Raw genomic sequence first — 280,945 nt, 5'->3', positions numbered from 1 at the left:
TATTAAAAGACATTGAGTGAGTTTTGTGTGGGACCAACATTATTTTTCAGAATTAAAGCATTATTTTGGAAAATGCACCCACTGAAGTTGTGAAAAACTTTGTGAAAAGATATTTTTCATTACATGGCACTATTTGGAACTGCTGCCACAGGCTTGAACTAAAGTTATGGTAACACTTTACGGTAAGGGTACATGAATTATGAATTCATACATGAATTAATTCATGATTTGTGCATTACTTCATTCCTTTATATCTTATGAATCATCAGGAGTTAATAGCCTCTCATTCATGAACAACACATCAACTAAAGCATTAGGTAAGGTGGGTACATCAGTATGCACAAGTTGTGTTCAAATCAGAATTTGCACAGTGATGACCACATTTTTTTTTTTGCAGATAAATAAATAATCATGATCATGCTTAATAATTCATAATGATGTGCCCACATACCTAATGCTTTAGTTGTGTTGTTCATGTAAGAGGTCACGAATGACAGACGTCAATTCCTGATGATTCATGGGATATTAAGGAATGCAGTAAGTTACACATAAATCATTAATTACATAATGCATAATACATAGGCCGACATCAATTAATTCATGCATGAATTCATGATAATTCATGTACCTTTGCCGTAAAGTGTTACCAGTGTTTTTCTAACCAACAACAACACACACACACACACACACACACACACACACACACACACACACACACACACACACAAATGTAATCTCATTTGATAGAGCAGATCGCTTCCCTATTGGAAACATTCATTCCGTATACTGTATTTGTTAGAGGAGTGAATTTGCTCAAGAATCAAATCAATTTGTTGGCTGAAAACCTATACTGTGGAATTGCGCACAGGTGTCAGCAAAATTGGCCCGTGTGACGAGTAGGCCTGGCGTCTTTGGTGGGAATGGTCATACGGTTCCTCTCGTCAGTCCATGTGTTGTTCATGAGCGAAAAGATCCACTCAACGGGAGCATTTGTGCCCGGACTGACAAAGGAGACCTACATTTTTGAACGGAACCTCCCTGCTTTTGAAATGCGCGAACATTTCCAGATAAGAAGAGGCATTGCGACAGTGTTTACAAAGGCTACACTGTAACGCTGGCTGCACAGATTATGCAGACGCAGACGGCTACGATTGACTGACACACACACACACACACACACACACACACACACACACACACACACACACATTGTTAAAATCATATGCTGGACGCTTGATTGGTCTTTCTACATGAGTTTAGTAATGATCGGGCTATAATAAGACCACGTCGGCTATGTAATCGCTGACAACCGGGACAATTTCATAGTGGTTGGTGTAAACCGGGACATTTTAGCGTCCCGACAGGCTTTTGTCGGGACTCGATCGGGACACGCAACTCAGAATCGGGACTGTCCCGGTCAAACCGGGACGTCGATCTGGTCACCCTAGATCACGAGGAACTTCGGGCAGTCCAAAAGGAGCTAAAGGGCAATCTGAGATAGGCCAAAAACAACTACAGGGCCAAAATGGGACAGATGACCTACCATTTATTAATAAGATGAACCTATGTTTCGATAATCCCCACCCATGCTGCTCACACACGTGTCTGAGTCCCCCATCCCCTCATATTTACCCCCAAACATGGCTACCTCCCCAACCGAACATCTCCATGACACTGAATGGCGCTGCATCACTACCTCCACTCGCCTCCTCGACATGTCAACCACTGCCAAATCACAATACAATGCACCCCACAGCCTCCCCCAGCCAGGTGGAAAGGAAGCCCTCCAGGCTTCGAATAAGCAAAGCTAGTGGGGCCAGGCAGGGTTTACTGCAGCTGCCCTGCAGCTGTCTTCCAGCACCTCTTCAATCTTTCCCTGAGCTTGAGGAAGGTGCATAAACTATGGAAAACATCCTGGCTTGTTAAGTCCTGGCCGGCAGATTTAACAAACTGGCGAGGAAGGCCAGCTCTGTGGTCAGGCTGGAACTGGACAGTCTGGAGAGTGGTGGAGAGGAGGATGAATCACAGCCATGCTGGAAAACCCCTCTCACCCCTTCTGTGATCTCTCCTACCAGATCATCCCACCCAGATGCAAAGTGGGCTGCATTTCTACCTGGTATCAGAATCTGATCACAAGGAGACCTCTGAGTGTGGTTGTTTACACCTAGCAATAAGCGCAACTCATTCATTAGAATTGTGCTATGTCTGTCAAAAAGGAGAGAAATAGGTTTTATATATATATATATATGTTTCATGTTATGAGTCGTGTTCAGTTACTACTGATAAAGAAAAAAGTTTTAATAACAAAATAACGGGGGACTTTTATTGTGAAGAATTTGAAATGAAATGGTTTGACGGTTTTACAGCCCCTGCTTTGACTATTCACTCACTGGCTGTTGATGTAAAAGCAGAATGTCTGTAGTAATACCCTATATATTACTCAATTCGGGGATGTTTAATGAAATGCACTGTAGTACAGCAAAGGAAATTGTAATATCAATTTTAGATTATTTTTTTTTTTCTTTAAATTAAGGTAGCCTTTTTAAAAGGCCAAATATGATGCTTTTAAATGGTGGAACATGTTCTTTCACTTAACCCTTGTAGTATAAAGCCATGCAAATAAATTCAAGAAAGGTGTTAAGTGTCACTTGCTGGAAAAATGAGACCAGACACTAGTATTTGCATAGAGCATTATTTAATTTAAAAAGAATAGAGATACATATACAGTTGACAAGGTCAGTTTCATGGTACAGTACACATTTACAATGATGTAAATTCCCTTTTCAAATATGATTCACTGTATTTCAGCATAACTCCATCCTTCAATTTCAGCAGTGCAAACCTGTATATTTCTCCTCAAACTACATATCTAACATTGCAATTGATTCAAGTCATACATGTAATGAGAAACAAATTATGAAAATACACAAGCAAAAGAGTAAAAATTAGAAGGTTAAATTCTTTAAAGACCAATAAGCCACATATCCGTGTCTTTCTAGAGTGTCCGCCTCTAAGTTTATAACTGCGAATGCTTTTTGCTTTTCCTGCAAGACCGTAAATACATTCATCTCACTTCTGTGAAGTCAGAGTGATTTTTCGAGAGTAGGAATGTCATTTGTGCATTTGTACAGTTAATGTGATTGTTGATTCATTCCAGATTATATTATTGATCTTTAACATGGATGAAAAGCAAGAAACTTCTCATCAATGTGGGGGATATATTGTTTTGAAACTTCAAAAGTTATTCAAAATATTCTTACACAATACATACATATTTTTACAAGTTCTTTAAAGTACAAACAAGGCTTTAAGATAGTGATACATTGGGAACGCTCAGACATTAGGTTCATAGTAGCACATCCAACTGAAAGAGGAACAAACATTGCGCTGATCATGCTTCCTCAGAACAAGGTATCTATTTGTACGCAGAGGATTTTTGTTACGTTTTTACCCTCTATACTATTGTTGGGCCTTTTTTTTTTTTTAATGCATTTCCTGACCTTCAATGAAGGAGCAGCTCTATACAGCAGTAAAGGTTGTCCCCACAATATTTAAGGACTATCATCATAGCACAGTTTAACTATAGTCTGGATGAAATCAGGAATCATGAGTTGCCACACACACACATTCATTTAATTTATATCCACCAAATTGTACATTTCAAAGATGTAAAAGTATTGCTACAAAAAAGTTTTTAAATCAAATTTTAAGCACACACACACACACACACACACACACACACACACACACACACACACTCACACGCACGCAGTTTTTAGGCCCAAATCAACCCCATGCCGTCTGATACAACGTGATTTAAAGTCAAGACATCCCACAACATTTGAAAGTAATCCACTGCGTGACACAATGATTTATTTCTAAATAGCTTCCATGTAAACTGTAATTGGCTGGATGTCCACATGGTAACACACTCTTGGTGGAACTTGTTTGGCAGGAAAACCAAAACATTGTTTCCCAAGACATGGACAATGGAGGCGTGTTAAAATGTACTCCGGACTAAATGTACTTTGAGAATTAATATTCAATGAGGACGGTCTTCTAGTAATCGCTAGCAGCTCTCTGCTTCTCTAGTATCATGCACTCTGTTAATCATATTGTATACATGCATTCATTAATTTGCCTTTAAAAGAGTAAATGTTCTGCTCTGGCCTGAATGAGTTAAGTGGTTTTTAGTACCATGAACACATCACATTATTTACATCTGGCAACAACATTAAGAGGCTCTCAAGGATAACCAGGCATTTTGTACAGGGTAATATAAAGAAACAAGAACCCTCTTTAGTTAGATAAGGCGCAAAGGTGTGCAAACAATTTCATTCACGTATCAAATGGAGTGGTTTATTCTCTTGTGATGATCACAGAAAAAAAAAGCACAAACTCTTGGTAACATAAGCAATCAAATAAAATCATAAATAACAAAAAAGACGAGCTGTACATACACAAAAAAACTCTGTCACACATAATTCAGAGTAGTGGTAGTATCTAGTAAGTGGTTTCATTGTCTTTGACCTCACTAAAAAAAGTGCAGAGTTCATTACTTGGTATATTCATCATCCCCCACACGTCATAATTACAATTCTACTTCTTTGTCACACAATAACAACGGTATGAATGACCCAACAAAACACACACTGACTTGATACAGTAGTAGAAAGGCTGAAGTTGATGTGACTGGCCCAGTGTGTGTGTGTGTGTGTGTGTGTGTGTGTGTGTGTGTGTGTGTGTGTGTGTGTGTGTGTGTGTGTGTGTGTGTGTGTGTGTGTGTGTGTGTGTGTGTTGGTGGTCAAGGTAAAAATGGAGCTGGAGATAAAACCTGCTCCAGCCTGTGTACACATTCGATGTGTGACCGAACAAGGCCGTGATGGACGGATTCCTCGCTCCACTTACTTTCTCCTACTCTCTGTGCAGTGTTGGAACTGGGCAAAGCTGAGAAACACCTGCTCCAGTGATATCTGGCTCACGCAGTAGTCTTCAATCTGGTATTTCTCTTTGGCTGCCTCCAAAGTGCCAAACACCTAGGTGGGAGTAGAGAATAGGGAGGGAGAAAACATGGAGAGGTGTGATATAAATGCATCTCTGGTGTTATCAAAGACTTTGTGCCAAGATCAAAATTTAAAGCTACAGTCTGCATCTTTTAACATTTTTAAATACAAATAAAGATACTTTATTTCCACACACACACGCATCTTTTTTACATCCATTTTTATCAGTTGTTTTTACCATTACTGTGTACATTTTCATTTTTTTTTGCCATCCACATGTTAAACTTCTGTGGTTGAACATTTTGTTGAAGCTATAAAATTGCAGCTTGAGTATTTAAGAGTTACCCTGTACAATTCTGTCCACTAGAGGGAGCGCAAACACAGCACAAGAGCAGAGAGACTATTGTATTTCTGTATAAATCAGTCACCTGTGCCCAGGTAAGTGTTTTGTCAGTCAAATGATAGTGCACCATTCCCTGGTGCTCATCCTTTAGTTGACTTCCTGTGGCGGGAGAAAATTCACATGGTTAGATTTGCTTTGTTTCAAATTACGTTAACAGCCACACACCCACAACTGTTTAACGAAGAGGACAAATAGAAGAGATCTATTTTGAAAAGGTTATCTGCCCATTCAAATGTAGAATGATAACTATAAATGCAGCTATAATAATACATTTTGATCTAATGTTAAAACATAGTTAGTTACTTGGTTTTTTTATATATATATATATATATATATATATATATATATATATATATATATATATATATATATATATATATATATATATAGTTACTGTGGTAGTAAACACAATTTTAGTTTATTTTGAGTGAATTTAATATAAAGTAATCTTAATAGTTATTACTGTAAAATTTAACTGTATGCCTCTGACCTGGGAAGGTACTTTCAATGAAGTCTTTAAAAAGCTGCAGGTCACTGTCCTCCAACTCAGCCTCTATGTGTATTTTTGCCAGCAGGGTGTAGCCACTGCCAAACTTGCTCTTCAGGTGCTGGGGACTCCCGAGGCACTTGAACTGACCGTTGACCATCACTGCCAGCCTGGTACACAGGGCCTCACACTCCTCCATACTGGGGAAGGAAAATATCAGGGAGACAGGTCAAAGGTGTAAGCATTTGCATGTCTTCTGCTTTTCATGGATCAAGATGTAGCAGTAAAACTTCTTTGAAGATGTATTCAGATCTTTTCCATTGATAGTACCACATTGTAAAAATACCATGTTACAAGTAAAAGTCTAAAATTCAAAATATTACAGAAGAATTGGTAGCAAAACTACTAAAAAGAAGTTTCATCTATAATAATGCATCATATTGTGTTACACTCCTATGTTTTGTATGTAAAATATTATTTTGTACAGCATTGATGTACTTGCATTTTACTATAATGGAATAGTTTTATATTGAGGTATGGGTAAGGATCAAGGTACTTTTCCATCATTGAATATTTTCTTCTAAATAACTTTCTATAAAGCTCACCTATGAGAAGTGATGATTATGGCCTTTCCAGACTCCCGTGTGCGTGTAACAGCGTCCCACAGCAGCCTCCTGGCTACGGGGTCCATCCCGGTCGAAGGCTCATCCAGAAAGATGACCGGAGGCCCACCAATCAGAGCCATGCCTGCACTCAGCTTCCGCTTGTTACCGCCACTGCATATGTTGATGGTGACATATTAGTCACACGCACACACAATTGCTCAACAAAATACAGCATTATTCAGGTTAGTATGTGAACTGTGTGGCACAAAACAGAAAAAGGAATGGCTCAGAACAGTCTACCCACCTGTAGCTGCGGATCAGTTTATCGGCATGAGGCTCCAGCAGCAGCGACCTCAAGACATTCTCCACACAGCCAGACACATACCTCTCTGGTATTCCTCTGAGCCTGGCATACATACTCAGAGTTTCTCTTCCTGTCATGTGGTCCAACACGGCATCAAACTGAGGGCAGTAACCAATGCGCTGCTGCACCTGCAATCCAGAGATAAATGCCTCCTTTCAAATCTTGGCCTTTTGAAAGCTATGTGGCATCGATTTATCTTGCTACTGATTTAACAGAAATGTCCTTTCCTTCCATATCCCTCTGCTCTTACCTTTTTAATGTCCCTCAAGATGCTGTATCCATCAATGTAGGCGTCCCCGGAGGAAACGCTCTCATCACCAGTCAGCATCTTAAAGGTTGTTGTCTTGCCTGCTCCATTGAAGCCCAGGAGGCCAAAACACTCCCCTTTCCCTACAGCTAGAGACAGCCTGTCCACAGCCAGAAGACTTTCCCCGCTGCTGTACACCTGAATAGGAGAGATAACAGCGGGTCTGTACCACCTTGTCATATCTCACAGAGACACACATTTGAACCATAAGGCAGTCCGTCTCATTCAGACAAGGAAGACTCCTGTGCTACATACCTTGCTGAGCTCCTGTAGTATGAGGGGACTGCCAACCATAGACTCTAACACTGGCTGGCACTCCAGGACCCTTTTCCTCTCTTCGGCCACATCCCTGTCCTCTGGAAGCAGTGCTGCATCCTCTATAAGAGGTACCTAACACACACATACATATGATAAAAAATAACAACCACAAGAAGTAAGACATTGTGTCCCAATGTCACAAGGTGATGTCATGTCTTCTGGCAGCAGTAGTACATGTCCAGAGTTTTTTTTTTAAATACTTTACAAGTAGTTTACTATGTAATAGTATGTCATAGGGGTAGACTGAAATAATATACATTTAATTACACTTCATTGACAAGATTAGGCAAGTTTAGCTAACTTACATAACAGATGGAAACTATAATCTTCAACCTATAGCTCTTGTCATAAAAGCATTTAGGGCTGCAACTAACGACAACAACTATCTGCCAATCATTTTCTCAATTCATCGTCATAACAAAAAATGGCTGTTGTCATTTGCTGAAGCCAAAGACGACGTCTTCAAATGGCTTGTTTTGTCCGACCAACTGTCCGAAACCCAAAGAGATTCAAGAAAATTAGGAAATTCTCAGAACTGAGAAGCTCAAACAAGGCAATGTTTGGCACTTTTTCTTAAAAAGTCAAAAGATTAAAAGATTATTAATTATCAAAACACTTGCAGATTAATTTCTTGTTGATTAACTAATCGATTAATCAAGTGTTAGAGAAGTTTCAGACTTTCCGATGAGATATGCAATTCTTAAATGTGAAAGAATCCCTACAGTAAAACCATTCATGTGCTGATGAATGCAGAGGTGGTTATAGATCTCAGAAGTGTGTAGTAGCACCTCGTTGACTTTTCTGCCTGATAAAGTGCGGCTGAGACTGGTTTTATTACGTGAGGAGTCATATATGAAATGTATCAATTTTGGATAAAACAATGAACATATTTATCAAAATTCTATTGATTTAATTTGAGACCCTACCACTATTACCCTTGATGTGATAAAATTCTATTCAATTAAATTTTTATTTATAGTATCAAATCATAAGAGTTATCTCAGGACACTTTACAGATAGAGTAGGTCTAGAATACACTCTAATTTACAAAGACCCAACAATTCCAGTAATTTAAGCATTTAGTGCGACAAACCAAAACCATTTACAGGGGCATCTGCACTTAGAGGGCAGATAACTTTGCTTCTTTGAAGTTCTGTATTAGTCTCATGCTGCTTTGAAATCTCACAAATCAAAATGCTAATTGACTGCAAAGTGCCTCTTTTATAAGAGACAAATGTTGCCAACTGCCATTAAACCTAATATGAACCACACTAGTGTTTCTAAGTGTGATGATCCTTTTCATAAAGTGTTTACAACATGTCTGCTCCCAGTGTTTGAATCAAATTTGCCATTTACTTTGTGGATCTACAACCACTACTCTAGTTGTCTTTAGAGACTTCTCTTTTTTCACGCTTCAGTTGGAATATATTTAACCACACTTTGAAAATAGTTTCTCAGAGAGACCTTCTGTGCAGTGCAAGCTGTGGTTGCTAGGAGATTTCTGATTCAACTGGAAAGTTTGCATTCTCCCAAAGAAAACACAAAAAAAAAAAAAAAAAAAAAACAGAAAAAGACAATCCCTGGCTTGTTCACAGCTCCCACAACTCATCTACCTGTTTACGTCTTCTGCCCAGGGAGGTGAGGAATCGCCGGAGAGTGTGGACACACTGCAGCTCGATGACAAACAGCAGAATAATAAAGACTACACCCTGCAGTGAGAAGGCCACGAGGAAGCGTCCCACACCAGGCTCCGACATCGAGAAGTAGTTTTTCTGGTACGTGATGTCTAGAACAAGAAAAACACTGGGTTAGGGTCAAGTAAATTAAGGGTAGAAATATGCAGGGTTTACAGAAGACATCTGATCATTCCATTATTAGTGTTTATTTTGGTGATTGAAAACTGGATTATGAAAATACAATTTAAATTGAGTCAGATGTATAATGCACCAATTTTTCTCTTTGCTTCCCCTACAGAAGTATGAATCAACCCCATCATCCCAATATGTGTGTGTGTAATACTGCCACCCACATTATGACTCATCGTTATAATCATATCTTCTAGATCACATATCACATATTCAGGTACTAAACTGCATCTACATTGTTTTAAAACTAAAATCTTACACAGGACCACCCTGGGTCCTTCTCTGGAAGACCCGCTCCTGTACTTCCATCCAGTCTTCAGGCTCCTTCACCACCACCAGTGTCTAGACTCCATTGAGGGATATGCCTACTCATGGCTTTTCTACCCCTTATAACATAATTTACATAGCGATGGAGTCTAATCGCCAATTCTGTACATTATAATATTGTGCGGTGTGATGAATACATTTATTTTGCATCTTTCAACAAAGTCTCTCCTGATTGAACTTACTTAAGAAATTGCACACTGTCTCGCTGATTGGACTGGAAGTGCAAAACGAGATGAATTCGTAGTTCTGGTAGAACTGGCTGAAGGACATGCCCAGGCAATAGTTTGGAAAGATCAGGAACACCTTATCCAGTAAGTGCGACATCTCCTGCAGGTTCAACTCTGGAGAAGGAAGTCATAAGGAGGCCATCAACAGGAATGATAAGGAAACATTATTTTCTCTTTTTTTTTTTTTTTTTTAAAGCACCCATATTATGCTCATTTTCAGGTTCATAACTGTATTTTAAGGTTTTACCAGAATAGGTTTACATGGTTTAATTTTCAAAAAACACCATATTGTTGTTGTACTGCACAGCTCTCTCTCACTGCTGCAGATCCTCTTTTCACCTGGTTTCTGTTTAAGCTACAGAGTGAGACCTCTTTTCATCTTCTTCTTCTGTACTATCTTTGATTGCACTCGCACATGCGCAGTAGCTCAGATGAAGGGCATGTCAGCTAGCTAACTCTAGAGACAGTAAAAGAAAGCCTGTTTCTCCAACTTTGGTCAGTTACAAGGCATGATTAGCTAGGAGACTTCTAAATGAGGGCGCACATGTAAGTAGTTCTTTTGTAGATTATGGTGAACTTGTGTGTGTTGTAGCAGTGCTTTGCTATTGAGAACGACGTAGCATGCTAGCGTTAGCCGGCTAATGCTAGCATTAGACGGCTAACGCTAACGCTACGAGCTAACGGTTGTGGTTAGCCAGCTCATTTCGGACTGTGACGTCACAGTCCGAGGCCGATTTTGAACAGCTCACTAGGAGACTGAAAGCAGGACACATTCAGAAACCGTATCTCACTCAAAACAGCATGGATGGATTTTTTTCAAAGTTTGTATGTGTGTGGAAGCACCAGAGACACAAAAGAACACCCCAAATCCCATTTTTCATAATATGGGCACTTTAAATAGATTTTTCCCCCATTTTTCTCCTGATTTTACTTGTGTCTTCACTATCATCTGAAAACCCTGCTCCTCTTCATAAGTGCAACCCAATCAACCAGTAGGAGTTGCTCGAACATGATCCCTCATTGGCTTCCCACAACAAATACTGCAATGTGGGACACAGCAAAGCCAGAAGCACTGCACTGGGAACTGAACCCAAAGCTGTGAAGGGGTTGGCTTTTTTCCCTTAATGCCATTGACACACTGCACTCAAGATTAATTCAGCCAAACCCAAACAAATTTTAAATCCTTAAAACTAGAACATAACATACTGGCCCGAGCATTACACAATCTTTTTTTTTTTACTTTAAATGTCTTCCATTGCTAGAATCCCAGTTCTCCTCCTCTCACCTGGGATGGTCATGATGGTAACAGTCAGAAAGGTGGCCGTGCCAGAGATCATGTTGAAGATGGTGAGGCGTGTGTAGGCAGTAGCGGCAGTGGAAAAGAAGAAGCTGAGCAGGTACATGAGAGGCACAACAGCCCAGCCATACAGCAGCAGTAACAACAACACATCTACCAGGTGGTTGTTGTCTACAAAAGCCTTGATTCCAAATGCCTGAAACACCACCTAAGAGCATAAAACAATGAGACATGAGACTGTACAATGCATACAGTACATGAATGTTATGCACACTGTACTCTCTCTGCCTGGACAACTCTGTTTAGACTAACTTGTCAGTGTCAGTGCCCTTATCCCAACAAGTTATCAAAAGTCATACTGACCAGCATGAGGAGACAGGGCAGCAGGAAATTGACGAGGTCCCACAGCAAGGCAGAAAACCAGAAGTTTGACAGGTAGACACCGCTGACCTGCTGGACATGCTTGGACTTGATAGAGGACTCTGTTACGAGCAGGAGGGCAAATGTGCTAGACAGGGAGGCCATACCGTACATCAGGTTGATGGCGATGATGAAGCCTGTCTTTCCCCTACAGATTGGGGAAAAGAATGAAGAAAAAAAAGGAGGTGAAAAGGGGTTGATGACAGGAGGAAATTGAAGAGAAATGGTGCAAAGGAAAGGCAAAGAAATGGCCAGAAAGACAGACGGACATAAAATACACGACTGCTTTCTTGATCTCCATCTGTTAGCTCTATACTATAGCAAGTATGTAAAAATCAAGTTGCTTGTTACTGTGCGTGCCAAAACAAATACATGTTAGGACACTTCTCTCTTTCCGTCCACTCCACTCACTCGTTGAGCTGGCTGTGGGCGATCTCAGACAGGTTGCGTGGCATGGGGTAATTGCCCGTCTGGATGGAAGCATTCGGACCTGCTAGAAGTTTGAACAGAGCGTTGTCCACCAACATTAGGGACGTGGCGGGTGTATGGTAGCCCTCATTATTGAAGTAGGCTGTTGCTTCTGCAAATCGGCTGCTGCTGCCACGGAAAGCAGCACCCACCACACAGCGCTCATTAAAGCTGCCGCCTTCTTCCTCTGCCTGGGTCAGGATGAAATCAGTGAAGTCTGATGATGGGGAGCGGGAGGAAAGGGGCATATGGTCAGTAAATACTCAGCTAAGCAGTCAAACCAAGTCCCTGTCTCTCTCTCAAGATGCTTACCTGTGATATTGATGAGCTGGCCAAGCTGGGCAGAGAGCTGTGAACTGTATGTATTTGCCAGGGCAGAGGCCAGGGGACCTACGTTAGGCTGCAGAGCCACAGGGACCCTGGTGGAACCATAGCGGCTGAGTGCCAGCCTCAGCTGAGGAGCGTCCTGGTGATTGGGAATGGTGCGTGCCACAACTAAAGCCACAACGGTGAAGACCAAAGGGACCAGGAACTGAGCCACCATCACCTTCCAGTTTCTCCAGCTGTACAGGGCCCTCTTCAGGAACATGGCATAAAACTGTTGCAGGTGTAGTCTGGCCTAATGGGAGAGGAAAGGGAAACAGAAATGTTAAAAATGAATGAATGATATTAATGACTCAAAATTTATGACATGCAGAAAATAAGCATCAGCTTGCTTCCTCTTATCTCACCCCAGTGTTTAGCTTGATGTTGGAGCAGTCCTCTGAGATGAGCGTGCCGCTGTCTGTGAAGTCGGTAACATCGGTCATGCCGCTGCTGCTGCTGGCATCATCTGTGGCCCAGTCATGGGAGCGTCTCTCATGTTGATACTGCAGGGCTGGCAGCTGGATTGCCTGGATGTCCAAACTAGAATCCACCAACTTTCCCACCCTGAACACACAAATCAGTCTGTAGTTATCAACTAACTTACTGAAAACAGGAAAAATAAAGATCATTATACAGTATTTCATTTTAGATTAATAATTAAAAGAAGAATTATTTTTTTAGTTTTTATTAATGGTAGCAGTGTTACTATCTAACTGACAAGGCATTTTACTTGGCTGCAAAAAACTAAACGCCAGAAGGGAGCTAAATGACCAAATGTTCAAACAGCAGCTTTTCTTGGTATCATGTTTGAGGTTTATGGCCAGAACACACTGATGGACTCTCGGTATGACTTGTAAATAATGACAATTGCAGAGCTACTATAACAGGCACTTTTATATTTAAATTAAATATTTAAAGAGGTCTACATGGGTAAGAGCCAGGACCCGTACAAGTTCGGATCCACGGTTTATACATCTATATCGGGTCCAGATCAGGTCCTGTTATATTACCGCGGGTCCCGGGTCTGTTTAACATTATGTATAATATACCCGAGTGGATCCGAGAAGACCCGCCCGTGATCATACAACGCTGATCATGATTGGCAGCTGTGGCAATTGGCAATCGTTATTATAGCCCGACAGATATATCGGCCGATATTAGGCATTTTCTATCGGTATCGGACCGATAAATGAATATTTAAAAGATAAAATAAAAAACGGACGAAACACCCTTTAACCATGTTCTGAGTGTTGGCATTGCAGTTTGTCCCCCAGAAGGACTCTAAAACGTCCCTGTTGGCAACACTCATGTTTAACCCTTCAAGTTTAATAATCTTAAGTTTGTATTTTTATACATTATATTTATCAGAACTTTAATATATTTTGATGTTCCGCTGTTCTGTTGGGACAATAAAACAAACAAGTTTATTTTTAAACTGCATTATCATTATTTTAGTGAGGACTCATAAATAACTACAAACTATGAAATCGGTTTGTGTTTTGTTACGCGTTTCTGGATTTTTCCGGCCAATATATCGGATTTTTAAATCACCAAATATTTGTATCGATATCGGCCTTAAAAATCCTTTATAAGTCGGGCTCTAATTGTTATTATACTTAAAAAATAGCTTTATAAGCTTTATATAGTTTGAATCGGCAAGAGAGGACCTGGATGTATTTGACCAAATTTCTTGGCAACGACGATGGATTATGTGTGTCATGGACAGGCACAGGGGAGATGGCTACTAATGTTACATTAGTAAGACACAAAGTTCAGTTTTGACAACTTTTAAGTTAACGTTAATGTTAAAGGGTCCGGACAAGTTTGGGTCTGACATTTCTCAGTTCTGCATGGGTCCGGGTCCCAGCTTTCAATTAATAAACCGGTCTGGTTTGGTTCTGGGTAGTATTTCCGGGTCTTTTTGAGTTTGGGTACAACATTTTGGACCCGTGAAGACCTCTACTACATAAAACCCACTTCCTTTTGCTTTAGATTCTGCTGATATGGAATATTACAAAGACACATTCGCCAATGTCATATTTCTCCCACCTGAGGAAAACCTCTTCCATAGTGGTTACTGAAGCTCCATAGCTGGCGATGCCCAGCTCCTCTCTGTTCATCTCCAGCTCAGCAAACAGCAGCTCAAACCTGAGAGCAAACACAAAGTGTGTCAGGGAAAAACACATTACACGCTACCTCACAGTGGGACAAATGCGATCACTCAATATCACAATATGAGCTCTCAATCAGTGTCATAGAACAGTAGTAAGTGTCACTGTGGAGTCAAAGTCCAATTTGTGGGGAGAAAAATATTGATTTTCAGGATATAAGAAGAACATAAAACAAGGTAACAGGACAGGTGGTTATAAAGAAAGAAATAACCTAAAGGGAGATAGAAATTAAAAGATTGTGGGAAAGTAAGAGATTAAAACATATAAACGTATATTTACCACACTTATTTCAGTTTTTGTGTAAAGAGTTTGATGTACACAGGCAAAGAGAGAAAAAGCCATTTGGTTACTAGCTGTATTTATTATAATCATTTTATTATAATCATATACCCAATGTTAGTGAAGACTGGCCCTTTTTGACAGAAGTTGTCATTTAGTTACAATGTTCAGCAGGTGTGATTTCTGGTCGATGGTCATCGTTCTACGCTTAAGGCCCCTTCACATTTTCCACTGTGTTATTGTGAGTATTCTATGTAGTAACAAAGACCTGGCTGACTCACCTGCTGGTGCTTTCTTTGGGCAAGATGTAAGACAGCTCTGCCCCCGCGCTGCTCTCCAGTGTGGCATTAGGAACATACATGTGGACAAGGCGGGTGATCTCGGACACGTTACAAAGAGCATCCTTTACTATCACCATGTGGTAACCAGCACCTGGGGAGCAGAGGGAAGGAAGCCTGTATGATTAATTGTAACAAGGATGTATGTGCCCACTATCAACAATGATATAGCTGAATTACTGGATTTTCTCCTGAATGCCCAGGTGTGCTATATAAAGAGAATGACATCTTGCTGCAGCCATTTTCACTCCACTCTTCACTTACCATATTTGTTCTTAAGGAAGAGTGGTGACCCGCTGCACTGCAGCTCTCCTCCTGCCATGATGGCGATGCGGTCACCGAGCAGGTCGGCCTCGTCCATAAAGTGCGTGGTGAGCAGGATGGTGCGACCGCGCTTCTCCCCTTGCAGAAGGTCCCAGGTGGCACGTCGAGCTGATGGGTCCATACCTGATGTGGGCTCATCTAACATCACCACCTGGAGATAGATTAAGTTAAAAGGTAAAGAGATGAGACTTGGTTAATGTGAAGGAAGAATGGGACAAAAGGAATGAGAGTGAATCATTCTTCACCTTGGAGTCTCCAATGAGGGCAATGCCAATGGAGAGTTTCCTCTTCATGCCACCAGAGAGGGTCTTGGAGCGAGCCTGTCGCTTGTCCTCAAGATTCAGGATACGGATAGTCCTGTCTACCTCATCTGGAATCTTCTCTTTGGAGAAGCCTTTCAGCTGGATATCAAGCAGATAAACACACAAATAATAAACCTATAGTTCAATAAAAAACCTCTAGGAAAGTTTTAACAAAAATGGGCCACATAACATTTGTAAAGTTAGAATTTATGGCAGAGCCGCATTTACATTAGATTGCAGAGGTGAACCTAATAAAATAGCCAGTGAGTGCATTTATAATATGGAAACAAAGTCAACACCGCACAATACCCTTACAACTAAATTTAAATAATAATAAAAAAGAACAAAACACAACAATCAACAATAAACTAATGAGATCATGACAAGAACAAAGATTCAGCTGAAGAACAGCATTTTTGTGTATAAGTGCATGACGCGAGTACCTGAGCATAGAAGAGCAGGTGTTCTCTGACAGTAAGGTTATCAAACAGTACGTCGTGCTGGGGACAGAGTCCCAGACTGCGGCGGATCATAGCCATGTCCTGACAGATGTCGTAACCGTTGATATAGGCCCTGCCACTGGTGGGAGGAAACAGCCCTGCGAGTAACACACAAAGGCAACCAGTTGAGTTCAGAATATTTAGGTGTCATGTATGTTTTATTGTGTGTATGTTTTATTGTGTGTGTGTGTGTGTGTGTGTGTGTGTGTGTGTGTGTGTGTCAGCTGGTCACCTGTCAACATGGACAGTGTTGTTGTCTTCCCAGCACCGTTGTGTCCTAGCAGCACCGTGACCTGTCCCTCAAACATGTTCATTGTAAGATCCCGCACAGCCTGCCGTGTCTTGTTGCCTACTTTGAATTCCTGTACAGCAGATAAATCCAAAATATTTACATGCATTACCTGAACAAAAAAACACATAGGGCCAGAGAAACCTTGTGGCATATTTACAATTTCACTACTGCAGTAGAATATTTAATGATTGTCTACACGTTGTTTTGGACACTTGCACCATCTGCACCCTTTTACAGTGAGATGACATGTTGAACCTCTGGGTGTCTGCTTTGCTGCTCACCTTAGCGAGATGTTTAATCTTTACCCCGGAGACTAGTCCAGCTGGCTCCTCTTCTATGAACTCCCCTTTCAAAGCCTTTTCTGCATCCTCCTCTTCCTCTTTCTCATTCACCAAAGCCATGCGGGGGCTGCTGCACCAGTATGAAGGCTGATGAAGAGGAGGCACATGTGGGGATTAAGAGAAAGTGAGGGATAGATAGAGGTAGGAAGTGGGTTGGGGTCAAACAGGCCTTAGTCAAAAAGCTGTATGAAATGGTACTTTACAATTCTAGTATTCATATTCCACATATTTCCACAAGATATTTATAGAATGAAAGTCAAAAGTTACATCATATATTGCACACATGATGTACATGTATGTAATGTATGCATTTCTCAGGTGTTTTTTCAGTAAAGCAAAGTAACCACAGGACACAATGATAATTCATAAAAAAAAAGAAAAAAAAGAAAGAGAGAGTGGGTCACATTGTTCTTGTGGACATTAGAGGGGATTGTTTCCTGACCAAACCTCCCTCTGGTGCACTTCCTAAGGACCAGAGTCAAAGTTCCACTTTCTACACATCACACCCATGAACACAATGGACATCGAGTGCGTCAACATCTACTCCACACCCTGCTGGCAGTCTCTTGGATTCCTGACTACTGGGAAATGGGTGAGCATGAGCATGTGTGGGTGTTTTGTGTCTGTGTCTTTTGTGTGTTGTGTGTGTGTCTTTTGTGTGTGTGTGTGTGTGTGTGTTTTTTGTGTGTTGTGTGTGTTTTGTGTGTGTGTTTTGTGTGTGTTTTTTGTGTGTTGTGTGTGGTGTGTGGTGTGTGGTGTGTGTGTGTGTGTGTGTGTGTGTGTGTGTGTGTGTGTGTGTGTGAAGGCACGCCATTTCGTGATAATCCAGTTGTTATAAACATAAACCTTATTTGTGTTGGCTTGACGTTTCCTGTTATTCTAGCCAGCTGAATCCAAAGACTTCCTCTGGCCGATATGTAGTGACCTCAAGTTTTCAATCCCCTCCACTGTCACTTATCAGAGCTACTTACACTGAGTGCAGCAATTTCTTTATTCTATGGTCATTTATCTCTTACAGGAGACCTCGGCCTTGCAACTACCTTAGGGTGCTGTAAGTGCTCAACACCACCGACTGATAATGTGTCTTTAACTGTAAACCACAATGAAAAAGCCACGTCAGACTGGGGTTCAATTCCTGGTAGCGACGGTTCTGGCTTGTTCAGGCCTTTCAACAAACACATGTCACTGGTCATATCCTTTTACTGCACTAGTAATATCAAGTATCATATCCCTTAGTTAGGTGAATGAGCAAGTATGTATTTATACTTAACTTCCTGTATCTTCATTTAGTGGCTAAACATTCTGTCTTAACGTGTTTGCTATTGCCACATATCTTATATGAACTCCACCAGACTGTAAATGGTTTCACAAAAATTAATACAAAATGCTCAGTAAATGATTTTATCAAAAAAAAAAAAGAAGTTCACCATTTGAAGACATAAATTGCAGGAAGAACAAAGGCAAATAGCCATTTTTTAAAATCATTTTTCTGATGAAAATGTGAATATATAAAAACAATATCAAGTAATTAATAAATATGGTTTAAAATGTTACAAGCGTGCTGAACTTAGACAGTATACACTACTGCAAATTATACCAGGACTATGAAAACACATTACACTGTTTGTTAGAAAGATGTTTACTTGAACCAACCTGATGATTAGGCGATATTTTATTTCGTACACAACTTCCCCATTTTTTCAGTTTACTTCTTTTAAGTTTGAATTAGTAACTGACACTGCAGTAGAGACTGAAAGGCACTGTGAGCAGGGACAACATTATCAGATAACTGCAATTATCTGAAACATTTGTATCGCTTCTGAATGCTATATCTGGTCATACTTTCATCCCACTAATGTAGCTGTAATTGGATACCTTCCCTGAGAATGTGAGTGTGTGCAAATGTGAGCCGCTCAGCTTTGAAACATACCAGTACGAAGAAGTAAGATGGTAGAGGCACTCCGTACTCTCCAGGAAAAACTGCCTCCATGTACCAGGCCACCAACCCATAGAGGACAGAGTCAAACAGCAGCAAGCCTAATACCTGGGCCAGGGAGAAGTCATCGTCCACCGTCACAGAGTCAAACAAGTTTGACCACTGGATTCCCGTTCCTACAGAGGAGAGAGGGATTAGATAAACATTTTTAAAATGCTGTTTTAACAGACAGAAATGGAGGAATTGCCCCCGACTTCCTAATATAGACAGATAGTTCAACTTTGATCACAACATCAAGTCTCACCTTTGCCTTCAAACATTCCAATGAGCTGAGCTCCCATGGCCATGGCCACGTTAGAGATGAGGCAGGCCGACACCTTCTGGGCATGGCTCAGCAGGTCGTAGCGTGGCCACAGGAACAAATAAGGCAGGTAGCTCAGGAAATAGATGAAGCCGCCTGCTGCTGCTGCCACATTTGCTGAAGATAGACAGAAAAAAAGAGGTTAAGGGGATGGTGAACAATAGTATGACAGTTACAGAAGAACAAGAACAAGAACAAGAACAAGAACAAGAACACACACACACACACACACACACACACACACACACACACACACACACACACACACACACACACACACACACACACACACACACACACACACACACACACACACACACACACACACACACACACACACACACACACACAGGCGAATGAAAGACTTTCATGGCTGTTTTACTTTCAAAAGGGCACTTGTTGAAGACATTTTGACATTTCGAGCCTGTGTGGAACACGCATTGACTAAAAAGTACAGTGGGTGGAGAAAGTATCCAGATAGCTGTTCGCACAAAGACAGCTAAGAAAGAAAAAAAAAAATCAGTCTTTGTTCAAAAATGGCCAAGGAGGGCACTGTAACTTCTGTTGGTTTGGCCTATTTTCTGTAAAAGCCCCTCATCGCTGTCTGTTTCCTCTTCGCTCTACAAATCAGAAACTATATGGAAAACCCTTGAACCTAGTTGGGATTCATTCTGCAATGATCTTTGGGTTTGTTTTTATTTATGTACAGTGTCAAGACGGAAAACGACATGATGATGCGATTTCTTCAGCTCATGTTCAGTATCTGTAAGTTAAGCAGTAATTGACACCATTTTAATGACTTAAGTCAAGCTTTCAAATACCACAGTTTGGGCAATTATTCATCGATCACAGACAGGCCAGGCCGAGAGAAAGCAGGAAATAGAAAGGAAGAGCAGGACAAGATTTTAAAAATTACACCTAAGGTAACTTGGCTCATACTGTCAAAGCCAAATAGGAAAACTGCCTGGGCAGGTGACAGAGGACAGAATTACCAAAATGTTTCCTTAACTCAGCTCCTGTGGACAAAAGGCTTCCCAATCAATTATAATCAAGGGAATGTTTATTATGAGTGTTAAAAAAATAAGAAGCTAAAGAACAACATAAACCACAGCACGGCTAAGCAAGTTCATAGGGGCAACTGCTTTGGAAACGGCAGCATAAAACTGAGGCTGTGACGAGCACTTGTAACCTGAGCTGCTTTGTTGCAGAAAGTTGGATGGAGACGCTTTCATTCAGACGCTGGTCTGAATGAGTGAGAGCACAAAGAGGGAAAGACAAGGAGGACACGAGAAAGGAGAGATAGGATTTCAATAGTTTTCTTTAAACTGTATGTTATTCAGGCCGGACAGGGTTCTTTAATTTCATGTGGCTGAAGACAGACACAGCTGAGAACTACTTATAACAAGAAACATACCACTTTTTAAGTGAACAAAACATTTCTCTTAACCAAGAAAATGCACCATACAACATCGGCAGCAAAAAAATGGATGCGCTGATTTTCACAAAGCAAGAGACTGGCAGTCAAAGAGAGGCATATTTATCATTCAGAAAAGAGTGGACAGACAGACACAGAAACACACACCTCGTGAGAAGAAGGCACTGATCATGAAGCTGAAGTTGATGGTGGCCACAGTGAAGGCGAGCAGGAAGACAAAGACAAGTGTGGGGTCGCTGTAGGTCAGCACTGCTCCGTTAGGGCTCACCTAAAACAACAGTTAGAAAACAGATAGTCCCAGTGCTCAGTTTTACAGCCTCTAAATGAAGAATGAACTCATTCCTGCACTTCATGTTGAAATCGTGATGCTAAGCTATTGTTCAGTAACTACACTGCTCAACACAAAACAAATGTCTAATTATTATGAAATGGTTATTATGATAAACTATTTGATAATTTGCTTTACAGCTAATTTCTCTTTTTCACTCTCTTTTCCTCTTGGCTTTAAAACCACTATAAAGCACTGCCTCTCATGTCTTAGTTAATTAAGTCCCAATGTATGATGTTTAGCTTTGAGAACAGCTTAGCTGCATATTTAAACACTAAATAAATACCTACTGCAGGTATTTCCACTAAATACTACTGTAGATAATGATATTGGATTTACTTATCTAAGAAACTGCTTGAATTTGGGGTGAAGGTATTACGTGCTGGAATGTGGCTTATGTAACTATATTTTGTAACACAAACTCACCTGGATACAAAGGAGCAGAGTGACAAAAAAGATTGAAATGGAGAGGAAGAGGAAGAACATGAGGAACCAGGCACTCCAGTGGAGCCAGTTGCTGAGACCCATCATCCTCATGTACTCCTAAAATGCACCAAAAAAAGTGGATCAGTTGTATTGCCAATTTCAGTAAAAATAAAAACATCCCTTTCGGAGACACACAAACGCACCTTGAGCTTCCTTTCCTTCTCCTGCACCACAGATCGTACAATGTTGAGGGAGGTGTAGGTAAAACTGAGCACCAGTAGTAGGGGCAGTTGGTTCTGAATGGCTAGGATGAAAACGTCATATATAAAGGCAGGGTAAGGAAACCGCGACAGGACCACTCGGATATGTCCCAGCAAAGAGGCAGCAGACGTTCTGTTGTAAGAGCGCATGATGGCTAGGTCCACTGCATGCTGTACAGCAAGGAATCCCTCTCGGAAATAACCTTAAAAGAGAAAAGAAATATTAACGCTGAAGAAATGAGGTTGATGTTTATGGAAGTAATGACTCATTGCACAACAAAACTTACAAAGTGACCTTGAGGCAAATTGCTTTTAACTTCCCTCTAAAAGTTAACATGAAAATGGGTAAGAGGCCTTGAGGAACAAAAGTGGAGCTGCAGTTGTGAGTTATTATGCATGTGGAGGTTGGAAATCCATATTCATGTGACTCTAAAAGCTTGTCAGTTCTAGTATGCTGGGAGGATGACTTCATCTTTTGGAGCATGCCTATTATGATAAAAAAAAAGGTCTGAGCCACAGCACAACAGTCTCTTATCTTATCCCCAATTCATCATCCTCACCTCATTTAAAAACTTAAATTAAACAACCTGAGGGACAAATGGGAAGATAAAGTTTCGGTGCCCGACACCTTACAAATGCCCCACTAATGATGCAAGGGCACAATGCATCTTGATAGTGCCAACACTAGATGTTCAAGGCCGTGGTTGCCATAGAAACAGAGCCTTGCTCCAGAGACTGTGGAAAATAAGTGCTTTTCATCAATCCTAAACCTCTGTCTCAGCAGAAAAATAAATCCTGTTTGACATTTGACATGGATTTTAAAAAAAGGACAAATGATTATCTGAATAACCTCTGTAAAAATGTGTAGTTTTTAAGAATATTTAATATTTATTTTTGGATGACAGGCCCTCTTGTGAAGGTTTGGTAGCATCAAAGCAGACGGGATGTTTTTGGCTTAAAAGGTAAAAAAAAGAAGTGGGAGAGACAGATAAAGAGAGACAAAGACAAGGAGGGTCAGAAAGAAGAGACTGGGGAAGGGTTCTCACCAGGCGTGCCCCCTTCCTTGTCATACTGCTCCCTCGGCCCTGGCAGCTGAAAGAGGGGATAGAGGCTGAGCGTGTGCCAGTCCAGGTCACTGTTGGGGTTCAGCTCCGACCTCTCCTTGGGTGGGGCATTGCGTGGGGTGAAACTGAAACGCAGGTGGTAACTCACCTATACACGAGGGTGCAAAAAGAGAGCGGAATTAGTAACCTGTACAAAGCCTAGAGGGGTGGAGCCTACACTATGCAGTGAGTGGCATAACAACGCCTTTGTTTATCGTTTACTATTGTTCAAAAAAGAAAAACATTTTTAAAAGGTTGATACACTGTCTTATGCTTCGTTTGATCACCTTTGTGTATTTATGTTTTGAATGCATCTGGAAGAACTTTCTACAGATTCTGTGTGTGTGTGTGTATGTATGTCATATATATATATAGACAACAAAGCAATGCAGCACTCCTCAGGCGCAAGAATCAAGCATCTACCTGCTACAGTGTGCGACAGTGTGTGTATGCTGCCTTTAACCTTTAGGGGCAGAGGTTCATCATCATGGGTGAAGGGGTGCTCAAACACCACAGCAGCCAGCAGCTTTCCTGACAGAGGGTCATTTCTCACATAGTCCTCGAACTGCTCCTCCGTCTCAAAGCCACGCACTGGAACACACACACACACACACACCTGTTTTTAATGGCCGTCTCATTGCCCAACCTTGGTGCTCGCTACTGTCACTGACAGCCTACTGAATTCTATGGCCAATATTATCATTACAATAGGTCAAATGCGAGACATGCTTCTTTGAAATAGACGCTACATCACATAAAAAGGGAAGAGACACGCACAAAACTAAAACATGAAGGATGTCAAAGCAGTCCAAATGAAACCGAATGAAAACAGAGAGCAGGGAAAAAATATAGATAAAACTAATTTGTTTTTCTTTTCACTTTTGATTACATTTCTTTCTTTTCCAGAGCTGCAAATCTCCATGGCATTATTTAATTTCCGAGTCTGGCAAAGGACGTCGGTATTACACATTGGTCCCAGAGGTAAACATTGGTCAGTTTCATAAAGTAAACATTTTCTGACACACAGGGCACAGAAAGAAACAGGTCACGGCCAACCAGCTGCCAAACTTCACTTCAGCTGTCTGTGTTGGGTAACGCTGAAACGGTTAGCAGTTTAATGCAGTAGTTACTAACCAGGGGTGGTTCCAGGGCTTACTCCTGCAGTTGTTGTACATGGAAAGATTGTGGAGTAGATAAACTAATTTGGAAAAAAATAAAATCCAGACTTACTCAAAGTTATATATATTCACATATTTATGTTTCAGGAGAAAAAAAAAAAAAATTCTAGCAAGTTAGCTACGCTGAATGCATAGTACACACCACCCACCAACCTGAGTCAGTTGTAACACCTTAAAGCCATGTGTGGCAATTCAGAGTACATGAATGCTAGTACATGAATGCTAGTTAGCAAGTGAGCAGAAAGTCAAAATAGTTAGCTGAAAGTAATGAATGGTTCAACTTGTTAGCTCAGTCCGTAGGGAGTTGGGTTGGGAACCGGAGGGTTGCTGGTTGAAGTCCCCGTACTGACCGAGTACACACTCAGCGATGAAGTACACACTCAGTACACTTCATCACTGAGGGCCTGATTTACTAACACTAGCGCAGTTTGCGCTGCGTCTGTTTATGCGAGTTCGGTAATAGCGCACGCTATGCTTCCACATTTTGCGTAGTATTTATCAACCCTGACACCCATCAGGCAATCAGCGTCTTTCTCCGCCCACTAGACCGAAAATTGCGCTGTAGCAAAGCGGTACATGTGCTATGATATGGCTGAGTGCAGACTGTGATATTCCCACTGCTGATGCTATGACTGTTTGAAATGATCCTGATGCCAATATTTGTAATGTAGCGAGGAGTTTAACAACTGCTGGAATGGGATGTGAACGCTGAGTGGGAGATGCAATTTCATCTTTGATTTCTTCCAGTAACTCTAATATTGCATGGCTGCTTGATCTGTAACGCTAAATGATGTTGTGTTCACTGACAAAGTGTGATTCTTGTGTTAAAAATATTTTCAGCCTCGCCCTATGTCTTCGTCCTTGCTCAAATTACTGTTGCCATTTCACCAGCGGCATAAAGGTTTACGAGGAAACTTCGATTGCGGCTGGTTTAGACCCGTTTTTAAGAGGCGGAGAATTTCCCCGCAGAATAGGAGCGCGCCTTACTGACAGTCTTTATAAATACCACGGAATATATAATTAGGTGCACTTTCGCTTATCCTCCCACCTTTTGGGTGGAACTCCAACTTCTCACAACCCTCCCACGAACGCATATTGAAAGCGCAACTTGTCTCTTCTCGCTCATGTGGCAGACAATCTGCGATTTTACCCAAGTGCGCCCTGTTTGTAAATAGCCCGCATCGGTTACGTCCGTCTTTGCGACCAATTAGCGCCTGGAAACAGGCGCAAACGGCTTGATAAATCTAGCCCTGAGTGTGTACTCGGTCTGTTAGCTAAGACATAAGCGTGATGCTTATGTCTTTCACAACTGCACTAAGTGCAACTTGCACAATAGGTTTATCTTCATCTTTATCAATACTAGTTAAGTAGTTGTACATTTTTATTCCCAACTTGTATATTTAAATTATTTGTTCTTGTATTCTATCCTATTATTTAATGTATATTGTATCCTATTATTTCATGTATATTCTGTATGTGTGCCTGATATTTTGCTAACACTGTAATTTCCCATTTTTGGGATCAATAAAAAAAAATAAAAAATATCTAGATATCTATCTATCTATCTATCTATCTATCTATCTATCGGACCTGAGCATGTGTGTGTAGTCTGTAATAACAGAGTGTAAATTGTAATTTCCCCATTGGGGATTAATAAAGATATAATTATTATTAGCTAAAGAATAATGGCTTAATAGTTGAAATAATTAGCTAAAGTAATGAAAAAAGTCAAAGTAAAATAATGGTGAAAACATTAAATAATTAGCTAACAGCAATGGTCCATTAGTTCAATAGTACAAGAAAACGCTACCACTGGTGATCTGTACAAGAGATGTCAAATCAACTTTTTAACAAAAACAAAAATTTGAGATTACACAATATAGGAAATCTCATTTCACAATATCACAATACAGCATGCAAAACATATGACAAGGCATTTCAACACAAAATATCTTTACAACAGAACACCATAAATGTGCTGCCTTTTTTAGTGGTCCCAGTTCAACAATCCTTGTTGTTTAAATATGTAAAACTGACGTTTAAAATATCACTTTTTGACTGTTCAAGACCCCCTCAGCCCCTTCATTAAGTCAGAACATTGAGGTCACATTTTGTGGTCTTTTGTGTGCATGACATACTCAACCTTTAACCCTGATCATTCCCCTCCACCTACCCTTCTGAACGCCGAGGCCACCTAAATTATTCATTAATGGCTGAGCTGGGATCTCACACGTCTGTGTACACAACAATCTGCAGTTACACAGATCGGTCTACCTGCTACTACATCTATGCCTTCAGTCTCACATGACTGCTATTTGTCCATCTTGCTGATTGTCTGTCAGCATAAAATCAAATATGTAAACAGCTTATTTGCATACCTGTCAGTCAGACTGTCTGCATGTTTATCTGAATAGCTGGTCAGGCAAACGTGTGTGTGTGTGTGTGTGTGTGTGTGTGTGTGTGTGTGTGTGTGTGTGTGTGTGTGTGTGTGTGTGTGTGTGTGTGTGTGTGTGTGTGTGTGTGTGTATTAAAAAGAGATTGAGTGTAGGTGTCCTGAGACGCTACAGTGTGTGAGCTTCCTTTTCTCTATCTAAATCCCCAGCTGATAGATACAGTCTGACACAACATTAGGGTGTAGCCTGTTGACTCTCCTAGGGGCTATTTCTAGAGGAACCAGTAATCCCACCTCTGTCCCAGATTACAGTTGGTGCCAAGGCTGTAGTATTTGTTTTACTGGTTATAATTGAGGTAATGAAAAAAAAGGTAACGCCTGCATACTACATTTCAATCTGACATGTATCTTTATTAGGTCAAAATGTTTTATGAAGTCATTCAGAGAATGGCCATATGAAAGGAATAGTTTGACTTTTTGGGAAACATAAATATAAGGCTACAGTCAGCAGCCTGTAAATTTAGCTTAGCATAAAGATTAGAATCATGGGGAAATATAACCCCCTATAAAACCACAAAACTTTTGTTTAACATTTTGGATTTTGAACTGTTTAAAGAAACAAGAAATAACGTGTTCGTTAGATTTTTCACCTTTATTTTTTAAAGGGAGGAGCACACTGAGAGCAATGCTTTCTTTTTAAGGAATGCCCTGATCACATTCACACAGTTACACATTCACACCTGGAAACTGATCTGCTGGTCACTGAGCAGCTCTACTGAAACAGTTCGGGTTAAGTGACTTGCTTATCACTTTCCCCTACCCAAATTTGTCCTGCAAGTCCGGAGGATTTAATGACAAGCTCGCTTCACTAACCTTTAGGCCGTCACTGCCCATTTGGAGATGCTTTTTAAAAACAAGCCAACATCGTTGTACTGAACCCGCCACCCACTTCCTGCCCAACTGTTACCCACCTGAAGAGAGAGCCAGGCTCCCTCGCACATCCTCGGCCACCTGACGTACCACACTGGAGTTACCGGGCACGTAAGCCAGCTGCAAGCGGTGCGACAATCTACTGTGTAGCGTGTCAACGGCGTAGCTCTCATAGATGGTGGCATTTGGGTAGTCCTTAAAAGGCACCTTCTGACGTAGCACGATGAGGATGCCGGAGAAGAGCAGGGGCAGGAGTATCTCCACCAGAGTTACCAGGATTTGACGTTTCTGGAGAGCAGGAATAGAGATAATTTGTCATCTGCTTGATAGGTAGAAGATTAAAAAAAAAAAAAGACAAGTTGAAAAGAGAGGAGTTTATATAAATGAATATGACGCACAAACTAAAAAAGGTATTGGGATTAACTAGGCTATGTTACGGTGGCGGAGTGCAATGCAACATTACAAAGAATGAAACACTTTTACTTTTGGAAAACAAATTTACATTTCATTTTGGAAACAAATTAAATTTTGGAAAACAAATTAACATTTTGGAAAACAAAAAACATTTTAGAAAACAAATTTAATTTTGGAAAAAATTAATTTTAGAAACAAATATTTTAGAACAAAAAAATTTAGAAAAAAATTTACATTTTGGAAACAAAATAACATTTTAGAAAACAAATTTACATTTTGAAAAACAAAATAACATTTTGAAACAAAAAATTAGAAAACAAATTGACATTTTCGAAACAAATTTACATTTTAGAAACAAATTAACAAGGCAAAACACTTTTACCAGTCGAAACAAATTACAAATGACAGATTCTTCACGGAAGGAATGTACCACATACCGGAAGTGATGAGGTGTTGTTGATGGCGCAGTCAATTTGTGTTGTTGTGGGTGAGTATATGCGTGAATGAAGTTTATGGTGACTTACGTGTGGTCGGTGTTTGGGTTTTTATATACGCGGACCTGACGGAAACACAGGGAACGTGTCGACGGCCGGCGGATCGGGCTACAGCAGGGGGCAGCTGAGTCCGTCTGCAGCTGCAGGACCTGGAGCTCACTGCCCATTCCTGGGAGCCAAACGACCCCACAGCTGGAGACCCAGGCCGTTGCTGAGCCCGCTGGAGGGAAGGGAAGCCCGGAGAATCAGATCCAGGACTCTTAGTTCAGAAGGGTGAAGTTTCCGTTTGTACTCATATCTGTGAACTGATTATAATAAATATTCTTTGTATTAACACATTAATTAGTCTCTTTGTCTTTTGTTTTAAAAAACTAGAACATCGCATGAGATTTTGGCGATTTATAGTGATTTTATTTCCGTTAGACCTTTGCCTACATTGACGCTGATGCATTAGGACGGCCCTAGACAGTATATAAGGCAGTGCTCCCTGTTCAAGATAGGCTCTATTGGCGCATTCGATCCATAACTGCCGTAGTCAAAGGCGACATGTATACAAAACCTCATCACTTCGGTGTGTGGTACATTCCCTTTCCGTGAAGAATCTGTCATTTGTAAATTTGTTTGGGACTGGTAAAAGTGTTTTGCATCTTGTTAATTTGTTTTCGAAAATGTAAATTTGTTTTCTAAAATGTTATTTTGTTTTCCAAAATGTAAATTTGTTTTCTAAAATGTAAATTTGTTTTTGAAAATGTTTTTTTGTTTTGAAAATGTAAATTTGTTTTCTAAAATGTTATTTTTTTTCCAAAATGTAAATTTGTTTTCTAAAATGTTATTTTGTTTTCCAAAATGAAATTTGTTTGCCAAAATGTAAATTTGTTTTCTAAAATGTAAATTTGTTTTCTAAAATGTTTTTTGTTTCCAAAATTAAATTGTTTTCAAAATGTTATTTTGTTTTCAAAATATTTTCCAAAATTTTTTGTTTTCCAAAATGTAAAAGTGTTTAATTCTTTGTAATGTTGCATTGCACTCCGCCACGCAACCATTATTTTTTTGACAGACTATGCATGATTTTAAGTAACTCAATGCCTTCATGAAAATTAACAAATGGCTCCATATTTCAGCCACAGGAGAGCAATGTACAATGAGCACTGCAACGTTGAACAGCAAACACAACCCATTTCCAAACTTTCAATATGCTTTGAAAATGCCAACTACTGTACACGTCATTTACCGTCAAGATGGGATCTGGGTATTATTCAGAATTGAAATTAGAAAATTTCACAGACAATTGACACAAAGCATAATATAAAACGGTCTCCTACTGTTGAGTGATTGGAACACAAAGGGACTTGGACAGTTTCAGGACATTACAGTCAATCTCAGAGGGGCGCCAATATCAGACTCTCCCCTTTCAGCAGTCAATCAAATGGTCACTTGGAGGAATAAATATAAGCCAAGACTAAACATTTTCCCTGTTTGTCCACGTTTATAAAGTGTGTTTTAATGCATGAATACATTTGGTCATAACATTATTCACAGCATTCACCTTGGAGCTGAATGCATGGCTAGTTAGGAGTAGTTTATTTTGATCAGAGATTACCTGATTTAAATAACAGTGTTGTTCTGATTTATGCTCTATTTTATGTATTGTTGAAAACATGTCTACACTCAGCAAAGTAAGGAATCAAAGTTAGTATTATTCTGGTATCAGTATTAAAACACAGAACACCCAGTACTGTATCATTACATTTATTTTTTTCAAAATCTGAAAAATGCAATGCTAATTGTTGAGCACAAATCATGTCTTCAGTTTTTAATCACCACATCTGGTTTGGTTTACTGTAAGCAGTACCAGACAGTATCAAATTTAAACATAAGCCATCACCTAGAAATCATTAACATTGTCAATTAGGTGTATTACAGGTGCACCATTTAGAATATCCTGACCGGCTGCATCACCGCCTGTTATGGCATCTGCAGTGTCCCCAACTGTAGCTTTACAGAGTGTGGTAAAAAAAAAACTGCTTAGCATGTCACCAGGACGGAGCTGCCATCCATGGAGGATCTCTACACCCAGCGATGCAGGAAGAAGGCCAACAGAATTATCAGAGACCCCAACCACAAACTGTTCTGCCTGCTGCTGTCTGGCAGCCGGTATCTCAGTATGAATATACATTTACTACATTCCTGTTTACATTCAGTTTATTCATTTGCAATTACGGTCTACCACAAATGTATATTATTTTATTTTATATAGGATCTATTTTCGCTATATTTTAACTTGCACTCTGTAATGTCTTAGACTTAACTGAGGGCTTTTACAGGCCTGAATTACAATGTTCACATTTTGCTTGAGTAGGTAAAATGTCGTAATGCATTCTATTTGGTAATACAGCTTAAGTGATTAACACGCACTCTGTGTATATTTTCTCCAGCCAAGATGAACAGGCAACACCGAGATGCACTGTATTTTTTTTCCTGCCTGGGCCTAATAGAGTCTCTGTAGTCTCTAGACAACTGGTGGAGCAGGGAGTAGATAAAGGGAAATGGAGCAACAACCTCACACCACACATGCTATGCAGCAGATAGCCAATTCCATTTCTGGATAGTTGCAGGCAGCATTGTGCAACCATCAACTGATGATAACGTTCAAAACTACGCAAGCTGCCATTCAGAGCAATACATTGGCCCTGTTTAAAGTAAAAATTCCTTCCTATCTTCTGACCGAGCCTGAACCTGATATGATTTTCCATGAACTGCATAATGGTGCAAACCTCGCTGGAACTGCTAATGTAAGACGTTGAGTCTTTCTTGGAGATTTTGAGTTGTGATCAGGTTTGTGTGTAACATGTTAACCAACGAATGTGAGGGTGAATACTTCCATAATTGTAATATAACAGAAAATCTATTTACATATGTGTATCTCCTGTATATATAGAATACATAAATTGCTCATAACTTTTCACCCCCTTCCCCTTTTTCTTAAAGCTTTAGTGTGTAACTTTATGATATTAATAAACGTCCATTAAATTCAAGCCATTGCCAAATGAGTTGCTACAAAGCTAATTAAGATTATCAGCTCCACGAAACTCTCTCTGTATTTTTCAATATGGCTGTTCAGAAGATTGTGTCGTCCAGTGACCTTCCCGTGCAGAAGCTCGAGTGAATATAATTACCTCTTCTGAAGAGTCCATCATGTTTTTTTAAATCCTCCGTGTCCTCCTTGGCTACTAGCAACAACTGTGTGGAGGAGGGGTTGGGGCCACGCGCCGACAGTAGTGTTGTCATTACATAGAATTCCTCATGAGGGCGGTAGAAACTACGCACTATAGCTTTAAATTGTATGTATGCATTTATTGTTTCTCTGTTTTACTGGGGGTTTTAGTTTTAATTTTGTTTAGTTGTTAATGAACTCTATAAAAAAACTCAATAAAATATCATTCACAAAAAAGGTAGATATCTGCATATACACGTGAATCTATAGTGTACATAATACAAAATCTGGTTGTAATGAATCATGTCTCATGATCAAGTCTAATAATTGAAATAATCTGAATATCGGTTTACACATTTTCTGTGTGTGTAGCATGGAGGCGGCTAACACTACATGTCACTGTGCAATCCTGAATTGTATAATGACAAAAAAAAGGTACAAATTGTAATTCCGCCAAAAGATAGCCATATAAGGCTCAGAAAAGCATGTGTTAGCTACCAATATGCTGACCTAGCTTGAGCCTGTGACACAACAAGAGTGCCGCAGGCACACTGTAAATTACTGAGGCAACAAGTTTCCAAGTAGCTGGCTAACATCTTAAGTTGTAGAGAAAAAAATGTTTAGTCACTTTACTGTATTTATGATGTCCCATGAGTCTTTACTTTAGCAAATACTGTCATACAGGCCTCTGCTCTGTAAACACAGATACTTCAGACAATTCACAGTTGCAAACAATGTCAGCACCTAAAAAGGAACCATACAAGCTGGGTGTAGGTTCACCTCCCTCCAACTCACCTGCTGAAGATAGTTTTTCCACACCAGAAGTCCAAATTGTCGCACAATAGCCATTTTGAGTGATAGAAGGGACACAGTCCAGTCAGCCTTCTACTGTGGCTGGTAATAGGAAAAGAGTGAAAAAAGTGACATTTTTAGTTTTGGGTTAGAGCTAAACGTGCAGTTCAATCTTTGAAATTATTATGAAGGGTTTTTGAAGCTTAGTTGTTTTTTCGAAACAGCTTCCATCAGCAGTAATGGCTGTAAAACGTTTCTGATCTCAGTTTCTATTTAACAATAACTCGAAAAAAAAGAAAAGAGAAGTGAAATTGAGCCATCGGCATGTAGTTTAGTTATGTTGGAAACTGTACACAAAACAATTTGTTAAGTGAAGACAGTATTAAATAAGAAAGTCACAAGATAGGGCTGGGGAAACAGGTCTAAGTGGTACTATAAATAAAAGGGGTGACAATAGCCATCTGGAAATAGTTAGAAAAAAGAAAATATGCAAACAAAATTGGTTGTTGACGTCCACATGTTGAACCAGTAATACAGGCCAATATAGATCATTGTTTTAGTTTAAACTGGCCTATAAGATGTTGAAATATACATTATTTACATTACAGATACTAGTCTAGTTAAAGTCCAAAGTGGGCCATCAATAAATATGAACTGGTAAAGCTTCTGCAACCAGGCTTGCCTCATGGGAGTCTCATAGCACATAATTGGAGTCCCACTTCAAAGCACAGCACATGAGCTCACAAATGCAATAAAACTGGTCTTACTGGTACTGAATTCCACACTGGTGCTATTCATCTCGGAGTCTACAGTCTACATCCTTTTCGTGATATATCAGGGGTCTCATCCGTATAATTTAATGTACTCTGTACAACCATTTCTCTATTAGTATGTTCAAGCAAACACTTAAACCATTAGAAACGTGAACCTTTTCCTTGTTCGTTTTCATTATTACCTGAAACCTGCCTTGCCCTTCTCTGATTGGCCCAACACAGCCTTTTGGGCCTCCTGATTGGACAACCGACTTGTTCGTTAATCCCTAAGGATTCTGATGAATGCTAATGATGGAGCTAAGGAACAAGGCTAGGTATTTCCAAAATATAACGTGCTGACTCTCCGAAATTGTTTCATTTTACACAATATTAATAATCAAATGTCTCCGCCGAAGTGATTTTATGACATAAATGTGTCAAATTACCTCAAAAAAGCAGGTTTCGGCACATGAACTTCCCGAGCTGCGGTCCCTCTTCCTGTCGGGGTGAATACAATTCCTCCTTTATGTCTTAAACCGAGGACAAAAACATCACTGAGAGGCTTCTTCCTTCACCAACAGTATCGAGCCTCGGCAAGCATTAGTGAAGACAAGGACGTCTGCAGCCGCACATCCAGACCTTTTCTCCTTCAGTTTGCTAACAAGGCGATGACATTGCACCAGCTACTGTGTAAGCTCGTGAATTCATCGTGCAAAATGCATCGACAACCGTCAACAAAACACCTCACGTGATCACGGTGGAGTGTCACGTGAGCTCAACAGCTGGGCCTACTGAAAACTATCAAATGTATTATGTGTATTTTACATATCTATGTATTGTTACCATTTCTAGTACGCGTAGTTGTATTGCCCTTCTGCATTGTTTCAGCCATTGCTATGTCGTAGTCATTTGGTTTTTGCCATCAATAATATTTATCTTTTTTCAGTAATAAAATAATACCTTCAAGTGCCATATGGTTTTGATTAGCTCTTGAATTCAACATTTGTATTGATGTTTTACTTAGGTAGGTGCATTTTACCACATGATATCCAACTTATCACAACTTGTACACTTATTTTTTTTCCTTCTACACCAACTCTCACATAAGAAATATGACTCACTTGTTTTTACCAAATACAATTTCTTAAAGAAGCATGTGTCTGTACAGACACTATAGAAGACCTAGACAGGAAACCTTAGTCACAAAAACACAACAAAAGAAAACTGAAACCCCAACTGTAAAACAAACAAAACAATCCATCATTGTACCCAGTTGTCTAAATGATAAAAAAAAAAAAGGGATTTGATCCCCTTAATTACATCAGCCTGTGAGTCAGGGCCAAGAATGGGACTTCTAACAAGTAAACAGAGCTTTATCGGGGAACTGTGGTCCTGCCCTCTGAAGTGATACCTGGAAATGTGACGGTTTTAGCATCTGGGAGGAGTTTACATTTTATAGAGTTACAAGCATAAGGCTGATTCCATTATCTTTAGACCCAGTATTTCTCCACCAGAATTTTATCTCTGGCAGTGTGGAAAGGACTTCAAAATCAGCATTTAGACCATTATGTTGGAAATAAAAGGGTAATACTTTATGTAAGAGCCATGTTGTATTTTTTTGGACTTCTGTTCATGACCTCAGTATTTCTTCTATGGGTACAGCCCTGGTTTTGATGAGCTCTTGAACACAACTTTTTAATTAAACTAATGCAGATACTAATATTGCAATACACCCGTAGCTTCTTATTTAAAAAAACAAAGGAAACTTGCATGATGGCTTGTTTTATTTTAACTCGATACAAAATTACATATTCACATCACAGGTCTATTGAGAAAACACTGTACTGTAGAAAAAGTTTCACTAAGAATCTGCCTTTTTGGAATGAAGCAAAAACTATTTCAAGTAGTAGTGGCATGTTCTTTGTCTTTCTCCATTTATACATATAGTACTATGTACATTTATAAAAATAAAAAAAGTTCAACAGGTTATAACTAGTCTGGTGTAACAGTTTAAAATGTATACAGTCAGTCAGACTTTTAGACATTGTGTACTCCGTCTCCTGAATGAGGCATACAGTACTTTCAAAATCCTATCAGGTAATAATTTTCCTTTAGTGTCTGAACTTCCCTTTCGCTTCAAGAAGGCAAAGCAAATCCATCCAAAATTACTTAAGCATTGATTGTTTCAAGCGTGGAAATTGTTACATTTCATTGAATTGTTCTCCTTCTAAGTGCTAGACCTAATTCAGATGGGAGGAAAAGCACATCAAGTACAATTTACCAGCATGTGAGTCACATGGAGTGCCTCATTCAGTTGAGCTAAATAGTTAATGACTTTGAAGCACTAAACATCTGGATGATACGCTGAAGTTTGTATGATACTCATCCAGCTGGTGATTCTTGGTTAGTTCCATTATCAGAACACCTTATTGAACATCTGCTGTTCCTGATGGGATAAGGTGCTATACTGTAGGTCTCTTAAGTAATACTGATCAAAAAATATTAACAGCACGACTGGTGAATATGTACTCTAGAAGATGCAGATTACTTATTTACTTAAAATACTCATTTCACAGCTCCGTTTCTATTCACGTAGACGCCCCTGAAAACACAGCTGACACCACTACAGTACCTTTGGCAAACGTACGTAGAAGTTAGGTAAAAACTGAACAAGAGGAACTCATACAATCATATTTTCTTTAGGCTTCAGATGCAGACATGTTCATCAGCTAGATGACAGTAGTCACCTACTGATGACATTCAAATACAAGATAGTCTTGTACAGACAGTGCATATCAGAAACTATGATAATCAAAACAATCACAATAAGATGACAGCAATATTTAAGTTTTTTTTTCTTCCAAAATGTGATTTTAACAATGAACACCTTTCTCCCCCCCCACCAAAAGAAAAAAAAGAAAGAAAAAGTCCATGAGGTTTCATTGCTTTTACAACTATCATATACAATGTGATTGTGGTTTTAGAAGGCTGTAAAACAGAAATGGTCCTGAGGAAACTCAATTCATGTTCCAGTGGTTTCAGAGCTGACTGCGAGTCTAGGTTTATGGGAGGTATTTTATTGTGCTATGCCTGTAAACGTGAACACAATTCATTTGTTTTCCCTTACTTGCCTTTAAGCTAAACGTCTCTTGATCTTCTGACAAAATGGCTCAGTGCAGACTGACAGGAGTGAGGAACAGCATCGAGAACTAAAGAAAAGTGCTGGAGGATAACTGAGCCTGAGGCAAGTCGAACAACCACGGTCTATAGGCTCAGAAACCCCGCATTGGCAGAATACTTGTCTCCTTCCTCCTCTTCTTTATCCACCTCACCTCCACTATGAGCTGCCGAGTTCTTCCTCTTCACTTGTTTGCTGGAGGTGCCCCGGGGCCTCTGCATGGGCACCAGAAGGCGGAAGCCTGGCTGGGCATTGGCGGAGGCTGTGCCCAGGGAAGTGGTAAAGGTCTTGAATGTGCAAGGCATGAGGGAGGAGGAGCAGCATGTGGATGAAGGGCTAACACTCTGGACAGAGGAGTAACCTGAACTGTGAAGGTCTGTAGAAAAGGAAAGGAGTTCCTGGTCTTGGCAATCCTTGCTCACATCCCTTTCCGCTTCAGAGAAGCTGTCTTCATCGCTGGACAAGGCTCTGCAGTGCTCTAGTCTTTTGTCTGCATCGGTCAGCGAATGCAGTTTAAGGGATATCATGGAAGCTATTGAAAGAGACAACATATCGATTAATCAATTTTGGAAAAGTTTACACAAACTATAGACCACAACACATTCTATTAAGCAACATGGGGCAGATGTGGCTCAGGTGGTGGAGCAAATTGTCTTTTAAATCACAAGTCTGGCGATTCAAACTTCCTGGCCACATGTCAAAGTGCTCTTAAACAAGACACTGAAGACTGAACCCCAAGTTGCTCCCGATGGGTATAACAACATATCGGCGGGCCGATATTAGGCATTTTCCAAACTCTGTATCAGCATATAATGGCCGATACATGAATATTTAAAAAATAAAATTAAAACGGATGAAACACCCTTCAACCATGTTCTGAGTGTTGGCGTTGCATAGTTTGTCCACCAGAGGGCACTCTACAACGTCCCTGTTGGCAACACTCACATTTAACCCTTTAAGTTTCATATCTTAAGTTTGTATTTGTATACATTTTATTTACATTACATGCATTATATTACATGTCATTTGGCAGACGCTTTTATCCAAAGCGAATTACAATTGCTATACTGTATACGTCAGAGGCAGCACACCTCTGGAGCAACTATGGGTTAAGTGTCTTGCTCAGAGACACATTGGTTGATGTATCGCAGTGGGAATTGAACCCAGATCAACCACACCAAAGGCATGTGTCATATCCACTGCGCAATCCATTTATCAGAACTTTAATATATTTTGATGTTCCTCTGTTCTGTTGTGACAATAAAACAAACAATTTTATTTTTAAACTGCATTATCATACTATTTTAGTGAGGACTCAAATAACTAATGTTAAGGAAATCGTTTGTTTTGTTACGCGGTTTTCTTTCCTATCTATCTATCTATCTATCTATCTATCTATCTATCTATCTATCTATCTATCTATCTATCTATCTATGCGCAGGTTCGAATCTGACCTGCTGCCCTTTGATGCGTGTCATCCCCCATCTCTCACCCCCTTTCATGTCTATCCACTGTCACTATAATAAAAAAAGGGAAAATCCCCCCAAAAAAAGATCTTTAAAAAAAACAAAACAAGAATAATCCTTTATCGGTCGGGCTCTAGTAAGTCAGCAGTCAGGTGTGTGTGTGAATAAATCCCTATTCGCACAGGATAAGTATTACCTGGTGGCTTCTAGTCATTTGTAATAATTACGGAGGTTTTCTGTGATCTTGTGCGAATCGGCCATATCTGTAATTTCTAAAGTAAAAAAATCCCCTGCTGCTTCTTCCGAGGGCTGACGGTGATGCTGTGTGGGTGCCGCTGCGGTGGGGATGATAGGTATGCGCCTCTGGTAACCTCTGCCGCGGCTAGCCAAAAATATACAAAACCCCGACATAAGTGCAGTGTGGGTTCGCGCTGGCCGGTACCCAACTCTCAGGGTTCTAATACTCCGTTTACACCTACGGTACATGGTTATTTTGAAAAACGGACACTTTTCTGAAAACTGACAGCTGTGCACAATGTTATTTTTAAAAACGGAGAGGTTGAAATGTCAGTTTATAAAAATAGCAGACCACGTGTAAACGTAGCATAAATCACAAGGTCCCAAAATGATACTAATCCCGTGCGAACAGGGTTTAAGAGGCAAATTAGAATAAAAAAAATAAAAAAAATGAGTCTGGTACAGTAGAAATGCACAATATAAATGCAGTCCATTTACTATCATCTTTCCACATTTGTCTTGACAGTAAGCCTGCATAATATGCCTACATCTATTTGCTGGTTTATTATGCTGGACGTTGCAACTGCTGCATCATCTTATATAATGTCCTACTGAGATACTGACTCATGCAGTCTCCTCTATATATGAATTAGTTCATCCATCCATCCATCCATCCATCCATCCATCTATATATATATAAAATGTATATGCTTTACAGATGAACACATTTTAAAACTCTGCCAGTAACACAAGAATAAAATGCCCAGCCCCTTTCACTTCTTTCTTACACACTCACAATCAGCATCTTTTTCTCCCTCGCTCTCCTCCTCCCGGTCCCCCTCATAACCAGAACAGGAAGTGTCCAGGCTCCAGTCAAGGATGTCACCCAGCAGCGTCTCCTCCTGATTTGACAGCTCTGCAGTGGGCGTGGCCACAAAGCTTGTTCTGTTTGCTTGCATGCCTTCATCGCGTCTCCTTGGGAGAAAGTGGACAAGTGTGTTTCAGTGAGTCGACAGAGCAAGTCACAGATGGCACAGACAAAACATCTTTTGGGCAAGATCTCAAGCACAGGATACTCCGCAACAATAACAACTAAATTAGCAAGGATAGCATTGGGGACACTGGTTGCTTTGACACTGTTATTTCTCATAATAACTAAATTCTTTGTGGGTCTTTCAACATGGCCCAGTGCCATTAGAAAGCCATGCAAGCGCAGAGTGCTCACAGCAGAACTACGTGATAAAGAAAAATATAAGGGGGTCCATCAAATGTTCGGGGGTGGGGGGGGGGGCTATATTGCATACACTGCGCACATGTTAATAGTATATGGCTCAACCGTTGGTTGATATTAAAGCCATTTACTGTGTTCAAATAGCACCCAGCCCTTATATGTTGTAATGAGGAACTTGTGTGTTGGTAACTGGCTTACTTCTTGTTGGTGCTGGATGGAGAGGCGAGGAAGGTGTGGATGTCTGCTGGTTGACCAGTGGGACTGGGAGGCTCCATCTGAGGCTCCACCTCAGGAATCTCCAAGATCTGACACAGCTCTTTAAAATCCATCACCTTGTGGAGGCCATGAAATAATATCAATGACCAGTTTCAAGGGAACAATTTAGAGACACACCGTGCTACAATTTCAAAATGCTTGTTTTGTGTTCCTGTTAAATAAAGTACCTTTTCTTTGCTGATGTGCTGGTAGGCCTCATCTTCAAACCGTTGCTTAACGCCAGTAAGAGACACATGCCTGTAATCTTTGGGAACGTCTTGACTGAAACTGAGGAGAGACAAACGGTAAGGGGTAAACAAAGACAAGAAAAATAAGGGTTTGATCCACTTCGCTTGCTGCATATCTATAATCAACTCTTGGGGACAAATCTTGTTACTTGTCCATTTGAGAATTACAGTTTTGTCGATACGATGCTCGCGTAACACACACAAACACACGTCATTACTCGACCAAGGACATAGTGAATCAATGATGTCAAACACTTGAAAGCAGTGTCATAACATGACAACTGAAATGGCAACATTAAAGCTGGGGACGTAATGCAATTACAATAACATGCTACCCAACACTGCTGTCAAACAACAGCTGTAGGAGAATGTGCAGAATCCAGTGAAGGATGAGAGAAATTAATTTATTGGCTACCAATAGAGTCAAAACACACACTATAGACAAAACACACACTGAGGAGCTTACCACTTGACATAGAGCAGCACAGAAAGGGAAGTGAGGTCTTGCTTGGAGAAGCCTGTGTAGTCAACTAACTGGCTGGGCCAGACAGGAGCTGCAGAGAGGGAGGCGGTAGACATAAGTCAAGGGGAACATAAACTTAACACTCAACTGAAGCTGTACATTCTATTAGTTTGAAACGACTATTTGCATTACTCGTCAGTGTTAAAAGGGGGTTATAATTAGAGATGGTCCGATACCGATCCGATACTGCCTAAAATGCTGGTATCGGGAAGTACTAGAGTTTATGCACCAATCCAATACCACGTAATAAAGCCCTAAAGAAAATCTACATTAAAAGTAGTTTATTTATGTTCGGTTTCTGTTATAACTGACTGACTGTCAAACTGCATAATAAAAGAAATTTCTGTGGCATTCATTGTTTGTGTTTGTTCATGTTTTACAAAGAATTTAACCTGAGCCAGACTGACAACAATATATTATTATTATTATTATTATTATTATTAATAATAATAATAACAACACATCCATACAGGGATAGTAGTATACAGTTGTTAAAACATAATAAAATATATGACACACTGGTATCGGATCGGTACTCTGCATCGGCCGATACGCAAGTTCAGGTATCAGAATCGGTATCGGGAAGCAAAAAAAAAATGGTATTGGGCCATCTCTAGTTATAATGCTTGTCAAACAGGCGTGTTGTACGTGTCTGTGTGTCTGTGAGTGTTATTACCATAGTGATGTAGTGCTCGTGTAAGCAGTAGTACAGCGCATGCCAGTTTGGAAGGTGGTGGTGTGGCAAGGGCAGAGTAGAGCAGCGACAGCTCGCTGATGTAGCTGAATAGGTGAGTGGTCCGCCTCTCCAGAGGGAGCAGAGACAGCAGCACCTCCCCGTAGTCCAGCAGTATGGGGCTCTGAGGGGAAGTGCATGAAATCACCTTTTACATTTGAAATTCAGTTCTTAAATTCCCACAAAAATATTTTAGCGCCACTTAAATACGCTACATTACATAAGGATACTTGTGCTCACCCTGATCTTTCCCTCCAGCACAGAGACAACCTCCCCCATCATTCGAACCAGGTCCTCATATTTGTAGGTGTTGTCTGTAAGCCAGACAGCTTCACGAATGGTCAGGATTTCTTTACTGATATAGCTGGGGGGGGAAAGTTTTAAAAAAGAAAGCATTTTAAATCTATAAACTAATTTGTATTTATACAAAACACAAATCTGGATCATTCATTTTCACCCCCTAACCTTCAAAAACAGCGATAAGATATTTTAAACTTCCCCCAAAGAGCCTAAAAATCCTCCAACATTAAAGCTGGTAACCCTACATAATCCTTTAAAAACAGAATGTTACTGTATTACAACAATTACATTAAAAGTAAAACATACAAACATTTCAGAGAAGAGGCATGTGTGAATTCTCACCGTGTGCAAACCACCATGCAGGCGATTCCCAATAACTGGAGGCGAGCCTTGGGGACTGAGCGCAGGGCCAGGTAGCGGTCCACACAACCCACTGTCACATGCAGCGTCAGGCTGGAGAAGTCCTTCATGGTGGTCACCTCCACAAGCCAGTCCACTAGGATGTACCTGGACAGGCAGAAAAAGACCCATAGAAATTGAAAATCATGTGCATTAAAAAAGGGATGATTGTTTGAGAGATTGAAAAATAGCTAAATGTAGTGCATTACAACGCAAGAGGCAGACAATTCAAGTCCTTAACTCTCATGCCTTATCCCTAAACTAGCAGACATTATCTGATCTTGCATTAAAAAAAAAAATTTTAATTGAATTGAATGTCATTGCGGTGACTCACTGTACTTTGATTACGTTTGCAAAAAAAATATATCTTTCTTTGTGCTGATGTTCGGTGTCATCTACTCTTTAGCAATGCAATTAAAGAAAGCAAATGTAATCAAAGTACAGTGAGTAACCGCAATGACTAACAGAAACATTCAATTGTCGAGAAGATATTATTCACCACCAGGCTCTAATCGTGCCAGTAATATCATGGTGGAGTTTCTGTTTCGGTCTACCTCATGGTGTCCTTGATGCCTTGTCTCAGGATGCCCTGAGTGCAGGGTCGTGATGCCGGGTTAGAGGAATTGAAAAGCTGAGCCACCAAGTCAGAGCAGGCTTTTGACTCCAGACCCAGCGGATTCCCACTGCTGCACACTTTAGCCAGGGAGAGCTGAGGAAAGAAAAGACAATGGTGTTAAATAAATGTTTCCAGAATGGCTTAAAAATGGCTTGAATGTTTGTTGAACTGGATAACACTAAAAAGACAACAATAAGGTGCAATAGTTTTCTGCTGTGATTATAGAGCTTGTGGTTGAGATGAGTCATATTTTCGAGATTCCGTGGTGCATCTTAGGCAAAGCTTTCTAAAGACAATGAACAACAACAAAAAATAAGTATGACTGGCAAGCCCTCTTGACACTGCCTGATAGTGCTTCAACAAGAATAGCTTCCACCTCTGGAGGAGTGGGAAATATAACAGACAAAATGACGAAAATACAAAAGCTTCACTGGCTTTTGAATCAATACAGTGAACAACCAAGGGCGAATAAAGGCAAAGAGCACCATCACAAGACGGAAATGCACAAGAACACATTTAAAATCAAATGCTGTATCAAGATAATGGCAATTTTTCGGTCTTTAATCACACACACCTGAGCCTCCCAGCATCCTTTGCCAGCATAGTCCCTGAGGGTTCGGATATACTGGAGGTACCGGCCTGGATCTGCCATCTGAAATTCAAATACAAAAAGACAATTACTTGTCAGTTTGACCCCATTTCTCAATGAATATACTTCCAAAATATTTTGCTTAAAAGCAATATAAACATTTTAAAATCAATTTTGGTGCATATGAACTATACTATAAACAAATGTGGCATTGTATAAGTTTGACATTGAGACACTGTACTGTAGTCTATGCATCCGAGAATAACGCTAGAAAACTAAATGAGAGATTCAGACTTACAGCTGCTTTCCGGTTGTGTTCCCACAAGAGGTAAGAGCTCTGTAGACAGCCAGCCTGGGACGACTCCTCCAACATAGATATGGCATCGGAGCGTCTTTCATCGCCCTGGAAAAGGGAACGTGGTTTCAGATACGAATGACAGATCTTAATAAGAAGACGACTAAGTGTTCTGTTCCTAAAGACTGAACAGGTTGTGAAACCTGGTCTCATCTACACATTCATGTTTGTGTGTCATGGTGATCCTGAAAAACAAACCAGCCCCCGGTGACAGCAGTACAAACCTATACACTTTGATTAGAGGCCATTAGAAACTGGGCTAACCACACCCAGAAAGAGCTGGTCAGATTCAGTCTCACTTTCACACTCACTTCAAACAGCTGTAAAACTCTGGCCAAACAGTGCAACAGGGGTCCTCTCTTCTCCTGTAGAGAGAGGGGGAAAATAAATTGATGAACATTTGAAATCATTCACATCATCTTCCTTATAAACACTCTGCTCTACACTTTTTCCATTTTCTATGACATTATCCATGTAGTCATAAATCCAATGTACACGTTTCTGTGGATTTAAGTCATGACAGTCTGTCCACTGAGCAATAAAAGATCAGCCTTGTTCAGAGCTTTATTTGGTGCAGAGTTTTGTAAATGCATTTACATTAAATGATATTGTCACTACCATTGACCTTTATTAGTGATTGTCAATTATTGACACAAGCTAAGAATGAATGTCCTCTAAAATGGCAATAGCCAAACCTACCGCGTTGCTGTCACATTCAGCCTTGAGACGGTCGAACACCACGGCCTTGCAGCAGCTGCCGGTGGGAGACCACGGTGGTCGGATGAACACCCAGATGAAGGGATCTGTCGTGGGAGAGTGCAGGCTCTCTGCCAGGCTGAAGAAGCGGGAGGCCTTGCGACCACATACATCCGCTCGCCCCTCATCACTCAACAATGCTGTGGGAGAGAAACAAGGCACAAGTTGTAGCTTGGAGCTGTAATCACTTGTAGAAATCATCAAGAGGGTTTTATGTCCCACAATTTCATTTGACCTTTATTTAATTAGGATGCTCTTGTAAGATAGTTGTGTAATGTTTTAACTTACGTCCTTCATTGTACAAATAAGCAATCCCTAGCTTCACAGCCGCTTCAAAATTCCCTTTCTCAGCAGCTCTGAAAGAAGAGAGATGTTTCCGGTAAAAACTCATAAAGAAGAAAGACAAGCTCTTTTTTTGTTGTTGACAGAAGTGACTATACCTTTCAAATAGCCATAATGTGTTGGGGGATGGCCATGTGTCCCTGAAACTGACCCTGGCCCATACACTGGAGTGGTTGTCAACAATGTCCCGCAGCTGGGAGTGAACCTGTAACAGAGGTCATAACAATTAGTCCATCAACAAAAGAGACATCTGATCTATCAAAATCAGGTGGTCGCAAGATGCCCGAGCCTGAAAAAAATCTGGGATGACCTGGCACGTACATGCTAGAGGTTGTGTTGTAGTGTTACAGTGCGTTGGGAGGTTTACTCACTGCTCTGACAGACAGCAGGTCCTCAGCAGAAAGGCACTGGAGCACACAGAGGAGAACTTCCTCAGGTAGAGACAGCAAGGTTAGGGCTGGAGTTCGCTTACGGACCCGCTTTCGTGCCGGAACTGAGTAGCATTTTGAACAACGGCAGTGGACTACCGAAAGAAAGGGTAGTTATAAGTTAGACAGTTCATGCACTTTGACAAAAAGTTTTCCTTTTAGCATGGTTATCATATTCAGTTTGAAGTGCACACACAGACACACAAACCATCACCCAAAAGCATTTCGCATCTTAGTGCAGGGCTCACAAACTAATTCTCACATTAATGTCAAACAAATATTTGCACTTCATTTAAAAGCAGACAAGTGGCCAGTTAATATGCAAGCAGATTGTCAGACACACCAAGGTGAAGGCTATGGCTCCACATTCAAAACGCCTAAGGCATCTCCGGGTGGTCTAGCCAACCCCTCTGTTTGAATGCGGAATTGTTTAAATCCGTGGAAAGATGATTACCGAAAAAGTATCAAAATAAGCATACAGCATCATATATTATCAAGTGTTGGAAGTATTAACAGCTTTCTAACAACGGTGAACTGTGCATCTGATTGCAAATGTCAACCAAGTGAGCGCCCAAATTTCCCTCCTGTGCTTCAAATGCAACCAACCTTGGGTTTCATTATGTTTAACATTATATTATTGTTTTTAATTACCGCAAACGCGTATAATGCCAGGAAAGTTTTATTTAAAGTTAAATATTGCCATCATTAATTCACTTGAAACTACAGTAACCTTAACTTACAGAGGAATAACAGTTAGCTACATGGTTAACGTTAACGTTACCCCGGTTAAGGTTTGAGTTGGCTAGGAGCTAGTAACTAGTGCTAACTCTTTCAAATTGCAAGAGTTTAACGCAATTCACAAACACTCGCTTTATATTAAGTCATGGCCATATTTCTGGTAATGAGAGTTAACGTTAGCTAGATTAAGTTGACTTAAGTTACTTACCGCCCGCTTTCATTGCGAGTTCAGGGATCACTCTTCAAACAGCGATGTCTGTAGCTACAGCACTGATCAGCGATTTAAACGTTACGGCGATACGAGCTAATGTTACACACATAGAAACTTAGAGACTATTTCACCAGAAAATGAGACATACAGCGTACGATACTGCTCCCTGCCTCTGGTGTGATGTAGCTAGTAGTTAGTAATACCTTAACAAGTTATTAGCTCTTGCCTGAATTCAAATTCAAGCACGCGTCCTCACTTGTTGGACCCACCCCAAAGCTACTCTAGGACCGCCCGCGCTCACCGTTTAAACACCTTATTCAATCTGATTGGTCCGATGTGATGACGCCCATCTACAACATTGTAGCCCGTTGATTGGTCAACGTCAAGAACGGTAGCACCGATTGGTCGGATTTTATAAACTGTAAAATATCAGAAGATCATTGGACAATGTAACGCCATTTCGAACTACGCGCTCGCCAGTGAATGTATGTGATTGGTTGACCTGATTATGAAGCACGTCCACAGACTACCTATTTATGGTAGATTGTGGGAAATGTAGTTTTACAGGAAATGCAGTTTAAAGGTACCATGTTTAAAGGGACAGGCGCACAGTAAAACCCAGAGATGGTTTTGTCGGTACCGGATTAATTCCCAGAACAAGCAGAAAAAAATACTTTTAACACTGGGTCTTTGTGCCACATTTATTCCTCAAACTGACCCTGTCTTGTGTCTGTCCTGGGCACATAGGAAATTTAAGTTGAAAAAGCAAAACATTGTTTCCGCTTGAGGTGTGCATTATTATAACATTGTAATATCACGCCAAATTTTCTTTAGCATTTGCAGACTGAGGGACGTATCAGCAGGGGAGTGCATATTCAGTTGATATGATGCCGGTAGGGTTATATGTTAATCAAGAGTCCACAGTAAACCCACATATGTGTGATTCAAAGGTTAAGCACAAAGAATGAACACACACACACACACACACACACACACACACACACACTTAAAATGTAATTCATCAATATTTGTTTGACATAGCAGAGATGTCAACATAAAAAGCAACAGATTGGTTCGGCCTCTGACGCAGCTGCCTTTGAGGAAATTACAGAAATTACAGGATGATTACAACCATTGTGTTATAAATAGACTACTACTTGGTTGAATAGTGTCCTCTTCTTTGCTGGTCTTTTGGAAAGGTTCATAAAGGAGCAGAGCATACTACCAGTTGTAAGCATTTGTTCCTTTCAGGCTCACTACTGTATTGATCTGCACCTCACCTAATCACTATCACCTTCAAGAGCTTGTGTTCAGCATTAGGCAACCTCCACCACTTCTTGCTGCATTTACTGGAGGTGTTGTAGCTGAGTGACCTAAGACAGGGCAGAGGCTGTGACATCCTCAATTGGATGCAGTTACTGTTTCCATAGAAACTCCAACCATTTTCTCAGTAAAACACAAAGTGACCACTAATGGCTAGGGAAAAGCAATCGGTTGCTGCACTTAAACACATTTAAATTGAAAATAATTATGGCAATAAAACCATGCAGAATGTACTCACAAAACTATGGCAGCAAGTGATATGGAGAGCAGAACACATTTTGAAAAAAAAAAAAAAAACTTTTGTAGCCTGAAACACTTACATTTGATGACTGACTTTTGAGATAGAAAGACAGACAGGAGATTAAGAGAAGATGGGAAGTGGCGGGATAGAAATAAAATTGCAATTTACTTTTGTCCGTTAGTAATTGGCATATCTCCTATTCATGCATATCCAGAAATAATACAAAAAATAAAATCAGTGTTCAGTGTGCATAACAGTGTTATGTTATTTCACTCTCAAGTATCTGAGTGATTAAATCCAATAGTTTCTCATCACATTTGTTTATATTACAGTGAGACTTTGTATTATTATTTTATATTGCCAGTAATTTAATTTGACTGTTTGGCCAGGCATGTGTGGTTTCCGCCCACACTTGTCTCCAAGACATAATATCGTAATATCTGAAGCAGATTTTAAATGTAACTCTATCCAACTAAAAAAGTATAATTTGGAACCAACAGCAGGCCAGGCAATAACTAAATAATAGCATCAACAGAATTGTCTTTTGCACAGACGCAGTTGATCAGGAGTTTGATCAAAACAAATATAGTCATCAGGCCCCAGTATGGCTCGAATCCAGACCTAATGATGTCACGTCGTGCTGCCTGTTTTTCTGGCTTTGCATTTTAAACTGATGTCTGTTCTGTATAATTCAAAGAATGATAAAACCCAAAAAGCGCTAAATGCTTGGGCTGAGGCCAAGTTCTGGAGATTGAGAGGCGGATGAGTTGCTTCCATCCGGTTTCCTGTAGTCTGTGCTGACCCTAGCAATCCAACTGACTACTTCCACTCCATCTGCACTTTGCCCCTGTTGGCCTTCCCACCCTTTATCCAGACCTAAACACGGTTCCCTCCACACCCAAGCAGCCGTTTCCCAGCAAAAATACCACTGAATGAATTATACCAATGATAAAAAGTGTTCATACATTAAAATACATGATCAACTCCAGGTGAAATGAACCAAAGGCCTGTAGTTAATAACATGCAGAATATGTTTGTCACTGTGAGGGCAGTTTGCCTATTTTATTATTTTGCCAGTAGGGGGTGTCATTTATTCTTTTTGATTCTGGCCACTCTGCTTTCCTAACAACCAAAGGATCACACATCTCTGGTCATCATAGCTGGCATGATGGCACATGGCAATGTGTCTATATACAGCATCGAAATTTCAAGCACAGGGGAAGCTGAGGTGGTCTCGTCAACCAAAGATGTTTTTTTTATGTTCTATGTAAATGGTTAAGTGTTGTGACAATTATAATCTAATGTGCACACTAAAGAAAATAGTCAAAACAGTGTTAGTCTCCTCACTAACCACTCCCTGATGTTCTTCCAGATCGATCGAGATAGATCGTAGCTCCTCTATTTTTTTGGATGATTCTGAACAATTTCCCAAAGGAAAGTAGTAGTTTAATACTAAGTACATTTAATAAATTGGGGAGTTTCACCTCAAGCTACAAACTAGAACCTGCACAGACCAATGTGTTCACATAACATTTATTTAATACAACAATTAAAATGTACATGTAAGTAGAAATATACAGTAGAAATATAAAATTGTCATATATACAGCACCAAATAATAGAGAGCACACAAACAAACAATATATAGCGTCACTCGCTGGAGTGACAAACTACATTGGCAGACAGCATGGCCGTCTACTGGGTGAGGGACGTATTTCCCAAGCAGCAGAGAGAGGTAGACTTTCCCTTTTATTTTTCAAAAGGCAGGAGGGAAATCACTTCACATCTCTGACAAACAAATACTGGTCACCTGTCATCAACTGAGCTAAAAAAGAACATACTCATGAATACTCTTTATGTGCATTTCCTTTGACTTGAAAGAGATTAAGGGATGTGGCCATGCAGTACGCAGGTGCTTGCGAATACAGACTGATCTGTTAATCCTATTTTTTTGTCAGTACATAAAATGATCAGAGAAGACTTACGCTCCAGGGTTAACTTGGCAATTACACTGCTGCTGCCAGTAATGCATTATATCCCCTAAGAATAATACTGTTCTGTTCAGGGTGGCTGAACCCAATCCAACTGCAGGGACTGCTCCCCACTCTCACATAAAGTAATGACTTCCAATATTCTGTTTTTGTCTTCCAATATTACCTCCTTATTCCCCTTCAGAGTTTGACTAATAATCAGTATGCAACTGTACATCTAAATGGCACACTGAGACGCAAACAAATGTGTCAGAAAGGACTGATCAATTGCATGTCTATTGAAGCAGCTGGCCTCCAGGACGGTCTTTGGCATTGTGTGTTAACTGCTACCTCTGGATGCATAGACAGACTTTACTCAGCATGAGCGTCAGTAATCTGGTGGCCAGAATCGATGCAACAGTGATCAATGACAGTTCTCAAGGGAAAAGGAGTGCTTGTACACAGTTCTTCACACGGGGAGAAACAGGCTATACCCAATTTCTATACATTATGCATGTTGCACTTACTACTTCTAGGATTTGCATTTTCCATCCCACTTTACATTCAGTGACAGAAACGAGAGAATATTTAAGACAAGAATAAAATGCCATTATGTGACTCATCCTGTAAACCCGCGCCAACAGAAAACACCTATTCACAGAGTTGAGTGCAGTAACATTCACCCATTCTCTCTACAAGAAACATTATATGAAAGGGAAACCCAAGAGTCACGTAGAGAACAACAATGAATCATTATTCACTAGAGAACAGCCTTGTACCATATTTTCAGACAATATTCTTTCCACTATGAAAGAAAATAATCCATTTTCTTTGGCACAGAACAATGAAGACAAATGTCTGTGGACTATGGGGTTTATGTTAAAGTATATAAGTGTGTAATTTGAATGTCAAAAGGCTGTACACACTTGCTCCTGGGCTATATGACAATGGAGAAATGAGTTGGATCAAGTCAGAAACTAAACTGGGGATGTAGGATGGAGAAATATGGGATGCAGGAGGAGTCATTTTGGGAAAAAGACAGAGAAAGAACTAGGGGGGGGGGAATTCTCAGGGGTTCAGATGGAAACGGGGGAATGCGATAGAGCCTTTTTCCATGAGTGCTTGCTTAAGGCACCAAGAGGGAGGGGCCCTGGGGGAGCAGGATCAGTCAAAGTGTCCCTTCAGTGGCATGTCCCCTCGGGTAGTGTCCTTCAATAATCCTGGCCTGCCCTGTGTGGGGTTGAGGTGCCCCACGAAGACACTAAGCTTGGCGTAAATGCTCGCACATTGACAGGAGGGCAATCAGTCAGTCAGTGCCCCTATCCTTTTTAATATGTAGCTGAAGCTACAGAAGGCCTTTCAGAGTATGTTGCTTTACTCAATGTTTCTCTTGCTTGGTGTGGACATGGCTATATATGCAAATCTTTTGTTCCTTAGTTGTGAAGCCCAAGGTCCAACAGTCTTTCCGTTTAACCAGAATCTTTATTTGATCACACACAAACACCTTCCACTTCCCCAGCAGGTCCTCTGCCCTCTCCAAGCTCATCGTCCACACAGATGCCAGTAAGATCCTGCTGGACTCAAGTTCCACTCTCCCATTGCGTAAAAAAAGCCCCCCAACACATTGCTGCGGTGTCACAGGACGAGTGAATGACGCCGGCCGCTGACGTGGGTGCACTGGTCTTTCGGCTGGGTATCAGGTTGCCGTCTTTGGCCCACTTCTGGCCTCTTGGAGAGTCACCTGTGGCAAGAGGAATGCTGTGACTGACGTGCTTAGTGACACTAGCATTGACTCCGGCAGCAGCTCTGCATAGCGTGTTAGGTGTCTGCGCGAGCTCCCACTGCGACTACTTGTGCATATGTGAGTGTATCCGTGCGTGTAAATATGCATGTAGTGTGCAATGCATATTTGTGTGCGTCTCCTCAGAGGTTGTTTTGACACTGGACACCTGCTGTCTGATGATTAAAGAGCGTGAGGCATTGGTGATCCCTCCTTGCTAATCCAAAATGGTCCAAACTTTACAGACTAAACAGATACTTAGTGTCCTGTCAATCTGTCCTTCCACTCTCTATGATTTCTCAGCTCAAGTTCTCTCCGGTATGTGCTGAGCTAAACTCTGTGAGAAAGAATAGAGGGGATTTGGCGCTGGGAGGAGGTGAAGTGGCGTTTTTCTTTAGCCAACCCTTGAGCTCCCAGCCTGGGGTATGTCTCTGCTTTCAAGTTCCTACCACTGTTTTCCCCATGTGCTTCATAAGGGACACTGCTCAGAGGTGAAAGAGCCTCCCTCTTTCTTTTTCCTTCTCTTTTTCTTGTGGACAATCCAACAGGTGGTGGCCATCAGCAACAGCAAAACACCCATGACGAGTAGCACCACTGACACCACTTTAGTCTGAGGCAGGTCATTATAGGTGTAGGTCACTCCAGTTCCTGCGACGCCGATCACCAAAGAGATGATTCCAAAGGGAAAGATGCAGCGGTACCAGGACTTCTCCATGCCTCCAGTGGCCTGGGACAGACGCTCCAGAGAGGAGAGCACGTCAGGGACTTTAGCACCACCAGCCTCCAGGGACTGACCCTCCCGCCCCGCGTTGGTCTGGGGCTGGGTTTGGCAAGCCAGGTGGCCCGTAGTACAGCCCATCCTGATGGTGTGGGCTGATGAATCCCAAAGCCAGGTTGCAGCGTTGGCCTCTTGGATCACGTTCGCAATCAGCTCTGGCCTGGAGAAAAAGGAAGAAATAGAGAAAGGAGAAGGTCTATGTAAGACGAAAAAAACAAAATGACTGGAGCGTGTCAGATGAAGGCTTCTAAGTCAGCACTAAAATCCACTCACACTTTCCCCTTCTTTCCCTCCCTCTCTTGCTGTTTCGCTGTACACTGCTGGCTCTCTGGCAGTACATTGTACACTCTGCTGAATGTAGTGGCGGGGGATATATATGGGAAGGGGAGGAGCTGGGGAAGAAAAACAGGGAAGTCAGAGAGCTCTGATTGGTCTTCTTTTGTGTGACGTCAAACTTTGAAGCAGGGAGAATAGAAGTTGACGAAGCATAGGAAGGGGGAGGGGAGAAGAGTTGACTGCTCCCTCTATTCTTTATCTCCCCATCACTGCCTTTCAATTACAGTCTTTTTTCTTTTTTGTTTTCCTGCAGTATAAAAGCCTCCCCTTGGGAATACAGAAGCCTACTGCTGACTGGAAATCAGAGGAGAAAGGGGAATCCTTCGTCATCTCAGATTTTAAAGTTACTTTTTCCATCTTACTCTGCACCACAACAGCACAAATGTGCCAGCTCCATATGGCAATTACCGGTATATAGCAATGGTGTTCACATTACATCCCACCACCTCCCGCTTGGACATCAACAGCAAACAGAAATGCAAGACCACCCACACACTCCTCCGTTTACGTGCATGCAGGCACCTGAAGACACTGATTTGCAGGAGGACACCAAATATACAATGCCTTTATAACGTAAGTGTAATAAATACACTAACGAGCATGCCCACACGTGACAGAAATACTCAAAAAACACAGGCCTCCCCCACTGCTTTCCCACCCACACGCACTGCTGGCGCCAGTCTTTTCTGTATGGAAGGCAACCCAGGAGTAGTTAATCCCCCAGCATCTCGCTCTTCCATGAAAGGAAAATCAATCCAGACAGCTCTCTTCTTCTAAACTTGCTTATGTTACATTATAACATCAGCTGAATGTCTATGTTTTTATCTTCAGGCATTAGGCTATTGGATTTGATATGGCAACATTTTTGCTTTTTTCTTTCCAAGCTTTTGGAAAATTATCTGTGAACTTAATACTAATTATGGCAATTTGTTGCTGGAAGGCGATGGAATTTATGTGTATTGTTGTACTGGAAGCAAACAGTGATTTCAAGTTTATTCAGGGATGAGACAACATGCCTCTTTGATATGCATGAAAGCTGTGTCGCAAAAATTATTTGACCTCAAGTCACTACAGGTCTAAAAAGTAATCTCTTAAAGCTTTGTGGGCATTAAAACCATGAGTCTGTGTCTAAAGAGAAGAGATGTGGGTGAGGAACAACTCAGCAACTAATAAGATTTAATTATGAGTTTTAAAAAACATCTCTATGCTTTAATATAACACTGGGTATGACTTCAGCTGAGCAACAGGTTTCTCATCAATGAGATAAAAGCATCCTTGCTCTTTAATGACCACAATACACACATTATCAGATTAAGGAATAACTTATATCCTCATATAAATGCCAAACATGCCTCAGTATGAACCTTAGTTTAACACAGTCTTCTTTGCCTTGACAGAAAAATTCAACTTGACAGAGGAAGCTGGCTTAGACCGGCTGAGTGGTGGGGGAAATCAAATAATGAACCGTAATGCAGCCTAACTGATGACCACACTGACTTAACAATCCCCGTTAGCTCACTCTGCAACAGAGCTGTAGATGAGCAAAAGAGGGGAAGTGAGGAATGTGTTTGTGAGGGAGCAGGAGAAAAGACGTGTTCAATGGGCATTTGATGCAGAGAAGTGGATTCTTGGTAGCACTGTTCGGTTTCTGTGGATTTGTACTTGGACTCCAGCACTGCACTAGACTAAGGCTAAAAAGAAAATAAAAATGAAAAGGGTGAAAAAAGTGAACAAGTAGGAAGGAATGTGTACCACAAATAGAAGGCTATTCATCTCTGTCCCTCTCGGTGTGAGTAGGTCTACTTGCGACATACAGCAGTGCCGGCATGGGAAAAATTTTTTAGCTTCATCCTTGGGAAAGTGAAATTGATTGGGATCTTCCATTATGTGATGAAAAGAGCTGTGAGAAAAATGGGACAAACGCGTGAGACATGGGTAACCTGGGCAGGGCCAGGCCATGCTGTTGTGCGTGGAATCGCTCTGCTGGGGACAGCCAGAGCCAGGCAGCAGGTCACAGGAAGGTTGAGTTGCGTAGGAGCCACTCCCTCTGGGACCTGTGTGTAGTGTTGACGTGATCTCAAAGATGCTTCCCTGCCTCCTCCTTTACTCGCTTCACACACACTGATCCAGGACACACTGATGGGCGGACAAGAAGTTGCAGCACATTTCCACAGTCGCGTACGGATAACTTGGCTGCAATCCATGAGTGGTCAGACACTTCTGGTGCTGGAACAGAGATCTTGTGTGTGACTGCATTTCTGGTTTTAACCAGGCACAGTTGCCCTAATCATTCTACTCCTGTGGTTTTTGATAACAATGTGAAGCTGAAATAGTCATCTCCTTTTTATAATCTTTTTATTCCTCTAATTAGGGAAGCATGCCATTTCCAGCTTGCAGCATGCAGAGAGCCAGGCCCCCAGGCATCTTTGTGACTCAGCCGGCTTTGAGTGTGCATGTCCCCGTGTTTGTGTGTAGCCTACATGAGGGTTGGTGCAGCAGGGCTCAAACACCCACGTCCTGCTGTGTGAACCCAGCGCCACCTGTTGCCCAGTCTGGCACAGCCCCTGCCATCCACACGTCATCTGTGGGAAAGAGCCTTTTAGGCCTCACCAAGCCTTTCTACATCTCACATACGCCCTCACACAACCAAACCACGATTGCCAGTTTTATCAGATCACAGAGACATCATATTGGCCCCATACGTGTTTTATATCATTCAACGTATACAAGATTATGAAAGCACAGCACGGAAATCAAACATCATATGGAGAAACATTATAGTAGAGTATTGGGGGTTCAGAGTGAACTGAAACAAACTGGAAAGGTTGCAGGTCTGTGTCATGACAAAAAAACACAATTATTCACCCAATGTGAGCTCTTCAGAAACGTTGATTTGCCAGGAAGAAACTGGAACACATGGAGGATGAGCCTGAAGACATGGGGTCCCTGCTGCTTTCGATGAAAGACAGGATTAAAATAGGATGAAGCCCCTCCATAGTTCCTTTCAAATCACTTAAATCCACAGACCAGCAGGCCAACAGTCGCATCAGCACACTGATAAGTCAATTTAAAAAAATACTTGTTAGTATTTTATGAAAAGTAGTCGTATTTCCACATGTAATTCTAGTCACGGATTGAATCTGTCTGCCAATTGATTGATTGCTTTGGATGCAACCAGTATTAACTAAACAAGCGATTAACATTCGTTAACTGTGCGTTCTATGGTCCCTTCTCCTGTGAGTTGAGTGCCATCTGCTGGTACACTCAGTGTTGCAAGAGCTCCATTACTGACCTCGGGTTACATTTTTCCATTATTCTAGGTATTAATTGGTATTAATGCAGTACAATTAGACAACAAAAATCAAAATCAAAATATAATTTAAAACATGGAAGTATTATTGAACCATTAGAAAAATAAAAACCTACACTCTTAAAATTGAAATATTTCTGAGAAGACCAACTGGAATTACAGTGATCCAGGCTGTAAAATCTATTTGCCACATGCCGATATCATGTAGTAAATGCATCTCATTATTCGTAAAGCCATGCCAATCCAAATTTGGTGATATTTCAGATAAATTGAAGGGTTGAATGTTCCTGTATGGGTTGAGAACATTCCTGGAGTCTCTAAAGCTAAATAAACCATTCATAAACCCACTGGATTATCTGAACACAAAACGACAAAAACTGTAAATATTAGACGTCACAGTCAGTAACATCAATAAAGAATAAAAAAATAAAAGAAATAATAAACATGACTTTTTCAGTCATGCAAGTTACTGCATGGCATCAGACACTAAATAAATACAGTCACAGCACATGAAAAAAAAACAGATTCTTCACAATAATCACCTTGATTTAAGGACAAATATACACCGAGTTACCACTATATTAGGTACACCTGCTTGCCCTAAAGCAATCCAATGTAATGGTCTTGCAATTCATTTTATTGTTGTGATCTTTATGTTCTAGTTTTATTGACAGTGTCAGAGGGGTATGATTCAACTGCCGTTGCACTGGATTATTATTATTATTATTTTTATTATTATTATTATTATTATTATTATTATTATAATAATACTGAGAGGTAATATTTGATTTATCTTATGAATGTAAGGAGGAGGTAAACGGAGTATAACTGGTAACTCAGTGTAATATGCTCTGTAGTCAGTCAAGCTCACAGTCCAGGACTATGGCAGGGAAATGCTCCCCTCCTTCACCCAGCAGGGAGTACATGTCTCTCAGCACACCGAAGTTGGGACATCCAGGCCCAGGTACTATAGACGAAAGATGAGGGGACAGAGTGTCCAACAGAGCCTGTCACAGAGAAGAAAAGACTGTCAGCACATTATTTCTTAGTAGGTATTGACTACTACTCAGAACAGAACTGACTGTCAAATCAATTACCACAATTGGGTATCTGATGAACTGCTATTTTACCAGGTACTTAAAACGCACAACCCTTACCTGCTCGAGGTACAGCTCCTGTTGCAGCAGTGCCACCCTCATCCTCAGCTTCTCCAGTTTTCTGAACTCTGCCTCTGTCGTGTAGGTTATAGTCAGGGGCAGGGGTGCAATCATCCCATCTCCCCACGCACCATTTGCCCCAGTGGGGCAAAGACAACCTGCCTCTGGCCTCCATCGATCCCATGTTTCCCACTCTGACGGAAAATATGGTTATTTTTAGAGCGTGAGCGTGAGCAACCGTAGCCTAAAACGTTTTTCTGCTCTGCTGCCTCAGCTTTAAATAGCTAGGCTCTTGCCTAGCCACGTCAGGATAGACAGCTTTAAAACCCCGCCGTCACAGGGAGGGGGATCTGTCGAGGCCAAGGAAAGTACTGATCTGGCACTGAGGTTTCACCGCGGCTCTGTTTTCATTTTCCATACGCCTCTTCATAAGATGAAGAGGCTGCATTAGCTCGTTAGCACGCTACATTCCACACAACCTTTTTTTCAAATGCTGTTAAAATGCAATAAACAAATAATCCCTCCCATGAAAATTAAACTCTCTGAAACAAAATACTTACTGAAACGTGGATGCGAGATTGGATGCATATGCTCACAACACAAGATAAAGATGGAGGTGTGTGGGCTAAGTAGGGAGCTAGAAATTACTGGAAATTTCTCTCACACACATACTTTCGCCGCACTGGGGCTATAACTGCTAAATGTAAACAAAACTCCCTCCCTGAAGGTGAAATGGTCATTTGAGTGGTGTGAATGGAAAATCTCTGGGTATTCAGCTTCATTATTACAGTATCGTTGAAGGTAATGGAAATGACACCATGTTACATTCTGTAGATACTGAGTGAGTGATACCCTTACACCCAGACCTGATAATTCAAACACAGGGTGTCTCTACCAATGTCCTCTAAATTATGCAAGTTTTAAGTGACATTAATGAACATCTGTCCTTGGCTGCTTTGTGGCCATTTAACGGTTGTATTTATTTATTCACTATTTTTAGATAGTCTTTCTTTTTTATTTAGCCTGTAAATCATTTTGTTTGTTGCGTTTTTCTGTCGCCACTTTAATGCTGTTGCTTTGATTGTATTATGTGTAGGACCCACTCGAAAACAAGAACATTTATTTCGAGGGGCTTATCCTAAATAAATAAATGTGCATATAATTATGCAAGTCTGTGCTGTGGAATAAATCATTTTAATAATGCATCTGCTTCTGCTCATGACCACCTTCATTCACCAAAGTCAGGTTGACATGTAATTCTTTTAAGGGGAACACTTGGTTTGAAAAGGTAGACTATGTTGTGGTGAAATTGGATTGTTTCCTACCTTGTTTCGCTTGGTATGCAAAGTACTGGAGTTGTGCTGCTGTCATCGACAACCTTTCAAGTGTCAGAAAGAAGTCATTCTTGTTTGCCTTACCACCTGTACAAAAATACACAACAAGAAAAACAGAATTTCACATGCAACATTATTACAGGAGATAGTGGAGTTGTTTGGTTTAATTGCACAGTGCTAATAGGTCTCATGTTTGTAGTCAGGGCAATTGTTACATGTCTCTAACTGCTCATTCTAGGGTCCTGAGCAGACTTGGCAGAGGCTCGTCACTGATAGAGCAGTCTAAATAGCTCTCAGAAAGCCACTTTCTGCCAACTCCCTGTGCAGTTTCCTCCCAAATTAAGATTTTCTCACCCACACACTTGTGTCATCAACTACCTTCAGTTCTCCTCATTCCTCCACTCCTAATTTTGTGTGTTTCCATGTGTCATGTGTTCGGTCATTACCCAGCTCTGTGGCTGCTTCTGGCGTCTCTTTGGCCAGAAGCTCTTTTGTCTGGCAGTGCTGGGTGAGGTCATGCCCTGTGTGAGTCAGTCTGTTGACCAGAGCCCTGGTCTGATCTGGGCTGCCACATGGCCAATCCTTGGGGAACTAGAGGGGTCAGAGAGACAGGATCAAGGACAACACGCCAGGTATCGGACTGCTTGGTGGAATTAAAGTGTATAATCAAATCTGTGCAGAAACATACTCTAATACGCTAATTTCTGTGTAAAACTGTCACAATGCAGTATATTTTCAAACTCAGCATTACACAACATTGAAAACATGTCTAAAGGCTTCCCAGCCCATTTTTATAGGCTTCACTAAAAAAAAAAAGGAAGGATACCGTAGCTCTCATTCTCTCCATGAAGTGACTCCTCCCAGGCGCAGGTTTCCTTTGTAGGGCAACGACTTTGTCCCATAACCTAAAAAAACGAGGGAAACTTAGTGCCCTTAGTGGAAACAGTTGTAAAATTCTCACAATATTAACAGACTGATTTTGGCCACCTGTTTTGCTTGCTCCTCAGAGATTTCCATTTTGAAGTTTGATCAGAAGCTTTCCTGCCATTAAGCAAAGGCAAATGGAATGATTATTATAAAAAGGGCAAATAAATGTTTGCCCCTTCCAACTGTTACTGTAAAAATGGTGTGGTTTTCTTTATGGTCCAGCTGTGTAAAAACATACCCAGTCTGTCGAAGTAAACTGTGAGCTCCAGACCTGTGTGTGGGTGAAGCAGGCACTGTGTTATCTGAAGGAATGGAGATAGCTGCAGCTCTGCACAGGTCGTTTCCACTCAGCACGTTGCTTCTAACAGTCTGGTTTTTAGAGTGGAGGGTTGAGGTGTGGAATTGACCCCGATCAAGAGAGCCAGACGCTGAGACAGCCTGCTGCGATTTCCTTGCTGCTGCTGCCTGTTGATGCACAATTCCACCTGAAGAGACAGTTCTGGTTATTTTTCTTTTGATTGTGATTTTGCACTGTCCGGGATTGTAGCTAGCTGAAGGTTTTGAGTGTTCCAGTGTGGAGGATACTGACATACCAGGCTTTTTGGGCTCTTTTCTGTCAAGACCAGCAGATTTAGATGTTGATCTGGTGGTCGTCTGATTTCCTTTAGAAGCTGCAAATGCCTGCCTTCCCTCTTTGGATGTGACAGCTGTGGTGCCGGGTTCCTTTCGAGGTGCAGATTGGTTTTTTGAGGCTTTTTTAGAAGATCCTGTGCCAGTGCGGACACGGAGGGCTTTCTCCAGGGCTCGCTCAAGCAATTCCATATCTTCTTTCTCCCCTGGTGAGGTAACTGTGTCTGTGAAGATAGCATGCAAACATGTGGTTACAGTTTAGTTATTTTACCATATAACCTGAAAGTCTCTTTAGATACATGATGTCCTTGGTAACAAGAATGAAATACAGAAGTGTGACTATTTAGAACAGGCACAGTCATTACATTTGCACATGACTGCTCTGATCTATCTCTCTCTACTTAGCTGCATTAACTTAAAATCATAAAATACACAATTTATTTTATCATGTTACATGTGATGTTTGATCCCATTTTTTAGAATCTTTTTAACATAAAGCGAGGGACAACAAGGGACAACAGATGGAGACATTGCCTTCAAAGCTAACTCATTTACAGTTACCTGACAAATAAACTCATATTTTTTAATTACCTATAGCAGCACCATCTGCACATTCTGACTCATCACAGTCCGTCTTTGGTTGTGGCGTTCTGCGAGGAAAAGACTTCATGTGACTTCACACTCAAAATAACCAAGAGGAGCACAATAATTTGAGCACAACTAGGCAACAATATTATATAATAATAAATAATAGTTGCACAAGCAACTTGTTAAAATAAGTTAAAAATTTGACTTTTAGTCTTAACGGCAACATCAAAGTTGCAGTTCTGTATGAAACTTGTGTTTTTTCTAGACTTTTCTGTTGATAGAATTAAAATGTTACTCTTGATAGCTTACATGCAGTTTACCACAGATCCCAAATGATAGTTGATTCAGCTGAAACAATTTCACCAGTACAAACATAGGTACCACTGTAAAGTTCACCACCATTTTGTTTATTTGGATATCTAGCACATATACACACCAGGGAACCAGAGGTGTATAGTCCAGGTGCCAGAAAGTAAAAATCCTGCCATGTTTTTGGATCTGCCTCTACATCTAGAACAGGTGTTTTCACTAACGAGCTCATCTACCTGGTGGAGGAGCTGGTTTAGTGATGGTTGGGACAGCTGCTGGACAGGATTTCTACTTTCTGGCACCTGGACTATACACCTCTGCAGGGAACTGAATTTGTCTCATTATTTTTACAGTGGTGGAGTAAGTGAAACTTTAGAGTGCTGGAAAAGGCACTGCTGGGATTCGAACCCAGGATCTCCTGTTTACTAGACAGGCGCTTTAACCAACTAAGCCACAGCGCCAGATAGGTGCACTATTGCACAGATATTCAACTTATGCAATCAAACTGTGGCTGATAACTTCGACAACTTTATGATTCGATTATGTCTCGCTATCTGCGTGACACGAGATGTAAATATATATAGGTCTAATACACAAGACGCAACCTTAACAAAAGATAAAACATCTGCATCTATTACAAGTATATTTGCATGTACATGTTAACGTACATTCTTACAATATATTATATAAATACTTTTCTTTGACATGATGTTTTGGAGTTGTAACATTAAACTTGAAATGAGAGTCTGAGCACTGATAAAACAGCGTGGTGAATATCTCAGATGTACTTACAAGGTGTGTAATAGTTCTCTGTAGAGTTGTATACTGTCGTTAATCTTGGCTTGTTCAGCTTTGCATGACTTGATAGCTTGCTCAACCATAAACAGCAGTGACATGCTTGTGTCTGGATGTCGCGCTGTGGTGACTTAGTTCTGCCGTGGAAACACGCAAGAAACCATTAACAAACTGTTGGTTTAAAAATATGAATCAACGTTAGCATGTTCAGTGAAAATGCCGTTCCATTAAAACAACGATAGCTTTTATGTGCGGACCCCGTTCTCTTAATAAATACATCCATGGCTGACCCGCGAAATCGAAAACGTAGCGGATGCGGAAGTCACATCTCCGTGCTGGGCTTGGGCTTGGTGGGGGGAAAAAAGTGGAAAAAAGTCCCCGTGATGCAATGTAAACTAAAGATGTTCAAAAGGGTGGTCTGACACTACAGCAAATTCATACCGTATATATATATATATATATATATATATATTATTTTTTTTAACTTAACTCGATCAAACACGTTGTAACCTATACCACCGTCTACTAGCTCCCATACATGCATGGGCTTCAACCCAACCTGGCAACAAAGTGCTCACTTCTAGTCGCGAGAGGTTGTTACCTGATATATATGTCAATGGTTGTTACCAGGGACGCTGCTCCTCCATGTTGCCACAACAGCTCATTTGCATAATTAGGCTAAGAACTGTGCAACGCTTTTGTGTTACCACCAGAGAGAAGGATGAGCAAAAAGTAATCAATTCGAAGACTCTGCTCGCACCTTTTCGTAATTAGAATCAGGTTCTGCGCTCATACACAAATGTGTCATAAAATGTGTAGGCTATTACCATGCAAATTACGGTAACGGTATCATTTTAATAACAACATAAACAAATATGTGTTCCCAAGTAGGCCATTTCGTTTTATTTAACCATTGCTGATCCGATCCCTGTGAGTGACAGTTAATAAAAACAGGATATGACTATTTTAGGATAATTGAGGCAAAATTATTTATACACAGATGTAGTTGTTGACCACATCAGTAGCATATCTGCCATAGGTCAGAGCATCTTGTCCATTGCATCTGATTGTGCACTCTTTGCCACAGAAGCACCAGGGAAGTTGAAGTCGCAGTAATCAGCATTGTTTTCTAAATTACCGACAATGCTTGACCTGAGATCATGCTCCTCGCAGCAAAATAGGGTCTTTTGTTCTACAGTAGATTGTCAATTAGAAGACTGTATGATTATTAGTCATGATAAAAAAAAAAAAGTCTGTATGCACACAATTATTACCTTTGCTCACAGCAGAAAATGTTGGCTTCCAAGCACAGGTGGCTGCTTCACATTAAGCTGCGCTGGATCCCTGATATTGTGCGTGCTAGATTTACTGGCACATCAAAGTGGAACAAAGCCAGAATTAATGTTCTTAGTTACACAATGTGCATTTTTGGCAAAATAGTTTGTTTGTTGTAATTCAATTTTTTTCTATCAGATAGGAAGTAAAGAAATAACAAAATATCTGATGCAATGTTACAATCAATTAGAATGGCTAAGATCAGTGCTTCCCAAACCTTTTCTGTCATGCTGCCAATATTCTCACTGTTTTATCAGCCAGTAACAATACTGGTGAAACTAGTAACAAAAGAGCCAAGTTGCATTTTATTGAAATTACATTATTAAAAACATGAGGTGCACGATTCATTTAATGGCTGTTTCTCTTTCGTTTATGTCAATCTTTACTCAAACTGCCAAAGGTTTTAAGATACAAGGCTCTCGTCAGTAAAGTTCAGAGAAAGATATTCATATTTTGGATTTGACTGGCGTGTCACCTCGGCCCAGGGGGGCATCCTTACCAGATGCCCCCTGGGCACCTCCCTAGGGAGGTGTTCCAGGCAAGTCCAGCTGGGAGGAGGCCTCGGGGAAGACCCAGGACTAGGTGGAGGGATTATATCTCCAACCTGGCCAGGGAACACCTCGGGATCCCCCAGTCGGAGCTGGTTAATCAGGCTCTGGAAAGGGAAGTTTGGGGTCCCCTGCTGGAGTTGCTGCCCCCGCGAACCGACCCCGGATAAGCGGACGAAGATGGATGGATGGATGGGTGTCTCCTCGGTGATCATCGCCATTTTCTTTTCTTGCTGTCAAAAGTCTGTATATCTTGTTGTTAATGTGACATTCCACTTTCTGAGTAAATCTTGCTAATCTGAATCTTGCTATCAGAGCACTGACTCTTTATTGATCCCAAAGGAATTATCCAGATACCCTTTTTTCACAGCAGACAATTTGACTTTTCACGGCAAGAAAAGCACAGGTGGAATTAATGTTGCAGTACACTAATTCAATGCAATGCAGTAATTGATAATGTTAACAGTCACACGTTTGAAAAGTCAAATATCTGCTTTTAAAAAGTCTATTTAACTTTATTTCCATTTCACATTTTACCCTGCATGTGGTCATGTGCAAAACAGATATTGTGATGTTTCATTTTTCTATTCTTGTCTCTTGGTTTTGTACTGTTTTGATGTTCCCCTATATTAGTCACATTTATTCTGCTTTACTGATTTCCATGATGTGATCAAAAGCATCAGATCACAGCTGCTATGTCAACGTGTGGTATGGTGAAATGGACCTCCTGCTGCATTTCAGTGTGTTTATGTGAGAGTTTTTGATGCAGCATTTGAAAGCTGTCCAAGCCATCAGCATATCACATATGGGGTCCTCAGCTGACCAAAGTGACAAACAAAACCAAATGGCAGCAAAATCGAGTCAAAGAATCATTGCCAAACATTTTGTTTTGCGAGTTTCTCTCTAAATGCACAAATTAGCATCCAAGAGGATATGAATGTTGCCAATCTTTCCCCTTTGAGAACTTTTAGACCAAGCCCCCCTCTTAATCTCTTATTAAACTGCATCAGTGGCACAGCAATTTAATGTAATGGCAACAGCTTGCTGGCCCTGTTGGACGGAAGTGAATCATCTTGTTAGCTCATATTTCCCCCCACCAGCCTCCTGTGGCTCAACCAACCTTGCATCTGACACTGCAGCCGGCTGCCAGACTAATATCAGGCTCTGCCACGCACGCACACACAAACATGGACGTACACTCATTAACCGATGGACAAATCTGCTCAGCAAACAAACAACTACCTCGTACATAATTTATGAGCAGCATGCGTGAATCATACGTACACAAAAACACCTGAAAAATCCTTATTAAACTATGATCTGTAATTGGCCCAACAGCATGTCACAAACAAGATAACAGGAAGGGAGCTTGTTTTGTTTGTCCCAGAGGGACAGACCAAGATGTTTTATGTACAGCTGAAGAAATACTCAAATATTCTGGTTGCCTCCGTGTTTGGGGCCGGCTCAGGACATACACCTGTTAATCTGAAAGCACTCATTCTAAGTACACAGTACACTCTGTGTTCACAGTACACTCGTGTCAAGCTCATGATGTGCCCTTCTCCAGTTCTGCCCCCGTACACGTCTGCAAATCTCACACCTTTCATTTATTTGTTTCTTTAGTTTTTCCAATTGCGTTTGACTCAACAATGAGCATTTGGTATTGAGATTTGTTGTGGGTCCAGATGCCCAACTCCTCAGTTTAATTCCATAAAAGTAGCTTTAATAATTTTTTTTGTTGTGTCTTTGGTTCTGCTAAATTATGAATTGTAGTTATTAAGCAATGGAAAACTAACAATGTAGAAAATACAAGGTATAAGCTTTGTGTTGGCAGACATGTTTCTATACTGAAGTGTCCACAAGCAAGAGAGTCAATCTGTTACAGCCTAAAATGTGTTGACATTGTGCTCAGGTAACCCTGAACCCTGTGTAAAGGAGGAAGAGAAGAAAGACTAACCCAGGGTCACTTTATACACTATAAAATAAGATCTGATGAGCCAAGTTAACAACACTGCAATAAACACTGTCATAACGGAAATAATTGCATGATAATGACGTTGTTATGTGGTCATGTCAGATTTCACTGAAATCATTTCAGTGTGGCCTAGAACAGACGTTGTTGCCAAAGGGTACTTTATCTGACATGGGGGAGAAATTAGGAATGTTTAATTTCCGGTCTTACTTTCAGGAATGATGGAGGAATGAAAATGTTTCCATGAATAAACGGAAACATCTCATCAAACTTTATTCTTAATTGTCACATACGTACAATGTAGTGAAATTCTATTAGTGCATTTAACCCATCGTAAGTATTGGGAGCAGTGGACAGCTATACATACAGCATCCGGGGAGCAACTTGGGGTTCAGTGTCTCGCACTGGGACACTTTGACATGTGGCCGGAGGAGCCTGGGATTGATCTGCCAACCTCAAGGGTGAGGGGGTCAACCATTCTACCTCCGAGCCACAGCCACCCCACATGCATGATGTATAGCAAAAACAATCATGTAATATAAAATAATTTGTGTACTTTCCGTAACTAGATTAGCCACACACACACAAAAAAGATCTGATTGGGCTTTTTAATCCTTCAAACTGTTTGGGAAGCTGTAACCTGCCAAACCATGGTATAAGCTGGGAATGCCATCTTGTGGTTATTCTCTTCTAGCCTGCATGAGAAAATGGTATGAACTGTTGAACAAAAACATTTTGCCAACAGCTCAAGGTTGTCTTGTGATCGATCAATACTTGCCTCTCAACAAGATGAAGCACTAACTTGTATAAAGCATAAATTACAATTTTTGTTGTATAACTTGCCTGGTGAAATAAAAATAAATAAAGCATTTTGCTATAATATCAGTATCTGTTATAGCATGGCCTGTTAGTGTGCATCGCCATATTTCTCTGTTATTCCACTTAGCATACTAACGTAGTATAGCACCAAAACTTTTCAAACAGTCAAACTGAGTGGAGCACTTTCTGAAGCAGTCACGTTTAAAGCTTCGGACGTCATCATTCACGTGGTAGGCCTATTCCTCATTTAGATACAAGCTCCGACACTATTGTATTGAAAACAGTGCGCTTCGCAGGACTTAAAAGATCTTCGGAATTACCTGCCCATCTCTACCTAAAATGTAATGTAACGCCGCTCGTCAAATCTTAAATGTGTTAAGCTTGTTGAAATGCTAGCTAGCAGCTATTAGTTTATTTAGCTAGCTAGCGTCATCCCATAGATGATCCCATCTATGGCGTCAAGTTAGCTGTTGTTTTCAAAATAGCTAGCCGTTTAGATGACCGTTACCGTAAAAAGTATGTATGTATTCAAATATCGATGAAAGGTGGCTTGAGATTATGATTTCTGATTTAGATTGAGGAACTGAACTGAATTAAATAACTGTAAGAACTCACCGTTATACAACGCTATTCTTTGGGATTTGTGGTAACGTTAAACACCAGAAGGCCTAGCTAATGTTAGTTCGGTAAAGTTGGAAAGATTTTCACAGATTCGAACTTCCGGGATCAATAACTCATCACCGAAACGTTATTAAAACACAAACGATGCATCTTTCCTACTGTAGTAAGGTAGACAACGCGCTACAAACTCATTTTCATCCTAACCCATCAAAATGATTTGGAAATCTGACCTGGACAAGTAATACTGGTCTATGAGCAGGGACCGTCTACAAAGTGCAACACCGAAGAGACAACAACAATATTTAATAGCTTAATTATTATACAAAGTTGTCACAACAATTACGTTAATCCTGCTGGTTATACTCAATTTACAGCACTTGACGTTACTTTAAACAAATAAGTGTATGCATAATTTTGGGTAATATTTATTGGGGGAAATATTCTATAGTTTAATTATTAGATAGCTATAGGGTCTCTGATCCAAAACTAGCTACTTCACACAAAATTGGTGCGTGTTTAGTCCCGCTAAAACGTACCAAAACCATTATTTAAACTGAAATGGCATTGCGTTCATGGATGTATGATTGCATTGAACCTACCTTATTATACCACACGTCTCTGCTGATTGGGTAACACCTCTGAAACACCCACCAAACAGGATAAAACCATGGACGTATTGGATAAAACATACTTCAAAGTCCGTTGCACATCTCTTCACACTGTTTTGAGGAAACATTACCTTAAACCCAGAAACCGTGAGATTGAACCGTACCTCCTCCTATGGCGCCATTTTGATGCTAACAAGCCATCACCCGCCGTTAGCATTCCATTGACTGCCATTCATTTTGACAGCAAATAACTTTACATCTGAAGCGTTTAAAGACTTTATTTGTCCATTGTTTATTTCTAAAGAAACACGACAATGTATAAAAGGCTCCATTACCTTGTACCTCACATTATGGCTCCGTAGCAGACGTTTTTGTAAAAATAGGCTAACGATTGTGTCATAAATACGCGACTTACTGTCGCATAATAGAGGAATTACCGTATAGTACAGGAGAAGCTCGCAGGCATTTTCGACTTACATTAGCTGTTTAGTTTAATTACTAATGTTAACTAGCATTTCAGTTAACAATAATTAGCCTGTGCCCATGTTATCTCCTTACATATACCTACGCTCTCCGTCTCTGTAAGATTCGGAATGATTGAGATTTCTCTTGGCACAGCTACCAGAAGACTTCCAACTTTCAGACAGGTTGCTCATGTCACATCTACGTCTTGGAGTTCAGTTGGAGGGTGCGCAGTAACGCTCAGCCATCACCGGAAAAGTGCTTCTAATAGCCTTCACTGGTCTCTCTGTCCAGAGCAACGGGATCTTTTGGTCCATGTCCTTAACTGTCTATGGATTGAACCAGTTGAATAACGTGCCCCTAGCCTTCTGCAGGCTATACTAACACTTACTTTTGAAAAAAGGCTCTAGCATAATTTTGGGCAATATTTATTGGGGAAAATATTAAATAGTTTAATATTAAATTAAATGTCTACAAAACTACTTAACCCATAACTGATTTCCTGCTGGTTATACTATAACACTTACTTTTGAAAAATAAGCATATGCAGTAGTTTGAATCTGTGAATATATTTCCGACTTTACTGGACTACAAGGCCTGTGCTGTGTTGTATGAGCTGCTTTTTGTTTGACTGTGTTCCTGAAGTTCAAGCCTGGACTCAAAGTAATTAAGCTCTAAGGCTTTAAGCTGCTGAATAAACTGGCAGAAGACCTCTTTCCTTTGATCCTCATCTCAGCGACAACAACAGCTACAGAGAAAAGGTGTAATTTATTGTTGTTGTTTGGTCTAAATTATGTTTTGTGGCTTTTCTCCCTGACTCTAGGCAAGTTGTAATTAATAATGTACTACTCTATAGTATATATGTTGCTCCTGTGTGTTATTGTTTTGGTGCACAATACCTCAGACCTCTAGAACCACAGGGAACACTGCAGCTACTGCCTGACTTTGTCCTCTTGTTATTTTCCCCTTGTTTATTCTGAAAATGCAGTCTTACACAAGTTACTATTGTATTCAAGATTCATATGTGCAATGTGGTGAAACTTTTGACTGATGCCATATAATTTGAATGTAAATATAATGCTAATTTGACGTCTTTCACTGATTCTAGGGTGAACTAACTGGCAGACAGCAACACACCACTAAAGTCGGCAGAGAAGATGGAGGCAACAGCCAATGTGTCCAATGGAGCAGGGCTGGTATATGAGGAAAAAGAAGACACTCTCGGGTAAATATCCCACTAGTGTTGTAACATCGTAGAAACGGTGTAATAAGATAAACAAAAATCATATTTGTTGTTGTGGTTCTGTCAAACATACATTATACCTCCATATTTTTCTCTTTTCTTTTCCCAGTCCCGAGGATCTGTCTGAGGTGCTGGCAGCAGGGACCAAGGAGGTTCATGAAAAGGCTGAGAACACCCAGTTTGTGAAAGATTTCCTCAGGGGACGCATCCGCAAAGAGCTCTTCAAGGTCAGTCTGAAGAGAATTACGGAGATTGTTACAATATAGTGCTTTATTAAACAAGCAAGATGAGTAAATAAATGTTTCTTGCTTCCCCAGCTTGGTGCCGTGGCACTCTACTATACTTATACAGCCATGGAGGAGGAGATTGAAAGGAACAAAGACCACCCCCACTTTGCCCCTCTATATTTTCCTTCAGAGCTGCACCGCCACGAGGCCCTGGCCCGTGACCTCGAGTACTTTTACGGCCCTGACTGGCAGAGCCAGGTCAGCTGCTCCCAGGCCACCCAGCGCTATGTAGACCGTATTCATCAAGTAGGGCAGGAGGACCCAGTGCTGCTGGTGGCCCACGCCTACACCCGCTACATGGGGGACCTGTCCGGGGGCCAGGTGCTAAAGAAGGTGGCACAGAGAGCCATGAAGCTGCCGCCCACTGGAGAGGGCTTGGAATTCTATCAGTTTGACGGCATCCATAGTGCCAAAGCATTCAAGCAGCTGTACCGTAGTCGGATGAACGACTTGGAACTGGACATGGAAACAAAGAAGAGGCTGGTAGAAGAGGCTGTCAAGGCCTTTCACTTCAACATGGAGGTGAGAGGCCAGTGACAAGGAATGCAGGTTGGGGAGATAGAGAATTGAAGAAATGGAAGCTATGTTTGGAACCACTAGTGGTGGGTGATTTCTTCCCTGGTGATGATGGTGAGGTGGTTAAAGGAGGATTTTCTTGCAGTAGATGTGTGCTGCTTGTGCCTGTTTTGATCATCTACTGAATTTTTTACACACATTGAAGGTTTTATTATGTGTATAACTGAAGGCACTGTCATCGTTCTCCTATCCTAATGAAATGGCATTGGAAATGCATTTTGATTAAGACTTCCATGTGAACATTTTCCCTTAAGGTCACTAAAAATGTCACAGTCAGTCTTTTCTTTTACCTGCAAATATTCTATGTAAAGTCTAGGCAAGCCATTATTGATATTAGGGCTATATCCACAACTACAACTGATAAGCAGTAAAGTCATTGAATCATTAATACAAAAGGCTAAAGCATATGTAATACTGTGTTAGCCTTACTCTATTGTTGAAGGATGATTGTACCTTCGTAATTACTGAATGTAGAATTGAGTGATATGACAATATATATTGTCAGACAAAGGAATTTGTCTACTATCAGAGATATTGCCATACCTTTTATGCCACGGTGACTATCCCTTTAATATCTCTGTTTTATGGCAGTATTGGATTTTTAAATGATTTATTACATCAGTGAGTGTGATTATTAATGATAATACTTATATTTTTCAGGTGTTAACTTTGCTGGATTAGCCAAAAACAGACAATTTCTAGAATATACAGTATGCAACAAGCTTGATAACCTTACATGCTGTATGTTTGTGCAGGTGTTTGAGGAGTTGGACGAGATCGGTAAAACCATCCCGGAGGATGCTTTAAATGCTGGCATGCCCGTCCATGGGGCAATGGGTGGAGACATCAGCAAGTGTCCCTACTATGCTGCCAAAATGGGTATGATTATATTCTTCTCTCTTTGTACCACTGTGCCATGATAAAGCTTTTATAAAGCTATTGTGAGAAAGTTTACTTTCGTGCTCCCTCTGTGTCACAGCGGCGTCAGGTGGAACAGCATACGCCTGTCAGCTTGCCATGGCCGTACTCCGACACCCAACAGGACAGGTCCTGTTTGCTGCTTGGTTTGCTGCTCTGGCTGGATTGGCTGCATGGTATCTGATGTGATCCAGCTGTAAGGGAGAGGGAGGAGAACCGTAGAAGGAAGGACAGTAAGGAGACAAGAAAACTCCCTCAAGCTGTACACCACATTTGATAGTTCCATGCAGACATTCTGAACAGGTCCAAGTTTATTTAGTGTTACATGTTTGCTGCTAATAATATTAGCTGACAGGAAATTAACTTGGACGTTATCAACAGAATTCCAATAAAATGATCTGTAGAAACGTTCGATCCATCCATCCATCCATCCATCCATCAAGCTACACCTTGTTACAATTCATCCTCCCGGCTTTTTATTTCTCTACCTCCTCTGCACTATCCCTCCATCCTGGGTCCTTCCTACGCGTTTGGTCGTATCACAAGACCTAAAGCTGTTTTCTGATTTCGTCATGGAAGCACACAGTGTTAATAGCTAATTTGTTGTGACATTACATTTTAGCCCAATTTGAAATGAAACTGCAAGATTGATAAAGCATAGTGACTTTTATAGATACTGCCTATGTGTAATTGGCTATACAGTAATAAATCCGTTACTAATGATGAATGCATTATCAAAATGAATTCATGGTAACCATAGTAAAAACATGTTAAAACCTACTATGCATATGTTATGCAGTATGTATACTGTTGAATGCTGTGTTGCTTTTGAACGAAATCTTTGCGTATTTGCAGAGATAATGTGCAGTTATGTGCTTCTTTAAATCCATTTTCACATTTCATGATTCAAACATGGGCTCAGATGTTTCCAAAAAAGTTTGTTCAGGTGTACTGTGAGACAGAGGATAGCAATTTTTCAAAATTTAGCACACCTACACTTTGACAAGTGTATGATTTATAAGCATCTTTCAGATATTAGTGAATATACTGGATATTTGATTCTCCACTGATGCATGTTCAAATGTACTATTTCTCTGTTGCCGAATGATATGATATGATATGGCATCTTGTATTTCTAAAAACAAAAACAAAAAAAACCTGCCTGTTTAAATGCATAGCTTAACCATCCAAAATGAAGGATCAATTTTACCTGCTACATGAGCCTATATTAGGACAAAGCTGTTAACAGAGGTGATTGCAGCTGTTTTATAAGAAAGTAGTCCTTTGTAATGGTAATAGTTTGTCTTCATGAAGGCTATATGTGTCTGAATGTTGTGGTTTACTATGAACTACTTCAGGTTAGGTACTTCTAGGTATGGCCTTCAGCAGCTCAGCTCGTATGGATTTACCAGTATGCATCATCACTAAGACTGTAATCATTAGTCATATTTAGTTTATACTGTATGTTGGGAACAACTTTCCCAGTAGGGCACAACTTTCAACATAAATAAGGAGGACTATATCGTGCTGTGTGTACTGTATGGGGTGTAATTGCACTGTTTTGCGATTGAAGTTTAATTTTTATTCTGACACAGTAATGACATTTTATCAACTTTGCTTTATCTTTCCAAGCATTTATTTATTTATTTTTGCTTGGATTTGTTTAACACACAGTACCTAAGGTAACCTACTGAAAATATTTCAACCAGGTTCATGTGCTGTGTGTATTTGCACAACTCATTCATAGATAAACCGATGCACAGTATTTTCATTAACAAAACTTTGTTCAGACATGGAAACATAAGTGATGATGCATTTTGTATTTGAGAGTCTCAGGTTCATTCTGCAGTTTGATGGCAATACAATGCATTGCATATGGAGGACTAAAACAGGGACTGCCCTAATATACTATAGTTCAATCAATGTCCATATTTTATGTTTATGTTCCTACTTGAATTTCAGGAGTACAGGTAGTTTTGGTCATTGATTAAACCTTAGATTAAAAAGAGTGGGATGCTTGACTAATTCATGTTGATTTTGAATTCTGTTGTGTTTCCATTAACTATGCAGTTAATTCCTTTGTGTACATCTAAACTGGACAAAGCTTTATAGTGTTTGGCTTGAATACTCTTATTGTATGAGAGTGAAACCGCAGGAGAATGCTGTGCTGTGTATATTAGAATGCATTTTGTTTTCCTGCTAAGGCTGAAATAAAGGTGATTGATTTGGACTGGTGTTTTTAATCACTATAGAAATCTTAAAAGATTATATTTAATGCATAATTTGTTTAGTGTAGTTTCTTGAAACAAACCTTGAGGTCTTGAAGATGGTTCAAACAAAAAGATACCAGATGAATCCATAAAGCTTTCAAACATTTGTTAGCACTATATCACCAATATTATATATTATATAACCATAGTAATATCATATACAGTTTGACATTGTTATTAGCCATGCTAGCTATGTTGGTCAGTCAGTCCACCACTTTGGTTTAGACATGTTTCAATAACTATTAGATGGATTGGCATGGAATTTTGTACAGATGCTCATGGACCCCCAGAGGATGAATCCTGATGACTTTGGTGATTCCCCTGACTTTTTCCTCTAGCGCCATCATCGGGTCAAAATTTCAATTCCATTTACGACCAAATAATTGCAAACTAATTTCCCCCTCAACTCTATTTTGTCCTAATTAGCTAATAATAACTTTAACACACATAATTAAAATGGAGAACATACCTGCTAGCTAAACAAGTTTATTAGCATTGTCGCTGTGAGCTATTTAGCATGCAAAAACCAGCATTTAGCTCAAAGCAGTTGAGCTGTTCAGTCTCATGGAACAACCTCACAGGGTTTAAAAAGTGTTGGAGAAAGAACCACAAATATTGTCCACAGAAAATTACTTTGAAAATGATGCCATTAGATTTATTTAAAAGTAAAAATGCAAGCTAGCTTATTATTAAGTACACATTAACAATTGAATAGCTCTGCAAAAAATAACCTTTGGTGTTTCTAATGTTCAGACTTTGTTGGAAGCAATTTAGTGGTGTTTTGGATTGCATTATACTGTATCCAAATTAGGATGATCTATGTATAAATATTTTTAATATATCTGTTTAGACAGAATCATAGCACTCGGCCTGCTACTTCTTTAGTGATTTATATAAAACAGAGGCTTTTCCGGACCATAGCTTTATTATATAGATGTATATTTCTTCTATGTGACACATTGATGCAACTGTATGATCCAAAACAATGTACAAACGTAATGAAGGTGCAGAATTCTCTTAAAAGAGGAAAAGAGTTCGGTCATTAGTGTTCACAGATCAGGAAAGCCGATCAAAGCCAAAGCTTAACTTTCCACTGCAAACACACCTCTATACTCCAATTGCACCTGACTGCAGTACGCAGATCGGGGTTGGGCTAAATGTGGGCGGAGCTAAACGTTTGACTCCGCCCCACGTTTGACTCCGCGCGTGCGCCATCCGGTGGCTGAAATAAGGCAGCACATTCTCAAATGTCAATGCAGCACCTACAGACAGCGATTATAATTTATATATACACTCATCTAAAGGATTATTAGGAGCCTGCCCGCCCAGTGGTAACAAGGCACGATGGATCCATGTTCTCATTCTGTTTACGCCAAATTCTGACTCAACATGTCTCAACAGAAATCGAGACTCATCAGACCAGGCAAAATGTTTCCAGTATTCAACTGTCCAATTTTGGTGTGCTCGTGCAAATTATAGCCTCATTTTCCTATTTTTAGTGAAGATGAGTGGTACCCGGTGGGGTCTTCTGCTGGTGTAGCCCATCCGCCTCAAGGCTGTGCATGTTGTGGCTTCACAAATGCTTTGCTGCATATAATACCTCAGTTGTAACGAGTGGTTATTTGAGTCACAGTTGATATTCTATCAGCTTGAATCGGTCGGACCGTTCTCCTCTGACCTCTAGCATCAACAAGGCATTTTCGCCCACAGGACTGCAGCATACTGGATGTTTTTCCTTTTTCAGACCATTCTTTGTAAACCCTAGAAATGGTTGTGTGTGAAAATCCCAGTAGCTGAGCAGATTGTGAAATACTCAAACCAGCCCCTCTGGCAACAATAACCATGCCACGCTCAAAGTTGCTTAGATCACCTTTCTTTCCCATTCTGACATTCAGTTTGGAGTTCAGGAGATTGTCTAGACCTGGACCACACCCCTAAATTGAAGCATTGAAGCAGCTGTCGTGTGATTGGTTGATTAGATAATTTCGTTAATGTGAAATTTAACAGGTGTTCCTATTTATCCTTTAGGTGAGTGTGTGTGTGTGTATATATATATATATATATATATATATATATATATATATATATATATATATATATATACATATATACACATATATATATACACATATATATATATATACACACATATATATATATACATACACATATATATATACACATATATATACGTATATATATATATATATACACATAAATATATATACATATATATACACACACACATATATATATACATATATGTGTATAATATATATATATACACACACACACAGATTATATTTTAATTAGAAAAAATATATATAGACTATAATAAATAATGTGTTAATTAGAAAAATGGAAAGGAACAATGGGGTTGGGTTTAGGAAAAGAAGAACCAGTTGGTATTAGGAAAATAAGAACGGGGAAAGCAAACGTGACTCGCGGGAATGGAGGACGCAAATCGCGGGAAACGAGCCCCGGTCTCTGGAGGACGTGAGACAGCAATGGACGGTCGGGTGAAGGAAAACAACAATGGGGAAAGCAAACGTGACTCGCGGGAAATGAGCTCTGGTCTCTGGGGTGAAAGGATGGATATTAAGAGGTGAAAGTCCTGTGTTTTTCCCATTGACATATGGTTTTTCCCTCAGACACACATTCTTCCTCTTTGGTTGCTATTGGGCAAGTGGGCGGAGTCAAAAGCTTAGCTCCACCCACATTGAGCCACTCCTCGATCTGCGTACTGCAGTCCAACACGTCTACTCAAAGGTAGACATGTAGTTGATGATGTTCAACCTGTCAGGACCATAGACTATTAACAGTCTATGGTTAGGACTGACAGTGCTGAGAATTGTGGGGGAAATTCAAGCGTTCATGAAAACACCACCAAATCATACAGAACAAAAGGATTAATAACAAGAGGTTAATTTAATCCAAAATAAAACTTGAATCTGTATTCTTTTTCAATACAATAATTTATTTCTGTGCACATGAATTCTGTTCTCACTACCGTGTTTTTTTGTTGGGATCAACACAAAAACCAACATACACCAAATGCTATGATAAATGATTAAAGTGCTCATATTATGCTCATTTTCAGGTTCATAATTGTATCAGAATAGGTTTACATGGTTTAATTAAAAAAAACCAAAAAAAAAAAAACATATTTTTGTTGTACTGCACATTGCTGCAGCTTCTCTTTTCACCCAGTGTGTTGAGCTCTCTGTTTTAGCTACAGAGTGAGGCATCACACTTCTATTCCATCTTTGTTGGGAGTCGCACACGTGCAGTACCTAGGTAAGGACTACTACCCAGTTGGAAGAGTATGAGGGTGTGCCATGCTAGCAGCTAGGCGAGCATTTAAACGTGTGTTACAAAGTGACGCATGTTTGTCACAGAAGTAAAGGCTGGACTACAATAGAGCTGTTTGGAGCAGTTTGTGAACAGTGTTTTCTGTTGGAGATGGTCTTTGGGATGGACTTTCACTTTTTCACGATGTAAACCTATAACAAGCACAAAAAAGATATACATCACAATAAAAGAAAGGGGAAAAGCCAAAAAGCATAATATGAGCACTTTAAGTCTTTGCCGCCCAAATGGCCACAGTGGACGTCTGACTGGAGAGGTGACTGGCGCACTGACACATCCTCTTGTGTGTGGATTCACTATGGCAGAGGAACAGAGCAGGTGATCCTCTGTCTTATTCACTGCAGGGCTGGGTAGGTCGGTCCGTACTGATCCATCCAGAACCTCAATAGGCCTCATCCAACGCCCAATACTCCTTAGCCACCTGTCCCTTTATAATGTGACTGTGCTTGCGTTACGCTGTCCTCCCTTCTGCATTCTGATCTACTGATGAAGCTTCTCAGTTCCAGGAGGACCTTTTACCTTTAAGAAGAAGGAAAAGGAAAAATGTTGTCAAATGGACTCTTGGTAAATTGAACTTTAAAAAGAAAAAAAGAAATTGCGCTGGCAGGGCAGTCCCAGTTTCAAAAACGACATATAAAACAGACATTCAGGGCATCCAGCTGAATGCAGGCGTGCATGCATCAGTGTTTTTATGAGACAGCCACAAACCAGATAATAAAAAGTTATCCAAAAACTGAAGTGTTACATAATGCATCACAATTATTTGTGAAGAACTGAACTAAAAAAAGAAAATTAAAATCGATACTAGTCCTACCTGGTTTGCGGCTGTCAGAAAGAACTAAACAATTTCTTTAATTTGGAGAAGAAGCTCCCCTCTTGTTTCAACTCTCCTTCCTTCTTGTCATGCTCGCTTTGCCCTGCCTCAGACTGCTTACCACTGCTTCCCCCACCTGGACAGAGATGAACGCTGCATCAGCCAGACTAAATAAAACTTTCTTTTCTAAACCCCCATTTCAGCAGATCAGAGATGTATAGCAGCAAAAAATAAAAATAAAAAATAATCAGGACTACAGCGACTGGTAAAAAGGAAAAAAGTAAGAGCAACGTCAGGTAGTGCCATTGTCCTCATACCTGTGGTGGTGTTAGTGACACCGTTTACTGTCCCCTCCACATCCGTCTCCTCCTCAGCGTAGCTCATTAGCAGAGCTCTTTGTCTGTCGGTCAGTGTCCTGCACAGGAAAAGAATATCTTAAAGTCCTTGTGATTGGGAAAGAGTTTTTTTTTTTTTTTCATTCCATTTCTTTATGGTATTCAATCACAAATGCCTCTCATGTCCCCATCTGGTATACATGCAGCAGATGGAATTTTTACTGGAACAAAAAGATGAACAAGATATGCGTTTGTCTGTGAAGTCTTACCTGGGAACTTTTATTTTGACATGGACATAATGGTCTCCGAAGCCATGGCCACTGAGGCGAGCGATCCCCTTCCCTGACAGACGAATCCTCTGGTCTATCTGGATGCCTGCAGGGATCTGAAAGCAAGGGGAAAAAATCCAGTCATTTATTACGCTGTGATGTTTCCCCATTGGAGGAGAAACCTGAGTATGTGCGCTTCTACTTACTGATAAGTTTAGGGTTTCATAAAGGCCTTGTGTCCTGGCCGTGCCGCCCAGGATAGCTTGCGCCACAGAGACAAAAAGGTCAGAGTGGACGTCTGCGCCGTCCCTCCTGAACACAGGACTTTTTTGGACCTTGAACCCAGAACACATCACAACCAATCACACGTGGTTATCGAAACATCCCAATCTCGAGAAGCGGCTCACAACAGGTTGTCTGAACTGTGTTTATAGGTCAAAGAGCTCAGACAGCTCAGCGCCTCTCACTAGTCCACACACCTACAGTACATTACACAGGAGTAGGGTTGGGCATCGAGAACCGATTCCTAATCGGAATAGTTTCAAAAATTACGATTCCATCGGAATTGTTTCGTTATTGGAATCGTTTGGAGGATTTGGTTTCAAATCTGATCATATGTTCCAAATTTAATATGTGCAAGTTTTGGTTTCCGTAGCAGCCAGGCGCTTGTTGTGTAGCAGCCGTGCAGCACAGTAAGCGGAGCTCTAGTGTGGCTTTATTTTGCATTGTAAAAGCTGTAAAACTGCAACCCACCTATGAATCAAAATAAAACTTTCCTCTTATTTGTGAAATAAGCATCTAACCCGTTTCAACTCCACCACTCAAAGAATCGGAATCGAGAATCGATAAGAACCGGAATCGAAACGAAGAATCGGAATTGGAATCAGAATCGTTAAAATCCAAACGATGCCCATCCCTACACAGGAGGACAATCCCATTATAGCAGCTCTGACCTGAACATGCACTTGATGAAGAGGGAATTCATTTCATTCATTTTATTTCTGGGTTTGTTGTGAGATCTGTACTGATATTAAGGAGTTGAGGTAGGTAATCACCCGAAATGTGATGAAGATCTCCTTCTTACCAACTGGCATTCTGACAGTCTGACCATCCTCCACTCCTTGAAGCAAAAACAAACAACAATTTACATTTAAGTTAAGTGTGAAAATCTATCTCAATGGTATAAACCCTCATTTCCTTTCATACTTAAAAGATTTCAGGAGTACTTTAAATTTAAGCACAAGGACAGTTCTACTTTTACTTCCCTTATGACCATTATGATTTGATGAGGAGTTCAAACCCACAGATGTAACTGGAGCTGAGGCTCAAACTATTGATTATTTTAGTTTTTTCTAACATGCCTTTATCATTTGTTATGTGGGGGAATATTGTCACAGTTTCACATTAATATGCAAGGTTATTTGGCAACAAAGGAAACAAAGCAAAAAAACTAAAGAAGGACAGCTGAAGACAGGAGAGGGGAGAGAGAGAGAGAGAGAGAGAGAGAGAGAGAGGGGGAATGACATGCAGCAAAGGGCCTAGGGTTGGACATCTAGGAAGTCAGGAAGATCTGCAGCAGAGCAGACAGTAGTTGCCTCTGTCCATGGCTAATTAGGGGTGGGGGAAAAAATTGATACAGCATAGTATCGCGATATTTTTCGTGGCAATACTGTATCGATACACAGACGCCAAGTATCGATCTTTTATGATATATGTGTTGGTCAGTCTGTCTGCTGACAATCCCCATTTTGCAGCAATACAATTGAAGGGAGATGAACAAACAGAGAAATGTATCTTTTTAGATAAAACAAATGTTGACAAAATTGTCCTTTGGGGACATCATTTGAAACTGGGAAAAATTTAAAGTTGGAAAAAAGGTAATAAATTGCAATATATCGCAGAATATTGCAATATGTTTAACATCGCAATAATATTGTATCGTGACATAAGTATCGTGATGATATCGTATCGTGAGGCCTCTGGTGATTCCCACCCCTATGGCTAATACGCTACTGGGTGACTTTCCATGCTCATTAATAGTGATTAGAAAAAAAATCCCTTGGGAGGTATTTACAGTGTGTAAACAGAAGACCAGGCAGTTAAGTGAGACTGACCTGCAGGCACAGGGACCATCACAGTCTTCCTCTGCTTGGTCTGTCCCACCCCATTACAGGAGTGACAGGGGGTGGAAATGACTGTGCCTTTGCCACCACAACGACGACATGTGGAGCGCATCACAAACGGGCCCGTGTTCACAGTCTCCTACAGGGTGGACAATGCATGTGTATAGTAAATACAACAACACAACACACTTTGAAGAAAGGCAGTATGTCAGAGCTCTTACCATGCCGGAGCCGTTGCAGAAGTTGCAGTGCTGGACTTTGGTGCCTGGCTCGTGCCCCTTACCATCACAGCGCTCGCAGGCTGCTTCTATGTTAACGGAAAACTCTTTGTTGACTCCCTTTGCTGCCTGAGTGAAGGTCAGCTCCATGATGTACTGTATCCAAAAAAGAAAATGAATCGCTCTGAATATGCATCAATAAAAAATACCAAATAAAAAACGAGGAGTTCTCAAAAGCAAAAACCAAAAAAAAGACACTCCTTAACTTTCACTCCCATTTTACAGTATCCTTGCTAACCTCCTGTGGCTGTTCAAATATGGCATTGAAGTCTCCAAACCCCCGGCCTCCAGAGAATTCCCCAAAGATCTTGCGGAAGAGCTCCTCTGGGTCCACGCTGCTGGCCTGTCCAGACCAGTAGCGCTGCCCTCCACCACCGGCCTGACCAGCTTCAAAGCCCGTTGAGCCATACGTATCGTACTGCTTCCTCTTTCCTTCATCACTCAGGATCTGAGAAAAACATGGAGCAAAGTTTTAAATGTGCATTTGTAATTTTAAATTAGACTATTCATAGAAAACATATATGGGAAAATATACAGTAGAAGTGTCAACTGAAAGCTTGAATTAAAGACCGAGACTAAACCTCATAAGCTTCGGCCAGCTGAGCAAATTTTTCCTTGGCTTGTGGGTCATCTTTGTTGGTGTCAGGGTGATACTTTTTGGCCATCTGAGGGACAACAAACACACGGTCAACTACTGTTTTGATTGTTTATCTGACAAGCTGTTGATGCATGTCAGGCAAGAGCAGACCTGGTAGTAAGCTTTCTTGATCTCTTTCTGGGTTGCTGTGCGAGGTACGCCGAGGATCTGGTAGAAGTCCTGCTTGCTGCTAGCAGGGGCACTAGTGTGAAAGGAAAGTGTGGAGGCAGCATGGGGCGATTTGACACCTGGAAAAACAGGGTTAAAAGGCAAGTTAATACCATTTAGAACAATGGAGCTGCACTATTGCTGCATTCAGGCCTCACTTGACAAGCGACTATACAGTTTTGCCACCGTCTAACAGCTAAATCGTTTCGTTTGCACTGTTTACTGTATTTACTGTTACAGAAATTACTGAATGTTTGGTAAAAAAAATATGCTAGTATTTATGCCAATAGCAATAGCTAGCAAATTCAACTTGACTGCAAAATGTAAGTTAGCAAAATTGATCGTCAACTATCTTTAAAGTGCATAAAAGCTAATGCGTTTTTGTATTACACAAGCATATCTTAAATGCTAGTCTGGGCCCTTATCAAGCTAAGTTAAATTAATTGATTTATCATGCGTCACATGAGTTAAACAGAAATTACAAGACATTTAGCCTAGCCTAGCCTAGCCTAACCTAGGCCAGTACCACACCACTCACCTGACAGCCCTCTCAATGTCAACGCTTTCCCTGCTCCGCCACACATCAGGTTCCCTCCCCGCCACAGTCGTTCCGCTCCCACGGTAGAGATACTGCGGACCCCTCCATTGCCAGTGCAGACAACAGCACCGGCGGCCCTGCGATGTCCAGAGGACACGATGACAGTAATCCAGCGTGATGAGCAACGGGCAGCCGAGGACGCCATCATTCCAATACCGGCCCCTGCTCCCGACAAACTGCGCATGTCCGGTACGAAGTGGGCGTCACAGAGAACGCAAAGATATTCAGTATGATTCAAGATTATGCTCTCTCAAGAAAAACGAGCTGCAGAAGTTTATCTTAAACTTCACTGTTCATTTTAATAAACTTCACCGAAGTTGTTATATAACATAAATAACATAATATATAACATTTAGGAATGACTAAAAGCATCCAAACATTATTCATAGTTTCATTGTGTCAAAAATCATCACAAGTGTCAAGTTAAAAAAAGGGATGCACATGTTTTAAGACCCGAGGCAGCACGTGATCGGAGCATGGTGTTCTATAGTGTTAAAAAAATAAAATCTCCGCCCAAGCGGACAGCTCTGTGGAGCAATGCGAGCGTACACCGCGCGGCCAACCTGAACTGTCAGCTGTAGCAGGAGTCCTCTGCAGAGTACCAACCAGCTCGACAGAGACACCCGGAAGGCACGAAAGTCAATTTCAGAGAGCATCATGAATCGCTTTAAGACCTCCAAATTCAAAAACACCACTCCGAAAATTGCCAAGAAAGATGTGAGTAGCACACGAGCGCCTTGGTAGAGCCAGTTCTCTTAGCTAACATTAGCTGTGGTTTAGCTGTGCTACTTAAGTTGTGTTTTGGGGAACGCCTGCCTGCAAGGGATGTTGAACTTCCTGCATCTGGAAGCCTGCTTATTGAGACAACTACACGAAAATCTCAACTCACACACTAGTATTTACACGAATAGGCTAGTAGTGAAAACTACGAGCCATGTGGTTGCATAGAGCTGCTAGTCTACATCGGATAATGCAGTGACGCCCATATGATATTATAACGTTAAGTTAGCTAACTGAGTTTTCTCATTGCTTTGCAGTGGTTTTGCAAATTTTTTGACTGCACAGATTTGCTATGTAAGCCAGAGGGAAAGATAAACATGTTTGAATGGCAAATGCGATAAGTGATATTACTGTCAGGATGCCTCTCTATCTCAGTGATATGTCCTGTATGCTGCAAGAGGCGACATATCTGGACGAGACTGGAGTGTCTTGCATACAAATCTGCCATTTTTCTCGTCCTGTGGACCCATTTCTTTCACGTTGCAACGCCTGTAGCTCTTCTTGCTGAGGTGAATTATGTAATCCCCTACCTTGTTTTTACTGAGGTAGAAAAATGCCTGGTATTTACAGAGACCGTGCACATCTCTGCCAAGGTTCTGAGACAGCAGGTGGTGCTTTGCTGCCGTGAATGATAAACTAGCCTTTCACACAAGAGACCAATGAATATGTGTGGATGTGGCTATTTCGGTGCTGAAAGTCATGTGACGGGATTTGACATGCCACACACTGTATGAGAAAGAAATGGGGCAAGAAGGACACATTGAGAGGAGAAGCAGGATTATAGGGATCGAAAGAGACAAGAAAGTGAAGACGAGTGGGATGTTTTCATCTCAGATTATCCAGAACAATTTCTGTGTGTTCCACATGGTTTGAGAGAGTAGTGACAGAAGTAGGCTACTTTTGTTAGCTCTTATTTGGCTGGCACAGAGTCCCCTGAACACAGTTTTTGGTGCCAAGGTTCTTTCTAATAATGGGCCTGTGGATGGATTCACAGCAGAATATGTTCAGTCTATCTCTTTAATCCTGAGAAAAATGCAGAAAAACACATACCAGATCTTGGAATTGTTGAACCAAATAAATATTAAGGGAAGACAAGCCTTTTGTAAGTGTCCTTAATATTATCCATGCAGGAAAGCATGCTCCAGTCTCCAGATAACCGCAATTCTATCTCTGAACGGCGGACACTGAAAAAGATTTTGATTCAGAATGGTAGTCGTGAGATTTAGTTCAGGAGAAAATAATACAAAGTTGATAAGACTTCTATGCAGGTAGCCAGTAGCAGAGGTAACTAATGAATGAATAATAAGCACAACCTTGTATGTGGCTAAATCAGAATAAATCAAGTATAGGATTGCCATTTATTGGGATCTTCTAACTTAAACTCAAACACAGCATGGATTTGAGCCTTTGTCACACTAGTGACACACATTTCCACTTGGTTTTTGACATACACACATGTAGAATATGTAATGTAATAAGTGCTGTCTGCAGGCCAAATGTGTGTCATGGTCAGTCTGTTACAGTTCTGTGAAGAGCAGCGCAGTAGTTGTTGGAGCGTGTTGTATGGACACTCAGTCCTCTTGCTGCTCTTGCCTTGTTAATGTTGAAAGAGGTTTTAAGAGTTCTCTGCTGTGCAATGCATGGAACCCTTCCACTTCCTCAACACTTTGCTCATTCAGAGGCACTAATGTGTGTGGCACTAATGTGTGTGTGCTCTCAGTTAGATCCTTCCTGTTTATTTCGGTGTTCACTTTATTTTACTCTAGTTGTTACAGCAACTTGGTCACGTGTGCTCCTTCATATTATGAAAGAGATGTTTTTCTGTCGGATTCTCTAGTGTTGTTGTCTAGTTGGTTGTGCTCTTGTCCTGTGTATATATGTCAAGATTCAAAGATTATTTGTCCCACAATGGGGATATTCACACTGTTGCAGCAGCAAGGGATAGGGGAAAAAGTACAAGACCCACTAAAGATAAACAAACAATAAATAAATTTAAGTAAAGAGAATAAATAGTAAAATGTATTTACAGTATTGCAGTATTGCACAGTCACATGATTATCGCATGGTTTATCGGTCCTGTTTGTCAAGTAAACACTTATGATTCTTGGGCTTGAATTACATTTATTTTCCTCTCTGTCATGTAGTCTGACCCCAGTTATTCATGTGCATTATCATACCCTTGTTTTTAATCCGTTATGATCCCTGACTTGTGCTTTCCCACGTCTTTAAATCCAGGGATGGATCAACAACGTCCGAGCTGGTTCTTTATCCTGCCAGGGCAGCCACATCAAAGCGAGTGCCAAACTGGTGGCCTTTAATACCGAGCAGGCTGGTAAGGCTATAAAAGTGTGGTCAAAAGGAACGTTTCTCTTCATGCAGACCGAAGGATCAACTGTGTACAGTTTCTGCTATGTTTGTACTTGCGTTTAACCAAGTGTCCACATGTTATCAGTTCAGAAGATGGAGAAGACTTAATCCTAGAAAAAAAAGACTAGAAATCATGTTTTTGTTTAGTTTTTTTGTGTGCACTATAAATACTTTTATGGTTTTAACAGTATGATCAATTACATATTCTGTGTATGTGTCTGCAGGTGGAGGTATGCTGGGCCTGTCCTCAGTCAAACCTGGATCAGATGGCGAATGGACAGTCACGCAGATTTCCTGCCATTCTGGTAGGGTTTCTTTATTCTTTTGTCAGCACATCACATCAGTCCTTTTCTTTCCCTCCCTTGTCCCCTTCCCTCTGCATAACTGCCACCACTCCAACCTTCAAGGATACTCTACCCTTTTTAAAGAAAACTAATCCCATGAAAAATGCAAATGCCTTTGCTCAGAAAGGAAATGAGGCTAGACAGCTGTGACCCTGATGTCATTTTTATTTCCCATGTGTTTTTCCTCCTCTCTGTCAGATCTGGTGACTGATATGGACTTTTCTCCTTTTGATGAATGTCTCCTGGCAACATGCTCTGGAGATGAAACGGTGAGATTTCTTTTCTCTTTCTTTGTATTGATCTTGTTTTTGTATACTTACACGTAAGTCCACTTTCCGTCCTCTCAGGCTTTGTTGTTCCTGGCGGGGCTTTGAATACAATCTGAACCAGCTCGTTTTTTGTAATTTAAACCTTTTGAAGACTCCCTCCTCTCAGCACATTATCGTCAGCCACAGGTGCCCTAGCTTACTGGAATCTGCTGAGTGTGGGTCTGCATCTTCAGACTCAGCAGCTCGGTTTACCTCAAGGATCTTTGGCCACACACAGACCTACCACACACACACACAGACACACACGCACATGCACACGCACGAGTGGTCTGCAGTGCCCAGCATCTGCAGCACACTTTCATTCCTCTTATCTGTTGCCAACAGGGTATATTGTTTCACCAACTGGGTTGTGCTGAGCAAGCAAATTAGAGTGAAACTGAGTGAAATACGAGTATTTTCATTGACTTAAAATGAACTAATGCAGTTTCATTTCTTCTGCTCTCACATGTCAGCATTAACAAGAAATCCAAAGCTGAACCCAAACCCCAAATTATGCAGTACCATGGTATCACCATTTAGCTAGAACAGCTAGAGACTTGACCACCTGATCTCTGGCTGCGATGCTGCATCTTGATGCTTTAGATGCCTGCTGTAGTGATCCTCTAAGTCTGCTTCTTCCGTCTTGTCTGGTGTGGCTGGTCAGAGACCGATCATAACCATTTCATTTAATGTTAATGTTTCCGCTGGTTAGGAGCGTATTGGAATTTTGAATTGTAAGCTGTGGTAAAGTGGAAGCGACGCCGCCACCCACTATTTCCCTCCCTCTGTGTGTTCAGGTGAAGCTTTGGCGTTTGTGTGATCCAGAGCTGCAGCAGCCCAGCGCTCCACAGCTGACCCTGCGTCCAGGTCAGGGCAGGCTGGAGCTGGTACTTTTCCACCCCACCTCGTCTGGGTTGCTGGCTGTGGGCAACACCAAGTCCCCCATGATTTGGGACACCAGCCGCCAGGATACACCACTAGCAGGTAGCTACAGCTGGCGACGTGAGCAGCGCCTGTAAAAGCTTTTTTATATTAAAACGCACACCACAACCCAAATTAATTTTGTCAAAGTCTTTGTCGTACATTATGCACTGTCTGCATTTAACATTTCAGTCTCTGTCAGTTAGTCTTCAATTTTTGTTGTGGCCTGTTTTTATTTATGTGCAACATGAATATAATGGATATTTGGATTAAAGTGGTTGGTTTCCTTTTTTCATTGGGGACTGACACTGCCTGCGGAGCAGCAGAGGTAATTTTTTGATTTGCTGTCCTGGTCCCAGTCTCCCTGGACTGGCCTCAGGATGCAGTCACTATCCTCTGGCCTCAACCCCCCCACCCCCGCAAACACTGCCCCCTCTACCCATCCCATGACAGCTGGCCTGGCTGCTGCTGCTCACTGCTGATCCAACTTTTCATTAGCTGTACCCCACACGCTGTCTTTCATCACCCTCAGTCCTCATTCATTAGTGGTTGAGGAACAAGGTCTGATTGATAAAAATCTATATTTGAATGAGTGCAGGTTTTTTTCTTCCTCTTTACTGTTTAAGTTCATGTCAAATCACTCTTTGTGTAACTATCTTAACAAGTGCACCGCTCATCTCTTTTCATCTGTGTCAAGCTCTGTGCTCACTTATGGCGTTGCAGCCTAATATGTGTCATGCTCATAATTTTTCTCATGGGCCTAAACTGTAAGGACGTATGATCTGTTCTTAAATCATCCATACTCTGTATTATTGTGTTTTTTTTTTTATTTTTATTTTATTTTGATGTGCTTGATTTATGGCTTTATCTCTCTCCTGCATTTCTCCCTGCAGTGACCTAAGATGTATTCTGTAGTGTTTTTGTCTCCTTGTCTGTGTATTTGCCATCCTTCTGTGTTCAGTGTGTAGCATCATGTTTCTTCTTCCTTGTTTTCTCCCTGTCCAACATGACCATTGTGTCTCTAGTCCTTTACTTCTCTCATCTCTCTAAATGACGACGTGTGTGTCTGCAGTTCTGGAGCAGCACGGTGACCAGCTGCAGAGTATGTGCTGGAAACAGGACGGTTCCCTGCTGGCTTCCTCTTGCAAGGTAATGACAACTTACACTGCACAACACACACTACATCTTCATCCATTTTGCTTTATTTACAACCGCTTTATTCCTGTATGGACTAAGGTTTCATTGTTGTAGTTGCAGTGTGTGACCACTAGATGCAGCCAGTGGCTCACATTCAGTGCAGCATGCCTCACATTAGACACTGCTGCTTGTTTTCTGTTTTATATAGTGTGTATATACAGTATATGGGGTTTATTTCATCAAAATGTCAACATGGGTAATTGCAAATAAAAAGGGTGGGGATTACATCACACATTTGATTTGGAATTAGTGAACAGTTCTTTAGAGGGGAAAAAGAATACACTTTGAAATTCTTATGACGTAAAAGTTAATAGGTAGTTTGTTTTAATGCGCTAATAATGACAAAGAAAGAAATCTTGGCCGCAGTTGATAAAGAGCCTGTGAATAATTTCCTCGTCAGACTGGAAACTGTATTAACTTATTTATTAGAGCACTAACAAGGGCCCACGACTGTGATTTGAAGAATACATCTATCAGGGATTTAGTTCTGTCTCGAGCCCACCTGATCCCTGAGCCCCCGTATCCCCAGTACGCACTCCTGTATGCCCCTTTGAACCCTCCCGTCTTCTGGTGCAACTGCAACTGACGACCACCACTCCTTTGGCAGTACAGTAGTTTTGTAGCACACAGGGAAAAGCTAAGAAGAGAGAAAGTCTCCCAGGGATTTTTATGCATCCACATGGCCCCATGTCATCAGGAAATAATCACACAGCTTGATGGGCTTTCCATTAGGTTGTTAATATTTTGTGTAGGAGGAGAAAGGAGGGAGGTGAGTTTATGAGTAGTGGGCAGAGAAAGAAAGAGAGAGAATTTATGAGTTGAGCTGGAATTGTTTCATGAATATTTGATTTGATCAGTGGAGGTAAACATAATTCATTTGTATACCCCAACTGTGCACCACCGTGAAGTTCTCTATGTATTCTTCTATGTATTAATTGAAACGAATTCTATATACAAAATGTAACATTCACTATGAATTCACATTCCTTTAGACATAGGCTGATTGATGTGAAAGTGAGGCAGAGGGCCCTGGTGTATACTTTAGACAATGCGTGATGAGCTTAATTGTGCTTGAGACGGAATAAACTTTGACACAAAAATCTTCCACATGTGGGTATTTAACAGGTATGATTGTCAGTCCACTCCCTGTTGTTTGTCTTTGCTCTGACAAGGGACAAATTACTCTTCCCATCACAGGCTATGTTCAAATCACTACATTAACCTTGACAGGATAATCATCTAGGCCAAAAGCTACCACCCCTACTATTGGCCTTTTAAAAAAGAACGAGGCACCTGAAAAGAAAGGAGATGAGGGAGGAGAGAGGAAATGTGAGACAAGATCAGAGTCCGGGGGGGGGAGGAGGATCTGAGGTTCTTGCCCTGTTGGGCTCTGGTGTCATTTAACCAAAAGGCCCCTTTCAATCTCTCCAATCCAACTTATTAAAGCAAATAAGGCCCGCCAACATGTGGGTCCAATCCCCCGGCTCTCCCATAGGGTAAACATTGGGGCGCATTGCTGGGGGGAAGATGAAGGGGAGACCACCACCCCAAAGGGCAGGAATCCTGACAGGCCTGGTTTGGACCTAGAGAGATGTATATTTATGACCCACTTGGAGAGAGAATGGCGCCATTCATTTCAGGGAAGAAAAATCCACAGGTTGTACCAGCAGAGAGGGAAGACAGCCTGTGTTTATCTGAATAGTGGACAGGGCAGGGTTGTATGCTGTTTAGAAATGAGGTGTCACTGGATTTATGGTCCACGGTCCACCTTGAATTTTCACATTATAACTGAGCTCCATACCATATTTCCTGTGGTGAGAAGAGTGAGATAGAGTTATTGATGAGGGGATCCTGCAGTCTCAATCTGACAATCACAACAGTCTTTGACACCGGTAACCGTGGGAGACTGGGAAGAGGAGGCTAGCATTGCGTAGTGTTTGACGAGTGAAGAGAGGGAGCACCCCTGGTCAAAGATTCCCAGCATCAGTGTGTGTTAGCGTACATGTGAAAGTTGTGTGCAGCAAACTCTTTGTGAAAACTCATTAACAGCAGCTTGAGAATGAGGCGCCATCACTTTGATTAAACAGCTGCTGTCTCAGCACACACACACACACACACACACACAAATGCACACATGGCTATCCCGGCCCTCCATCTGTGCATTTATGAGTTGACGTGGTGTGTGTGTTTATATGGGTTATTGTCATAGGCTTAAGAGAGTGTGTTTGCTTGTCTGAGTGTGTGTGTGTGGCTTGGTGGACACATCTGTACTTGAGTAGCCTCTCATCTGTGTTTGCACAGCCAGATAGTATCCTCCCTCATGTTTTTATTTGCACAACAACACTTAGGTTGATATGCCAGTGAGTGAACTTAATATGGAAAATGTATGTTTGTATATATGTGCAGTAGATATGTGTGCATTTGGTTATTCTAAAGTGTGTTCGCAAGGTCAGGGAACTGAAATGATGGTTGGCTAAAGAGCTCCAAGACCCAGTAAATTGACTGAGAAAATTAATCAGCAACTGTTTTGGTAATTGAGTCTTTATTTTTGCCAAAAGCCTAAAATTTAGGTGTTTGATGAATTTGTCATACATGATAATAATCTAAATATATTTGGGTTTTAGACTGGTGCTCCTAAAAAAGAAGGCATTTAAGGATGTCAGCTAGGACTTTTGGGAATTGTAATGGTAATTTTTCACTATTGACAAAAGAATTCCTTCATTAATTGAGAAAATAATCAGCAAATTAATTGATAATGAAAATAATTGTTAGTTGCAGCCCTAGTTTTTGGTATTTTTGCAACAGGTGTGTGTGTGTGTGTGTGTGTGTGTGTGTGTGTGTGTGTGTGTGTGTGTGTGTGTGTGTGTTGTTCTGGCATTGCTCCCTGAGCCTTTGGCTTAGACCTAGGTCACAGAGGCCTCATGCCTTGGGGCATCATATTGGTGGGTGGGCAGACTACACAAACACACAGACAGAGAAAGAGGGCACAGTAAGAAACCCCCCGTTTGCTATGTTAGCTAATACAACCACAAATAAATCCTGGCGTGGGTTGCTATGGAGAGCAGGACAAAGACAAGCAAAAGCTCACATTGATCATTTGCTTCAACATTGGATGCAGCCTGATAGGATACATGTGTGTGTTTGTGTGTGCGCTTGACTGTGTCATTGTCAGCTTCCTGATTCTCTTTGATGTGTATATGTGAGTTAAGTGTGTGCCTGGTTTAGTCTAAGTCTATATACTTATTACCCTGTATGTCTGCTGTGATCACAGTCACACAGCGATATTGAGTGACATGGTAGAAAGACACGCATGTCCCGGTCACAGCCTGATCCCATTAGGCCCCATTTCCCCTCAATCACGCAGGAGGCTCCCTGATTGGCTGCTGTGATTGATGCCAAATGCGTGTTTGGGCTGACCGGGGTCATGGCACACGAGGCTTTGGAGAGGTCACTGGATTGCATTTGCCGACGATGAATCAGTCAGATCACACTGATAAATGGAGAAACTTCAGAGAGCTTGTGTTATTCTTTAACTGAATTATACTAAGGTGGAGGGACTCTTTTATTAATGTTTTTAATATGCGGCTTTCATATTTCAGTTGTCTATTTTCCGTTTCTATGAGAAAAAACGTACAGCTGACTGAGGAGCATTTCATTCCTTCCCCTTTCTCTGTGAGAACTTTAAATCTTGACCTTGCACATGCTCTTTGACCTCCTATTGCACGTCTTAATTATACTGCCAATTTATTAGGTACATCTATCTAAAACTAATGCAGTCTAATACAACCATCTGGCAATAAATCCTACCCTCATGAAGGTTATGATGTTCAGCTCTTGTTGAAACTGTAGAGTGGTGTTGATTCAACTGTATGATTTATGTATTTTTTTTTTTTTATTCTTTCATCTGTCTAGGACAAGATGCTGCGAGTGTTTGACCCCAGAGCCCAGCTGACACCTGTTCAGGTAAGTCCCCTAATAACGCCCTCACCACACGGTTCTGAACACCTGGCAACTGCTCTTAGAAAACCGGGAAATCAAATCCTACTTAGAAAACCATGTATTTAGTACAGACAGAACTTTATGTAGCCCTATTTAAGGAAAACAAGGCAGAAAAAGAGTCCTTATCACTCCACTGCCATTTACTGTAAGTATGTTTGTTCCACACTGCATTTAGTGATGATAAGCATGTTGACAGTTGAGCCCTTTAGGTCACTCTCAGTGATTCATCTACTATTGATTTATGGATTTGCTACACAAGCTACAGTCTCTGCTCTCCTCTTTTCCCACGGTACCCATCCCACACTAACCTAGCACGACCATGAACCTCTCCGCTCTCTCCTTTCCTCATTGGAAATCCCTCACCAATGACAACCAGGCCTGAGCCAATAGGACTCTGTCACAACCAGCAGCAATGAGGAAGTGGAGTGGTTGAGCGTTTGTATGTTAAGGGAAGATTAAGATGTGAGGAGGGGGCGACTGTTGTGGGAGGCCGGTCAATGTAGAGCAAATATTCTCACACTTTTCAGTGGTGGACCTCCCAGGGTGTTTTAATTACTGAGATTCTCTGTCTGCCTTCAAGCCGTGGGCTCTCTCATTTGTAAATATGAGGAATTCTGCAAAAACACTACGCAACAGACATACATTTTAGACCACGGAAATACCTGGAAGGCACATCCCCTGTGTCTCTGCGTATGATTGTCTATGTGTATTAGGGGTGGAACGGTACACAGAAGTCACGGTTCGGTTCATACCTCGGTTCAGACATCACGGTTTGGTTCGGTACAATGGAAGGAAAAGCAAAACAAAAATGCAGAAGGCAATTTTTTATTTTTTTATTGTGCAGGCTGTACCACCTAGTGTCATACAGTCTCTCCCCTGAGCTAGCTGCAACAGCCTGACGTATGTAAAGTAAGATGTAAACAGTAAACAATAAGTACCCCACGTCATCTCCAGACTCCATCTGTAACTTGTAAACAAATAAGATAATCAGCTATAAAACTGAAAATACAGCAGCTCTTATTTATGAAAGTGCAAATTACATAGAATAGTAACAAAACAAAATTCTACTTAGGCGAGACCTTCCCCCACAAAAGATAAAAGAAAGTATTCTTGCTATTAAGTGCGACAGGAATACAGATTGGGTGTCCCTAAAGAAACGTGTATATAACAGTAGTTCCGCATTACATTAATTAATTTGCACGCAAGTTTTATTAATTTTTATACTGTGTATTCTCCGTGAAAATTCATGTACCGAACCAAGACGCCCGTACCGTTTCGGTTCAATACGAATACATGTACCGTTGCATGTTTTTTCAGTTCATTAGATCGTTGTCAGTGGTAAGCAACAGACCGTATAGGGGAGAAAGAGAGGAAAAACATACGACAAAGGTCTCAAGGCAGATTTGAACCCAGGAATATGTTTTTAAGTTTCAGCTTTTTAGTATGTGTAAGACTAACTCCTGGACCGCCAGTAATGTACTTACAGTATAATATTACTATGTGCTTACTTTAGAATCAGAATCAGAAAAAGCTTTATTGCCAAGTACGTTTTTACACAGACAAGGAATTTGTTTTGGGGTTAGAGGCGCATGTCACACATTCTCTCTTTAGTACTTTGGTTCTATGCTACTTTATACTTCCACTTCACTTCATACACTTTTTTTTTTTCTCTTCTTTTTACTAAACAACATTAATCTAGTTGATTGTTGATATGTATATGCCTTTTACTTAAGTAAGATTTTTGATGTAGGACTTACTTGTAACAGAGTAGTTTAAATTGTTGTAAGTAAATGGGCTGAATACTTCTCCCACCACTGCGGGCCGTGAACTGGTACTGGGCCAAGGAACATTTGCTACAGGGCCGTTAGGAAATGTTATAATTCCATAAAAGTTCAAAAGAAAACCAGTCCGTCATCACTACTTTTTAGCATTCAGCAGTCCATGAAATCTGTATGTGGACAATACCTGACTGTTGCTGAGAAATCTGTGAGTTCTTTTTAATTTTTAATTTAGTAAGTAACCACCAACCAGGTCAAATATAGTTGTTTTGTTCAGTTTAGCTTTTATGCCCACTCACTCTCTTTTTTGCACGATCCCTTTTCTCTCGGTCTTTCTCCCTTCTTATCATTTTTAAAGTTGATATCAAGGCAGAGCCTACAAGTGGTAAAACTAATAACATATTTTTACATTTGTGGTCTAAAAGGTTGCTTTTAGACTGCTGGGCCCCCAGACCATTGAGCCAAGTCTCATAGCTCTTTTTTTCCCCCACTCTCTCATCAATCCTCTTGGTCTTACTGCTATGGAGAGGAGGAACAAGGAGTGAAGAAGCCTGAGTCAGCATCCTGTCCTCCTCTGCACCCCACACATGGCTTCACCATTTCACACCAAAGAAGAGTTAGGACCCAGTTCAAAGTTATAAGAGGGTTGCTCTTCCCTTTTTAGTTTTGTGCTCTCTTGTTTTCTTGTTCTTTGTGCCTATCTCTCTAAAATATCCGAGGTCCTGCTTTAATGTGGAGTCCCTTGAGTGGGCAGAGCCTCACACTGACAGCTTTCAGATGTGCGACTCTCTCTCTCACTACTCCTAGAGAATGGGAGAGCCAGTGCCACTCCTATCAACACCCAATCTGCTGAAGAAGGATTGAAAGGGTGTGGGCGATGAATCTTAAACCCTCTGAACATGATGAGGCCAGTAATTTGGATGCATAGAAAGAGTATGAAGCTCTAAGTCCTAAATGGCCCAGCAAAGCAATGTTCAACACCATAAAACACAACATAACATTTCACTTTGTCTCAGCAGTTACAAGGAGATTCAACAAAATTGTTTGTTTGTGATGCAAGGGCACAGTGACGCACTGCCATTTTCTCCAGTTTGCATTTGGATCAGTTTGTTGTTGTAGATGTGATGTGATGGCAGGAAAAAGCCAATCTGGCCACAAAGTAAACGGAGAGGGTTTGCAGAAAGTGTCCAAGCGATTTACATTTGTAACCTCACTTGGAGGTCTGTTTGGCTTCTTACATGAGCCAGTCAGGGGGATGGATGTCTCATGAAAGCTGCAGAGCATTAGAGTGAAGTGAGCGAATAGAGTGCATAATATATTTTTTTATTTTTGGAGGTGGCAGGAGTTTGTATTTCCCTGTAATACACAATCAAAGTGCTATGCATCTAAAACAACCAGATCAGACACAAAAGGCCTAATATGTGCCATTTATTTATTTCCATCAAATGTTGTTTTTATCCATGCTTTTCCGGTACCATCATTAGTGTCTATCCTATAGTCCAAATGGTTACTCAGAACAAAGGCTCACCTCACCTCTATCAGTCACTGATAAAGTTACAGTCATACTATTGCTGATAAACTTGGACGTTTGTACCGTGAGGCTAGTCTGTTTCATTTGGGCAGGAGGTGTACCTACGTGCCCCCCATCCTTCCAAAGATCCAACCCCTGAGCTGGGACACAGCTCATGGGCGACCACTGTTGTCCTGGTTCCACCCATGGCAGCATGCTCGGATGGGGCTGGCTCATCCCTGTGGCCAGCACTGAACTGTGTTCTCCTCTAGCCAGGTGGGGGTAAATATAGGCCCTAATTACAGCCCTGTCTTTGCTGTATTTACGGGAAATAAGACTGTGTAGGGTAATTAAGGTCTTGGACAGGAGGAGCAATATATACTGCATCTGTAATCAGTGCAAGTGTGTATGTATGTGCATGAGCATGCAGGCAGTTGTATTTAGGTAGTTGGCACACACAGGGAGCGTGCGTGTCCGTACATGTGGCATCCTTTCGCTTCCTGTCCCACTTCTGAAGAGCCGATTCAATTTCAAATTCAAACGAAGCCAAATCAATTAAAACTTTTTTTTTACAGATATAAATCACACACAGTGAAAGGATAACAAAGTGGTGAATCATCAAGCACCAAAGATAAACACGTGTCGCATTAAAGCTTTTTTGTTTTTACTCCGTTTGCTATTCTGGGTTCTGCCCTCTCTGCCATAACATCCCTATACTGGCCTCTTGTTTTCAGATGAGTTTCTTTCACATCTCCATGTAGTTAGGCCTCCGCCCTGCTTTCTAACACTAGGCTACCCGACTGCTCAGACCCAGCACACAGGGAGAGAAAAGGCCGGCACATTGCTGACCTGATCATTATGAGACAAGTTGTTTTGTGGATGTAAGGACACGTGCCTTACACAGACATTTGTGTCTGCTCTCTCCTGTCTTATTGCATCTTTTGATATGTCGTGAATTTGCTGAGTCTGTGGTTCTGAGTGTGTCTGGTGTGTATGTATACCATGTGTGCTTCAAATTACAGTGCTGAAAATACCCCTCATAGTTTTGGGCCAGTGCTGGCCGTAGAGCTGTCGATCTGCGGTCGCTGGAAGAGGAGGGAGACGGGAAAAGGGAATAGTTTGCTGGACTTGGGGGCCAGATTCCTCTTTTTCAGCTCAAGCTTCTGCTGCTTTGGGTGAAATTAGAGAGGACCACGAGCTGGAATGGGTTTGGACTTGAGGAGGGAACGCTGGGCAGGGCCAAGGGAAAGCACAGCGGTTTCATTTCTATAGGTGGCTGAGAGCAGCCACTCATACCATCTTTTATATCCTGCCATAAATTTCTCTCTCTCTCTCTCTTTTTTTTTTTTTTTTTTTTTTTTTTTTTTTTTTTTTTTTTTTTTTTTTTTCTCTCTCTCTGTGTGTGTGTTTTGTTAGTGAATGGTTTGTTTGTTAATAGTTTAAACTAAGTTAATAGTCAAAACTTGTTTTATGTTTACACTGTTACATTGTCTTTCATAAGTTTATTCAACTGTTATATATTCTGCATCAAACTGCTATATTTAGTAACCAAATTTAAGGGATCCTTGATAAAAATTGGTTTATGTTGTTAATGTTTTTATGTTTAAGAAAAATGGAGGGCAAGCTCAAATACAAATTGAACATTCAGAGTTCAATGAGTACCGCATACATTTTTATAAAAGTATTTGAAATATGTCGATACAGATATGGGAATTTCTTTCTCAGTCCCAAAAATGCTCAGTATTCTGTTCTACCAACAAATTATTTCTTCTCACATAATGTCAACACTTGCCAGAGAATGAGATTTTGATACTTCCTGCAGAATGAAGCTTGTTTAGACTTTGGCAAGTGTCTGATACTAACACCACAGGCATACGGAGGCAACATTATGAAATGTGAAATATAATGTCTGTAAAGACCGGGGGCTCCTTCCAAGAATGTCACAGCCTTACTCAATGCTGAGCTCTACATTCCAGCTACACAAGCTGCATAATTCTACCTGAAGCTGAGCCAAAAATACTTCTCTATGCCATGTCTATAGCCAACATACACGATAATGCTTGTTGGCTGGAACAATACCATTCGTGATTTAATAGCCAGTCTCTCGTACACTGTTTCTGCATGTGTAGTGTGACTGTTAAACACAGCTTTTTACTGCTGAATATGTGTTTAACATTCACTTCTCTTTCCAGATGTAAACATGACATAGCAGAAATATTCCTCTGTACACACAGCAGCATTCTGCCTAGTAAATGTGTGATGACATGAAGCATACAATTTAACACAGTAGTGCGAGATAATGTATAAACAATTTTTTTTTTTTTTTTTTTTTTTTACAGTGATGACTGGGAGATTACTTTTATTTTCTTTATAACAACACTATGATGCACTCACATCCTCTCCTGCTTGTAAAAACCTCATGGTTTATTTCATGTTAAGTAAGATTCCAAACCGTAGGGAGCAAACATGCTCCGTTCAAAGGGAATTGCAAACTGTGTAGTGAACAACTGAACGATTTCATCACTTTGCCTGAAGCTCACAAGCAAGATTACCCATCAGTCATTGTGCCTCGCTAAAAACGACAGCATACGTCTTTTTAAATGAATCGAAACCCATTCATTCACAAGTTAAACATACATTTCAATAGAATACATGTATTATTATTTATAATGGTATCAGTTTTTGTTTCAATGTTTCAGTTCAGGGGCCTGTTGCACAAAACCAAGATAAGGGATTAAGCTGGGATATTCAGGTTATCCTGGATGAATTTAGCTTTGATTTGGTTGCACAAAAGCAGGCTGAATTAAACCCAGCCAAGTAACCATGGAGATGTATTCTTTGCAGCTAGGCTGGTCCAGAGCAGGCTAACAGGCAGGCTAAGATTAATCCTGGAGTCTTATGTGTTAAATCAGCTGCCGCTCTGATCCAAAATAAACGCGTTTAACGTTTAAGTTATTCCGTTGTCTTCTGAATGTGTTCTGCTTCATTTTATTAACATGCATTACTTGTCACTATTCCTGTCACGAGTTTGATTTAAATCCTACTACTGCAGTTGTTGAGATGGTAAGAAATGGTTGCACCGGCACGGAGATAAAGTGGGACGATACGGAGGAAATGGGCTTTTCCTCCGCTGCTCTCCTCGTGAAATGTGCCCCGTGCAACGTGGGGGAGGTGGGGGGAGGCAGGGGGATCCTCCCACACCGGACTTTAAAAGGGGACTTTTAGCGTCAATAACGACGACAATGGCACCTGATCAAATGTCCTTTTTTTTTTTTACCAAATGGGAGTGAGAATGTGTTGGAATGTCACAAAGCTTCTTAATTATTTTATTTTGGTGCTGTCACTTGTCATCTTCCAGCTTGGGAGTGAGAAAAAAAACATGAATAATAACAGGCTACATTGTTTTACAGATATGCTTACAGTGTGTATTGAAGTCACTTCTTTTTCTAGTTTTTGTCCAGTCATGCTTGTTCTGTATGAACATTAATTGTAGAAAGATATTTAGAATTAGATAGTTTATGGAGATTTGTGCATATGGTTATAAAACATATTCTCGCATTATGAATAAGGGTTTGAAATTAAGCCTAGTCATTAGGGTAAATTTCCCGAGGAACAAGAATTCCCTCTGCTCACTTTTAAGGCAAATTAGGCATTTAATTTATATAGTGCTTTACAGGCTACTCAAAGACACTTTACACTAAAACCAGCACATTTAGCACATAAAAACAGATAAAAACAGATAAAACAACACATAAAACAAGCATATAGCAATTAAAACGTGGAGTGACTAAGTCGATTTTTTTAAATCCATACGTATTCAGTCGGTCCGCTGTTGTCTGTCGGGCTTTTTTTCCATTTGATAACAGCCGTGTTTCCCTTTTTGCATAATTATGTTTCACCTCCTCTAAATTTCCATTAGAAGCTGCTGCTCAGCGGGTGAAACATATGCTGCACACGTCTTTTCCATTTCTGCATCAGTAAATCTGTGATTGATACCGTGGTCTATTTAAGAAAGCCGTGAACGTGCACTTATCCCAGCTATCTACTCCTGGCTTGACATAGCTTCACCTACTTATCCTGGCTCGGCAAACGTGCAACCGATTAAGCCGCGATGAGCGGATCACACTAAGTCAAGCTGCGCTTTTTCAGTTATCCTGGATTTCTTTATTCTACTTTTGTGCAACAGGCCCCAGTAGAGTAACATTTCCACAGTATATTTTCCACAGTATATTTTTATATTATATCTTTCTATATACTCACCCTCTTTTCCAAACACCCTCATGCATGGTGCATTGTTCCTGTATCTTCCTCCATCAAGGCCCTGCTGGGTTCAGGACCTGGTAATAGCCAGTGGTTTAACTCAGCACAGATGTTGTGCCCCTCTTTCTTCCCATCTCTCTCCATCTCCCTGTGTTACTGGCCACCTCTCTGCCAGTGATCGTTATAGTTTGAATAATTTTGGCAGTGCGGAGAGGTGTCTTTCCTAATGAGGGAACAAACTTTAAACAGTTCGGCAAAACAGTGGCATAAAATCTGGATATTCCATTGCTGCCTTGGATGGAGTCTGTCTGAATTACGATTGATACATCAATGCTTAGTTTTTATGACTTAACTCCTCTATGTGCTTATTTTTATTGTAAACTAAGGGATAATCTTGCCTTGGGTTTGGTTTAATGTCATGTTTGAATTACGCTTTGTGTGTGTGGGTATAAACAAAAGGATGACTTAATGAATGTTGGTCAGTCTGGTTGCTGGAAAAGGATCTGAGGGGGTCAAGAAGTGCAGGGGTGAAAGAGATGGGGGACGTTTTAAGGTTTTAGCTGCTTTAGCAAATCGTGTGTGTGTGTGTGTGTGTGTGTGTGTGTGTGTGTGTGTGTGTGTGTGTGTGTGTGTGTGTGTGTGTGTGTGTGTGTGTGTGTGTGTGTGTGTGTGTGTGTGTGTGTGTGTGTGTGTGTGGAAATATTTCTTTTCTTTTGGAGGAAAGGGGTAAGAGTGGTTGCCAGCTGGCAGCGACGGAGCTCTTTGCTCACATGTTTGTGAGCGGAGGCCTCATTAGTGTGCTGGCTGCTCGGGGACTCAACTAATTATGGCCCTACGCACACATGTGGGTGACACCTGGAGCCAAAACTTGATGACGATTAGCTGTTTTTCCTTCTGCATCCTGAGAGGGAAGAGTCATTATCATGGGAATTAGTGCCTTCTTCAGCTGTCAGCCCTATTTTGTGAATGCATTTTTTTTTTTTTTTAAAGAGCTGAGGGACAAGGAGCTGAAAGAAGGAAGATTCAATAAAACAATTATAATTGTGTCTTGGTAAATGAGATCAGTCTTCATGGTAGTCACTTGTTTTGGCAAGTTTCTGTCATCATTTAATACAAGAAATTAATCACAACCTTTATCAGCACAGTTTCAGCATCTCACAGCTCCCATGTGACTTCACCTCAGTTTATCCTCTCTATCTACTTCACTTTTTAGGAACTACAATGTGGTTTTGTTATTTTATCATCCTGTTTATGATGTATGTGTATGTTGTGTGTGATGTCTTTAAGCCACTGGGACCTTGAATTTCCCCTTGGGATCAATAAAGTATCTATCTATCTATCTATCTATCTATCTATCTATCTATCTATCTCTCTATCTCTCTATCTCTCTATCTATCTCTCTCAGCGGAATGAGGTGTGAACTGGCTTATTGTTGTTGATCTTCTCTACCCGGTGTTGTTTTAACAATGATCGATTATTGTGGTTTGTGTAAGTGTGTGGTTTTGTGGCATGAAAGCCGCTGTGCTGTTTGTGTGAATTGATGTGTGTACCAATGGTACAGATCAAGTGGGATTGTGTGCATCTGACCTCTGGTCATTGCAGGGAGTTTAATTACGTAGAGGGCTTGATGGGTGCATATTGTGACATACACTAGCATGTGTACAAGACGATCATTGAGACGCACACATCAGACCGAGCAGCATAGCAGAAGTTGACCTGTCAGACTGTCAGATGAAATCCACATATACATTGGTATACAGTAGGCCCCCCCACACACCAGAGCGAGAACAAGACACAGCTGAGGCCAACCTCAGAGAGCCCAGAGGGAAATAAAGTGCAGTGTGGGCTCCATCCTTGGCTAGGCTAGCTGACCTTAGTGTGACCAAACGCTGGTGCTTTTTCCATTATCCTGGTTTTCTTCATATGCTAGCTAAGCACTGTCTAAGAGGTCAGACAGTGGTGCTGCATATAAGAGGTGAGAGTTTTAAGACCGACAGCTTAGTGAATTAATTCTATACTTTTCTCAGACAGACAACTAACTAGGGAGCATGCAAAAGATATGTTGCCTACTTACAGAGTCTTGTTTTTTTTGTTTTCTAAGATACAAAGCCAAGTTGTAAGGCATATCGTGTAGCCATGCCCAGATTGGAAAATGATGTCTCACATTGATTACTGTATATCCTTTTATTGGCGTTGTATTACCTGGTATTTGATTTGGTCTAAAAATAATTGTATTTGTAAGATTTTCCATTAAGGTGATAGTAGGCTGACTTTGTAATTGTCTTAATGTGGCAGTTGAATTTTAGTCTGAGTCCATGACTACACCAAGAATACTGGCTTTGTCTGTTGTTTTTAATATTGCTAATTGAAGCTGAGCGCTGACTTTTAATCATACCTGGGATGAAGGTTTTTTATTTTTTTTTAAGATTACTTTTTGGGGCATTTTACGCCTTTATTTTTATAGGACAGATGAAGTCATGAAAGGGGAGAGAGAGGGGGAATGACATGCAGCAAAGGGCCGCAGGTCGGAGTCGATCCCGCAACCGCTGCGTCGAGGAGTGAACTTCTATACATGTGCGCCTGCTCTACCAACTGAGCTAACCACATAACCACATAACTGACCAAAGTTAAGAAAATTGATGCATCAATCAAACAGTCAGTCAGGATCAATGTAAATCTACATATTTCTAACTGGACCTTTTGTTGTATGAAACTTGAAGTAAAGTTTTAAAGTAAAGGGGAATGTCTGGAACTGGTGTGGTGCAGTCAATGACTCGCTCTACCTCCTGAGCCGCAGCTGCATACCTGCATTGGCACTGAATGTCTTTCCTCTATGCTTACTGTTTCGGTGAGCATAGGGGGCCCTGAAATCTGGCTCACACATGTCTTAAAAATGCCACTTCCTTAGGTCATCTTTTACTAATTGAGCTTCTTAAGACAACAGGTTCTGCTACAATCTGTGGTTTCATGCAAGAGCTAAATTGTGCTCCCTGAGTGAAGCTGTTGAGTGTTGGGGTAAAGTTTGCATTTGGAAGGCCTGTCGTATTTGGGAATTCTCTGCAGAGCAGTGTGAGCGGCGGCAGGAGATTGAGCGGTTTGTTAGCATAGTGAAGATGAGGTAATTCATCAAGCTGTCAGTCAGCTGCCCCGTGCTCTGCTGCTGCACATAGAGTATGCCAGGGCTCAACTGGGCATTGAAATGATACCCAGTGTTTAAAATCTATAAGCCTTAGCATTGTTTAGCATGTTACACACTTGATCTCATTGCACGTGTATGCCCCTTTAGGCTAACACCTGCTGCAGTAATTATAATTACATTAAACTTGTTTTTCTACCATTCGTTGGAGAATTTTGCTTTGATGTATAAGATTTCTCAAGTCCTTGAAGTGGCTGCAGGAAAGTTCCAATATCGCACTTTGATTACAGCAAACAAATAGTAGATCAAGAAAGGTTTGTAAAAAAAAAAAAAAAAAAAGAAATAGCCCCCAGTATTTATACAGATTATCATGATTGTGCACAAATTATATGAACATGACATGCCTTGCACACATGTGCCTCCCGAGCAAATCCCAGTGTGCACAAATCATGCTTCCATACAAATGTGTGGGGGTACTTTGAAGATGTGAAGCCTCTATGAAGTGGTTTCAGGGAGGGAAAAAAGCCAGCCAACTGTATCCGTCGCAGCTATGAAAGAGCCATAAATGACAACAGGCACTGGAGGCCTGTGTCAGGCTAAAGGGGTTGAGGGGCTTCATGGTGTCTCTAACAGTGTGGCCATGATTAACTTTGTGTTGTGTGCTCCTATTCTGAACACACGCTCTCTTTACAAGAAACCGTCCCAAAGAGTCATCTCTTTGTTTTTACAGAGCAGGTCTGGCGTGCAGATTCTCATCAGCTGGGTGTTTGAGTTCTTGCTGTTGTAAGCAGCATCATTCCTTCCTCTGTCATTAGTACCCTGTCCCATGGATATCTGGTTGGATTTAAAGGACCAAGCTACTGCATCTCTAGAATATTCATTGTTTTAAACTCAATAACCACAATAACCATCAAAAACCCCAGAGATCACCAAACATGCTCTTGAAATTTCTTCTGGCTCTCTAGTGCTTCTTTTGGACTGAAACGCATATTCGGGCAATTCAATGGTCCCGTCAATCATGTTAGTTCCAGGAACTGACCAGCTCTATATGATGCTCTGATCCAAAACCAGCCTCTGTGACCTTGGGTAGTTTTCCCAGAGGGAGACCTCTGCCAGTAGGCACAGTGCAGTTGGTGCCAGTACCCCCACAGTGTGGTGTGATTGACCACAGCCCAAGCTGGCACGGTTGCCTGGCTGGATTTCTGACTATGGCCACACGGCCCAATTAGCACCGTGGCTCAACAATCACAGCCTTTCTGCCACTTTGGGATTTCATTTCATTTAGCAGGGCACTTAAACTGATTTGTTTGGACCAAAAATCACAATGCAAGTCTGCCTCGCTGCACCCAAAACCTAGTTAAGAGTACTCAGAGTTGAGTTCGGAAAACATTTAATGCCATCCTGATGTGTGATTCATGACTCTACCAATACGAATAGACCATTGGATTAAGGGATTATTTACTTCCCATAATTGATTTTTATACGACTAGTTTAGCTGGCCCTTTTTCTTGATTCTTTGGCTCTTTTCCTGGATGATCCATCAATCTAGTATATATAGGCAGATGGCCTCTTGTCTGTAGTCATCCAAAATAAGTAAAATGAAAAACAAGTGAGCCTTGGCTAGATCTGTTGAGCGAATGATTGTGAGTGGAGCAACCTGCAGTGGCTCAGGCTGGGAAATCGTTTTTACACCTGCCCCCTCAGATTCTTTAACAAAGGCACATGCTGGATATTATTACTTCTTCAACTACCAAATAGACATAGGCAGGACATACAGTATTTGCGATGTTTTTTTTGGCTCAGCGTGTGTCCAGTCACCTTCATGGATTAGTGTCACTTGACACACATAATTGAATAAAATAATTTAATTATTATAATTATAATAATTATTATTATATTAATATAATTATTTAAAATAATTGTAGCTCTTTTAATTTAAGTGTATGAGTTTAAATGTTGACGAGAGAACAGAGACTGCAGCAACCAAATGACCGCAGTAGAAGTTAGGTAGTGTATTGCCAGCACATGAAAGCCTACACCGGTGAGAAAGCGGGGCCTCCTGCACTGCAGCTACCAGAGCGCTTGTACATACAACGTCCTTTTTTCCTGCCTGATTTTTAGTCACTCATAGACAAACCGCACATCTTATATTCAATGCAGCCTTAAAACATCTGTCTAACCTGTGCCGTTGCTGTGCTTATCTCTCATTTAATGTATCTTTCTCATTTTCTTCCTAACACTTTGACATTCTCTATCTTTTTACTTCTGTCATCAGGGTACTGGTCGCTTGTTAAACTCCCTTTTTCCATCCTCTTTTCCCCTCTTGATTTATTTTTCCATGGGGTAGAATGATTCCTAGGGCCAGTATTTTTTCCTGCCCTCTTAGAACACAGGGTGACGTCTTTGCGGTGGGCAGTCAGTGGCGATCAGTCTCACAAAGTCTTCATGGGTCATAGAAACTGAGCCAGCTCTCTGTCCTGTCGGCCAGAAACGTGTAATTATTGATCCAGCGATTCATGATATTTTTTACGTTTTACATTTAAGCTGAAACATTCGATTTGTTGGTAAACCGAACAGTTCATTGACAGAAAATTATTAAACAATTTTGATAACGGATTTAATTTGGTCCAACAAAAGAAAACATTTGTGCCCTATGGCTCCAGGAAACATCAGAAAGAAAATAATCTGCAGATTGTGTACGTGAAAATAAGGACTTTATGTGTAAATTAGAGGATGGATACCCGAACCGAGCCTGACAGTACCCGACGGGCCGGGCCTGGGCAGATATTTAGACATGATGTTCGGGTTCGGGTTGCGCTCGGTCACATCAGCGCGATAAGGCATTGAACATTTTAAATTAAAACAAATCGTATTATGTAGGTGCGCGCCTGAGTTAACGTGCGCTTGTTGCCCCGTATGCGCTCATCTGTTGACATTTCCGAATGCCGACTACAGGTGCTTAATAAAAGCGGGCTTTCCACACAAACAATGTACATGTGTCATTAGTGTGAGAGAAAAAAAACGAGATTTTAACTGTGTCGGGCTCGGACATAAATATCTTAATGCCTGTCGGGCTCGGGCCGGGTTCGGTTACTGATTTGTCGGACGCAGGCCGGGCTCAGACAGAAAAATGCAGCCCGATCCGCACTCTAGTGTAAATGCAGCTTTCAGATCTGTTATTAGATTTTTGTCTGAGACCAAAAGTGTAACTGTAACAACATCCATGACAGCATTGCACCTGTCACCTTATGATAAAGGAAATATAGGATATGTGATACATGGTATATGTAGTGTTTGGGGAGCGTGTAGGATGAAATTGAGGAAATCCCACCCTGATCCCCATAAGATGGATGTGTCTTGTGTGTAAAACCAAGGGTGCAGTATTGGCCTTTTTTCCCTATTTATTTCTCTATTCTCTATCCTCCTCTGTGACCCATCTTTATCCCTCCACATTTGTTCCCATTAGGGCTAAGAGGAAGAGTGAAGGGATAGAAAAGAAAAAGATCCAAACTACTGACCTAAGGAGAAGAAATCTGGATATCCCATTCTAGCTGGATACTAGGCTATATTTAACTGGGGATCAGTCCAGTTCGTATCACTAGTCCCTCCCCAGGGGCTGCAGGTCTTGCCTGGTGTCTGTAGAGTAGACCTGGCCTCGTGGCTGTGCTTATAGGCCTGTTGGCTCACATCTCAGCTAGTTTTTTTTTTTTACTGCACGGTGCTTTTCATTTGCTGACACAAAGGAAATGAGACGGGGGGGAAAGAATGACTGCAGGCAAGGATGATGGCCATAACAGTCTGTGAGGTGAATCAGTAGAAGTCGTACTTGGCTAAAACTTTAGCATGTATGTATTTTGCCACTTAATAATTGTTTGGAAATTGCATATACTATTATTAGTATTCGCTGATGTTCTTGTTCATCCATCGTGAGTTTAAGATGTATGATCCCCGTATGTCAGTGGGGTCACTCCTCGGATTTATGCTATTACAGCTGCACCTAAGGATTTACTCGGTGTTGTCATTTCCTTAGATTCCACTCCCTGCCCAGCTACTGACCTCGCACATTCATTTTCATCTTCAGAAAGGGAGAGAGAGCAGAGGAAGGAGACATATGGAAAAATGGGCTTGTGGCTTCTGGATTTTTTGGAGAAATGAGCAAAATGTAAGATGGCTCCAATTAACAGAGAAAAAAGTAGCGGTAGGCAGCAGGGTAAATGAAAGAATAAAATGGCTGGTTTGATTTTCATCTTCTGATGAAAATCCCCCCCCCCCCCCTTCCCCCTCCAATCTGTCCGATTTTTAGAAGCCTGCCTGCTTCTGTAAAGTCAGGGCTACATTCGAGATAGTGAATCCTGACTCAGAAACGCAAATTAAATGGGCCATGAAGATAGAACAGGATGAAGAAAACCCAGTAATTACTGAAAAGACCAATTAGCCAGGGGTGATGAAAGCTACAAAGCAACGGTTATTGATTAGAGGAGGGGAAATTAAAGGAAAAGGAATGATGACTCTGAGAAGAGTGGAAAGACGGAGAGGGGCCAAAATAAGGAGCAGGTTGAAGAGATGAGTGGCTGCAGCTGGGGCTATAAATGGTGTAGTGTTGCCTACAGTATAAGACATGCAGTATTACATAGCAAAGCAGGGACAAGAACTGTTGAAAAACTGGTAAACAAAATCCTTTTGTTACCATGAAATTGAGTTACAATAAGGCGGGGACACAATAAAGAGGCAACATATACGTATCTCCCATTACAAGTTTACTTACAAGACTTTTTTATGCGTCACAAGTCTTAATTTCTTGTTTGACATTTTGGGAAATTGTGCTCTGTGTTCATTTTGGGAACTGTGTTCTCATCTAACACAGAGTGTTAGATGAGAAGTTCATTCTCATGTATGTATAGCCGTTTTCACTTTCACTTATTGGAAATACTCAGTTTGGTTTAGACAAGGGGTGGCGCTGGGTAGAGCGTGCAGCAGGCAGGACAGATTACACCGCATCATGGAGCCGTTCATAATTTAGTCATAAACAACTAAGTCTCTTGCTGTTCTCTAAATTTGTCTAACGGTTTTGGCATCGGCCTTAACCGACAGAAGTTCCCGAATCTGGTCATCTCTCCAGTTAGACATTTTCGTTGCTGTCTTCATGCAAATCACCTCCTTCTTCAACCTCAGATGTTTGTTTTCTTCCAGTTTTGTGCTAGCGGCATGAAACGTCATCAACACGCCCAATCACTTTCTGTGAATTTTTACACATTCAGCGCAATCAGAGATTACACCGATTTTGTACTAATGAGCAGGGAGGGTAATCCCCATTTGATATCCGATCCAAATGATTCAAACATTTGCGTTCTCTCCTACAGCTCCGCTGGGTAATGTCTAGATAATTTCAGGTTTACAGTGCATGTGTGAAAGCGGCTATATATTATAAATGTGAAGCTACAGCCAGCAGCCGGTTAGCTTAGCTTAGCATAAAGACGGGATAGGGTGGGAAATGGCTAGCTTGGCTGTGTACAATCACCGCTTGCCATTTATGTTGCTTAATAATTGATAGACAGATATAAATGTGGTATCTTACACTTGGCAATAAAGCAAATAAGTGTACAGTATTTTAATCAAAATGTTGAACTATTCCCTTAACTAAAAGCCCAACTGCAATACACAACTACAATAGAAAAACTGCAAATGCCGGCTGATATTTTGCTCATTTTTCACGATAAATGTCGAATGAGTTTGAACTTTTCAGAGCAGAAGTATATGGTTGACATAATCTACTCTAAACACGCATTATTTGACTGGAGGATCTCCCATTAAACTGTGTAATAAGACTGGGTGAAGTTGAGAAAATAAGCACTCAATCTTCCAGCACACTTAATTTATTTCTGCACCACTGGCACTCTTTGTTAAATACTTACACCCCCATTTAGCCGAAACGCAGAGAGGTGGAAAGACCGAGAGGGAGATAGAGGGAGATGCAGAGATTGTGATAGTTCCCATATGTGCATACAGACACCTGATATTTGTCCTGGTGGGTGAATCAACATTCTCTGTCAGTGACACAGATGTGCACTCCGTCTGTTGAGATGTTCAGAAGTTAAATAGCTGAGGGAGAAGGACAGAATGAGATGCAGTGATACTCATTTGTTTATATTGGGAGAGGATGTTTAATAGACTTATAAATCCATAATTGACCAGACTGCTGACTGGCACTTTCCTTTGTTCACACATCTCTGTCTGCAAAGTGTTTAACCGTAGTGTAAACCATGCTTGAGTTTGATTGGCATTATCCCGGCCAGCAACGCTTTTCTTTTTCTTCTTTTTGAGCATTCTCTCTTTATAGTTATTAGACCTGGTTTATCACTTTTATCATTCAGCAGTCTGAAAAATATGTTTCCACATCTTGATGCAGACACCTGTGTTGGTAATATTTTTTCCAGATGACTTCCTTTATTGTTTGTATGAGCCAGCCACTTCAACAGGTGTAACTGATTCTTTACACCCCCGATGTGTATTGTGTCAAGTCTTGAACCATTTCTCTTTTCTTTCCGTCCTTCTGTGTGAATCCCATCTGCTTGGATCCTTTGGCTGCTAAGGAAAACATTTGTCTTTTTTGTCCTCTTTTTGTTTCTTGTCCTCTCCCTATCCATTTCTCCCCGTTTTCAAGTGTGTCGTGATCAATTTGTTGCCTGTCTGTAAGGTTCAGGGGGGGGGGGGCTCTATTTTAATGGGAAATTTGGGTTAAATTTATGACTGCAGAGGAGAGATACTGTTTGGCAACATTTACACGCACACACCCGGCCCAGATGTTGTGTCCTCTGGCTGCCCTGGGGTTTTAGTAGTAATATAGCTCTCCGCTGGCTGCGTTACGCTTCCTTAAGCTGAAATGTTTATTGAGAAAAGGTGAGCTGGGGCCCAGCACAAACCCCTAATCCTCAATTGCACTTTTATCGCTCAACCCACGAAGCCCTGATGACATCTTTGTCAAAAGGCTTAAAGCTGCACGTGCCTTCATATCCGGGTGAAGGATGACATCATGACGGTGTGATCTATGGAGCGTGCATAGCTGTCTGCTGTGAGAGACGTCAGGCCGGTTTATTTGCCTTCAGCCCTGAAGCTGGTTAGCTCAGGCAGCGTAGTGAAGGCCTGAGGGATGCTGTAATGTCAAAACTAAGCCTGTCTGCTCCAGAGCCGGTTCACAGAAAGGTGATTATATTTTCAGTGTTTTTTGTTTTTTTGTTATTGACTCCCACTAGGAGTAATTTGAAATTTTGTCCTCCACACTCTATAATCAGGTCTGAAGGCAGGATAACGATGGGTGTATTTTGAAGCTTGTGTATTGGTCCTAATACCATTTTAGCCAAGCTAGTGGCTCTAAGAATGGCAATTTTGGTCCAACGATCTATCACTTTATACATCCTGAAATATCTCATTAACTATTGGATGGATTGCTATGAAACTTTGTACGGACATTTATGGTCCCCAGACGATGACATGGTCAACCCCTGACTACCACCAGCAGCTGGTTGACATGTTTTGGGTATTAGTGATATGTCTTCATATCTATTGCATCTATTACAATTATTTGGCGGACGGCCATGTGTTGTTTCGCTGCTGCCCGCTGCGTTGGCACCACCAATGAGCCAATGGACTTACTCCATTCAAATAAATGAGGGGGCTGCGTTTTTCTAATGCAGGGCTCAGCTCTGTCTGAATATGGCTTTAGTCTTGTTCACCCCTATTAGGCTATTTTTCATCTTATTAGAGAGTAATGACAATGATGGGAAACTCAGACATCACACTCTTCTGGTGCTCAGCAATAGTCATGCTGATGCATGACTGAATATGGCAAAAAAGTGATGATGCAGAATTTGTGCCGTTTACTCTGGCATGTAATATGAACACAATTGGAATCTCCTGCTGTCAGCCAAAAATATTAATCAGACACCACATGCTGCTCCTAAAAGCAGTTCCAGTGTCAAACAGACCCTGAGCAGATTAAAATAGTCAGAGCTCAACTCGTTCCTAGTTTGGTCAGAGTACCAACTCTGCATTGTCTTGCCCCTGGAAGGAAATCGGCCAGTGGTGCCGGTGATGAACCGTTCAATGGCAATGAATTATCTTTGTGTCTGTTTATACCGTGTTGGCTGTAAACTTTTCTCCTTCCCCCGCTCTTTTCTGATCTATCACTTTTTTGGAGGTCTTAGTTTACTCTGGACCTCTCTCCTTCATCTGGGCTATTCTTCAACTGACTCACTTGCAGGGACTTACCAAGACATATGAGTTCAGTTACCTGCACAAGGCATTCCGGCCGACTGCTGGCTGAAAAAAATGATCTTGAGTTACGATTTAAGTGTTTATTCAATCCAGGACTTATTATCAACTCACTGTCAGAGCTCTGGTAGCGGTTCTTCAGGAACGTGTTTGAGAGCTAGTTCAGTAGAGTGTTTTCAAATCCCTCTTAGTGGATAAAGCTATTTGGGAGCACACCAGGAGCCAGAAAACATCTGTATTGCATACAGATGGTGTCAGATAAAACACTGGTATGGACAAAGACGTATCATCCCTGAGAGAGGTGCAGAAGTGCACATCTGAGAATTTCCTTTTTAAAAACCATGATTTGATGTCGGCATGTGCTCCCTGTAACAATGTCAAGTCCCCTTATAGCTGTGAACAATAAATTTGGTTTGAAACACCAGTGTGGCCTATAAGCACACATTCAACTGGTTGCGTTTGATTTATAGTTTGTTCTGCTTCACTGACAGGGATGGTTCCAGCACAGGAGTCTCGGCCTAAGCTTTACATTTAGCGGAAAAGTCAATCATTTTGGGAAAGAATGTTTCCAACTCAAAATTTTGAGGAGAGAAATTTGATCGATTTCATCTCTATGTATCCAGTGAAGAGACGTGTGATAAGAAGCATGGCTTATCTGTAAGAAAAGGCTTTTTCCTTCCTTTCTAAACGTTGAATAAGAAGATTGATACCACTGTCATATCTGTGCATTAAGTACAAAGCTAAAGCCAGACGGTGATTAGCTGAGCTTAGCAAGACTTAAAGCAGGGGGAGACAGCTAGCCTGGCTTACTTCAAAGTTAAAAAATCTGCCTACTAACCCCTCTAAAGCTCACTAATTTGCACATTTTATCTTGTTCTTTTAATTTGTACAGAAACATAAATGTAAAAATTACATTTAATGGTTTTGGGATAGTTACTTGTGTGTGTATATATAACTTGGCAAACATCAGCTGGGGGCAGTAACTCCCTGGAGTCTTTTTGTCTCAGTGAGGTTGCCAGGCAACCAGGGTAGGACATGATTTTTGGGATGATGCATGTGCTTAGTCACTGCCCCGAGTGGTTGCTGATCAACAAATGATTAATCCAAAAAGCCTTGCCTCATTTCTACATATCAATATCTACTAAACAAGATAAGACACTTAACGTACTCCCATGGGTATGGGAGTACACTTTTAAAATACATTTTCATTAAAACAATGACCACCCTCATCCTTCATTTTCTTCTGTCCCTAGAACTCCTGCTGCACCTGCTTAACATATGTGTCTCATTTATTGTCCACATGTACTGGAGTAAGAAGCACCCTGGAGAGGATTTGGGAAGAGCAAATAGCATTGAAATAAATGTTTGGTTTAGACCGTTTAAAGAAATTTTATCCAAACCTCGGTTTCTCTCTTACAGCAGTTGATTCTCAAACCACTTGGCTGGAAGTGTGGCGAGAGTGATGTCAGTAAGGAGAGAAAAGGAAGGGGGGTTTGAGTTAGAATTGACAGGGCCCACATGTATGTCCCTCTATGCGCTCAAGTTGGATTTAATATTTCTTTGTTTATTCCTATTTGTCAACTTCAGTTGTAGATTTGGCAAGTGCCCATTGGGCTCAAACATAGCTGTACATTAATGGAGGTTGTCCAGTGCAGAGCCCTGTTACCCTTTAACCTACCTCGTGATTAGGGGTGCAACAGGGCAGCTCAAGTTCTCCCTATTTGTTTTTACAATTTGTCATCTGCCGAGATGTAATAATGACACTAGAATGAGGCAGCACTCTCTCTGTGGAGAGATTGGATTGTTAAGCCTTAGAAAATAAGCCTCTGTCATTTTGCCATACACAGGCATCCAGCCACGCTCCTCAGGGTTAGTGTAGCTATAAAAATGACTGCAGCAATTTGGGGAGACACAGTGGGCGGATGGGCTCCTGTTCCATTGAAACTCTATTGCTGACCTCCATGCCTTATGGGAAAGCTCAGTGTAACTCTAGTATTAGTAGTACACGGATACCCAGGGGCTCACTGACTGACTAATACATAACGGATACTAGGGACCTGACACATAAGCTCTAAATATCATGAGTTTTTAAGCTCCAGTTACTTAGAAACAAGACTTCTAAGTAATTAAATGGCAGTCTATGAGCCATCCTTGTACATCTTCTCTCTTTTGTCCTCACCTTCACAGTTACAGTTAGTCTATGGCTTGGCTCAATAACAGCACAGTGTTTGAGTACAATGTGTACAAAATCCAGCACATTAACTTACTTATGCTCCTTCCACTTGCTCCTTTTGTCCTTACAGACAAGCACATTCTCTCATTTCAACACCTGCAGTTGTTTTTAGCTCTTACGTCTGACAACATGTGTTATTTACATTTGAAGACCACCAACCAAACCAGCATGGCAGTGCTGTTTTGACACACATTCCCCATGGAAACAGTGTAACAAAGTCTCAGTACCATGAACACACACACACACACACACACACACACACACACACACACACACACACACACACACACACACACACACACACACACACACACACACACACACACACACACACAGAGACGTGGAGTCACAGTTTGGTAATCTAAGATGCGCTTGGGGCTGAAGTCACCTTGTCTGCTACATCAACAATAACAAGCGCTCCTTTCATGGGACAAGTCCTGTTCTGTCCAACCGCAGGGATCTGTCAGAGGCCTCTGGGAATAGTCCTTTCTGTCTTCCTTTCTCTGTCTTTTTCTCTTCCCTGCAAATCATTCACTCATCATCACCCTCCTCGTTATTTTGAACTATACCTCAAGGTTATGTTTAAAGTTAGGGTTCATCATAGAGACATTGACTTCATGAAGTTAGGATCAAGAAGTCAAGTAAGATGTATTTAAGTTGTCTTATTTTGTCGTCTGATTTAAAATGTTTCATTGTTTTCCCCGCAGAGTGCCAAGAGCCTTCAGAACAACAAGGATTCACGCATCCTGTGGGCCAAAGATGACCTTTTACTCACCACCGGCTTTGATATGGTGAGACTCTCTTTGTTCATCTTGCATTTACCAAGAGTTATTATCTTGTGAAACAAGTACATATGTGTATGCACTAGGGTTTGACCATTATGAGCTTTTGAGGACTTTTGAGAATTAGTTTGGAACGGAAGTTGCTGGTAGCAACTTTTTTGTGCCAATATTTACTGTTAAATGTGAACATTATGCTATAACAAGACTACAGTAACGGGGTAATTCCTTTTTCAATAAAAATATTGTTTCAATACTAATGTTGTCATCATACTGGAATTTCTAACTTCGATATAATACCTTGAAAAATATCAATATTCAATACCAGTTTTGATGCTCCGGTGCTAAAATATGGGCTTGCTTGTATCCTTTACCTTTCCTTGTTCTGAGAGGAGGCGGGGCTAAATGGGCACTGCAGTGGTGTGTGTCAAGTATAGACTGTATAAAACAGATGTCCAAGCTGTAACCTCTGGTGCTGAATTATGTCAATGCAGAAGTGCCAAAAACTGCTGTTCCTTGAATAACCACTTGAGGCGAGCTCCAACAGGGAGTCAATCCCTATTAAGGCACTGACACACCAACCCGATTATCAGCTGGCGAGGTCAGTGACTCGAGTCTGTTCGGTGTGTTCCATGCCGTTGTCAGTCGGAGGAGCCGTCGGCCTTCATTTGGGACGATTTGACTTGTTGAATCGGCCAGTGGGCAGTCTGACTCAATGACCAATCTGATTGAGTGCTAACCCGTAAATGACGAGCCAGATGAGCGTGACGAAAGCCTCTCAAAATCTTTGATCTGAAATTAAGACAGATTCAGCAACTGCATGGCAATCCCGGAAGTGGAACATCGTGGATATAGACTAATCCCTATAGACCCCTATGTTAAAATGCCCAACTTTACAGCAGAGGTTGGGCCTTCAACCCATATTTGGATTAGCCAGGAGTTAGTCACTGCCAAGATGGCAATGGCCGGAGCTACTGGGAGCCGCCCACTTTGCATTTAAACATTTGCAATAAAAGCCCTAAAAATTATCTTTAATAAAGGAACCTATGGGTGACGCCACAGAGACTACGTCCATATTGTATAACAAATATGGTGTATTATTGAGACCGTTTCTAATATTCAGAATTATTGGCTATGTAGGGTTTACTCTCTACTAACACAGGAATTTCCCCAGTGTGGGATTAATAAAGTCTATCTTATCTTATCTCATTTGCTAAAAGCTCACACAATAATTTCTTTTTGCCAGTTTAAGTGTTCAAATTTTTACTATGTAGTGCCATCAAAAGTATTTTAACAATGGAACGATATATGTTCACTGTCTTGCACTATGCACATACATGCAAAGGTTCCATGCAATCTAATCCATTGGCTTTGCTTCTGAGACAGAGACAGAGTGAAAATTACCATCATGCATTTCTCCACCTGTCAGTGATGGTGCGAAATCATGGTGTGTGTGTGTGTGTGTGTGTGTGTGTGTTGTGTAGATGCGTAGTCGGGAGGTGAGGCTTTGGGACAGCAGGAAGCTGAGCTCTTCTGTCAGCTCGGCATCACTCGGCACCTCCAGCGGGTGAGTACAGTATTAGTGTGCAACCACTGCCCATGTCACTGAGCGTGTTGCACTTTAATGTCCGCCAGTGATGGCCAGAGGTCATGTTTTATAGTACAAAGTGTGACTGTGCGTGTGTGATTTGAAATACTTGGCAAACCGTGTATTTGTGTGGTATTTGGATATTGGTATGGGGCATTTACATATATGGCACAATTTATGGAGGACCTCTGCTGGACGGGTGTGCAGACCTCCCAGACTGCTGACACACACACACACACACACACACACACACACACACACACACACACACACACGCGCACACAGACTCCTATCCTCTCTATGCGACCCTCTGTCCATAATAACTACGAAGGGTCAGGCAACAGCAGTGCACACATCAACACTTCTCCCTTCAGCTCATTGCGTGTCATTTCTGCTCCTGACCTTCTCCAAATTGCTTTTTTATTTTTATTTTTCCAAACACGGCTGCGGAGGACCGGAGGAGAGTGGCAGCGTGGCCGGGCTCCAGAGAAGAGGGGAATGGAAGGATGGAGCAGGAAAGAGAAGAGAGAGGGTGGGAGTGAGGGTTCCTTTGTCAATTCCAACTCATGCATTTTAGTGCTATTATAAACAGGTTTCAGGTTCAAGTCTTTACAAACTAGAGCAGACCGGACTCTGCCAGGCGATTCAGTGCACTATGGTGGATTAAATAAATGTATTATCATTATTATTACTGTAGTAAAGGCAGAGCTGTAGCTGCACAGAGCTCTCTGTGTTAAGGTTATGGCAGCACATATTCCACATCTGTTCTTTGGCAGAGGTATTTGAGAGTATTGTATGTGCCCATGTTTGGTTGCAGCAAGGACCAGAAAGTGTGAAGATGTACAGTACAATGTAAATGTATGTAAATAGTATGAACTGCTTTTTAAGTTTTCATTTGAGTGAGACAGTTTAGTTTAGTTTAGTTTAGTTTGGTTTGGTTTGGTTTGGTGGCAGCATCATTTTCGTGGAAATGGAGGATATCTGATGCCACTTTTTTTTGCTTCCCATTACCAAAGCAAATATGTTTCTCTTTTGTGATATTCATACTAGTACAAAGTCTAGACAAAATCCCCGCAAAACACAGCAAATCAGGAACTGGGAGTCTGCTAAAATCACGGAAGATAGTGTTAATTAGTTAATTTCATTGCAAGGTTTGTCTCCCTGGTGTCTCTGCTTGTAGACAGAGGAATGTTTACTCAGTGTCTGTGGCCACTGTTTTGTAGTTGTGATGATGGCACAACTTGGAGAGAATGTACCAGCAATGTGACAATTTCTAGTGCCCTTCTCATCTGGTGACAAGCTGTTAAGCATTCCTGAAGCCTTCAGCCACTGTCTGGTTTTCTAATTGTCTGTTCACACTTACTTGAATCAGCAGGAGAGCCCACCATATACACTTTATTAGATAAATAGCTTTGAATTTGAGAAAAGCCTATTGGTTTCCTGTATTTTGATACTAGTTAAATCAATATACTATATATTATATATATGTTTTTTTATTGAACGTAATTGCTGGGGTGTGTTCTGACATGTTAAATCATTTCAGTCATGCTATCATATGCTGGGATGTTGTGTCAGGGAGCGATCGCTCCCAAGGCCACATCCCCTCCAGATGCCTGTAGACCAACACTGATATAAAACAGGTAGGCAATCAAATGACAGATGAGACCTTGCCCTTTACTGCCATTCTGGTGTTTCATCTTCTTTGCCACAATATTTCCTTCATGCTTCTCTCTCCCAACTCTTCCCTTGTCTATTTTTTCCTCAAACAGAACAGCTATATTAGACTTTGGTGCAGCCACTTTAGTGTCATTTTCATGAAGCTGGTTTTAATCTGCAATAAGTTTTTATTTTTTTTACTTTTTTGGCTTGTTGAAAAGGTCTACAAAGGAGCCTTATGTTTATGAACAGCTTTTTATGCACCATCTCATCCCTCTTCCCACATCTAATTCTTTATCCTTCCCCCGCCTCCTCCTAGCTTCTTGCCATGTTAGAATGTAGCTGCAGCTTTGACCAAGGTCCCATCTGGGCTTTTGACCAAAGCTGCTGTTACAGGCCAAGGCTCCATTCTTGTCCGCTAATGTCCACAGTGGGAAACATCCAGAACACTGTCAAGAACAAACAAGGCTTCAGGAGTTAAATTGGGGGGGAAATGTAATCACTACTTCTTATTTAGTCATTTCCATCTTAGCGCTGGCCAAACACACTATGAAGCTAAATAGCTCCTAGACGTAGTGTGCAATCAGCAAACGCTGATAACAGAAATGTCTGGCCTGTTTCTAGGTAATGGGCAAGGTCAAAATGTTTGTTATTGCTGGCTGTTTATTCAGTCTCACTGCATCTTTTTTTAAATCAGTGTTTTAAAATGCAATTGGGGGATGGAGGCTTGTGTCTGGGCCTCTTTCCACTCATGCTAGTCAGTATTTATCCAGTATGTCACTGTGCAGTGAGTTTCTTAAAGGAGAATTCCGGCCAATTTTTACATTGATCTTGATTGTGAATCTTGATATCGAAATATGCGAGTACAGTCGATAGAAGGGGAAAAAAAACAACAAGCCGAATCGATGCAGTCATCACGGAGTAGCTGCAGGTACGTCTATGAGCTTCCACTTAGCTTAAACGGCAGTTGTCAGGGCAAGTTTTAGAGTGCCTTTGTGCCTCTTAACAGACACAAAATGCAATTAAAATGTCTGTGCAACATGAACATGGCCCTTACGTGACATTAAGATGCGTTTTCAACCCAGACATTATTTCAATTCACCTACCCTGTCTCTATCCTGCCGGTAGCTAGCTTGCCCTGCTAGCTGCTAGCTGCCTTGTGTTCAGCCAGGCTTCTGTAATAATCATGACGCAGCAGTTCCTTGTGTATTTGTAGCTCATCCATTTTGTGTGTGATCGATCTGGTGTTGGTGAGTAGGAGGCTTGGCAGTGGCGATCTGTGTGGTAGTTCCCTTAGCCGAACTAGCAGGCCCGACCGGCATCCTTGCTTCTGCTTCCTCCCCGCCTTCGTTGCCTCCCGCTCCCCACAACAATCCACCAAGCGGCCGCTGTTCTGGCTATCTCCTCCAGAGAACAGGTCATGCCTTCGCGACGAAAACTTAAAGTTTATTCCCCCTCAAAAATAGGTAATTGAGCACTGTAGTGGTTATGACCATATCAGTGATTATGTAACTACATGGAAACAGGCCAAATTATGTCTGTGGCTTGCACAGTGATAGCATTAGAGAAGGCTACCTCTAGTCTCGCGCTGAAGTCCCGTTGTAGCAGGAAAAGTTAAACAGTGTGCAGATCGCTCCGAGAACCAAGGATGCCGGTCGCTTCATACTTTTCTATAATTTAGCTCGTTCCCTCCAACATCGGGCTATCCTCAAGTTCCCTTTGGCCATCAGGGTTTCAATTGTTTGTTTCTGCTTTGTTATTATGGTGGATTTTCTGTGTGGAATTTTATTTTAGTTCAGCATGTCTTATGTGTTACGAAGCAGCTATGACAAAGACTGTGCCATAATCAAAAGGAGACCTTCTCTTCTTTTTTTCTTTGCACTTGATAGATTAAACTGTGCCAGCTGAGGAAGCTTAAAGTCAAACATCCAGAGTAGGGCATTTCCTCCTTGTCATTTTAGGCCTGGGGTTCATATAAAGATGGATTTGTTCTTTTTTCTTGCCTGTTTTTTATTAAAAGGGCCATGGTAAACATGGTTTGTGATCGGAGCAGCGGGCTGGCTTGTATCAGGTTAGCTGTGCTCGTCATCGACATTCGGTAGTACTGTTTTCTTTGGAGTGTCACAACATAAAGAGGCCCGGGAGCAAGAGCCAGTAAAATGGGGTTGTGGGTGGAATATAATTTGGATGGAGAATAATGGAGGGGAAATGTTTTAGTTGGGGTTGAAATGGAGACTGAAAAATTCAGGGATGGAGGGTGATGAGCATGAGAGGGGTGTTTTTAACTGTGCAGAGGTAGCTATTACTGCATGCCCATTTTCCATACAGATCTGGACATTGGAGAACAGCGGGGATCTCTGTGTACCGCTCTCTCCCTCATACTCTATAAACCTGAATTATGATAATGAGTTTAATTGGGCCTTTTAAGCCAGCTGCAATCAGTGAACTTTACAACTGGGCACGATTGCAACCAGCTTGCCGTGTAAATGCTTGAGTCGTCATGATAATTATACATTCTCCTCCGCTTTAGCAGCTATATACACAGATTCACCACACTCCGTGAACACAGCAAAGTTTTGATGATGCATGCCTGTAAAGTAGTTTGTCATAAACATGACAGTGCAAGGGGTCAGTTGGTCCGAATTCAGCGTGACGAAACTTGAATCTCAGAGAAAGTTGTGGCCTTAAATTGTCCTCAGTCACTACCAATGTTCTGCTCTTCTCCTCAAGCACATGAACACATACAAGATGACATGTGTAGGCATATACACACATGCATCTTTTATTACTCCTCATCATGGCTGCTCTGTTTTTCTTCTGGCATGAGGCTGATTAAAACCGATCGCTGTGAGCCGGTGTGCCAACTAGTATCCATCCTGCCGATTGGAGAGGACATAAGCCCGTCCCCGGAGAGCCGACCCTACTGTTTTCCCAACCCGGTCACAGGTTACACAAAGAACTCACCCTCTGAGGCAAGAACTGCTGACAGACTGTGCTGTTAGCCGAAAGAGAGAAGTTTTGTGGTTTATGCATGGGAGTGCCCCAGGTGTGATGCACATACTCGCACCCTCTATTGACTCTCCACAATCTATTCCTGCGTGTTTTCCTACCAGGGTTGTGCCTGGGAGCAGGGCCCAGTCATTGGGTGTAATTGAGCCAAACTCCCTTTAATCAGATGAATCGAGAAGAGGCCTATGCCCCAGAAGGGAACCAGTCTTTTTACTGAACAGTCCCCCCTTTCTCCCACCTTGGCCCAAGCACTCTAAAATCAGTCCCAGATGAAGGCTTTCCTGTGGGGATTAGGTGCAGCTGTAGCACCACTAACCAAACCAGACCAAAAAAATGCCACAGAATGGTTGAACGATCGTTTGACCTTCCTTTTTTTTCCTGAAAGTTAACTTTCTAATAGCGAATGGAGCTTTGTTGTTTGGGTCCAGCTCGGAAAGTCATGTTTAAGGTGGAGGGAAAGGCTAAACTACAGTATTCAGGTGATCCTCAGGCTCAAGTCGACAGGTCAGCTGCTGCACCCCCTCTCCAGGATGGCCTTGGGGGGAGGGTATAGGGTAAAGATTTGACCGCACACGCTCTGTTCAAGAACCTGAACTCTGTGCCCTGACAGTTGAAACATGGTGTCTGGAATCTGTTAGTCATTTGGGGTTTCAGTTTGTGATTCAGTGGAGCAGGAGTTCGACCAGGAAAAGAGGATGAAAAAGGAGTAGGAGGGAGCTCTGAAATCCCCTCCCATTTTTTCAAATAATTTCCTTTAAAATATCGTCTCTCTATGAGCTTTGATGAGCTTTTCATGGAAGCTCATGTGGCAACTTCTTTTATTCCATAACACCTTATTGAAGAAGTCATCTGTTCTTCTTTCATGCCCTGTGATCACCTAAAACAGCAAATGTCCTTTTATTCCTGGGCCCTACGAACCTGTCAAAAATACAGCCGCTATCCTTCAGTGAATCCTTTTTTTATATCCTTATCTGGGCATCTATTAGACCCTCTGTCTGTTACCATTTGTCCCCCCACTCCTTTGTTCCTCACTCTTCTTTCTCTCTGTCCTGCACAGACGAAATGGAAGAAGGGAGCTGAGTTTTTGAAGGTGCTGGTGTCTGGGATTCTAATTAAGTGTTGTTGGGGTTTTTTTTAGAGCACAGCCTAATGGTTCCTCTCAGAACTGGTAAAAAACACATGGAACTATGTGGAGCGTTTGGCAGGGGATATTTAATATAATTCACAGAGGGTTTTGATTTCATCCCGCAGGTATGTGCTCAGCACTCCAGGGATCAGAAGGACCCTTTTGTGTGAACTCGCCACAGAAGGGAAAATAGGAAAAAATTCTCCCCCTCCCACCTTCAGCTACCTCCTTCCTTACTACCTCCTCTTAGTCTTCTCCCATTCACCTTTGTTTTCTTTTATGGTTTTGATTATAATTTCATGCAGACTAAACTGGAGATGATTCGTCGAGGGACGCTGCTCTGCATTACGTGGCAGTTGAGCAAGTCTTAATGCTGTTAAGGTAATTGCACAAATGACTCAAAACTGGATGGTTTTTTCTGGATCCTCGCTCTGTCTTAAGAGTTTGAGACAGTGTCAGACTTTACTTTCCATCCTTTACAAAAACAGCAGCCAAGTTGCACTTGCAGCTGCAGATATAGCTTTTCCTCAACATCTGGAAAAATGGCTCCCCCCCACCCCCCTTATTAAAAATGCATTGGCAAATAACATTTGGGATCTTTGCCCTCCTAAAAGCCTTCACAGTACTCTGGGCCATCCCAAGTCCATTTCAGCACTTTTTCCCCTTCTCTGTGGGGTAGATAATATCCAGTCACTGAGCATCTGATAGAGATGTGAAGAAGGATGGGTTGGCAGAAGATACAGGACCAAAGTGGAAACAGCACAGGCCATTATTCACAATACACGGATACAATGCTAGGTGATAATTAAACACACTGCTATTAAGTATTAATGTAATGGACTGCTATTTTTGAAGTGAGCTGCAATGGCAGGTTCAAGGAGATCTTCCAAACTAGGAGTAGCTTGTGTAAAAAAAATCCACAAGGTTGCCTTAATGCCCTATTTGTTATATAATTATCTTTAGTATCTCTACTGTTTTTCAAGCCTTCTGGTATCTCCATTTCATCTTTTTGCTTTTAATTTCCCTTATATGTACTTATTTTTTATTTAATTTGTCTACTATGTCTTCCTTTCTGTCTGTTTTATGCGTTCTTATACTGTATACCCACCTCTTCTTTCTCCCTCACTCTCTTTCAACACATGCATGTGTTTTATAAGACTCATGATTGTCCCTTTCATGAGAATCAGGAACCGTGGCACGGCAGAGCTCCCGTTTTTAAATCATGCCTCACTTCTAGACGCCAGTCACCTCCTGGATGCCTGCCACCTCTCTCTGCTGTGGTAGAAAGAGCAATTTGAGCGATGGAGAGAAGTGTGTTTCCCATTAGTAGATGGTTTCCTCTGCCCTCCACCCCGCCCACCCCCGCCCTGCAGCCTGGCCTCCACTGCTGCCTCTGGGACTGCGGCAGATTGGCAGCTTGTCACTGCTCACCTCATAGTCTTACAAAGAATAATAAAGGTACAAAGGGAGTGATCGAGAGACTGTGTTCTTGATGCACACAGACAAGCAGGAGTTGCTTGTGTTCACATAATTCATATGTACGGAGATAGATAGACCCTCCTTAATTGCACAGTCCGAGATAAAACCGAGATTAAACTTGTGGTACTTCTAACATGTCAACATGGAAGTCCATTTGATCAAAAGTGGTTGGAGCCACCTAATTGTGATTTTTCAGCCACATGATGTCTTATTTGTTCCTCATTTTGTGCATGAATCAATGATGAAATGAAATGCACCTCCTTAAGAAACATTTGAGCAGCCAATTATCCCATCATGTTTGGTTTTTGGCACTTGAACACCATAATCACCATTTCATTTTAAATTCTGCCAAAAAACAACAACAAATGGTGTCACTGCCAATACTGATGCCAAATCTAATCTCATAATATCTCAGCCAATGATTTTTCACATTTGTAAATGGTCTGTCTAACATCAGCATAGCACACCCATCCACATCTGGCACAAAAGAAAATCCAGCCCAGCTTTCCTTCTTCTTTAAAGTGAGTTTGAGTGAGCAGACTTTTCCTATTGTTTCATAGAGAGAGCTGCTAGGTGGATTGTCTGCTCATTGTATTGTCTTTTATGATCATGTTTCCGTGATAGAAATCAGTGATCCTGGGCCCCTCATTGGCAGACCTACTGTCTGAAAAGGAAACTTGTGAAAACAGAAGGAAAGTGTTTATCAAAGAGGTTCCCTGATTGGTCGGTGGAAGGTGGGCCACATGTGCTCCTGGCTGATGTCACTTCCCATTTGGGCCGTATATGTCTGCCCACACTGTGGAAACATGTCAGTGAGGCAGAAGTAATATGCCACGCTTAGTTTAATGGGAAAGGTGCTGAGGCATGCCGCTGCTCACCGTCTGTGTGTGTGTGTGTGTGTGTGTGTGTGTGTGTGTGTGTGTGTGTGTGTGTGTGTGTGTGTGTGTGTGTGTGTGTGTGTGTGTGTGTGTACACAAGTTTTCTCATTACATAACTGGTCATATGACTGGATGCTCTAATGCCTCGCTGTGTTCCAATCGTGTCGAAGCACCGGAGGTTGAGACACATGGGTTAGTGTGTTGTACTTACATGTACTAGATTTGTTTATGTTCATGTGTGTATGTGCACACACTCATTGCTTAATAGTGTGTGGACAAAACAGAAGAAAATAGCAGAGAAAGGACTAAACAGCATCACTGCCTGTCAAATTTCTCTTGTTTCTATGGCAATGTTGTGACAACAAAAGCTGCTCTGAACCTGCACAGCCTCCTTGTTATTGTGCCAAAGGTTGTGTGTGCATCTGTCTAAGTGCACTTGGCCTAAGCAGATTAAAAAATGTCATCAAAATGTAATTGGTGGGAGAGTTGAGGAGGTGATGGTGGCCAGGAAATAATTTCTCCATTGTGAAATTAGTTGCAGTGGGGAAAAAAGAAGAAAACATGAAGGACCCTCAGGGGGAACACCAGTTGATCCTTAGTCTGTGTGTTCTGAAGAATCCTCCGTGGACTTTCCTACTCAAACATCAACTGAATCTCCTCCGTTTGAAGCCAGCTAACATTATATCAGCAAGGTCAATTAGTCAGTCAGCTATTGTATGAAAGCTTCATGCGAGGCTGCGGTGGCAGGGGCTTGAAGAGTTGGGGACTAGTGGGAGTCTTGTAAGAGTTGGGAGTGTAAGCCCTCTATTGTGCCTTTGCCGTCCTTTGTCTAATACTTTTTTCCCCTGGCCACAAAAGATGAGGAAAGCAGACCTCATCATAATTGTTGATTTAGAAACTGTTTTAAAAGGACAGTTCACCTTAAAACCAAAAATGCATATTTCTTTTACCTTTAGCACTATTCATCAATCTAGATTGTTTTGGTGTGAGTTAAGTGCAAAGGAATGGAATTGAATTGCCATGTTGCTGAAAGGTGCTGTAGAAGTAAAATTGCCTTACCTTACAACCTCAGCCGGTCAGTCAGTTACCAGGGCATAGAAACCACTGTTGTGCCTGCTTGTCTCACAGGAAGTGTAACGTCAACAGCCTCGTGATTGCTTTCGTATCATCTATATCTATCATATCGAAGCAAATGCTGTTTTGAAAAAAATTAACCACACTTGAAACCACTTTATCGGCATTGCTGTGACTCACTGTGACTTCAACAAAACTGCAGTGTGTGTGTGTGTGTGTGTGTGTGTGTGTGTGTGTGTGTGTGTGTGTGTGTGTGTGTGTGTGTGTGTGTGTGTGTGTGTGTGTGTGTGTGTGTGTGTGTGTGTGTGTGTGTGTGTGTCGGAGCTCCGCTCTCTGTCAATATGCAGCGAGGACAGATAAGCTTGCGCTCAGACGCTTTTGGTAACCGAAATTTTGCACCAAAAGATAAATAATTTTCCGTTACCATAGACTCTGAGTATTTCTTTTTTGGTGCCATAAAAGTATCGACGTTCGGTGCCCAGCCCTAAAAACTCACCAGCAATGTTACTCGAGAAAATCCATTGTGAGCAGTAGGAACAGTTTTCAACCGAACTACACCCGCCAACCGCATCATTCACGCAGAAGGAAGCATATTTAAAGACGGAGGCCTATGGTTTGACATGGCTTGTGGAGATTAGTTTATAGCTAACAGATACTGCTAGCACTCCTGAGCTAGCTAATGTTACTAATTAATGTAACTCATGTTTACATGTTACTCTGTAATGAGGATGAGCCTCTCGTCCATGAGTTCGCCACCTTCTGCGCAGAGACAGGGTTGTAAGGTGTGGTTCGATAGAAAGAAAATAGCTCCTACATGAAACCGTTCACAATCGGGTCTGTGGATTATCTTGAGTAGTGGTGCGTGTTCTTTTGTCCACCGAAGTCGATTTATGAGTTGTTTTGCGGAGTTACGAACCGGAAGTTGCAAAAGAACGCCCCGAGGTCGTATATACGACTCGTCAAGTCGTCTGAACTCAGACGACCCCAAGTTCACTTTCAAAGATGGCTACCTGCATCACACGTAGTAAACATTGTGGTTTTCTACAATTTTAAGCACTTTTGTCTTTGTTGTAACCAAATGAAGAAGTCGTAAACATAGCACTGTATACTGCTACCTATAGGCATGTCGCTACAGTCTTATTAGGAGTTAAATACCGCCTAATTAGTTATTTTGTAGCTTGTGCAGCTGAAATTGGCTAGAGACGCTCGGTTGCTAAATGACAACAATGGCTTTAAGCCGAGTCTTGAGCAGAAAGCAGAGCAGTAGCCTAACGTTAACGTTATTCAAAACGTAATTTTCATGTATCAAACTGTGAAATATATTTGTGTAATATGTCAATAACTGGGTGAATAGAATCCTAAATGTTACTAAAAATGTTACAAAAATCCATCTTTTCTCCGACTCGTAGTATTGTGTGACAAAAAGAACGCACCAACCCGCGGTTATTCGTTTTTCGACATGGATGTGACGTCACACTCAAGCTACTAGTCGCGATTACAAGACAAAAAGAACGCACCATAACCTGGTCATGATTTCTGGAAAAAGACATCGCTGTTGAGTTTTTCAAATGTTTTTTTGTTTTTTTTTGAGCACCACAAGCCGAGCGTCATCTAGTTCCATTGCATTCAAGAGATGGCAGACATCGCTACGGCCGATATCTCCAACACTGGGAAACTCACACCAAATTGAAAATAGCACAAAAAAAATATGTAGTAAAAACATGTATTTTTGGGTGAACTGTCCCTTCAAGTTTAAGGCATCCCTGGTACACTACAAGACTCATTTAGCATGTTAATCTTCCATTTCAATTTAGTAGCTGTTGAATTGTGATGTCAGAGCGAAAATGGACCTGCCAGTGTTGCTGCAACCACTGGTGTAGGAAAAGAGACCTACATGGATGATTGTAAAGTGGTGCTTTGCTGTGGTGTTTGCTGTCTTCCATAAAGTCTGTGGATTTTCTCACCCATAGCACCCATTGCGAAAGTCACCTGAAAGTGGTTCCTGTCCTGGTCCGTTATCCATTGAAATGTGTGAGGGGGACACAGGGAGAGATTTGGTAATGCCATTAACCCCAACATGGGGGCTCTCTTCCAATGCATGTTCTGTTTGTGTGTTGAGGGCATATGGGGCACAGGTGTCTCTCACACAGCTGCCCAACCATGGAGCTGGAGAGGCTTCATTCCTACCATCAAGCTGGATAGGTCAGACACACACACACACACACACACACACACACACACACACACACACACACACACACACACACACACACACACACACACACACACACACACAAATGCATTCTCATAGTATAGCCACGCTGATATACACACATACATGCCTGGACGGGTCTGCCATTTCTTTACCTTTTTCAGCACAAGTAGACCATCGGCAAACAGTATTCATCATCACTCAGCTGGGTTTGACAGGTGGAGTGACATAGACTTAATCATCCGTGTCTTTATTTAGCCATGCGTACAGACACAGCATAGGTGATACTTTAACAAGATAGTACACTTTAAAACAGTTTCCCTTTTTTATTCAGTTGCTCTTTATTCAGTTTAGTTTAAATAAGCCACCACAACCTGAGTGTAGTGATTGATTACAATGTCTTGTCTTCTATTAGAAAAATGTATATCTCTATCTGCTTTCTTTCTTTTCCTTTTTTCTTTTCCTTCCAAACCAGTAAGTAGGAAGTGTTTTGCTACTGAAAAACAGACATTGTAAAGCTGGTGTGCCTGCTCAGTTTTGTACCTACATGTTTACTGTATCCTGCTGTTTTCCCTTTCCAGTGGGTTTCTTTATAAGCCAGCTGTGTGGATTGGGTCTTGGAGTGAGAGTGAAAGGGCAACTCCTTCACAAAGCACCTTAGAAAAACATGTTTGACCAAAAGACCAGCCTGGAGAAAGCGGGAGGCCCAGTTGCAAGAAAATATTTAAGGGACCACTTGTTCCTTAGAGGCCAAAGGGACAAAGGAGGGGAGCTGCTGGGTCTTTCACTCTGACCTGCCTGGGTGGTGTTCTAGAGGAGCAATCCTTTCATTAGCACTGGACTGAAAAAACACATTGTTGATGGACGAATTGTGATAGAATTTCATACACACGTGCGCTGGTGAGGTGGCCTGTATTATTCTTAACTGTTCTCCACACATCCTGGCCATCATGGTGCTTCCACGGTCCACTGCTGCTGTGAAGCTGTGGGGACTCACAGCTGTAAGCTGGTAGGCTGCGCGCTGTCTCCACGGTCAGCTACAAGCCAACTACTGTGCAAACTAACACACACATAAACACATGCAGCGATTTCGGTCATTTGAGTCTTCTCAACTTCAACACCAGTCTTTTGTCAACAGATGTCTTTACACTTTGAACTTTAAGAGGTGACCATCTAACTTGGTCCAACCTTCTGGCCTTGAGAAATGTTGCTCTGCTGCTCTGTTTAGTGTTGGTTAGAGGAAGAGGTCGTGTCTCCACAATGTTTTCTTGAGCAGTATTTGTCTTTGTCCTGTGATAGTGTTGGTCTTTAGGTTTTTATTTTTCACTACCAGCTTTCTTTTCTCAACTTTGAATTTTTGAATGCTGTCATTGTCTTTCTCATAAGATATGGCAACATCCAGAGACTGACTGGAGATAACATTAGCAGGCAAAGCAATGCGGCAAATGCTGCCTGATGTGAAATTTTGTGCAAGTGGTGATTTTGCCGTGACGGAGAACACCTATGATCTGGCCTTTTATTCTTTGCTCCACTTTTACCTGCAATACTCACATACGCTGTTCACAACGCCTTTATGTCTTAAATTCTTCCTTTTCCCAGCCTATATGCCATGCCCATTCCACCTTTGCTGTTATACTACATCTTTCCTCTCTTCCTCTTTCTGTGTTTTGACCGTAATGAAGATGGGGGATGTGAGACGTTGAAACTAGAGTGGAACCGCTTTTTGCCAACCGCAAACTGCAAAAAACAAGATTGCTAAAAGACACAAGGTCTTTGAATAACACACAAGCATCTCCCAACCTAAAATCCACAGTGATTGGATTAGGTCCCATAAAAATAGATGGAAAGGATGCTTAGAGAGACCAAAAGATAGATAGACAGACCGACAAAGACGGGGACAGAATGAAAGAGAGACGGACAGAAATGAGAAGAGGAAGAAAAACTGTGTTGGCTGGTTGGATGGAGTTGGCACTACATGCTCTGCTCCTGACCTTTAGTGGGTTTGTGTAAATTATATCCCTTTCGAGGGAAAATATGTGGTGGTTGAACTGGAGAGACCACCCCTCCCCCGTCGTTTACTCTTTATCAGGAGTGCTCCATCCATCTTTCAGACCCCCCCTTCAGTGTCTTCATGTCTTCCTCCTTATCTTGCTTTCGATATTCATTCCTTTGTTTTATGAAGTTGTTTCTCTCTTTGGTCATGCCATAATAACTTCAGTTCTATTTTGGCCATTCATCACCTCTCCCCCTCTTTATATCAGTCTCCCCCCAATCCCTCCTCTCTCCCTCCCCACGGTTATGCTATTTTCTGCTGTGCATGGAGGATACATTTAGCTTGTGGTCGGTTGGGAAGTGATGGCTACATTAGTGGGGGGCTCGGTGAATTGCTACCTTCTCTTAGCCACAGTGGGCTCCGAGCTGGCTGATGCAGACTTTCCACTGGGGTGAACCCATCGACTGCCTACCGGGGTGCTCTGCTCAGCCGCCATGCCCACACCCCCAGGCCACAGCCTAGGCTGGCAGGCACCCACACAGGCACGCGGCGTCAGCCTGCCCAGCGGGTGTCCCTGTTTATGTTTGTCTTATGCGGTGGCTAGTTTCTCACTGTGTTGTTGTGAGCATAGCACCACCCATCTCTGGCACACCACCCTCTCTCTCCAAGAAATGCCCTCTCCGACCCTGGCCAATCCCCGGACAGCTGTGGGCTGTAAGTGGCCGTTGGCGTCCGTCACTGCAACTGGACTGGACAGAGGTTGGCTGTGGCTGTGCATTCACATACTGAGGCAGTGAAGAGCTTAGGCCATACTTAAAGGACCTTACTGGTGGTTTTGCATGTTTTAGCTCATGAAATACAAATTGGGTATTTTAAATTGCTGCCTGTCATTTACCAAAACATACCATTGACTTGATCCTTGCAGCATGAAAATCAACTCGCATAGACTTGCGTCAGATAGATCATATTTTGCACCGACCATTTAGTCCACTTACTTTTTATGCAAAATATGTATTATTGTTGATTAGCAATGCAGCTGCAAACCGGTATACTTCTGAAAACTCGTTGTTGGTTGTGCAATCAAAGAAGTTGAGGCGTCAGAGATATGAGTCGGTTATCTAAAAGCATTCGATTCATGAGCTGAGTTGTGGGGAAGATAAACAAAACGCAAACATGCATCGTTATTTTAGTTTATTTGACATAATATTAAGGACAAAATTAAATCACACACAATTACAAGAATTACACTATAAAGTCCAATACTTATTCCCATTGTGGTCCATTGTACATGTTGTGAAAATAATTAAATGTAGCCAGTTTTTGCACACAAAAACAGTTGCTACTTGATTTTTTTCTATATTCTTATTTTGACATAGGTTGAACTTTCAGTGTTTTGTAATCTTCATCTACAGGATCTACCTTTTTTTTTTTATAAATACGGTTTATTTCAAACATTTTGGAAAGCAAATGGAGAGTTTGCATAAGCTGACCTGTAAAATGTACTTGTAAATAGGTTTGTATCACTGTTGACTTCAGATCTATAAAGGAGCGTCTGTGTGTCTCTTTGTCCCTGTTTAGCCCAACTGTTCATGATATGTAAACGAGTACCCTAATTACCAGACAACCGTCTGTAAAAAGCTTGATCCTGGTCTGCAACCAATTACCGGCTCACTACTAATCAGCACCCAGACACTTGTGACTGTCCAGACCCTCCCCACGAGCAGGATTAGCAGAGCAACGTTTTGCGTGTTATGACTCCCTCTGAAATCTACCCCTCCCTCTGAGTGTTATTCGCTGTTCGAAACAAACAGGTGTTTGTTGGCCCGTAGTTGATGGCCCATGTAGAGTTAGACTTCACATGCAGGGGTCAGAGGTCAGGTGGCCTCAGCCCTGTGACAGCAGGATGTTTGAGACGGCCATTATCTGCCAGTGAACACTGCATGTGGATGTGTTTTTGGGGGAAATGGAATTAGAGTGACTGATGTGGATTACTGAAGTCAACCTTTGTGCCAGAACACATTAGGACGACACACTGTACACATAGTTCAAGGCAATCGTTTAACACGTCTTTTAACTGGTTATTCCCTTACGTGATCCTTTCGATGCTTTTTGTGATATTATTCCAATTTTTGTCCATGAAAACAATGCATCTTACAAAACTTACTTGTAGCATCTAATCCACTACGACATGTGGGGAGGAGTTCCCATCCTGTAAGAGATATATGTAAATCATGCTGTGTACCATAGAGACACCATGAGCACATACGGTGTTAAAAAGGATTACAGGCACATTATCCGTGCCTGTCGCCACCCTCCATTTAGGTATACCTATTTGGATTGGTGATGGTAGAGCTAATATGAGTGGAATGTTTCTTTTCTCTCCACTTGCCTGTACCCGTAATATGCCCACCCACGTTACAGCATAGCTCAGCTCAGTTTGAGATTAGGCAGGAGCTCCAGCCACAAACAACGTGGAATCTGCAGATGTGTATACACAGCGCAGCCATGATGCAACTAGAGTTTGAAAGTTAGCGCAGGATGTGTACACAGCAGAGTTTGATGAATGTCTTCTGGTGTCTTAAGGGGGGGTGTACATGTATCAGAGGCCTGAATGCTTGGCCCTGAGGCCTTGAAGGCCTGGCTTTCTCCCCGTCAGTGTGCTGCTCTTAAGTTATGCAGGTCACGCTTCTGCTGTTTTGTTTGTGATGCAGGTTTTTTTGTTGTTGCTGTACGTCTGTAGGGAGAGAGAGGTAATAGTGGACGATGGTTTTCAAGTTAAACCAGACACAATGTCCAGTGATCTTTTGCCTCCTGTTGAAAGAAGTAGGGCAGAAGCGCATGAGAGATTGTTTTCTGTCTTAATATAGCTGTTTAGATGAGGGATTTGGGTCATAATTTTGGCTCTGTTTATGTCAAATAGCTCCAAGTATTAATTTAAGATCCATTCCAGTACATGATGCAGATGCCTCGTGTGGCTCTTATTAAAATATTTACATCATGATTTATAAGCTGTAATTGCAACTATAGTTTTTTTTATGGCATTGTGGACATGTTTTTTTTATATATATATATATATAGCCACAACAGCAGGGAGCAGCTGCGGTTAAATAATATACTGTAAATAAAGCCTTCATAGCATGCCAGACTTAGCATCTGCTTACCTGACCTGAACTCGGTACTGCATTCCTTTTACAGCCTATCACAAACAACCATAGATCCCTATGTTTAACCTTATGAGTGTAAGTCTTTGTGTGTGTATACCTTATGTTTCTTCTGCCGGAGGTGAGATGAAATAAATCTCTGAGTACTGGGGGACTCTGCCAAGCAGGCTGTGTCAAGATGATCTCCTCCTGCTGATGCCCCCCACCTTCATGTGGATGTACGTGTGGCCCATTGCAGAGACTCATGAGACTTACAGTGACTATTAGATCATAAACCCCATGGACATTTTAATGCGTCGCTGTGTCCAGTCACAGGAGGTCGATGGGGGTTCGCCCTTTGTTTCATCTCTCAAACATGCACACACACAATTCATCAGACAGAGATGTTTTGATGTTGCAATCTTTTGCCTCCTCAATCAAGTTACAGTACATGCAGTACAGCAGTTCTGATGTGTGTGTGTGATAAAAGATGTATTGGAATAACCGAACTGTAACCAGAGGATTATTTATAGGCAACCTAGAAATGATGACTGCCCGTTACTGACACTTGTCTTGTGTTCCTCTTTCTTTTGTCTGGATACGGTTTTGGTTGGAAGTGTTGAGGTTTTTGGCCCCTGACAAACAAGAAAGCATTGTATGAAGCCTGAGGCTTGCCAGACGCTAGTGTGGCAACTGTAGTTGTTGGTGACAATCAGTGGAATTCACCACTGAGTTTTAAAATTGGGCTCCTCGCTTGCCTCTGATGTTTCTAACTGCTAGCTCCATGAACAGCTGCTCAGGCCTTCATCACCTTACATCACAGCTGTTTTCTTACAAAGGCCATGAGAGGCAAGCAACCTTTTCAGGACTAGCTGACATCCTGACCTCTCTGTACTCACCCCAGAGAGACCTGGGAGTTATTGACCTCAATTACTGTGCATTTGCATTCAAATGGTTATACCTAGTTTAAATTAAGAAAAAGGACGGGCCAAGAAACTGTGTCCTCCTGCCAGTGAATTTAGAGAAAGCTATAAGCTATTCTTACATGTGCTTACTCTAGAATAACGGGATCTGATTAGTTTAAACGATAGCTCCACGCTTCAACTATTAGCTTCATTTGCCAGTCTTAGGTAGCTTATTTGGATTTGACGGACTCTTCTGGCATAGATTATGAATCAGTTTTTAACCAATATGTGCTATTATTTTCCCCCTTCCTGCACCCCTTTCACCCTCATCAGCCTCCTTTCTGTCCACTACCACACACAGACACACACAGACACACACACTTCCTCGTCAGTACATTTGCAAAGACTGATAAGCTTTTCACTGCATGTGGCCCAGTAACAATGTCCCTCCACTTTCTTCTCCCCTGGCATGTCGTCATCGCTCCACCTCTTTAATTTCATCTAATTCTTTCCATCCTCTCCTTATTTTACAGCATTGGTTGGATCATTACTCTCCATTTCTGATTTCCTCATTTATATTTATTATTTATTTGGGTCTTTCAACACATTGTGCTCATGAAGCTTGACGTTCTTTCTACTTTTATAAACCTAAGACCAGCCTGAGGCTGTTTGTGGTACTAAGTCACATTTTGCTCTGGGGTCCTCTCTCTACATCTTAATTAACTTGGGCCCAGATGACTTGTCTACCACAGTCTTGTAGCTACATTAGCGCTACAAAAAAAGTAAGCAATTTAGTTATAAATTGTCATGATGGAAAAAGTGGGAGGAAAAGGCCCAAGGTGAAGATACTAAATATAATTTACAGCAGGTTCATTAAAAACGTGATAAAGAGGTCAGTAGGTATTAAGACACAAAAAAGTAATTTCACAGTAGAGAATATAACACTGCACTGTCCTCTTCTACATCTGTTTATGACTTAAAGTTTTCTAAGAACACAGTTTTCCATATATGTTTGCATGTATAATATATATGATTACATATTTTTCTTTAAAAAAAAACTCAAGGATGAATGTGTCCCATCCCATATTCTACATGGACTGGCTCCACATGTATTGAGCCAGTTTGTAAACGCAGTACTAAATGTTCACAGACCTACAAGGAGTGCAGCAAGAGGTGACTGCATTGTTCCGCTAAGGAAAAGTGTATTCGGTCAAACAGCTTTTTCAGTAAGGGCTGCTCGTGAATGGAACCTCATTCCTACTCACATTAGGAATTTTAAAACTTATGTTTCTTTTACATTTAACTTAAGGAAGTGGCTAACAGGTAATCAGGACTGTCAACATTACATGTAGTTACAAAATCTTGCTGCTATCTAGTCTTTCCTGTCCTGCCGGTTTGTGTTTGTGTCAATTGTGCTATGCCTATGAGGTTGTTGGGCTGACAGTGTGGCTTGTATGTGTGTTGGTGTTGATGTTGATATTGATCAACTGTTTTTGTTTATATACTTGATTATTTCTTTTAACATTGATAGTCAATTTTACTTGTACTGGACTAAACTTATATGTACTTTTATAATCCTTTTATCTTTGTAGGTGTGACATCGTACAATCTGTCCAGGGACAGCAGATGTAAAGTAGCCTTTTGGCTAATTCTGGCACACTGTACATTTTCTTTATGTATTATTAGTGTGCATTGTCCCTGTTAAATAAACCTAAAAAATAAATAAATAAATCAGGACATATATATATATATATATATATATATATATATATATATATATATATATATGTATGTCCTGATTGATTTATTTATTTTTTATAATAATAATTTTTTTTTTTTTTTTTTTTTTGAAACTTACCATCTCTACTTAAGAATGGCAGTAATTAGAACTGAAATGATTAGTTGATTAACCGATCAACAGAAAAAATAATCTGCAACTTTTTTGATAGTAAAGTTATTATTTCAGTAATTGTTCAAGCAAAAATAATGAAGAAAGAAAAGACAAACATTCTCTGGTTCCAGATTCTTGTATGTGAGGATTTACTGCTTTTCTTTGTCACATATCATAGTAAACTGAATATCTTTGAGTTTTGGACTTTTGGGTGAAGACAAGATGTGAAAATATCACCTTGGGATCTGGGAACTTGTGTTTTTTTACAATTCATGACTAAATAATGAATCGATTATGTGGAGAAAATAAATTGATAATGAAAATAATTATTAGTTACAGCCTTACTAATTATCCATAACACTGGTAAAAGTATTCACAGTCTATTGTAGTTATTGGAAAACACTAGATAATGTTCCCATCCACATATATTAAATTACCAGCAAGTGATGTTTTGAACGTCAAGCTCTTGTTCATTAAATTTATGTTCACGAGTTCCAAGTATATCGTCTGGATGTGCGTTTTTGTAAACCTTTTTTGCATTATTGGCATAATTGAAACATTCACAGCCACTGACAAGTGAGACTGCAAGATGAAAAGAAAGGACAGGCTGTAGGATAAGGTGTTCAGATCTTGAATTGTGACCAGGTTTCTCTGCAGCTGGACAGTGTTAAACTCTGAACTGATATCTTTGGAGCCTAGGATGCAGCCTCAAGAACGCAACCAGGCGCTCCGCAGTAATGGACGTGGCTTTAGGCATTCACATACTGTATTTTGCTTAGGCCACAGGCCGGCCCAGCATAGACGCATGTTTACACAAATGTTTAACCCTGATTCACTAATTTCATACATTACTTACCTGCCAGCTTGCATTATCCATTTCCCGTATGACATTTTATTTCATTTATAGGATGGAACTAAATATCTAGGCCGGGTAAATCACACTGCCATTTGTTTTTATATCTAATAATCTACTAAACAGCATGTGAAATGAGTTGCCTGCTGATGTATCTAGCCAAGAATTAACCAAAGTCAAATTCTTCCTTTTTGCTTTCTTTTTCCTGTTTTTCTTTCTCTCTCACTTCTCATCTTTCCCCTCGCTGCTTTTTGTCAGAGCAGCATCTGGGCCATCTGCTGGCACAGACTGGCAGCTGTATGGCAAGAGAGGAACCGGTGGCACACCACCCTTCATCTGTTATTAGTGCTTCAGAAAGATTTAGAGGCAGGTAAGGTGGGATGCGGGGCAGGAGAGTTGGAGCGAGTACTGTAGGGGAAACAGAGGGCCAAAAACTGGAGCCAGAGAACCAGGTTCCAAAAACAAAGTGGTGGTGTGTTTTCTCTACTCAGCTCTTCTTTTCCATCTCTACTCTTTTACTCTCTGTTCCTTTTTCATAAACATGTAGCAACATCACAGAAACTGAATGCAGCTCAAGAATAAAAGTTTGAGATTTCAAATTATGATTTGTGTTGGGAGAAATTATAAAACTGTTTCATAATTTAATAAAGCAGTCAGCATTTTCTGCTGCTAGTTTTTTGTATCATGGCAGATGTAATTTCCTTGTCATCTTTTTGTAGTTTATGATGTGTTCAATGCTTCATCTTGTGATGTTTAAGGAGTTTATTTCGTGCCTCCGAGTGCTGACTGTAAATACTCTTGGCTGAGGTTGGATAGATGGTTTGAGGTTACTGGGAGGTCAGCTGTGCTGTGTGGGCAGGAGGGCTATTTGGAAGATGGAAAACGGAGAGGTAGAAAGAGACAGAAAAAGTAATTTGTGTAAAAGGGGAAACAAAACGCTACTTGCAGCCACATGGCCTTAACACATTGTCCTTGACTGCCTTCTCACAGCCCTGAATTTGGAAATAAATTAGAAACAAAACATAGAGAGTAAGAGAGAAACCGAAAAGAGGGGAGTAACAAAAATATTTACTCAGAAGTAATTTCATGTGGAATTCTTTTGGGTTGATGATTGTAAAAAAAGGTCCCTTGAAACTACAATAGGGGCCATTGAGCAGTGCAGGCTGAGTGTGAGCGTCAAAGTTGGAACCCATCCAGAGACCAGGTTTCTCTTAAAGCCAGGGGAAGAAAGGGGGGACTGTTTTATGGAAGGAAAGGAAAGAAACACACACACACACACACACACACACACACACACACACACACACACACACACACACACATACTCTGCTCTCTCTTATTCATATACATAGACATTTGCAGATGCCTTTCTTGAGAGGACAGAAACATGCATGCATTCTTTCAACTGCAGGCATTTATTCTTATCTGACATCTAAGTATCCTATCTGTCCTTTTACCTGGTATACACATATATGCTCGCAATTAAGCCTCATCTCTCTACTCTCTGTCTTACTTTTTCTTTGGTAAATGAGAGACTAAATTGGCTGAACTGCTTTTACAACTTCTAAAAATGTGTGTATATTTTTCAAAAATTCTAGATTAATGGAGGTTAAAACAGTGTAGGAAGGAAAAAGAAGTTCAAGCTTATTGACCTCCAGGGCGTGCATTGTTTATCCTGTTATTTCACTAGGAAGTTTGCTCTCTCTCTGAGTAAATTGATATAATAGGGCCTCCGTGACGTGAGTGGAGCTATTTTATGTGTTTGTGTTGTTAGCATGGGACCTTGCATAACAGCTCCCAGCTATTGGCCAGTATGTGTGTGTGTGTGTGTGTGTGTGTGTGTGTGTGTGTGTGTGTGTGTGTGTGTGTGTGTGTGTGTGTGTGTGTGTGTGTGTGTGTGTGTGTGTGTGTGTGTGTGTGTGTGTGTGTGTGTGTGTGTGTGTGTGTGTGTGTGTGTGTGTGTGTGTGTGTGTGTGTGTGTGTGTGTGTGTGTGTTACATCAATCCCCTACCCGCATCCTACCTATAAAACACATGGGTGGTCAGCCTGTTAATTGTGTGGGTTTGCAAACAATGCTCACTCATTAGCCTTAGACCAGTGAGTCATTCCAATGGTTAAATCCACTGACAACCTTAACCTGAGTGTTTTCAATCATAATCTTTATTTCCATTTGGCCTCCAGCTCACTGCTGGTAAGGAAGAATTCCAAGACCTTGTCCATTAAAAGCACACATTAAACAGTCTTTTGGTATGCTGTTGAATGTTGCAAAGAAAATCGAATACTTTTATAGAACACTCATTATTTTTTCACCTTGTAAATCATTTAAGGGGCCTGGATGATTTAACAGTTTTGACCCATGCTAGCGGCATTGCTCTTGGGATGGCAATGTCGGTCGGTCCACCACTTTGGTCCAAACTGAAATATCTATATATAAGTTATAGATGGATTGCCATGACATTTTATACAGACATTCACGGTGCCCAGAGGATGGATCCTACTAACTTTGGTGCTCCCCCTGACATTTCCATCAGCGCCACCATGAGGTTGACATTTTTGTTTTTTACTGAAGTATCTTGACAATTGTCCATTTATGGTTCCTAGATGATTAATCTTACTGTCTTTGATGACATTTGTGGATGGCTGGCCATGAAATGTTCTTTGCACATTCAAGCATTTTAACTGCATGTTAGCATTGTTATTGTGAGCATGTTAGCATGCAGATGTTAGCATTTAGCTCAAAGAACAGCCTCTCTGTAGACTTTAGTTTTAAAGAGGGAGCGAGAGTCTGACATACACTCAGGTGAATGGCACCATTTGGCACTGTGTCACTATTGAAATGAATTTGCACAAATACACAGCACATGTACACATGCATTGACTAATGTGTGGGTGATTATAATATCTAGCATAATTATACCTGCACTTTGTTCCCTTCTCTTTCTCTTTTCTGGACTCCCCCTCCTGTGATCTCTCCCCTCACCCTGTTGAGTGATGGCTTAAAAGGGAAGGGAAGTTAATAACAAACATGCCCCCCCCCCCACCCCCCCCCTTTGCCTTTCAGTCTAATCCTTCCTCTTAGAAGCAAAAAGTGGAAACTACAAAAAAGACAACTCGTCCGTTTCATTTTTGGATATTCATTTAATGATAACATCACTTTTTTTCACAAATAATGTTTACAGAATTAAAAAAAACAATGAATGACAACAAAGAGCTTCCCAAAATAAACAGGGAAAAATTAACAATCACATCGAAAATACTTTTGGCTATCTTCAATGTATTCTATTTTACAGACAATAATTCCAGTTAAATTGCTTGATTGTTTGTTTGGGTTCTCGAGGCATCTTGTCAGCAGGGAACTGTTAATTGTGTGCTGGGAATACTGTAGGTAGGTAACATTACAGACATTCACATTTGTGTCTTTGGTGTGTTTGCCTAAAGGTAGTGTTGTTTGGGACTTAATGTACTCCATGCAGCCAGATAGAGGGAGTTACTGATAGTAGCTTGATGTCTGCAGGTCTTTGCACAAGACAGAACACATACTTGCATTATAACTGAAGTTGACAGAGCTACAGTACACACACACACACACACACACACACACACACACACATAACACACATAACACACACACACACACACACACACACACACACACACACACACACACACACACACACACACACACACACACACACACACACACACACACACACACACACACACACAAATGGCTACTTTGAGTCCTTCTTTGCCCTAAATTCACAGATTTGGATCTCATCACGTTGTCCAACAAAACAATATAAACACTATCGAGTGTGCTTCTCTTGTGCATCTGGCTTTACCATAGTCTGGTTAGGTGCAAGTGAGCAAAACTGGGACCCTTCATGCCAAGGAGAAATTGTGCACAACATTACGCCAAGCAGGCTATTTTTACTCAAGGGAAACACAATACACAACCACTATTTGCTTTGCTTGTTGTGGGCCTGGCCAAGTAGTATGTTGTATGTGAATTGTAGTTGAGGGATAAAATTGAGTTTCCCTTCCAGGGAATATAAATAATAAATAATGTCTCTGAAGTCCTCTTTTGCTTTAGTATAGTCATGTGTGTGCTTACTGTAATTAAGTCAAGCTCTACACTGGTTGAAACTCAGTGCAGCACTGAAACAGAAGTGGTTCAGTCAACTGTTTCTCTCTGTACAGTACCTTTTTGTAATCCTGCTTACCTTCTTCCTTTGTGATGGCAAAGCAGGCTGAGGGCTTCAGTAGGAGAAGGGGGATTTAGTCTTGAGCCTGTCCAGACTCACATCTACTTAGACTGTCTGACATTCTGGGGGCAAAGCCCTTTGATTGACTTTGCTGGTACCAAACGAATTTTAATCTTCAAAGATTTTAATCTGCTGTTTTGTCTGTTAGTCACAAGAGGTGGGGGTGGAGGGTATAAAGGGCTGTTAACAGTCACAATGTTGCACAATACAAATTAACATAAAGACACAGGTATAAAAAAAAAAGAAAAAAAAACATACAAAAAAAGTGTTTTTAGAGCCAAATAAAGCAATACAAGCATGAAGCGTTTTTCTCTGCACAACTTCATTTGGTGTCTTAAAGGTCATTCACGGCAAGCACTGATCCCTTTTGGGGTAGTACTGAGGAGTTACAACATGCAGCAAAAACAATTGCTGATAGTGTTTAGTTGGGCTGTTGTGATGGGGAAAGGGCAGCACAACCCATTTCAGTGCACTCTCCTTTATGAACAGATAAAGGAGGGCTTGAGGTCCGTATGTCCCTTAGCCCTAGGTTTCAGCCAATGACAACACACCATCAGTCCCAGCATCGACTCATGTGAGCTGAGAGGTTGCCATTCCAGCAATGTGAATGAAGAAATATTATTGAAGCAGGATACAGCATGTAAATGGAGTAGAGGCACTTTCAATGCTTTTTAAAGTCCAGGCCCATGTTTTTGAACTTGTTTAATGTCTACTTCGACAACCAAGGGGCCTTTAGTTAAATATATGTCCAGTTTCTCCTTCGCTTGTTGGCTGGTTGATACTGTGTCCTCCACTTTCACAACAGCATTTGCTGTTGTGCTGCTCTTTCAACAGTGGGGAAAACAGAGCTGAATAGTTAAAATCCTCATTTGGGTCTGTGTAATCAAAGGTGTCAAAAGTAGGAAGGCTTGTGTGAAGTCATATTGTTATTTGATGTACAGTGATCCTGTAGTAGCAACACCTCATATTCCAGATTGCCATTCTGAACAACAGGTTCAGGGACCATAAGTTGTGGCTGTTTTTGAGGCAGTGCCCCATTGTCCATATCAGCCTTCACTCCATCCAACTCTAGCTGGGAGGGCTCACAGTCTAGGTCCAGGTGGCCATTGGCCCTCTTCCTGCGAAGATAGCATACCACTCCCACTGCTATTGCTATCAGTACCAGCAGTAGCAAAATGGCAATTGCAGGTACCAGCATCGTGGTCAGCCTCTGGTTGTCAAATTGTGCATCATGGCCCCTGACGCTTTCAGCAGCCGTATGGGCCTCAGTACAGACCCTGTCTGTGCCACTAGGGGCACCTAGTGGACTGGCACACACAGTGTAGGTGGAGTTGGGCTTCAGACCTCTGAGTCTGTACTCTGGGAAGGATGATGGCAGGCTGAGTTGAATCGGCCTGCGGTCTGGCCCAGAGAGATTGCGGTAGGTCAGGCGGATTCCACGGATGTAAGGCCGCATTTCAATGTAGCGGTGGAGGTCCAGCAGGACTGAGGTTGTGGTTGCTTGATGTGAGCTGATGTCTGGTGCATCTACACTGACCGTTGCCATGGGGATGTCAGCTTCAGGTGGTGAAGGTGGGTGATGGTTTTGGACTTCACAATACATGCCAGAGGTGCCATGTGGACAGGTACATTCTACCTGACCATGCTGGTCCAAACGACAAGTACCCCCATTCACACAGGTGTTAGGGGGACAGAAATGCTGCTCCCCATCTGGGTCCATGCTGCTGCTACTGGGGGATGCGGGGACAGGGGGTAGGGGAAATGTATTCTCTTTGTTAGTGGGGTCGTCACTGGCCCTGGGGACTGGAATAGCTCTAGTAGTACTCGGGAGGGTGGTGACAGGAACAGGCAGGGTAGTAGTAGTTTTGACAGTACTAGTGGTGACTGTAGTTGTAGTAGGACAGCCAAAATCCCTGTGCTCCAGTCTTTCCATTACCTTTCCAGCATTGATAGGTGGGAAATGGCAGCGGGTCTCCTCTGTTCTCTCCAGGGTGATGCTCTGGGCTCTCAGCCATCTTGGGAACCATGCTAATGTACAGAGACAGTTGAATGGGTTCTCTGCTACTGTGAGCTTTCTGAGGTGGGGTAAGAGCTGGGAAAACTCTTCAGGGAGGCCCTGCAAACTGAGGCTACTAATGTCCAACTCCTGCAGCTCTCCAAGGTTCTGCAGGTCCTGAACCTTAAGAGGACCCATCGGGTTTCCAGCCAGGCTGAGGTGAATCAGCCCCTGGGTCTCCATTAGCGCTGAGGGGAAAGACTCGAGTTGGTTTCCTGAGATGTCCAGTTCATGGAGGTTCTTTAGACTACCCATAAGCTCCTTATTCAGGTTGGAGAGCCCCACACCACCCAATTTGAGCGACTCCAGGTTTGGGGTCTGGAGGTCTGAAGGACCCAAGGTGGGTAAGACATTAAAGCGAAGGTCCAGCAGCAGTAGTCGGGGCATTGAGAGAGCAGGCAGGGATGTCAACTGGTTGCCCTGCAGTTTGAGTTCCAGCAAGTGCTCTAAGCCATTAAAGGCTGCAGGGTGGATGGTCTCGATATGATTACTATACAAATAAAGGCGCTCAAGCAGTGCCATACCCTGGAAGCATTCCTCTGAAATGTGGGTGATCTGGTTGGATGACAAGTCCAGGTTTCTCAAAGAGGTCAAAGGTTCAAACACCCTATCAATAAGTTCTGTCAATTTGTTTTGACTGAGGTCCAGCATCTCCAGGTTCTCCAGACCATCAAAGTCCTCAGTTGTCAAGCCCTCAATGCCGTTGGCAAAGAGGTAGAGACTTTTTGTGGATGGGGGCACTCCCTTGGGGATAGTAGAGGAGCGTCTCAGGAAACATAAGATGGATTCTGGCGTGGAACAGGCGCAGTCCTCTGGGCACTCGCTGGACAAGGTGCCATAAGGAAGGATGAGGAAGAGTAGAAAGGGCATCAGCGGAGTGAGAAAGACCTTCATGGTGGAGACTCTTTGTCTCTCCATGCTCAGCCTGAAACAAAAGAACATATAAACTGTCAATGAACTGCATAATCATTCAGAGAAATATACAGTAAATGCTGATTGTAAACAGGATACAACGCACAATATTGCAAGGGTCATGTTTGAGTTTAGAAGCATCCAGCTGTTGCACCAAGAAATCTGGGACAGATATAGCAAAATTTTGAAATTCTTTAAGAAAGCATATTTTCTCCCTATATCGTCTAGTTTTTAAACCAGCCTCGGTCAGCTATTGATTCACTGTGTGGGTCTATAATATGTTTCAAAGGGTGAGATTACTATCAAAGGTTTAACTATGCATAGCCAGTGATCAAAGGCAGTCTTTTGTCACAAGGTCTCTCAAACAATAGGACCGTAGCCGTGACCTCAGGCTAACTTAAGGGAAAAGTTGACATAGTGGCGTCTTGCCATGCTTTTCTGGCTAAGGAGTGCCACATTCTTCCTGCAATGATCTGTGTAATAGAGAGTATTGCAGGATGCCAACACATTTGTTTCCCTCTAATGATCCTACAGATGGCTATGTGTGCATGTGTGTGTGCACGAGCACATACACAGCCATATATACAGTATATATATATGATAATATGTGTGCTGGTGTTTGTAAATCAAAGGGTTTATATTTGTAAGCTGCCCACCCACTGCTATTTACTGTACTGCATTTACTGTGGTTGTACTGGGGTCACAGTTAACCATTCTCCCTATGTTTATGACAGACTTCATAGCCTATGAAACACGCAGACACAGCAGCAATGAACAAATCTAACTTGTTTTGTTTCTGAGAAGATGTATCAAAGTGAAAACATGGAGTGGCTTTGAATGTTTTTCTGTCCCTCCAGAGACACTGAAACAGTGAAAAGCTTCACACATTGCCTCTCAGTGATTCACCATAAACACTGCTCTGGTATCTCCAGTTTCATATAACCATACCATGTCAGCTTTGTTTGGCTGCATGTCTGCCATGCTGCACGTGGCCATGCATCTGTGGATGATTTACTTTGTGGCATTCTAAACTTGGAGAGGAGCTTCACTGATAGCCCAGAGCTGCTTCCCTGACCGTAGTAATATAAATAACACACGCTTTCTATGTTGTCATTATGCAGACTTGACGACCAGTGCTGATTGCCAGAGAATTGTCTGTAATACTGGGTGAAATATACACTATGTAGACTAACAAGAGTACTGGATCATCCGAAAGATACATATGTTACTGTGATTTAAGCCCATTTCACCTGAGCCCCGGTAGAGCGTCAACACAGTATTTGAAAGGGCTGAAAAGGAGGGAAGGGATGATGAAAGTAGAAAGGAATGAGGGGAGATAAAGAAGAAACTAGTTGCCGACAAGAGTCTGTGTGGCAGTTTATCATCCTCTGCTATCGAGTGAGACGGCCTTGGGGGGGAAGAGGCAACATCTCTATCTGTTAACCATTTATCTTCTTTAGACAGCTTTTTGTCTTTTTTTAGTCTACAGGGAGTCAATAGAAAGCACTTCTTTGTCCATAATCCTTAACCAGAGGCACCCTGGCCTGATTTGCTTAAAAACACTCAATATTCCCCTGGTGTCCAGCAATTATTTTAGTTCTTGTCATGATTTAAGTTAATTGATTGGGAGTGAGGGTAGCGAATGGTTTAATAATTCAAAACCTTTCTGAACATTAATGATGCCCTGCCCACAAGCACTGTATGTTCGTCAACTTGAATGCTTCGAGGGAGCTTACTTCAGGGCCTTAAATGGTGCAGTTGTTGATGTCTTCACTGCACAAATACCTGAATGAGAAGCCAAGTATGTGTGACTTAGTTTTATACAGATGGAGCACATACTGTGAGAACATTCTGTTCTTACACTGCTTTATTTAGGGTTGGGGCCCACCGCACAAGAAATTGCCTTTTTTCTCATTTCCTTTTTCTATCTTAGAACAATGTTCGTTTCCTCTACAGTTTTATATATATATATAATTATATTGCATAGCTCATATATTAGATATCTATTAGACATACAAATACACAAACATTGTATCAGGCTCTAGAAGCATGAAACGGCTGAAACTGCTTTGTCTGTCCTCTGTTAATAATATTTTTTTATTACTTAATCTAAGTGTATGTTACAGGAGCATCAGTGCTGCTGCCAACTTAAATAATGTATCCTTTTTAAAATCCATTCACTGCTCTTTCCTTTCACGTTAAATGAAACATTTTCTTTCCAAAAAAATCACTGCCTTGAATGGCAGAACTTGGAGAGGAGATCAAGGGTTTTAAGGGGGTGCATCAGAGATGCGGAGGAAGGGTATCATCTCATCACACCACAGCTATGGCATTTATTTTCAATCTCTTTCAGCATACTTTTCTTTTCGCTCCTCCCTTGAAATCGCAACTGCCTTGGAAAGATTCCCTGATGTCTTATTTTTCCTTCTCCAGTGTATAAACTAAAAGTTATCATGGCATTCGCCTGAAAACCACTGCCAACATCTTACTCTTATTATTCAGATAACTCTTCTAGACAGGGCAGAAATGTTATTCTGTGCAGCTAGACGTCAATAACATGACCCTACTCCAACCTCAAGGCTTGATTGAACAAAGCAGTTAACTAGTTTTCAGAGTCAGCACCTGCTAACTGCACAGAAAAAAAACACCTGAACTTTGGCAGCCATGCAGAAAGGTTGGACCCGCTTAGTTTTGCAACTGTTTATGGAAAATCTTGTCTGGAAAGTAACGAAACCTCTGATGGCGACAGTTTGCTGTCGGCTACAGTTGAATGGGCAGCAGAGGTGAAGGGTTGCAGTTAACCCATCATTTACACACCGCGCTTGGGGGAATTCACTTTAACAGGTGAGTAAATACATGTATACAGATTTTCTGGGTCATGCCTCAGTGGCTGGGGAGAAGTCCAAAGTAAGAACATTTGATGTGCTCCTGTTGAAAATGAAACATTTAATTGTATTAATCAATAATAACTAGATTCATAAGTTCATAGGATTGCCAAAACCTTTAAAAAAATAGTCACAGAGAAAAAGGCAGGTTTCATTACAGGGCTCAGAAATGATCATGATGAGAGAAATTGAGGCTGCTGTGCTGCGTATGTGTACAGAACAAGGGAATACAAAAGGATTTGGGAAGATAAACAGGAGATGAAGGGGTTAGGGAGAATCAAGCAGCAGCTGGAGCGTATGCAGATGGTCTTAGGTTTTCATATCATCACTGTGTGTGGGGTGCAGCATTACAGTTTTAGGATACTGTGTGTGTGTGTGTGTGTGTGTGTGTGTGTGTGTGTGTGTGTGTGTGTGTGTGTGTGTGTGTGTGTGTGTGTGTGTGTGTGTGTGTGTGTGTGTGTGTGTGTGTGTGTGTGTGTACACTCTCTTTGACACACACACACACACACACACACACTTTATGTGGTGCCTGTTCAGAACAAACGCTGCATGCACGACACGTTACTGTTCATCTGAGAGAAGTATCATACATGTATTTGTCTGAATTCCTTCCGGAGATAGAGAAACTTTGGTACATTATATCGGGGCCAGAGACAGCTATAAGAGTCCGGTGCCAGAACATACACAACATCAAGGCAGCCATGAGAGGAGAGCAAGATAAAACTAAGAATATTTTTCTTAGAAACTCAACGTGGTGATTCTAATGTAGCTCCCGGGGGCAGAATGTTTATTTGAGTGTGCCTCATTCCAAACTGGGCCAGGCACATCTGATAACCCAGTGGAGGAGAAACTGTGTTGGATGTGGATGAGGAAGGGTTTAGTCAGTAAATTCTGCCAGATCACAGATAAATTGGAGCTTGGCTCGGTTGGATTCTCCTGTTTTCCTTCTTTCTGGATACGAGTGACATATGCAGGTCTTATTAGTGGGTAAGATAAGGCGCAATTGTGGCGTCACAACAGTATGGATCCACATACTGTGTGCTGTGTGTCTTTAACTTAAGTGTTTTGAAGCGAGTGCAGGTGGATGGTCCGAGAGAGATAGTAGAAAGACAGGCTTGTCATCCCCCTCAAGGAGGAATGCCCCCTTCTTGCCTTCCTCCTCATCCCTTGAGTTGTAATTTCCTTTTTTCTCCCCTGCGCGCTTGTTGAGACATTCCTGAGACAGGCAGCAGCTGAGCTTGAAAAAGTGAGCTTGTCTGTCTCACTTGCTTGGCATTTTAAGATTAACAGGGAGTCTTTTGGGGTTTATAAGCGCTAGATTGGATGAATTATGATGCTGCTTATATGAATTCAAACATCTTTATCGATATTTTATACAACAATTGTTTTTTCATGTGTTTTGTCTTAATGCTTGAGTCTAGGTTTGTAGGTTGTATTAGAATAAAACGTGTTGGCTGATGAGTATGTGGAATCACCCGAGGGGCAGAAACGGTAAGGAGAAAATACTGAGAAGCATGGGAACGTCCTTGCGCAACACTAAGTGAAATACATGGTCAGTCCTTTTTTTTTTTTTTTTAAAAAAGAAAAATTAAAGAGGCAATAAGAAGGGGCAAAAGGAAGAAAAGCATTTTCTCTCTCCCTCGGCTCACTTCTTTTCGCCTTTTTTTCTGTCTGAGATGAGTAGGAAAAGAAAAGAAAAGCAGGGGAACAGCAGAGACAAAAGCAGGTTTCTGTCAGTAGGGGCACCAGGGTGGAGAGGTGGAAAAGGCCTGGCTTTGGGAGGGTGAAGTGGGCTTCAGCAATTAAATCCCAGCAGGCCAAGCGTCAAGAGCCCTTATCTTCAGTGCTAAAGGCCAACACTAAGGGGCAATGAAGGGTACAACAGGGAGAAGAAAATTGCGTTGTGTGTGTGGGTGTGGAGGAGCCGCAGCTCTCTGTGCACTGGCGTAATTCACCAGGCCGGGCCAGAGACTACAGGGAGGCACTACGTACGCCAAGTCACAGTAAGGGGATAAGGCTGCACACTACAGAGTGCATACTCCCATTAAAGAGACTTCTCTTCTGGGACTTTATCTATTAAACCATGACCCTATAAGAAGACAAAGGATCACTCCTCCTAACACAGACTCCCATGTTCTTATGCCTTTCTACTGCCAGTAACATCCTTGCCACAGCTAGACCCTGTTATCTCCAATCAAGTGGGGGTTATCCGTCAACATGACAAAGGGGTCAAGAGAGAATTGGGGCAGAAAAACGAGTTGTCGAGTTCATCGGAAGATGAAAAGATAACTAAAGAAGTAGCGCAGGAGAGAAAGCTTGTGCAGAAACACGTAACACAACTATGAGTTTGAAAATGTCAGCTATGTTAATGGAAGTCTGTTGGTATGCATGTAATGCTGTGAAGTATTTGTTTAAGGTATGTGCTAATGCATCTCTATTGTAGTGCTTCATCGCTGTTGTCGAAAATAATGTAAGCAAATATGCAAAGTATGGATTAGAAAGGAAGGCATGTTTAGAGGCGGAAACATGTTGGCGTCATCCTCGTCCAAGGTTTTCCATTTTGGGGCGCAAAGGGTGTTTTGGCAGCATACTAGGAAAGCAGATTGATTTTCCTTTTATTTATACTGAAAATAAATCTGATCAAGCAAAAGCTAATGGCTGTTTGTCTTTTGTCCTGTCAAGGTAAACTGCATCTGTCTATTTTAGAGCTCAAATACCGTATATCTAAGATGCTCACATTTGTGAATAGACCCAACAGATTAGGTGTCCACACATCAAGGCTTAGCTGCATACACTTTAGTAATAGCCTTTTTTTAAAGACAATAAAAAAAATATGCTCTACTAAGATCAGAATTACAAACAGAGGAGAGGAGGATGTGGAATGAAAGAAGGATGATAGTTAGGTCTGTCACTGGCAATACTCATCTTGAAGCCACAATATCATTGCTATGCTTTGTAGTGGTATAAGGGGGGATTAGGGGACATAAGAGAATATACTTACAATGTGCTACACAAACAAAGGTTTCCAACTGATTTCATCCTGACCACAAGAAAATATCCTGTAATAGTCACATCCATCGTGCATCAGCTGTGCCATTGCTGATTGACGTCTAAAGGTTGTAGTTTTAAATAACAACAAACAGCCACTTAACAGGCAGGTTCCTGTTGGGCTGCCTCCTAGTTATAGACTAGTTTTCTTATGCCTTCCTTCATTCTATGCTGTTTGCCCCATACATTCTGCACATCTAAATGAGTTGTAAAACAGCTTATCATCGGTGTGAAAAGCGAACCTTTTCATCTCAGAATTTATGCTTTTGACCAGGCCTGCTTATAAGGACAGTGTGAAGCCCTACCATTAGCGCCTGCACCTGGAGGACTTGAAAGAGAGCATAATATACAGTCCAGGGGTGAATGGGAGGGTAGTGAAATAGTAAAACTCTCAAAAACAGTGTATATATCCTATATGTCCTATAGCTGCACTAGGAGGGATAAGGGGCAACTCTGTGCTTGTTTTTTTGATCCAAGTCAGTAGTTAGAATTTGTGTTTCCATTTGTGCTAACAAACTGTTTGATTGGAAAATATTAACACAAAAGAGAGAAGAAAAAAAAACTAGAGCCAAACAGTCATTCCTCTGCTTAGTTCATCTGGTCAGATAGCATCAGTCTAAACGACAACAAAGCCTGTGAGGCAGAGAGCGACTCCTTGAGGTCAGAGGCCAAGCTCAGATTAATGTTTCCACTGCTGCTCAGTATTCTGTGCCCTCAGACAACACAGATAACGGGCCCTGTTTGACACAGGCATACACCCAGCTCTGGTTACACACGAGTACACCTGAAGCTTTCTGGTCTCCATCTCCACAAACAGTTGCTTTCTTCACTCCTCCAGGGCAACATGAAACCCAAAACCTTTGGAGTGTGTCTGAGTAAATGATGCGACCTGCGCCAAAAGCTCCAGCCTTAGCCGGCTGCACACTCTTGCCTCTGAGCAGAGAGCAGGCGAGAGGGAAACGGAAGCAGGCTGTCATGGGCAGCTGGGCAGCCAGACTAGACCAGAACTGGGACGCTGCAACAGCAAGTCTGCCCTTTCGCTCTGCCTCCTCTGAGCTTTTAAGCAAAGGGGTCAGGCACTGTGAGTTCTAAAAGGAAATGTGGACCATTTCCTTTTGTTTTATTGCCGAAGGATATTACGGCTGTAGTAGATGCTAGACTTGATTTAGTTTTTATAAAGGCACACGTTATGGGAGACCCAGGATGCACTAGCTGATGTAGACTCTTTTCTTCTCCCCTTCTCTCTCTATCAGTTTACACACAGTGTCCTCTTGTTTTGCCCAGTGAGCGATGTCTCAACACTGACACACGTCTTTTATCAGTGCGCCCTGCCCTGTGACCTCTCGGGACAGTCATTTAGGTCACATCGCATCTGTCTGAGATCTTCACCACAGGACTCTCACATTACACAAGGCACAAAGCATTTCTAGTGCACCACTGACAACATGGGCCCTCCTCTGTTTTCTTATTTCTCTGTGGTTTTTGCACCAACAGCTTTTGTCAATCTTGTGCCTCCTTTATGCTGTGTCTGTCTTTGACCTGGCTTGAATCAGTCACAGCCGAGTGGCACAGAGACACAAACAACACCTTTTTGCCTAACTTACTCTGCCTCTTACTCCCGCTTGCTCTCTGTTTATCTTCATTCTCTATCTCTCTTATCTTCAATTGTATTTATTGCCAAGTAAGTAACACTTACAAGGAATTCTCAAACACAGCAGCAAACCACACCACTGCAGAAGTCACAATCTGACGAGTCCCAAATGACCACATCACCAGGAAGCGGTAAATATGACTTCCTAGTGTCACAAAGCTGGACTTTCTCCAGGCCTTGGCTTGTGCCTTCATATCCTGTGCACACCTCCTCCCAGAATCAAAACTTCATTGTACTGTCTGGCTCACTGACCCTGGGAGCAGTGATGTCTAGAGCTTTGTCCTCCTGATAGGGACACTCAAAGCGAACTGGTCTCAGGCAACAAGGGACATCTCAAAAAGACTCCTTTTAACAAAGGTGTATAAAGTACTAGAGACCCATACTTGAGTAAAAGTACAAGTGGTCTATCAAAAAAGTGACTTGAGTAGAAGTTGAAGTGCTCTTTAAGCACCCCACTTAAGTGGAAGTACTAAAGTATTCAAGATTGTTTGTACTTAAGTATTGCAAGTAGTTTATTTTAAAATGTACTACTCAAGTACTTAAAGTAAAAGTACAAGTATTGTGTTATGTAGTTATTAAAGAAAGCAGTCAAAAGTTTGAATATGATATTGTTGAGTTGAACTTTTTACTTGGTATTAAGGCAGTCACAAGCTGTACATTGCCGGATATGAAGGAAGTTTCTGAAATAAACCCGAAAAGGTCCATTAATGTCACAGCTGTTATAACTACTATTATCTGATATAACAGTGGGTTATTAATCACTTATTAACAAATACTGAAATAAAATGTGTGATGTAGTGGAAAGTTAGCAAGCTAGCAAAATACAGATAAACTAGCAGCTTCACATCACAGGGTGAAACAGTTAACATTCAGGACTCACTGCAGACTGAAACAACTCAGGAATAGCTTAATAAAGAGTACAAACTTACATTGTCTCTGACTTCTGAACAGGCGATCGCCGTAATGAAAAGAAACTATTTCTTACGTATAATTACCATACGTAACTAACTAACTACACACACTGTGATGTACACATTCTCTGAAGTTCAAAAGGAGGAAACACACCTGAACGAATATGTAATGAAGTAAAAATGAAATGTAGTCAATATAAAGTACGAAAAATATGTACTCGAGTAATGGAGTGGAAGGTTAAAAAAAAAAAAAGGGGGGGGTGTTTTTTTGTTTGTGTGGGGGGGGTGGGGGGGGGGGGGGGGGGGGGTGTGTGTGTGTGTGTGTGTGTGTGTGTGTGTGTGTGTGTGTGTGTGGTGGGGGGGTGTGGTGGTTGGCTGGATGGACCAGTTTTATCAGTCAGCCAGACACAACTCCGGCGTGATGTGCACACTCTGCCTACCTCTGACATTCTTTCCAGCTCCAACTGCAGTGCTAGTTTGTCACCTGGCCACCTAATCTTTATCTACCTGATGTGAAATACAGAATGTTTATTTTTTTGAAGCTTGGAAATGTGCACCTTTTTATATCACTGATTAAAAAAAGAAGGTGGGAGTATTTGTTTGTCAGGACGTCTTTGGACAGCATTCTTAAACTATCTTTGTTATTCCGGTTGTGTAAAAGATCAAGGGACGGACCACGCTGGATGTTGCGGTTTCTTTCCTTTGTCCTTTGTTGCAACAGCGCTGTGTAAGAGTTCTAAATCAGAGGGTGTGTATGAGTCAGACGGCAGGCAGGCTGGCAGGCAGACTGACTGTCGGACCGGCTGACTGGCAGGCTGACTATCCTTGTTAGACAACAGTGTCGCACGTACTCGCTGAGGAAACGTTCGCATATTGTCCGTCAGCTCGTCTGTCTGTGCGTATCATCTTTCCACTTGAACATACTGTTGACACTTGTCTGAGTATCTCCTCTGGCTTCCAGGAAGTTAAATAGGTCTCAACTGATTCTATAGAATAGTTCGCCTGCATTTCTGTCAAAGCACTGACGTTTAACGTGTACAGAAGTGCCCTGGACCCCTAACATGTGCCACTCTTATTTGACACATTGTGCAACTATTTCTAAAATTACTGTCTTCACCTTGTCACCCTGTCCTACCCTTGCTCCTCTGCTCATCTATTTCCTTTCTCTCAGGTTTGTTCATGTAGCTGGCAAGGGTATGACTGGAATCTAATGAACAGCCCTGCAAGGCCTCATGGCAACTATGTAGCTGTCAAAATGTTCATTAAGCTAAGGACCTTGTTAAAGCTCAAGGCTAAAGTACTGGGTTGGTAAACAGAAACTTAGGGCAGTGCTATAGGTCTTACAGGCAAATATCAACTTATTTACCTTGTTAAACTGCAGTTCAGCACAGAAACTTGTAGACTTGGAAATACAAACTCACAGCTCATTAGCACAGTACAGTCTTTCAATTTGACTGTGCAGATATGTAAAGGTCAAGACATACACATCATTAGTTATATTTTACTCTTTCTACATCCAGCCAGGTCTCAATTTGTCAATCTCAAGAAAGAATGAAAGAAGAAGTTCATATTTGCAGCTTACAGAGCACATCGTCCTCTTACTATTATTATTATTATTATTATTTATTTATTTATTTAATTAACTGACTCATTGACAAATGAGTTTGTTGTTGACAATTACTCATGACAAGTTTGGTAGTCCATGTTGTCATGGATGGATTGAGCCATGTTCATATTCAGTTGTACATGTACTGGAAATCCGTGGAAAGTGGTACTTTCCCAATTTTTGTCTATACCACAACCTTCATTTGAAGGCAGGCATTGTACAGTGCTACCTGTTTTTCAAGCCCCCAGCCTCACACCCCCTCTGTTTTCTAAGAATTACAGTTTGTGATTTTTCTTGTCTTTCTTGCCTGCAGGCTTTTTCCTCCTAATAAACAAAACCTCAGACATGTGCCACACACGCAAGATAAATGTCAACTGGAGATCTCAAGCTGATGTCACAAAGGAATTTGTTGTGAAACTGCTGCCTGTGTTGTTACCGTGCCAGCACCGGGAGAAATTGCTGACAAACCAGCAGTCAAGCAGAACCGTTCCCCTGCCCCCATCACGCTGACATGCCTCTCCCCCGTGGCCTCGTTTGCCCTGCCTGTACCTCCTGAAGACAGTTGACTTGTTCATTACAGAACTGCTACCACAGTGTGATTTCTATAAGGTATTCAAAGTGGCTTCTCAGACACACATCTGGTTTTATTAACTGTGTCATTCACTTGTATCTTTTGCATAGCTGGGGAACGGTTATTTCCTTGTGCTTCCTGTTGAATTCTCATTTTACACTGTGAAGTAGGTCTGACACCGAAAGCCTCTCTCAATGTTGTTATCGTAAAATTTCCCAGATAAATGACAGGACCCCATCAAAGTCTTTTTAATCCCTAGTTTGATTATCACATTCACCTGCATACTCCACTGATTAAACCGGTAAGCCCTACCATCTTAGCGAGTGTCAAGACACCCGTCAGCAACAGTCTATTAAGACATCAACATTGACCCCCCCACTCTACAATTTGCCTGCAGCAGGTGCGCAGAAGATTCATCATAGTCAGAACAAACAAGGTGTGGGAGAAGAATGAGGAGGAGGGTAGTGACAGAAGTGGAGGAATAAACAAGGGAGCCCTCTGTAACCTCCTTTTCCTTTTAGTCAGTACACGGATTGCTTAAATCTGCTGAATGCAACAATCCTGCGCACTGCTTCTGCATTTCTTAGATCATCGAAATCAAGACAATATGAACTCCTTCTAATTGCCACATCTTAGCAGCATGAGCCTCTCCATGCAGATCATACATCATAAGATGTATGATCTGCATACAAAGAAATACACTAAACGAACACAAACTCCACCGCAGGCCTAATTGTGTCCCTTTATTCCACAAAGTGCTCCTCTTTAAAGAACCATATCATAGTTATATCACGTGTTAGCTCTTAAACAATAGATTATGTGTAATTTAAAAGTTTTTCTACTTTTGGTTTTAACTTTTTTTTTGCCATTGCAGACAGCCGCTGGTTTCCATTCATTTCTACACAGTATGAAAATGTATGAGCAGACAAATGTAGGGCTGCTCCCTCTTAGTCGATTAGTCGACTAATCGGTCGTTTTGGTCTTAGTCAACTTAGATTTCTTTAGTCGATTAGTCATGTTTGATGCTTTTTTTCATGCTGAATGACTTATTTCCAAGAAACATACGAGCACATCTCTGGTAAACACAAGAATTAAGGGTTGACATTTTACCTAATAGATATCACTGTGAAACATACTTTGATTACTTTCATTAAGGCAATTTTTTGTTGTATTACACGTTTTCTGAAATGTGTTTAAATATGCAAAGGAGGCATTATCTTATTCAATACATGCATCCTTTTGCATGACTCTTTGCGGAGAAACTAATCGATTAGTCGATCCAATTGAATGAGTGTTTTGAGAGAATTTCTTCAATCGAACACAGCCCTAGACAAATGAAACTTGTGTAATTCATCACACAGAAACGGTTTGGATTCATATTTGTCACATTGTTACTGTGTGGTAATGCAGGTTAAGTTCAGTTTGGTTTAAAAATACTGCACTGTATTAACTTGTAACAATGCTTTAATTTGGACAGAAATCAATGCAGACTTTGTGTTTACAAATCACGCAAGTTTCAACAGTCTTTTGGTAGGTTTTTATACTGTATGGAAATTAATGGAAAGCAATGGATGGCTGGAATGGTAGAAAAAACATTCAAATGACTAAAAACACAGCAGAAGTGTTTGTAGAATAATGAACAGTGATGTAAAGGTATATGTGATTCATACTAAAAGGGATAAAACATGCAAACCTCCACTGGTTAGGAGGGAGATCTATGCCTTCAGTGGACAGGATTTGTGTCTGTATGTCTGTGCCCTATGGGTTAGTCATATACAAAGAGCCTGAGACGACCTGTCGGACTGCCACGCACAGAAAGAGCTAGGGAATGTATGATGCTGTTATTGTAGCAGTGAATAGCAATTTGTCTATATAAAGAGCAGTTTGTTTGCTTTCACATCCATTCATATGCGTTATTGAGTAGATTCCTGAGCTGACCTGTAACACAGAACTGTGTGTGTGTGTGTGTGTGTGTGTGTGTGTGTGTGTGTGTGTGTGTGTGTGTGTGTGTGTGTGTGTGTGTGTGTGTGTGTGTGTGTGTGTGTGTGTGTGTGTGTGTGTGTGTGTGTGTGTGTGTGTGTGTGTGTGTATGTGCGCACCTATCTTGGAGCACCCTTGTTTGCTCTTCCATGTTTGCTTTTAGATTGAAATATTAACATTATTAAGCAACAATTATACACAGTTGCCATGGTGGCGGGGCGTTAATGAGCAATGGACTGAGTGGGGGAAGTTGTGTTTATGCTGTTTTTAACCTTCACGTCTGAAAGTTTAACACACAGCTACAGGTTGCATTAATGAGAAACACAGGCCAGACGTGGCTTAGATTCAGAGCCTCGACACATGCACGCGCTCATATTTGACTATATATTCAAATACATACATAAGGTGTGGCAATGATGCGTATTCAGCACACAGGAAAAGAGGCAGGTAACACACACAAACAGGATGTGCTGTAATTCATTGTAGTGTGTACCAGTTTTGTAGAAACTCCAGGATTTAGGCAAAAACCAGTGGGTATGTTGGCATTGAAAAAGCAAATCATATACAGCAAGAAAGCTGTATATGGTACACAGCAGATACGCTGTCCGCAAATTCCTTAACCTGAGAAATGTGTGCATGGCCGTAAAATCAACCGCAGAAGAAGAAGAGAAAGGTTTAGGAGCTGTAAGGCAATTAGCGAGTAGCGGTGTGCGTCCAGAGGCCCAAGGCTATGGTCTTGTCCTGTATATGTGTGTGTCTGTACAAGCCTACACAGTTCCTGTCACAGCTCATTGACAACTAGCACAACACCGACATGAGGCAGGACAGAGGGTAGGGGTCAGGAGGGATGTGTGTGTGTGTGTGTGTGTGTTAAGTAGAAAAGAAAATCCGAGCGAGAGTTTTCCTGGACCCCAGCATTAGTATTAGTATTGGTTATTATTGTTCAAACAAAGTTATGGTTATGTATCTCTTAAACATACAAAATGTGACCATTTAAAAAGTATTTGCAACAGAAACAATATTTCAAACTTTATTTTCGTAGAGAGACTACATACTGAGCAGCTCATGCCCCCTCTTCCTACTGAAGACATAAATCTTTAAAAACCAGTTATGATTATATAGTTGAAAAAATAAAAAATAAAAAAAATAATCCTAAAACGGCTGAGCTCTACATATTACACATAAAAACTGTAGATGTTTACAAGGTTACTGAGACGTCTACAAGCTACCCATTTCTGCCATAACTTCAGCAACCAGACAGGCATGATAAACTCCAAAACCTCCTTTCCTTTTCCCTCTCTCTGTATACCTACACAACCTCACTCTATTAAATGCTGTGTGTGTGCGTGTGTGCGTGCGTGTGTGCGTGCGTGTGTGCGTGCGTGCGTGCGTGCGTGTGTGCGTGTGTGTGTGTTTTAAGAGAGCTGCTCTTGTTCTCCTGCCAGTTTTGTAGAAAGGCTCAGAGTTGAGTGAATGAACCCTATTGAGGAAGCAGGGTGTTACGGTTAACACAATTCGGACCGCCAACAGTGTGTGATTTAGGTTTCTGGATGCAAATATTCAAAACGTGTTATGACGCATCATTGCTTCTGTATTCTATATACTACACTAAACAACAGTTTTAGTTTTTTTGGATTATGATGCAAACCTATTCCTGATGTTAACACTAGGTTATATTGGTAACCGGCCACATCTTATTCACAGTTTACTAATAAAACTCACCCAGTGAAGAAACTTCCTCCTCTATTCTCGCTCCACTTTTCTTGGTTAAAGGTCTTCTTTTCCTGGAAACAACACAAGAGTTGTACCTATTAGCCAAATATGTTGCATGTTTGTTCTTTCTCTCTCTCCACTTATTTGGAATCCACCCTCCCCTGTCATGCATTGTTAATGGTCCGCAAGCAAAACAGGAAGTTTTTTTCCTGTTAATTGGTTGGATTCCAGCTGTGTGCGGGAGCGTGCTGAGCGCTGGCAGGCCGTGTGGCAGCATAAGAGAAGGACAGAGTGTGAGAGGAAGAATGCAGGCCAACCACTCTCCACTCTGTCAACTCCTTGTTCTGTAGTATCAGCCCATCAGCCGTGGCCCGAGAGAGAGAGTGTGTGTGTGTGTGTGTGTGTGTGTGTGTGTGTGTGTGTGTGTGTGTGTGTGTGTGTGTGTGTGTGTGTGTGTGTGTGTGTGTGTGTGTGTGTGTGTGTGTGTGTGTGTGTGTGTGTGTGTGTGTGTGTGTTTATAGCACAGTTTCTGGTATGATCTGCAAGATTAACTATCTCACACTGTTTATGAAGATGTTGCCCCAGGAGGGCATCAAATGTAGTTTGTAGTTATGTTGACATTTCCTACAAAGTCAAACATTTGATTGAATTTAACGATTTTACTGTATTAGTATTTCAAAGCAGTTTTTACTTCACTACATTGTGTGTGTGTGTGTGTGTTTGTGTGTGTGACAAGCTAACCCTCAGTTGTTTAATTAAAGCCAAGACCAGCTTTTATTTTAGCCGGCAGGGCCCAAATTGACCACACCGTTTGTGTGTTTTTGTTGATTAGCATCTCATAATCCATGACCACAGAATGGTTTGTGCGTGTGTCCATGTGTTGGTTGCTTTGAATGAATACAGTAATAACTAGTATTGAAAGTTATTTTTGAGCGTGGTAATGGGATCATAAATATCAGTTGGTTTTGGGAAACACAAAGTGACCACTTGATAGAGGTTTTATTATTGGGAGACGTTTGGCCAAGAGCAGCTCCAACATTTCTTTCTAATTTAATTGATTTAAGGCATGGTCATAAAACCGTTTTGGAGATAATTAGGTGAGATGCACACAGTATCTCTCCCATTTCTACAGCACAGACAGACTCTTAACTATACACCTATTTATACTAAATACACAGGACTCACTATTCCAGAATGTTTCTGCTAGGCAGTGTTTCGAAGCCATATCTAGCTAAGCTCTGAGTCAAACAGTCTGTGACGGTGGTAAACAGAGGAACAAACCACCTGCTATATACATGTGTAACACCTGAAACCTCACTTCACGTTGTGTATACCATCTCTGAGTCACCCTGCGGCTCACGCTCGCGTCCACATACAGAGTGCAGTGTTTAAATCTGAAAATAATCTGTCACAGTCCGGGGCTCGGTTTGGCTCCCTGACCTGCTGCGAGGCCTTTTCTCCCCTCTGCGTCCGTGTGTTTACTTGTCTGTGGGGTGTTTTGCTATGCTGCACAGAGGCTTTTGTTTTGTTTCTTTGCATAATTTGGGGCTATTTGCATACATGTCACTAATCTGTACAGGTTAGGGGTGACTGACCATCTTCTGTGTGTAACTACTGTGTGACCCAGTTTCCTGGGGTCAGTGTGTCTCCCACTCAGACAATCCCTCCACTGCACTGTAAATATTTAGCTTTCAAAATGGAACTCGGCACTCAAAATAGATGCAAATCATCTTTACCGCTTAGCTTCATGAATGACTGTAGCACTTTTTTAAAAGAGAAAACTCTCCAACAATATCCCTGTCTTGGTATGCCGTAATAGCTGAGGCCGCCTTCTCCACATCTTTCCATGAGACATTTGGTCTTTAATTTGTGCAGACTGCACAATGCCAAATCATTGGTAGTATCTTTTAACCTGCCAGTACCTCGTGTTCTCTCTTTTCATCATTATTGGTTTACTTTCCTATTTATTCTCTTTTGAAGGAGCTATTTTTGTCATTCCCTTTTTTAGAGGACTGATGCTTTTCAGCCTTTCTGTCCACTATAATTTTCTTTCTTCCTCTGTGTTCATCTGTTAAACATAAATATCGCCTCATCCTTCTCCTACTCTTCTCCTATACTCTGTTTCTCCTTTTCTCTCTGCGTCACTCCCTTTTTCTTCCCCCATCTCCCAAAGCAGAACAGAGCTGAGCAGTCTGGCATTAATGTTGGAACCGACTTTGTAGTGGCATCATCTAAAACTGCAAACAATTTGTCCAAATTATAGCTCCAAACATCAGTCCAAACCCTAAACCTGTAGAGGACTGGTGGAATAAAAAGAGAAAAGATTCATGTTTTGCTGTAGGTGTGTTGCCTTGCTTGATATTTACTGTGCTTCTTGTATTTTGAATATGTACACCATTGACAAGCTGTGACTTGTGGCACTGTCACAACCGTTCGGCTGTTAATTGCAGCGTTGAGTGATTTAGATTGGGGCTGTTACGCAGTGGCATTCGGATGCACACATGCAGACATTTGCACGTATACATGCACTGATTTTTCTTTCTTGGGCTGCCTCTTGCTCTATCACGGTGCGGACAGCAGCAGATAACAACACTATTTGTGTCCCTTGCTAGGACAGAAATAGACATTAAGCAAAAGTGGACCAGAGAACGCAACGTCGAATGATGTAATGCGAGAGAGCGGCTCTGCGTGTACGTGCCGGCTTGTATGTACAGCGTGCCTACTGTACATGAGAATGCGTGTCTGAATGTCACCACTCTGTGACAAAGAAGGTCTCACAAAGACCTGAGTCAGTAAAACATTAATGTTGAAGTCCGAGGTTAAATATTTGACCTCTCAAAGTGTGTGTGTGTGTGTGTGTGTGTGTGTGTGTGTGTGTGTGTGTGTGTGTGTGTGTGTGTGTGTCTCTGCCCTTGCATTGCTCTTGCCCAGCAAGATCTGGTTCAAGGCTCATTTCCTAATTACAGTGCTGGCCAGAGGTAATTACAACCTTAGATTAAGAGCTGTTTCTCTTTTTTTTCTTTTTTTTTTTTTTACAGGCCCACTGAAATGCAGCAATTTGTGGTGACTTTCTGGGATGAGCATCCTCCCTCTCATTCTCCATCTGTCTCTCACTCTGCTCCTCTCCCTCAATCCTTCACAGGAGTTAGTTTAGGAATTTCGGGGATTTTTTTGGGGCTTTTTGCAGATTTTCCAACCAGAATGAGAAGGTTAAAAAAATATCAGCATTTAATGTAATGCTTGAGAGAGTAGTTTCTTTGATTCATCTGATTTAGAGATAGACAAAAAGGTAAAATCTGACAGAGAGCATGTGTGTGTCTGTGGACACAGAGGACGGCAGTTATTTGGGGTTTGCGCTCAAGCTGGGGCACTCCAAAGCCCTCAGATCCCTTCGCATGTGTGTGTATATTTATGCAAGGTTTTGAAGTGGTTCTTCTGAACGCATCATTTGGCTGCATCGGCAAGCTCTTCTTCAATTTAGTTTGGCAGGCACACAGGCTGGGGTTTGCCTCCGCGTACCGCTGGGTCAGCATTGATGTGTGAGGCTGAGGCCCTTGAAGCCGGGGGTTTTATTTAAGACGCCTCTTTGAGAGAGGGGCTCTTGGTTGTCAACCAGGGAACGCCCCCCTGCTGCGCAGCACCTGACGAGGGGCATGCTGAAGCCTTAAACGCTGACGGAGGAAAGATTTGTGATCTTGAATTCTCTCACTCACGCAGACTCCTTGCTAATTGTGATGAGCCCTCACTTTCACATGGTCATGACAAAACCTAACGCACACACGTTCACAAATTTATTCCAGCTTTCTGCCCTGTCGACTTTCCTCCCTCTGCCTGCGGTGTGAGTGCCCCACTCTACAGTAGTCCACCTCTACATCCACCTCCCCATATCCCTCCTCTCCTCCCTTCCCCAGGCCTCCTCGCCTCAGCACCTGACTTTTAACCCCTCTAATCCCTAATGTAAGATGCTTCAGGCACTGCCCCTAATTGGCATAAAACTGAGCTCCGGCGATATGAAGCACAAGTGAAAATCCTTTGCTTTCAGCCAGTTTGGAGAAAAACAGAGTGGCAACACTCCGTGTAACGAACTGTGTTGTGCTGACAAGTAAATTTACACGCATCACAAGCTCAGATGCCCAGCAGATCTTTAGTCATGTCTCAACACAAATGAAAGAACACAACTGTCAATCATCGTCAGCAGAAGATTTAGACATCAGTGCTCTTTTCACCCGAGCTCTTTGGCACAGATAATTAAATGGCAGTCTTTTATTTTGTAAAAAAAAAAAATTAAAATAAAAGTACAGGCTGACACAATGTTGGTAAGCAGATCCCGGATGGGTAGTGCGGTTTCGACATTAGTCACAGTGGTGTGAGAGCAGGCCTGCGCTTAATTGCTTAAATTGGGTTTTATGAGAACTCCTTCGCCTTAGAAATGGTTTCTGTCCGCAGAACTACATTTAAGGGCAAGAAATGTCCCATGGGGAAGGGATAATCCACCCAGTGTGCATATGTGTCTCCCTTAATGCTCACACCAGCACGCACAATTGCACATTTTATCGCCAAAGCGTGGCCATATGTTATGCAACTAATATTTTGACAAGCTTTGACTTTAATTTCCCATCACAGGTGAAGAGAGGAACTTTTACCCTGCCTCATTTCCTCCTTCTCCCTTGTTCTCTGCTCAAATCGTCCTCCATCATTTATGCCCTCAGACTTTCAGTCTCTCTCTCAGCAGTGTGAAGTGTGTCAGAGTCAACAAGCGACTGTACAAACAAAACAGGCTTCTGTGTAGAGAGTGGTGCAGAAAGCAGTGAGCTCCACATCAGAAAATGACTACACTGGCACAACCGCTCTCTTATACTGCAAGTGTTACAATCTGTGCATCATAGTAGCCTAAAAGTTCTCCACATTAGTGAACAAAAATTGGCATCCTGCGGCTGCTCTGCTGAGTCTGGTAGCCTAATATAAACCAATTACCACCATTATAGACTGTCAATGACACAGTAGCTTCTCCTATAGCATAATGACAGCCTGTGAGGAAACATATGGCGAGGAAACAAGGGTAGGAGTTAATAGCAGAGCTATTGGTGTAATTTACGCAGCCCGTTTTGCCCCGAGGAAAGATTAGGCGATTTTCCTTAGCCTGTTTGTGGGGGCTGTGTAAAAGATGGTAATCTGACTGAAAGCTGGAGGGACGGTGGTCAGAAGACTGTTCTTACATGAATTAAGCATCTCAGACAAAAAGCATATGTAGAATTTTGTAACCCAGGTTATATTATGATCACTGCTTCCCAGTTGGGTCTTGGGGCTTCTGGTTGGTTCTGGTCTTTTACATAATAATCATGGCATTTCACTGTTAACTGTTATTTTAACACAGTGAGATTACCTCTTAATTTAACAAGGACTGGTTTGATCACATTTATTTGCAGCAACAAAGGCATAATTGTAAGAAAATGTATTTAAAAAAAACTTTTTGGGACACAATAAGGCTCCTTCTTTAAAGATCCCTCTCAGAGAATCAAAGTATATATTGGCATAATATTTGGAAAGATTAGATAATATTATCTGGAGTATACATACAGATGCACTTGCAGTACTTTATAACTCTACTTTGTGCAAAAGCGATTGGTCTAAACGTGTTGAGTCATGTCACTCTATTGGATGGTAGTTTATTGGTGGAGATGGTCATTTAGAGATTTAATCTTTCAGGAATTTGACCTCATCGCTCATTGCTCTGCTGCACACATGCTGAAGGAAAGTGATGTCTCTCTAATTTCTGCTTGTATCTTTCTTCACATCTGAGCCAGTGTTTCATTAATATGTCTCTCCAATGCACTGCCTTCAGCTTAAAATCTAATGATTGATTAAATCCGGCTCTGGAACTTGTTCATACGTCAATCAAAGTAGACCATTTTATTTATTATAATAATGACTTTATGGAGTAATCTTTATAACAGTAGCAACTGTTGATAGGCATTTTTAATATGTAGGGTGGCACCAATTATGCTTGTGACTGAAACTTGGCACGAGAATGCTTTAGACGTTTTCTTGTCTTCCATCCATCATATGGTGTCACAGATTATTTAGTGTCATGAATTCCCCGAGATTTGTTTTTATTCCAATTCCTACAATTTAGCATTTACAGTGATCTTCCAAAACTGCCAGAAAAGTGTCAGAAAACGTTAAAATAACAGATGGAAGCTGTGATCCACAGTATGCTGTAATGACTTAGTGGTACCATATATCAACCTTGACAATATCACCCTCCACTTGTCTCCAGATATGATGCAGTCGAAATGTCAAGATAATCTTGTTTTAACCTCATGCTGACAAAATACTTAATGAATTGACTTTGCATTATCTGACCCCCGCGTATCATAACCCTTTCAACGCTTGCGTCCTACTGAACTTTCTGTTGTGGGACGTTCCCCAGTGTGGGTCCAAAAACAGCTTTTCCTCTGCGGTGAACACGGCTCGGTGCGGTCTAGACACTCGGCTCGGCCCCTGCATGCTGCACGGCGTCCTGCGGTCCCACACCAGCCCGTCTTATTACCGCCCCGACACGCTCGCGTTTTACGCATTTCCCAAATACTGTTTTATTGTCTGTGTTTGGTGATCTGAAGCATTAGTGGCGCCCACATCGCCAATAAAAACCTGTTGCATCCAATAAGTCACTGGAGCGATCATGTTGATTAATTTTTTTTTCTGCATTTTGCAGGGATGCTATATGCATATATATATTTTTTTTTACTATTCTTACAGTGACACGCTGTACGTTAAAAGCAGAAAAAGAACGCTTTTATAATATTGTTCAACTTACTGTTGCGCAGAACAGAAACACAGTGAGTCTCTGTTGGATTATACTGGTGAGTTTTCTTTAAGGGAGTTGTCGCACAGGACACACAAACGCAACTTAAATAAATTAACTCTGATCAGCGGTGGCTTGTAGTTAAAACATGACATAAACCTGACAAAGAGTTTGGATTTTGCACTAAAAAAATATTCAGTTAATTTAGCGAAGTTAATCTAGGCTATTAAAAATGTTCTTATACATCACCCAACCGCATTTATCAACATAACCCTGTTTACGCGTCTTTACGCACGTCTTGATCCTGTTCCAAGCGTTGGAGACCAACAAGTATGATATGTTTTTCCTTATTTTATCAGTCAAAGCAGCAATCTCTTACCCTGAACTTCGAAGAAGTAAAGTTGTGAGCGCAGCCGCGCTTGTTCCTTTATCCAAGCGGAGCAGTTCACCGATACAATCTTGTTTTTCCCGTGTGCGCGCGCCTTTACAAAAAGTTTCTGTGAACGTACTAAACTTCGAAAGAACGGTCTTCATCAAATCCTTGGAGAGATACACCGACCTCCACGTCAAGGAATGCTCGTGCTGACTGCCTGGACAAAAAGCGCTTTATTGGTGGTGAGCACAGAGGAGAGTTTAAGCGGAGGGATGGGAGGGGCGAGGCGCACCGCAGCAGAACGCACTCCTGCACACACCGGAGAACAGCGAGCAACTCACCTTGCAACTTGGCTGAGTGCTGAGGAGAGAAATTCCAGCCTCCTTTTTAGTTTGCTATATCTTAATGCCTACCTGCACGACCTGTTTTTAAGCTAGAGACATTACTGGTTTCATGTGTTACTGTTCAGAAAGGTTAGTTACATTTCATTTGTATGACTGTTTATTTATTACTACCTTGCTTTGCTTTTTGAAGTATGCATTTTAATCAGCTTCTCTGCAGGAAAAATAAGCAAGTTGAGAGGCTTCAACATTATGCTTACGGACATTTTGACAAGGCACATTTTGGGACCGGATCACACCAAATCAAACAAAACATACCTTTAAACTAAAATACATGGCGTAGTAAACATTTGTGGTTAAGTAATATGATTTAAAAAAATGCAAAGATCTATCAATTTATGAATAAATCTTTTCTGTTCACACACTTTAATTCTCCATTGACATATGAGGAACTGGCCATTGCCTCCACAGTCTACGTGCAGTGCACATTAGCACATATGGTCGCTTCATTCACAGAGCCATCTTCAAGCTTAGAAAGCTATTGAATACTTCCGAATCCAGTGACAAACTACCCGTCAGCAGCTGGCAGCCTATTTCAATGTCAGCCAGTCCCAAGAAGGTGCAGTAAGGTGATAGCTTTAAGGAACTGTGTCCCCTCCGATGTGTACTTTTAGCCACATGTCGCAGAATTAACCAGAAACCCGAAGCCTCTTGTGTACAGTGCTTTAATATTTGTATAAATTTGACCCACGTGTTCATGTCGAGCTTCTGTTCTCTCCCCATGTCAACAAGTAAAAAGCAAATAATAATTGAAACCAGGACAAATTTTTGCCAACCCCCCGTGCTGAAGGGGTAGACTCCAACAAGAAAATTATTCAACAATCAGGCCCCGAGGCAGCCGCTTGTGTCTCCTGAACCACCACCATCCTTTACCCTATCCTCTGGACAAGGGCCACTTTAGTTCCTCTCCACTTGTTGAGCCATGCTTGTTTTTTGTACAGTTTACTTTTTGATAGCAGTCTCTCATGCCTTTCTCCTTCTGCTCCTACTGTAGGAGTTATTACATGCAACACACACATGCACTTTGCCATCTGCAAGGCATTACAGTAAATTGCAGGAATAGAGAAATGATTTCACGCGCGTCCCGCAGGGTCCAGATGTGGCTCCCCAGTTGTAGCCAGAACTGAGTTTTACGTGTTCAGGAGAAATAAAGGAGGAAATAAATCTTTCCCTGTTGTACCTAATCACACAGGCTCACAAAATCAGTGCTCGTTCTCGGTCTATCTCAGTTTCTCCCCCTCATAAACATAGACCTCTGTGTCCAAACTACAACACCAGAGCTGAGGTTATCCAGGTAACACTGAGGGAGAGCTATTTATCTTAGTCATTCAGCTTGTGTGGCTTGTGTGTGTTGGATGGTGAGGAGGACCAGTGTCTCCAGAGCTCAGGTACTCGGTTACTGCCTGTTATTCATTTCTGCAGAAGCTTATTTGTTGCTTGAGTTTTACAGCCACACTGCTGAGAAAGAAATCTCAAATTCAAAGTCAGCATCATCTGATTGTTGCCACAACTGTTGTCACAGAATAAATAAATAGAATAAGTAAGTAAGTAAATCCAGTGTAAAATCCAGTTTTGCAATACCATCCTCCATACTGAACAGTTTTATCTCAGGGTAAACATAGATAGAGAAAATTGCTTATTAATAGTAAGTGGTTCAATATTTCTTGGTCTTGATGGATTATATATATATATAATATAATTGTTTAAATGCTATTACAAAGACTTCTCCACACTTCCAGGAAACAATCACGTCGGGGAGATACTACATGTGTTGAATATTTGTTCATTTCATTTAATATCTTTGCACCCTTGTCACATTTAAGGATATTTATCAGAATCAGCCTTCAGAACCTACAATGGGTAGGCTACTTTCTGTGTAATTATAGAATATAAACTCTCCCTAAAGCTGTTAAAACCCTGGGAATGTTTCTACATTTCTGCTCACTATTTATTATAACATTGAATTCATAATATTTGAGAATGTATTTTTTCCTGACCCATTTAGAGTAGATTCTCAGCAGCATAAATTAAATATAAAAAAAAATCGTTAAAGTGCCCATATTATGCTCATTTTCAGAACATAATTGTATTTAGAGGTTGTACCAGAATAGGTTTACCAATTTCTTTTAAAAACACCATATTTTTGTTGTACTGCACATTACTGCAGCTCCTCTTTTCACCCTGTGTTGAGCTCTCCGTTTTAGCTACAGAGTGAGGCATCACACTTCTGTCCCATCTTTGTTGGGAGTTGCACATGCACAGTAGCTAGGTAAGGACTACTAGCTAGAAGCTAGCGCTGCTAGCGGTTAGCCACCTCGTTCTCAATGGCAAAACACTGCTACAACACACACGAGTTCACCCTAATCTACAAAATAAATTGTATACAACTACTTACATGTCCCTCATCTGCAGGTATTCCACGCAAAGTTGGAAGTGCGCCCTCGTTTAGAAAAAGTCTCCCGGCTAATCCTGCCTTGTACTGGCCGAAGTTGGAGAAACAGCTAGCTGATGTGGTATTAGCTAAAGTGGTTAGCACACACCAAATGTTTCAGCTGATGACGTAGACGGCCTTGCCGATTTTGACCAGCTCACCCGGAGACTGAAGGCAGGATACATTCAGAAACCTGTATCTCACTCAAAACTGCATGGATGGGTTTTTTCCAAGTGTGTATGCATGTAGAAGCACCAGAGACACAAAATAACACCCCAAATTATGAAAAAATGATTTTTCTTTTCATAATATGGGCACTTTAAACTAATAAAAAACATGCGTAGTGAATTGTTCCACTCATCATGTGAAGGAATTGACAGCATTTTATTCAACTATCAAACATAGAACATTTTACATTATTACACCCTTACTCATCACGTATTGAGTCCAGACCGCTCTGCAGTAAAATGACCAGAATAGAAAAGTCTGTGTAAGCTGTTCCTCAGATTTATACATTACAGGACAGGATGGTCACAGCCGCTTGGTCAGTGGCGTAAATCACAGTCTAGTGGCCGTGACAGCATTACTACATGTGCCGTCAGCACGTTGGTCTCCTAATCACCCTGGCTCAGTAAAGAAATGGCGAGTTGGTATACAGCCCACTTCATTACACTGCCCAGGGGAACCAGTAAAACACTGGTTCGCTGCTGAGCCAACCACAGCCTGCTAACGGTTTAAAGCTAGGGGCACACAGCACCATGCTGTGTTTTATTTTTTTTTGAGAGGTGCCAGGGATTTCTTTCTTCTTGTCTTTTTTGTTAATTTTTCCTTGAAATACCTTCTCCACAGTTACCACTTATACTCTCACATCTTCTCTCATTCTTTCAGATTTTATTGCATTCACTCGTGTGCACATTTGTTGTGTGTGTGCGCAAACTCGTGCTAAAGTATTTCGTCAACCAGCGGGCTTTCATCACTCGCTCTTTCCCCACTCTAGTTAGGTCCTAATTCCTTTTGTTTTTGGCTGCTTCACTTTCTTTCACATTTGCTTCATCATTTCTGACTTCATGAGTCATTTTCTCGCCTACATGATTTAACGTTTATACTGCTTCAGCTTTGCCAAACATGTATGGATCTTGTATGTATTGCTGTGGATCTTAACCTGACACATGACTTATTGTTTGGAAGTATACTATTGTGAGCTACACTTTAAAAATTAAACAAAGAGTAATAGTGCAATTGTCAAATGAAAACGATTGTGAAGCTCAGTTCATATTTGAAATCTACGCTGGGATAGAAACACTTTGTATTTGCGACTGACAAAAGCATTGATGGATTGTTTTTATCTGCCAGTCCACACTGGGACGAAGAGCTTATCAGAAAGGCTAAACTGGCTCTAAACAGACTACACTGTCTTTGTCATTGTGGCCTTGGTGTTTTCAAAGTCTGGTATGCTTATTCAAACAGTATTAAGTGGTAGAATTTCCATTAAGTGTACTTTGTCCAAACAAAATAATCCTTAACAAAGTGGCTTTTTATGGTTTTATATCGCCAATGATATTTTTCTATCACATCAGAATCTGAGTGTTTTTACTTTACAGTGACAATTTGTTTTTGCTTTGATTTTAGGATTGTTTTAGAGTACAACATTAATACATTTCCTACTTTTTCTCTTGATCTGTGTGTCCCTAATAATTTTGTTGTTAATTCAACTGTGTTTAGTCTATGCAGGCTATATTGTGCAGTATATACAATAGAGCATGGGCTCCCTGTGACCTATCACCACTCTTCCTTCTTGCCAAGCAGACGCCCAGTCATGGAACAAACGCAGACCACCATGAAGACACAAGTATATTCATACTACAGTCCTTCCACCTTCCATAATCACTGTCTGTAGATCCATTCAGAAACACGAGCGTGTGTCATGGTTTGAGGTGTTTGTGTTTTGTTGTTCAAAACATGCCTGTGGGTTTTAGACCTTATGAAAAGTAGGAAACAAACAAGGAAAGTGTCCCTGCAGGGGAAGACTGGAAGAGAGTCAGTGAGAATGAGTGCAAGTTTAGGAGAATAGTTTACCACAAAATGGCATTTCACTCATTCACACACTCCCCAGATTGTCAGTTGAAACAAAAAACATGCCTTCTTTTGAGAAATTGAAGTTAGCGGGAATGTCTTTTTACAGCTCCAAAACAGAAAAAAAAAGTGTAATCAAATTTTGAAAAACAGATTGTGCCATTTTTTTACCGAAAATATTTGTCATTATGTTCTAATTTTCCCCCACTGACAAAGCTCTGGTCTTGGAAGAAGACAAGTTGCTGCTGTGGGATGCAAAATAATTATAGCCTGAGCTCAATTGAGAAAGATGATTGAAGTTTTCTGTTTTTTTTCTGGGAACATAAACCAGATTTGGAAGGAACAAGGCTGAGCTGGAAGTTTGTGGGCCGAACAGCTTTATGTTTGGTGGTCCATAAACCTTTGGTGTGAGATAATGATTACATTTTAATTTTGTAGTGGGCTGTTTCTTTGACATTACTTATGTGGTATAGATATGTACAGCGTTACTCATGTTTTGTAATATTCAGCAGAGTGGTTTTGTGAATCGTGCGTTGCTTTCCCATTAGGACATCCTGGGAATGATCGTCATGGATCGTCCCAGCTCATTATTCTCCCGTGCTTTAGAGGCTGAGGTGGGGATATGAGTGTGCTCTTTGTTAGTTTATAGTATATCTGCATATGTATTGGCATCTGTATTCATGTGTGTTTTTGTGCAGATGCTTGCCATCCCCCTCTGTCCACAACTACATGTCTTCCCGTCACACGTAAATGCACTCTGGCGGCGGTATGTGTGGGCTGCCGTGAGACACCACCGGGCCCTCCTCACGAGGCCCGGCTTCCTTTCTTCCCACAGTGCCTCAGCACCCTATAGGTAGGAAAAACATTTGTGGGAAGGAGTGCCACGCAGAGGAGGAGAAACCTGGGAAGGGAGAAGCTTGGAAGATCCATGGTTATTTAGCAGCTGCCCTGGGGACCTGGACGTGACAGAGGAATATGGCCAATAGAAAGAAGAAGAATGAGCGTACTCAAAGCAGAAGTTGTCACTGTTTGTGTGAGAACAAACATAATGCTATAATCAAATGCACTTCATCAGATAGAAGGGAATTGTTGACTCTTCCCACCTGTCCTCTATATGCCAGCTTTACCCATTATATGTCAATCTGTTCCTCGTAAAGCTGTCTTCTTTAGAGGAACCTTTTATTTTGTATAACACTATTAAAACAAGTGCACGTTTTATTATCTTGTTTACATACTGTAGTTCATATTTGGTTAATTGGACCCAAAGAGGCTCATGGGGGAATATGTTTCCCAAAATTAAAGCAGAAGGATGCTCACCCAAAATATCATTTTGCCCTTTCTCACCATTTGTCAGTCAGAGGGAGTGGTAGACAGGCTGTGTTCACAAACCTTGCTTTGGGAAGCAGACGGGATGTCATAATATGAAAAGATATATGTCTGGCTCCTGTTTGTCGCTTTGTTTATTGTTTTGTTTTTGTGCTTTTTATTATTATTATGATTTGGGGCTTTCTTGGTCATTTCCTCATGGCCCTGTTGTGACATTTGGGCCTCATTGGAGCAAGCTGAGAGCTTTATGTGAGCTAGTTATGTCAGTGAACAACATGAAAAAGCCCTCAACACAAAGACCTCAAGAATCTGTACACTAAACTTTTAATGATTGCAGGAGCTTTTTCACGCAGAGGAGGGTGAGACAGCAAACACACAGAGACCTAGAGAGGTCAGACAATAGTTCACTTTGAGGTTTACTAGTCTGTTGACTCTGTGCACGCTGGCAATTCTCATTAAGGAGAGAGACAGAGACAGATAGCACAGCTGGGCCGTGCATGCCTCAGAGCTGGACAAGCCATTAGTGCCCATTTTATTGTTGAAAGAATGAAAACAATCCCGGCTTTACCAACTTAGATTATCAACTGATTGAGAACACGTTTCCCTTAGCAACTGTATGATTTGCCATTTAGCTTTTCAAGTCTTTTCAACCAGACGTGGGTGCTGTGTCAGCTGTAGTGTCCTGCTTTTGTGGATAGAGCATTTAACGGCTGGTTATCGGTTCTCTCTTGAGGTAAAAGGAGAGGGATTTCTGCTTATCGCTGGGGCTCTGATAAGAGTGATAGAAGACTAGAGAGTGCAGAGAGGCCTAAAGGAGAAGGAGTGAGATCCAAGGGGGAAAGGCTTGGATTGAGGGAGCATGTGGGTGATCTCCCATCCCTCGTTCACTCGTCATCCAGAAGTGGCATTTTCCCGTGATCTTCTTTTTTCGCATTTGTTCCTTTGTTATGTTTATTCCTTTATTTCTCCCATTCTTTGTTTATTTTTATTTTTTATTTTGTGTCTCTCTGACTCTTCTTCAAACCTTAATGTTAAAGTCCCGCTCCACACTAAATTGTGTTCGTGTGCTTATTGATACTTCACTTGGACGCTTGACCTTCACTGTGCAGAATGGTGTATGTAAGTTTGACACTATCAGGTTGTTTCACATCACTGCTGAAGAAGGAAAGTTTCTCTGTTCTCACCTTGAATCTGACTTTTGCGTAAAAGTAAATAGCAGGTAACAAAATCCGTACAAGTATAAAAACTATTTGGTTTTACTTGTTTCGCACAACCCTTCTCCCACTCCCCTATTCTTTCATTTCCTCCTTTCCTACCTACCTTGTTGTGCTCCCTCCTTTCTACCACTCTTAAGCTCACCCTGCACTCTGTTATGTCAGGTATTGAGTAACAGCAGCATGCCTGTGGTTAAGTGCGGGAAGCAAAGTGACTGCAGCTTAGATACAGTATGTTCACTATGACTGCGATGCTGTATTAGTACTATGATAGAAACTCTATCAGAGGGATGAGAGCAACTATGTGGGACAGGTCACATCAGGTCAGCCTGGTGCTTGCAGACGGGTCATTCTTAAAACATATTGTGATTAAATAGGTCAAGGCCTGGGCAGTGTATATGTAAAGTGTGCGAGCATCTTTTGCACACTTTTAGTTAACTTTTTTACTCATTTGTATATTTTTTTGCCAACTTTTTCATTGTATTTATAATTATTAATCCTGCAGTTGTTTTCAAAGAGTGCAGCCTTTTCTCTAAAATGTAAATTCATATCTTTAAGTACTAAATAGAACCACAGAGTAAAATAAAGATTTCCACCCCTCTTACTCACACTCAGTCAGTCAGTCAGTCAGTCAGTCAGATCCCATTCAGCCCACAGGCAGTCAGAAAGGGTCCTACTGTCATGCAAGTCCTTATTTCATATTCAGAAACACACAGTCCCATGACTCCTGTAGCCCCATCCAGTCACATGCACACACAGTATTACAGGTATTGTCTTTGACAGTAACTCTTTCCTCTCCTACTGTCTTATTTCCTGTATTTCAATATTGTCCTCTACTTTATTTTATCCCACTGCCCATCATGCAAACTGTGTGGTCTTGCCATGATGCATTGTTTCCAAACTGTTGTGGCGCTTTTCCTGCACTTATGCATTCAGGATTTATTCCTTCTCATTCTGTCTCTCTTTAATGACGATACCATGCCTCTTTTAAAAGCCCTTTTGGGTTTTGCCAGACGATCATTGAGTAATTTGGCTCTGACCTGCCTAGTTAAATAAAGGAGGTTAAATAAAAACAAACACACAGGCACGCATGCACACAGATAAGCCTTCCTTCAGAGCTGTGACGAACAGCGCTGATAGCTTGAAAAGATGGATGTGGAGGCCTTCACATGGAGGAGAGGTCAAATAGAAGTTGATTAAATGAAAAGAATGAGTGTTGTTTCTTTTGTCATCTGTTTCAGAAGTGTACAAGCTATGACTGTTATTTTGGATTTTCTTGGGGTCTCATGACCGTCCTTGTTTGCGAGGCTAAAGCCCATCTGAGTGTAATTCAATGCAACATGAGCACCACTTAGTTGTGTCCTCTAGAGGAATATGCATTTGCTGTGTTAACAAATTGCTCAAAGCTGCCTCGTCATGCAGCGGTAGAAAGGGCTGAGGCTGGATATGGGCTTGTAAACGTTTGGTCAGACTCAACACTGCTTATTGTTAAGAGATGGTGGCTACATAGACAACGCTAGAAGTGTGTGTGTTCATCACCTTTGTCAAATCCATAGTTTTCTGTTTCCTTTTGACCATAACCCTTCCTGTTTACAATGTCAAGTTTATACACTTGAAATGTTTGAGTTTTGTTGGCATTGTATGACTGGAATACTAAACTGTGCATTAGCGCTGGTTATTCTTTATGGGTGGTCCCAAAACGTGTTTTGTCTCTTGACCAAGATACAGACAGAGATGGTGGAAATTGAGTGGGGGATGCTAAAAAGAAGGGGCAGTAATGGGAGTCGATCTCGTCGTACCAGTTGCAGCTTATCGAGGCTATCGAGTCAAGGCTATGGTGTCCTCTGTAACAATCTCTTATTTTCTTCTTTCTGTCCAATAACTCTCCCAGATGTAGCATGATAGAGCTCAAAGCATTCTTATAAGGACACTTGCACTCACATTCACTTATGACGACCCGCATAGCTGTTGTGATTTACTACACAAATGTGATAGTAATCTTATCTCTTACTACTCTCGGTCTCGCTCAGTTTCCCTCTTTTACCGTCTCTGATACAGTAAATCTGCTCTGTTCTGTGAGGTTTTTATTGGTTGTTCACTATACAAATCCCTGCTCTGGTCATTAAAGCAGATTATTTAGTGTGGGTGTGTTGGACAGTAAGACAGTGAAACACAGACAATTGTGCACTGGCTGTCCACCCAGGACAAAGGGGGGGAAAGTGAGGCCAAGGCTGTGGGGTCACAGGCAGGCCGAGGGTACGATCCTGAAATCATTTTGAGTTAGTTAGACCTACACCATGATGCGGAAAAGGGATTTATTTTTTAATAAATGATATCATGCAAAACTTTATTTTCATGGCTTTACCTAACTGAACAACTTTGTCAGCCCTGAAACGCTTAACACACCCCCTCCTGTGATTTTTCAAAAGATTACAAGAAAAGATCCCTTTTTTTTCTTTTTGTTTCCAAATGGAAATGCAAGATTTTCACAAAGCAGGAGGGAAATTTCAGCTTTTTAGATATGAGAGGGGAGGGAAAGAGACTGATAAAGTTGCATTTTAGGTAGACCAGAAAGAGCAAGTATGGACACATAGTCACAGCCGACAATGTGTGTGTGTGTGTGTGTGTGTGTGTGTGTGTGTGTGTGTGTGTGTGTGTGTGTGTGTGTGTGTGTGTGTGTGTGTCAGAAAGATGAGTCAGATCTGCTTGGCTCCAGATACAGAGACCCACAGCCTGGTAGACAGCGGGACTGATAAACTCTGTTAACTGACTCTGATAAAGCAGAACTGAAAGACACCACGGAGTCAAAACATGCACAAATGACGATCAATGAAAAGCTCTGTTGAATGCCTCAAGAATGTTTTTGTAGCTCTAGTCGAGCAGGAGTGGAAAAAAAGGTCTGAAGAAGTTGTTTTAGGGTTTATATTTCTCTCTTTATTTTTCTCGTCCCCTCTCTCGAGTCGACCCTCTCACTCATTTGCACACACGCACTTAGGCTTGAAGGAAAAACAAATATTAAACAGTAATGTTTTGTGTCTGTAAATTACTGGGTTTTATGGTTCTACCATTTCCAATAATTCTGTCTTGGCTGTCCATGAAGGAAAGCACACACACACACACACACACACACACACACACACACACACACACACACATACACACACACACACACACACACACACACACACACACACAGTCATACGCATTCATACACATTTGGGCAAGTATGGTCTGAAAATGGTTTGGATCGTCCAATGTGAGCTTTGGTACAAGGTCAAGCTCTTCAAGGGAAGATTTGAGCAACATTTGCCAAAAATGTTCTATAACAAATGTCCAAATCATGTGATGTCTCAGTTCAGTTGTGGCTTACTCCAAACCATCGGCTGTGTTGTTGCTCTGTAGCAGCCGAGCGTCTGTCCGAGAGCGACCACGGTCTGTTTAGCTGGACAGGATATGCACCGGGCAGTAAGTCATTCATTGAGCCTGTTACTGGTGGATTGTGTTTTTAAAGTAGACTTTATTGAGTGGTTCAGTGTGTGTGTGTGTGTGTGTGTGTGTGTGTGTGTGTGTGTGTGTGTGTGTGTGTGTGTGTGTGTGTGTGTGTGTGTGTGTGTGTGTGTGTGTGTGTGTGTGTGTGTGTGTGTGTGTGTGCATGGTAGATCAGCAACAGTTTGCACTTGTGGCTTTTCCACAGTAGGAAAAATAGACTAGAGTGCACCTAAGACTGACATCATGTCCAAATTGTTCCCTATAACAAATCAATGCACAGTGTGGAGTGACTGACTCAGTGGAGACAAGTCAAAGCTGAACTTATGGTCATGACTTTTAAGTTCTGTCTCTGGTATACAGAATAATTACTGTGCAATGCATTATATCAGTTGAATATTGATACATATTTTGTGCAATCCAAATGTCCAAAAACACTATATATACCATATCAAAATAGTCTTTTCCATTAGTCCTGTTGTGGTTTTATTTATTCATCATTGGTTTGATTTATTGTTCAGATTTATTTATTATTATTTATATTTCCCACCTTGGATTCATGTTATTTGTGTATGTATTACTGTCTTTGCCGTTAGTATTGACTTGCATGTGAAAGAGAAAGACTTAATGGGACAGCTAATAAAACACTTAACCTGAAAAGACCGATATTTGTTAATGAAAGGGGATAACTGAACGGAAAAGTTATGTCTCCTCTACTTTAACTTGCAAACTAAGCTAGGTTTGTACTCAAGTCGAAAGTCACGCAAAGAGAAGGATCTTTTTGGCAACTCTATGTTGCCAAAAGCATACTTCTTCAGACAATTTGTGTGCAGTCAAAGTAGAGAAGCCTCCAGACTTTCATGGATTGTTTCATTGTAATTTTTGTTGAATTTATTTCTGCCTTATTGGCCGAGATTTTGCTGATCAAAGTATATCTGTGGAGTATTGATGTTGGTGGATGATCCATCAAATGCTAGTTGAGAGTGCCAAACAGTTAGCTTTTCTCACTTCCTCAGAAACATGTGTACCTCTGTCTGTGTTTGGGGACTGTGACGGGAACCAGACTTTCCTCCGGTGACCTAACGGCAGAGAGGGTCGTCGCAGTTGTGACCCTCACCTCCTCTCTTTCTGTCCTCTGTACCAACGCTTCCTCTCTCTTCTCCCCTATGAGGCAGTCGTGGCTGCTGATCGGTTCCCAGGCCCCCGCCGACAGCTCATTTAATGGTCATCTAGCCCGGGCCCTTGAAGCTGAACCCCAGGGTTAACGCGGAACGCATCTCTTCCTGGTCTGTGCAGCCGTCAATAAGCAGCCACCAGCACTTCAGAGACACACCTCATACATTACAGATGCAAACACAAACTTAAACACATGCCAATATACAGTACACGTGCTGTTTATTTCTGTCAACAACCTCAAAGCCGTCTTCCCTGTATCATGCGCAACTGTGTGCATGTGAAAGATTTCCCATTAGTACTTTTACACATTTACCTCCCCATCAGTCTGTATACCGTGAAACCCTTATGCCCACCCACATCCTACAACAACCCCACCCCCACCCCAGTCTGCCCGTCAGCCCTCCCAGTCCACAGAGCAGCACTGAGGTCTCTTGCCACTTTATGACCAGTGACCTGACCTGCTTTATAGCTCAGCCAGTCTGGAGCAGCTTACCACGCACTTACAGTATGCCTGAGTGTTTGTGAGTGTGTGAGTATCTACATGAGTGTGTGTCATTTTGAAAATGAGCTTCTCTAATTTATTTGGGATAAGTAGAACCGTGTGTGTCTAATCGGTCTGTGTAACCGGCTGTTTCACCAGTTGAAGCCCTGGTTTTCTCCCTCTGTCTCCTCTTGTAAAAATAAAGTTTTGTTTATTTTTTATTTTTCATGTCGTCATTATCCAAAACAGACGCGCGTCTGTTCATCATGTGGTCAAAGAGCACTGTGTGTTAAGTGGTCTTGAGATGTCTCTAAGTGTCTATTATATTGTGAGGGGCTGTTTTTCTACACATGCTTGATATTTTGCAAAGATGTGGTTGACGCAGTTGGACTGTCATGTAACGGACTCATTGTTTCCCCCTCCAAAGAGGGATTTACTGAGAGATGTACAGCGCTGATTGGGGCTGCTAGTGTCCGTGTGAAGATGAAGCTGTACTGACAAGCTGGAATTGTAAAGGAGTTTTTACACTAGACTCATCCAAGGAGGCGCGCGCCATCGTTGACGTCAAAATGACATAATATCCTGCCGGCGCGCCCAATTTATGGTGCACGAGCCGAGGTCGCGCACGGCTCTTATTTTTTATTTATTTATTTTTTTTCAGCGGCGCGACAAAGCGGAAACCGGAGGCCTGAACAAGTTCGCCGACAACCGGATACCAGGACTCTCAGAGTGACTGCAAGTCTGTCTTGTAAACTTACTGGGTTAAGATGAGCTCTTTTATGGTGAATGAAAGGCTTGATCTGACGAAGTAGGTCATTGAATCAAATCGAAGCATTCACGGCAATGCTGCTGCCAGTTCTGCCGTTGTTTAACTTTTTTTCTTCTTCTTCTAGTCCGTAGAAAGAGCAACGTCTGTAGCCTTTGCTCATTAGCAACACCGCTGTTCAGGAGAAGACTGCAACTAGTGTCCACCAGCGCGGGTATAAATAGTTACGGCTATTTCATGACGTCACATGTGCGCGCGCCAGCTGGGCTGCGGTTATTGTAAAACACGCTTAAGGAAGTCTTATTCTGTTTCTTGAGGACAATAGGAAAATAAGTGCCGAAGCTGTTTTTTTTGCATGTGGTCGTATGTGGAATTGGGAGTGTGTAGGGGGTGTCAGAGGGGTCACTACAGACCTGTTGACACGGGACTCAGTGAGTTTAATTAAATCCTGAGCATGCATGCATGTGTGCCACTACATGTACTTGTGTGTGTGTGTGTGTTGTGTGGTTGTCAGGGGCCAGAGGACGGGGCCCGGTGGAGCGAGGAGAGAAGGGGGGAGCAGGCGCTTGGCAGCTTATCTGAAAGCCTCGTCACTGGTGCTCAGAGGGGCCACAGCTGGGCCCTCCACCAACAATCCTGGCTTTTCTTTCCCCTCTCAGGAACGCAGCGCGTCAACTCTAATTCCCTTCTAATGAACTGGCTACTGAAGGTAGCTAGGCGGGCAGGCAGGCAAACCCAGCACATTTATTAAATACACACACTGGCAACAAAACACAGACCCAAACACAGTGGAGAAAGTATGTTGCACTTAAGTACATTTCACTGCTCAGCAGGGTGACTGTGCAGCTGGACTTTAATGCCTGCTGAGGATCCTTGAACTCATCATGACTTAGAAGGTGCTTTCAGTAGCACACCAACCAGAGCTGTGTTTTAGACTTTAAGACCATATGATAACCTACAGTATAGGACAGTGTGTGCCTCTTATCTTTCATGATTGCATTCGAGCCACAGTGCTAAGGATCAGTTTTTCTGAAAGATGTTTAATAACACCTGTCTCGAATGTGACCCTCAAAGACCATCAGGATAAGAAAGTATTCTATTTATATATGTATTTGCACACAAAAAGACAAAATAGTCTGTTTATATTTTAAGGACATATATCACTTCAGGCTGCCTTTATCAGGAAATACAGTCACAGTCGACTTCTTCTTTTTTATCATGACAGGACAGAACACTTTTTTTTTTATCCAGTTAAGTAGAGTCTTTGAGGATACTGAAAATACTTTAAAAACAGTGTTAGGACTTGTAAAACTACCTTCTGGGTTTTCCAAAGATCCTCTAAGATAAACTGATTCTTAGCTCTGTTACTGAAATATAATGATAATACATGAGACTAATAAGAACCGAGACGTCACTTTTTTTGCATCCTCATGTCCAGAAATAAACAATAGACAGAGCAATGCTGATATCAGTTTCCATAGGACCAGTTTAGGTAGTAGGAAACATTGTCCTCTTTTGTGAATGAAATTAACTGGAACAGTGTTAAATGAGGGCAGTCAAATTAATTAGAATTTAAGGCTCTGCAGCATTCAACCATTGTGAGTTGATGCCTTAGATTGAAGTTGCCCTCACTGTGACCCTGTGGTTCAGCTTTTGTGGTGCAGGCTTTTGGCGCTCTGATGCTGCTAATGGAAACATGTGTACACATTCAGACAGCACAAGTGCAGAGTTCTGATTGATCTGTGATGTTGGGAGTTTACAAAGGTGACAAAGTTCATCAGCTGTGACATATTGTTTATTTGCTTTTGGCACACTGGTCATTTTTGGTGGATTGTTATGCTTCAAAGTTTGATAGGACTAATCCTTGCCAAACCATTTGTTTGCCGTTTAGAGGATCTTTTCTATAATCTTCAGAATGATTCACTCTCATATTTCTCATGAAAAAGATTTCTCTTTTTTTATTTCACATATTGGCAGAACACTAGAAACAAACCTAGGATTTACCATCCTGGAGACGGTGTTACAGGTCTAGTGTTGTTCCGTTATCAATCCCATTTAATCACCAGTGGATTATTCTGCACCAGTCCTTCCATTGTCCGGGTAATGTGAACACCCATGGGCCTGCAGCATAAGTGTGCATAAAACCATTGGCTGTGTCTAACTCCCTGTCACAATAATAATAACACAGATAGTGTGTTCTGTCGCAGCAAACAATAAAGACAGGAAGAGGGCAGGGTTATCATAAGACTAAATAGATAATCGTCTGGTCATATGAACTGTTATCATCAGATAGTGATTATGACAATAATAAAAAGGCATGTGCTTATAGTCATACTTTCAAATGGGAGATACAGTTGTTAAGTTGCAGCCAACTCTTCATTATACCGCATATTTTTACTGATTCATTTAATAGTTCAACAGATCCGCCACATTATTAATCTGCCGCTGATTTTGTGTATGTGTGGGCGAGATAAAGTAAGGCCTACAATGGATGGTTTTAAAGTTGATTTTATAGTAACGATTTACTGAGAGAAAAGAGCAGGTCCGCCTCATGCGCTCATATTGGTCATAGCTCTTAGCCACGGCAGCGGTGTGGCTCTGTGGATGGCGACGTTCAGTCGGTCGGTCCACCCCTTTGGTCCAGACTGAATTATCTCAACAACTATTGGATGAATTGTCTTGACATTCTGTACAGACATTCATGGTCCCCAGAGGATGAATCATGATGGCATTGGTGATCCTCTGATTTTTCAACTATTAAATGGATTGTCATTCAATTTGGTCATCATGTCCCCCTCAGGATGCATTCTAAGAACTTTAACTTTTCATCTAGTGTGGTCATCAGGTCATAGTTATAAAATATTACAAATACTTTAGTTTTTGACCAAATACCTGCAAAACTAATGACATTCCTATCAGCCTCAGCTGTACTTTGTGTTTGGTGCTAATTAGCGAGTATACTACATGCTAAACTAAGTTGGTGAACATGGTAAACATTAAACCTGCTAAACATAAGCATGTTAACGTTGTCATTGAGAGCATGTTAGCACGTTGACATTAGCATTTAGCTCAAAGCTCCGCTGTGTTTAAGTACAGCCTCACAGAGTCGCTTGCGTTAATATGAAAGCATATATATATATATATATATATATATATATATATATATATATATATATATATATATATATAGCCAAGAAGAGGTAGATAGATTCAAGATCTCAGGGAATAAATATAGCATCATAATTTATTGACATTCCCTGGTGTCTCTGTCAACACTTTAGATTCCAAGATGTCACATTTTTAACAGTGTCATATCCTATCCCTAAAAAGTCTTACTTTAGCATTGAATTTAGCTTTCATTAATTTGATGAATTTAATCATTTGATGTCCAAGTGAGTGTGGGAAAAGTGCATTGACCTAATGTTATTGGGAACGACTGGGGTAACCAGTGTGCTATCTCACACTTAAACTCTAAAATCAGTGACTCGAGGCTCCCAGCAACACGTTAACTGGTCTTCCTGTGACCCACACTGAGTGTCCTTGTGACCCTGTGTAATAATCTAAACATTATTTTATGGCTAAGACGGCTCTAATTTCAGTCTAAAACACTAACTCATCGCTGGCCAGTGGGACAGCAGAGGCCCGTCGGGACAGCTGGACAAGCTGCAGGCCTGCAGTCTTTGGAAGCAGGAGGGCTGATAAAGTGGACTGTTCGAGTTCACAGTTCAGCACACCCTTCACCCTCAGCAATAGTGCTTCACCTCTCACTTACTCCCACTGACTGGAATGACATAACCAGGGGGGCAATAAAGCAGGAGGGAGGAGTGGATGACGGAGAGGAAAAGGATGAAATGAAAATAGAATGAACAGTAAATAAAGCTGAGGTCACAACGCATCTTTTAAAGCCTGATTATGACCCCAATTTGACCATGAACACTGGTTTCAATCTGTCATCCAGGACGGACTAACATGCAATAGTTAGCAATACAAATAGCTATATTAAACTTACAATATGGAGAAAAAGAATGAGTATTAAGCAGTAAATTGCAGACAGACATGATTGTAGTAATCTGCTAAAAAAAAGCTTGTTAGGATGTTGAAAGCAATAGAGTGATCCTGCGTAAACTAAAAAAACTTTAAAATTAACAGTAGACAACCAGCTGCATTGTTTTACTTTCCTATTCCCCCAAAGGCCTCTTCTCTCTTTCTTCTCTGCTTTCTGGCCAGCTCCTACCTGTCGACTGGAGCTTATTGTGCTCTCTAATGCGTTTTTTTAGCAGCAAGACTGGCCTAGCTAAGGGCCATGATCATATACGACAGAGAAAGGTCCCTTTGACTGATACTGATCTGGTCATAGCTGCTCAACCCATAACCTTATACCTCTGCATGCTGCTTTCATTAGCTCCACCTATATACTGTATATAATACACTACTGTGTGTCTGATGCTATCAGAGCATCTGGACGAGTCTATATGGGCTTACACAAGAGTACAGGGAGTGTGTTGATGTGTGTGCATTTTTTCTTTCTTTCACATATTTTGTCAAGCTCATAAGCACATACATGCACGTGCGCAGCATTTTCTCATAATGCAGTATTTATCTCTGAATCTGACTGCTCTGGAAGGATGTGTGTGTGTGTGTGTCTGTGTGTGTCTGTGCGTGTGGACATTTTTGCTCAGTTGAACTCTATCAACTCTGAGGTTTCTCTCCACCGCAACCCCAGCTGCAGATGCCCAATCACATGCACTTCCCCACTTCAAACACACACATAGACACACGCACTATTTATGCATTTGTCTGTCATCCACCTATCCATTCTTCTGGCCCTACATTAGTCAGTTATTACACTGATTTTACATTATCTCTTACATTATCAATCGACAGCAAGTTCTCATAATATACCTGGGCTGACTCAGACCCTTTCATACACACACACACAGATGCACATTAGAGTAGAGTAATATACCCATCATATCTGCTGGTGCTGAAGGCTGCCGTCATGGGCAGAAGGTCATTTTATTGGGTCTGTGTGAGAGAGCGGTGTGAGGTGATGGCAGACGAGGCAGGAGGCGGGTTCTCTCCGCTCTCTGTTTTGTGTAAACTCTGATAGGATCTTAGTGCCAGTGACAGAGTAAAGCCAGAGGGATTTTTGGAGCATCCTTCAGCTCATCGCAGAGTGTTGGAAGAGCTGGTAAGGTGTTGAGACGTTAGTGGGTGCAGATAGCCCTGAGAGTGTGAGACTTGGCTGCACTAGTCTGTCATTTTGTGAAGTAAAATCTTTCAGCTGTCGTTCGTGTTTTACAGCTGATATTGCAGATGGCTTTCCTCAACATTATATAATAATGATAATAAAATCTGATATGATGACTAATTATCGTGTGTGTGTGCGGTTAAACCTGTCCTGGTCACACAGCTAACACGGAAAAGGGCTTATGTCTGAATTAGTGCCAATCTGGATTCAGTACTACACACACACACACACACTTCTGTTTACAGCCTCTCTAAGAGCATGAATGAAGCCTTTAATTGTTTTTCTTTTCATTCATAATCAGCCCATGTGATCGAGATCTGAATAACAATCCTGCTCGCTCCCACACTTAACCCAGCATTACTGTAACTGCACACTCTTATTAATGCATGCGCACATAAATCATTAGGCTGTATTACAAGAACATGTATGTTTATGTGCTTGTACATTTGTGTGCGTAAAAATGCGCATGCATGCGTTTTATGTGTTTTCCTATGTGGGAAAATGGTCTGGTGGTGAGGTGGAGCATGAAAGCGATAGTAAACAGAGGCCATTATCAGTGATAAAGGTCCACTCCTATTATGTGGCTGTTTGACTTGTTGTACGTTTACTGTGAGAAAAGCAGAGATAAGGCCACAGAGAAAGTGAAGGCAATTTGGAGGCAACGATTTGGAATTGTAGGCACAAAGAGACTGCGGGGTGCAAGGTGGTAGTGTTGTTCAATAGGAAGGGAAAGGAAAGAGGGAGGGAGAGGAAGACAAGCAGCGGAGAAGGGTGTGGGAATGGAGGTGTTTAGGGGACTCCCTGTGGGCCGACTCCGACATGGGAACACACATTCGCTAATGAAGCGTGGCCACCCTTTGCTAACTTCATAGGCCTGGGATAGAGGGAGGGATATTAGAGAGAAGAGGAGGCACACGTCTGGTCCATTTTATTAATACATCAAAAACCAATAACCAAAAAATATGACAGGCAATACCTTGGTTGGAGCAAAACACATTTCACACTCTTTGTATTTAAATTTGTATGACTACTTGTCTATCTCCTTACTAGGTAGTCTCAAGATTCAATTTAATTATGATTATCCTGTCAACGATTGGAATTGATATCACGATGCATCACCATGCATCAACCTGTATCATGATGCATGACCCTCTCAATATTATAATATATTGCTACACATGGCTTTTATCGACAAATTCAAGCAGTCAGCTATACTCTATATGAACTCCCCTTTTTATTCTAGCTGCTCTTAAAACGGACACTTCCAGATTGTAGTGGAGTCTGAACACAGCAGAGAGCAGACAAAAGGCAAAAACATGAAAAGCAGCAGAAAATCAACAAGTTACATCAGTAGACAATAATCGATTATGCATTGATGCAGAATCGTCCACATCCGCATCGCGATGCAATGATTAATTTCAACGCCCTGGTTTGTGACTGCTGTATTTCTGTCTCAATACACTTTATTGTCTGTGTGTATATATATATTCCCTTTGTGGGGACAATAAAGTTTATATTAAGAGACTTTACCCACATACAGTATACAAAGTAATATTACATTTTTCTAGACAATTTCCGCTTGGCAGACCTTTACGCTTTTCCAGTCATGACTGGCATTCAGATTCTTGTCATCGTAGTTTGGAAAACATTTGTGAACGCAACAAAAGGATGTGAGCTATTAGGACCACAGACTCACTAGTGTAGGTTTGTTAAATATTTTCATTATTGCACTACACTGCTGACATAGTGTCTTTCTCTCTGTCACTCTTGCACACAGTACAAACCATTGCGTGTCACCATGTGCAGTTGCTTAAGATACCCAAACTAAGTCTGTCATTATATTGTCATACTTGGAGCATTACATCACCAGTCTGTCACACTCAGTCGATGTGGAGGCAGCCGAGTGGCGTTTCCTCTAGAATAGCACCATTACACAAGGTCATCATCATAAGCCAATCACTGGAACTGCCTCTCCACGTCAATGAGCCTATCTGTGGCCTGTGATGTGAAGTGGTCAGATCAGCCACCACTCTGTCTTCTTTTCCTGTCTGGAAAACAACACAGCTCGGTGACTGTTGCTCTCATTGATAAAGTGAGAGTCTTACGGTATGAAGGAAACTAAGAGGTAGAGAATGAGGGAGATTTGTAAGCTTTGGCTGTGTTTGTGCAAGTATGCCTCTGTCTAAGTCATTACTTCCTGTTTGGTTTACTACAGCCAGTTGTACTTTCCCTATTGAGTTTAAAGCTTATTCAGTTTCCTCATCCCTCAATCTTCTTACCTCAAATACTGAGCGGAGGCAGGTGACTCTGGCCTTGTTTAGCGTGGGAGGAGGTTCGAGGTAGAGCTGGATCGCTATAAAATTAATCAGCAACTATTTTGCTGATTGATTAATCATTAAAGTTATTTCTTAAGCAAAAACATTCTCTCATTGCAGCGGACCAAATGTTAGCATTTGCATTTTTTCTTTGTCAATGCGATGGTAAACTGAATATATTTGGGTTTTGGACATTTTGTCAGACAAAACAACGTTTGAAGACATCCCCTTCGGCTTGAGGAAACTATGATTCCCCCTCCCCCCACAATTTTCTGTCCTTGTGTTGACTAAAATACATCAATGAATTGAAAAGATTCTGAGCATATTAAGCAATAATGAAAATAATCATTAGTTGCAGATATTATCCTAGGTTGCCTTGAGACTGTTTTTCTTTGTCCATTTGACAATGTATCCGTTTAATGCTATATATGTCTTTGATAACAATCTTTTTAGCCTTTATTGTGTAGGTTATACACACTAAGGAATACAAATAAGTGAATGTGACTGAGGCTGACTGTTTATTTGTTTAACTGAGTTTTTTGCCAAATCTGCAGATAAAGATCAGTGAAAAATCACAGCTTGTATGTTCTGACGTTTTACCACTTTTGCCCTAAAATTGAGCATACTGCTCCATCTAGTGGCGCCTTTGTAAACCTTTGCCCTACAGAACCAGTGACATTGAAATGTAATAGTAAGCGTACAGTGTGCCGTTTCGGAGCATAATTTCAATGTCTCTTTTCCTCTCTTGTCTCTTTGCTTTTAGAATGGTGATCCCTCTGTTTGACGATGACACTGGTCTGCTCATACTGGCTGGCATGGTGAGATACAGATTAATGCCTCTCTATGATGTGTTCTGTCAGGTAAAAACTTTAAGGAATGGGTTAGATATTAAATATTTGTGCCTGTAAAGTTCTGTGTTGTATCACAAATAAGGAATTCAGCAGCCTGTGTACTTTGAAGGTCTTTGCTGCAATACATGTTTTACTTACTTACTGCTGATGATAATCTTGGTGGGACAGGTGATGAACACATTTATTTTTCTGATTTACTACTAACCCATGCTTTACAGTATAGTGTATGATCTAATGATGCTCTCTCTCACACAGGGCGACACTGTGGTTGATTGCTTTGAAGTGTCTGCCTCTGAGCCTTTCCTCTCACAAGGTAAAGCTTGGTTATCTGTTATCTGCCTGGTCAGATTATTACAGCTCCACCTCCTGGTATCTGATCCCTCTATGTCTGTGTTTTTTTTCTCTATTTTTTATTTCTGTAGTGAGCCACTGTCTGACGGACACCTCAACACGAGGAGTTGCCATGGTACCGAAGGTGGCGTTGGATGTCCTGTCCTGCGAAGTGATGCGTGTGCTTCAGCTGACAGACAGCTGCATTGTGCCAATCAGCTATCAAGTCCCTCGCAAGGTGTGCATATGAACAGAAATTACTGACACGCAGACACGTATAGTAGATTTGTAACACATGCAAGTAATGTACACCTTTGCATTGGTGCTGCATTGTTTTTCAGCATTCAGGCCAGGAGTTTCATGAAGATCTTTACCCAGATACAGTGGGCACAACTCCAGCCATGTCTGCTGATGAGTGGTGGAAGGGAGGGAACAAGCAGGTAAAGGCTCTCAACAGGTTAATCCAGTGTTCACACTGTCTGTAGGGACCCCTCAAACAATTAGCTCTGTTTGTCCTCAGGTGGAGAAAGTCAGCCTCCACCCAGACAAACAGCCCAAACAAAAGGCTCCACCAGCAAAACAGATGGCTGCAAAGAAGGAGCTGGCCAGTGGGGGGAGCAAGGAGGTAGAAATGTTTTAGTTTTACATCTTTAGTATTACATCTTGCATCTGACTATTAAGGTTCCACTGACTATCCATCAGAAATAATGGTACTAGTGGTTTCTTATTCTCCCAAATTGGGGGTAATAAAATTTTTTATTGTTACAAGTTAACAGCCACCTAACTGTTCTACAGGATCCGGCACGTGGCTGCTCCACCTCCAGTAGTCCACTGAGCACTCCCAGCAGCAGCGCTGTCCCGTCCCGCTCGCCCTCCTCCACCTCTGGTCTCTCCTCAGGCTTTCTCCACAGCCCCAGTCCCAGCCAGAGCGCCAAGGCCATCCAGAGCATGATGGGTATAAACACACACACAAACACACACACACACACACACACACCTGAAATCTCTCATTCTTCATTATGTTGTCTGTCATTTTATAATAACGTTTCTTTAGTGACAAAGCTGATGGTTAAGAATTGTCTTTGATCCAGGTCCGACCTCCAAGTTCCGTCACATCCAGGGTGCAGTAATGCACCGGGACACACACATCACCAACCTGCGTGGTCTCAACCTGACTACACCAGGTGAATGTGACGGCTTCTGTGTCAATCGCCAACGCGTGGCAGTGCCCCTCGCCATATCCGGGGGCCAGATCGGCATCTTTGAGGTACCGCAGTAGCTGGAGATTAAATTAAAAAAAGGAGACTACTGTATGTGTGTCAGTGACTGATTTTATTCCTCTCCTCAGCGCTCCCAGCCTGGCAGGCTACCTGAAACAGCCCTGTCCACCATCCAAAACTCTGTCAATGTGGTTGACTTATCCTGGGACCCCTTTGACACACACCGGCTTGCTGTTGGTAAGTAAATATATGTACTGTGTAGGTGTGAGCATTCAAAGCTGTGTGTTTGTGTGTTGAATCAGAATCAGAATACTTTATTGATCCCCTCAGGGAAATTATTTAGTTGCAGTTGCTCACAGTCAAATTCAAGGTGAAATAAGAGCAAGATAAGAGTCAATAAGTGTATAAAGTAACATAGCTACAGTAATAAATAAATAAAACGTGAAGTAGAAGTAAGTGAGATTAGGTTACAAGTAAGATTAGGTTAAAAAAAATAGTTTCAAATGGATTGTACAAATTCTATTGTAGTGCAGTGTCAACGTAAAGTACAGTGTCAACATAAATACAGTACGGACATAAAGAAGTACAGTGTGGTTATACAGTAAGTAGCAGCAGTGAATAACACTTTGCACATGTAGCTGATAAATTATTGCACCAAGTAATTATTGTACATAATTGTCCAAGAATATTAAGATGTGTGGAGATACGTGAAGTGATACCAGTGAGAAGTGATACCTCTGAGCGTGTAACACTCAGAGGGAGGAGTTATATAGTTTGATGGCCACAGGCAGGAACAACCTCTTGTGGCGCTCTGTGGTGCATCATGGGTGTCTGTGTCTGTCACTGAAGCTGCTCCTCAGACTGACCAGTGTGTTGTGGAGTGGGTGGGAGGAGTTGTCCAGGACGGAGTGCATTTTGGACAGCATCCTCCTCTCTGACACTGTCTTTAAGGAGTCCAGCTCCACACCACCAACATCACTGGCCTTGAATTGACTGTCTGTCCTGAAAAGTGTGTAAGTTTCATTTGACATGCGTCTCTCTGTCCCTGCTAGCTGGTGATGATGCAAAGATCCGGGTGTGGCAGGTACCAGAGGGGGGGCTGAAAGAGACCCTGACTGAGCCTGAGGTCATCTTGCAGGGTAGGACCAGGCACACTTACTTAAATTACCTCAATTTACTTTTCTCTATAATAGATTGCTGATTGACAAGCCTGACATATAACAGTACAAGTGGAATTGATTGATAGCTGCTGTGACCCCCTCGTAGGCCACACAGAGAAGATTTACTCCATAAAGTTCCACCCTCTGGCCAGCGGACTCCTGGTGTCTTCATCCTACGATCTCACAGTCAGACTGTGGAACCTGGAGAGCAGAGAACAGGTCAAACTTCTCACCGGACACCAGGACCAGGTGGGTGACTAAGAGACTAAATAAGTGAAACATCATAGATATAGACTGTTAGCACTACAGTTTGGATATTTAGACATGTTCGCTCAGACATGCTGAAGTAAATACATCCTGATCTGTAAATGTAAATACAGCTGTCCATTTTAGTCTCTGAGCTTTCTTCTTCTTTCTTTCTTGTTTCCTCTTGTTGGTTTATATTCAGGTCTTTGGCATGGCTTGGAGCCCAGATGGCAAGCTCCTGGCCACAGTGTGTAAAGATGGGAAAGTTCGTATCTATGACCCCCGCAAGTCCACTGCACCGGTGCAGGTATGTACAGTACATCGGAGAATATCGGAGGGTGCAATAAAAAAAAGATGAGATTTGTCTTTAAGCTCAATAATGTCTTATATTCATACTTACATTTTATTTAATAACACTGTCTTAAACCACTATTCAGAACCATGGGTTTTGGTGGAAAAATAACCCAAAACAAAAATATTCTTTATTTATATAATTTTTTTTTAATTAATACTTCCTGAGTAAACAATAAGATGTCTATGCGATAATCTACAGTTCGTTACAATATATTAGATGCATCGTCATTCTCTTACCAAATTTCTTTTTTAGGAGGGCCCAGGTCCTGAGGGCCAGAGGGGAGCTCGTGCGGTGTGGGTGTGTGAGGGCAAGTACCTGTTGGTGTCAGGATTTGACAGGTACTGAACATGGCGAATACCTTTTTTGTTGAAGCGTAATAAAGCAGGCAAAAATATATATTTTGTATATTTGTCAGTGTTCAGATGACAGCGCTAACAAAACAAGACTTATAGTGAGGCTCAGGCACTAAAGGCAAACCATTATTTTATTTCTACTGAAAACAGTTCAGATAAGTGTTAAATCATGTCTTTGAAGGCATCATAATTCAGTGTTTTTAGAGCAGCAGTGGGTCAGTCAAGAAAAGCTCCCCACTGACTCTTTCTTGTCGTCCTTGTGCAGTCGCAGTGAGAGAGTACTCTACCTGTACTCTGCTGAGTCCCTGTCCTCTGGAGCCATAGCCAGCACCTCTATAGACATCTCCCCCTCTACACTCATCCCTTTCTATGACCCTGACACCAGTGTGGTCATCCTCACTGCAAAAGTAAGCAAATAAAAAAACTAAATATAGTTGCATCGATACAGTAGAAGGTACATTTGAAATTCAAAACTGAGAACAATAATGGGATGTAACCTGTGGGATTAATTTGTTTTCCAGGGTGATACCAGAGTGCACATTTATGAGATGTTTCCTGAAGATCCATACTTCATTGAGTGCAGCAGTTTTAACTCTCCTGAGCCACACAAGGTACTGAGCTGAAATCCCTCTTATGCTCATTTATTTTTGTCATATTACAATTGATCTGCCAGTCACCATGCATCTGCATACTGTACATGGACAACCAGAGTGGTTACAATGCCATTCTTAAAGCTGTACCATGTTTGTGATGCTGTATGCGTTGTTTATTTGCTGACACTTCCTAATTGTTTCCTGTTTGCAGGGCTTGGCCTTTCTGCCCAAGAGCGAGTGCAATGTGCGTGATGTGGAGATAGCTGTAGGACTATTGCTCACCAAGACAACCATTGAGCCAGTGGCCTTCAGAGTGCCACGGGTCAAGGTGAGCTAACTACATCACCTACTGGACTTAATACTGCGTACCTTACTTCCTCGTGGTTATTTCTAATACATGGCTATTGCTTTAGCTATAGAAAGTATAAATAACTCCATGTGTGTGGCTCTGTGTCTCCAGAAAGAGTTTTTCCAGGACGATGTGTACACAGACACCGCAATCTGTTGGGAACCGGCACTGACTGCCTCTGCCTGGCTGTCAGGCTCCAACGGCCAACACAAAAAGATCAGCCTAAAGCCTAAAGACATGACGCCAGGTGCTGACACAAACCATATGTATACCCACTATGTGATGTTGTCTAACACAGTGGTTCTCAACCTGGGGGTCGGTCCGGACCCCCGAGGATGTCGCAAGAACATTTCTGGGGGTTGCCAAATAGTCGGGAGAAAAAAATTAAATAACATATTCTAGACTGGGGAATGGGGGGGGGGACACACCAACTTCACTCGAAAAGGTTAAGAACCACTGGTCTAACATAGCTCTCTACCGAGATGAAGGTGCTTACTTTTACAGTATAGATTGTCAGTATTGGCTATGTCCTGGTATGTTTCTGATTTTGACGCTGTGTGTTTTTTATATCAGTGAGTGAGGCCCCTAAAGAGGCTCCAGTTAGAAAATACCTGCCCTCATCTGTTTACCTGGAGGAGAAGACTGATGAACAGAAGAAAGATGAGGTGAGGATGAGCTGCAGCTAGAATGTCAGTCATCTATTATGCATATTCTGCATGTCAAAATCCCCACGTACATGTAGTAGTGGCTGAATAAAAGTACCTGTGCTTTCTGATGTGTTTTAACACTGAGTGTGTGTTTGTGTGGCCCAGCTGCTCAGTGCCATGGTGGCTAAGTTGGGGAACATGGATGACCCGCTGCCACAAGAATCCTTCGAGGGGGTCGACGAGGACGAGTGGGTGAGTGAATGAGACGGAACCGGCTCTACAGCTCTAAAGTCTCGACTTTAATGACAGACATGGTGTTCATGATTTAAGCTGAACTTTACACACACTGCTACCACGGTACCAGTTACATTATGTATAATATATTATGAACCGCTGTGCAAATTTGCAGGAAAAGCTACTAATGTGATTCTCATAATAATTAGTTTTGCTCAAGATTGTGTTGATTCGTAATCTGTGAGGATGCAGTGTTTTTGTGCAATGTTTGTTTTTATTTGACAAGGGATCTATCTACCTTGTTTCTAGCACCAGGTCATCAAATGAATATCCCACAATTAGTACCAGTGTTTTAATTTTTTTGGCTTCTGGTTTTGGTTTATTGACAGCATTATAATATATTAAGAAAAATACAACATATGAGACTTTGCCAGGCATAGAAGGATTTTTAACTTATTTCCATTGTCCGTTGTTTGTTTACACGTAAGTGGTATTACACATGTCAGTAGATGACAACATGACAAATGTTGCCAAAATCACATATAAATTAAATTTATGTTCAGAGGAAAAAGTCTTCCAGTGTTATGCATTACATCAGCAACATACTTTAACACCTCTTTTTTTTCCTTCTTTTATTATCATTAGCTTCAACAACACGGTTTTGTAAAATATAACACACTATCCACATATCATCACAATAGGGTTCATTTTGAAGGTTAACATAAAATACTGAGACCGATGAGTTATTAAAGGAAAGCTAATTTATTACAATCCTCTAATCCATTTTTGCTAACTGTGTCTGTTGTGTGATCCAGGATGACTAAAGGGGACGCCATCTTGCCTTTGGTTCAATCATGGTGCCAACAGCAAAGAGGAGAGAAGAGATCTACTGTCAAGTTACGTTGCAATTTGTGTGTGTGTGATGGTGCCACCCACATGTCCTCTGAGCTTAATTAGCTGACATCTCAGCACAAAGAATATTGTACAATGTGAAAATATAAATGATATGGGGGAAAAAAAATCATCATAATCCAACTGAATGAAATTTGATGCTTTAATTCTTAAATATTTCAGAAATCCTTCTGGGATAAATCTGACATAGTAATTCCTTTTGTTTTGTTAATGTAGACAAAAAAATTATGTCACAGTATTCATGATATGTCTAAAGAAGTTCCACCATACAGGGTGATACAACAGTAAATTTCAGAAAAGAGTCCATTTAAATCATACACCAGGATACCTCAAACATTTCTGGGAAATCACCCTTCTAAGTCAGTGCAAGGTGAATTAAACAGCAGGCAATCATAGCAATAATACTTCTGCTTTATATTACATTATCAGTTATAACAGATCGAACAGGACATTTTTAATGGATGGGTATTTTAGCACAGCTTTTCTTTTTGTCTTCGGTATGTGACCATGGTTTAAGCATGATAATATACTCTTAGGTGTCCTGATATAAAAAACAAAAATAACAATAATAATGGCCTCCTCTTGTGCCCAGTCTGTTATTTTCTGACATCAAGATACCAGGGTACTGTTGCATACAACAATTTTTTTTCTGTGTGTGCACTTTTACCTCCGCTGTGGACCACTGCTTGCTTTTTCTACTGGCCAGTCATATGAGCACGCTCAGTCACAATGTGTCTTTGATAGATGTAATGTTGAACATTATGAATCTGGGAAAAAAAAAAAAAAAAAACTTGTCTTCCTGTTTGATCAGGTAAAACACACACATGATCACTGTAACATGTTCAAGCCTTTGGCAGCAAAAACCACACTGAGGATACAACAGGGTCTCCAGTGTTAATGTTTGACCATGAACTGGAATTTCTTATGACAACAACATTAAGTTCACTTTGTCTTTGTTAGCCAATGATAGAATAAAATGCCATTTTAACAATATTGTGTTACTGTATTTGTACAAGTTAAATTTGATTGAATGTTTTGCTATCTGATAGTCTTATAAGTAGGGGTTAAAGGTCAATTAAATTGGGATGTTGTTGTGCATGTAAAGCCAAACAAACTCCTATTTGGAGTTTTCAGAGGGGCCTTTGTATACTCTTCTTTCTTTCTTTTCTTTTTTGCTGGGCAACTTTTAATTGTGATTTTTTTGTTTGGGGATATTCCTCAGATCATTCTGTCTGCTAGAGTAAGTAGTCACAGTGTTAATAAGACAATAACAGTACAGTATTAATAACTTACAATGCAGCCAAAACAGGTATCATGCAATTTACAAGCAGGGCTAGAGCAATATTGTCAATAATCCAGGCTTGAACCCACCATTTGTTAACAACCTCTGATGGACTGAAAGGAACCAGCTATTCAGCCGTGCATGGTTGTGCACATCATGTTGTACAGGTAAACTGCAGGTGTTGTTGGTGTTTGTGTGATGTACACTGTATGTGCTTGTGATTCTCGAATGCCATACCTAGTAATAGTTGTACTGGATCAAGTTGCCTTCCATTGAGTTAAAATAAGAACTTCCTTTTTATACAGTGAGTAAAGCATTGTTGTTTTTTGTCTGTCGTACTTGAGGAATAGTTTAATTCTTTTTCAATATTGTCTCGCAATAAACCTTTTTGAACCCAATACTACTTGTCCTTTTGTGATTAAGTTGACATGACAATCATAATGAATAGATCATAGACTGTATAAAGGAATAGATCTGTGGGAATGGCTGAAGTGATTTCTGAGCTCTTTCGTGTAGACCGTGGGCACAATATATATATTTTTTTGTATGTCTACTGCAATCACATGGGAAAAGTAACTACATTTCCGTACTATGAATTGGTTTTTTTAAATTGAGAATCGTTTTTAATCTAATCTTGAGCCTAAAAATTGATATCGAATCGAATTTTCTGAATCGTGCACCCCTAATAATTTTTGTAATTTATTAATATAAAATGTAATAAAATATAAGAAGCAGTAAAAAAAAATGTCATGAAAATGACATGACTTTTGGTGATACTTTTAAAATAAAATTAAACTATTAGATTAACATGTTCACTGTTCATAGTCAGAAGCTATACCTCACAGTCTTCACTGGTGAAAATACAGATATTTATGGTTTCTATTCCAGCACCCACTTTATTACAGAATAGTTGCCCTTATATATTTATTCCACTACGTACCGTAACCTTCAAATGAAATAACGATTTGTTTTTTTCCTGCAGTGTGGCTGGTACAGTGTTACCTCCCTGCCAGAAGATGTCAGTATTATAAATGTCGCTGTTTACCTGGTTTATCTTGAATTCTGTAATGTCGATGCTTCCTTGAACTTTGACCCTTATCTAACCTTCGTTGGGGTACATGTGTGAAAATAGAAGCCGCACACTGTCCGAGAGAGCTGTATAATATAAAATGGTAAGACTACAAATTGTATTGGTCGTGTGTGTATTCCCATAGCTAACGTTAGTGAGTCAGCTGATGCTACGTAGCATTAGCACGACCATGAGACGTTGTGTAGAACCTATGTGTCTTTGTCGCAGTTTTCTCCAACACCGTTAACGTTACATAAGGTAGCTGCCTCCTCTTCACTGGAACACTGTTAATTTGATTTAGGCAGAAACTAAAGTACCAAAATGTAAGTTTGTACATGTCCAAGCAGGACAGGGGCGCTTATGAAGACGCTGTCGCAGTGTTCCCAGCTGTAATGAAGGTGCACCAGCATCTGCAGACACTTCCTACCTCAACATGACATCAGCTTAACTGTCTTTGGACTGATGTCGGACTGTTGAAAGTCACTTGTCAAAATGAGGAACACTAACTGACTGACCTTCAATCTCTCTTTTAGTTCCCGCGATTGTCAATGTGAAATTACACGTCTGCTAATTGCTTTTTGTGATTAATCTTTGCATACATGAAGTTTCGTTTCATCTCCCCTGCAGGCTAGATATCTCGCACAGATCATTGTGATGGGAGCACAGGTGGTGGGGCGTGCATTTGCTCGTGCTTTACAGCAAGAATTTGCAGGTATGATCTAATCTAATACTACTATAATTATTAAACGCGGTATGAAAAATGATTGCTGAGACAAATTGATGATTCATCAATCAGCCAATTGACAGAAAAAGATTTAGTTAATTGTGTATCAATGCCAAAATGCCAAATGTTTATTTTCTCTTTTTGGCATTATTGTAAATTGAATATATGACGTTATGAGTGTTGTGTGGAGATAATGAGTAATTTGAAGACTAAAAAAACCCAGATTCAGGGAAACTGGTGGGCATTTTTTCAGTAATTTCTGACATCTTATTGTCCAATATCAATGCTCATCATGGTATGGTAATTTAATGTTTGCTAAACCACATGTTGCGTAATCAAACTGATGTTCAAAGTGATGAACTGTGTTCCAGTTTAATGTATTACTTCCGACCAAACTCTCAATATGACATTTGATAAATTAGCCCTAGTTGAAGCTTAATAGGTCCCATATTGTAAAAAGTAAGATTACCATGTATTTTTTTTAAATTATAAAGTAGGTTCAGGTGCTATATAAATACTGTGAAAGTATCAAAACGCTCAATCCACAGATAAATGCACACCGCCTGTATCCAGAAACTGCCTTTAAACAAGCAGTCAGGACTTACCTATCGTTATGATGTCACAACTATATATAAGTAGAAAGTGCCCCTACAGTGCCGTTACAGTAATTCCCCGGCTGCGATGACGGTGCAGAGACGCCGATAGGGCAGATGCGGAAGACCTGGAAACGCTGACTGATCAGAGAAGCCTAGATTTTTCGGGATGGGGGGCTTAAAGAGACGGCCACTAAAACAGTGCGTTTCAGACAGAGGGTAAACAGGTGTGTGTGTATATATAGACAGACCGTATGAGAACGATAATGTGTTTTTGAACATTCAAGTATGTAAACCTGTTCTAGAAGAAACCCCAAATACAAGTATGAACCTAAAAATGAGTGTAATATGGGACCTTTATGTAAATTTTGCTTTGACATTCATTTAGGTTGTCTAATGAAATGAAGTTGTTAGTAGCTGTGTTGTGTTTTCTCTCACAGCCAGTCAAGCAGCAGCGAAGGCCCGGAGCAGTGCAGGTCAGCACTCTGCTGCAGCCTCTAGCATTACTGGGATGAGCCTGCAAGAGGCGCAGCAAATCCTCAATGTCTCCACACTCACCCCTGAGGAGATTCAGAAGGTACAAACACACTTTTTCTCTAGAGGTTTTTAAAAGACAGTGTTTGTACTGAGCTGCAGAGCCATTTTTATAATGTAGTGTTTGCCAGGTCATTACAAATTATTCTAGTCCTGTCAAAATCAGTTTCACTCCAGTGTGCATGTGCCCTGACAGCACGAGTGGAGACATTGGTTTTAATTATTACCTAAACTCATTACTGTAGGGGAAACCAATTCGGACAGGGATACCCACCAGATGATTGCTCGAAAATTAGTTTCCCAACTCAAAGTCGACCTTTTGAGATTAAACACTCACCCCCTTTGGACTTAAAAGGTGGAGTGGTTGTAAAATACTGTTAACGGTTAGCCATATCTTTACAAAATGATGGCCAAACACAGATTCTGTGTAGCCGAGCTGAAAATTACATAATAATTTGCAGCTCTGTCAGAACACGGTTTTAATAAACATGGTTTATTTTTAAAGTTTTATTGGCCATAAACATCTTTACACCCTGCTGAAACAATGATCAGAAAATGTGTCAATGAGTGTCTTAGCTGTTGGTCTGAATCTCTTCCAGAACTACGAGCACCTTTTTAAAGTCAATGACAAGACAGTTGGCGGTTCATTTTACCTACAATCAAAAGTAAGTATTCTGTATCTTAGGGTGCTACACAGTGGTTTTCAAATGTGTGGTAGAGTGGACAGTTAAGGCAATTTATCATTTAGAAGACTATTGAATATGACTTTATTTCCCACTAAAGTAATTCAAGGTACTTATCCATAGTCAGTGTAGATGACGGGCGGCACGCCCCAGTTTGGAGAAGCAGGCACGAGGACCGCACTGAAGCTAAGCAATGTACTGCTGCCCTGTCCATATATGACAGGGCAGCAGCAAAACATAGATAAGCCACCTAAAAATAAGGCCCACCAAAAAAATCCATATCACTTAAAGTGTACGCTATACTTAGAATATTTTCACCGCTTTACCATGCTGTCAGATAGCCCTTTCCGACTGGGAACTGAAGCCGTTCTTAAATCCATCTCGTAAATTACCATTTGTCAGAGGAGTCTGATGGCTATGAAGAGAGCGTAGATAATGGCTTCAGTTCCCGTCACAAAAGGCTGTCTGACGTCAAGGTAAAGCGGTGAAAATATTCTAAATATAGCGTACACTTAAACTGATATTGTTTTTTTGAAGATGGATAAAAACCCTTTTGCTGTGCCGTGACCACAGCAATATATTGCTTAGCTTCCGTAGCGGTACTTCTGTCTGCTTCTACAAACTGGGGGTGTGCCGACCGCCATCTACTGTAGGTTATACACTGACTGTGGATAAGTACCTCATACAACCCCACTTCAAAAAATCCAAGCTATCCCTTTAACACATAAAATATAGTGTAGTAAGGTTTGCACCTCCGTTTGCCTCAGTCAGGATCAACGTGGCTACCTTTTGTCCTGACAGTATACAAATCACTCAGCTTTGTCAGCAGTTACCTTATTTATTTTGCAGCCCATGCCAACTATTCTAACAAGTTTACCTCTAAGCTTGCAGTCCAGGTGTCTAAACCATGATAAGAAGTTAAATATTGGCACACTCTCATTGACAGTTTTGTAATTATATATATATATATAGTATGGCAGCGTGGGGCTGTACCCTATCTGCAGTTTTAACAAGTCGGATATCATGATTATCAGATTCCAAGAGAGCTTTTCTTTCTTTAATGCAATGATCATGGTTTTCCTTGTTCCTCTTTGTCTCTGTGTTACATTTCAAGTTATGACTCATGAGAATCTCTGTATGTGTGTAGGAGGAATCCAACCGTGTCGTGTTTGAAATGTTACTGATTTTATCTCGCACATTTCTCTCTGCTGAGTAAACTATGCTGTAATTTGGTTATTTTAAGTGTCTTCTCTTACTCAGTCATTATTATTACGGTTTGTGTGCAGGTGGTGCGGGCTAAAGAGCGTCTAGATGAGGAACTAAGTATTCAGACACAAGAACAAAGCAAGCAGTCACAGCAGAATACGGAAACATGAAGTATGAAATGATGCTCCCCCTTTCTTTCCTCTCCCCATTCTCTGTAAATTATAACCTAATAAAATCCCTTTTCTCTACTCTCAAATTTGTGGCATATTGTCAGCAATGGATGTGATCTTAAGACAGGGAACTACAAACAATATAATATGGGCTTATAGTTTTTATTTTTATTTTTAGATAGGCCATATGTATAATGTTATATATGGTTTGCTATGGTCTGAATCCATACATAAATGCTTTCATTTATGTCACAGTTTAAGCTACTGTAGATTTGAATACAGTGAGCTTGTTGACTATTAATGAGGGTAATATAATTTTTATTCAGGTGAAGTGTGATGGCAGCATCAAGTGTGTACGTTGCTCTAATGGTGCAGAATCACATTTACCTGGACGATTTCTTGATTATTATGTATGTATATTTCCACAATAAGTAATTTTATTGTATATTTGGAACAGAAATGAATACACAAGTTGTATCAAATACAACTTTATTAAACAATTTTCTTTTCATTGACATTATTATCAATATCGTAATAAAATTCCTCTAAAACAGGAGAACACCGCTATGTTGTACCAATTGTAGACTTTTACAACTCTAAAACTCTGCATGTTCAACCATAGAACATGATGCCACGAAAAATATATTTTCATATAATTTTTTTTCATATAGTGTGTAACTTCTGTATCTTATCTATAATAAAAAGGCACTTGAAAAAATTAAAATACTCACAATATCTCACAAATGTGCAAAAAACATAACTTGGAACAGGCCTTGCATGGCCTTAGTCTTATCATTAACCCTTTGTGCAACACTGTGGCACTTCAGTCAGTGTCACCCCTCTACAATGACACTGACTTAGCTAGCTAACACAAATTTTGTGCCCTGGATCTCGGTTCCGCTTTTCATAGCAGTAAGTGAGGGTAACTTTAAAATCTCCAGGAGCAAGTACCGCTTTTATACTGTCAAAACACAAAATGACGTCAAATTCTGACATTTAAGTGACTGAGGATGATTTTTACAATTCTTGGTTCCCAAAACAACTGATGAATTATGCTGTACATAAAGGATGTGGCAGCATCTCCATATCTAAACACTCTATGAGGGGAACAAAAGTGCAGTTTATTACAGACTGAGCTCAAAGGGTTAATGGATCATACAGCTTATTTGATATTGAAAAGATGTGGACCCTGTGTGGATCCGTGTCATATTATTCAGCTTTCTGCTGCCTCTTTCTGTCCCTGGCTTCGACCTGCAGAGGAGAGACAGACAGACAGACAGGGAGAAGAGCCGCTGCATCTCTGGGTTTTGCTGTTGCCAGGGGAACCATGTCTAGCCTACTTAACACCTGTTTCTGATGACATCACATGCCAGGATTGTCCACTCACAATGAGAGATTCACTTCAATGCCCAGCCTAAACCCAGAGACTGTGTGTGTGTGTGTGTGTGTGTGTGTGTGTGTGTGTGTGTGTGTGTGTGTGTGTGTGTGTGTGTGTGTGTGTGTGTGTGTGTGTGTGTGTGAGATGAGTGGGGGAAGGGGTGTGTGAGATAATGATGACCAAGAATTACTGTGGCAGAAACACAGGCATGCAGTTCATCTCTGCTGGGAATCTTCGCAGGCCTGTGGAAGGTCCGACACAAAGCTCGTCCTCAGACAGGGAGAGTTATATTTGTTTTTGTTTACTGTGAATACGGCTCGTTAGCCTGTTTCCCCATCTGGTAAATGCTTTGGCCGGGAGGTGGGGGAGTTGAGCCTTTTGGGTTTAATCTATAAAAAAAAAAGAAAAAAACAACAGAGGGCAGACAGAGTTCAGTGGCCTAATTTTCTGCATGCTGGTATGCCTGTGAGTCTCTGCCACATTGGGCACAGCACAGCCAGTGACTTCAGAGCAGAGAGGGCCGTTTGCTGGGTAGGTGGCCAGATGGAGGGCGGCTGCACAGCACAGCTATCCTCTTTTCCTATGCTGGCACACAGCCTCTCCCTTCATATCTCCCTTTCTCTTGTCCATTCATTCAGCCAATCCTGTCTCTCTATGCTCTCACGCTTTCCCAGAGCTGCCCGCCATTTCAGATGTTATTTCTCTATGGTTTCCCTTTGTGTGGCGGTGGAAATTAAAAGTCAAAACAAAGGAAGCAGAGTTTGCAAATGGAATTTAGGCCTGAAGATAATTTGGTTAGGACACTTAATACAGACATGTAGGCTAACTTATGCCTACACCTTCACTAAATGATCCCTCACCAATGTGATTGTCATGAAGGAATGTCATATAATTTGGTAGAAAAAAAAATATATATATATATATTTTTCCTCCTAGAGCAGTGGTCTCCAACTTTTTTGGCTTGTGACCCCTTCAAATAAAGCAACATCATCTGAATTTAAGACCCCTAATCACAGTTTATGGCCTCAGTTTGGACATAGGTAATATTTAACTGGTTCACCGTCTGAGTTGAGCATGTTAGCATGCTGAAATTTGCTTATCAGCACTAAACACAAAGTACAGCTGAGGCTGTCAATGCCATTAGTTTTGCAGGTTTTGTGTCATAAACCGAAGGGTTGGACAAACTGAAATTCGGATCTGATGATGGCGCTAGATGGAAAGTTAAGGGATTACGTGAGATATTACAATTAATCCAGAGGTGAACATGAATGTCTGTACACAATTTTGAAATATATTTAATAGTTGTTAAAACTTAAACCTCAAATAACAACCTCATGGTGGCACTATGATTGGATCACCAAGGCCAAAAGGATTCTTCCTTTGGGAAACATGGCAGTCCATTCAATAGTTGTCTGGACCAACGGGGTGGACAGACCGTCCATGCCATTCATTGAACCACAGTTGGAGAAAAGTTGGGAAAAAATTAACCAAAGTTTGTGTCAAAGGAAAAATGTACTCTTTCTAATATCATTGTAAGCATCACGTGACCCTTCAGATTTATCCATAACCCCCAGGTTGGGAACCACTGCCCTAGAAGGACCCCCAAACCTCTCTCTCTCGTCTTCTCCTCTAACCCTCAAAAGACCCATCCTTGACAGCAGAAAGCTGAGCGCAGAGCAGCCTTCGCAGAACACAAGAAGCAACTTCAACATCAGAAAAAAATGTCTCGTCTGAACAACTGCAAAAACAAAAGAATGACAACAATATATAACTGCAACAACTGATTATTTCTAAGACTGGGCGATGGAAAAGTAAGACCACCAAAGAAAGCAGAGATGGAGTAAAAAGAGAGAGGGGGGGTAGCTTGTGACAGTCTCTTTAGGGAATGTTCCTTGTGTTGGGACGATCCTCTCCTGCTTCCCTGCCTCTCCACTGTGGAGACAACAGTCAACATCATACATGCATTAGCAACACAAGCCTGGCTGGAACGGCCCCACAGCCAAATTGACCCTTGCAGAAAAAGGGAATAAGAGCAAACCATGACTTGGCAGTAACATTTTATAAAACATGTAAGGAATATAGTGTGTGGTAAGTGCGTGTTGACTGCTTAATCGAACCATGAAAAAAGTTTTCCCAGACGTCAAACGTGTCTTTTTCTTTGCCCCTTTGGACAGAGTAAAATGAGGCAGTTTGCAAGAGTGTGGCTTCCTATTCAGTCCAGCTGTATGTGGCATTGAGTGCATCACACCCCCCTCTGTGGCACAATACGTGCATCCCTCTTTCCCCTCTCCAGGTATTTTTGGCACAGCATGGGACTTGTTGAACTTGGGACAAAACTTCAACCGACAAGGCTAAGTTAGGCTTCAATTGGACGACCACCTGTTTTTCACAGCTGGTTTTGGGTCGGGTCACTTGTAAAAAAACAAGACACTAGTGTTTATCACCACAGTGGCCCTTTCATACACAAACTGGCCTTGTTGATTCAATTACGGGAAAGCAGCTGGAAAATCCAGAAGTAAAAACAGTGAGAGTTCTGTAAATGGAAAGCAGGATGTTGTATATTGTGTCCTACCAGAGGGGGGAGCCAGACACACTGGTGCCTTAAATTTCACTTGAGTAAAAGAGGAAGTGATGATTGGTCATTGTCAGGTGATGCAACACCATTTGTCTGTGTTAAGTCCTCAGTTTGCTCTGTGCCTTAAAAGCCCCTAGTCTGCACGCCTGGCACACATTCTGGTGGACTAGGCTGGTCCATGTTGGTCCTCCCCAAATTAGGGACAGATTGTCAAAAGATCTCTCTCCCAGTTTACGTTACACTGGGGGAGCTGAGAGGTTAGCAGCAGTTTTGAGGTTTCAATACTATAACCAGCTGACACTATTAAGTGCTGTGTTTAATTGAACTGTAACTGCAAATCCAAGACAGTTTGAGTTCACTTGCTTTGGTTTGGCAAGCCTGTCTGAATCCTATTAATCACAGCAGCCTGTAAAAAACAGGTCATAACTTTAAAATCAACTGTGGAGAATCGTCCTACTACGTGCACGTTTGCCTAACTGTGAGTGCGTCATTCAGTTTCATGGTGTATCTATCTCACTGCTAAGCTGGAGGCACACTGTCAATGACGTGCAGTCATATAAATACTTATCAATGAATCAGGACGTTTGTACACAGAGCACTAAGACTGTCACATTCAGGAAACAGGAATGAATAAAGTATAAAGTAAAAAATTAAGAGTAGCCCATTGTCAGGCCTTGTGATAGAAATACAGAGCCATACATATTCTTAAACAGAGTTCTTGGGCCCCAAGTTTAGTTTCCCATCAATACAAGAGGCTTGCGTTGTATACTTATTTCTTGTGAGGTGTAGTGTATCTATTTTTTTGTTGATTGAGGGTTTAAAGAGTTTCTCTATATAGTTTCCTCCTCTTCCAACCTCTCTCTGAAATGCATTGCTTGGATTTGATTGTGCGAGCCAATCCCTATCACCTTTGACCGCCCGTACCCTCATTATGGCGTTCACCCTCCCATCCCGACCCCCTGAGCTCTTCTGGAATGTGTGTATGTGTGTGTGTGTATCAGTTGACCACAGCTGGTTTGAGCACCACGGTGCCTGGGGGGATGACCACCCAGGACAGGGGATCATGGGATCCCGTGGAGAGGTTCAGGACCCTCCCAGTCACCTCGTTCTCGGCCTCCTCCCCCCGGCCCTTCTTGGCCTGTTGGCTGTGGGCCCTGCGCTCAGACGAGGCCCCCAGCACAGGCATCATTGGCAGGCCCAGGGCTGAGGAGGGGAATGCCTGGGAGAGCAGATGGGACTTGGCCAGGCCCAGCGGTGAGCCGTTGAAGGACAGGATGGGTGTACCTCCCAGGCTGCCTGGAGGTGAGCCGGGGCAACTGAGCGTGCTGAGGTCCAGGGGCCGAGGACTGAGGGGGGACATAGGTAGGGCACCACCCAGACCCTGCAGAGCATGGCCTCCCATGAGAGCAGCCGCTGCCCCTGGGATAATAATGTGGGCTGCACTCACATAGGACAGCGCAGAATCCTTCCCCCCTTCGCCAGAAAGCACTCCACTTTGACTCCCTCTCAGCAGGGAGCCCACCCCACCTGGAGAGCCCTGCTCCTGAGCCACAAAGTGGCCGTGGGCCTTGATGTGCTTGCGGAGAGAGCTGGGGTCTGTATAGCGCTTCAGGCAGCCCACCATCTTGCAGTAGTAGGGTTTGTCCACATAGTGTGTGCGTGTGTGCTTAAAACGGTCGCTGGAGTTGGAGTAGCGCTTGTTACAACCCTCGTAAGGACAAATGTAGGGCTTTTCACCTGCAGTAAAGAGAAATTATCCAGATGTTGAGAATTCATTTACCAAATCTTACAATTTTACTTGACAAAAAACTTACTGATTTTAGCTTTGACATACTGTGTACGGCTCTTCCACTGACCTGTGTGTGATCGGTTGTGTATCTTGAGGTTCTCCAGGCGTGAGAAGCTCTTGTTGCAGGTGGGACAGCGATGGGGCTTCTCGTTAGTGTGAGTGCGGATGTGGATGAGCATCTTGTACCTGCAGCCACATAAAAAATAAGTTCCTCTTGAATTCTCCCCTGATATGTACACTTTAAACTACTCTCTAAATTACCCAAAGCGTATGATTTTCTCACCGAGCATTAAACCCCCTCCCTTTGCGAGCACAACCCTCCCAGTGGCAGCAGTACCCGGAATCCTTCTCAGGCTTCACATGGAAGTCGTTGACATGGTCCACCAGGTCTTGTAGGGAGTCAAAGAGCAGATGGCACTAGAGGAGTGAAAAATATTCAGCATTTCAAATGAATTGTGATGATAAAGCTATTATGAGCTGATCCTAGTTTGGCTACAACAGGATCATAAAATGGGTTGTCTTACCTTCTTCCAATGGCAGGCCAGTTGTTCATCCGCTGAGAGGTCAGGAGAGGCTCTCTTGTCGCTCATCTGGCCAATGAACATGGAGGATGGCAGGTGAAGTCCCGCCCCAGCTCCGATTGGCATGAAAAACTGAAAAGCCTGTGAGATCTGAGAATTCTGTCAAACAGAAAAAGATTTTTTTTAAAACAGGGTTATCAATCCACTGCACACATAAGAAGGAAGCCTGCAAGTTTAGCTTTAGTTAATGTGTAATGTGATGTGCTTCAAGAAAATACAGCTGGCCTGATTAAAATAGTATAAATAACAAAAAAATAAAATAAATGCTGTGATAGCACTGTCTACATGGCATAGTAATAAAAGAATAGACCATCAACTGGATGGCAAAAACAGACACTTATGGCCTCACTGAGAAAATTGACAAAGACAAAAGAATTTCTTGGTCAGTGGAGTAACGAACTGCCGATCTTCATCTCTTTTTTCAAAAATCACTCCACTTTTTCTCTTGTAGTCACCCGCTGCATGCTACTAATCCCTCCTAACATCCCTGAGCTCAGCATGAAAGCTGCATAATTGCTGTGGCTCAAAACACACACACACACACACACACACACACACACACACACACACACACACACACATATACACACACACACACACAGAGGAAATAAATATAAGGGACACATAAATCTGAGATTAGAGAAGTACAGAGAGAATTAGGGTGCAAATGGATCACAATCCTGTGTTTGTCTCATCAAACTCATCAGCTTTGTCCGAAATGTATATGTGCCAATTTTCATGAAATGAGACAAATTCACAAATTCCCTGCACTGAGCTCTGCCCCTGCATGCAAAACTATGAGCTGATTTGCGAGATGCTGTAGGGAAGAGAACATGTGAGTATGAGTGTATGCAGCTGTATTTCTATAAGAAGCTCTTTGTGTATGTATGTGTGTGAGTATGAGAGAAAGAGAGAGAGAGTAGGGGGGGGGAGAGAAGCGACCTATCTGTGTCCACTGGGAATAAGTAAAGTGTAGATTGTGTGTAACGGTGTGCAATTCAATTGAGAGGGAATTGAATTAGGCGGCATGAGGTATGCATGGCTGTACCTTGTCTTAAATTTGATTACACATCTACACACACACACACACACACACACACACACACACACACACACACACACACATGCATACACACAGGCACACACCAGTGGGGTCACTGAGTGCAAGTTGTGCAGACAGAGGCACTTGTTGGGGACACAAGAGGTGTTTGATAAGAGCTAGCCCCCCTCTCTCTCTCACAAGCACATACAAGCCTACCAACCCTGGCATAGCCTGATTCCCTTATCGAGAGTGTGACACAACCCGATGTTGTTCCTGACTTGCTGACCCCAGCAGGCTGAGTCACTTGCCGCTGTAGACAGGAAAGTGTTGGCCACTCACTACTGCATTGAAAGCCAGTGTTTATTCTTTCAACAACTCAGAGGAACGAAGAGAGGGGAAACAATAGAGATAGTGGAGTGCAAAATAAAATAAATAAATAAAGTTGAACACCTGTACTGGTGTGTAGGTCTGTATGTGTGTGTGTGTGTTTAAGTCATACCCACCCCTGAAGGGATGTAGTTGCCGTTGGTCATTTCTGGAGAGCTGGGGGTGTGGCGGGAGGAGGGAGACATGCTCAGGTCCACTGCAGGGGGGGTGGGGGTGGGGGTGTCTGTCCGATCATGAGGGACCACCTGCACACCTGAGAAAACATACGCACACCTGTTAAGATGACCTAAACAATGTGCTTCATGCAACATGTTATCATTGTAACTGTGAGTACGTTAGCCTGCTCGGACCACCGCTGTGCCTAAAGACAGCCTAACAGAGCTGCCATCATGACTAAAGACTCGTTTTTAGACTCGTGTTACCTACCTGAGCGCGGAGATGCTGGCGAGGCGGGCTCTATGACTGCGGTGCCATCATCTGCCATGCGGAGCTGGCGGGTTCGCTTGGGGTGCAGCGGAGAGAGCGGGGGAGAGCGCGCCCCTCTGTCCCGTCCATTGGCCCGCCGAGGGAGCTTCAGGTCCAGGGGCTCATCCAGGGACAGCATGACCACAACCCGCCGACCTCCCACCTGCACAAACAGTCCCAGAGGGGCAGAGTTAGGCCGAGTGAGGCCAATGAAGGATAGCTTGGTTTTCATATAATCACACGTACAATTCCTGCATTCCAATGTGAGACAGTGACAGACAGATTCTCACACAGGCAATATTTCCCACGTGAGTGTTGTTGAAAGTATCTCACATTCCACAATCCCACTGGGTAAGAAATACTCTCCAACAATGGTAAACTGACCACAATCGTAAACTGAAACACTGAGCAAGCAAAAACACACACACACACACACACACACACACACACACACACACACACACACATAGAGATCTAAGTGATCCCCTCCTCTTCTTCCATGCTGACCTTTACTGACACACTCTTCCTGAGGAATTTCTACAATCCAGTCCAGATGGTCACCCTCACCGCCAGCCCTGCTTAACCCCACCCCTCGGCCAGTCACTGGCCCTTGCACCCTGTCACATCACCCCCACTCCGGCCCCCATAGTGTGCAACTTCAGACCCCATGGACCTTTGAGACCCACCGGCAACCCCCCCCCCCCGGGCCTTCAAGTCCAGCTGCACCTACTCCATCCACTTCCTCCCTCCTCTAAACACACTGACCTCTGGACCCAGCCTGAGGGTTGTGGGCAGGACGCTTCATCTAGCTGTCATTTTGAGTTCTAGTTGTAGTCGTCCTCTGCCACCAGACTGACCCAGCATCAGTGGGCTGTACCATGCAAAGAATTTAGCAAATACCTACACAAGCAAATAACCTAGATGAACCCCATTAGTCAAAGGAATTGAGTTTAAATCATATTTTGGTCACCAACAACAATCATAAAGGGTTAATAATATTCAGCACAACCTCCAGAAGAAATCATATAAGTATAGACATTTACACAAGCCAGATCCTTTTAACTTAAAGGTCAACAAATGCGGAGTCTATTCCTTTTCATCCGGCATGTACTGCTATATGGTGCTAGTACAGTACTGCTGGTTTAAAGCCAAACTCTCTATTCAGTGTGGTAGGGTTCACTGCTCCTTGTCACCAGGCTCACACACACACACACACACACACACACACACACACACACACACACACACACACACACACACACACACACACACACACACACTCAAACACACACACACACACAAACACACAGACACACACACACACACACACACACAAACACACGCCCACACACACACACAAACCCACACACACAAACACACAAACACACACACACACACACACACACACACACACACACACACACACACACACACACTCTAACATCTCAAAGCATTTTCCATCTACACATGCACACACAGTAGCAGGGAGAAGTAATTAATCACACTGTAATTTCAACAAATTCACCCTCTTCTTCCTCCCTCTCCCTCACACACACATGCCGACACACACTCACAGAAGCCGCGGTTGGTAGTGAATGGTGGGCTTTGAGAGCGACTGGCCAGGGGCCACATGAGAAGCCCTTGTGTCTGGGAGGCACGGAGCAGAGAGGTCACCAGGTTCACCAGCCCAACCAGGGATGGCTACCAGCTCACACACACACACACACACACACACACACACACACACACACACACACACACACGCAGCCAGAGGGGGTGTAAAGACTCAATCAGCCATAGGTAAGAGGATGATGATACACAACCACGTACTGATTCAAACAGAGGAGCATACTGTATGAACATGCACACAGAGCAGCATTATGGCATTATCAGTGAGATCTTTCTGTGTTGATGCTCACATGCACATAGAGAAACATATTAGGAAAAAATGCCTTGGATAGATTTTATCTGATTATAGACCATACTTGCAAGCACATGACCCATGATCTTGACTTCAGGTTTCAAAATTACATTGGAATTGCTCTAAGAAGGGATCTCAGTATAGAGAGGAGGATTGACATTAGAGCAACCAATAACTCTTTCATACTCTAATGCCGCTTTCTCACTGCATGGTACGGCTCGACTCGACTCGCTCTTTTGGTTTTCCATTAGCAAAAGTTGTGGATAGCACCTGATACCTTTTTTAGTACCATCTTGGTCAAGGTTCCAAGCGAGTTGAGCCGATACCAGAAGGAAGAGTTAAAACACTGCAGACCACTGATTGGTCAGAGATAATCGTCACTAGTGCAACACAGGTACAAACCAATAGCCAAGCTACCGTTAATACAGTAGCCACTGCAATTTTCATTTATTCACTCGACCCAGATTTTTTAATTTTTTTAAATGGCAGCCCGCAAAACTATGCTGTACACTATTCCGTACAATTGACGAAGTGCAAATGATCCTCTGTTTGGTTGCCGATGAAAGGATTTAGCGCGTCGAAGATAACGTCACAGCAGTTTGACGTGTTATCGCTATGCCAATCAGCTAAAAATCCCATCTGAGGGGTACTATCTGCAGTGGAAAGGGAAAAAAATAACTGGTACCAAAAAAGTTAGTCCAGTAGAGTAGTCGTACCATACAAAAAATAACAAATGTGAACCCATCCTTTAAATAATTTTGACATGAAACAGCTAGACCCACTTGAGTTTACACTGGCTCATGGGGGTATGTGTCCTTTCTTTACTGTCTTACAATGTCTCCATCATCCTCGATCCATTATACCCTGACACATAATAAATGGATTGTTTCCATCAGTTAAACCCAGGACAATTGTAATGATAAAAAAGTATTACTGGCAGTTGTTCTAATGATCATTTTAACCATATAGTTATGTTACGTGGGCAAACACTGCCATTAGCTGTGAAAATAAACATCTTTAGATTTGTCAGAGAGGATATGATCCTCATGTAGAATGAACTGCGGTTATTACCACATCTCTGTTTCTCTCTCTCTGAATTGGGTGGGTATGACTAATTTACTGTAACTTCTACTGCACAGCCTGCCAAGACTTTTGGCTTTATTGTTTGGCTAAAGTAGCCAAAATCGCCTGTCATCCACTTTAATCGAGTGAAAGCCCTTACCCTGAGGCACAGACCAAGAATCAGCTTAACCTTTCTATAAATCCTACTCCGAGTCCTATCAACTGTGGGGACAAACAGAAAACTGGCCTCCCATCAGTGCTATAATCCACACTATTAAACCTGATGAGAAACATTTGGATCCATATAACTCTTTGGATCCATATAACTCTGGAATATAAATCACTTTGGCACCTCAAATCATGTGATCCTACAGCTCTCACTGTGAGACTAGCCGAGAGACACTACAGGGGTCTCCACACACAAAAGCTCTTCTCAGGCAGCTTCTCCACGTGCAAACCATTACTAAACCTCCGTAATGGACTGTGTAGCCAATTTATAAAAAATGTATAATTTCCCTTATATAATAAAGAGCATTGTTGGTATCATTCAGATTCAGAAGAAGAAATAGCAGATTAAATTAGCAGTATGCTGCAATAGAGCATTCATTTTAGTAAGTAATTTATTAGTGCTTTCCTTTTAATTCCAAGTAAGTATGTATGTTAGTGAAAAGTATTTCAGTTATTTTCAAGGTTATGTTATCTTTCTAACTGACCTGTTCACTTCAACAAAAATAAAAAAGTAAATAAATTAAGCCACTAGTCCACTGACAGAAAATGAATAGTCAACAATCAATCAATAAATCAATCAACCAATCCACTTACTTTTCAAGCAAAATGTGAAGATTTCCAAACTTTCTTTGTCTATTTTTAGACATTTTATAGGCCAAACAATTAATGGATTAATCTAGAAAATAATCCCCGGATTAAATGATGAAGGTAATCGTTAGTCGTTAGGCAATTTAAGATAGAGAGGGTTAAATTAATATTCAACTTGAAGCCACTAGAACAATTTGAAATTTAGTTCATGGATGGATGTGGTCAAAAACAGATTTGAAATTAGTTTGGGTTATCCATAAATGTTAACTAATGAAGTGGAATTGTAATCTATTGCCATTAAAAAATGGGTAGTTAATAGGGGTGTTCAAAAAAATCGAATCACATTCTTATCGCGATTCAAGCTCTACTGATTCAAAATCGATTCATAGAATTCCAAAACCCTTTTTTTTTTTTAAATTGTATGTCTACTGCAATCACATGGGAAAAGTAACTACATTTACATACTGTGAATCGTTTTTGAATCGAGAATCTTTTTTGAATCGAGAATCTTTTTTGAATCGAGAATCGTTTTTGAATCGAAATCAATTTTGAATCGAATCTTGAGCCTAAAAATCGATATTGAATAAAGATGAAAGATTGCATTTCCTAAAGAATATTCTAAAATACGTAAACACCTTCACGTAATCAACGGCGTCGTCATTATGTCGACCAGCGTAGCGCGCATAGTGCAAGCGTAGGGTTAGGTTCGGTAGAAAAAATTTCTACGGTTATATATATATATATGACCATATTATTTATGGCCATTTATATTTCTCCTTTAATGTTTGTATTAATTTAGAGTAACTTCATTTTCTCAGAAAGGGATGTTGATAATGTTGATTTGTATAGTGATTTATTAGTCAATAATGGAAACAGCCTCAGACACACCACCAGGATAAAGGCGAGGTAGCTAAAAACGTCGGTGAACAAAGAATGGTGAAAAAAAGAGTTGCATTTTTTAATTTTGATGGACTTGCATGAAAGCTCACACTGGTCTGCACCTCTCTGTGTGTGCGTTGCAAAGAAACAGACATGACAAACAAGCTCTCTTGGACTTCCGAGTAACGCAACAGGTCATAAGATATCTACAATACGCGCTGCACACAAGGCAGTCCATACCACACTGATGTGCTCCCAGTGGAGTCGGGCCAGCGAAGCTTCTGGTGAATCAGTCCCCAATGCTGGATTTCACCTCAGCCCACCCTCATGAATATTTCTTGGTGGAGAAATTGTAGAGACTGGCTGGGAAGTGACTCACAGCGTGTGGATCTTGGACTGAAGTTACGGGATCTCGACTACATCCTCCAAATAGCCACGGTCACTGAGAGAGGGTTAGTGGTAAATGTGAGACAAAGAGAAAGGGCGACCGAGAGAAAGAACGATACAGTGAAGGAAGGAGTATGGTGTTGGCTTGATATGCAAGAAAGTGTGTGTGTGTGTGTGTGTGTGTGTGTGTGTGTAAAGCTCAGTGGCGGATGGCTGTGAAGTTTGTGGAAGGGGTGTTGGCTGGCCCCCATGCAGACTTCCTTGCTCAGCCGTGGGGTCGACAGTCTCTCTGAAAGGCGGCATTGTCCCTTCTCTGGGCCCTCTCTCTCTCTCTTTAGCAGAGTAAACAAGCAGAGAGAGAGAGAGAGAGAGAGAGAGATAGAGATAGAGATAGAGAGAGAGAGAGAGAGAGAGAGAGAGAGGAGAGGAGGGATGACCGAAGGGGCCACACCGAGGATATACGAGGGTGAGGATGAAGGGAGGAGGAAGTGGCGGAGGAAGAAGAGTCCTGAAAGAGAGGTTTGTGTGTGTCCTCATAAGCAACCCCCATCACCTACTCCCCTGTATAATCCTTTTCCACCCGAGTCCCACATCCACCCACTGCAAAACGCCCTTTGATGCGGTGTGTGTACGTTCGGAGGTGAACATGGGTCGAGGTTGGAGGGTGTGGGAGTTGGCGGATGGGTGAGGTAGCACGGGGGGCATCAGGTCAAAGGAGGGCTATGTGTTTCAACACCTCCATACTCCGAGGCTAGGCTCACACGGATCAGAGCTGACCTTTCACCCTGCTCTGACCGATTGATCTTTAGCCTGATCTGATATGAAGAGGATCGTGTATCAACTCAGTCTGCTCCATCCAACGGTGCAAAAACGAGAGCCAACATAAAGCATCAGAGAGTATCAAAGCTGTGCAGTATAAGATGATTATGTTACAGGGTATGAAATCGTATTGTGTAATATTTTATTTTCTGAGGGTTTCAGAGAGAATCTGAGAGACTGTGTGTGTGTGTGTGTGTGTGTGTGTGTGTGTGTGTGTGTGTGTGTGTGTGTGTGTGTGTGTGTGTGTGTGTGCATGTTTTGTGTGGCCCCCTCTGAGGTTGGCTGTAACTTAATCTGCCTCCTGCTGTGACCCTGGGAGGTGGTCTGCAGGAGGTAAGCCATCTCTCCCCGGGGCGCTTTGCTCTCTCTTTTTCATTTTCACACACAAAAACACAGAACGGAGAGAGAGAGAGAGAGAGAGAGAGAGAGAGAGAGAGAGAAAGTACAAGGTAGGAATGTCTAACAACATATGGTATTGATGTGATGGTCGGTTTAACATGTTGTTTTTTAAAACACTAAACAATCATGCTGCGATAAAACTTCACTTGCAGGAAGAAGCAATTCCTGCATATCTTGACATGCTTTTTTTGGGGCATTTTAGGCCTTTATTTGTGACAGGACAGCTCTGACACAGGGGAGAGAGAGGGGGAATAACATGCAGCAAAGGGCCACAGGTCGGAATTGAATCCGCGGTTGCTGCGTCGAGAACTGAGCCTCCTCTCTATATGGGCGCCCGCTCTACCAGGTGAGCTACCCAGGAGCCCAATATCCTTTTTTAAGGCGGTGGAAATCTTGAAATTAGTAAGTACCGATACCCAGTCATCACTAAATGAATACAATTTAGTTCGTTAATAAACTGAGATAGCGGCAAAAAAAAAAAAAAGAAATCTCAATACTATTGCATGGTTTACCATTTTATTTCCTTATACTGACATGTCTGAGGAAACAAGCCTTCACCGCAGCACCATAAGAGAGCGTTATAGAGACTTATACACTACTTACTTTTTCATTTTTCATTTTTTCATTTCATTTTCATTTCATTTTTTATTTATTAAACAGGAAAAGATTAAAGACAATCGGGCCTGACTCAGTGTAAAACTGATTTTCAGCAGGTTCCTGCTCTGCAGAACATAAACACCATATACACAACAAAAACTCCTAGACAAAAACAGTCACAAACACACAGACCAGGAGAATGAGCAACAGGGCAAAGCCATAAAGCTGACTTAATGGTCGCAGGTAAACCTCTCCATTAAATAGCGAACAAATGTTAATTTAAATGATGTTATTGACGTTAAGGTTCTGATGTGCTGTGGAATGTCATTCCAGACTTTAGTGAGCACATAGAAAAAAGATCTCTGTCCATAACAGTTTCTAAAAGCCGGTAAAGGAGTGGAGGATAAAGAGTGAGTATTCATCCACATGTGTAGGGGAGCTACTAACTAACAGATCTCAGACCAACATAGTGCACAGTTGATAAAGCCTTGTTTGTGCTGTCAATAGGCCATCACGTGTTAGCTGGCATGCCCGTGTGACCAATGGTGTAGTGGAGGGTATACGCAGGTATACAGGGTATTTATACGCTTTTCATGGCAGTTTACAGTAAACCCACCTATCAGCCAAAAAGCCATTGGAATATATAGGAGAGTATACGCAACAAGAATTTGCAGTAAAGTTTGTTTATTTTCAACTGTTAAATGTCCTGCTCAGTGTATAGGTTGGCCATTATTCTTTCATAGCCACATTTAAAGGGTCCATATAAAAAATATTTATTTATGTAATATGTTTATGTTTAAAAAAGGTTTTCTATGATATTCTAGGATTAATATACTGTAACTATAGTTATAGTAGATATTGTGGACTTGCAGCCCGTTCAATCATTAGCTCTTATCAATTTCAGGGCTGGAACTTGATTCAAAGGATATAGGTGACCAAATTAGACACAATCAATCACCCAAAGCAATACCTGCTATCATTTTAAAACTCTAGTTGCATTGCAACATTGTAGTGACCACATTTCATGAACTGAAGGTAAACAAGTCTGTTTCTTAAATATGTTTACATTTAGATTTTGTAATTCTGTGGTTTAGCAGTGATGTGTAAAGACCTGCAGTTGCAGCATTAGTCATGTCTAGACCTGCTGCTTTTTTCCATCCACCAGGTGGGGAAGAAAGGGTCAAAGGTGACAGATTGAGGCGTGGGTGTGGTGGGAACTCTGACCCCTGACATTTGGGTTTTACATCTGTAACTGGGGCCAAGGAGGAATAAACAACTTGGCACGTAAGTGATCATAGCATTTGTACGCTTCGAAGTAAAGCAATTCCTATTTACAATTTTTCTTTGGATTTACATATCAAAGTCAGGCGAGATTAGTCAGACAAGGTTCCACACATTATCACTAACAATGAAAAAGACAAGGTGAGACAGGTTGAGACGATGTAGCGATGTTTGTTACTGATTTGGAGACGCAAGAAAACAGGCCCAAAAGTGCCCCTTCCTCTGCTCCCACTTCTGTCATTGCTGACGTTTCTTGAGGTAATAGCCGCAAGTGACCCCACCTCCGCTGACACATACACATTCGAGCTGCAGCCCCCGCATAGGCCCTCCGCCCTTCCACCCCTGATGGATCACTCAACACACAAACTCACACAGCTGAGAAATTCTTTTTTTTTTTCTTGCATCTGTCCTCCTCAGCCAACCGCCTCCTCAGACAGGAAACCTCAGTTTCCACTCCTCCTCCTTCTCCTCCTCTGGGCCTCTCATTCCCTCTTTCTCTTTCTTTTTATCCCTCTATTCTCTGCTTTTGTTTTTCCCTTACATGCCCTGCTTCCTCTTTCAGTTTGTTTTTCTCTTCCACTTCTCATTCTTCTCTCACCTACTGTAATCCCTACCTGGCCTAAATCGAGCATTAATTGCCAGATTATTTCCTCTACTCACACAATTTCTACAAGATAAATGTAATAAAGATAAATTCAAGTTTCACTTTGTGATTTTTCTCTTATTGTCAATGTAAACCTCTCCCCCTTCTTCTTACCCCTGTTGCAAAAAAGCACACAGGATGGTACACAGGATTATGTAATGGTAGCAAGCATAGAGCCACTGGGGAAGGGGAGGAAAAAGACAAGTTGTTGGAGCACTGGAGTCACAACAGCTGCAATACAGAGACAGAGTGACATGTGTGTTCACATGCTTTAACCCACAGAAAAATAAGCACAGCATTGCCATTTGATCTTTTAGGGTTTTTAAAAAGAGAATAAGAATATATAAAAAGAGTGTGAGCATGCAATAGCAAGTGATAAGCAAAGGAGGAGAGAAAGGGAAAAATCTGCGACAACACATGAGACAGGGGAGAAAGGAGCGAGTTAGGGAAGGAGGAAAGAAATAAGGGAGGAATAGACGGATTGAAGGAGGGAGAGAGTGCAACAGGAAGCTTCTCAGCGAGCTACCGATGGCCTCCAGCCAGAACGTTCAGACGCTGAAGAATTCCAGGCAGAGGGAAGGCAGGGAGGGAAGGTGCCAGGAGGGAGGGAGGAGGGCGGGTCACACTTGCAGTTTGTTGTCAAAGGGGACTGTTTCATGAGTAAGGAAGAGCACACGCTTAAAGCAATATCTCTCTGTGGTTGAACATTAACATTTCTGTTAGGATGCAAACTTTGGTATGAACAGTCTGACATCAGCTTTCCATGATTGCAAACTTTTGGTTATGACTTATGAAGTCTATATCCTTGACGTTCCACGGGATTGCTCTGTTGCCGCCGGAAAATCCACTGGATTTCACTTATTTAGGCCGGATATCCGTAGCCTTGGGCTTCCTTTGTGTTGGTATTTCAAACTCCGGTCGATTTATGAGGACTATGGCTAACCTTTTCTCAGATCTCTGCAGGGTAAATCCAGACAGCTAGCTAGATCATCTGTCCAATCTGAGTTTTCTGTTTCATGACTAAAACAACTTTTAAACGTACACGTTCCACCAAAAACAAGTTCCTTCCGAGCCTCTTTTGCAGCAGCACAGCTGTTTTTCTCCGGTGCTTAGCACCGCCCAAGACGATTCTGATTGGTTTAAAGAAATGCCAATAAACCAGAGCACGTTTTCCCCGAATGCTGTGTGGAGTAGCCAGATTCTCCTCTAGCGTGCTTTGGAGGAGGGTCTGGCAAAGCGCGACTATGATTTATGGGACAAGTAAATTGGAATTGGTCTGTACATCTTTACTCAATTAGGATTTTCAAAAACTCTAAATACTAAGTTAGAAAAATAAACAAGTTGCAGAAGACAGCATGGTTCAATATCAGAATAAAGAATTGTGATGCCATGCAGCTAGATCTGAAACAACTAGTGGATTCATTGATTAGTTAATCCACACAAAAAACTGACTATATTCATAATCAATTAATTGTTTAAGTTATGTATAAAGCAAAAATGCCATACATTTAATGGTTCTAGCTTCTCTTTAGCTTTTGGACTGTTGGACAAAACAAGACATTTAAGTTGTCACCTTAGGCTCTGGGGAATTGTAACAGACATTTTTGACCGTTGACATTTCATAGACCACAAATCGATTAATTGAGACAACATGAGTCAATAATGAAAATAATCAGTAGGTGCAGCCCTACTGCAACATATAGGAAATGTATTATGTAGTAACGTTATTGACCTACATGCATACTGGCAAATAAAAACATAACTTTTAAACCCTACCTTTGTGCAAAACATTATAAAAATACGCTACTGGTTAGAGATTTGATATTAATGGCAGAGCAGAGTGATGTAAACATTAGAGGGAGATTGTGAGTGGTACATCATTTGTATTTGAGAGAAAACACTCCACCAGACTTTCTATCTTAATAGGATCCAGACAGACCTGAAAACAGAACAGCAATTCTACTTAGTCTGCCATATAGTGAGATTACGCCACGAATGATCAATAAACACTCATCTGACTTTAGATTATCACGCGACACAGTGATCTGAATGATCTGACTCGACTCTTGGTGGGGTGGGGATGGACTTGATTTCAAGGGGAAGCATGCATTATCAGATCAATATAATGATACTTTCATTTGCGAATAGGAATTTGACTTTCGACATGCAAAACTCTTGAGATATTTTGAAGGGGACAATGTGCAAATATCATTAGAAAATCTGTTCTGCAATAAAAGCAAGCAACCCAACTAATTTTGACAGAACAAATGAAAAGAAAAGAGGCAGGTATAGGGAGAGAGAGAATCTGCACATTGGCATGAGGCTAGGAAACTTCCCCCAAGCCACAGTCAATTTATTAGACTCCCTAGTAGCTGCTGTATGACAGGAACAGTATGTGATTGAGGGGCCACGTGTAGCAACATATGTTTTGAGTCCCTGGTTGGTTTTTTACCCACCTACTCCCATTTAAATTCAGATACATATGTTTTTCATCAACTCAAACTGTTTTCCTTTTTTAAAGATTATTTTTTGGGGCTTTTCCACCTTTAATGGATAGGACAGCCAGGTGAGAGAGAGGGGGAAGATATGCAAGAAATCATCACAGGTCAGATTCAAACCCTCAACCTCTGCGTTGAGGCATAAACCTCTATGTTTATGTGTTTCTGCTCTACCCACTGAGCCAACCTGGCCACAATGGGAACTGTTTTAATCTATACTGTGGCTTCAGGATAGCAATCAGCGCTAAACAGATAACCCTCTAGGGGACCATGACTCAGAGTGTTCAAGCAGTAAACCTTACCAACACTTGTGCTTAAGGCACTTCACACGACGGTACTGTATAGCTTTGAAGAGCGGTGAGTAATCTTACAATAATGTGGGACATTTCACAAGATAGTGGATTCATAGCGCAGCTATTGGGGAACCAATGAACGCAGCAGGAGGCCTCCCACCATCCGTGAGAGGAGAAGAGGAGAAGAGAAGAAGAGGAGAGAAGTATGTGTTTGTCTTTGCACGCAGGAGATTTGATCGACATCCCCACCCTGGATTACTTTGACCTCCCATTAACTCTGCTGGGCGTCTCTACCTCCTGCAGTCCACTAAATGCATTTTCTCCAGCCCTCACTCTTCTCTCATCTTTGCTCTCCCATTCCATATAAACAAGAACTTGCATGATCTCCCTCAGCGCTTTTCCCTCTCGACTTCCTCCTCACTTCCTCAGGCTATATCCCCATCGTCTGTCATCGCTCTCTCCTCTTCCTCTCCTTCATCAACCCCTCTCATGTCTCTCTCTCTCTCTCTCTCTCTCTCTCTCTCTGTCTACTGTTCTCTCTCCCCATTTTCAGTCCATTCCTGTGGCCTCTCCCCACAGGCAGTGATGCAATCCTCCGACTCCTGAGCGCAATCACAGGGTCTGGAGTTGGCTCACCAGCCAAAGCAGGGGCGTCACTACACCAAGCTCAGTAGGAAAGCAACAGGAGAGGTGGGGGGACAGAGCGAGGAAAAACAGTCTGAGGCTGTTAGTTGGTGGTGGGTAACAGAGGAAAAAGTACAGTGATAAAAGTTAACAGCTCTCTTTTACAGTTTGTGCATTTTCACAACTAAACTTGGGGTAAACATGTTTTTGTTTTATGTGCATGTGGTGAGGGGGTTATTTTGACTCTTTTGTTTTCTGGAAAATGAATGGATTTGATTCTGCAGGATCAAACAGCACAACATCCCAGCATGTTGCCCTCTCATCAGCCCACTAACCAGCTGTGTCCATTTTGCTAGGTTTGCCGGATAGGGTCTGTGTTTCGGAAGTGATGGTTCTTTGCTACTCCCACACTAAATGCTGTCAATCCAGCTGACTCACACCAACATTAGCATAATTCTAACAGTTAGACTGGCAGTATGAAATTCAAGTAATGTTTGTGGAGGTGTAATGTTGTCAGAGCTGGCAATTTAACATAATCTCTGGAGGTCTATACTTTTCCAAACAAAAACTTCCTTTTCTCCATATTTCCTTGCTGGGGCAGTGTACGTGACATGTGTTACCACTGTGGGTATATAATGGATATGCTAAGCCCTGTAGAGATGCATGCATGCAAATTGATCTTATCAAACACAGTGGATTTAGATGGAAGGGAAGGATATAACATTTAAATGCTGAAACTTGCAAAGCTTATGTGCAGATATGCATGTATACACGCGCACACGCCCCACACGCACATTTACCCCTGGTTTGCCAGCTTAGAGGCAGACCTCCCCTAAAGGCGGCAGAAATGAGCACAGGGTCAGGACAGGAATGCAAAGCGCTGGCACCTGCCTAAATCTTTAAAATACCAGGCTCCCTCAGCACACACACAAACAAAAGGACACTCCCTAAATCTCAGGGCAGGGTTTTTAAGCCTCTCAAGAAATGGCTTCAGCCAAAAACGAGGCACACAGATATGCACCCCAAAACTATATCACTGAATAACCAGCACAACTTCAAGCTTCCCTGAATGTACAAAGCAGCTGCGGTTGAACTCAACAGGAGATGTCTGTTATATTCCCTCACTGGTGAAAACCCAGCACCAGTTCTAAGCCATTGGGTAGGAGGGATTGGGAGAAAGTCCAGAAATCTCTCTCTTTCTTTCTCTCCCTCTCTCTCCCACACAGTTAACAGCAAGCTGAGGGCAGATTAATAGGGGTGACATGCATATGGAAACTGTGGTACGATAAGCAGCAAACCCAGGGTATATTTCAGCACCAGTTGCTGGCCCAATGTGGTCTATCCTTCCAATGACAAGTTTAAGGATCAGGGAAAGAGGTATGGAAACATGAAGTATATGCACACATAAACACACTTACTGCACAGCCCCTTATGTACAGCCATACAGACTATGCACGCGTGCGCGCGCTATAGCCCAAAAAACACACACACACACACACACACACACACACACACACACACACACACACTAGTGCACAGCATGCTGGCTGTGTGTTGTGGAGTTCAGACCAGTTCAGAGTGCTGTGGTACAGCTTTGGGAGGGGTGTGCCTGTCTCACAGTCATTTCCTGGACGGGAATATTATGGCACCACACGCATGCGAAACAAACCCCTTTCGTCTTTACACAGTGACCCCAGCCACTTTCATTTGCTTGCAACTCAATAAGCCAACGGTAAGCAGTGAACTCCCTGGGAAGCAAGTCTTCTTATTCAATAGCCAAAGCAATATGATCCCAACAACAGCTTTATGCAACACGGCCTCCGGGAGGCTGGGGGCAACACATGGGGTGGGGTGGTGGTTGCTCTCTTTATCGCTGTGTGGTGTTGCTGAGGCCTGTCGGTCTACGGTGTTGTAACTTTTCTACTTCTTTGCCCCAGAATTTCTGGCCACTCCGTCCCTGTAGAGGGATTGGTGACACCTGTGCACCAGCCATGCTGAACAGAGGAGAGCCAGATGTGTTTTGGACAGGGAGTGTTATGTACAGAGAGAAAGGGGAGGGCAAGGGCTAAGCTTCCAAAACCAAAGTATACTGAATGGGGAAGAAAACAGGAAGAGGGAGAAATACAAAACAGCAGAGAGCAATTAGCAGACAAAGTGACGTGATGTGTGTTTGTGCGTGTGTGCGTTGAGGGCAAACACACACTGCAGGGCTATCAAGGAGCTCCTGTTTCTTTAAATTTGGGTGTGCCCCCCCACACTGTCAGCTATACCTCCATTTCAGCCCTACTACCTCCCTCGCCATGATTTCACATACTGTATATATAATGTACACACAAAGCCAGTGTTGTCTTTTCCTTGTGAGGATGTGCCAACTTAACGGCAGCCCTGTGTTCTCCCTTCTCACATTAGTGGCCTGTTTTCTCAGTGTAACCCTCCTACCCAAGTCCTCTTCCACCATGGCTGGCATCAAGACAAGGTCAATATGACAGTCTTTTCTCTCCTCTCTTTTCTCCCTCCCTCCCTCCCCCTTTCTCTCTGTATTTCTGTATTCTAGCTCAACTAAGTGACAGGCTCCACCCTACAGCTTTTATCATTTGCTGCTCCATCCAAGAGAGAGGAACAGAAAAGGAGAGCAGAGAGACAGATGCAAAGGGACAGATGGAGGGCGAGTGAGATGGCGACAGACAGAGTTGAGCATAATGCTGTAAAATGGAGTAGCACCAAACTCTTGATTTAAATTTGTTGGCATGTATGCAATCTGTTGGAAACAAGCTTCAGAAATATCTGGAGCTTTTTCCTCTTTTGATTTGCCGAAACACTCTAAACAGCAAGGGCTGATAAATGTGTGGACAAACGCAATCGTACAGTATATTGGCAGCGTTGGAAAGAATGAGCCTAAGAGAGGATCTTAATTAGTGTTGAAGGTCAGGGCTTTATCTGTGCTCTTACACACTTATTCTGTCCTGAATCAATACTGACATTTAGAATCAATTAAGAAATAGCCAAGCTCACCATGAGTGACAGCATCATTTATTGAGAGCCGAGCAAACAAGGAGCAAGGGCATTTAAAAGCAATCGGACGCAGGAAAAGAGAGAGACGGGCTGTGTTAAGTTAGTGATCGTTATTCAAGATGGCCACTGGAAGTCAATTATTAAAACTTGTGCAACCAAATAAAAACAGTGACGTTATTTCATAAGGAGGTATCTGAGGTCAGAATAAGTCTTTATTTCACAAAATGTAACCTTAAACTTAAAATATTTCCATAAGGTTCCCCTCATAAGAAAAACAGCCACGGTACATATGAATTAAATAAGTGCTGGCAACTTCTCCACAACACCACAGAGAAGGTAAACACTTACAGGCCAAACTTGTTTTCTCTCCCTCTCCCTCTCTCTCATTTACTGCATGTATAAGATGGAGAAGGTCTTACATAATGTAAGCGTCACTTATGAAGCTGGGGGCTCATGGAAAGTGGGAGACAAAAATGCGAAGGGACGAAGGAAAAGAGGGAGCAGAGTTATATAAGGAGGAGATGGAGTCCCAGGGAGTCGGGGATGGAGGGAAGGAGAGGGTGAAGGGGGCAAAGTCTGGAAGCTAGCTGACAGGACTGGATATGCCCAGACAGGGCCCAGGCCCAGACTTGAGAGCCTTATTTGAGCCTCAGAAATGCCTCAACCGTCTCTCCCTCGTCTCCTTTAAAAACACCATCTCTCCTCTCTAAGTTATTCCTCAACCGTACTTACAGGCAGAGCCCCTTTTGTGCGACTCCTCCCTTTCTTTTCTCTTCAAACAAGCAAACACATAACATACCTTAGTCATACTGAACTGCTGTAGTGCTATTGAGGGTATACTGGAGAATCCAGGGTGTTGGCCAAGCACGTAAATAATAATACAAACCAGCTGTGTCTCCACTTAAACTGCACTGCTGTGAGCATATTACTGTACAACTCACAGCTCCTTGAACTGAGCTCCCAGATATCTAAAACTCCAACTATATCCAAGTTTACTATTACCTATAAGTTAAATATTAAAGTATGTTGGTGGAAAACCAAAATGGAATTTATAAAAAAAATTATAAAAGTCTATTCCCTTCACCCTTTCTCTGACAGCTAATTTACATTGCTGTTATTCTTTCAAGTCTTGGCGTTACTCCTGTATTCTTTCTTTAACTTTTCCTCATCAAGTGTGCCCTGCCCCAGACATAGTCTGCGTATTGTCTGAAGGGCTCTGCGAGTTGAAATTCTCTCACGATTGAAACACTGAGCAGGGAGCACAGAAGGAGCATTAAAGAGAATGAGAAGAGGTAGGGTGGGGTAGCTGGAGTAAGGCACTGAGTTGTCTGTGTTTATTTTGGAAATGCAGGCCTGCAGACTTGTAACAGAGGAACTGACCCCTACACTTCCCCGTGGCAGATCCTTGCAGAAAGAGCAAGAGCGCTGTGCTCGTTTGGGATGTCCCACACAGGTGATTTTAAAAGGAGTAAACCATACATTCCCAGAGGGGGCATTTTAACCCACCCTGGGGACCCAGGAATGGTCTGCTCCAGGAGGAAACAGTGAGGCCGTGAGGTGATTAGTGGTTACAGTTTAACTGGAGAAAAATGCACGCTCCGCGAGCCCAGCCAGCCACGGAGCAAAGCGGTATGCACTGGTCTCCTTAAGTTTGCAAGTTAGTGTGAGTCAAGCTCTGTATCCGCTCTGTCTTTTCTTAATGTATGGGTCCTGGAGTCTGGCCGTCACCGCACATTGACAAATCACACTGCAGCACTCCAAAGTATGAGTGTGTCACCTTCAATTCTGCACATATGGCAATGATTAGTGATAAGGTATTTTGTGGGGGGAAAAGCACAGAGCTGTAATGATATAAGAGAGTCATTCGCTGTCATTATCAAGTTTACCTTTAGGTCAGTCATTGAATCAGCTCTGTTTCTATTTAGATTTTAATGAGTGATATTGATGACTTCAGCCTTTTGGCTCATGAAATCCACTGCTTTACCATACAGCCAATATTAGCTGCAAAATAACCAATAATTTGCCAAACATTATTATTATTATTATATAAGGAGATAAAGTTAGTAATAATCTTAGTAATATTAGGTGGATTGTGAACCAGAATGATAGTAATCTGTTGATATTGTGGCAGAAGAATTAATACTGAAAAACAAATCATTCATGTTGACATGAACATTGCAACACATACAAGTTATTACAATTTTCTATGGTATTTTAAAAGACTGACCATAGATACCATATCATACACCACATCCTCTCTCTAGCTCATTTTACTGAAGGGACACATTGCTTCATCTGTCTACATCATGCATCTCCTCTGATAGTTTCAGCCCAATCAAAAGTCAAGAGCTGGGATGTGCAACTCCATTCAACATGACATAACGCAATGTTAGTCATATTTTATATGTTGAGCACCATAACGGATGAATCAGAAATTGTTTGATTAGAAATCGGATTGCAGAGTAGTGTAACAACAGAAAGGACATATCTGTCATGGGGATCTAAAATAAAGTGTCTCTAATCCATGTGAAGATAAATGCAAGTGTGTCAGGTGCCTTGTTTTCACTGCATGCTGCCTCATTCACTGACCACTATAATCTTCCCTCCCCTGCTGCTGAGTTGCCATTCAGCTTGACAGTAATCCCCAGTAGCTATGAAACCCCACTGTGATATCAATTCAAACACTCACACTGGCTCTCCCACTGTAGTTTGTACCACTTACATTCCACCTAATTACTGGTAGCAGTCCTCGTCCTCAGAATATTTTTTCCTCCATTGGAAAACATTATTTAAGTCGCACTACAAAAGGCCGACAACACTGTGAAAAACAAAACCTACCTTGGATTTCAGATGAGAGTTTCTTTGTGATACCATACTCGCAATGTAAGAATCAACTGAACGTGCTTCTTTTTACATCAGATGCGGTATACTTTTATTAGCCTGGTTTAAGTACAAGTGCACTGTGGGTTCCCACCATCCCTCTATCACATGCCTTGTGGTTGTTCCCTGACGCAGGAATATGCCATTAGGGTCCACCTTTTCCACCATAAAGCAGCTGCCTTACCCTCACACGGTTTGGGACCTCAGTGGTATGATGTCACACAGTTGTGGTGTACGGCAAAATCTTAAGGCACGGGAAAATTGGGGAGGTAACAACTACTGTACACCCGTGATTTGATTTTAGAGACTGGCATGGTGGAAAGCCTTTATATCTTCTTGTGTACTAATTGCAGCAGATGAAGCAAGTTGGTGACAAACTCTGACCAAAGCTCTGTGCAAGCTGTTGCACCCTGCAGCTGTCCACGTATCTACAGTACATCTGGCCAAGCATGCAGTCAGGATAAGAAAATTTACAGCAAAAAAAAGGCTGCCTACACAAACATCCTGAGAGTGTGGAATGCCACCACAGGGATGCACAGCTGGACCCCAGCGGACATCTGGCTTTATGGTGGTAGTGACTAAGTGCTGTGTAAGAGAGGTATCGCTTGAACAACCAGTGTGCCGGTGGTGATAGATGCCTCTCCGTCTGGCCCCAGTCTTTCTGTCAGATGAATGTTATGGTTGACCTGCAGCTGAACTGATCATCAGCTGATTGGATAAACAATATGGCGAGCAGGCTGTGGATGTGAGGAGCACCTGTGTTCACAGTTCAGTGAGGGGTTATGGATTAAATAGCAGGGGCCTGGAAGAGGGAGGGAGGAGAGGGATTCAAAGTCCTCGCTCTGCACAAAGCCTGTGCGGCCTCTTCCGCTGCTCCTCTTCCCCACATACTTTGAGGGAGGTCCGGTGGGCCCATAGCCTGACCTCCTCCAGTCTCATATGATATCTGTGTGACAGTTCCTCTCATGCACCCACCCATGCATAATATTGTTCAATCAGTCCCTCGCAGTCACCTTGGAAATATACAGCCATCCTACTCTGATCCAAAATGCAACTGCAGCCCCCTGAGTGTGCCTCGATCTGCATTGTGGCCTAATGCTTTTTAATGATCAGGCCTTATTCCACTCCAGCACGGGGCTTGTTAGGTCTGCCTTGGCAGGGCTTGGCTCTTTCCCCTGGCGTCTTCTAGAACAATGGGCCAATGGGAGGCAGCCAATGGGGAGAAGGTCCATCCCAAACCCAGTCCCAGTGTGCACACAATTAGGCTTAGGGACAGTGGAATTGCTTAATTGGAGGAAAATAGCTCTTTATCTAGGCCTCTCTGCCTGTGCTCATACTTGCCCCCTGCACTACATGCTTGGCCTCAACTAACATTACCTAGTGTGTGAACCACACTGAAAAGAGGTTATTAAGCATAAATAACTCATGGTAGGCTACAGTCATGTAGAAATGTATTTGCTGTTGATACCAGGAACTTGACATAAATTAATAGCATAACATGTTGTCTTTTACGAGGAAAATACAAAGTAAATCTGAGAATTAACATGATTTTTTTCGTGGGTGTTTACCTCATGTGGTGGTCACAGTTTTATTTACCAATACATCACTGTTTTAAGGGAATGTCAGCAGTCTGTAGTCGTTGAACTCTTTATCAGATGTTGTGACAGAACATCACAGAGCCCAGGACAAGCTTGCATCTTGCACAACAGCTGGCTGAGCTGTGATGTACGCCCCTATATAGGGCAGGATTTGTGATACCGCTCTAAAAATGTCTCAGGGTTGATGAGGGGGATGCTAGTTTAAAAGAGAGGATGCAGACAGGCGGAAAAAGGTCGCTCCCATGTTGAAATAGGTACTGACACAGTGCGTAAATGGCACAAACGCCGGTAAAGGCACGTTCGCCACTACCCGGCCTTGAATATGACAGTGTGTACTCCAGGCTGCAGGATATGGGCGCACCGCTGGAGAGTCTCTGAAAATAGGTCACTACCCTGTTCGAACTCGTGCATTTTTTTTAAAAAACCTGTAGCACCGCACTCAGACCAAAGTGGAAGCACATGACAACAGACCCAACATACAGGACTGACATGCAAGAAAGGGTCGCTCCTGGCTTACCTTAAAGGGAAAATGCCGTGGATATGGCCGAGATATCTCCGACTTATTGGCCCCCCTCTTCCCGGTGCAAACTTCGCACGCAAAGTCCTATGGCTCAAGCGGCGTCGGTGTCAAATGACTCCTCGTCAATTTGTCGCTTCTTTTTTCAATAAACACGAAATATAGATCTGATACGTCTTGAAAAAAATGTCTAGGTGTCTGGAGAGGCGGTCCGTTCCAAGACCATTGTCGGGATATTTGTAAGCATTGGAAAAATCAAACATAAGCTCAAACGCAGCGTATGTGACAGCTGTTTGTTTAAATAAAGACTAATCTATGGAATGGCAGCCTTGTCTGTTGCCGTGGGATGATATATTCTGCATGTTATCATGCCACTGGAAACCCGTCAAAAAGTGTAAACACCCAAATCCGTAACCTTAACTGTTCCCGCTGTGGAAAAAAAAAAATGAAGACCACTGGCTGTGTTGTGCATCAAAAACGCATAGATGATTTCTTCCTAAATTCAAAGCGCATCGCTTAATGGCAACGCTGGTCAAGTGGGGGTTTCCTTTGGGTGGTCGTGGTTCTCCTGACGGGGTGGGACTGGAGGGCAGTTCAGACCAGAGGGATGGCACGTAGTGGTGGGTAGGGTGGATAGGGCGGGTTGGCGGAGAGGTGTGGGGTAGAGGGGGAGGATCGTCTCCTTCTTCTTCTTCGGTGCTTTTCCAGATGCCGGGGTGAAGCTGTTTGCTTTGTTTTCTCGCAGTTACCCCTCGGGTCTCTTCTGCTTTTCAATCCTTGTATTCTCTGAGGTACTCGAGGAGACGCTGAGTGTTGGTGGTAGTCTCCCCCAAGACCGTCTGAAGCGCACAGAGAGCCGCCCGGAGCCCAGCCAGCCCGTCAGGACCAGCCCAGAGTCTGCCAGCTCAGCGCATGCTTACTGCTCCGCCCATCCACCATGGGCAGTCCCCGGCTCCTCTCCAAACTCTCCCTCTCTCTCGGTCCTCATGGCCATCTCTCCGCCTCATCTCCCCCACATCAACAGGCCTTTATGAAGGGTAACACCCCTCTATTTCACTGTCTGTTGTTTTCTTCTCCAGAGTTTAGTAGACATCTGTGAAAACAGTGAAAACTGTGTTACATAATTGATACCTTCTGACTCACAGGCAGACAGTTCGTTTATGCTACTATACTAATGTATATTTCCACCCCCATAAATCAACACTTGCAACTTACAGTAAACATATACTGGAAGAGAGACGATTAAGGCAATACTGTTTGAGAAAAAACACAAAAAAATCTAAATCTGAAAAATTAAGCCTACAACATTTCTGTCTTTACTTGCAGCAGTTACAGTATACGTTCTATTATAGCTGTGGCCTATTATGCTCACGTTTTCAGTGTACAAGTTTAGAGTCTTAATCACACAGTAATGTGCATTATGATGTACCACATAATATGGTGAACTCAGAATGTTAAATTGTCGTTGTGATGTTCAGGAGTTTTGATTACATTTTTAAGTAGGCTATAGAGTCTGTTTGTTGTTCAAAATACTGTATATTGTTGAACATGTTCCCTCCAAAAACCTCTGTTATCTCATTTAGAAATTAAGAATAACCTCTAGAAATCTGGTGTGCAATGAAATACAATCCTGTTGAGCTTTCCTGTTGACAGTTCCTATTTGGCACATGTCATCATGATTTTAATGTTGTAACTTATATGCAGTGGTGGAAGAAGTACTCACTCCCACTCTGTTAAATTAAAAAAAGTATTAACATCAAAATGTACCTAAGGTACGGAAAGTAAAAGTACTCCTTATGCAGCAGCCCATTTCAGAACATATTATTAGGTTAATTATTGATGCATTTATGCGCTCATCACTTTCATGTTGCAGCTGGTAAAGGTGGAGTTTTGATTACTTTATATACTGCTGGGTAGCTTAATCTATAATAATACATCATAATCAATTAGTTGATATATTGTTATAGTTGATATTCTGTATTAATAATCGTAATAGTAAATAATAGTAAAAAGAAACTATAGGCCTAACTAATGTTATCAGATAAATATAGTGGATTCAAAAGTACAATATTGGCTTCCAAAACGTAGTGGAGTAGAAATAGAAAGTGGCATAATTTGGTAATACTCAAGTAAAGTACAAGTACCTCAAAATTGTACTTATGTACTTGAATAAATGTAAATACTTAGTTACATTTCACCACTGCATGTATGATTGATGCACTGGCTACTGTAGCTGACTATTACATAGGCATCCACCCAAGTAAGTTCATTTCTAAGTAAATACCAATCAGGTCTGACAACCTCAAAAGCAACCATCACCACCACCCTTTTGCCTTTTCACCATGCCACCACTAGAGGGTCTAAAACAGCCTGGGAGAAGATTTAATTAGCCCAGAAGCCCTCCGAGATTTTATTCATTCCTAAGAATTGATTTACCAAGCCTTACATTTCCATTTTAAGGAAAGCCATAATTCTCCAAATATTTCTAGAATAATAATCCATACATTAATTTTTAGGCTGTAAAACTCCAGCTTTCTTAATGTAGGATACTCAAAAGCAATATTTCAGAACTCAGTTTAAAATAAAAATGTCAACAGCTGAGGTTTTTTATTTTTGTGTAGCCTATTTGTTTTGGAAGCAATGGTGAATTATATGTATGTATTTATATATATATATATATATATATATATATATATATATATATATATATATATATATATATGGCCATTGCAACAGCAAATTTCTTATCGGCAAAAATATATTTGTGAGTTAAATAATACTTTTTAAAATACATTTTTTAAACAGCTGCGTGAGAACCAGCATTAAATAAATGATAACATAGCTACACACCTGAGGTACAACTTACAGCTGCACCAGCAAGGTAGACTAATTAATAAAACACCATCAGGTGCCTCCACGAGGATGCAGCTGGAGCTTTTCATGTTTCCGGGTGCAAAAAAAACAACTCGTTTCTCCCATTTTGTCGCTGATGTCGCTGTGTGGGCGTCGCAGTTTTTATTAGATTATATATTATCCTACTGTAACTACATGTACTGTTACACCCAACACGGTGAACAACATACACGTTCGGCCGTGTGTCTGCCTGGCCAGCAGCCTGTCCCCAAAAGCCCTCCCTGGTGCGCTGTTGCTGTGCAGCTCTGCCAAGTCGTCAGCTGATCCCTCTTGTTCGCTCATCGCAGCTGTTGGAGTATCCGCCCCTAGTAGTCCCGCTCTTTATTTACTTTATCAGTGTCAAGGTGCAATCTGCATTTAGGTTATTGCTTTAGATGTTGTAAAATGAATCATAGCCTATAGGCCTATGCTGGTACCTGTTAACGTCCTTTCAGGAATGCTTTAAATGTGTGTAAAAGTAGAAGCTTAGGCCTATTAATTAAAGTGAAATAAGTCATATGAGGGAAAATTATTTTTGATATAATCATGGACGATTCTTGGATTGCTTTAACACTGTACCGCACATTTAATCACAAATTAGCTGCTAATGTTTCGCTGTAATTCCTATTAAAGACATAGATATACAATCCCTTTCACCCCTACGAGTGCATTTTCTTGTCGGTGTATTTCTACGCTAAATAGTCCTTTGTTTACATGCAGTCCCCCGTCTCTGCGGAAGGAGGCTTTTGGTATTGCAGTGTGACTCCTACCAGCTGTTTCCCGCCTTGAAAGCTATCCGATCAGCTGCATACACACACACACACACACACACACACACACACACACACACACGGTCATGCAGAGAGAGAGAGAAAGCAGAGGGGAGGGAGAAAGAGAGAGAGAGAGAGAGGACGAGCGCCACACACAACGAGGGAACCCCATCAGCTGGAAGTCGAGTAACATTACAACTCTCAGCAGCCTGAAACTACTACACTACACAGACGAGGGATTCATATCTTTTCTGAGGTTTTAACCCGCCTCGGATCACGGGATTTCTCGTCTCTAACGTCATATTTTTTTTCTTCTATTCTGCGGAGACTGTTTGCTGTTTTTTTAGGAGTGTGGGGGGGGCAAACTGGCGAGAGGCGAGCATGGAGTATTTCATGGTACCAGCTCAGAAGGTGCCCTCCTTGCAACATTTCAGGAAAACGGAGAAAGAAGTGATTGGAGGTCTTTGCAGGTGTGTATACATGCGTTTCATCCAGCACGCTGCGTTTATTATTGTTATTATTTTAAGTCATCTGTTTTGAGTAGACAGCAATGAGGCAACATGCTTGATGTGATCTGTTATTGTGTACACGACCCACTCACGGGGGCTGCGGGCATTAATTATCATCAAACGTTAAGTTATATTGCGTCTGAGCAAGTGGGGGCTTTCTCAGACCGCAGCATCCTCCCCGGGATGTTATTTCACGTATTTTGCTGAATTTTGTGGCTAACAAACATAAACCACGTGGTTCTGTGCACACCACGCTGCTACTCCGCTCCAGAGCACCATGCTCTATTTATCCTCAAATTACCCCCAGTAACACCTAAAGGTGCTGTGATATGCGTAAGAAAGGGAAAGGTTATACGAGCGAGCGTCATTCAGTGTGAAAGGCTCTAGTTTTGTCGCACACATCGTGCGGGTTGCCGATTTCGCTCAGAGCGATCCGAAGTTATTGTGGGTAGTGCGGCCATGCTTGTGGCTTGTGCTAAAACTGACGAAGGGTCTGGCGTTTGTTTCCTGTTTGACGCCCTGTTTTCGTTTACTTCTATCGTGAAACTGTACAACTGCTGTCAGAATCGCCCCAATTCGACGTGACGATAGTTTCACTGGTGGTTCCGTGCGTCTTGTTCGCGCTATCGAGTCGCCTCCACTGCGTCTTTTCATCCCGCACCTTTGCCATGCTGCCTGCCGCATTGTTATAATGGCGGAGGACACGAAAAGTCTGCTAGGAGCACAGAGCTGATGTCGGGCGTTGTTATGAGGAAGGGGGTTTAGGTGGCCTTATACCAATACATTTCCTTCGGTGTTACCGGTTAAGGGACATTTGGCGTTCGCGGGGAGGCAGGAAAATTAAAAGTGGTGTTATTAATAAGGGGGTGTGTATGTCGCGGAAGGCCCTTCGATACGTCCGCAGCTCTGTTTGAAGAGGGAGGCGGAGGGATCTGCTGCTGTTGCTGCTGGCTGTTGGTAGTGATGCGGGCAGTATGGGAGATGTAGTCCTTCATTTATTTATTTATTTATTTATTTATTCCTCATTGTGAGTCTGCGTAGAATTGCTACACAACGAGGGAAATCAAATTAACCCAGACTGATATAAATGCTAATTAGACATACATTGTTGGCGCCTTGAGTACACTCACTGTGTACCTATATAACTAAATCATAAGTACTTGCATGTCTTACAATTTAAAAACATATTTTACTGTATTTCCAGTTGTGTTACTATTATGACTAATACAGTCAAATTAAAATGCTGGCACTTTAGTTGCGGCCCCACAACTGATTATTTTCACTATTGATTAATATGTGTATATTTTGTTTGCTCTATAACATGTCAGAAAATAGTGGGAAAATGCCCATCACTGTTTCCTGGAGTCTAAGGTGATGTCTCAAGATATCTTGCGTTGTTTGACCAACAGTCCAAAACCTAAGGAAATTTAATTAACTATGATTAAAGACAAGAAAAGCAGCACAGCCATCACATGTCAAATGTGCATTGCCTGGCACTTAAACTCCTGTTTTAAGCTTTAATCCACTATAATTGGGACCCAGTCTGTTCCTCTGTTTTGGTTTGTGTAGTCTCGCATTGCCAGACCGTACTCCACATCGCTAGTGTTTATGTGATATGGTCAAGTCCAGGCCCAGTTGGTCACGTTTTGGCAGTGGATGTGTTTGCTGGATGCACCACTGCAGTGTTGGTACTTGTGTGTGGCACTGTGTGACACACACACACACACACACACACACACCCCTACACCTTTTCTCATCTGTGTCTGCACAATTGTTCCCAGTGTTTGCACTGAGGCAGCTGAGTCAGTACAGATAAGAGCTTGGCCAGAGAGGGTCCCAGAGATACTGAGCTCGATACAGAGGATGTTAGAGGAAGTTCGCTTTGAATTTCTTCTCAACTGAATTACAGCATATGGCATATTGTGTCTTTTCACCAAAGCTTTAGGGTAGAACTATTAACAGGCTCGGTGCTGCTCTAATTACATCTCAAATGGAGTTATTTATCAGCAAAGGTGCTACTTAAAGATGCCTTTTTACCAGTGGTGTAGTCTAATGTATTGTAGTGGTTATACTGTACTGTACTGTATATATTGGCCTATATATTTAGGCCAGAATCTGCCTTTGGGGAAAGGGGCCCATATCATAGTGGGGGGTCTGGGTGTCTGTCCCCAAAGAAGTTATGAGCGTCAACAACTTCATTTTCTGCATTTGGAAACACTTTAGCCTAATGCACCAATTTACGGTGGAAGTACCTTTATTTAGCTAAGAAAAAAGAACACAGATGACAATTCAAAATATATCAAAAATATAAAGGAAAGTATGTTGTTGCGTGTCATTGGGCATTTTTAAGTGGGTATATGGAAATCCTGGAGCTTTCTTAGTGGGTATACTGCGTATACCTGCGTATCACGTAGACTACACCACTGCTTTTTACCACGTGTGGTTCTTGTAAGGTGTCTTGTGAAATGTAAGTACTGCTTCAATGCCAGGAGATATTCTCACACCCTAAGACATTTCAAAATCATAACTTTGGATTGCATAGCATCAATGTGTCACTTTAACACCTGTTAAGAAATGGCATAGGGTTAGAAGAGCAGCCCCGTTCTGTATCTGCTAAAGGTCACTATAGCATGCAGGGATAATGGAATTGAACTCCTTGTTTTAAGGTTAAAGAATAGTTTGATTAATCCCTGCGGTGCCCAACTACATTTAACCCTAGATTTAGGGCTGGGCGATATGGACAAAATCAAATATCACAATATTTTTGACCAAATACCTCGATATCGATACCGCAACGATATTGTAGTATTGACTATTGGTGCTTTCACAAAATATTTACACAATGAGATTTTTGATAACTAATCACCAGTAATGTGGATATAATGACTAAGTGGTTAAAGGCAAATAATAGAACAGTTGCAGTCTGGTAAGTTCAGAAAAGTAATATTTACCGTAATGCAGCCTTTAAAACCAGTAAAAGACAACACTTATGCCATAGTACGATATGAAGATATACCAAATCTAAGACGATATCTAGTCTCATATCACGATATCGATATAATATCGATATATTGCCCAGCTCTACCTAGATTGATGCCCCACTACATTTAACCCTGGATTGCAACATGTATGGTGCTATAGATTCTTAAACATTTTTATAATGTCCACACAGGAAAGCAATTATTGATGGACTCAAAAGACAAATGCACTCTAAAAATAGGAATGTATTGTGCATTTCTTGGTCCATTCTGCTGTTTTGTGCTGATGTGATGTTAAAGGATCAGTTCATCCAACACATCAAACTACACATTTTATCACTTACTACAATTAGTGTTTAGCCATGCAGATAGTTTCATTCTGCTGCATCCACCTTACAATGGAGGTGAATAAAAAAAACAACAACAGCAAGGTGTCTTTCAAATATATTCCACAGACCTCACAGTATATTTTTCTCTCAGATATAAAGTAGTTCCAATAAAATGTTGACAGTCAGTCTCTCAAAATCTCAACATAGCCTCAATAGATGAGGTCACGACATTAGATGGGATTGTGATCACAGGCATACTCTATGTCCATATACTTAGTTTTGTTGGAAACAACAAATTAAAGTCCATCCACTATCACAAGTGAGACTGGGAAAAGGCACATTGAGATCATTTGGGTTTCCAAAAAAAGATTATCGAAAATTAAGCTTGTTGTTGCCATTGACCTAGATGGGTCCAATAGAAGTAGACAGACCTGATACTAGATGTTACTTAATTGAGACTTAACAAGCTGTCCTCCCTTTTATCCTCCCCCTAGTCTGGCCAACATTCCTCTGACCCCAGAAACAGCCCGGGACCAGGAAAGGCGAATTCGCAGAGAGATTGCTAACAGCAACGAGCGTCGGCGTATGCAGAGCATCAATTCTGGATTCCAGTCACTTAAAACACTCATCCCACACAGCGATGGAGAGAAGCTCAGTAAGGTGGGTCACAAGAGGTTTGAATTAGGTGATGAGTTAGATGTACAGTAGCTGTAAGGGGCTGAACTCGCCTTCATAACAGACCTGTAACATTCTTCTTCTTTCTCTTTTCCCCAGGCTGCCATCCTGCAACAGACAGCGGAGTACATTTTTACTTTGGAGCAGGAGAAGACGCGGCTATTGCAGCAGAACAGTCAGCTCAAACGAATCATACAAGTAAAGCATCACCATGCCAAACCTGAAAAGGCTTTACCAGGATTCTCCGTCTGTCAGTATCATCTAAAACGGATATCCAATTTCTGTTTGCTCTCCCTAGGAGTTAAGTGGTTCCTCCCCAAAGAGACGGCGTGCGGAGGAGAAAGATGAAGGGATTGGCTCACCAGACATTCTAGAGGAGGAGAAGACTGAGGACTTGAGGAGGGAGATGATTGAGTTAAGGCAGCAGCTGGAGAAAGAGCGCTCGGTCAGGATGTTGCTGGAAGATCAGGTAATAGGAATAATCACAACATGTAACACAATTTCAGACAATCTCGAAAGTATGTGTCTAGACAAATGCAGGGACTAACATAGTTATGAGTTGCTAACTCCCATTTTTATCCCCGGCTCTGTGTGTCAGATGCGTTCCCTGGATGCCCAGTTGTACCCAGAGAAACTGAAGGTGTTCACCCAGCAGGTCCAGGAGCACCAGACTCCAACACAGAGCCTTGTCCGTCTGCAGCAGCACAAACAGCTGGAGAGGGACCTCACTCCGGCCCACAGCCCACAGGTTGGAAACATTTGCATATGAGTCTGACTCACACATAAACAGTGGAATCCTTCTCTAAGTCTGATGTACAAAATCCATAGTATACATTTCATGGTCACAACACAAATGACCTTTTTAGAACAAAATTAGACATATGGTTGTTTCTAGGACTTAGGTTTTGTCATTGAATATATATCATTGGATCTTATCTTGTCTATGGAACAGCAGAAAAAAGAACCAAATATGATCAAAGATTTTTGGCTGCTGGAGTGTTTTAACAAACTTGATCATGTCTCAATTCATGAGAATGGTATTGAAGTAATTTCCTTGGTTGAAATTAGCGAAAAAAATATTTAGTTTGGTCCATTTTATCACTTCATTAATTCTGTGTGAGATTCTGTGAGAGGTTTTTAAACAATAATCTACACTAAGATTTTGAATTTGATACGCAGATGAACCATTTTCAGCATAGCAGTATATTTTGAAAACCAGTGTTTATATTTGGCTCTTTACCCTAAATTTATCAGACGGCTGGCACCAAATTCCCCTCCTCCTTTCTGTGAGTAGCTGTAAAATGTATAGATTTCTTTGAGTCGATGCTGAAGCATTTTAAAACCCTTACACACACACTTGAACTAATCTGTGTTTTGTAAATGTCTCTTCCGTGTCCAGAGTTAGAGCTGTCAGCAGCTGAGACACATTTACAGTGTGTTAAATGAGCAGCTCGCACATCGTTGTGCTGTGCCTGTCTCCTGCCCTGACGGCCCCAGTGTCCTGTTTCTGCAGGCAAACCCTAACTGAACATGATGCCAAATCAATTGGCGTGCGCTGTCTGCCCATCCACTACTTGTGGCAGCTGGGCGCTGGTAGTGAAGGATGATTGATACCCTCTGCATGAGTCATCATGTGGCACTTTGTGACTCCCCGAGCAGATCTGAGCCATATGACCTCAAATCAATATCAATATGAATTGACAAAATTACTCCAGTAACCAAAAATTACTGGAAATAAAATGAACTGTTACTCAAAATATATCTTTCTTTTTTTGCTACGATCATGGTTCCATGATAAGTAAAAGCTTGATCTGCTTTAATATCACATAATTTAACTTGAACATTGAAACAGATACTTGTAAATAAAGGAATTATATATGCATCAAATCTTCCCTCAAAAACAAGTCAACAGAAAGTCCACTTACTAACCTTGTCCAGAGCTTTTAACTGCATCTCATGGTTATGGGATGTTATAAGTTAGAGCTATCACTAACCTCAGACTTTAAGATGTGGTTGAAAGTGCTGGTAAAAACTAATAAGTGGACCTTGAGTTAAGATTTTTTTTGTTTCAAACCGTTTCAAAGGTCAAGAATTAACTTGTGTCATCTGATATCGGGATATAAAATAATAGAAACACAAGCAGCTTTTAATAAACATTTAAATTGCGAGTTGTACAGTTGGCAGATTGGGTAGCCTGACAGATCTGGTTTATTTCAAGTTAAGGGGAGCTTGTTTTTGTACAACTCTGGGCTTGTGTGCTCCCTTTTTGTCAAGCTCAGGTTGATCTAAAGCACCAACTGTAAGTGGCACGCTCATGAGAAATCTGAGCACCTCTTACTTGCACCATTTCAGGGAAAAGAAAAAAACTCCCCAAGTTAAGTTGGGTTTCTAGAAGCAGCTCAAAACACACAGTGAGACAAATCCCAAACATAAGGACAGGAGAAAATTTAGTTTGATGAGAGATTCTGCTGGTTAATATTCAATAAGCTGCCCATCTGTATTCCCAATTATGTGCAATAGTGCCTGTGTATGTGCACTGTTTTAGCATGTTTGTATTCATTATGTATTTATTATATATTTTACATGTCATATTTATGGTAGTTTCTGCTGGTTTTTCATGATACCGGAGTCTACGCTTCATTTAACATTACTTTATGTTATCACAGTGTAGTGGTGACATGAGAGTAATAACTGCTCCTTTCTACCAGGTGTTGGCCCCGGCTACCCCGCCTGCACCTACACACCATGCCACAGTCATCGTCCCTGCGCCTTTCCAGCCTCCCCAGCCCCATCATGTCACCGTGGTAACCATGGGCCCGACATCAGTTATCAATGCAGTGTCCACATCTCGACACAACCTGGACACCATCGTTCAAGTAAGACGGGAGACCGAAGCAGACTTGTGAACCATTGTTGGAAAGGTTTTTCAGATTTGAACACCAGAGGGTGCTGTCGACACTGACACCACTTATCCTCTTTCTCCAGGCAATCCAGCACATCGAGGGCACCCAGGGAAAGGGTTGTGTCGGCGAGGAAGAGCAGCGGAGAGCGGTCATCGTCACTTCAGGGCGTGTCCCCTCCGACGCTGCGGGCTCAGACACGGCCTCAAACAGCGACGGGCCCGACGACTGTTCACTGCCCTGAGTTCATCCTCGAAGTCTCGCACGCCGTACACTTACATACGCGCACACACTTACACACAAAAGGCCCCAGCAGACCAGGGCTACAGGAGGCTTCAAACCCACAGCACTCTTGTTTAGTGGACATTAATAGGGCTGGTAGACAGATTGAAGCACTCGTTGTTTTGTTTCTTTTCAGTACACTCTTCCATGTTGTACTTTGATAGGCAGCCCAAATAGGTTTACACTTAGACACTCATACATGCAGTCTCTCTTGCGTCTTTTTCTCTGCTTATCTTTAGCCCCCTGCTCTCCACACACACAAGCTCTTGTCTGTTCATTAGTTTATAGAAAGGTTGTTAGAGTGGCTACTTCACCGACTGATCCATAAATGCTCCGTCAGAATATCTGCTAAACATCACCATTATCACCAGGACTGTTCTCTTTTATTCGGCCCTGAAGCAATGGGACTGATCCACGAAACAGGAGTCAAAGAAGCCAGCAGTGTGGGTCATCACCACCCAACAGCAGTGCATTTTTGTTTTAAGATGAACATCCTCCTTCTCTGAAGCTGTTTGGAGAGACACTGTAAGCTAACAAGGCTGTCTCAAAGTTCCACCTTTTAGGCTTCTGGATGAAAGAATATGTTGTTTTACTCTTGTGAAGTCTACTTTTTCATGTTTTGTTTCTCTAAGGCTCCCTCAGCCAGCAAGTTAAGCGATTGTACTGGAAAAAAACCCACAAAAGAGCACCACAACGAGAGGAATTAAAAAGCAGTTTTCATGGCTGACTGGTGCTCACAGGAAATGAAGCGAAGCTCGGGAGGAGAGAGTGTGCTTACTGGTTCTCAGCTCTATTCTTTTTGTTTTGTTTGTTGCCATTTTTACTGGGCTGGGTTCCCAGTAAGTTCACATATGTATTGGCATGTTCTTCTTTTTACTCATGGCCTGACAAACTAATATCAGTGCTTTGGCATTTCTTGACACGCTCCCCTCTTGAATTTAAAAGCACTTGGTTAAATAAGATAATCTGAGGGCACTCGTGTGTGTGTGTGTGTGTGTGTGTGTGTGTGTGTGTGTGTGTGTGTGTGTGTGTGTGTGTGTGTGTGTGTGTGTGTGTGTGTGTGTGTGTGTGTGTGTGTGTGTGTGTGTGTGTGTGTGTGTGTGTGTGTGTGTGTGTGTGTGTGTGTGTGTGTGTGAGAGATTTAGCGTTTTGAATCAGCAGGGCTCAATGGTGTCCCAGACTCTGGCAGTCTGCAACAACACCGCTTTTACCTTGAAATAAAGGCACGTGTGTATGTGCACACAACACTCACACATACAAATGTGGCTGACATACAATCACTTGTTAGCTCAAATTTAGGGCTTGTTTATTTAGCCCTTAACGTTGTTGTTTCTTGTCCAAATGTTGAGACATCTATCAAAGCAGATAATACTTTAAATATGAGGAACATGCCCGGTAAAATTGTTTGAATGTGCCATAGAGGTGACTGGGTTGACCACACATGCTCTATGCATTTACTTGCATAGATTATTTGTCCTCTTGCGTGCTCTTTGTCTAGCGTACCATGCTATTTACACGTCACTGCTCTGATCATATGTTTTGCCTGGAACTGTTGGTTGACAGACATTAAGACATGGAGCTGAGAGAGGCAGCAGCTTGCCTTACTAATAGCCCGTGGGTGCAGGGAGGCACTGTGAAGCCAACCTTAACAGAACCCCCGGGGTCTGAGAGACGTACCTTAACACTTAATCTGCGCCGTTTGGTGGCCACTGGAATCCCTCCGGTTTTCCCCTCAGCTTTCCAAACAGGCTTGTCAACACCCAGGGTGTGTTAGAATATATACTCACAGTTATTATGTCTATTTCACTTATGCTTTGTTTGATTATGTTTGCCACAAACATGGAACAGGTTGCTGGTATACCAATTACATTCAAGCACTCCTGATATTTGTTTGATATAAGTATTGAAAATGTATTTGCAACCATTGGCCCCTTCGTGTGCATAAAAGCCAGATGTGTGGGGTAAAAATTTCCATATTGAAATGTTGACATTCCATAAAATGTTACAGTTACTTTTCAAAAGTGAAACCTGGTCTATTTAGAGACTACACTTACATTTAGTGCTTTTGACACATCACTGCTATTTTAGAATTGCGTTAAATGACAAACTCATTATTAGAATCCCCTGCATTAATGCATAGATGGAGCTTTGAACTGCTGGACAGATAATGCGTTCAATTGAACGCACCACATCTATCATGATTATGTCATGGAATTGCCCTTTAAAGAAATATTGATGTCAGCTGCACTGAAAATGAGTGACGCATCTGTCAAATTAAATCATGGGACATTTTCCTAGTACTTATCACTTTAGGCAGGGGATTCCTGGATATGGAAAACGTGTTTTGAAAGCTCTGCTTTTTACTCTTGAGTATCTGCATTTGATAGTTTTCTGCTGAAACCCAGAGCTGTTCTATTTCCATCTGTGTTTTACACTCTGTTCTGTGTGTTACGAAACGTTACATTGACATATCAGCTTGTCAGATGAGTGGGTTGGGCCTGGGGATAATTAAATGGGGTCAAAATTACAAAGCACTTACTGTACTATACTGGAGTCTGCCTCTTTCTTTTGTATAAAGGGGCATCTCCTCAGCTGAAGCTCTTTAGGATATGATTAAAAGCCGCACAGCTGTGTATCCCCCTTTTCCTCCATGTCCAGACCTCCTACATCTTGTCCTGTTAGCCCCTCATCTTTTTTGTTGTTTTTTGCAAAATCCTTTATGCCATCTTTGTTTATCTATTGTCATTATATCTTGTGTCCCTTTTACATTTCGCAGCTCCCTCCTCTCCCTCTCCTTTTGTCTGTTCTCTGTAATCTTTTTTTTGTTAACCTTTCGGTGCATATGGTCGTCAAGAAGCTATTTTTTGTCTTTGTTTTGTTTTTAAGAGAAATGTTTTGGGGATAAAGAGGCTTGTGCCTTTGTAAAGACAGAATAATAAAGTTTGTACTTTGTTTTTTACGCATTGGGCCTAGTGTGTGTGTCCTTTTTTTCAGTTTTTGCTTTTTAAAAATTAGTGTTTCACTCTGAATATTTACTGTTTGAAGGTATTGACTGTTCTGAGATAGGAACAGTTATGTACTTGTCTATATATACGACGTTCCACTTCCGGAATTGCTCCGGTGCCGCTCTTTTCGGCCAGATGTCCGTTACCTTCCGCTTTCTTTGTGTTGTAATTTTAATGAGGACTATGGTTAACTGCTCCTCAGATCTCTGCAGAGTAAAGTGAGACAGCTAGCTAGACTATCTGTCCAATCTGAGTTTTCCGTTGCACGACTAAAACAACTTTTAAACTATTTTGCTGCGGCACCGTGGCTCTGCCCGGTGCTTAGCGCCGCCCATGATGATTGTGATTGGTTTAAAGAAATGCCAATAAACCAGAGCACGTTATTCTCCCATCCCAGAATACTGTGTGGACTAGCCAGACCCTTCTTCGCAGCGCTGTGGAGGAAGGTCTGGCAATTTGAGACTATTATAGCACAAATAATGACGTGACCAGCTGAATCTGTCTCCTCTCCAGTTCTGGTTGGCCTTCACTCAAGCTGTACAGTTGATGCACAAGTGTCTATTCCTGATTGGTGGCTGGGAGTTTGAAGCCCCCCTCCCCCTCTCTTGCTTAACAACTCATTGCTAAATTAAGATTGACCACCTTCTCTGTGACAGTTAATGTACGCTAGAAACAGTAGGTGGCATCTCTTCCCATCATCCTCTGACATGCTCAGTCACTCATTCCAGGCCTCTTGTTCACACCCTCACACATTCATTCAGAAATATCTTTGTTTTTTCTGTCCACAGAGGCTCAGTCATTCCTAAGTTTTAGTATCTAGTAGCTTGACAGAAAGTGTCTAAAACCACAACAATTGACGGTGTACTGGCACTCATGTGAAATTCAGTTGTGGGATAAGGACCAAAGAGCACAATTGTGAGGTATTAAGGTAGCATCATGTCAAGTAAGAGTAGTTCTTAATAGGCCTTTTAGATACATCCAAAGCTCCACTGTTTGTGTTAATGGGCAAAAGTGGTACAGAGCAATCTGTGTCTGCATTTATAACTGCTATTAATAACTGATACAGGACTACCTTAAATGTGTTTTTTAATAGTTAACACTAGAAAACTCTGTAGACATTAAACACCATAGCTACTGTTATGCTGTTATTTTCCATTGCCAGTGATAGCAACATCAAAGCCGCAGCCAACATTTTAAAGGCTCACTTGGAAAAAAGACAGCGACTGATGCCAGAGCCTGTCACGTATAAATAATAAAGAATTAATGTTAAATAGAATTCATAAAAGCACATATTTTCTCATAAACAAATCATCATGCCACATCCCACCACCAGTGAAGTTTCTGAGGATTAAGGCAGTTTAATGCATCAAAATGAACATGCTGTATTGTTTGGACATGCTCCCCAAGGCATTTGGGTTGGACATGCTCGAGTAAGAAACTCCTGCCATATTTGGGGATTAATTTACTGTTGAGATGTTCCCAAGGAATTGTGAGATTATGTTCAGCACAGTGTGTCTGCTAGAGTGTGATAAAGCAGTAATCCGCCTAGTGTTTAGCTGTGTTAGGGATTCTAGGTTGACTTGGGGGTCTATATGTTCCAGACATACCCTCTCTTCATCTCTCATCCCTCTTTCTGTCACACACACACACAGTCTTAGTGGGCATTAAGTCTTCCTTACCACAATAATTGGTTGACAGCTCATTTACTTGATGCACATTCATTGCAACTGGTTTGAGGAGTCAGGGCTGTAAAGTTGGTACAGTCATTTGATTATCAGTCTTTGTTAGGCAAAGCAACCATGGCAGCTCATTGTTGAAGATGTGATTCTTGATTTATTTATTCATCATTAATTTAGAGGATGGTAATGTTCCTTTTTAGTCTGTTTGTCTGAAGTAACTGGCCCTGAAAGCTCATCACACTGCAACTTAAGAAACACATGCAAATGTACAAAATATCTTCCCCAATTTGACTGCAAAATAATACGCTACAAAGTAAGAAAACACAACCAAATACCGAAACGGTGCAAATACAGAAAAAAAAGACCTGGCTCTATGTTTCAGTGCTAAATCACTCAACTTCTCACCAATGATAATTTTACAAAATGTGTGCTATAGAGACTGGAAATAGGGTATTTAATAGAATATATAATATAATATTTAAAAGGAGTCTTACGTATGGGGACTAGTATTCAAGGAAAAGTTAATCTCCAAAAGTTCAACATTCAATACACTAAATCACTTTCTTGCCGAGAGTCTAGATGAGATGATCGATACAAAGTATTACCTACCGTGTGGTATCAATCTTATCATCTTGCCCAAAAGGTTGAACTTTTCCTTTAATACTAGTCCCCCCCCACCCCCCCAGACTTCTGATTTCCAACCAGTTTGCCTTTTATGTCACAGTAAAATGTCCTATTCTTAGAAGTGTTAACATATACCTATTTCCAGTCAAACACACATTCGCAAAATTATCATTAGTGAGAAGTTTTGTGATTCAGCACTAAAACATTGAGCCAGGTCTTGGTACAAAAATCTAAGGATCAAGCTGCGACCTCTCTAAAAAGGAGAGTCAGCTGCTTGTACACGTAGAGTCCCTGTGGCATGCTATGACTGCTGCAACACCTCCAACACACAGATCTCAGCCCCTCCACCAACTGGCCCTCTGTGTGCCCCGCCTCTTCTCTCTGCATGCCCTTTAACCTTCCTGCCTTGGTACAGTATATATAGTCTGTGTGTCTATCAGAGTTCTCCTGGCAGCCATCATGAAGGGTGCAGTCTTGATCTGCTGTTTCCTCTCCCTGCTGCATTTGCAGGCCACAGCAGGTAAGACTTTTAGTAAACATCTGGTGGACTCCTTGTATTTTATGTTGGGTGGTGCATTGTTGGCAGGACATATACTTGTATACAAATGCTGCTGATGGATGAAATAGTGATGCGGTGCAAGTTTAGAGTCTTGTTTAATGCATGTTTAATGGTTGCTCTGAACCTTAATGGTTGCTCTGTTAGCCTGTTCATATGGTGACCCTTCAGAGATTCAGATGCTGTGATTCAGACTGTTAAAAGTAGATTGTCAATAGTAGTTGGTAGAGTTCTTGTGTCCATTGCGGGGGCAGTTTGAGCAGGAATGGCACTGGCTTCAGTGACAGTCATAGGGACACCAGCTGAGGATAGACAGCCCGGTCTTTCTTAACCACCAAGCAGGACTATTTCAAATCTGTCTCAGTTTATAATTAAACTGTTGGCTGGCAGTACAAAAACAGTTTTAAGTGCCTCTTTGTCGTCTTTTTAATCATTCAACACACAACACTCTAATCCCTAACACTTTTAATGTATGAACAAATGTCTTCTCATTCATTTTGGTGACTTTACAAGGAAGAGCATTCAAACTAGAGTTCAGCCTCTCCTATGGACTGACAGCATGTCAGCTGTCCTAACGCATGGCACCAGCTGATGGAAAGTCTTACCAAGGAGAGGACAACCACCCAGAAGCCTGATCTCTTTGCTTCAATCTTGAACTTTATTTTCCACAACTTGGTTCAGAAGAGTTACTCCAGACTTGAAACACCTATAGGGGGCAACATTTCCTGTGATAATAATCCATAGCATCATAAACTACAGGGGTCGTGACAATCTCACAATAAATGTGATTACATGGCACCTCTAGGGTTGAGTGTCAACAACTTCTCTCAGATTACCCATTCTAAAAATGCGGACTGGTTACTGGGTCTGGACTGGAGCGTTTGATGTTACCCTTGTCCGTCACCCTTGTCCGTCCTTGGGTGGCGTTCAGCTCCACAGCCCGGGCCCAGGCCTCCATATTCCAGGCTGCTGTCAGGTGTCTAAGATTGGAAGGCCTCCTGAAACCCAACACTGTTCACTACAGTTCCTCCCTCCCTCCGCTCGACTCCCCTTCCCTCCTGACACCTCACCCCTCCCAGCCCATGCTTCCCTTTAGATACACTGCGCAGCTGCTGTCACTCTGCACTGTCACAATCACAATTTATTCCCAGCAGTTGGCCTTATAGGGACATGCATTCTCCAGGCAGGAGGGGCCAGGCTTTGGCTGCAACTCATGCCTTCATAGACCCCTTCTGCAGGTCAATGCATTTTTTGGTGGACTCTGTCTACTGCATGTGCATACTATGTATTGATTTTTGTTGTTGCTGCAGAGCACATAGGAGTTTTGATTCCAATACCTGCAGGTTATGGACAATTATGAGAATCATTAATTCCTTGCTGATCAGTGTGCAATTATTTGTGTTATTGATTAGTTCAAACAATGTCAGGAACTCCATTTAAGTAGCCAACATTGCAGAGATGAGCATAAAAGGGTAATCTCCTTCAAAAGGAATGTAAAAAAAAAAAAATTGCTATCATCTCATCATGGTTTGTCTAACAGCCCTGGGCTGTGCAGATTTTCTAGTCCAAAAAGCATACCACACCATCATTTTGTATATTTTGTGTATATTTTGTGTATATTTTGTAAGAAATACAGCTGACAGCAGCAGCAGGGCCTACACAAGACAAGGTAATATTGATGTTGTTGATGTCTTACACTCATTTTTGTCTTAAACAAATTTAAAGACTGAAGCCAGTCGATTACATCAATAAAATTGTCCACATTTTGATGTAAAGCAAGGACACAATGGCTTTGGTATGACATGATAGAAAGAATAATTTTGGTAAAATATAGCTTTACATTCCTCTGTGTATGGTTAGGAATATTTAGGCTCTGGTGTAGCAGTGTGAACAAAGCTTCAGGTGTAGTAATCGTGTTCGATCTGCCAGGCCTGGAGTACTCATCTATTTCCTTTACAGTCATTTACCTGCAGGTGTTAAATAGCTTCCATCTTTCACGACAAAGAAGGGAGCAGAGAAAACCTGTGTTTTTTTGTTTGTGTGAATGGGTCAACATACTGTTAAATGACCAACCTGACTCCATGATGCCGCTCACTCGTCATATAGGAGTAAACATAGGTTGCTAGAGTAACTATTGGGTTATTATAGGATTGCCAGAAACCCTACACTAACCAGGTCTTGTGTGAATGGCGCTGACTGACCAAATGAGGATTGAAGCCATGTTCAGTGTCCGATGTCAAATGTGGTGTTTGAGTGTAAGAGCAGTTTAAGAAAGCTGCTAATACAATATAAAATAAAAGTAATTAGTGGAAATGTAGTTACAGCATTTTGCTAAAATTCAACACTCAGAGACCTGACTTTTATAGACATATCACAGTCTATATTACCTCTTTGAGACCTTGATTAGTTCTTCACACCAGTGTGTTTATACTTGAGTGGTAACCTTGATACAGTAAAAACATATTTGGCCTCCTCACTTTGCAGAGGGGAGACATGGAAATTTAAAGGCACACTTTCCCCACGTGATCCCCTCTGATGGTATGTGGCATGTCTGGGACATCCCTACGTTGGTAGTAGTAGAAGAAGGGACACACCAGTCAAACTGAACTGCCTAAAAACACACCCCTCCTTAAGTCAAGCCCCCCAGTCCCAAGGGCACCTGATGTCCTCTCCTGGCTTTCTAACAGGAGAGCAAGGATAGAGGCTTCAGATCAACACCTCAGGGTGAAGTGCCTTTGCCATTGCGCCTTCCTTTAAGCCTGTTACTCAACTACATGTCTAGCTGTCAGTGACCCCTTAGCAGACTTACAATCTGGAAGTGGCTCAGGTAAGATGGTCTGTTAGGGCCGGTGGCAACCCTTACGACAGTGATGTTTTTTTATTTGTTGTTTTACTGTTACTACACCAACATTTGGATGTACAAAGTAGTCTGCCTTTGCACGTAAAAACTTTCTGTTTTGAAATACATACATTTACAGGACATAGTGTGAAAGTAATGAATTATATTTGAACTGCATTTGTTGTGTAAAATGCCTGAGATACAAAGAAAACCATCATGTGTTTTGTTTGCTAAGTATCAGTACTGTCTTTGAAACTTACATGAGCAGTCCTGGTGGTCCGGGTACAGTAGCTCTTATTTGGTTCCATTACACAATTAACTCTAAGGGATGTGGATGTCTCTGAGTGTCCACACTGACTAAAATAGGAACCAGCCATTCCGCTCCCTCGTCTGTCCATCTTTTGACCCATTGTGGGTCTATTTTTGACTACGGTGTAGTACTAGCTCCACAAGCTGTGCCACCTGTTGCAATCGGTGGCATTTTCTCACCACGCCCTGCACAAGCTCTGCTGACTGCTCTCACACCTCTGACCCTTGCTAGAGGAAGAATAATGTGCATTTGTATGGATTAGGTTTATTTAGCATACATTGAGCTTCGTTTTTTTGATGAAATGTATATGCAATGTCCTTCTAACGTGTGCAAGAAAATTGGCGTGTTTGTCACATTAATGCTATTTATGTCCTTTAGTATTTAACAAATCAGTCCTTATGTAAAAATTGTCCACTGTGTTTAAATTTGAATGAAACCGAAGCCTCTTCATGGATCTTTCCAGCGGAGCCCCCCCTGGCCTTCAGTTTAGGTTGCCTGAATCCCCCCTTGCTCAGGATAAATCCTCTGACTGGGGGTTCCAGGCCTGTCACCCTCATCATGTTCATAATTCAATTTACCTCCACTGTGCTGCAAGTAGAACATGATCCAGGGGGTTAACACATACACAGATACCTGATATATACAGTGTAAATATACTATGCACATGTCCTTGTGCAAATGCATACTAGCACCCACACATTCATGTCCACATACAAACAGAATGCATATTAGGGCTAATCCCTGGTTGTAATTTTTGACTACATTAAAAATGCATTTTCTTTAGTTCAGTATGTAATTTCTAGCACTTGCAGAGGTATGTGCTTATGATTGTCTGAATTAGGTGACAGTGCTCAAGATATATTCTTTTTTTAATTTGTCTCCATTTCATTTTAACTAGCTATGTATTTGCACATTGGATAGTGATTGGCTCCACAATTAGTGATGTCACAAACAATGCTGTTGCATGCTGTTGCATGAACAACTTATTATACTGTACATATTCCAGGGAAGTACAAAGCCTTCTCCCCTTAGCAGAGTAACGTGGACATGTGTTTATATATCTATCAATATGTATAGTCAAATATCTGGCAAAAGTAAAGTGAACTTGAGCAACATATTTGCACAGAAGTTTTGTTGATTGACATTCCGTCTGATGATTGAATAGCCTCCACACAAGGATCTGTAGATGAGGCATGACTCACCCAGCTGCTGAGGCCGTGGTAGGCTTAAATCACCAGCATTCCTTCTGGATGTGCTGATGCCACCAGAATGTTTCTCCAAACTGAGGGAGGGTTGTGTGGCAACGGGCTCAGTGAGGACACATGGTCCTGGTTGCAGATGTCCAGGGTTCAACTCCCCTGGCGCCTGCAGGGTTAATTTTGAGCGCTGATGCAAGGCCCGCCCTCCGCGGGCAACACTACCTCTATGATCTTTGCAGACCTCTGTCCCAGGGCTTCCATCAGGGATTGACTGGATTGGGAGGTGTTAACACACTCACAGCAGTTAAGGCCCACTCAAGAGGCTTGTGTTAAAAGACACGACTCTTCTGAGTGATGGGTCAAGTTACAGAATTGAGTAAGCTTTGAGTGCTGAAGGGACAGGCCTGTTACAGTAAAGAGATGGGACATGTTCCTCAAAAGTTCAATCATCCTCAGTGTTCTCTGAAAGCTGACATCTCTCAAACAAACAAAAAACTCTTCTTTGTGTAACTTATCCCATCTTGTGCCAACTCTTTACCCAGTGCTTGTTCAGATGATTTAAATTCTGGCTTTTGCAATGTTTCTTTTTGACTCAATTTGCTCAATTTATATATGCATCCTCTTTTTTTAGCAACACATCCTACTGTACCTCCTTGAAAATATTCGTTGGGAATTACTAACCACGTAGCCTTATACACATTTAAATACATAGTGACAAGTACAGATCAGACAATGAATCTTTTTAGGGATTGCAGTAGCATGCCCTCCTTTTATTTTGGCTGCTAACCTTTTGGTTTCTCTTGTTCATGCACCATGCTGGGAGCAACATTACACAGGCTTATTTTTAGCAAGTTGACTCGGGGAGAATCAGCGGTGCTGCGTTGTTCCTAACCAGCAGTGTGTGTCACTGCTGCTACACTGCAAAAGACCAACTGTCTCAGTTAAAGCCTGATCCATATGTCTTTTATGGTCTTTACATTATTGTTTACCTGTACACATGTACTACAATGATATTTTCTGTGGTCTGATATGCTTTCAGATCATTTGACGAATTGATTATTCATTCTTTCTCTGCCTCAGTCGTCAGACACCTTTATTGACCCCAGTTCATGTTATTAATGTGAATATATTTCTACTTTAAATACCCTTGTGTCATTAATAATAACAAAATAAAGTTAACTTCAGGCTTGTAAAAAAACAGGCCTTCAGATGATACTTGTCAATTACAGTTTTGGCCAAAGCAACATGCTATTCTGACTCTTGGCCAGAAACAGTAGAAGTCAGTGACTACATGGCCGGTGGCTTTACATGCCATGACACCACTGCAGCTGAAATGTGCAGAATGTCAGCAATGAGGTTACCATGTTATTGTATAGTCCTTTTAAAATTAAGCTACATATACACATGTTAATGGGTGGCATACATCAAGCAAATATTTGGCAAAGTAGTCACTTTGATTATGTCATTTGTAAGCATAAAAATCTCTCAAATGTTAGCATTGAATCTATCAAAGTGGAGAAAACCTTGTTATTGTACATTGTTTGGTTATGACTCCAGAAAACCAAATGGTCAACATCTGATCGAAACATGCAGTACACATGATTACATTTAAGTAGTATTTGAAAGGACTTTGGTGAAGTTGCTGAGGGAGGGGTAATGGAGAGTATATGGTATAAGTGTTTACTGTATATGACTTTAGACTGTCACATAAAATGATCAATGTCTAAGATGTCTGCAAAAGAAATTATTTTACCTTCCCCAATCAAGTGCTTTTGCTTCACACCAGTCAGTTTTTGATTGGTGATGAGTATTGCAGGCATGACCTGGGCATTTGCCATCCAGCTGAGATCGGAGGGTCGTGCTCTGGGCAACAGCGGCAACTTTTCATGCTTTCTAATCCTCCATGCAGGTCTTTTCATCTGAACATTATTTAGTATTAGTTTGTAATTTTGAGATGTTTTTGTTTTTTTCAGGGAGGGATGTGCAGCTGAGGAGGTTATATCAAATGTTCTATCTTGTTATCAAGTCAAGGATTGATTTGGAACTATGTTAATATGTTTCCTTTGCCAGTAAACTAAATTTAACTGGCCTGTGCTGACAGGAAGTGTTTATATAACAAGATCAATATCCGGATTATGCCATGTGTTTTACACAGTCTGATTTACAATTGAGTGGCTGCAGTTAATCATCCTTACAGCTGCTATTATCAGCTTTAATATTCCAATAACATGCTGTAAATACCTTTAAAATTCCCTAACAACGCTATTAAGGGAGTGTCTGCTAGCTGGGACACACAGACCCATAACCCTCCAGGGACATGGAAGTGTGAACCAGGAAGACTTCCCCACTCCTCCTATATATAGCTCATAGCCGTAGCAGGTTTGTCTGAAGCAGGATTGTGTGGGAGGCGTCACAGAAAGGCTTGTTCTGAGGCCTGGACACACAAGGACAGGTCTCACAGTGTGATAAGTCTGTGATAGGTGGGTAAATATAGAAGAGAAAAGACACAGGATTGCACATCATTGTCTCATCATGTATATTACTGATGGGAACACTCAGTCCAGCTCTGAGTTCTCCTCCCAGTTCCTAATGAAACTGGGGAAGTCCCTCTCTCTCTCTCTCTCTCTCTCTCTCTCTCTCTCTCTCTCTCTCTGCATCCTTTATCTTTGCTGTTGCTATAAAGTCCATGGTGATGCAAAACAAATGTCTTTGTTTAGTTTCAACGTTTGCTTTCTAAGTTAAGAGCTGATTTTACTAACAGCTGTAACCTAAGCGATCTGATATGTTTGAAAGTGGACATGACACACACATTGGTGAGTGAATATGTTCTTTCGGATTCTTTCCCGCTCACACACACACACACACACACACACACACACAATGGGGGGTGAAATGAGTCATCGAAATACCACACGCATACACACTGTGGGGTGCAAAAATGTAAGCCACTTTGGAAAGAAATCACCAAATGTAATGTAAGCACGTTGAAGGAAAGCCACCCATTTCTTGCATAGAGAACCTAACAAAAATTGAAAGGATGAAAGACTGTTCCTCTTTATAGCTCCACAAATTCATGAAAACTACAAGATTATCTCATGCTTTTTTTTTTGCACAATATGACATAAAAACGGATTATAAGTTATTTCTTGTTCTCAATGGATGATTGAATTTCCCTGTGGCCTCCGTACATGTATCACACAGAAGGAAATGGACGTCGTAAAGGATGTCTGCCATACTCTTATCACCAACAAGTGTCAGTTATTTATGCATAGTCATCATTCTTGCCAGGCGCAAACATTTTATGGGTGCTATCATGCAGTAGGGTTTTGTATTTACAAAGATAAGACAAAGAGGTAGATGGAAATGAAGACAGCAGGAAAGACGATGTAGAAGAGGAGCATTTAGTGTGCATGTGGCTGCTGATAAAGTCGAGGCTCAGGTTGGAAACATTTGATCGTGACAGCTCAAATATTTTCTACGTCTGAAGTTGGCATCCAATGCAAAACAGTCACCCACTGCTTATTATCAATTATCAATGTGTCACACTTATATTCGCAGCAGAGGTGATACATATTGAGACGCAAAATGTGTTGATTGACGAGGATCCAGAAATAGCAGCACCGTTGGCCTCTGTAGCTCAGCTTTGTTGAACACTGACTGGCTGCCATTAGGCCACAGTCTGAGCTTCATAATGAAACTATCACTGGATTGGTTTGCACCAAATCTGGCCACCTGGGTCCACTGCCATTATTCATGTTATCGGATCATTAAAGACATACAGTGAGGAACTGAACCAAGTAACATTTTGTTAATGTTGTCTTTACAGAAGAAGAAGAAGAAAAAGATTTCATCTCCGTCCTCAGGGACAGATCTCACATTGATGAAACGCTGCGGCTTGCAACTGAGGAGAAAGCCGGAGACTATGCAGGTGAGGATCAAAGATTCAATGGACGTGTGTTTTGCAAAGATACTGTATCTGACAAATTTAAGTTTGTTCAATAAAGCATGTCAAGCTGTTGAATATGTTAATATCCTTTAAATCTCTTTACCTGATTTCCTTTCCGCAAATGTCCTTATCTTTGATTATTTATGCAACACATAATCAAGGAAGGTGGTTGGTTGTTACAGTGTGTAGGCTACTAAACAGAAGCATGTACCAGTTGCTTTGAACCTGGGGGTCAGGACCACCCCTCCCCCGCCTCCTTTTAAATATATTTTTCTAACATATTTACTTATCATCCTTTCCTCTCTCTATTCTTGTCATCCAGCGGCTATAGAGAGGTTGCGGAAGATCTACCACACATCCATCAAGCCGATGGAGCAGGCCTACAAGTACAATGAGCTGAGGCAGCACGAGATCTCAGGTATCACTGATGCTTCGGCTACGTCTGCACTTTTGTTCTGATGTGTGGGTTTTTCTGTTTGGGTTGCTTTGGTGACTGATTTGTTGACTTGTTTGCGCGCACACACACACACACACACACACACACACACACACACACACACACACACACACACACACCCACCCACATCACCCTCACACCATCAAACAATACATAGTAGACAGGTCTTTTATTTTTTTCAATTCTTGGTAATTTTATCGTATGTTATTATCTCTCTTTGGGCTCTCAGACTCACTGTTATATATTTTATATGTATGAATACCTTTCAAGCTCATTTGTAGGAATGTGGGCACAGAAATAGTAACAAAATATGTATGCATTTCATTTTAAGTCCACACTGCAATCAGTTGTTTTTCTAAAATATTATTGGTACAGATAAAAGTTATAGTATTTTGTCTAAATCACTCCATTTGTGATATATTTATCCCCCAATACTTTTTGTATTGTCCTTGTTTGATTTTTAAATGACAGTGCACTGTTTCTTCTCAGTAAGCTCAACAATCTAGGCTGCACACTGAACTGCCAAGAACAAACTCTACTTTCCCACAATGAAAGAAAGCTCGCCCTCTTGTGGCTTTTTAGATTTTGTAGAAGAGAGTAAAAAAAAAAACATGAAGATTCACTGCCCACAAAGGCACACCATCCATTTGTAGACGGACATGTTTGACACATTAGGTCAAATATGGGACTAGATTCCAACCCATCCATGCACATTGTTACTCTACCCCTCCCTGTTGCTTCTAGAGACCTCACACCCTCACTCCTCACTCTCCTCCACCTCCTGTTCCCTTCACTTCTCTGTATTCTACCCTCCCCTGTCCCCCATCCCCATCCCCATCCCCTCCGCTCCCCTCATCTAACAGCCTACCCCGGACGAACCCTGGGGAACTCAGCCACAGGTGGGTGAAGGCGGGGCTTACCTGTGCATGGCACTGCCTGAAGTGCTCAGCCCCTTCCTTACCCCCCGTCATTTGTCCTCATAAATGTGTGAGTCACTAAGACTAATATAAATACTGCACTGCTCTCTGTGGGTCAAAGATTTAAAGCATGTTTCACTTTGGGTGACACCCAATGTAACATTACAGATTGGGGTGTGGTCAAAGAGATCCATAGGTGAAAGGTTGGACCCATACAGAGCAGGGCAGCCTCATTTATACCCTATGTGAATCAAGATGGATTTATTCTTTCTTGATTTACTCATTCAAAATCTAAATCAAAACTCCAACTCCCTATTAAAGAATTAAAAGGGAAGACATGTAAATACATTTTATAATAATAATTTGACACTTGTTAGTGTGAAGGCAGGGTGTAAACTGTAAAATATGTAGGGGGGTGCATGTGCAGTTCTGGCTTTAACAAAGGACACACAGGTTTGAGAGGATGGCCAGTGTTTGGCTATGAGTGAATTGACTTTTTGTCAAACTTTGTTCCTTATTTTTTAATTATTATTAAAAGACATTAGAATCAGAGGTGGTAATTTTGATTTTCTTTCTTTGTTTCTTTTTTGATTACATTTTTTTTTTGTTGATATTTTTTATCCTCATCTTCTTTTGAATTCATTGAGCTTTGGATCAGTAGGCTATAACAGAACTTTCCTGCGCCTTACCAGCCCTACACCATGTTCACTCACAACACACATGGCAGCTTGTTATGAGGCATACAGCTTGCTCTGAAAACTTGCCCTGTTGAGTCTTAAGTCAGAGTAATGGCGCTGCTTTTGATGTGTCACTAAGATATGGCTGCAGCATTTTGTGAGTGACAATGCTATCCTGACATGCTTATTGGTGTCTCTCAGACTTCAAGTATAGTTCATCCCAAAAACAACCCCAGGATACATTTTGGATGGATTGTTGTTTTGGTTAAACTATCCTTTCATGTGGCACAAAAGGAAATAGAGACTGTAGCAAACATGGGATTCTTCTGGCAACATGGCAACAGGTTCAGGTTCAACACTGAATAGCTAAATGTTCTCGCACCTTTTCTTATCAGCCAAAAATAAAAACCCAGCATAACTGGTTATCCCTTAATTTTTCAAATACAATTTGGGATGAACTTGAGAGGTTCTTTGTCATCATTTAGCCATACTGATGATATTTTAACCACTGTTGTCTCTCCTTGCCCAACAGATGGAGAGATTACCTCCAAGCCCATGGTGCTGTTCCTGGGACCCTGGAGTGTAGGAAAGTCCTCAATGATCAATTACCTCCTAGGCATGCATGACAGCCCCTATCAGCTCTACACAGGTATGGTTTACTCAATAAATAATGTCTAATGTTGTAATCATTTGTACTATAATCCAATAAGGATGAAGTAACCCTAAAATGGCATCATAGATCTACAGGACCATTAGAGAGGCAGCTGCCTTATCAAAATGTTACAGGATTGAGCGTGTAAGCGCAAGAATGTTATTGTGGTAATCAAGTGGGCAGAAAGCATCACAGAGGTTTTGTGAATTAGATCCATGACATTTTAAGAAGGCTCAACTGTGATTTCTGGCAATTTAGTACCACTGGTCAATTTATTTAAAGTGGGTATAATCAATATTTTATATAACAATGTATTAAATGACAAGTGAAACAAATGTAACAATGTGAAAGGAATCACTCATAGTGATGAACAAACTGAGAGTTAAGTCCTGAATCTGCAGCTTTCCTCCTCTCACAGAGCTTTGTAGCGGGTTTCAGCTTGTTGTTTAGCTTTCCAGCCCACAACTTTACTGTTTTGGTTCACTCTCACAGCTCTCACACCAAACAGCAGACAGACACAGTTAGCGACTGGTGAACATAGCTAAAGAGCCAGATATTTCCCTCAGGAGTTTGTAGAGGCCAAAAACAGAGCTAAAAGAGGGTGAATATTGAACTTACATTCATTAGTTCATTATGTGACCAGAAACATGACTCCAGATGAATGATGTTGTCCCATAACTCGACTCTCATATTTAGGAGATACAGAGGTGATATGATTCAGGTATATATGATGTAACAGTTGAGCCTGTCTTTGAGTTTTGGAGCAATAGGTATGAGACACGAGGGAATTCTTTAAAACTTTACCCTAGAACATGTCTGTCTGAAAAGAGAAAGAATTTTTTCACACATTTTTCCATGCGGTAAAATCATGGAATGAGCTTCCAGAGGAAGTTGTGCGTTCCCCTTCAATTAATTCTTTTAAGAATAGGTTGGATGCCTGTCAAAAGGTGTAATGTATAATTCTAAAGCTTGTCAGTAATTTATGTAACTTATTTATGAATTGTTAGAAAACTTGTTAATTATGAAATTAATGTGTTTTATGAAAATAAAATGTTAAAATGTGAATATATATATATATTTGTTTTGTGTTGCTAGAGTCTGGAATAAAGGATTTTATATCCTGTACCAGAAATGTTTTAATACATTTCAATAAACTACTGCTGGATGAATATGCAATTGTTTGCTCAAAAGTTTACCATAAACTTAAAAGGTGATGATACATCAATGTTGTGTCCACAACAACAACATCACAAAAATCTGTTATTGCAGGTTTAACCTTTAAATGTGTATACACATTTTATTCTTCATATTCTTGCCAATCTCTCCCTCTTGTTTTACATGAATTTGTCTTCAGGAGCTGAGCCTACTACCTCTGAGTTCACTGTAATTATGCACGGAGAGAAGATCCGCTCTGTTGAGGGTATTGTTATGGCAGCAGACAGCTCTCGGTCCTTCTCTCCTTTGGAGAAGTTTGGACAAAACTTCCTTGAAAAGCTGGTCGGTATTGAGATGCCCCACAAGCTGCTGGAACGTGTGACTTTTGTGGACACGCCAGGAATCATTGAGAACCGGAAGCAGCAGGAGAGAGGTAAAACCGACAGTTTTACCTTCAGTTTGCAGGTTTTTACATTCCACAATTCAAATTCAAAGCAGCTGGCTGCAACTCAGTATCTAGTGGTTTACTTATTCTCTTCTTCCGGCCAGGCTATCCCTTCAATGATGTTTGCCAGTGGTTCATTGATCGCGCTGACCTGATCTTCGTGGTGTTTGACCCCACCAAGCTGGACGTTGGCCTTGAGCTGGAGATGCTCTTCCGGCAGTTGAAGGGTCGCGAATCCCAGATCCGCATCATCCTAAACAAGGCTGACAACCTGGCCACCCAGGACTTAATGAGAGTCTATGGAGCACTCTTTTGGAGCTTAGCACCCCTCATCAATGTCACCGAACCCCCCCGTGTCTACGTCAGCTCTTTCTGGCCATATGACTACGCACCTGATACCAGCCGGGAGCTCTTCAAGCGAGAGGAGATCTCCCTCCTGGAAGATCTGAACCAGGTGATTGAAAACCGCATGGAGAACAAAATTGCCTTCATCCGCCAACATGGCATCCGTGTGCGCATCCATGGCCTGCTGGTAGACCGCTACGTTCAGACCTTCAAAGAGAAAATGAGCTTCTTCAGTGACCCTGAACTAGTCTTCAAGGAGATTGTGGACGACCCAGACAAGTTCTATATTTTCAAATCCATCCTAGCCAAGACCAACGTCAGCAAGTTTGACCTGCCCAACCGCGATGCTTACCGTGACTTCTTTGGAGTCAACCCGGTCACCAACTTCAAGCCCCTGACGGCTCAGTGCTCCTACATGGGAGGCTGTCTGTTGGATAAGATTGAAAGGGCAATCACCAATGAGCTGCCCGCCCTTCTGAGCAGCATTAACTCTGGCAAGCAGCCTGGCCTGTCCTCCTGTGAGGCTACTGGCTGTGGTGAGAAGCCAAAGAATCGCTACCGGAAGAACTGAGGAAAACAAAATAACTTGAGTGGGGGAAGTAAGAAGAGAAGGCCAAGCCAACCCTGATTTCGTCAGAATGCCTGTATTGTTGAAGAGACAGAGGAGATTAGTGTTTGTTTTTTTCCTCAGGAGAATATGTAGAGGTGCATTTAGGGACTGTGGGAATGAGGCAGATAGAGGGAGGGAATGGTCATTGTATGATAAGGCAGCTTAAGGACACAAGTGCTAAAGAAATGAAAACATGCCACTGATCACTAAGTTTTGTTAGTGTTTGTCTGGGATTTTGGGGATGGGGATGTTAATGATGTGAAGAAACACAGAAATAAAAAAAAGTAAGATCAAAATAAAAATTTTAAATCTGAGACTGAAAACAGTCAAAACCCAGCTCCCTTGTATGTGAATAAAATGGGAAAAAGTGGAAACAGGAGTTGCAAATTTGTGTGGTAAAATCTTGAGAATTGCATTGCAGAAAGTTTATTCCATAAGCTTCAGAAGCTGATTTTGAAGAAGCCTTTTTGTGGGTGCTATACAAAGCCTTTGTGTTTCTCATCCAAACCTTTGCTTTTGACATAGATTAACATTACATTGCATGTTAGAGCATATTTAACAGACGCATGCATTTCCTGCTAACATAAAGTTTAAGTCACTGAAACCTGAACCAACCCTGCCATGCAACAAATAAGGCATTTGTTTCTTTTTGTTTTATACGCTCATCAGTCCTGGTTGTTGACAACCTGTGAAATGAGCACTGTGATGGAAGCAGAGGTCAGAGTTCAAGGGTCAGAGTCTTCAGAGCGGTATGGGTTCATTCTGCTTCACTTCTTAACTGTTCTTACCGTTTCTGTTTGCGTCTATACATTCTTTGGCAGAAGTTCAATACTGTGTTATGATTGTTTTTTTCTTGAACAATAAGCTTCCCAGCATTTTTAGCTGAATGACCATTACAGAACACATGGAGGATGTGTTTGGATTATAGCTGTCTTTAGCCATTTCTTCTGCAGGATAGAAAGCTATATCTTGATTTTTCTGTGTAAACTTTCCAAATGGGCATAGGCTATGTGACACCCCCCGCTATACAATTTTACAAACTACCACTACAAGATTGTGATAGTGGATTTCTGTGATAGGCAATTTTCTAGCTTGCAAAAAAGCGGGCTGGAGATAATGGTAAAGTGGAGGACTCATGAGTTGACCCCTGACCTCTGTGGAAAGACTGAAGACCCTAACATTCACACCCACAATGGTTTTGCAGTGATACTAGCGTAGCTGCAGATTCTTATGTTAGCCTACCTCAATGAATTTACCATGAGTATGGCGTGGTGAAATTGCTTTAAATAGTTTGACATTTTGGGAAATACACTTATTCGACACCCTATTTCTTGTCTGTGCGCAGTAACTTCCTGGATGCTTGCAAGAAACCTTTTATATATTCCTTGTATCATGAGTGGACACTCAAGGGAGTAAACGTTAACTGTGCCTAGCTAAGAAATAGTCCGAGCACTGGAACATAAACTCTCCTAAAACTGCAACATGTCGCTTTCATTGCGGTTTTTGTAAGGATTGAGCAAACGACATAACGTTAAATATAGTGTGTTAATATGGGGATCCGGAGGTGCAGGTAGGCGGATTTTACCTTTGGACAGGCTATCTTCCCTCCAGTTTCCAGTCTTAGGCTAAGCCAGTGGTTCTCAAACTTTTTTCAATAATGTACCCCTTTTGAAAAACTGTAAAAAAGACAAAAAATAGGAAAAAGATGCTAGAAAGAAGGAAGGAAGGAAGTAAGGCAAGAATAGGTCAAAATAGTATCAACATCTTCAAAAACAGTGACATAAGAAGAAAAGCGAGAAACTTGTAAAAAGTAGTATAGGAAGGAAGGCAAGATTAGGTCCAAAGAAGGTGACACAAATGTCACATTTTTGGTAGGAAAAAAACAAAATTCTACATAAAGAGGAACAATGTTCTGGACAACAGCCTTGTAACTATTAAACATTTTGTTAAATATCTCACGTACCCCCTGCAGTCCTCCAAAGTACCCCTAGGGGTACACGTACCCCCATTTGAGAAACACTGGGCTAAGCTAACCATCTGCTGGCTCCAGCTTGCTAGGCTATAGCCTGTAACAACATATTCACAGTGCTGTACAGACATTAAATTGGTATCAATCTACCAACATGTCAAACTACTGCTTTAATAACAGAGTTCTAAATCATCGAATGATAGATAATTAGAAATAGCTAGCTAGACTTCCAAAAAGTTAACTCATGGATAAATGCAATTCCAGTTCCCAATGTGTACTCCCTCACTAACCCCATTGTGAAGTGTTTTACAACTAAAATCTGTAGCATCATGAAAAAGAAAAAAGAAACTAACAGACGCACACGTGTGCTTGTGCTCCTGTTTATTTGAGTGCTCCACTGGATGTGTTTAGTATGTTTACACTGCAGATCCAGAAGATGCCCACTAGAGAGTGCTGTGTAAAAGTGTAAAAAGTTATACAGACTCATCATGGTAACCGTGTAATGATAGAGGCATAGCTTGGGCTAATGGCGTTGTGTGGTTGTGCTTTTGCTATATTTCTGCATCAGTTATCTTAATTTACCTGTGAATTAGATCTGGAATGGATGTGTGTCCCATTAAAGTAGTTGGTTTTTTGTTTTGTTTTGGTATAAAATTTTAATTAATCTTGGCCCAACTATCAAGAATAAAGATTTATGATTGAATAGGTAATACAAGTCTGTGGTTATTTTGATAAAACTATCAATCCTTAATCAGGGAGACTTAAACAAGTAGCTGCAATGCTCCAACAGTTTGTCATGACTGGAAATAGGGAGGTGTGTATTTTTTAAATATCCTTTTATTACACAATGATCTGCACAACATTCTGCTTTAAAGTTGTTTTAAAAACAGCCCTTTATGAATTCATTTTTTTGTAAAGAACATATTTAAGTTTTTAGGCACACACAATACAGACATGGGCTACATGTTTGCATCAACAAATACATAGATCATATATAATACACACATAGCATACACCTACAGTGCACAACCACATACACAGGCATATGCACACTTTGAATACTGTATTGTTCAGTATAAATTAGTAATCTTTTTAGACTTTTCTTTAGACTTTTGTAATGGTAGAGTACATTTTGAGCTTTGAAACGTGCCAGTTCTAAGCATGCGGGTTTTATGAGCATTGTAAATCACACTCTGATCTAAAGGTCCCCTACGTGCAGGTGGATTTCAAGAAGGCGTCCATAGTGGGGCTGCAACTAGTCGAAGTCCTACTATGGACGCTTTTTTGCAATCCGCCGACATTCCAATATTCCTACATTTGAGCGTCTAGAGTAGTTTAGTGACCTTGTATTTAGGGTACTTCGTCTCCCTCAATAAAATGTAATTATATTCCATTTCCATTTGCCTCTAATGAGAACTCTTCCCAAGAGCTGTCTTACCAAGGCAGATGTAATAAAGTGTATCAAATGTAATAAATATAAAATAAAGCAGAGTTTATTCTAAGGATTCTAGGGGGTGCGCCATACGGGTGCGCTCATTGCGGTCAAAAAAACGTACCCACCCTCCTCTAAAAGACGTGCTCGTTACCTTTCAGTCTTTTTCTTTCTACCAAGCGCTTGCACGTACATCGACTGTACCCCTCCCGCCCTCCCCTCCCTTAAAAAGTCAACCCCTTTCCTCTCTGCTCGCCAACAGACAGCAGCGTCAAGTCAACGGTAACCACCAAAACGGAAGCACAGAAATGTCTTTTCAAAATAAATTACCTTGATTTTTATTTATTTTTAATCACTTTTTGGATCAAGCCTCACATTGTAGAGCCTTTAGAGGCATATGTGCCACACAATGAGGAAAGTAAATACACAGATGTCTGGTAGCAACATACAGTCTGGCTTTTAATTTGGCCTCCAAAATTTAGATTGATGTTTAGCACCATTTGAGCCACTGGAGATGTGCCATACTCTAAATGATAATAATAACACATTTTATCTTAGTCGCCTTACAGGGCATTAAAAACAGTAACCATACAGGTAACGTACAGGTAAAAACAGTGAAACATGGGACAACCTCTAGCTCACCCAGTAGAGTGTGCGCCACATAGGCTGAATCCTTGACAGCAGCCAGGGATCGAATCCAACCTAAAAACCTGACATAAAAGCCCCAAAAATATTCATAAAAACAGTGAAACATGAAAAGACACCACCACAGACAATCACAAATCAGGAAACATAAAAATGTATGGGGCTAGAGGGAATGGGACATAGAGGGTGGGCATCGGAATGAGTAGGCCAGTTTGAGCAGGTGAGTTTTGAACGTTGTGATGGTGTCAGACTGTCGAATGTGTGGAGGGCTGGAGGTAGCGAGTTCCAGAGCCTGGGAGCAGTGCAGCTGAAAGCCCTTAGCACCCACGGTGCTGAGGGGTAAACTGGGGATGGTCAGAAGACCAGCTGAGCGTGAGCGCAGGGAGTGGGAGGATGTGTACTCCTGGAGGAGGTCAGAGAGATAGGTGGGGGTTAGGTTGTGTAGAGCTGCTTGTGCAGCAGGTGGGATACTTTCCTCCAGCTGGGTAGACATATTATTTAAGGAATCTTGGAATTACTTCAAAACAGTGCTATGTGTTCCTTAACGACTTGCAGGGAAAAACAGAAGCATCCCTCAACTGTGTAATCATGAAAAACAAGCCCCAAATGTAAGAATGGCAATTTTAGGAGAGACACAAAATAGGGCAAGGGTTAGTTGGGAGTTTTCCAGTTTGGCAATGTAGACTACAAATTTGAAAACTTTCCATAATTGAGAAGACACATATGCCTAATAACACCTAGATAATCATTCCCCAGCCTTCTTTAGTTTCCAATAAATGATATGCCATTAAAGCGGGCCAGCGTTGTAGTGTTTATTAAGCCATTAAAATAAATGCCCATAGGGTTTTACTTTGAAAGAAAAAAGCGGAAATCGTCTCTATTTTGTTTTGACGTACTTTACACTAACACGCGTATAGGCTACATACTCTCTCCCACACACACACACACACACACACACACAAGTACATACACTACTCACTGCTGGACGGCTGTCAGCGCACAGAAGATGGTGGCGGCTGCATCCACTGCGTTGCCCACCGCGCCTGGATAGCGCACACAACATTTCATGCAGGTGTCGACGCCGCTGCAGCGAGCAGATAATGGTCAGATAACGAGACAATCTCATCTCACTGGACGATGCAGGGAATGGAGAGGCTGGGCGCTGCACGAGCCCTAAGCTATTATATTTGTCTTGGATTTAATTATTTGGAGGTACAAATATATTCTCTTGGTGTAGCCTACCCCATGCGATTCACTTAAAGTGGCTGGGTCAAGGCAGCACTCAGCTTTGACCTGCGGGACACTTGGTGTAGGGGGGGCGTGGAGCACAGGTGGAGACCTTTTAATCAGCCCGAGACCCTCCGGCTTTCGTCGTCTGCCATTTAGAAAGGGGTCCGAGCTGCCGAAGTCAAAGTTTAGGCTACTTCAGAGAAAAGGAGGAACTGGACGATCCTAGGCTGCTCAAGGCTGCGTTTTCTCAGCTGTCCGGGTGACAGAATATTGCCTAGGTATAGGCTACTGCCAGGAACCGGCATGGTCAGAATATCTGGACAGTTTCCATGAATTGGCGACATTTGGTCTCACTGTTGATATAAGCAATGCCAATCCAAGGCTGGATGTTGCATAGTCACGGAGGAGCGTGTTTGGACTTGCAATAAAACAGTTTTTATTTTTTAAACAATTTTCTGCGCACCACGTCTCAAGCATTTGTCTCTTGCATAACGTCCGTGCACACGATCTCCTGTGGGTTTGGAGACGCAGCGGTGGACTCCCGAGTAGAAAGTCAGGAAAGGACGGGGCTCCGTCCACGGAAATAGTCGCGATTAGGCCCTGCAGCAAGGGGCATGTGGGTATAAATACAAGCGCTGAGCAGCTTTTGCGCTCACGCGTTATATGGAATTTAATTGATCTCCGCCTTAAACTTAAAAGCTGGCCCTTTCGATCAAGATGTCGAGTCAAAAACACTGCGGATGATGTGTTTTGGATGAAGTTTTGTTCAGACCTGTAAACAAAACGTGGTAAAGTTCAGGAGGTATTCCAGTAGTATATTCCCAGCAGAACTGAGTGGGAAAGCTTAGTGGAGATCGGGAATGGACATGCACTAGTAATGGAAGTATATTGACTGCAGCTGGCTCTTTATGAAAACAACACATTTTGACTGGATTTGATATTCCACACAACTTCTCGAGGACCCTTTTAAACATTTGTCTTCACTTCTTTGGTGTTTCTTTTGTAAGTTTTCCCCTTATGCACATTATTTTGTAATTCTGTGAATTTTCCCTAAAATACTTTTCCAATGAGTGAAACAGTGTGTAGGCAGCTGAGTGGGTTTGGACAGGAACCGAGCAAGCAGCGATTGAACCTTGCAGTCTCAAGTGCGTCAAAACCGAAGGGAACGTAGAGGAATGCAGGGATTGACGTCAAGAGGGGCAATAATGAACTATTCAAAGTCTTTGGAAGGTCTGCTGGTGTTTCTACAGCCACTAAACGGCTAATGAAGTGGAATTTCCTCTGAAAAGGTTTTTGTTTTTGCTCTCCTTTTTCACTTTTAAGAGAACAATCATTGCCCTAGTTGTTAACTGCGGCTCTATACTTTGCCTTACTTCTTAAGTTTAAAAAAAACTGTCCCTTCTGCATAGTCTTTGCATTTTCTGATATAGATTAATAAGCAACATGGCATCCCCCCAACATCAACAACTGCTGCCTCAAAACACAGAAGTGAGCTGTGACTCAAGTGGAGATGGAGGCGTCTCAGTGAGGATTGGCAGCACTGTCAAACACAAGCATGGAGGCGGGCCGTTGGGTTCAATCGGGGGAGGCTTCATTGGGGGATCCAAGCACTGCAAGTACAGCATTTCCTCCAGCTGCAGCTCCGGAGAGTCCGGAGCTAGGAGGACGGTGGTCAAGAGCTATCGCACACAGAAGAAGATGCCTCAGCTTTTTGAAAGATCTGCTGGTCATTTCTGGGACCCAAAGTTTGACTCTTCGATCCTGGAGGAGGCCTGTAGAGAACGGTGTTTCCCTCAGACCCAGCGGCGCTTCCGCTATGTGCTCTTTTACCTGGTTGCCTCTGCCCTCCTCTGGGGGTTGTACTTTGCTGTCAATCCTTCCCGCTGTGACAGGACTGCCTTTCTCCTTCCCACCGCATCCTTCCTCCTTTTCTGTCTCCTTCTCTTTCTCTTAACTTTTACTAAGCTCTACTCTCGCTGCTACAACCAAGCATCTCTGCTGCTTATCCTTGTAACCTTCGCCCTGACCCTGGCCCCCCAGATCCAGACATCAAGCTTTAGGGACCCGGAGACTCCCACACCTGCGCTGGATGTAGAGGACTTCAGTGGCATGGGACCCACGTTTAACCTGTCCCATGACAAGCTTCTGGGAGGTAGCACCTGGTCCCCTTGTCTTTCTCCTGTAGGCACCTTCTCTCTCTGTATCGAGGTTCTTCTGTTGCTATACAGCGTTCTCCATGTTCGCCTCTATGCTTCTGTCCTTCTCGGGTTTCTCTACTCTGTCTTTTTTGAGAGTTTGGGCTGGTTGCACCTGACGCAGGCAGGGGATAACTGGAGCTTAGCCTCTCAGTCAGAGTGGGACACGTTATGTTGGCTTGGCCCAGCCAAAGCTCTGCTCCACCTCTGTGCCCACGCCATTGGCATCCACCTATTCATCATGTCTGAGGTGCGATCACGCAGCACCTTCCTTAAGGTGGGACAAGCTATCATGCATGGCAAAGATCTGGAGGTGGAGAAAGCCTTGAAGGAGCGAATGATCCACTCTGTCATGCCCAGAATCGTGGCTGATGACCTGATGAAACAGGGTGACGAGGAGATAGGTGATAGTTCTGTTAAACGATACTCTACCAGCGGTGCAGCAGCTGTCATCTCCAGCCCTAAAAACAACAAATACAAGAAGACCTCCATCCCTCGTGGCCAGATCATCTTCAGACCATTCAACATGAAACGGATGGAGCCCGTCAGCATCCTCTTTGCAGACATTGTGGGTTTCACAAAAATGTCTGCCAACAAATCTGCACACGCCCTCGTCGGGCTTCTAAATGACTTATTTGGACGTTTTGATCGACTTTGTGAGCTCACTGGCTGTGAAAAGATCAGCACTCTAGGAGACTGTTACTACTGTGTGGCTGGTTGTCCTGAACCCAGACCAGACCACGCCTATTGCTGCGTGGAGATGGGCCTGGGCATGATTCAGGCTATTGAACAGTTCTGCCAGGAGAAGAGAGAGATGGTCAACATGAGGGTGGGTGTCCACACTGGCACTGTACTGTGTGGCATCCTGGGCATGAAACGCTTCAAGTTTGATGTTTGGTCAAACGACGTCAACCTGGCCAACCTGATGGAGCAGCTGGGAGTGGCCGGGAAGGTCCACCTATCACAGGCCACTGCCAACTTCCTGGATGACCGCTACCAGCATGAAGATGGACAAGTCATTGAGAGAATAGGACAGAGTGTGGTGGCTGACCAGCTCAAAGGTAGGTGCTCTGAAAATATGGCCTAAATGAGACAATGCCAAGTAGAGATGTAGTGAGTTGAATACATGTTGCTGGTTTTTCCAGCGTTATTTCGTTTTTTTTTATTTAAGCTTGCAGTATGAAAAAGGTAGACTTTGATTGTTGAATTCCTAACCAGAATAATAAAACTCCAGGTCAGCAGCAGTTGCTACAAATTGGCTGCAACAGTAAGACTTATCGCTGCAATTATTCCCCCATGAGCCCACAAACCTTTCAAGGCATTTTTAGGTGCATAAATGAATGTCCTGTAATGCCTCTCCGCCATCCCCAGAGGAAATGTGTCTGCTTATGCCAGCATTTCTGCAGTTCACCCTCCAGGTGGATATGAATGGTGGCAAGGGGAGCATTTGCATTGGTCAAGGTTGACACTGGGTTTTAGCATTAGGTAATTGTAACAGATGGGCTGGCTAGGGTTTGAGTCTGTTACATGCCCTCTGTGGCATTGGTATTACCTGACTGTATCACTGCCAGACGCCATCTTCTTTCTCATCCTCCCCTCCACCCTGCCTCTGCCCACAGTTTGTTCTTGTTCAATTACATTATCTTCCAGATGTCCTCAATGTGTCCTGTTCTCTTACCCTCACTCTGAACCCCAGGGATTGCTTTACAACTTAATGCGACTGTTGCCTTCTCCAACAGAAATTTGCCTGCAGCTTTATATTAACCCCTCTATCTTGTCCTCTCTTTTTCTTGCCTCTAAACTGCTTGACTGCAGCTTTCATTTGATACATGCAAATTGCCCTAGTGTAACTAAATGTTGGCTTAATGGCTCTACTCATCATTCAAGGCTCGCTGATCCATTATCAGCCAGTGTAAGTAAAGTGACTGTCTGATTAAGGTAGTGCAGATGGTGTTCATCTACCCTTTTGAATTAGCATTTCAGGTTTATTTTTGTTTCAATAGATGCTGATTGTGCTTCCTTGGAGGCTGTACGTCTGATTTTGTACGGATTTTTAGGCATGGATTAGTATGAACTGGTAAGTCATACAAATTAGCAATTCAGGTGTGCACATAAGTAGTTCATGTGCAAAAAAAATGTTACGCCTGCACAGTTTTCCATTATTTTCGCCTGGAAATCAGTGTTGTGGCCTGTCGAGGAACAAGATGGAGCAAAAGCACCTCTAGTTTACCAGCCTGCAGGAGTGATTTAGGGGCCTGCATTTTCCCTTCATCTGTTAGGATTGATGAGTGACCATTCTCTACCATTCTTCCTCTTGTCCTTTCTTTTTTTTTATTGTGAGGATAAATGTGTTACCCACAGCGTTATCACCCCACCTCTCCTTCTCTTTCTCCTCGACTTCTTTCTTGCCTCCATCATGTATTGAGTTTCCTTTTAAGATTTATCCTCTCCCTTTAGATCTGCTGTACCAGTGAGAGCACTGGCTGTCAGAAGAGAAATGTGTTCCAGTGCTGTAAAATTCCCTCCACCGTCTGGCTCAGTCTGTGTTAATCACTGGGGTATATAGCAGCCAGGCATGGATCCTGGCTGGGGCTGGTCCCTGTTGCTTGAATCAGAAGTAAATTGCTCTGACCAAGGCACTAATTGCTGTGCAGCTGTCTTCTTTATATTCGTAATGTCCTATTTGAGTCAGTGTGATGTTTCACAAATAGTTTTCTGTGTACGTGTGTTTTCCCAGCGCCACTATAACTACATGCTGAGGCTTTAGCGTCAAGTTGATTGTCTCGTCCTGTAGGTGCGCTGCACATGTTTATATTTTCTTATTTATAGCTTCCCTCTGTAATTATAAGCTATTTGTAGCTCATTGTAGCAGAGGTTCACATGGGGTACAGCCACGTGTGGTCAGTTGAGTGTTACAGCTGTGTCCTGTTGGCTCCTCAGCCTTGGTTTTAACAAATGGCAATGTGTTTACATCCCACTGGTTGATAGCTTGGTGTTCGAGGTTACCTAAAACACAGTTTGATACCATTGTAGATAGTTTTGAGGCTCTAACTAATGATTATTTGCATTACCATTTAACACTGAATTAATCATTTTTTCTGATTAATGTATTAATTGTTCTGTAGAATGTCAGAAAACAGCGCAGCAGTTTCCCAGAGCCAATGGTGACTTCTTCAGAGGAGGACAGAGAAAAACAGAAAAGCCTCACTTTTAAGAAGCCCAGTGAATGTTTGCCATTTTAGCTTGATAGATAATTTTAAAGATTTTATCAATATCAAACTTGTTGATTAATTGTCTGATGGTTAACTAATTGCTTATTTCAGCACTAGATGGCATTCAGAATAGCAAAAAATATCAGCAACTTATCTTTCCTTATCAATCTGCTGATAGTTTTCTAAATGAACTGATTCCTTTATAAAATGTCAGAAAATACTGAAAAACAGTTTGATCAAGCCCAGGGCAATGTCTTCAAAATATTGAGTTTTGTACAACTAACAGTCGAAAGCCCAAAGATTTTCAGTTAACAATCCTATAAGGATGTAGAAAAGCAACAAACCCACATACTGGGGATGCTCGAACCAGCACCGACGTTTTGGTAGTTTTGATTAAGAATTATGAATTGATTTTCACAATAGTTACAGATTGATTTTTCTGCCAGTTGACTATCAATTAAATTCAGCTCTAGATTCTGACATTTTACTGAGGATTAAATCATTAATCAAGCAAATAATTAACAGAATAATGAATTAGATGCAGCCCTATCTTAAACCACAACACAGCTTGTTTGATGGATAAACTTGAGATGATCTGAACAGTCAACAGCTGTACACAGCTCTTGTGTTTGTATTTCTCTATAAGGGGTTGCACGTGAGGCCGGACATTGTTTTCCATTTTTCCTTTCTGGAAATGGGAGCTATATTTGGCTCCGTTTCCCTGGAAAGTACCTGTCTATGTCCTTCCTTTTGTGCTTAATGCAGAATTATAGAACCTGCAGAATATTATCCAGAGAGAGCCAGAGATGGTTCTTCCCTCTTTCAAGCAGCCTTTGTTTCCAGGGGAAATTAAATTGTTTGTGTGCTGATGTTATATTAAGATTGGAGAAAATTGTTATTAGAGTCATTACCAGTTCTTGCCTTAATCAGTAACAGACCTGTTAACAACGGGTGCTTCAAGTATCTTTGACTACAACCCCCAGACTGCTTCAGGGCTTACATTAAATCGGCTATAATTTATATTTTAATAATAACAATTTATCAAATGACAGTGTATAAACAATGTAATAGGGAAAGTTTGTAGTGATAAACCTGCCGAGAAGAATCTGCAGCTCCCCTCAGCTTTACGGAGCTTTACAGTGACTTTCAGCTCATTGTTTATCTGTTCGGCTGCAACTGAACTGTTTTCGCTCACTCTCACCGCTCTCATAATGTTTTCGGCCGCAGCAGGAAGCTGTTTTCAGTGAAAAAAACTCCCAAAAAATCACCTGTTAAGCACAAAACAGCGGACAGACACCGTTGACGAGTAGCTGGTAAACATAGTGGATACTTTAGCAGCTAAAGAGCCAGATAGCTTCCTCAGGAGTTAGTAGGGACCAAAAACAGAACCCAAAGAGATTGAATATTGGACTAACATTCACAAACATGATTCTAAATGTATGCTAATGTTGCTCCGTAAATGCTGGATTTGTTAATGAGCAACTGCTTGCTAATAAGTTCGCCACATCAACTTGAAATTGACAATATGTCATCACTGTGTTCCCTTTTTGTTTATGCTGAACCCAAGTGGACAATAAAAAAATCAGTAAATGCAGGATTAAAAGACCTGTCCTGCTTTTGAGAGTCTTCCTGTTTTATATGCATCTTCCCTCCTCTCTTCTACTGTGAATCGTCAAGGCTGTTGCTGTAAATCTGTTGATGAGTAAAAAAAACATGAGAAATAACCCAAATGAACACTATTTGCTCCACTTTGATGAACTAAAAAACATTTTCATTAATTTTAGCTTCTGACAGCTCTTTCCTATAATTGCACACCCTTTTCCACTAATACTCATTATGTACTGGGTTCTGAGAGCCGCCTCAAGGTAAGGCATGTTCTCAGATTCCATTTGAAATTGTGAGCATGACCTTTTCTAACTTAGCTGCTGAGCGAAGCGCTGGGCTGCTGCGTACAGTGTATCCCTTCCCGACCGGCTCCCTCCTCTGTTTGCCCTGTGAGGGATTTCTAATAAAGCAAGACTGGGTAATCTCCTTGGCTAAAGTTATTAATGTTAGTAGTCCTCCATCATCACATCTTCCCACACTGGCCTGGTGTTACTCCAAACACACCAGCTGCCTGCAAGCCAGACATTTATATCACAGCAAATTATATTGATTGTCTATAGTGAGGCTGTCATGGCTGTGTTTATTTATGATGAGGCAACAAGCAAGGTTTTCATGTCATGTGGATATCAAAGAAAATCAACCAAAGCCATGGGCTGTGCTGGCTCTAAAACTGAAGATCATTTGTAAGTGGTCCACAATTTAGATTTGTCCCCATTCCTTGTCCACCTTTAAGTCTTTAGAGTGATCATTGATTAGCTACATTAGGATTGATTTTAACACAGAGCAGAATTTAGCTACACATGTTCCATGTGATGAATATTCTGTGTTCCTTCACTTACGTATTGACACTGGCCCTATTACTTATGCTCTGCAGAAGGTATTGGTCATTGGGAGAGCCATTTGTGCTTTTGTGAGACTTGAATGCACACACACATTCACATTCAGCCTTCCTTCCCCTACCCCCTTTCCATAGGGATGTACTATCAGTCAGCAAAGTGTACAGTATTCGCCTGAGGCTCAGTGGAGAATTAATTAAAACGGGTACTACTTGTGACCTTAAAAGATAAATGGGGCTGGTTTTGAGGTTACACTTTAACACGCAGGGATGGACAAATGAAGGCGAGAGAAAACTAGACAGGGAAAGTAACTGCCCTTAACTGGTCCAGTTCTGCTGTCTGAGACTCAGTTTTGGGCCAATGCGTGGTGGCACTAAAGAGCGGAACTGCAGCAGTGTTGCCTAACCACCATTACTATTAAGCCTCCGTGTAACTAGACCTCAGCATTAAGCACCAGTGTGAATCACAAGCAGAGAAAAGGAGGCTTTACCCATCTAAGCCTCTGTATTTCACACCTAAAATGGTGAATGTGTGTGTGTGTCCGTGTGCCTGTGCGTGTGAGTGCGCGTGCACTTGTGTGTATGTGCTGTCAGTCTACACACTGCTGTACTTGACAAAAAGTTAAACGGTTTGGCTTTTTTCACCAGAGTACACAGCTGTCTTCTCCCCCTGCCAACAAATGAAATACATGACATAATTTTCGTCTAGACCCTTGAGTCCAAATCAGTATGCACACACAGCATTCAGCCTACTGTAGAAAGACAGGGGGGTTGATAGTGGCTTACTACAAGGAGGGGGTAAAGGAGGGGCAGACATTGAGCTAGAGTATGGTTAGATTGTGGTGGCAGCTGTTAGGATGGTTTATAAAACCAGTGGTAAGTAGATCCCAGGATTGCTATTACACAGCATACTGCGTTCTGTAGGTGCCCTTTCATCTGAAGTCTTGGAGGCGAACGTGGCTCTTCAGAGGCTGCCAGGGGGAACAAACTGCCAGGGGGACTCTAAGCTGCTATATTGAATTGCAGGGACCGAGCCCTGCCTAGAACACCTTGGCTCTGCATGGTAGATTACAGCCAAGAGCGTAATGGCATAATACATCACACTGCAGTGTACAGTTTCGCCCTGTACTGCGTATTATGGTTCAGCACAGCATGGCATTGCCTAGCCTGCAGCAACGCAGTCTCATCATTTCTCATCGTTGGCCTTATATACTAAGCAAGTCTGCAGAGCTTCAGGATCCCTTGTCATGCTTTGGAAACATGGGGCCGTTGTGGCAAGGTTATTGAAGGTCTACGATGTAGTGATTAGCAGGTTGTCTGCTGTGTCAGACTGTTACTCAGCAGGATTGGACTACCTGTGCTCGTTCAGGAGGACTGCGCAGCACAGGTATTGCTTGCTGCTTTGACCCGGCAAGCAATAGATTTGTACTCTGGGGGTGTAATGAGTTTCTGGATCAAGACCAGAAAAGCATTTTCAAAAGGCTGCAAATAAGCTCACCTCTGGTGGCCTGTTGAGCTTTCTATTGAACTAATAATATTGGAAATTTTCCTGTAAACATCTGCGTATCCTATTGTGCTCCTCGTGCAGAGGGCGCAGAGAGAGAGGTCTATTACGGTCTTTATGTTAAATATCTCTGTATATTTTGTAACGTGTAGGTATGTAGAGAATAGAGATTTTTTTAAAGAAATGTTATTGTTGGAATAAATAAACCTACACAAGTAGTTAGTATATCTTGTTGTAGGTTTGCCATCTTATGGATTCAACATGTTGAATTGGCCGAAAAAAGGCTGACGCGTGGCGACAGTGCAGGACACACAGCACAAACTAGGACGGCAGTCTGTACTGCCGACGGTTGCCTTGGTGTGTCAGGGCCTTTAATCCTGACAAGTGTAAGCAGACCCTGCAGACCTCTTAGTCCCCCTATAGGGGACAGCTGTCCTATTGGCTCAGTGGTGAAGTGTCCTGTCTCTATCTACTGTGCCAGAGATGACCCTGGGCGAGGTTGATGAGAGAGCCTGATATCAGCGCCACCCCTGTCGGTCTGATAGAGCAACATGTGCGAGCAGCCGACACGGCCGAGCCTGTAGAACACGTATCAAACTCAAGGCCTGCGGGCCAAATCCGGCCCTTCGCACATTCTAATCCGGCCCGCATATCAGTTTAGGTTCACAATAACTTTTGGCCCGCCTAGTTGTGCGCCAAACCAAAAACATGGGGAACTGTTTTTCAATTTGCAATTACGCGACACTCAGAATTTGGCAAATTTGCCGCTTTGAGACTCAGAAATTCCCAGAGAAGCAGAGAGTTTGCATATTCCGGCTGTGAAAGCGCTTGTTGTGAGTCAGCTGTGTGGTAGCCTACTTAGAAAATGTAATCATTGTTTTGCTCGATTTGCTAAATTCTAGGATGGCTTTGGAACGTTTTTGCTCACTTTTTCAGGGCTTTATGTGGACCAAACTGTAAGAGAGAAGACTACATGATACATGCAATAATTGAGTCGAAGATATTTTACTTTTTCGATGAAATAAAAGCATGTCAATAAACTATACATGTCTGGTGTGATTCTCTTTTTCCAGTGTGGCCCTTAGTGAAATTGAGTTTGACACCCCTGCTGTAGAACAATCACTGACGCATGTAGCATGTGGAGTACAACGCGCTACACAATGTGTTGTCTAGCACACGCTGTTTTACTTTGCTCAGGGGCTTCTTGCCTTTTTAATTTAGTAAAGTAAGCGCGCAAATCAATGTCAATGGTGTTGCTGACAAAGTTTAATGGTCAGGTGACTTCTTAGTGGATTTTTAATTAAGACTTCTTAATGCTCTGATTATTTTTATTTTTTTGACAAAAAAAGAAAATGCTAGTGCTGTTAATTTTGTAGTTGTAAGTGTTAGAAAAGAGAATAGAGGCTTACCCAAAACCTGTCAAAGCCTTTACACTCTTTTAACACAACACCTTCGGGGCATCTGGTATGGTAAAATGGGAGGGTAATGTACTTTGACACCATGTTTTCAGCTGCTGTAGTATTTTCATATACAATATTACCAGGCTTCTGAATAGAAGGGGCTTTTTGACTCTTTTCATTACTTTAGGGAACAAAAAAATTGTGATATGCTTTATTATATTGTGGCTTCAACGCAGCCAGAGTTTGTAAACAAATCTTCTTGCTGCTCTCTCTCTTTCATTGCACATAGCAATGTTATTATACACCGTAGAAGTTGTCACATGTGCAAATGTGCTGAGAAGATGTGCTTGTATATCTTCATACAAACACAACTTCCCCCTCCTGCAAACTGAGGGGAAAAATGAAAACCAAATACAAAGCAGACAAGAGCAATGGGTGTGTAAGAAAGGCTGTATAAAGAGAGAAAAGGAACAGATATACAGAGTGAGACAGAAAGATGGATAGAGTTGCCCCTGAAGGTTCATCCTGTTTAGGGCTATTGTGTGGCTCCACCTGCCTCACAGTCATAACATAAAGGGAGGTTTGCCATCTGCAGCCACACACACACACACACACACACACACACACACACACACACACACACACTTACCCCAGCTCTGCACCCTGGGCCTGCCAGGGCTAATTGCCATGGCAACAAGCTATTGAAAGGGGTGTGGGTCAGCTGGTAACTGGAGGTTCTTTTCAGATGGAAGGACTTCTCTGACTGGGAGAAAAGGGCCACATTTGACTTTATTCAGCTGAAGCTCTGACTTTTATATTAAGGTAAAAACCAAGCGAAAACCTATTTTTGTGTGAGCCAAGCAAGAATAAGCCGAACACGTGCAGCCTCTCTTTGCCACTGCAGCTCTAAAGGACACCTACACAGATAAAAAACAATCTGACTCTCCAAGATACATGTGTTAACCTTGAAAAAGTGTAAGAGATGTATTGTATGTGAAACCATCTCTGTTTGGCCTTCTCCTGATGTTGCTATCTCTTTTTTTTGGGATTATTTTTTGCGGGGTTTCGCCGTTATTTTGATAGGACAGCTAGGTGTGAAAGGGGGAGAGAGAGGGGGACGACATGCAGGAAATCGTCACAGGTCGGCTTCGAACCCTGGACCTCTGCATCGAGGCATAAACCTCTCAGTATATGTGCGCCTGCTCTACCCACTGAGCCAACCCGGCAATATCTCGCTGTATTTTTGATACTTCGAGCTCTGTGCAGTGTGAGTCAAGCTGTGCATGGGGCTAAAGCTTGTTCTCCTTGGAGCCGTGCAGATGGTCAGGCGATAAATTGCCATCATGAGTCATTGATGCATCCTAAGCTTTTTTCCTTTGTGATCAAGGGTACAGAAAATGCCAGCACTGTTTCTAACAGACACACACTAGCCTTTACTGATATTGACAGAAAGAGCTCAGTCTTAAGATGACACACACAATAACCCCCCTCCCCCCATCCTCCTACACACACACACACACACACACAGACTCACTTTCTTTTCTTTGCATTTAGCACACTATATGCAAACACCCAAACATGCAGCCGCACCCTGTCCGTGAGTGGGCTGTAGTGATTCGTTAGTGTGCACAGCGGGAGTGTGTGTGTGTGATAAATTGCTGTGTGAATTATGAATGAGGGAAGTTGATGGGGGAGCTACACTGAAGCCTGCTACAGTACTCAGCCTGCACATATTGCCTGTGCATGTTTTTGTAGTATTTTATCATTAGCAGTGCAGGCTATGAAATGAATTTTAGAGTGTCGTGGTTTATCGGTGTTTTAAGCCCCCAACGTCTCCTTCCAGGCAGCGCTGCCTGGAAGGAGACGTTGGGGGCCTCTGTTGTAATACTATGTACTAGTGACAGTATTTCCATATCAACTCAAAAACATCTTGTCATTTATCTATTGGAATTTCATGTTACTTATCGGCTAACATACTTCAATACCTATATATCTGCCACAAGGTAACATCAGCCAGGCTTCAGTGTACGGCAGGTGTGGCTGGTTCCTCTCTCCTGTGAACTGAGCTCCCTGCCTCAGGCTCAGCTCCCTACGTTGGCTTCATTGGGAGACATCCCTTCTGTGTCCCCTCCAGCTGTCAGCTGCTCCTCCATCCACGTACTTTGTAGCCCCAGGAATCCCCCATGCTGTCACTCCTAAAGGCCAATTGACTTACTGTGTGTGTGTGTGTGTGTGTGTGTGTGTGTGTGTGTGTGTGTGTGTGTGTGTGTGTGTGTGTGTCATTTTTAATCTCTCTCTTTGTGTCATTTGTCCTTTCTGCCTTCCTGTTTCCTGTTTTTTTTTCCCGTTTTTCTACCATCATCATCTTGCTGCAGTCTCATTCTGTTGAGTCAGAGTGCCGCCTTCACTGTTTGGTAAATGACACCTTCATCAACAAACATTACAGCAATGCTTATCCTAGAAGGCTGCATATCAAATTGTTTCCGGCCCTCCTTTCTTTGTTTGTCTGTGAGATTTATTGAACCTGTCAATTCCGCTGTCCGGCAGAATGTGATTCATATGTTTCTGTGGTGGAAGCTGAGCTTGTAGTTAGCAAACTCATATAATCCTGCTGTATCTTTGGCCTGTTTTAGATAAAGAGTCGTCAGGGAGTAGGGCAATGCTCCGTAGACGATCCGGCACATTTTCTTCATCAACCCCCAGTGAAGATGCCATTACTCAAAATGTTGAGTAAGCAAAGTCTGTGGTATTAGAGGGGAAGACGATGAGAGGTGGAGCATGAGAGGGAGGGAGATGTTTGTGTGTGCTGTCTGCTTGCTTTGATCCTTTACCCATAGCCACAAACTCAGCCACTTTTTAATCGATGGTGAAGCGATGCTCATAGCTGCGGGTCAATGTATTGAATTTTAGTTTGAATCAAGACTGTTGGAAGAAAAGATGTGTTTTTGTTTTGTTTCAACACCTGGCCAGAAATGAATTAGTATTGAGATGAAGTCAGAAGTCTGAAAAAGGTTTAGGGCTGAACAAGCTTAAGGTTTATACCATCATGGAGAAGAGGAACAACATCAGTATTTAAAGGTCGCATGGCATGAAAATTTCACTTTATGAGGTTTTTTAACATTAATATGCGTTCCCCCAGCCTGCCTATGGTCCCCAATTGGCTTGAAATGGTGATAGGTGTAAACCGAGCCCTGGGTATCCTGCTCTGTCTTTGAGAAAATGAAAGCTCAGATGAGCCATTCTGGAATCTTGCTTGTTATGAGGTCATAAGGAGCAAGGTTACCTCCCCTTTCTCTGCTTTGCCCGCCCAGAGAATTTGGCCAACCCATGAGAGAGAGGCATCATGGCTTTCAAATGAGCAAAGTGGCAGTTGGTCAAGGCCACACCCCCACTCTCCACCTTGCCCCCCCTCTCTCCTCCTCAATAGCTACAGGCACAGAAATGGCACATCCTAAGGAAAGCTCATTGTGGGACTGGCTCTAGTGGCTGTAATTCTGCACCAAGGCTGAATTTCGGGAAAGAGACTTCAGATACAGTATTAGGGGACCACTAAGGTCTATAGAAAAGCATCCAAAGAGCACCATGTCATTGGACCTTTAATTATCATACGTTTCTTCATATAACACCTTTTAAACAAATGTGTAGTACAGAAAGTGAAAGTTAAAAGCTGTTACTCTTATTAAAGGTACACTGTGTAGTGTTTTAAGTATTTTATTAGCTAAAATCAATGTCTTCATTCATAAATATGTCCTCATTGGTGTAAAATGACCTCTGCCAATGATCTGACTTATCCTCGTAAGCAAAGAATTTCTTATCTGTATTCACATTGGACGGGCAAGTCCAAGGAGGCTTCCATGTCGTCCATAATCGCTGAGAGGGACATAAAGCACTAGCCTACCTGTCCAACTAATCCACAACGCATTTTCGTTCAGAGCCAGCGTCACGGGACTGAAACCAGCTGAAACGGAGAAGGAGATCAGTGAGAGGCGCTTGTCACTGCCCCGGCAAATTTGAAAGCCTGCACTGCACTTTAGTTCATAATGGAGGATCATACTTATCCCGAGCCACAGGAGAAGGAATCCTCGACGCCAAAAAAGACATGTTGTCATAGCTTCTTGGTACATAACGGCTACCGTCGTTGCAACACGCATTTGAAAAAGCGAGGAGCTAGAGAGCACTATTTGTTTGAAAGCAAAATACAATTTCACCGCTAGATGGGAGAAAGTCCTACACAGTGTACCTTTAAGAATATACAGAAGGAGAAGAAAGAGCAGCACAATATTATGAAAAAAAAAATGTATGGAGGAATGTATAGGATGACAAAAAAGAAAATGAATAGGACATAATGCAAAGACAAAGAAGATACAAAGAAGTTTGTAATAGAGAGAGATATTTTAATCATAAGTTTTCATGTCCTGGGCTGGAAGTGTTCCTTTATGGGTAGAAAAACGTATGCCTTAAGCTATTTGAAAACTCACTGTATCTGAAAAATGCATTGTCACAAAGCTAAAACAAAAGGTTTTCTTAACCTGGAGTTTGGTGGGCCCTGACCTTTCCTGATGCAGTACTTCAAATCCAAAGGGGTTTGCACTCATCTTTGGAATAGATCGAGCAGGAAAGAAGTTTACTGGACAGATGTGCTGAATAGCACAAAGAGCCATATGGTCACCATTTTCAAAGAGATGAGAAGAGGGTGGGGGCATTAGCATTCAGAGGAGCATGCATGGGTGAAGGGGTTTGACAAGAGGAGAGGACGATGGTTTAAAAAAGATGCGATGGAAAGTGAGTTTGAGCTTTTGGGATGTCGGCTGTGGCAATTCTTCGCAGAGAAAAGCCCTTAACGCCTGTGTGGTGACGAGGCAAACAGACATCGGCTTGGACGAGAAAGAACAGGGAGGATAGTTGGATTTGGGGCAGAGAGAGAGTGAGGGTGAGAGAAAGATAGACAGTGAGTTACAGTGTGATTGACAAAACGGGGGAGAATATAGGCCACTGAGCAAAGGGGGTAAGGGGGGTTTAAAGATTTTGGAGAGTTGTCAACTGTATCTTTGTACTGCCAGCAGACCATGGCAGCCTGGGACTGTCAAGGATGGAAGGATCGAAGATTCAGAATACAAAACGAGTGCAGAGCATACGTGACAGACGCAGCCAAGCGAGAGTTAAAGACTGTGGAGAGTTGTCAAGTGTTTCTATTGTGGTTTGGAGTGAGCCGCTTTGATGGGGCCAGATTGAGGCCAGGGATAAAAACACCGCCCAAATATGGAACTTTTGTTTTAGTGCCACCCCTGTTTACAGCATTGAGGGAGAGAAAGCGGGGAAGGATATTGACAGATTTGGTTGATTGCAACAGGAAGAGAGACTTCAGTATGGCTTGTTGTGCCTGGACAGTGTATTTGTCTGTAAACAGAGAAGTGCTCTAACCTAATTCCCAGTTAAGAGACGGGTTTTGATCCCAAAACTAGAAAGCTAATGTGCTGAGAAAGCCCAGGTGGTGTGCAAGACTTGTTGTTGATTTTTGTGGCTTATATAACTCATACCAAGAGCTTACTGTGGGTTATCTGGGGTCTCTGAGTGTTTGTGAAAACTGTATTGGTTTAGCTGCGCTTCAGTGAGTTTGATGTGTACAAAGTAGGCACAGCTTTAGTTATCTTTAGTATCCAGTCTATAACACTTTGTTTGTCAAAAAACATTGCTTGGTGCGACATGAAAATGTCTTGGCTTTAAAAAAAAAAGTAAGTTTGATAACCTTACCCACTCCAGCAGCATAATATGGTTTAACAAGTTTACTTTGTTACTTTTTTGTCATACAGTGATTCCCAATCTTTTTTGCTTGTGCAACAATTAAAAATAAATCATACTTGCGACTACATGTCCACCACTTCTGACCCATTCAACCAAAGACCTTTTTCCCCCATTTGTTTTATGAAATAAAATTTTTTGTCCAAATGAAGGAAAAATTATTAAACAATATTGGAGTTTTAAGTCTTTTTTCTGCTTTTTTCTTCAGTTATTCATCGGCCCTTACTGTAGGTTGGGGAACCACTGTTTTTTTTCTACTAATATACTCAAACAAAAATGTAACAATGGAAAAGAAAAACAATTACATTGTAGTTTAAAAAAGTAACAACAAGGTAATAAGGTCACCAAAACCTCTGGATACACTGGATATAAATATGAATATATCTTTTAATTATGGTAATTCTATTTTGCACCATCAATGTGGATCATGATTACCTTATGATATTTTCTGGAAATTCAATTTTGAATTAATTTATAGCCAAAATAACCAGATGGAAATTACTTTTTTGGCTAATACAGTGAATTAAATACTGATGCAAAAATATTTTAAACCAAATAAAAAGCAGTCCTGCTCATTAATTTGCAACTTAGCTGACAATGACCTTTTTCAACCGGAGATATCATAGATATTATATAGATATGACAAACTGCTGTTATTTTACAGTTCTTCTTTAATAAAACATAATGCTGGGTTTGATAAAGTGAAAAAACCTAGTGCACTTGTTAACACATAGCCTATATTTAAAAGAATCAACATTTAGCTCATCATACTTGTTTATGTATGTAGTAAATTGAGCAAAGTGTGAAACATCCTCTCTATATTATTCAGAAGACAGTCAGACGCTTCACATTGTCTGACAGAGGAAACACTCTGCCCTAATTTGACATTGTGGATAATTCTGCTTATTCTTCTTACGTGCCCTATAATGCCTCAGAAGTAACCCGGGCTCAGCAGAAGTGTTCAGCTGTAAAAACAAAAATAAAAACCTACCCCTCCCCCTACTCCTATCCGTCCTCGGCTCGGGAGTCACGCACAGACTCTGCTTCTCCTTTACTGTCAGAAATGACAGTGTGAGTCTCTTGGTGATTCCTTATGAAAAATGCATGTGTCTTTCATGTTTTCTGTGTGAATGTGCTCGCTCATAACCAGCACTTATACAAACTTTCATTCCATCACCACTACCAAACAACTCATAGACTCAGTCTAGCCTCCGTTTCTTTCTTATCCCCATCTTACTTGAATTGTTCCCAAAATCTCTGCAATCTCTACCTCTCATCTTTCTGCGAACCTTATTTTCCGCAGTAATGAAGTCATCTCTAAACAACCGGTCATACTGGACAGAATTCATTCTGTTCCTCCCGCCCCCCCAACAGGGACAGGATGTACAGTATATTCCAGGACAGGGACCCAGTGGAGGGAGAAGGTTGGGGCTGCTGGCTGGCAGTGCCAACTGGCATGGAGATCTGCCCAGCCTAGCGGTGCTAGTTTCCCTGCGCCACCTGCTCCATTGCCCTCCTGCTCCGATACCTGGCCCTGGAAGGCAAACCTGTCATTATCAGAAGATAGGGCACATTGTGTGTGTGTGTGTGTGTGTGTGTGTGTGTGTGTGTGTGTGTGTGTGTGTGTGTGTGTGTGTGTGTGTGTGTGTGTGTGTGTGTGTGTGCACGCTGATCCAAGCATAT

The 280,945-nt window shown here is 41.7% G+C and overlaps 12 protein-coding genes and 1 non-coding gene across 25 annotated transcripts in view; 6 read left to right on the top strand and 7 right to left on the bottom strand.

The window, feature by feature from the left end:
- Window positions 1–2,678: 2,678 nt before the first annotated feature.
- Window positions 2,679–33,742, bottom strand: abca3b (ATP-binding cassette, sub-family A (ABC1), member 3b). 2 transcript variants are annotated; one of them, XM_039824604.1, is made up of 31 exons: window positions 33,466–33,742; window positions 32,271–32,369; window positions 27,395–27,641; window positions 23,317–23,444; window positions 22,797–22,962; window positions 21,694–21,953; window positions 21,491–21,607; window positions 20,884–21,004; window positions 19,245–19,418; window positions 18,935–19,116; window positions 16,945–17,091; window positions 16,604–16,733; window positions 16,315–16,469; window positions 15,815–15,970; window positions 15,510–15,720; window positions 15,189–15,339; window positions 14,507–14,605; window positions 12,823–13,021; window positions 12,404–12,710; window positions 12,035–12,308; window positions 11,567–11,771; window positions 11,192–11,411; window positions 9,862–10,020; window positions 9,101–9,273; window positions 7,425–7,559; window positions 7,113–7,307; window positions 6,803–6,990; window positions 6,499–6,669; window positions 5,897–6,093; window positions 5,432–5,505; window positions 2,679–5,036 (listed from the first exon to the last, which is right to left on the bottom strand). In XM_039824604.1, exons 2-31 carry the CDS (start codon window positions 32,322–32,324, stop codon window positions 4,905–4,907), a joined length of 5,127 nt encoding a protein of 1,708 aa, XP_039680538.1. In that variant the 5' UTR covers window positions 32,325–32,369; window positions 33,466–33,742; the 3' UTR covers window positions 2,679–4,904. The 2 variants fall into 2 exon arrangements, with proteins under 2 accessions (XP_039680538.1, XP_039680537.1); XM_039824603.1 differs by lacking the exon at window positions 33,466–33,742 and adding an exon at window positions 33,035–33,137 and having other exon boundaries at window positions 4,905–5,036.
- A 1,043-nt stretch (window positions 33,743–34,785) lies between these two features.
- ccnf (cyclin F) lies at window positions 34,786–45,634 on the bottom strand. Its single transcript, XM_039823957.1, has 17 exons — window positions 45,622–45,634; window positions 44,619–44,770; window positions 44,346–44,452; window positions 44,194–44,261; window positions 43,849–44,045; window positions 43,461–43,514; window positions 43,093–43,197; window positions 42,780–42,857; window positions 42,144–42,298; window positions 41,533–41,697; window positions 41,131–41,254; window positions 40,834–41,014; window positions 40,101–40,188; window positions 39,575–39,674; window positions 39,330–39,463; window positions 38,697–38,875; window positions 34,786–36,729 (listed from the first exon to the last, which is right to left on the bottom strand). The coding sequence occupies exons 1-17, from the start codon at window positions 45,632–45,634 to the stop codon at window positions 36,284–36,286; spliced, it is 2,346 nt and encodes a 781-aa protein (XP_039679891.1). The 3' UTR covers window positions 34,786–36,283.
- A 5,928-nt stretch (window positions 45,635–51,562) lies between these two features.
- Window positions 51,563–61,451, bottom strand: LOC120573994. Of its 7 annotated transcripts, XM_039823953.1 has the most exons (13): window positions 61,099–61,444; window positions 60,001–60,059; window positions 59,373–59,633; window positions 59,018–59,264; window positions 58,840–58,893; window positions 58,679–58,757; window positions 58,299–58,443; window positions 57,844–57,939; window positions 56,519–56,712; window positions 56,233–56,368; window positions 54,917–55,000; window positions 51,989–52,107; window positions 51,563–51,875 (listed from the first exon to the last, which is right to left on the bottom strand). In XM_039823953.1, the coding sequence occupies exons 1-13, from the start codon at window positions 61,200–61,202 to the stop codon at window positions 51,705–51,707; spliced, it is 1,749 nt and encodes a 582-aa protein (XP_039679887.1). In that variant the 5' UTR covers window positions 61,203–61,444; the 3' UTR covers window positions 51,563–51,704. The 7 variants fall into 7 exon arrangements, 4 of the variants coding, with proteins under 4 accessions (XP_039679887.1, XP_039679889.1, XP_039679888.1 ...); XM_039823955.1 differs by lacking the exon at window positions 51,989–52,107 and having other exon boundaries at window positions 51,758–51,875; window positions 61,099–61,448; XM_039823954.1 differs by lacking the exons at window positions 51,563–51,875; window positions 51,989–52,107 and adding an exon at window positions 53,211–54,633 and having other exon boundaries at window positions 61,099–61,451.
- trnat-agu lies at window positions 60,694–60,767 on the bottom strand. The gene has a single exon. It is a non-coding gene; the product is annotated as a tRNA-Thr (tRNA).
- A 4,482-nt stretch (window positions 61,452–65,933) lies between the features above and the next one.
- Window positions 65,934–72,720, top strand: hmox2b (heme oxygenase 2b). Of its 3 annotated transcripts, none has more exons than XM_039823951.1 (6): window positions 65,934–66,005; window positions 68,575–68,691; window positions 68,819–68,936; window positions 69,027–69,518; window positions 70,328–70,451; window positions 70,552–72,720. In XM_039823951.1, the coding sequence occupies exons 2-6, from the start codon at window positions 68,624–68,626 to the stop codon at window positions 70,677–70,679; spliced, it is 930 nt and encodes a 309-aa protein (XP_039679885.1). In that variant the 5' UTR covers window positions 65,934–66,005; window positions 68,575–68,623; the 3' UTR covers window positions 70,680–72,720. The 3 variants fall into 3 exon arrangements, with proteins under 3 accessions (XP_039679885.1, XP_039679883.1, XP_039679884.1); XM_039823949.1 differs by having other exon boundaries at window positions 65,964–66,116; XM_039823950.1 differs by lacking the exon at window positions 65,934–66,005 and adding an exon at window positions 68,085–68,227.
- Window positions 72,721–76,102: 3,382 nt separating this feature from the next.
- dnaja3a (DnaJ heat shock protein family (Hsp40) member A3a) lies at window positions 76,103–81,550 on the bottom strand. Of its 2 annotated transcripts, XM_039825274.1 has the most exons (12): window positions 81,292–81,550; window positions 80,697–80,833; window positions 80,530–80,613; window positions 80,187–80,396; window positions 79,892–80,044; window positions 79,662–79,809; window positions 78,603–78,667; window positions 77,754–77,882; window positions 77,548–77,663; window positions 77,261–77,358; window positions 76,944–77,079; window positions 76,103–76,648 (listed from the first exon to the last, which is right to left on the bottom strand). In XM_039825274.1, exons 1-11 carry the CDS (start codon window positions 81,533–81,535, stop codon window positions 76,958–76,960), a joined length of 1,506 nt encoding a protein of 501 aa, XP_039681208.1. In that variant the 5' UTR covers window positions 81,536–81,550; the 3' UTR covers window positions 76,103–76,648; window positions 76,944–76,957. The 2 variants fall into 2 exon arrangements, with proteins under 2 accessions (XP_039681208.1, XP_039681209.1); XM_039825275.1 differs by lacking the exon at window positions 76,944–77,079 and having other exon boundaries at window positions 76,104–76,648; window positions 81,292–81,541.
- Window positions 81,551–81,867: 317 nt separating this feature from the next.
- coro7 (coronin 7) lies at window positions 81,868–193,661 on the top strand. The gene is made up of 28 exons (XM_039825272.1): window positions 81,868–82,068; window positions 84,367–84,463; window positions 84,723–84,803; window positions 85,041–85,111; window positions 85,948–86,134; window positions 87,144–87,220; window positions 91,181–91,231; window positions 113,160–113,243; window positions 114,716–114,798; window positions 185,495–185,549; window positions 185,838–185,895; window positions 186,005–186,150; window positions 186,254–186,352; window positions 186,433–186,537; window positions 186,708–186,867; window positions 187,004–187,179; window positions 187,261–187,369; window positions 188,185–188,271; window positions 188,399–188,541; window positions 188,741–188,845; window positions 189,146–189,231; window positions 189,512–189,653; window positions 189,768–189,857; window positions 190,051–190,167; window positions 190,300–190,435; window positions 190,762–190,853; window positions 191,001–191,087; window positions 191,885–193,661. Exons 1-28 carry the CDS (start codon window positions 82,009–82,011, stop codon window positions 191,891–191,893), a joined length of 2,793 nt encoding a protein of 930 aa, XP_039681206.1. The 5' UTR covers window positions 81,868–82,008; the 3' UTR covers window positions 191,894–193,661.
- On the bottom strand, window positions 138,167–164,061 carry vasnb (vasorin b). Its single transcript, XM_039825273.1, has 3 exons — window positions 163,818–164,061; window positions 156,643–156,704; window positions 138,167–142,281 (listed from the first exon to the last, which is right to left on the bottom strand). Exon 3 carries the CDS (start codon window positions 142,272–142,274, stop codon window positions 140,193–140,195), a length of 2,082 nt encoding a protein of 693 aa, XP_039681207.1. The 5' UTR covers window positions 142,275–142,281; window positions 156,643–156,704; window positions 163,818–164,061; the 3' UTR covers window positions 138,167–140,192.
- Window positions 193,662–194,307: 646 nt separating the features above from the next.
- Window positions 194,308–198,328, top strand: pam16 (presequence translocase associated motor 16). Its single transcript, XM_039825280.1, has 5 exons — window positions 194,308–194,435; window positions 194,960–195,044; window positions 196,090–196,226; window positions 196,783–196,848; window positions 198,153–198,328. The coding sequence occupies exons 1-5, from the start codon at window positions 194,433–194,435 to the stop codon at window positions 198,240–198,242; spliced, it is 381 nt and encodes a 126-aa protein (XP_039681214.1). The 5' UTR covers window positions 194,308–194,432; the 3' UTR covers window positions 198,243–198,328.
- Window positions 198,329–198,714: 386 nt separating this feature from the next.
- On the bottom strand, window positions 198,715–227,642 carry glis2b (GLIS family zinc finger 2b). Of its 2 annotated transcripts, none has more exons than XM_039825277.1 (7): window positions 226,686–227,642; window positions 206,421–206,622; window positions 206,111–206,247; window positions 204,509–204,664; window positions 204,268–204,401; window positions 204,052–204,170; window positions 198,715–203,932 (listed from the first exon to the last, which is right to left on the bottom strand). In XM_039825277.1, exons 2-7 carry the CDS (start codon window positions 206,596–206,598, stop codon window positions 203,193–203,195), a joined length of 1,464 nt encoding a protein of 487 aa, XP_039681211.1. In that variant the 5' UTR covers window positions 206,599–206,622; window positions 226,686–227,642; the 3' UTR covers window positions 198,715–203,192. The 2 variants fall into 2 exon arrangements, with proteins under 2 accessions (XP_039681211.1, XP_039681212.1); XM_039825278.1 differs by lacking the exon at window positions 226,686–227,642 and adding an exon at window positions 206,750–206,757.
- A 2,773-nt stretch (window positions 227,643–230,415) lies between these two features.
- On the top strand, window positions 230,416–240,987 carry tfap4 (transcription factor AP-4 (activating enhancer binding protein 4)). Its single transcript, XM_039825279.1, has 7 exons — window positions 230,416–230,817; window positions 234,658–234,823; window positions 234,938–235,036; window positions 235,137–235,307; window positions 235,437–235,586; window positions 237,547–237,714; window positions 237,824–240,987. Exons 1-7 carry the CDS (start codon window positions 230,729–230,731, stop codon window positions 237,980–237,982), a joined length of 1,002 nt encoding a protein of 333 aa, XP_039681213.1. The 5' UTR covers window positions 230,416–230,728; the 3' UTR covers window positions 237,983–240,987.
- A 2,728-nt stretch (window positions 240,988–243,715) lies between these two features.
- Window positions 243,716–257,815, top strand: srl (sarcalumenin). 2 transcript variants are annotated; one of them, XM_039826324.1, is made up of 7 exons: window positions 243,716–243,848; window positions 252,059–252,160; window positions 252,501–252,596; window positions 253,499–253,534; window positions 254,762–254,878; window positions 256,236–256,469; window positions 256,586–257,815. In XM_039826324.1, exons 1-7 carry the CDS (start codon window positions 243,788–243,790, stop codon window positions 257,395–257,397), a joined length of 1,458 nt encoding a protein of 485 aa, XP_039682258.1. In that variant the 5' UTR covers window positions 243,716–243,787; the 3' UTR covers window positions 257,398–257,815. The 2 variants fall into 2 exon arrangements, with proteins under 2 accessions (XP_039682258.1, XP_039682259.1); XM_039826325.1 differs by lacking the exon at window positions 253,499–253,534.
- A 4,855-nt stretch (window positions 257,816–262,670) lies between these two features.
- Window positions 262,671–280,945, top strand: part of LOC120574398 (adenylate cyclase type 9-like) — a 35,029-nt gene continuing 16,754 nt past the window's right edge. The window contains exon 1 of the mRNA XM_039824660.1: window positions 262,671–265,968. Coding sequence (XP_039680594.1) covers window positions 264,156–265,968 — 1,813 coding nt within the window. The 5' untranslated portion in view covers window positions 262,671–264,155. The remainder of the gene's footprint in view (window positions 265,969–280,945) is intronic.

The sequence above is a fragment of the Perca fluviatilis genome, chromosome 15, assembly GCF_010015445.1.
Source record: "Perca fluviatilis chromosome 15, GENO_Pfluv_1.0, whole genome shotgun sequence".
Taxonomy (NCBI): domain Eukaryota; kingdom Metazoa; phylum Chordata; class Actinopteri; order Perciformes; family Percidae; genus Perca; species Perca fluviatilis.
This window is presented reverse-complemented; position numbering and strand designations above follow the sequence as displayed.

What these genes read in the sequence shown, in the direction of transcription:
- coro7 (XM_039825272.1), top strand. Translation starts at nt 82,009, where the DNA reads ATGAATCGCTTTAAGACCTCCAAATTCAAAAACACCACTCCGAAAATT. An exon ending in CCCAGCTGACACCTGTTCAG is followed by an intron (nt 91,232 to 113,159) that starts GTAAGTCCCCTA and finishes TTTTCCCCGCAG; the next exon opens with AGTGCCAAGAGCCTTCAGAA. An exon ending in GCCTGAGGTCATCTTGCAGG is followed by an intron (nt 188,272 to 188,398) that starts GTAGGACCAGGC and finishes ACCCCCTCGTAG; the next exon opens with GCCACACAGAGAAGATTTAC.
- tfap4 (XM_039825279.1), top strand. Translation starts at nt 230,729, where the DNA reads ATGGAGTATTTCATGGTACCAGCTCAGAAGGTGCCCTCCTTGCAACAT. An exon ending in GGATGTTGCTGGAAGATCAG is followed by an intron (nt 235,308 to 235,436) that starts GTAATAGGAATA and finishes TCTGTGTGTCAG; the next exon opens with ATGCGTTCCCTGGATGCCCA. An exon ending in CTCCGGCCCACAGCCCACAG is followed by an intron (nt 235,587 to 237,546) that starts GTTGGAAACATT and finishes CCTTTCTACCAG; the next exon opens with GTGTTGGCCCCGGCTACCCC.
- ccnf (XM_039823957.1), bottom strand. An exon ending in TGCATGGTGGTTTGCACACG is followed by an intron (nt 41,255 to 41,532) that starts GTGAGAATTCAC and finishes TTCCCCCCCCAG; the next exon opens with CTATATCAGTAAAGAAATCC. An exon ending in GGGAGAAAAAGATGCTGATT is followed by an intron (nt 36,730 to 38,696) that starts GTGAGTGTGTAA and finishes CTCTTTCAATAG; the next exon opens with CTTCCATGATATCCCTTAAA.
- vasnb (XM_039825273.1), bottom strand. Translation starts at nt 142,274, where the DNA reads ATGGAGAGACAAAGAGTCTCCACCATGAAGGTCTTTCTCACTCCGCTG.
- dnaja3a (XM_039825274.1), bottom strand. Translation starts at nt 81,535, where the DNA reads ATGCGCAGTTTGTCGGGAGCAGGGGCCGGTATTGGAATGATGGCGTCC. An exon ending in TCAAGAAAGCTTACTACCAG is followed by an intron (nt 80,614 to 80,696) that starts GTCTGCTCTTGC and finishes GTTGTCCCTCAG; the next exon opens with ATGGCCAAAAAGTATCACCC. An exon ending in ATGAAACCCTAAACTTATCA is followed by an intron (nt 77,664 to 77,753) that starts GTAAGTAGAAGC and finishes CCTTGCTTTCAG; the next exon opens with ATCCCTGCAGGCATCCAGAT.
- abca3b (XM_039824604.1), bottom strand. Translation starts at nt 32,324, where the DNA reads ATGGCTATTGTGCGACAATTTGGACTTCTGGTGTGGAAAAACTATCTT. An exon ending in ATGAACCTCTGCCCCTAAAG is followed by an intron (nt 22,963 to 23,316) that starts GTTAAAGGCAGC and finishes CCTCGTGTATAG; the next exon opens with GTGAGTTACCACCTGCGTTT. An exon ending in CTTCCTTAAGAACAAATATG is followed by an intron (nt 15,340 to 15,509) that starts GTAAGTGAAGAG and finishes TCTGCTCCCCAG; the next exon opens with GTGCTGGTTACCACATGGTG.
- hmox2b (XM_039823951.1), top strand. Translation starts at nt 68,624, where the DNA reads ATGGAGGCAACAGCCAATGTGTCCAATGGAGCAGGGCTGGTATATGAG. An exon ending in GAAAAAGAAGACACTCTCGG is followed by an intron (nt 68,692 to 68,818) that starts GTAAATATCCCA and finishes TTCTTTTCCCAG; the next exon opens with TCCCGAGGATCTGTCTGAGG. An exon ending in CTACTATGCTGCCAAAATGG is followed by an intron (nt 70,452 to 70,551) that starts GTATGATTATAT and finishes TCTGTGTCACAG; the next exon opens with CGGCGTCAGGTGGAACAGCA.
- pam16 (XM_039825280.1), top strand. An exon ending in CCCCTGAGGAGATTCAGAAG is followed by an intron (nt 196,227 to 196,782) that starts GTACAAACACAC and finishes AATCTCTTCCAG; the next exon opens with AACTACGAGCACCTTTTTAA. An exon ending in CATTTTACCTACAATCAAAA is followed by an intron (nt 196,849 to 198,152) that starts GTAAGTATTCTG and finishes GTTTGTGTGCAG; the next exon opens with GTGGTGCGGGCTAAAGAGCG.
- glis2b (XM_039825277.1), bottom strand. Translation starts at nt 206,598, where the DNA reads ATGCTGTCCCTGGATGAGCCCCTGGACCTGAAGCTCCCTCGGCGGGCC. An exon ending in GCAACTACATCCCTTCAGGG is followed by an intron (nt 204,665 to 206,110) that starts GTGGGTATGACT and finishes TCTGTTTGACAG; the next exon opens with AATTCTCAGATCTCACAGGC. An exon ending in TGGCCTGCCATTGGAAGAAG is followed by an intron (nt 204,402 to 204,508) that starts GTAAGACAACCC and finishes TCACTCCTCTAG; the next exon opens with TGCCATCTGCTCTTTGACTC.
- LOC120573994 (XM_039823953.1), bottom strand. Translation starts at nt 61,202, where the DNA reads ATGTCACTGCTGTTTATGGTTGAGCAAGCTATCAAGTCATGCAAAGCT. An exon ending in CTGAGGAGCAAGCAAAACAG is followed by an intron (nt 58,758 to 58,839) that starts GTGGCCAAAATC and finishes TCGTTTTTTTAG; the next exon opens with GTTATGGGACAAAGTCGTTG. An exon ending in TGCATACCAAGCGAAACAAG is followed by an intron (nt 56,713 to 57,843) that starts GTAGGAAACAAT and finishes ATTTTCCGTCAG; the next exon opens with AGTGGGAAACATGGGATCGA.
- srl (XM_039826324.1), top strand. Translation starts at nt 243,788, where the DNA reads ATGAAGGGTGCAGTCTTGATCTGCTGTTTCCTCTCCCTGCTGCATTTG. An exon ending in GAAAGCCGGAGACTATGCAG is followed by an intron (nt 252,161 to 252,500) that starts GTGAGGATCAAA and finishes CTTGTCATCCAG; the next exon opens with CGGCTATAGAGAGGTTGCGG. An exon ending in CCCCTATCAGCTCTACACAG is followed by an intron (nt 254,879 to 256,235) that starts GTATGGTTTACT and finishes ATTTGTCTTCAG; the next exon opens with GAGCTGAGCCTACTACCTCT.